The sequence below is a fragment of the Paroedura picta genome, chromosome 10, assembly GCF_049243985.1.
Source record: "Paroedura picta isolate Pp20150507F chromosome 10, Ppicta_v3.0, whole genome shotgun sequence".
In the NCBI taxonomy this organism is placed as follows: Eukaryota; Metazoa; Chordata; class Lepidosauria; order Squamata; family Gekkonidae; genus Paroedura; species Paroedura picta.
Genome location: NC_135378.1, coordinates 23,379,593 through 23,667,950, shown reverse-complemented (window position 1 = coordinate 23,667,950; position 288,358 = coordinate 23,379,593). Strand labels below are relative to the sequence as shown.

Below are 288,358 nucleotides of genomic sequence, written 5' to 3'. Positions count from 1 at the left end.
TATGGCATTATAGTCCATTGAGGTCCCTCCCCGCCCCAAATTCCACCCACTCCCAGGTCCATCCCAAAGTCCCCTGATATTGCCCAAACCAGAGCTGTCAAAGCTATTTTAGAGGGGAAATGATCACCAATCCTGACTAAGGGGGCAGGCAGCCATGTTCTACTGGGTAACTGACTTCTATCACCTGGTGATGAGCTATAATTCCAGGTAATCCCCAGGTCCCTTCTGGGGACTGGCATTCCTACAAGGCATCCCTACTCCACTAATCACTTCTACTTTAGTTTGTTCCTTCTGTGGCCGTCTCCTTACGATTTGAACTATGGTCTTCCTAACTGTCTCATCCCAACCTGCTTTGGCAAGTCTCCCCACTGTATGCCCATGGAGACGGCAACTGGGCTGAGTTCATTGCTCTTGCTCAGGGCTGTAGCTCTCCAGATGCCCATGGACTACAGTTCCCCTGAGCCCCTGGCCTAGAGGGTAAGAGAGCATTTGCACTGGTCCTGGGTCAGACTTCTGTTGCCATTTGCCCAGATCTTTCTCTAAGCAATCTTATTCATAGCAAAGCAGACGGCTGCACCGCTGACAGTCATTAACACCTCGACAGAGACTTCTCAAGGGGGCAAGGAGGAAATTGAAAATGTCTCATTACCGAGTTGATTAAAAGGTCAAAATACCTTCTGAAACCTGAGACTGAATAATCGCATAAAATAATTAGTGTCTGAATGAGATACCCTTCCAGCATAGTTTCTCTTACTCAGTTTTTTTAACACACACTGTTGTGTAATTATAGGCATTGTAAGGATTTAAATTCAGTCAGTCTAAAAAAAAATTAAAATAGTGTGGCAAAAACCCTGTTAATTACTCTAACAACTGGGAGATGATCATGACGTCAGTTTGACACAAACTAATTTTGCTGTTGTTCTTATCCCTACTGCAAAATTCACCATAGTGCTATCCAATTTACAGAAGGATGAAAAATCAAGATGCCACAAACTGTTCTATTTCTCTCTCTCAGCCTTTCTCAACTTTTTTAATGTTGAGAAACCCCTGAAATATTCTTCAGGCTTTGAGAAACCCCAGACGTGGCATGGTCATGCAGACCATGGTTCGGAAGCAGAACTGTGTACAGGCCCCGCCCCTTCTCATACCCTCTAGGCCCATCATTGACCGGGGGGGGGGGAGTCAACATGACCATATATGGTCATATCATCTGATAAATGTTTAACAAATTTAATAAACATGTATAAAATAATTAACTCCTACCTACTCAGGAAACCCTTCCAGGGCCATCACAAAACCCCAGGGTTTCACAGAACCTGTCTTAACGATTTAATTTATTCTTTTTAAAGAGCCATATTTGGATTTGTATTGCACCACATTTTGCTCTAGAACAGGAATTCCCAAAGTAGTGTGTGGGATGCTATGGCTCTCTGATACCTCTGCATGCACCAACCAGGTGCACCATTCAGAAAGTGGGCAGAACTAAGACCAGCTCTTTCCCTCCTTCTGATTGGCTGTGCAGATTAATAGGCATTGTAGAACATCAGCCTGAAATGTTGAAGAGTTGAAGAGTCTGTAACCTCAGTCTTCAGCATGTTGTGGTTGGCTTTGCCTCCTGTGGCAGCCATTTTTGTGATTGTGCCCGCTGGCTCCAAAAGACTATGGACCCCTGCTCTAGAGCCATAGACTGCAGACCCCCTGTTCCGAACAATTCTCTACAGGTGCTTGATTCCCAGTGAGCCTTCCCACAGTCTTGATCCACGGATTGCAACACTCAGACATTGGGGCTCCCCTGAGTGGGTTTCCATGTCTAAATTCCTCAGTACTGAGCTGTGTATCCTCAGATTTCTCATTGCAGTCTTCCCCTGCTCTAGCAGTTCCTGGTGAGGATCTTCCCTGCACTCTTTGCAATCTGCAAAGGCTGCATCAAGAGCAAACCTTTCAAGTGTGGCAGAGTTACTGCCACTGTCAAATCAAAAGATGTTCCTTAGCCTTAAGGTGTACGACTCAGCTGATAGTACTTCCTTGGGAACAGCCCAAGTGTCCAATTGACAGGGTGGGCTTGCCAATTTGCTGAGAATGCCGAGGGGCAATAGAAGAAAAACAAACCCCTCCTAGTCCTTGTGCAAAGAAAATCACCCTGGCTGACCTATGACTATAAGTCATCACCGTTGGCTAAGAGGGTTCAGAGTTGACGTGATGCATTCCCATAATTGGGCCCAGAAGTCTCAAATGTGGAGACAGCCAAGAACAGCCGCAACAAAATGCAACAGACTCAAATTCAGACCATTTTGTGGCCTGATTTAGACAAATACCAATGAGTGAGCAAAAAGCAGCATGAAAAACATTTGTGCTTGGAATTCCAACCCCCCCTCCCTTTTGCTCTCCATTAATCAAACTGTCATGTTTATTAGAACTGAAACATCGAAGAAAACACATGAATCTGGAATGAGTAGTGATGGCTGAGGCACAATTCCCCAGCTCGTAATCCATCAGGTAGCTGTGTAATGTACTGACTTCATTGTTTCCATCAAGAAGTAGCCTTTACTCATTTGTTCAGTGTTCATTCTCTTCCTGGTGGAGTTAATTGCTTGGGATGTGATGGCTGGGGAAAGGTGAGAAGCAATCATTTCCAACCTTGACTAGGAGATATAGAGCTGGAAGGCACACCCAAGGGTAATCTTGACCAACCCCTTTGCACAATGCAGGAAATTCACAACTACAATGCTTTGCGGGGGGGGGGGCATAGTGGAAGAGGCAGTTCTGCTGGTCCCAGACCATTTAGGGCTTTAAATGTTAATACCAACACCCTGAACCAGATCTGGTCTCCAATCTGGAGCCAATGAAGCTGGAAGAGCACTGGTGTCATATGTGCCATTGGGTTCTCTCCAATCACCTTGGTACCTAGGATGATATGTCTGAGAAGAAGCACTCTAGTTTGAGCTTTAAAAGATGGCCAGAAACTAATTTAGAGCCAGCAGAAGGTCTCTCAGAACAATGGAGTATGCTTTTGGGGGCTCAACAAGCAGGCCAGTGAAAGGATCTTCTAAAGGAAACACAGTCTTTGAAAGCTATCCCACACAGAACAACAGGATAGTCACAAAGCTCAGAGCTTGTCAAAGTCAGCTTAAGAGTAGCCAGATCATTGTTCTTCAGAAGGAGCCACAGAAACCACTTCTTAACCATGGGTACTTTGGGTCTATGTTCTTCTAATCAAAGCACCGAACAGTAGTCCTGTTATTCCATTGAACCTACCTTGTGGGGTATCTGCCCAGAATTAGAAGAATATCTTTTTTCACAATGATATATTAAACAGGTCCTGTGATATCTGCAAAAAAGGTGGTGGTGGGGGAACCATGACTCATAAAAGTGTAGGTGGGTAGATGACTCAGAGTACTTGGACGAGCTGTAATTGTTACAATGGGTTTAAAAGGTTACCAGGTTAAAAACAGAAGCAAGGGGCAACTAATCAATTGGTGCTTTACAAAATGCTATGTTGATTCAGTCCTCTTTTTCTACTGTCACGACTGGTCCCTTAACCAGGTAGTAGCAATGCAATGGGATACTCTGCAATGTTATTAAGAACTCGACACCTATTTCAGAACATCCGCCACCTGTGCCATCCTCCTGCCCTACTCTCACCTTTAACTGAGTGTTGTATTCTTTTGAGTCCAGTAGTTCATGGAAGTAGAGATGGCTCCATGTCCATATATTTGGTAAATATATTTGGTAGATTTGTTAGTCTCATTGTCTCATTTTCCTTTGTTCTTAACCTGTTTTTTATGCCAATAAAGGTATTGTTTGTGTGTGTGAGAGAAGACATATTTGCAATGAACCACTGTATTTGTTGTTTGGCTGGCTGGTTACCATTCATGGATGATTCAATGGAGAAGGGCTGTGAATCAACGGAAGAGCCTCTGCTTGGCATACAGAAGGTCCCAGGCTAAATCCTTGACATCTTCAGTAAAAGAGGACTAGGTAGCAGACAATGTGAAAGAACTATGTCTGGGATGCTGGAGATTCTGCTCCCAGGTTGAGTAAATATAGGGTTTTCCAACTCCCAGGTTGAGTAAATATAGGGTTTTTCAACCATGATACCATGGTACTGTGGCATGTTTTTTTCTTCTTCAAGTGACAGCTGGGGAGAACCCTCCTACCTTGTGCCTGCCTTTTTTGACTCCAAATGAAAAGGAAAGAAAAGGGTTAAAAAAACTACTGTTATTTGTGTAGTTTGAGCCACTCCCTCCCAAGTGGCCAATGACGTGCCTGGAAGGGGTGGGCCCCCGGCCATATAAACCTTTGCCAGCCAAGGCTCCTCTCACATTTTGGGGGCATGGTAAGGAGGCGACATTACAGCTGACATTACTTCCTGGTATCTTGAAACCTAGAAAATATTTCAGCGGTACCTCCAAGGTCAAAAGATTGAACAAGGCTTTTTTGATATAATGCAAAAATACCCTCAAGTCAGCAGGATTTTGCAGAAGATGTCTTACAAAACCCATTCATTTCAATTTAGCTTGTCTAAGAATTTTTTACATATATTGAAGAGATCCAAAGAGAATTCAGGAGGGAAAGGGTCGGTCTCTTACAAAAGAAGAAATTCAAGCAACTATTTACTGTTAAAATGGAAGTCCCAATTTTAATACAGAAACATCGGATATTCCTTATTAACGCCATGCCAAAAATAAATAAGGGCCATCTAGATGTAGAGGACGTATCATTGGTTCCAAATAGATACAAATGGCTTTTGCTAGATGGAAAGCTGTAATAATTTTGTGGCAGAAGGCAAAATGACTGTTAGCTTTTAGCTATAAACTAGAGGCAAAAGGGAAAAAAGAAAGGGAAATAAAAGAAAACTTCTTTCTCTTTCCTCATTAACCTTAAAAGGCATTCATGAATAGGGCTCTCAAATGTCTCCATTCTCATCTTGTTACCAAATTTTAATTAGCGATTAATGCTTTGCAGCCTGTTTATTAAGAAGTAAATCCCATGGTGTTGAAGGGGATTACTCCCAAGTAAGTATACCAAGATGGCAGTTTATTCAATCATATAAATTAGGTAATTAAAACTTAAAGCCCTAATTAAAATAAATTGAGCGGTGACTCCGATGTATACAAACTCTGACGAAAAGGCCAGCTCTTCGCAAGCATCACCATGGATTCTTTCTCTTTTGACTTTGGATGCCAAATTAAGTGGTGAAAGTCTAATTGGCTGGTTTCTCCACCAGCTAATTGGCTCCCATTTCTACTTCCTGGTGCAATCACTCCCTTTAGAGCTTCATTGACTCATGAGAAGATTACTGTCACAGATGAGGGATGTTGCCATTTGGAAATGAAGAAAAATGGCAGATGATAAGATTTGTGTTCTAAACTGGATCATTAAAAAAATTAGTTTGGGACTGTCTCCAACCAATACAGAAATGCAGGAGTTCTGCAGCCTACCCACAAATCCATCTGACAAGGGCCTTCCTTATTCCCAAGTAACTACCTTCTCAGTGGGGTGTGATGCAATAGGGGTGTAATGCATCTTTGAAAGCAGCCATTCTCCCCAGGTGATGTAATTTGTAATCCCAGAGATCTCCAGCTGCCAACTGGTGGTTGGCAACCCAGTCTTCTCCCTGGGTATCACACGCTGCCACCAACTAAACTTGCAGAATATCCCCTGCTAAATGGATTAGTCTATTTACTGCTCTTTGGTTGGTTGCCATTTAGGGGTTCTGACTCTGTACTGTGCTTCAGTCTCCCTAGCTATCATGGGGCCTTACAAACTCATGACGATGATGACAAGAGGAAGATTCCCGAGAGATTTCATGCCAATTGCGCTGCTCTCAAGTGGACAATCTTCATTAAGATCATATACACTTGAGTTTTAAAGCTAACATTTCTCTCTTGTTCAAACATAGTGTGATTACTGCAACTATACTGCTTCCTATTCAGATTAATTGATGGTGTCATTTCCCTGGCTTTTCTTCCTAAAATCATTTCCCAGCCATTTTTATGTGGAAGAAAGGCTGAACCTAACATTGATACATCCCTGTAACTTGTTGAGCCTGTGGGCACACTTGATAAAGTGTAAGCAGGCAGCTCCATGAAATGGCTGCCCTGGGAGGTGGGGCCAACCCCAAAGTGGTGGCTATGATTGACAATTGCAGGAAGTTGCAAGGTTCTAGGGCAATGGTGCTCCTATGATGGGGGCAATTTCAGAATGTCTGGTCCCTGCACTCAAGATATGACACCATAATATGGGGGGCAATTGTGTTATAGGTAAATAGATTAGAAGTCCAATATCAGAAGTTTCCAGGACCTGAAGCTGTGGAGACTGACTGGCAAAATGTGGGATGACTTGTAGGGTTTTGGTGAACCTTAAGGCAGGGGTAGTCAACCTGTGGTCCTCCAGATGTCCATGGACTACAATTCCCATGAGACCCTGCCAGCAAACACTCACATAGCTTGCAACTGCTAGTCAGGAGCATGCCATGACTCTGATCCATTTTCCGTGACAACAGTATTCAGTGGTCAAGTGTGCTTTAGTCCCTTAAGCTGCAATGATGGCACTTTGCCCACCCTCCTGCCCTTACTAAGCCTCTAAGAAACTGATTTCCGTTACCACCAAGGGCTCCACGATGAAAAGAAAGCAGGACAAAAGGATAAGCTCAGTTTGGCAGCACGTACACAAAAACCGGAATGGTACGGAGAAGATTAGCATGGCCGCTGCGCAAGGCTGACCGGTGAACTGATGAAGCATTCCACATTCTCGTGTCATGGGAATATTTACTTATTTATTAATTTATTTGGGGATTTATATACTGCCCCTCTCAGTGGTACTGTCTTGGGATGCTTTGCACTAGCGATCCCCAACCTATGGGCGGCGGACCACATGTGGTCCTTCGACTAATTGGAGGTGGGCCCTGAAGGACGCCTTCTCCCCCACACCCTGCCCTTTACTTCATCCCCCCCCCCGGCCCTTTACAACACACTTCGGGTGTCATTGTCTCCCATCACTCCCAGATGGGACTATCTCGTTGCAGAGAAACAAGCTCAGGGTTCCCATTGATTTGTCATTGTCATGAGTTAAAATTTCCATGAAAATAAAATGTTCCTTATGTTCATTGTTGTGGCGTGTCTGTATCTTATTTTGAAGGGATGTTTAAACATTACCATAGCGATCAGAGAGCGCTAGGGCAGTGGTTGAGAGTAGAGAAGTAACCTACCCCCCCCCCCCACCGGGCCTCAGTAAAAGGTGTTGAGTGGTCCCCAGTGAGTGGTCCCCGACATTGAGTGGTCCCCGGTGATAAAAAGGTTGGGGACCACTGCTTTAGACAATATAAAGTTCAATAAACCAGTACAATTAACAAAGCAAAATAGTTTAAGATAGTTTAAAACGGCAATTATCATTGTCGCATCAGCAAGCAATACTGATTCGTGGCCAGTTAGAAGTCGAGTAGGAGGAACTGAGAGGGAAAAGGAGGGCAGGAGGGGTGGGAGGGAGGCCTAAGACTTGGATATAATGTTATTGATTATCCAGCCGGTCTTGACCGTAGGCCTGGTGGAAGTGCTCCATCTTGCAGGCTCTGCAGAACACAGAGAGTTCCGACAGAGTCCTGATCCCTCCTGGGAGCTCTTTCCGCCAGGCCTCTGATTGAGGCCAAGCAGATTTCCTTAGGGCCAGGGATCCTTAACTTATGCTACACTTCTGTTTCTTTCTGGTGGTTCTAGACTTCTGAGTAGACACAGATTCCACCATGATGGTATAGGAACTGAACCCAGATCTCTCAGTTCTTACTCTGAAATTCTCCTTGTCTGTCTGTCATGTTCCCTCTCAACAGCCCTGCAAAGTAGTCCAGTATTGTTATCCTCAGGTCACTGATGGGATACTAAAAGAGAATGCCTTGCCCAAAGCTACCTTGTGAGTTTGTGGCAGAGGCAACTTTTGAATGCACAGCCCCTGAAAGGACAGCTTGTTTTCATTGCCCCGCTACTGCACCAACTTGGCTGTACGAGATACTAAACCAGAGTCTAAACGCCGGACAACGTTTTAAATTCTCTGTGAATGTAATATCTATTTTCCTGTTCAGCAAGAATTTGTCAGCTCACAGCTGGTAGAGCACAAACAAACAAAAAAGTCTCTTCTAATAAAATCCAAATGTTACTATTAAAATAATTATGATAGGAAAGAGAACACTTGAAGCCCAGATGCAAATTTTATCATGCGGTTTTATTTTCGGGTAATAACATCCGAAAACTATTAATATAGAGCTAAAATGGTTCCAGGCAGAAAATGGGAATTTTGCCTAGAGAGAATTCCAGGGAGGGGAAAATAGAAAGCAATAAGCCAAATCATACAAGCTTATGTGTTTGGGCTCTGCATTATACTGTGCCCATTTCTTGGGGGTGAAAAGATAAGCAGAGGATATCCTGCACAGTGGAAAGGTTTCTGGAATGTCATCATGGTAGAAGAAGAAGAGTTGTTTTTTACACCCAGCTTTTCACTACTCAAAGGGGTCTCAGAGTGGCTTACCATCGCCTTCCCTTCCTCTCCCCACAACAGACACCCTGTGAGGTAGGTGGGGCTGAAAGAGCCCTGACATTACTGCTGTGTTAGAACACCTCTATCAGGACTGTGACTAGCCCAAGGTCACCCAGCTGGCTATATATGGAGAAGTGGGGAATCAAACCCAGCTTGCCAGATTAGAAGCCACCACACTTAACCACTACACCAAGCTGGCTGGTAGTCACTTGATGATTGGCTTGTATGCTAGCTAGAGAGGAAAACTGAGGACTGAGAGTAAGATTGAGGACACCTATTTTGGCTGTTCAGTTTGATCTCCACTGCTGCAGGTATTATAGGCTGGGCATGGCCAGGAGCACAAGTTGTTGGTTCTTGATGCTTAGCCAGGAGCTGATTGGCCATCTCACTTGCAGGGAGGTTTCCTGATGGACTGCTTCTAGGGTTGCCAGGTCCACTGGTCTGGGTCAGGGTCCCCCACTTTCTAGACATGCTTCCAAACTCCCCTGCAACTTACCCCAAACTAGAAGACTGCTGCATTTAACACAACATGATGTTACCCAGAAATGACACTGGCACATCAGGATCATCAGGGGTGGTGGTGACATTCTTTTTTTGGGGCAACTCTAACTCTATGGTTAGAAGCAAATTCTATCACAGAGTTTTGCCCAAAAGCCAGAGTGTTGCCCATGACTTCTCCAATGTCACTTCTGGGTGACATCATCATATTGCGGCACTCCTGGAAAGGGCCCCCACCCGCTGTCAGCACCACTGATGGACCTGACAATCTTAGCTGCTGCCCTAGAGGTCCGCTGTTGACTTAGAGAAACCAGAGTCACGCCCCAGTGACTCCGCCATTTTCTATGTGGCTGTTCCCCTCATCCCTTCCCTAGCACTGATATGCCTTCTCCCAAAAGTCTTCAGGTTTGCGAGAGGAAGTAATAAGTAAGCCAGAGCCCACTGGAGTGGATATTTTTAAAAAAACTTTAATTTTCTGAGTCTTAATTAAGAGAGAAGCAATACCTCAGCTTCTCTACTCCTTGCTTAGTTGGCTCTGATTTCCTTTTCAAGTGACTGTGTTTGAAGTCCATTGATAATGGCCTTGAGTTGCCAGCTCTAGACTAGGAAATATATGGAGATTTTGGGGGAGGACTCTGAAGAGGGTGGGGCTTGGGAGGGGAGGAACCTCAATGGGAGACAAGGCACGGAGTCCACCTTCCAAAGTTCTCCAGGGGAACTAATCTCTGTCACCTGGAAATCAGTTGTAATAGCAGGAGGTCTCCAGGCCCCATCTGGAGGTTGTCAACTTTATACTGGCAAGACCAGCCTGTTGGGTTGGTCTGCAAAGCCTACTAGTTGTGTGGTTGCAGCACCACTGTGCGAATAATATTATGCACCAGCAGATGCTGTGGCTTCGTGGCCTGCATGGGATCAACGTGGGCGTAATCCGTCACCATTGCCCTCTTCTTCAAATCCCTGCCTCAGTTTTACTTTTTTTGTGGCATTGATGAGGCTCCTCCTGAATGTGGTCTGATACACAGGAAAACTCAAAATTCATCTCCAGGGACCTGAAAAAGCCCTTATGAAAGCAGCAAGAACCCAGCCAAAGGCCTTTTCAAAACCACGGTGTTTTGAGGTAGCATTGGCTGTCACCACAGAGAGGAGGCCAGCCAAATCTCTTGAATCATCCTTAAACCCTGCCTCTCCTGTGAAGCCCTGCCTGCCTCTGGCAAGTGGTACAGATCTCACAAACCGCATGTGCTCACACTGCACTTGTATCTCAAAACTCTTTTCTATCCCAGTTGCCTCCTCTTTTCCTACTAGGCATCCTAATTAACATCAATAGTCTTGTCTATGATCATAAAATAAGGAACCATGCTGGGCATTACGATGGGTGAAAATCAGGCTGGGCTAGTGTTATGTCTGTGGGCATTTGGCCGCTGATGCAAATGAGGGCTCCTGCCAAAGAACTAACCAATCAAAGGAACCTGATCACTCTGCTAGAGCCAATCCGATTGCTCTGCTGAGGGCCAATCGGATTGCTCTGCTTAGGGGCCAATTGGATTCTTCGGCTAGAGCCAATCGGATTACTCTGCTTATGGGACAATTGGATTGCTCCACTAGGGCCAATCAGATTGCTCTGCTTAGAGCCAATCAGGGGCAGCAGCTGGCTGCCTGAAAGGTGCATGAGTTTGTCTGTTTTTCTTTGTTCAGCAGTTGTAGTCTGTTGCTGGAGTTGCTAAATAAATAGAACTGTTCTGAAGAATTGGAGTCTGTGATCACTGAACCTGCAGACTTAATAGCTAGGTTTTAATTCTTTGAGAAAGCACATATGATAGTTGCCTCCATGTGCTTCCCTCCAATTTTCCCTCCAAAAAGAATTGTTGTTCCCACAGAGACTGAAATCGCCTAGTATTGTGGTTCTCTTTGTTATAAAGATGAAGTTAACTGTCCCCCTCTGTCGCTATTAACTCTTTTTGGCTTCAAGCAGCTCTGGAGTCTTTTGGGAAGGTGTAGAGAGTCCTTTCTTAAAAAAAACCCTGTATTGCAGTGGCACTGAGACTTTCTCCCAACAAACTAATTAAAAGAAGAAGAATTGTTTTTTATGCCCCACTTTTCACAATCCAAAAGAGTCCCAATGCATCTTACAAACACCTTTCCCTTCCTCTACCTGCAACAGGCATTCTGTGAGGTATGAAGGGCAGAGAAAGCCCTGAGAAAACTGTGACTATCCTAAGGTCTCCCAGTTGGCTGCATACAGAGGAGTGGAGAATCAAACCCATCTCAGACTGAACTCCCCCACCTCCAGCCCACAGGCAGTATAATAACTCTCCCTCAGAGCTCAGAACAGCCTGTAGGCCTGGTGCTTTCTGCCTAGTGAGGATTTTGAACCCCTCACTGACCATGCCTGTTGTTACAGCACTGAGAACCTCATTTCCCTGGTGTGTCACAACATGCTTTCCAGAAATTTCTGCAAAGTTAGGAAAGACTGGACCCACATCATCATCCTTATGTCAGTTTTCCTCTTCTCTCCCCTTTCTCCCATCTCAAACATACCAGATGCATGAGCACTGGGTGGGGTGGGGAGGAGCAGCCCAGGAGAGACTCTCTTGAAGTTTCCAATCATTTATGTTCAAAGTTTGAGCATCAAGTCCTCTGTGTTTGACAAGAGCTCTCTTTGTTAATTCCAAGGCAGCAGAAGTTTTAAAAAAATCTTCCCTGAGTTAGAAATTAGAGCTCTGAATATGCTCTGAAATCTTCATTGCAGAGTCAACACTCTTAGAAACTACTCTTGGCTTTCTGTGAGAAATTATCTTCTTTTTGATATTCCTCCATGTCAACATCTCAGAGGAGGCTTGGTTTCCCAGAATTATCATCAACTGGAACAGTTTAGAGCAGGGGTAGTCAAACTGCAGCCCACCAAATGTCTATGGACTACAATTTCCATGAGCCTCTGCCAGCGAAGTCCATGGACATCTGGAGGGCCGCAGTTTGACTACCTCTGGTTTAGGGTCTGTAACTGCCCTTCCTTCCTATCTATGCACTCCCTGAAGCAGGCTTTCTCAACAGAGGTTTTGTGAAAAACCTGGAGTTTTTCAATAATCCTGGAAGGGTTTCGCTGACTGGGTGGGAGTTAAATAATTTTTTAATTTGATATTTTTAAAGAAAAGAATTATCAGGTGATATAACCCTATATGGTTATGTCAACCTGCCCCCTCTCCCAAAATGGCCAACGGTAGGCCTGGAGGGGGTGGAAAGGGGAGGGTCCCTAGTCATAAACATCCTTGCTGGCTGAGGCTCATCACACATGGTAGGGACCAAGGTCCAGAGAGCTAAGTACTCTCATTTTAACTGAACTGCTTTGTAGAGGTGGCAGAGGGGGACAGCATGGTGGACGTCTTCTCCAGCCCCATTCCCAGCCCAGTGAAGTAGGCCATTGGACCATTTCTGGCATTTGGGGCCAGGTGGGTTGGGGCAATGTAAAATGATATCACATCAGTGAAAGTGTCTGGATGATATCACTTCTGGTGACATGTGACTTCTGGGGGTGTGGCAGGGAGGCGTGTCCTGCTGACATCACTTTGGGGGTTTCTCAAAGCCTGAAGAATGTTTCAGGGTAATTGTAATATGGTTGAGAAAGGCTGCCCTAAGGGGTCACCATAAATCAGTTCCGTCAGTGACTTGACAGAATTTTCCACCACCAGAACATCAATGCGCTTTGTGGGGAACGTGAACATCCCACTAGCAAGAGGACTGGCACTGAGAGCTGTTATGAACTGAGGTGAAATTTGGGAAGGGGAAGGATTGGTCTAAAATTGTATTTGGCTTGGGGATTTCTGAACTGGGAGAAGTTTGTCTCCAAATGATCTATCTCAGAACTTCTTCTCCACCCTGAATCTAAGAAGCCTTTAGGAATGTCATAAATGGAATTTTGCTTCCAATGAGTAATGCATTGTATGTCAAAAGGTTTGTGCTTGCTTTTCAGTTCCTTTCATCACAACTTCAGATCTAGAAATAATTATACACCATGTGCTGTTTCCTAACATTTTGACTCTTGTTAAGATTAAATATCTGACAGGAATGTACTCAGAATTATGTCTAATCTATATTCTTGTCAACTGTGGTAATGCCCATGGCAACCATTTAGAAAATTGTTTTTCCATTAAAGGGTTCTTCAAAAACAGTTGGAATCCCATTGATCTTATTCATTGATGTCTGATAACTTAAATGGCTTTCTTCTCTTTGCTGGACGTCACCTCAAGAATGATAGAATATAAGAATTGCGTTTTTCAGTGATGCAAAGTGCCCATATAATCTAGGACTCTGGCCATCTACACTAAAAATATATTCATTTTAGACCACTTTAATGCCCATTGTTTCCCTCTGAGAATTATAAAACTTGCTTATGTTCTGAGAATTCTCGGCCAGAGTCTTTTAATCCCCCCCCCCCACCCTAAAGAATGAGGATTCCTGCAGCTCCCTGAGATGCTGAAATAATTATTTAACCACTTTATGCTTGGAGTATCAAAATTATCTCCAACACTATATAACCCAGCAGAACTTGCAAGCAGGACTGAATGGAGGTAATCACTGACTATCCATAGAATCTGGTGATTGGAGACAGACTGACACTGGGATATGGAATCCTCCTACATCAAGGGCCAAAAGAGAGATTGGGGGAAGATGTTGAATTCCTTCCAATGGGTAATTCATCTGCAAAAAGCAGGCATGTGGAGAGACATTTGGAACGGAGTTACTTAGAGAGAATCTCCATGCCATTTTCCTAATCAACCCTCATATTTTGCATTAGGTACTATTTTTGGGGGTGGGGGAGTTGACATATACAATTTTATGCACCTCTTTCCGTCACTACTAGTGCTTAAAGCAGCCAGATAGAATTTTTGATCTGGAAAAACAGCATGGTAGATGCTAAGAGTGAATTCCCTCTTCTTGTCCCCTGTGCCCTACTCTGCAATGCCTCTCCCTTCCTGTGAAGTTCTTGCCAGATCAATTGCAGATGGGGGAATCTGACCACAGACTCATAGTGTCACGTGTAGTTTGGCCCTGAGACTCTCCTTCCTTTCAAGCTGGTGGCAGTGCCGGCAGGGCACTTTCTGTACATGGACCGTTTATGCACTGGAGGTTTCATGCCGAGCTGCAGGCTGTAGTTTTAGACGTGGCAGGATGTTCCACCTCTTCCTGCACCCACAAAGGGGAGCATTTGGCCTGGTGCACCTCATCTGCCCCCAGTTTGTGCTCCTACATGGGAGCTGGGGCAGTGAAGTTCCCAGTGCATAAATGTTGATGCTCATTTGTCTTTTTGGAGGTAGCTGCCTGCCTCCTCTATAGCAAGGCTGGTCATGCAGCCATGGCCATTGTGGATGCATACTCACACTCACAGGCTTTTCCATTATGGTTTGGAAGATAATAACCCAATTACAACCAACAGCAGATCTGAACTTGCACAGGAGAGGTTTAATATCCTTGTTCAAGTTGACCACCTTGATTAACTCATCCTTTATTATAGGGTTGGTCAAACTGTCTATGGACTGCAACTACCATGAGCCCCTGCTACCATAGCCAATTGGCAGCGGCTCATAGGAATTATAGTCCATGATCATCTGGAAAGCCACAGTTTAGCCACCCTGCTTTACAGCATTTCTCCTTGCTTTCCAGTAATTTTGACAATGGCTGGGATTCTGAGGCAAGGATGGAATGGCTAGAGTATGTGGAGTGATGTTAAAAGGGATACAGGCCATGGAAGGAAAGCAACTGCAAGCTGCGCCTGCTGAAAATAGTTGGACAAGTGTATAGGGCTGTTTTTGCTGTCCATGGTCCTGATCTTTATGATCTGCATTCATCTAATAACTAAAGAGTAAACTGGGCAAGGAAACACAATTGGCACCCTTAGCTCAATCCTAAATGTGAATTAAATCCTTTCCAGTATGCCATAACATTTGTTGATTCCCTATGACTGCCTGAAAGCTAAAAAAGATATAAAAACAAAAACAAAATTAATGCCAATTGTTGGATAGCCCAAACAGCAAAGTCTTCAACGGGATATACAGATTATGTCAAAGGCCTGCTAGAGATGGAAAGCTTTCATACCATATGAGGTAGGAGGGAATAAGAGAGCTCTGCCTACCCTCTCCTTCCCTGCAGCTCAAAGGAAGAACTCTGGATTAATTTTTCATTGATGACTTCACCTTCTATGAGTAGATGCTTCATGCTAACATGCTTAAACCCATTACCAACAACATTAACTAAAGGGCAGTTTTTAAAACTCAGAGAGACTCTGTACCTCTTCAGCTAAACAACCTGAATGCATTGAGCATGTTCTCCACAGAGAACATCTCCTGGATCCATTGATAAGAAGTAATCCTTCCCACAATACTAAGAGGTTGACTAGTTACTTTCTCCAAGATTGCCACCCTCAGATGACCAAACTATTGTCAGGCTTCTGCATTTGTCCCTATTCACACACCACTATAACTCCTCCTGACTGCCCGAGTCTGAATTTCGATGGCTTACTCTCTTTTATGGATTAAACTGTATTGTCTTTTTTCCCTAACTATGCCAGTAAAGGTATTGAATTTGAATCTGAGAGAACTGTAACTGGCCCAAGGTCACCCACCTGGCTTCCTGTGGAGGGGTGGGAAATCAAACCCAGTTCTCCAGATCAGAGTCTGCTGTTCTTAACCACTACACCATGCTGGCTACACCACAAGACCCTCCTGACCCTCTCTGATGGAATTGTAGAAGATCAGGGATATCACTGAAAAATCCCCAGTCAGGGGCTGGGGAGTGAAACTGGCCCTGGAGCAAGCCCGACACTTCAGGGTCCTTAAATTCAGCAGCATCTATAGGCCTTGGCTGACCTGCTGCCTCTTTTCACAAATTGGTGGAAGTGCAAAAGGGGGCCTTAGGTGAATTGACTGAGAAAACATCATAACAGGAGTTTCTGTTATGGGTACCCCCAAGGCACAGGTAGAGTTGCTGGGGCTTGGCGATGCTTGCTCTGTATTGTCAGTGATCCTCTAGGACAGTGACCTATTGGGAGATTTCCTGCCTGTTGTATGGTCCACCAACCCTTGTCCGCCATCAGGACGACAAGGTAGAAACTTGCCTAATGAAAGGGGCAGTGAGGGCAAGATCAAGTGATAGTTCAGAGGAACGAATGAGCCACTGTTCATTGAATGTAGAATTTTCATGCCTCTCTAATACAGTACTATTGAATGGAGTCAATTCCTACTGGTTGTTGTCTGTCTGGGACAGGTTCATAAAGGTAAAGGTAAAGGTATCCCCTGTGCAAGCACCGAGTCATGTCTGACCCTTGGGGTGACGCCCTCTAGCGTTTTCTTGGCAGACTCAATATGAGGTGGTTTGCCATTCCCTTCCCCACTCATTACCGTTTACCCCCCAGCAAGCTGGGTACTCATTTTACCGACCTCAGAAGGATGGAAGGCTGAGTCAACCTTGAGCCGGCTGCTGGGATTGAACTCCCAGCCTCATGGGCAAAGCTGTCAGACGGCTGCCTTACCACTCTGCGCCACAAGAGGCTCTTGGGACAGGTTCATACGAACATTTTTATCACTTGATGGTTGTGACAATGACTTGCGTTGATGCATTGGACCCTTGGGCCTGCTGATGAAGGGGCTGTTGCAGGACTCGCCTCCAGAGGGAGCTTCTGTTGGACTTCATATGGCCTCATACTGGTGGCCTTCCAACTTCAGTGCCTTCGAAAGCCAAGTGATGGACCTGCACATGTGAATTGGTACCAGTAACCCCTGTGATTTTCGAAAGTAGTCAGAAATTTTCGCATATGGTCCTGGCATTCTGAAGAATCACACCGGCTGATTCTTTCAAATCTTTCTCTCGGGCTGATGAATAATAAATAAGCACTTTTCCTGCTGACTGGAATCAGTGTTGGCAAAAATTATTGACAATGTAAATTTGCTACCTGATTACTAATTCATCTTTTTGGCATCAAAGTGTGCACTTTATCCATTATGCCCTCTTTTTTTTCTTAAGGGAACATTTATTAATCATAGCAGGGATGGAAAAGATTTGAGTTGGAGTTTGCCAGGGTTCAGCCTGGCTTCTGCACTAAAGGAGGGGTGGGTGGGTTGGATCTAGACAGCTTTTCCGCCAATGCAAAAGAGAGGAAGAAGTCTCTTTTGACAATCCCCTTAAAGAAAATCTGGGCAGGGAATCACAGAACCTCCAAGGGCCGAAACCTTGTGGAACATGGAATATAGACCAGAGGAACTTTGTCTGAGCTTGACTGGAAGAGCCAGCTGGATCAAACCCTAAGTCTTGGAACTCATTTGGCAATTAGACAGGATTACCTGTCCCAGAATTATTTTTTTGCCAGTTACCTGAAGCATTCTGCTCTCTTTCATTGTTTTGTGAATTGGGCTTCTGTACCTGGTCTTTGCAAAACCCACAAGCCAGCTAGGGCTGCCAACTCGAATCCTGAAAATTCCTGGGCCTCTGGGGCAGTCTGAAATGATAAACACTGGTCTGATGCAGTGAGCAAAGTTTGACTCAGGAGCAAAGGGGAATAAGGATGCACTATGCTGGTTTCAGGTTTCAGTTCAATGCTGGAAGCAAAGGAGCAAACCTGAAGGCAGGCAAAAAGTCAGTCTCCAAGAGAAAGCACCAAAGGGATAAATGGAATGCAAGATCAGACAGTCTGATGAGTCAAGGATTCATTCAGGCTGTCCAGGGGCATTGACAGAAGGAGCAGGTCACAGGTAGCTGCAAAGTTGCATCTGCAATAGAGGCTTCTTAGCCCCAAGTTAATATCAGTTGCCACTAGCCTTACAGTCCACATCTTGTGTTGACTCATAGACATCTGCAGTCAGCAACCATTCTGCTGATTTGCCAAGGTGCCTTTTAGATTAAAGCACATAACCTGCATTGGTTAATCGGCTCAGGTGAGCCAGGTGGGCTGATAGGACAGGGAGCTGTATTTAGGTGCCATAGAGAATTCTATGTTCATCATGTGCCACAGGAAAATGTTCTCTTTTGTCTGTGTTCAGAGCCAATTTCTCTGAGTGACTGCATATCTAGTCTTTCCCCGGTTTTATAAAATTTCATAATGTCTCCATGGATTCCTGTTTTCCTCTGAAATTAGAAAGCTCTAAACACTTCAGACTTTCTTACCAGAGAAATGATACTAATACTTAATAGTTTTGGACAACTATTTCTATGACTTTCCATTGCTATTATATTCTTAACCAGAATTGTACATGGCATTCTACTTCAGATGAAAGCATTACACCCCTTGCTGTTTTATTCTCAGTCAGTTTCTTTGCCTCCCTCCCCATTGCCATGTCACACTAAGTAAATGTTTTCTGCAAGTCATCTACGACCCCTTTGATTCCATGCTCCCCCATCTGGGTGAGCTTGGGCTGACCATAGCACTGATAAAGCTGTTCTGATTGAGCAGTAAGATCAGGATTCACTCAGCTTCACCTACCTTACAGGATGTCTGTTGTAGGGAGAGGAAAGGGAAGGCAACTGTAAGCCACTTTGAGCCTCCTTCAGGTAGAGAAAAGCAGCATATAAGAACCAACTCTTCTTCTTCTTCTTCTTCTTCTTCTTCTTCTTCTTCTTCTTCTTCTTCTTCTTTTTCTTCTTCTTCTTCTTCTTCTTCTTCTTCTTCTTCTTCTTCTTCTTCTTCTTCTTCTATTTTACAAATAACTCCAATAATTGCTTTCCCTTTCCCTATTTATGACCTCAGAACTTTTCAAAATTGTACCGAGCACTGCATACTGTCTGTTGACTGGGTATTTCCAAATGTTGATTGGTCGAGAATCACCCACTGTGCTTCTACAGCCTTAAGAAGGTCCCTAAAAGGCATATTCTACATGGTTGGCCTAACCAAGGTCAAAAGATGAAGGCAGTTTTCAGTCCAGTGAACGTTTTTTCTTCTTCTCTGAGTGATTGGGATTACAGTTGCTTTGTGGCTGTACTATAACTTTACTGAGCAGCTCAAATGGGGGAAAAATAATAATTGATGTGATTGTATGAGCAATATCTGATGCATTAGCTGTAGAACTATCTCTTCAAAGTAACAGAAGCAGCAGCAGTTGGAGGAACAGAAGGTCTGGAGTGAGGAACCAGAACACTACAGTGCCTTCACTTTTATTGCCACATTGAAAAACACAACAAGGAACTGAGAGGCCTGTAAACATTGCAAGAAAGAAAATGAGCCTGGCTCTATCTGCCTGCCAGGGACTTCAGCACTACCTTTAGTAGCCTCCCTGACATTACAATTCCATCGTATCTTAAATTTATTTATCAAATGGTGTGTGTGTAGCATGGTCAGGAGATCTGAGGATTGTCTGGCAGCCAAACAAGGGATGTTTGAAGATGGTCCATTGCCTGCCTCTGCATCATGACCCCTAGTGTTCCTTCGGGAAACTACCACCCAAATCCTTGGAGGCCTTCCATCCAATACTAGCCAGAGTGGACCATGCTTAGCTTCTGAGATCTGATGGGACCAGGCTTATGTGGGCTATCCAGGTCAAGTCTATCTTAAGAGAAATGTCCTGTGGATTACAGTCTCAAAATGATGGCTATTTGGAGAGGATTTAAGATAATATGAATTCCCACCACTGGATATAATTGTCCTGGAGCTATCAGTAACAGTGATGGAAATTCTAATGGCATTTGTGGTTCCTGATTAACAGTGTGACTTTGAGACAAATTATTATTATTATTATTATTATTATTATTATTATTATTATTATTATTATTATTATTATTATTATTATTATTATTTCGATTTACCCGCCACTCCCAAATGGCTTGTGGCAGGTTACAGTGTCTTAAAACCCCATTAAAACTCCCATTAAAAGACTTAAAACCATCACAGCATGGCGGCACAATAATAAGATCCCCTTCCTACCCCCCTTCCTAAAAAGGGAAGTATTGGATTTTGAATCTTCAGGGGCCATCAAATTAAAGCCAATTAAGCTATCAGAAGAGTCTCAGAACAAAGAACCATGAAATGATCTTCTAAGTATCCTTTTTTTCCAGTAGCCTTTGGCATGAAGACATGAAGCTGCCTTAGATTGGTCTACCAAGGTCAGAATGGTTAACTCTGACTGGCACTGGTTAACCAGAGACTAATGGGAAGGTTTTCAAATCATCTACTGCTGATCCCTTTCACTGGAAGCACCAGGGATTGAACTTGGAACCTTCAGCATGCAAAGCAGAAGTTCTACCAGTGTGCCACAGCCCCATCCCTCCATCATAAAGTCTTTCTTTAACCAGAGGTCAAAGATACTGGAGGAAGGCTTCTTTGTGAAGGAACTAATTCTCCTGCTTGCTGGTTGTTGTGGATTTTCCAAGCTGTGTCCCAGACATTTTGCCAGTAACTGTGGTTGGCATCTTCAGAAGTAGGCCATGGCAAGATGGGAATCTCTTTGGGGGCACACCACAATGAGACAGAGAGATCCCCATCTTGCCCTGTCCTACCTCTGAAAATGCCAGCCACAGATACTGGCAACGCATCAAGGACTAAATCTACCAGACCACAGCCACACAGCCTTTGGCATATATTTTCCTTCTTTTATACTTGAGTGAATAAGGAGATAAACAAAGCCGAAGTTTTTCTTGAATGGGATCCACACACACCAAAAGGCCTCCGGGGAGAAATCATGAATCGTGTGACTCTAGCCTGAAGTTACCAGCCCCTGAGAATAATAAAAGTCGGCAAGTAAAACCTGAGTGCAGTAGGAAGCATAGGAAGAAAGCCCTCGGAGACGCGATTGCAAGTGACAGCTTCTTTCATGCTATCCGTGCTCTGCAGTTTCAACCTGTAGTGGTGCCACCTTTTATTATGCGCAGGAAGGAGCCAGGCAGGCAAAAATAGCATTCAAATAACCCAGGAGAGGACTGGTTGAAATAGAAATGAGGAACTCTAGCTCAGAGCTCATGATGACCTCGCCCGGAAATAGAATTTTAAGGAAAAAATTTGTAAAGATAACTTTGTCTACAAGAACAGACAAACAATGTGGGCTTTCAGATGGCCGATGGCATACCGGCATGAGCAATTGTGCACTGATACTCTCTCGGATCCAGCTTCCCTGGCTGCATCTCAGTTGCAGAGGGCTGAAGCTTATCTTACCAAGACTGCAAAAATGCTTCCTTAGATTTTAGTTTTCCAAGAGCTTGGGGTCCACTCGATGGGCCACTGTTCTGATCCAACAGGGCTCTTCTTATGCTCTCTTCTTGCAGTAGGACTGCTTTCATTTGCCACCATGCCACCACAACTTCCCACACAACACACACATTCAACCCCATGCCCTTACAGGCTGGACAACTCCTCCCCTTCCTCTTCCCACTAACAATCTCTAGTGCCCGTTGTATTCCTGGATATAACGGGCTTTGCCCCTAGTGCTACCATAAAATCACAGCAGTGTTAATGAAAAGCAAAGGGATACAGGACTCCAGTGTGTATATTTCCTATACACAAAAGATCATTCATCATTATCTGATGTGCATCTTGGTATAAATGAGAAACTGGCATGGCATCTCTGACTTGTGAAAATTAGGCCTAGCTCTTCTTTAAGCTGTCTTATAAGGCCAAAGGAAAAAGAATAAACTGAGGAGGAAAGGGGGTTGTTTCAATGCATCCCCCTCAAATGACCAATCTTAGAATGGAGGACATTCATTCATTCATTCATTCATTCATTCATTCATTCATTTGTTTCATCCATCCATCCATCCATTTATTTGTTTCCCACCACTCTCAGCATGCTGGGTCACGGCGGGTTACATATTAAAACCCCTCAGTAACAATAAACCTAAAACCTAAAACCAATCGCCACTTACAAATTAAATCCCATCAATGGTGGCAGGTAAAATCAAATTCAATTCCTTCCCTTCCTGAAGTGCAGGTGACACACAGCTTATGGACTGCTGTCCGTGACAATGTGCTGTTAAAATTCATGGTACCAGCCATGGGGAGCGGGGGAAGAGAAGGGGAAGGAACCCAGGATCTTCTGGCTTGAGCCTTGTCCTGCAGAACTGTGACAACCCCAACAAGGACCTCAGCACTTCCTTGAGCACATTCCACCAGGAAAGAGCTAGAGCCGAAAAGGCTCTGGTCCTGATTGAGGCCAGGCACACCTCTTGTGGGCTGGGAACCACCAGCACATTCATACCCGCAGACCATAAAGCCCTGCAAGGGGCATAGGGAGACAGACAGTCCCTCAGATATGCTGGGCCCAGACCGCGAATGGCCTTAACTTGAACTTGATCTGGAACACCAACAACCAATGCAACTGCTTTAGATCAAACCCACCTTTCTTTTTAGTACGGAGTGAGACTTATAACTAGGACCGAAGAACATAAATGGATCAGACCAGCGTGGTCCATCTAGTTCAGCTTTCTGTTTCGTACATTTGCCAGCCAGTTGCCCTGGAAGACTAGCAAACAGGACACAGAGGCCTAGGGCTTTCTTGGTGTTGCCTCCTAGCACTGGTGTTCAAAGATAACACATGAGTTGTGGGTCCTCCACAGTTCTTATGGGCAAATGCACCCCTCCCTGGGGTTGCACTCCAAAGATAACCATGAGTCTGGGCTCCCTTGCCTTGGGCCGAATGTCTGGATTTTGCATATTAATATAGATTTAAAATAAGTTTCATCTCATGTGAAACAATGTTTTTTTTCTGCTTTGGGGAAAAAAATGAAATCCCAGTATGGTTTGGGATCAAACCCATTTCCATAACAATCTGTTTCAAATGATGCGCAATCGTGGCTGAATACCTCTTTTACGTTTTGCATTAGTTACAAGAATGACATGCAAGTGACATTCCAGTGAATTTTCTTTGTAATGGATGATTTATTACAACTGGGGACAAGGATACCTGATCAATGGAGATCCCATTTCCAGTATTGACTTAGAAAGGGAAAATCAAGACTCGCCTGGGCTGTGTTTTCACTGATATTATTTTACTTCATTTCCATTATAGGGAGGAAACGGCTTTTCTATTGGAAGGAAGGATTTTTCACTTCTGAAGATGAATTGCTCCACTGAGTTGATAATTTTCTCCTGATAACTGAGGCCACTGTTCTCCCAAGGAGGTAGACATGTTGGTGGCTTGTACAGGAGTTTTCATGATGGAACAAAACACCATTAAAATCTCCTTTTGTATTGTCATGGGCAGGTTAGGTTCTGCCTCTCCCTAAGGGTGACCAATAAGGGCCTCTTGTGGCACAGGGTGGTAAGGCAACAGACATGCAGTCTGAAGCTCTGCCCATGAGGCTGGGAGTTCAATCCCAGCAGCTGGCTCAAGATTGACTCAGCCTTCCATCCTTCCAAGGTTGGTAAAATGGGAACCCAGCTTGCTGGGGGGTAAACGGTAATGACTGGGGAAGGCACTGGCAAACCACCTCGTATTGAGTCTGCCATGAAAACACTAGAGGGCGTCACCCCAAGGGTCAGACATGACCCAGTGCTTGCACAGGGATACCTTTACCTTTACCTTTTTAAGGGTGACCAATGAGAATGGATGGAATGTTAGGGTTTAAAAACAAAACAAAACAAAAACAAAACACCAGCAGTTAAGAGAGCAGTTGGGGTGTTGAGCCAGGTTGGTGTAGTGGTTAGGAGCGCCGACTTCTAATCTGGTGAGCTGGGTTTGATTCCCTGCCCCCCCCCCATGCAGCTAACTGGATGACCTTGGGCTCACCACAGCACTGATAGAGCTGTTCTGATTGAGCAGTAATATCAGGGCTCTCTCAGCCTCATCTCCCTCACAGAGTGACTGCTGTGGGGAGAGGAAAGGAAAGGGGATTGTAAGCCATTTTGAGACTCCTTGTATATCAGCATATAAGCAAAACTGAGGCAAAGATCAGCTTAAAGCTAAATGGATAAAAAAGTCAATTTGTGGCCAACGTCCTTTTAATTGGGGGTCTTAATCTGATTTTATGGACTTGTGTAACCCGCCACGAGCTGACTTTGGGAGTGGTGGGGAATAAATATAAAACAACAACAACAACAACAACAACAACAAGTTAAACACACACACACACACAAAAGATCTCAGTCTCTCTATATTTTTAGGATATGAATAAATGGTGGCAACATATAAATGGAACAGTATATGAACTTCCAACTCCAATTGTGAGGTGGTTGAGTGTGGGCCTGTTATTAAAGAGGCTGGGCTATCCTGTCTGCTGATATTTCCATGAGTGAGAAAGAGGAGCTGAGGGGAGAAGTAGTCATGGCTCTCTAAAAAATTTGTTAAGAGAGATGAAGAGGATGTGACAGCCTGACCTACTTGTAACCCTGAACTTGAGAGAGAAAGGTGTGGATGTACTCTGTGGGAGTGAAGAAGGGGATGTCACAAATATCAGAAGCTAAAAAGGCAGCAAGAAGGTCAAAAGGGAAGTCATGTGAGCCCCACCTGCAATTTGCATAGGTAATGCCCAGATACTGATTAGCCATCTCAGTGAGACTGGACTAATTCATGTCATGGCCTGCAGGATCCCATACTTTCCCAGTCACAAGCAAAATGCTTGCAAAACCAGGAACCAATAACATAGCAATACTAACAGTCACATGGACAGCATGCCTGACAATTCCATTGCCACCCACCCATTTGATATTTAATAGCTAATATTCCCACCACACCTATAACAGGCATGTTTATTGCAACAGTCTCATGAATGGAAAGCACCAACAAACTAACGATTATGGGAGAGACAGCATGATGAGATGAAGGAATGCATCCCTCACACCTGCCTGGGAAGATTTCATGGCACCCTGCCCAGCACATGCCTGGGAAGATTTCATGGTACCCTAGCCCAGAAGGACCTTGCATATAGGCCACAGATGTATACTGAGACTATTTTGTGAATGACAACGTTGCAGGGGCTGCTAACCTGTTCAGAGCTACATCTAAGTAACAGAAGATATGCCAAGCAGCTTCCCATCTCAAGGAAGAGACCATAGACTAGGAAAAGCTGCAGAAAGGAAGCTGTCATCTAAGCAGCACCAAGAATAATCCTTTGAAATGAAAGCTTTTTTAAAAAAGAAAAAAAACCTACAGCAGATCCTTTTCTTGGGTCTTCTAGGGCAGGGGTAGTCAACCTATGGTACTCCAGATGTTCATGGACTACAATTCCCATGAGCCCCTGCCAGCACATGCTGGCAGGGGCTCATGAGAATTGTAGTCCATGGACATCTGGATGACCGCAGGTTGACTACCCCTGTTCTAGGGGATGCATGAGCTGTTCTGCAGTAGCTGCCAACCCATTAGTTGCTCATGAACTGCCAGGGGGAGATCATTGATGAGTGATAAGCAGCATCAACTCTTACTTCATCAGTTAAGAAAACACAAAAATGGCTGGATCAGATACATACATATATATGGCCAAGAATCCCTCCTGGCCAGTATTAGATAGCAAACAGCATGGTCTAGCATTCAACAGGCAACCAGATGGGAGCTGGCATGCATGGGGTGGTCTTGCCATGTTGGCTGTTACCAACCCCTGGACTTTAGAAGCATGTGGTCTACGACATAAAGGTTCCCTTTAGGATCCATGACTAATTGCAGTTCTGTCCAATGGGCTTTAGAGACACGGCTGCAGAAATCGCACTCCTTATTCCTGTATTTCCCGGCAAAGGGATAAATTGGACGTTATCAGCTCAACTTTAGTTTTCCCCTGAGCCCTGCAGAAAAAATGATATTATCAGAGCCCGTCAAATCTAACCACTTTAGCAAATGCTGGAAAACAATCCTTTATCGATGCATGTGCATTTACTTGCTGCAAATTTCATTGGAATGGAAGGAACTCTTTGGGAAATGAGATTACTCATTCAGTGTTTTAAATATACATTTCAGTATGTAACTCTGAGATCATTTTGAAAACTGTGACTTCTGGCAAGTTGGAGCGCAGGCTGCCTCGGGTGATACCGTCGTCTGGAAGAGCCAGGGTGTTACATTCTCAACTATATAAAACTTCATTGAATCAAAACAAGGAAGAGTGTTTTTTTTTAAGCCAATAATTGGTATGTTTTCAGTCTCATGAGGAATCAAGAGGGTGATTTTCTTTAGTTTTCCAAAAACCAACAAGCAAAAAAGCTTCAGGGTCAAGAAATTCAAGGCAACAAGCCATATATAGATCTCTAGATAGATGTCTCTTGCTTGGTCTTGGTTGTCTTCAGTTTGGTTGTCTTTAATTTTAATTACAGTTTAATCCGGTCTGCTTAAACAGCCACTATGTAGAATTATTTGATTGCAGAGTTTATTTATATTAGCCAGGAGCTAAACTGTTGGTTGGATAAGAGCATTTTTATCATCATCTTCAATATATGCAGCCACATAATATGTAATATATAGTGCAAGATCTAAAAGGTAAAATAATCTAAGCCAGGTTCAAATTCTCTTTTTTACTCATTCAATTTGATTTCTATTTATTTATTTCTATTCCAAAAATAATCAAGAGAGACCTGACTTGTATAAACTTATTTTGTGCATTTCTGTCTCCATCCCAGAACTTTCTACAAACAGATATCTTCCCCATTAACTTACTATCCTACAATTTTCTTAGCCATTTCTCAATATTTAGATCTTTTTTCTGTCTCTAAATAGAAAGAAAGAGCCCAGTTGTCTTTTACATTCTCCACCATATATTTGATCCAACTACCTAAAGAGCATAATAACCCAATCTGCTCAATTTCCTATATTGTTTTGTTTTGATTTTACATCAGTAAATGCTAAAATGAAACATGGTATTACGTAATTTGGTTTGTTTTGAGCTGCCAGACCTCCTCTCTTCCAAGTTCATTGCATTATTTGTACAGATACTCTTGATTTCCTTTTGTCTCAAATAGATTTGTCAAACAAATTTTACATTTTCTGAAGTGTGGCATTACTAATTTCTAATGGTAATACAATCATCGCAAAGAGGATTTTTGACAACACTTTCATTTTAATTATCGAGAGCTGTACTAGCCCCAATAGCTGATAATTAAATCCATAGTGCAAATCATTTTCTATATTTCTTTAAAAAGGGCTTAGATTTTATTGAATAATTTTTCCTAAATTATCAGCAAAAAATATACCTAAATATCATACATCACTACCTTTTTAAAAGGAACCTGTAATCTCTGTAATATTTTGCTTGTCCTCACACATAATCTGATTATTATAGAGATTTAGTGATATTGTCCCAGTATTCAGTTCATTAATATAAGCCTGTTGATGTATGGCTAATGATAGACTGAATAGTAAGGAGGAAGCAGGACAGCCTTGCCTAACTCCTCTCCAAAATGAAAAAAGGCATAACATGTTTATTGCTGTTTTTACTAATGGTAAGTAATCAATGAGATCCGTCCATCTGAAAAATCTGCCTCCCAGACTGAATGAGTCTAGTACTTTTCTATGAAACTCCCAATCTTTTATGTCAAATGCCTTTTCTGCCTTGACAAAATGACATACGAAGGGTACTCCTTTAACCTGGGGTAAATTAATTTAATTAATCAACTGCCTACCATTCTGCAACATTAATCTTCCCTGTATACATCCTGTCTGATCAATACTTTGAGATCAATAATTGGAGATATTATTTAATCTTGTTTTTAAAATGGCTGTGAAGATATTATAATCCATATCTGGCAATGAGCTAGGTCTCTAAGATGAAGGATCTTGCAAGTCTATCCTTCCATTGGTATCAGTACAATCTTTGCATCAGTCCAGGTGTCTGGTATGCTTTTCAAGTCTTGCATATTATTAACACATTTTACCAATAGGGAACCAAAATAGGGCAAGTTTTATAAAACTCTTTAGTAAACCGACCTGGGCCTGGTGCTTTATTTTCTTTGACATTTGGTATAATTTCCAATATTTCTATGGTAGAGATGGATTTATCCACAAACTCCTGATATCCACTGAAAGTCTAGGGATCCCTTTGCAGTTTTCAGAACTTTCTGGAGTATAGAACTTTTTATAATCATTCTGAAACACCTGCAGAACTTCAGCAATCTACTAATCTATTTGTAATCTCTTTATTACCTCCCTTCTTTTTTTTTCAGTTAAAATTCTTGCAGATTTTTTTTCCTGACTTGTCTCTATATTCAAACATTGTTTGGATTTGAGGAAAGATTTTGCAGCATGGAATGAGTCATGTAGTTTCAACTTGTCAAATTGCATCAATAGATTTTAATGACTTTTCCCATTGAATAACTGACCTCACCAAGGCAATCTTTTTAAAAAGACACTTTCACTTTTAAAAGTGGCCTTTCTTTGAAGTTGGCGTTGTTTAAAAAAATGGCTTGAGGATATCTTCTGACTAAGACAAAAGTTCTAGGATGGAAATTCCGGGATATTTGGGGTAGAACCTGGGGAGAGCGGCGTTTGAAAAGGGGAGTGAATTGTAGTCCATGTAACCTCACTTTGACCACCCCTGATTTAAGGCCTCAGTTCACCCTCAACTTCTGCACTGAGGGATTCAGCTTGCCTTCTAAGATGCTGCATTAGACAAGCTGAGGCAGGTTCTTGAGTGCATGTGGCTCACCTCACAGTTCCAGGCTCTTGTAATCTTCTAGTAGGAAGAGTTAAAGCCAAGCCAGAAGAGGCTCAATGCATTTCATAGGTTTTGCAAGGAAGTTATGTCTGCTGGCCACATATCCCTGATAACCACCCCCCCCCCCCGCCTCAGAGGTGAGAGGAGCCCCAGGCAGCAAAAGTTTAAATGGCTGGGGACCTTTCCCTTCCCACCCCATTATTTGGGTGGATCAACTTGCCCAAATAAGGGTAGGATTTATTTTCTTTAAAAAAATTAACACCTTTTTTTCCTTCTTTGCTCAGAGCCAGAAATGGCAGGCTTGGGGTAAGAAAACTCTCCCTGGTCGCCGTTTTGAAAAACCCCATACCCCAGTACCATTGAGGGGCCTTCTCAGTACCATACAGTACCATGGTACTGTGTTTGGGAAATCCCAGACTAGATGGATAGGCATATTGGCCTGGCTTCTCTGGCAATTCAAATTCACTCTCAGCTTTGTGTTTGAGAGGAAATCATGACAGAATTCTTCTGCAGCAAGATAGAACTCACTATGTTTTTTGGTTAAGTGAAGGGGTAAATCTGGATTCCTAAAAATCTTTACATTAATCCAGCCTTTCTCAACTTTTTACCATTGAGAAACCCCTGTAGAAGAAACCGCAAGAAACCGCAGTAGTGGTGTTATCTTGCAGAATGTGGTTGGGAAGTATAGCTCTGTACATGTCCACCCCAGGCCACTTCCTACCCCCACCAGGACCATCAGCTGCCATTTAGGGGGTGGGTGGGTTGACACAACAACATATGGCCATAAAGGTAAAGGTAAAGGTATCCCCTGTGCAAGCACCTGGTCATGTCTGACCCTTGGGGTGACGCCCTCTAGCGTTTTCCTGGCAGACTCAATACGGGGTGGTTTGCCAGTGCCTTCCCCAGTCATTACCGTTTACCCCTCAGCAAGCAAGCTGGGTACTCATTTTACCAACCTCGGAAGGATGGAAGGCTGAGTCAACCTTGAGCCGGCTGCTGGGATTGAATTCCCAGCCTCATGGGCAAAGCTTTCAGACGGCTGCCTTACCACTCTGCGCCACAAGAGGCTCTTACCATATGGCCATATCACCCAATAAATGTTTAACAAATTTAAAATATATACATATACATTAATTGACTCCCACCCAGTCATAAAAACCTTTCCAGGACTGCCAAGAAACCCCAGGGTTTCACAAAACCCTGATTGAGAAGCCTGCATTAAGCACTGACATGTAGCTTTCAGTATAAGAATAGACAATCCAGGAATTCAGTGAGGATTCTTTCATTTTTAAATAGTGTTTACACCCCTCCTTTTCTCTCTCACCCCCCTCATTCTTTAAAGATATGAGGGAGGGCACTGGAAATCTTTGTTGGGGGGGGGAGGGATCGGTTTTGGTGCCTCTCAGTCACCCTGACAACTATGAAAGGCAGAAGAGGGTATTTCGAGTTCTCTTGATGGACAAAGGCAAGGTACATGAAAATGTTTCAAGGCTGCTGAAAAGCATGCTTCAAGGAAGGCCAAGTGCATCGGTCGTGTCATCCATGAATCTGAGCCCAGCAGGAATGTGCTATGGTTCTTTTGAAAATGCATTCATGCCTACATCTCAATCCATTCATCTAATTGAGGGCCCTGACCTGGAATGCTCAGGCTAGCCCGATCTCATCAGATCATGGAAGCTAAGTGGTGCTGGCCTTGGTTAGTAAGTGGATGAGAGATCTCCAAGGGATACCAGGTTTGTGATGCTGAGACATGCAATGGCAAAGCACCTCTGAACATATCTTACCTCAAAAACCTACAGGGACTCCATAAGTCAGTTGCAACTTGACGGCACTTTCCACCATGATGATGGAGAGCTGTCAAGAGAATACAGGGTTGGGTTTTTTTGTTTTTGTTTTTTGCTAATCATGTTCTTCTATATGGTACTGAAATATATAGATTGCTAAAATCTGAGCAAGAGCCTCTTGTGGCGCAGAGTGGTAAGGCAGCAGAAATGTTGACTGAAAGTTCTGCCCATGAGGATGGGAGTTCAATCCCAGCAACTGGCTCAAGGTTGACTCAGCCTTCCATCCTTCTGAGGTCGGTAAAATGAGTACCCAGCTTGCTGGGGGGTAAACGCTAATGACTGGGCAAGGCACTGGCAAACCACCCCGTATTGAGTCTGCCATGAAAACGCTAGAGGGCATCACCCCAAGGGTCAGACATGACTTGGTGCTTGCACAGGGGATACCTTTACCTTTACCTTTAAAATTTGAGCATGTCTTTTTCTTTTAGGTATTGAAAGATGTGCAAGGGACCCAAGCAGTCTAATAAATGCTACACTTTATTGTCTGAAGGGAGCCTCTCCATCAATAAACTCTCATGCATTGAACAACATCCACACTCCCCCTCTCAGAAAGCCCTAGTGGTATCTTCCTAAGCACATCTACTCTGAATTCCACTCAGCTCTAATCAGTGAGGTCTGTGCTCAGGAAAGCGTTGTGAAGATTGTGCTATAAAGCAATCAATGGAATATCCATTCTTAAGCGATTGATTGCCTCTACAATGACTTCTTCACACTTAAAAAGTGGCATCATTTCAAACATCATGGAACATGCTCAGGCCACCACAACTGGTGCATGGCCACCATGCACTGGTTCCCTTGAATTTTGTAAGCTGGAGGCTCATCTTGATGCACAGCTATTGGCTGGACTATTGATTGGAGTTGATATAGCATCATTTGAGACTGGAAATGGAGAAGGAAGCCAACTGGACTCCTGAGCTTCCTTACTGGGTAAATGCAAATTCTCTCCCGGGAGGGGTGGGTGGTGGAATCCAGATTTAACAGGATTTGTAAACCATGTGGCAAATAGGGAGTGCCTTCAGATATGCACCTGAATAGTGAGATTACAGTGTAAAATGCTTGTGATTCTGCAGAACATTGGACCATTGTTAGCGGGTGTGGAAACAGCCCCAGAGAGTTTCAATGGCAGAGATGGAGTTCAAACCGGAATGTCCAAGGTCCTAGGGCAACAGTAGAGTGGTCAGGTCGCTCCGTGTATACCAGAAGTGACATTGTCACATTGCGACCTCTTGGCGGCACTCTGGTATTTGAGTGAAAACGTAATGGTAAAAATGGCTTCTACTGAACAAATTTAGAGTTGTGCACACGGAAGCTCATCCCTTGAATTAAACCTTGTTGGTCTTAAAGGTGCCACCAGACTCTAAACTTTGTTTCTACCATAGATCTTTTGCCCAAATACCAGAGAGTTGCCTGGGCGTCACTGAATACCAGAAGTGACATTGCCATGCCACCGGCAACATATGGCACTTTCACACACGTTAAGCTATGCACTTTCAATCCATTTCAGCAACTGTTTGCAAGTCGATTTTGCCATTTCACACAGCAAAATCCAGTTGCAAAGTGCATTGAAAGTGCATTGTTTAGTGTGTGTGAAAGCACACAGAGCCTGAACTGCCTCCTCTCTCCCAGGAATTCCCCCTGCCAGCCAGCTGATCAGCAGGAGGGAGGGAGTCCTGTCAGTGGGACTTGCCTTCTTGGGGGGGGGGGGTGATCTGGCAACTATATCCAACAGTAACCACTACCCCACCCTGGGAGGCAACCTGTATTATGCTGTTTGTCAGGACTGAGATCAAGATTCTGCTCCCACCCAACATTTCCTGGCAGCGGAAGTTAATTGTATTACGGTAATAAATCTCCAGGTGTACTCTGCTTTTTCTCCAGTTTTCATTAGAGGCAGCCGAGGCAATGATTTCCAAGGTGCTGGGTTCAAAGCTTTCATAAGCATTTGGCTGATGAGAGCAATCAGGGCTGGAAGTAATAACATGCTCTTTGACCGCCAGATCTGAGGTTCGTTAGATTACTTCGTTGCATATGCCTCAAAATGTGTGAGCCGGCCTAATGAGTCAATCCAGGTTTCCCATGAAGAGGAAGCAAGAAACATGAAGATTTAAAAATGAAACAGAAGCAAACCATCTGGGACATGCAAAGACTAGATGGGCAAATTTAAACGAAGCTGCCTTTGGGCAGAAATAGGTAAGACATTCAAGGTTTGAAGGCTGTGTCAAGTGGAGACAAGGGGAGAGTATTCGCTTTTTAGCAGCCTCGTTCTCTGTTGGATTGGCAGCTGAAACTGGATTTGGTCAACCTTTGACCTTTCCATATAACTAATGAAACACATGTTGGCTTTTTCACATTATGGAACGGTCACTTTGTATGCATCGCAAACCTCATGGCTGTCTAGAACCATTCCTGGATAAAGATTCACTCTGCCCCCCCCCCTCCCGTTACAAGGATGTACATCCTTGAGCACACACAAAAGAACTCCCCACACGTGAGCAGAGGCGGGAAAGGAAAGCTTCTCTAGGAAATCCCAAATCAATCATTTAAAAACTTTGCTTAAATGAAACACATGGCAAATGCCTCCTTGAAGAGGACGGCCCTTGCTGCGATTTCAAGTCACAAAATAATGTGTACAAAAAGGGGAGACTCTCATTCAATACACATAGCCTGTATTAACAAATAGCTCTACACAAACAACCATCAATAATAACCCACCCAAATCCTTAGACCACACAATGTATGAAACCCCTCCGTAAGATTCTTTCTTTACACATTATCTTTTCTTGCCTGGTAGAAATTTTGCCATGGTTGAGATAAGAAATGGATAGGAACAAATGCACATCTTGATGTACTTACAAAGATTAGAGTCTTCTTATAAACAAACAAAGACCATCAGAACCCCTGGATGTGTTTAGTCTACATTTTCATGCTTTAAGACATTCTTATGCGATGCTGTGGCCCACTGGCTTGTTATGAAAATGCCAAAATGTATTCATGAGACCTAATTGACCCAAGAAGAAGATATTCGGGGGAAAACACACACACACAGGAGTTCTGTTGGTCTTCATTTGTTTATAAGAGTCTCCACTTTTTGTACACCGTACTTCGGTCCTGTTTGTGGTTATGATTTCAAGTAATCAAGAGATTAAAATGAAAGATTATGGACTCCTAGGGAGGCCTGTGGCTGTTAACTGAAGGGACAAGATTATAGTGACCATGCTTGGTGACAGCATGAAAGCAAAATGAAACAGATGGAATGCCTGGCTTTGGGGAGCTGGGGAATTTAAAACTCTCAGTCTCTCCCTCTCAGCAGCCCTGCCACGCATAAAATTGATAGACGCAGTGGGGCATGAGAAGCAGCAGCTGGATTACATGTCCTCTTCTGCTGTGCATATAACATTTAATCAAAATGGAGGCCCTACTTGTTGGCTTCACTGAATAGCTTCAGTTATAGTCACACCAAAAGTGACATCATGGCATTGGGGCAACATTGAAAGGGTAAGTCCCTGCCCCTTGTGATCTTCTGTTTAGGAAGGTCCTCTGAGCCCTCCAAAGAACAAATACCAGCTGCTTGTAGGGTTGTTTGTAGAAAGACTTTCATTCATTCTCACTGTCTGCCACCTCTAAGCAGGGCAGAAGGATGAAGATCTGTAGGCTTGATTGGTACCCCTAATATGATGATGTCACTTTTGGCACGGCCCAGAAAATGTATCATCACTCTGGGTTTCCATGGCTACCATCTGAATCTGGCTAGGGAGAATTAGTTGGCTTTCCTCAAGGTCAACTTCCTTCTGCTGGACTACTCCTCTCTAGACCTTACAAAGAAAGACCCAGGCCTCCTGTTGACCCCCTGCATGTTTTCCCATTCCTCCTCCTGTCTGGGTGATTTGGCATGCATCCTGCAGGTTGCAGTCTTAGCATATGAGTGAGAGGCGTCTAGTGCCTAGTTGGATTTTAGCATCCTTGTATACAGGCACTGTACATATTTGAGAGAGGAGTGGTGCATGCTGGGAGAATTCTGTTATATTTTGTCAGTTAGTGTCAGTTAGAGTCAGTTAACAGAATCTCTCTCAATCAAGCAGTGAATGCCTTGTGTGTTTATACTTGTAACAAAATCTAAGCCCTCAGTAAGAACATGTGAAATTGAGCCTATGTTTATTGCAATTTTACCAATTGAGAGGAAAAGAGAAAAGCCTTTCAGCTGCACAAGAAATGCTCTTCATGTTTGTTAACTGTGAATATGTTTAACAGTTACTCAAAGAAAATGAAATGATCATTTCAAGAAAAAGCATTACTGCCCAAGTTAAAAAAAAAAAAAAACAAGCTGATCTCAACTGATACAGCAGCATTGGCTCAAAACAGAACGTCCCTTCTTTCTCTGCCTGGGATTCTGTGAAGTCTAAAGGCTATCACACAGATTTATTCTCATATTTAACAGGGATATTTGTTTAAATCACAAGCCCAGCCCATGAAGCCACATCTACCTCATAACACAACAGCAAGCCTCTACATCAATCACCATCTTCCTGTACAAGCATGGCCTCATTTGACTACCTCATTCCATTTTCTTTGTACAATTTACCATATGGGCCATCCCTCCAAGGAACGCTAGGGGTCATGATGTGGAGGCAGGAAACAGCAAACCACCTCTGAACATCCCTTGCCCAGGTGCCAGACAATCCTAGGATCTCCTCAGATCTCGTGGCAACTCTGTACATGCCATATGAGAAATAAATAAATAATAGTAGATTAAATGAGCACCTTCATTTTATATAGATTTTAGACTGGTCATATTTCTGGATCTGGTTGAATCTTAGATTTTTAATTAAAAATTGTTCCTTATACTCCTAAAATTAAAAAAAAATCAAATTTTAAAGGCTTTTAATTATTGTGTTGTTGTTTTTTGAGTGTGTATAAACGAAGGTGTCCATTCGTCCTGCATCTCGTGGGAATCACGCTTTCTGGAGAAATGTCCCGTATCTCAGGACTTAAAAAAAAAAGTCCAGCCTGGCCATGGGCAGCCTCACAAGCCACTCGAACAGAGACAGGCCCTGCCACTGCTGAAGCCAAGACTCAAGCAGGAGCCACTGCTGCTGCCCCCTGCCCCCTGCCCCCCCGCGATGCAGGAGCCGCTGCTGCCACCCCCCGCCACCACCGCCACCGAGCAGGAGCCACCACCGCCCCTCCGCCTGCTGCTGCCACCAAGCAGGAGCTACCATCGCCGTCTAAATGGTCTAAATGTCTGTAAAGAAATAAATACCCCATATGTAGTATCATGTTGACTAACATACTTCAGAAAAAGAATTTCCCCCCCACAATAATAAATTGTTGGAGAAGAAATTCTGCTGCCGGTGCAATCTGTTGGAAAATTTCTGTTCCCTTCTGAGCAATTTTAGTCAAATATTTTTAGAACTTTGGGCAATATAATTTAGATTCTTTCCCTTGCTCTCTCAGTTTTCCTTCCTCTAATTTTTAACCAAACTCTTCCCCTCCAGGTTGCTCTTCCCCAGTGGTCCCCAACCTTTTATCACTGGGGACCGGTCAATGCTTGACAATTTTACTGAGGCCTGGGGGGGGTAGTCTTTTGCCAATGGACGTCGCCGCCGCCTGAACCACTGCTCCACTTGCTTTCCCGCTGGTGCCCCTGACTCCCCCCTGTCTGCTGGGGGGCGCTACGAGCAGCAGCTGCGCAGTGCCACACCAAGAGGGAGCCCCAGCCATGGCGGCTGCTGGAGAACACCAAAGGTGAGTTGGCAGCAGAGTGGCAGGGCAGCCCCCGAGGGAGCAGCCAGGGAAGAGGATGAGTAGGAGCTGCGGCCCGGTACCGACTGATCTACTGGTACTGGTCTCCGGACCAGGGGTTGGGGACCACTGCTCTACCCCTTGTCAGCAGTCCTGTTTTCTTTGGAGAATAACATTCCTTGAATTGTAGATCTGAATTTCCACAGGTGGGATATGGAGTCTCAGCATCACAGACATTTCCATTTGAAATTTGCATAGCTCATTCATGTGTGCCTGGGGAGGAAGGTCGGCAGCATCTATGCATTTATGGAATGTGATTTGGTTGAGCTCCTATTCTTCCTCTGATTCAGATATTTAGCTTGGGAGTGGCCCAAAGGCAAGAACGAAAGTGATGCTTGCGTTTGGCTCCTAGCCCATGGCTTGTCTCTCAGGGTTGGCCTTTGCTGAACTACTGTTCTCCGCATTGGACCAGGATGTCAGTGTCTGTTTAAATGGTATTCTTGCATTTCTACTTAGGAAAGTGCTCAGATGTTGGAGAAAAGCAAAGTACAAAGACTCCAATTGTCAGAAAAGGTTTCTATGGGTTTCCAAGGCAGTACTGATGTTTGGGGAATGGAGTGTTATATCAGGATTTCCTGCAGCAAATGTAGCATGTGAATATCATCCAGATCTCTATATGGGCTTCTGAGCGCTCAGTCCCTAAATATGTGGCTGCCAGTTCTGGCTTGGGGAATTGCTAGAGGAAGCAGTGCTTAGGAAGGGGAGATTTGGAGAAAGAGAGGGAGATCAGCAGCAATGTGATGCTACATAGAGGCCATCCTCCAAAGCTGTCCTTTATTCCATGAGACCTGAACTCCAGTGAATGGTTGTAACTATGAGAGAACCCTGTCTTGAGGGTAGTAACGTTACCTGATGTTGGGAGCCAGTTAGGTGCAGTGGTTAAGAGTGGCGGTCTCTCATCTGGGGAACCGGGTTTGATTCCCCGCTCCTCCACAGGTAGCCAGCTGGAGCCAGTCACAATTCTCTCAGAGCTCTCTCAGCCTCTGGCTATGATGATTATGTGCATTATAGAATGTAAAAAGATGTCAAAACATCACAGCAGGCCTGAGAATTTGAAAAAGTCAGCAACAGTAGAAAACAAGGTAAACATGCCTCCATGAGCCTGGTGTGAAGGCAGAGCAGAATATGTGTTTGTGTTTTATTCAGGAAAATTTCTGCTTCACAACAGCGTTTCTAGGGTATGGTCTGCCAGGGCTCATATCCAGGAGGCCATACTTGTCAGGAATCGAGCTGAGCCCAGCTAGTACAGTCCGTGATAAAGACACATCCGAGATCCAACAGGTAGTTACAAATTCAAGGAAGAACTTTATTGAACAGAGTCTACATAACAGCTAAAGCAAGCCAAGATCTCCTAAGCAAAGATCTTGAAAGTAACAAGGAACAATAGACCCTCCAGAACAGATATAGGGTTCTCTCAATAAGGGAGGCGTACAAAGGCATTTAGGCGGGAGAGTAGAGGGCACCAAAGGTGCCTAGGTTCACAGGCTACCAGACTGCCAGAGTCTAATCTCTACAGCTATATTTCTGTTGAGACCATGCTGTCTATGCAAGGTTGCGGGAAGGGAGTGATAAAGGAAGGAGACATATTGCTGAGAAAGTAAGGGAGTCTTGAAGCCTGAGGACAGATTTACCATTTTACAACCCACGGCCTTGCTGGGCTTCAGGAAACAAAACTAACCAGGCATGAATCAGGGTTCATGACAATACTTAATGGGGTGCACTGGACCCTGTAAAGCCCCTGTGGGCGGTGGGAGCTGTGTGCCCCAATCAGCCCACAACCCTGATACCTGCCCCAGCAGAAGGAAGACAGCATGGTGGTGCATGTGTCAGCTGTGGTGGTCTATCCCCCAGACACCATGGATTGGAGACTGGGCATGGCACCCACTCACAATGGTGTCATGCCCAACAGCCACCTGGTGTGAACCCCTGCAGCCTTCACCCTGGTGTGGGCCACCCCACCCTCCATCACAGCCACGAATTTCCCTGTCCATCTTCCATGGAACTTATCCCTGGCCCTTGCTGACATAGTCCTCTTCTGAAACTCCTGATCTTCCATACATCAACTAAGTTATTTCATTAAATTAAGAGTCATCCCATCTGCAAGACACCCATCTATTCAGCTCTTGGGCTTATGGAATGTGCAGGACTACATTTTCCAGCATGCTTCCAATATCCTATATGGAAACAGCTTTACACTGAAGTACAGAACAGTTAACACATCTCCTTTTCTTGTAGGTTTTTCTTTCCTTGCAAAGTGTTTTGCCTTTCACTCTTAATACAGTTGATAAAGAAATGCCTGGAAGAAAATAAGAACACCAGCTTGGGATGCAGCATAGTAGGGGTGCCCGGACTGTCATGGAGCTTCTTTTGGGGGGTGGGAATTTGAGTTTTGAAAGGAAAGGGGTGTAAAGCTGAGTTGATCATACTGGACTCCAATAGGAAAGCCAATGTGCATCCACCCAAGAAATTACCATTTACAATAAGAGACTGAACAGCAAATGGATTTTCATGCATGGCAAGCTAATGCAATAAACCAAGCAAGGCCTCTGACTTGATAGATTATGTGATCATAAGTAGGGGAGAAAACAATTTGTTTAAATCCTTAAACTTCAATAGAGCTATCAAATAGGGCCTTTTCTCTCTCCCCCCCCCCAGCTCTTATAGGCCCCTTACTCTATTATTTTTGTAATATAATTTGCTTTGGAAACTGTATTTTGGGCAGCGATCCTATGTATACCAAGCTGAGAGTAAGTGAAGGTGAATTCTATGAGGTTCTCAATGGACTAAATATGGATTGAATGAAAAAACTTCCCAGGCTGCAAGCTTGCGACCCGGGAAGCTTCTTACTGCGGGAGGGTGGGGAGAGGGAATCAGGGCCGGCCTGATGCATGAGCGTGGCCTGCGCGGGCGCAGCCCGATGCCCTGCCGGTCCACAGCCTCAGAAAGGTTGGGGACCACTGTTGTAAAGGGCCAGGGGGAGGATGAAGTAAAGGGCAGGGGGGGGAGAAGGCGTCCTTTGGGACCCACCTCCAATTAGTCGGACCACATGTGGTCCGCAGCCCACAGGTTGGGGATCGCTAATTTAATTTATACCTGCACATGCCTTGATTTTCACCACCATTTCCTTTCAACAGGGCTTCATGTACCAGCAGGCAAAACACCGGGTTGCTGGGAGGTCTCCTGTTTATAGCTGAAGTGGAAGACTTGGCCAAGCTAGCAGATGACCTTTGTTTTCCCTTCACCATGAAAAGATGGATCTCATTAAGGGGAGATGAATGTCCAGTGTAGGATTAAAGAGCACAAATGACTGGATCTGAAATTGGCCAGTGATAAGCGTTCCCAGAGTTCCCATGCAAATCATATCGAAGCCCATGATGGATCAAAGACAGGACATGAATTAATTGAGCAAATTAAAATACGAACGAGGCTCACAGTCACTTTCTGTGGGATTCACTCACATCCAGACTAGGTTTATTTGAGTTCTATTTGTAGTGGGCTCTCTAAAAAGAGTTTGGGAAGGGTTACAGCTGTTTATCACTGAAAACTAAGGGCCAGCAAGGAGCTTGGCTAGAACCTGAAGTCCTAATTGAACAACATCCCACAGAGGTTACAGCCTTCGAAGAGAAAATGCACCAGATCCATGATCAGACAGTCTCCCCAACTGGAATTGATACACCAATTAATGCGTTCCCAGAATCCCTTTGAAAAAAAAATTAATTTCAGACCCGACTATGCCTCTGAAATGGGTTAGCAATGTTAATAGATCTGCCAAAGTAATAAGGGTAATGGAAGCTCAGGAACAGCTTTCATAAGCTGGGTCTTTGCTTACATTAACTTAATTTGGGCAAAACATTTAATGCTTTAATGCACATTATGCAGCCCACGAATAAAATGCAAATGAAAGCTTGATAAGTCTTTGAGAAGCTAACTGGGACACTGATGGCAAGGTCTAGATGGGCTCTGGAGAGACGGGATGCTGAAAGCACTTTAGGTCCCATTCTCTAGAGAAAGCAGAGTTAAAAAAGGGGGGGGGACTCACATGGGTCAAACCTAGATTTAATAGCCACAGGTTCTTAAGGTTATTATCTTTGTTCTACAGATTTGGATCTCCTTTTCCATTGATTGTATTTTTATTATTGTATTCTGAACCATGTTTCCTTCATAGTATCCTGGAGGTTGTAGCTTGAGGGTGCTGAGAATGCTCTCCGCCTAAATGCCTTTGTACCCCTCCCTTATCGAGAGGACCCTATGTCTGTCCTGAAGGGTCTATTGTTCCTTGTTACTTTCAAGATCTTTGCTTAGGAGATCTTGGCTTACTTTAGCAGTTATGTAGACTCTGTTCAATAAAGTTCAATAATATTAAGTCTCCAAAAGAGGTTGTTCAGTTTCTTAGTATATAGATGTAGATGTAGATGGTTTATTCTTGGTTCACTCATTCATTTTATCCTGCTGTGCCCTGCATTGAATCTATATTTTATTCCAGTACAATCCCAAGATCCTACTGTGGTAAATGTAATGAATAATTTGTTTAGGTTGGTTAATTCTTTTTTCAGGACCTGTGAAGTCGAATCATTATAATTAACAACTTGAGGGTGTTCTTGTTTGAGTTTTTAGTTTTAGACACTTCCTGAATCTAATGAGCCCAGTTTTTCTAACGTCGAATTGCTTTGGCTGCATTCTTATATTCTGAGGTGTTTTTATCAGGAATTATGAGTAAAATTTGCCCTGAAAATAACCTGGAATAGCATTGTGAAGATGGATCACATGTGTTACCACAAGGGGCGGGGCCACGAGTCAGTGACAGAGCATCTCCTCAGCATCTCCTCCTCAACATGTAGAAGGTCCTAGCTTCCATCTCGGTCACCTCCAGTTAAAAGGGAAAGGTGATTTGACTCTGGAGAGCTGCTGCCAATGATCTTGGTAGACCAACATATTGATTCAGTAGAAGATAGTATTTTAGACTAGGAAGGGTCTGAGTTTTACATGAAGAGGAACTCAAGTCCAGTTCTTAGCATCTCCGGTAAAAAGGACTTAGTAGCAGGTAATGAGAAAGACCTCTGCTTAATACCCGCAAAGCCAATGCCAGTCAGAGCAGATAATAATTATCTTGGTTTATTTTTATTTAATTTCTTTGAATTTCTAGACCACCCTCTCCACCAAAGTGGACTCAGGGCTGTGAACAACATCTATCAAAACGGTGCAGTGAAAATCACAATTCTGCATTTTTTAAATGATTCTAAAACATTTCTAAAAATTGCGTCCACAGATGTAATTCCCAAACTCAAGGTGGGGATGCGAATGCGGGGTAGGGGGGAGGCCAATACAGTGTTGTTGGTAGTTGTTTTAGAAGAAGAAGAAGAAGAGTTGGTTCATATGCCACTTTTCTCTACCTGAAGGAATCTCAAAGTGGCTTACAATCGCCTTCCCTTTCCTCTCCCCACAACAGACATCCTGTGAGTTGGCTGAGGCTGAGAGAGCCCTGATATTACTGAAGGAGAAGAGTTGGTTCTTATATGCTGTTTTTCTCTACCAGAAGTAGTCTCAAAGTGGCTTAAAATCTCTTTCCCTTTCCTCTCCCCACAACAGACACCATGTGAGGTGGGTGAGGCTGAGCGAACCCTGATATCACTGCTCGATCGGAACAGCTTTATCAGTGCTGTGGCGAGCCCAAGGTCACCCAGCTGGCTGCCTGTGGGGGAGTGCAGAATCAAACCCGGCATGCCAGATTAGAAGTCCGCACTCCTAACCACTACACCAAACTGTCTTTTACTGGACTCAACCATAGTCCCTGGGGGAGAGCTCTGCTTTGCAGGCCCTGGGGAACCCAGTGAGCTCCGACAGTGAGCTCCTGGTGTTTTCTGGGTGCTCTTTCCACGAAGCAAGAGCCAAGGCTAAGGAAACCCTGGCCCTAGTCGAAGCCAGTCAGGGACCAATAGTCTGATCCAATATAAGGCCACTTCATGTGCTCACAATGCTACTTGGGGCAACACTTTTTCTTGAAGAAATTTCCCTTCTTCTATTTCCTGTTGATATAATTGATCATGTGTGAAATCAATTGTGGCTTAGCTGCAGTAAGGGTGGCTCACTGTAACAAAGTTTGAAAACTTCTGGTTTAGAGCATATGATTTGTGAGACCTAGAACCCATGCTGAACTGGAAACCAGGTACATGTAAAGCCAGTTACTGGAAATATGAATGTGATGATGATGATGATGATGACGACGACGTAAGCCATTTTGGCTATAGGAGATTCACCCATAACTTGTCCGTAGCTCACATACATGTGTATCCAGAGGCAATCCAGAGGTAGCTTTCGGCATTCTGCAAGCCCTGTAAAATGGAGCTCTTCTGCCAGGTATACGGTTGAGGCCTGGGCATGGAAAATCAGACCCCCCCATCCCCTCCCCCCCCCCCGGAATACGTTGCCACCACATTTTTAGATCATCAGCTCGTGGTAATCCTCCTGGTACCCCGAGTAGCCACACCAATGGGAGAGGGGGTATCTGTTACCGTCATGTATTGTAAATTGTATGTTGATGGTTTTTAATGGGGTTTTTATGTGGGCTTATTATGTAACCCGCCATGAGACAGCTTGCTGTTGGTGGCAGGATATAAGTTGAACAGGTAGGCAGGTACGTAGGTAGGTAGTTGATAGATAGATAGATAGATAGATAGATAGATAGATAGATAGATAGATAGATAGATAGATAGATAGATAGATAGATAGATAGATAGATAGATAGATAGATAGATACCAGATTTCAAAATTTAAATAGCACTTCATGTTCAGATTCTTGGAAATGAACAAAGTTGAATGATTATTAAGAAATCAAATAGCATAGGGAATTAACAAACTGAGTACATGGTGAGGAGAAGGAGAAGAAGACAAAGAGCTGTTGTTTTTTTTAGCTCCTTTTTTATTACCTGAAGGAGTCTCAAAGCAGTTTACTATTCTGGGGCTATCTTTATACTCAATAAGTGTTATGATAGTGAAGGAAATCGGACGCTCCTCAAACTGAATTGGGTTGGAGTCAATTTAAAAATAAAAACTTTATTGGCCAATAGAGGTAATAACAGTTGGGTGGGAAAGTATCTCCCAAGGAGGGGATATTGGAGATGACAAGGTCTTCTTTAATGGGGTTTTAGAGTACAAATAGAATAACAGTCTGAGCTATATGGTTGCCATTTGGCAAGATCCCATTTCAGAGGAGACATGGCAAAGAGAATTAAAATATCAGCCTGAGATTTGGATCTGGTTACATGTCCTCTTTAAATGTTGGCCAATCCTGTTGCACCTTTATGCACTGGAAGAATCAATTAACGGAGGCCCTGTTGTTACTTTGGAAGGGGAGGGTTGATTGGGGTGTCTGTTCTCAGGCAACCTACTCATTACTTTCCACCTTTTCTTTTGAAGTAGAGCACAGAGATTTCCCTTTGGCATCCCAGATCTCCCTTGGGCACCCTTGCTGCAGTCTGTAGCTTGGATGGGGCAGAACTGAAAAATAAATCAAAGAATGCATTGCCCATGGGTGGGTGTGTATGTCTAGGAAGGGGTCCCAGCTACATGTGGGGGTTCTCATTCAAAACCTTACTTGCTTAATACATGGCACCCTTGTTCATGGACTTAAGTTTCAATTTGCAGTAAGTCCTGGGGATGGTAGAATTCCACCTCTGAGGATTACCGTGTGAATGGGAATGTCCACTTCATACTACATGGCCAATTACCCATCCGTTCAGTTCATCCGTTCCTGATTGCTGGGCATGATCTGTGAGCCTATAAATCATCAGACAATTTGTCTGCACCCAAACAATTCAGATAGGGCTATTTGTACAATCACAAGTTGCATTCCCACATTTGTCACTCCACATCAACCAAGCTGCTGCCATTCCTCCCAATTGCTTAAAGACCTGTGGTTAAACTAATAAACAAATACATTTGAGATTTTTGAGTGGAGACTTACTACTATAGCATCCCTGCGTGCTTCCTATCATCATGTCTTAGTGTCTGCCCATGGCCAGGTTGATTTTGTTTCTTGTTCTTAAATTGCTTCACTATAGATCAGGCTTTCTCAACCAGGGTTTTGTGACACTCCGGGATTTCTTGTTGGTCTGGGTTGGGTTTTCTGAATGGGTGGGAGTAAATTAATTTTGAATATATATTTAAAATTTGTTAAACATTTTTTGGGTGATAGGACCATATATGGTCATGTCCACCCACCCACTGATCCCCAAATGGCCAATGATGGACCTGGAGGGGGTGGGAAGGGGAGGGGCCCTGGTTGGACATCTACACAGCCATGCTTCCCAACCATATTTTGCACAATCGTGCCACTTCTGTGATTTCTCAAAGCCTGATGAATGCTTCTGTGGTTTCTCAATGGTAGAAAAGTTGAGAAAGGCTGTACAGGCCCAACGAACAGGCAATATATCCCCCTTAGAGACAATGGATAAAACAGATTGCACATGCTCAAAGAGGGGCAAATGGTGACCAGTTCTGTTCTCTACAAGTCGGTCACTTTAATGACCGTGACTCTGGAAGATTCATGCCTCTTCTCAAGCAACACAAATTGGTTACATGTGAGCAGGGCACATCCTTCCTGATTGTCGCCTCACAGCAGAAGAACCTACTGCATGGGGACACAGTTGCTCAGCATGGATTTCCAAGAGGAATTTGCCATTAACTTCCAAGAGGAATTGGCCACGTGAGGCAATCCTCACGTGGAAGTGGGGGAGTTTGATCAAGTCGGTTTGCCCTGGGCTTGCATTTGTGTTCTCAGCATCATCGATACTCTATGAAACCGCTTGCAGGTGGCCTGGATTTAAGCCATGATGGGGGGCGGTGGGGCGGTGGGTGGAGGGAAACAGCAGATATTTATAAAGTGGCTCCGGTGCATTCGACTTCCAAATCCTCTTAACATTCTTGCAAAGTTTCTCCAGCCGACATGCGGAACAATTACCACTCTAATGAACCCAATTCTGTCCTGTGTGCAGAACAGTTTCGCTGATTTATTTTCATTAGGGGTGCCAGATGTTTAACAAATGCAAGATAAGGCTAAAGGAATACTAATGGACGGCAACCCCGCATCTCGATAGGGGGGAAGCTGTAGACTTGGCAAAGATTGCCTCTGAGCAAGGAGAGAAAAGCAGAGCACAGCAAACAAAACGGAACAGGACCAACTCTCCAATGCAGATGCCAATGGAAGTTCGAAACAGCCCATGACGGCAGCAGATGCATTTCCATATATCCAAACTGGCTGCAATCAACTTAGTCACATGGGAGTAGAGGGCCCATTTTAAGAGCTAACAGGCATCAGCTTGTCTGAGGCTGGTAAAGGCAAGGATGTGTGATTCCTATAGAATGGGGTGGGGGGAACTGTGGCTCTCCAGATGTCCACGGGCTACAATGACCATGGCCCCTGCTAATTGGCTATGCTCATGGTATTTGTAGTCCATGGACATCTGGGGAGCCACAGTTTGGCCAGCCTTGTTCTATAAGAACAACAACAACAACTGTTTTTTTATACTCCACTTTTCTCTACCTAAAAGAGTCCCAAAGCGATTTCCCCTTCCTCTCCCCAAAACAGACACCCTGTGAGGTTGGTGGGGCTGAGAGAACTGCTATGCGAGAACAACTCTAAGAGAACTGTGACTGGCCCAAGGTTACCCAACTGGCTGCTTGTGGAGGAGTTGGGAATCAAACCCAGTATTCCAGATTAGAATCTTCCACTCTTAACCACTACACCACGCTGATTCTCAGAGTACTGAGCCAAGCATCTTCATCTGTATTACTGGAGTGGCTTGGAAGTTGTTTCCCAGTGATTTTTTCCTTCAGTTTTCTAGTAATGCTTGGCCACTGACTACAAAACAGCCTCAGGCACAGGTGGCCTGAACTGCACCCCATTCCTAAGACCCAATCCAGACATTATTTGAAAAGAAGTCCCTGCTCCCTGGGCCCCCGGAGGCACCATGACCCTGGCTTTTGGTCCTTCCCTCTAAGTCCTTCCCTCACTTCTTTCACTCCATGTGGCTTTTGGCCATTCAGGTCTGATGCTACCCACCCACCGAGCATGGCCTTTTGGATCACCCTCAGCTCTGGGACAGCTGGTTGGATCAACTTGCTGAAAAACAATTTAAGGAGAGAAAGAAAAAAGGCAGATGTGGCATTCATGACAATATGAATTCCTCTGAATCTTGTTTCTCCTTCCTAGAGCATTTAGGAGCTTGGGACAAAAATACCTCGCTGTTCCTTTGTTCTGCGGATCAGCATAAAATAACAAACTTGGGCACAGAGTTATTTCTATGCAGAACAAGACTGCTGTGGGAATTGCCCCGGGTTCATTTAAAATGGTGCCCAAGGACAAAGACATGATGATTTAAGGGTACGATGACCTCTGGGCTCCTCTGGGGTGGAGGGAGCACATTCTTGTAGCCCTTCCACCCCTTCTAGGGATGATTCTGCATTTATTTTGTTTATTCCATTGTGGATCCTGCTTGAACTCGGATTGATTTGAACTCGGGTCTTCCTCTATAACCCCCCCCCCCAATTGAAACAGAAAGTGTTCTGCACTTGATTGGGGAAGCTCAGAATGGCGGGGGGGGGGAGCCAAGAGCAGCAGGAGCCTCTTTATTTCTTGAACAAGGGGGGGGGGAACCAAGAGGCAAATTTCTGCTGAGAGAAATTAGGGCTTCTGGAGCACAGTCACATTAAGACAAGCCTTGCAACTGGGAACCAGGAAGACTTTGAACTGATGCCCTAGCCAGTCAGGGAAGACTGCTTTGCTACAGTGTTTGGAGGCACGAGGCAGCAAGTTAATTCACAAAAAACAGAGAGCTGCACATTTACTCATGGCGGTTTTTGAAATACAGAGGTTTATATCCGCTCCAGGATGTTGTGGGGGAAAGGTAGGGTCATCACGAATCAATCATGTATGTTGCAGAGGGAAAATTTAAAGCACCCAAAATCAAAATGCAAATTGAATTCAGTGTAGTTGGGAGGGATTCATTTGAAGTGGAACTGGGTAAAAAGCCCCATGCAGACTAAACTCTGCTCTTTCCTTCCTCCGCCTCGCTCTCTCTCTCTCCTTCTCTCTCCCCTGTCAGTCCTGCACTCTCCTCCTTCCTCCAGCATCTGACCCTTGGCCCTTTCTTTGTTCATAATACCCAGCTGCCTCCCGGGTCTCTTGATTATGCCCATTGCTAAGAATGAAGCATGTGAAGGAATTGTACCGTGCAACAGGAGTGGGGGAATGATGGAGCAGTGGAGAAGTGGAGAAAATTAACCACTGGGTTGGATCCAGCCAGCTTTTTGACTCATTTAGTTCCATTCCTGTCCTTATGCTAGTCTCTGTTCCACACTAGCTTTTCTCCATGTGGCTCCCATGACCCCCTCCTCTCAGTGCAGCCTTTTGGGTGGTCATGATGGACCACTCCCTCCTTTTTTCATCCCTGGAATTACTGGTTGGATTCCACCTGTTCCTCTGGAGATAGCCAGCATTGTGTAGTGCTTAGGAGCAGCAACTTCTAACCTGGTGATCCAGGTTTGATTTCTTGCTCCTCCACATGCAGCCACTGGGTGACCTTGGGCCAGTCACAGCCATGATAGTGCTGCTCTCACAGAGCAGTCCTGTCAGCACTCTCTCAGCCCCACCTACTTCACAAGGTGCCTGTTGTGGGGAGAGGAAGATAAAGTGCTTGTAATAAGCCACTTTGAGACTCCTTCAGGCAGTGAAAAGTGGGGCATAAAAACCAACTCTTCTTCTTTTAATTTCTGGGTTTGTGGGCCTGGATCTGTGCTTCATCCACAAAGGTAACTGATAGCTGCATACTTTCAAAACACTCTTTTACTCTGCAGCTCTAATCTCTGGAGGGACTCAGGCCAAGCCAAGTCCAAATGTCCCAACAGAAATGATGACCTCATGGCTGAAGGATTCCGGGCTCCAAACGTCTTAGCCAAGGAAGATGCAGCACCCAGACTCAAGAAGTTGGCCTTTTTACCACCACCCCTCCAAGGACCTTCCCATAGTATCCTAGCAGCCAAGCAGTTATTTCTTTACCAGAAATATACTTGGAAACAGCCTTATTTTCTTTAAAGAGAGAGCCAGTTTGGTGTAGTGGTTAGGAGTGCGGCATGCCAGGTTCGATTCTACGCTTCTCCACATGCAGCCAGCTGGGTGATCTTGGGCTCACTACAGCACTGAGAAAGCTGTTCTGACCGAGCAGTAATATAAGGGCTCTCTCAGCCTCACCCACCTCACAAGGTGTCTGTTGTGGAGAGACGAAAGGGAAGGTGACTGTAAGCCGCTTTGAGCCTCCTTCGGGTAGAGAAAAGCGGCATATAAGAACCAACTCTTCTTCTTCTTCTTCTTCTTCTTCTTCTTCTTCTTCTTCTTCTTCTTCTTCTTCTTCTTCTTCTTCTTCTTCTTCTTCTTCTTCTTCTTCTTCTTCTTCTTCTTCTTCTTCTTAATGGAAACTATCATATCACAAACTTAAAATCTATTCCCCCCAATCTTAAGTGAATGAGTGCCATAGGTGGGTGTGGGGCTTTCCCCAGAATGCACTTTTTTTTTCCTGTTCTTCCTTTTATTCCTCATAGGTTAGAGGAGAAAGAAAGATTTCAATAATGCACAGATCTATCAAATTAGGTTCATCAGAGATTATTCCATGGACTATAGGGATTAGGAAAAGTTTCAGGTGATACTCTGTCCTCAGATAATTTTTTTGCAATATTCCATTACTTACATCGAAACGGACACTGGCCAGAACATTACACAACTAAAAGAAGCGGTGCAAGATCAAAAATTGTGGCAGCAGTTGAGCCAAGAGTGGGACTCGACTGAATGGCTATCATCATCACATGACTTTGACGAATCTCTGAGGAAACTTTTTTTTTCACAGTCAGAGTAGTTCAGCAGTGGAATAGGCTGCCTAAGGAGGTGGTGAGCTCCCCCTCACTGGCAGTCTTCAAGCAAAGGTTGGATGCACACTTTTCTTGGATGCTTTAGGATGCTTTGGGCTGATCCTGCGTTGAGCAGGGGGTTGGACTAGATGGCCTGTATGGCCCCTTCCAACTCTATGATTCTATGATTCTATGAAACTTTGGGTTCTAATTGGACAAGTTTGTGATGAAAAGAGAATTTGAAAATGTGTTAATAACTGGTTCACATTCTGGCAACTATTCATTTACTTCTGACCCATTTGCCACTGGAAGCCTCCTGAATTAAAGGACTGTTTGTTTAGAGAATTGCATCTTTGGCTTTTCAGCTTCCCCACTTGGAGGCTGGCATCTGTAGGTGAAGAGGTGGTGAGATGGAGGGGGTGGGATGGCCGAAGGTGAGAGGTGGCAGTTTCCGGTGGCACTGCTTTTGAGCAGACATGGCTGCAGCCCGCTAGGATCCCATGACAGACGTTCATAATCAAAGAAGATTGGAATCCGTTTTCCATAATTAGATAACTGACACTCAGCGACTGTCTTTTGTATCATTGTCATTATCCCAAACAACATAGGGAAGGATTGCCACCTAAACTGGCAGTAAGCCCTAGTGAACTCTTACCGTCTCCACGAACATACGCAAGATTGTGCGGTCAGTCGATTAGACAGAGATCATCCAATGCTTGAGATTCGACTACGCATTGCATTTGATTGTATTTTACATAGTGGAGTTTATTGGTACATGCTGCTAAGTTACCAGACCAAAAAAAAAGTGCAATTAAACTGAAGAACAGCAGCTGTACAAAATTCTCGCCCACAGGGACAATGTGCTTGCAGAACTATCAACCTAGGGTGTTACCAGCATGAGATGAGGCACGGCTGCATTCCCTCTGGGGGATCCTGTGAATTTTTCGTACTGTTCCAATTCAAACAGATTATAATTTATTCATGTAAATGTAAGCAATGTGAACCAAGTGCTAACACAGAGCATGTCCAATTATGATGACTATAATTGTTTTTACTAATTTATATCTATATCTATCTAATTCTTACACACACACACTCAAACACACACACACACACATGTAAAAATCACCTAGATCTCTTTTAAGCCTTTGGCTTTCAAAATCTCCCCAGCAGCAGAATAGCTTCCCAAAGGAAAATTGTTTTGTAAAGAATTAATGTCCATATTTGTCACATGTAATCCCGCCAGTGGGAAATCTCTCGTATTTCTGATAGTTCAAGATTGTGTCCCATCATATATGCAGCCTGATTCTGCTTTGGAAGATGTCAAAGCTGTGCTGTGCAGGTCCTGCTGAAGTGCTGCTCAGGACCTCTGTTATGGTCAAAGCTGCAAATAGTTGTGCGTTTCCTGCTGCTTATGAAAATACCATGTTTTCGTTTTGGGGTGTGTCCCAACCAGGCTTGCAAACCTTCTATAAAGTCTTGTGCAATAATGATGGAGAGGCTCTTTGTAATGTTGAGAACAAAGATCAAGTGAAGCAAGAAAACAGCAGACTGTACATCATGAATCAGGTTCACTGCTCCTGCAGCATTAGGGTCACCAGGTCCCTCCTGGTCAGCAGCAAGTGTTGGAATTGCAATCAGCAAGTCATTTGGTGAAGTCTGCCTTGAAGGGCTGTCGTTAAGTTGTTTAAGCTACTGAACTGTTCTTGTGTGCTCTCTAGTGGCATCAAGTGCACATAGGTGAGGTTCCAGGGAATTCTGAGCCATGAGCTCTGGGGATTCCCTCAAGCTCCTCTTCTCCAGATTGGACATTCCCAAGTCCTTCCAGTTTACCTTACAGGGCTTGGTCTCCAGGATCCTGAATATACATTTTGCTTTTGTTCCAAAGCAAGGCCTGTTTTTTTGGCTTTTTAAAATCATATATTTGCATGATCATTCTTGATTGACTGTTGCCAAATTGATATTTTTGGCTTCTAAACAATGATTTGATAAAGCTGAATCACACATAGGTAAAGGTAAAGGTAAAGGTAAAGGTAAAGGTAAAGGTAAAGGTAAAGGTAAAGGTAAAGGTAAAGGTAAAGGTAAAGGTAAAGGTAAAGGTAAAGGTAAAGGTAAAGGTAAAGGTAAAGGTATCCCCTGTGCAAGCACCGGGTCATGTCTGGGAGGATGGAAGGCTGAGTCAACCTTGAGTTGGAAGGGGCCATACAGGCCATCTAGTCCAACCCCCTGCTCAACGCAGGATCAGCCCAAAGCATCCTAAAGCATTCAAGAAAAGTGTGCATCCAACCTTTGCTTGAAGACTGCCAGTGAGGGGGAGCTCACCACCTCCTTAGGCAGCCTATTCCACTGCTGAACTACTCTGTGAAAAAAAAAGTTTCCTCAGAGATTCGTCAAAGTCATGTGATGATGATAGCCATTCAGTCGAGTCCCACTCTTGGCTCAACTGTTGCCACAATTTTTGATCTTTCACCGCTTCTTTTAGTTGTGTAATGTTCTGGCCAGTGTCCATTTCGATGTAAGTAATGTAATATTGCAAAAAAATTATCTGAGGACAGAGTATCACCTGAAACTTTTCCTAATCCCTATAGTCCATGGAATAATCTCCAACGAGATTTGCTGGCAGGGGCTCGTGGGAATTGTAGTCCATGGACATCTGGAGGGCCGCAGTTTGACTACCCCTGGTCTATGCCATAAGCAGGTAAATAAATAACAACTACTACTAACAGGCCATTCCTCACCACTCATAGGGGAGACAGCTGTTGGAAAGGGTGGTTGGAGGAAGGAATGGACTGAACTTTGGGGATACAGCTATGAGTGGGTGGGATTTGGGGCAGGGAGGGACCTCAGTAGAGTAGAATGGTGCAGACTCCAAAGTGGCCATTTTCTCCCAGGGACCTGATCTCTTTAGATGAGCCAGAGCATTGTTGAGTGTCAATCCCACATGTTTTTGCCCCCAAATCCTCCCACGGCTTAGCAGACTAGTGTCAGTAGATACATTCTGGTGGATCCCGAGCTGCTCCTCCACAATTTCAGTAAATTAATTAGATCCAAGACTGTTTGAAATTAATTAATTCCTAGAGCTTTTACATTCCAAGTTGCCCTGAAAATCTTTATAAATGCCCAAAGCTTATCAGATGGCTTTTAAAACAGTCCTCTGTGAGATTAATCTGACTGGAATGTGGGAGGATATAGCTCCATTTTAGGAAAGCACAAACAGGCCAGGATATGCAAGTAGAATTGATTTGGAGTAGGATGAAGGGTGATTAATTTCTCTCCTTCCCCCCACTCCCAGTGCACGGTATTCTTTCTGTATCAGTATTACTGTTCTTACCTGGAAAAGATGGCATACTTTCTGAACTCCTGTTAATCTCAATCTATTAATGGAACAGAAAGTTCTGTGAGCATTTGAAATTATTCATTTTCCTGGAAGGGAATGAAAATGTACCAGAGGATTTTGTCAGATGTCTATTTTTGACAGCTCTCCCTCTCTTCTCCCCCTCCCCCCCCCCATATTTTGTATTGGAAGGAAATACAACAAGCTAACTGAGAGTGATTGGCCCAAAGTCAACTACTGAGTTTCTTAGTCTCCCTGATCCTAGTCTGACAGAGTAGCCACTACATGACTCTCTTAGTTCTGGATCCACTTTATACTCCCATGAAAACTATGTATATAGAGAATGCTATTGTTTGTGTCTGTTTCAGGGCACTATGGCTTTAAAATTTTCTTAGGCAGACATTTCAACTATGGGACATTTTTCTGTAGTTGCCATTTTCCAAGATGGCGGATATAGTGATTGCAATATTGAAAACGTCATGCAGGATGCTGATGTTTGTGTCCAAATACATGTTTTTAAGGTTGCTATAGCCAAATACACTATTATTTTAGTTGTAGAGATAGCCATATTTCCTGTAGCTGCCATTATGCAAGATGGCAGATCTTTTTTTACATTTTTGTAGGATGTTCATATTGGTATCCAACCATAAGTTTGGGGGGCCAAAAAATCCCAAATGCATTCTTCCTTTTGCCATAAACACAAAATATAGTCTTATTCTTTACGATTTGGGATATTTGAGGGGAAAGATAAATCCAGACAAGCTGTAGCTTTTTAATGTTTGTAATATTGGGACAAAATTTAGCAGGAGATACAGATGAAGAAGCCTTTATTGGCATTTCAGAGCAAGATATGCAGAAAATACAAAATAACATAATTATGGTGTATACAGTATTTCTCAGTCTCATTAAAAACATAGAACTGATTCTAAAAATGGTACCTAAAAATGCTGCGGTACAGGAGGTTCGTGTAGGAAAAGGGCCATCAAGCAGTCTGCTGACAATTGCTGTTTCATTCAGTTTAGATTGGAAAATGGGCAAAATGTCAGAAACCAAAGAGTGATATGAGGAAAATTTATGGCAGACCAAAACAATATGAGGAAGGAGATCGGGGACCTTGCAACCATGAAAACACAATCTCTCTGCTACAGGAATAGTTAAACCTTCCTAAGAAAACATTAGAGGGAAAAGAGTTTGGCTGAGCAAACATGAAAACTTTCTGATCAAAGTAAGTTTCTATAGTGACAAAGTAAGGGGGGGATAGAGCCTCTTGTGGTGCAGAGTGGTAAGGCAGCAGACATGCAGTCTGAAAGCTCTGCCCATGAGGCTGGGAGTTCAATCCCAGCAACTGGCTCAAGGTTGACTCAGCCTTCCATCGTTCCGAGGTCAGTAAAATGAGTACCCAGCTTGCTGGGGGGTAAACGGTAATGACTGGGGAAGGCACTGGCAAACCACCCCGTATTGAGTCTGCCATGAAAACGCTAGAGGGCGTCACCCCAAGGGTCAGACATGACTCGGTGCTTGCACAGGGGATACCTTTACCTTTACCATTTGGGGGGGGGGATCGCTTTGTATAGACCATTTATGCACCAGGGGTTTCATGCCAAGCTGCAGGCTTGAATTTTAGTTGTGGTGCATCTCATCCACCCCCAGTTAGTGCTCCTGCATGGAAGCTGGGGCAGTGAAGTTCCTAGTGCAGAAACGGTCCTTGTAGAATAATGTTCCATACATGGAGAGAACAAGATGAAGTAGATGGATTGGTATTCAAGGTCCTTGAGTCTCCTTTCTATGTACTTATAGATATTTTTCTCCTAGGGACCCATCAATGAATGCATACCTTTACCCACTGAGTGGAGTTTGTTAAACTCCCCAGCCCCAGTCAGAGGGAAGGAGGGAGAGCCGCCTCTGCCCCCACCCTCGGTGTTCCACTTTATCCCCCTCAACATCTGGTCACCTTATCATATGGGAGGAACTACTGACATTACATGGCTCTAAAACTTGCAAGAGGTTGCAGGTGCAAGAAGGCTGGACTCCTTCTCTGTAAGAAGGATTGTAACCTTTGTGTAAGAATGAGAGTTAATTTTAAAATATTGCAATAACCATATCCTATGTCAGAATCCCCCAGTATTCTGCCATGATGACTGTGATGGATCCATTTATTGTCCTGCCTCCCCAGCCTGTGATGCATGCCAGTTCCTGAGCTGCTTGGTACCCCAAGGACAAACAGGCTTTCAGTTCCCATAGCCTGGCACATCCTCCCCAGCCTCCCTGTCTTGCCACACCTTTGTAATTTTAGATTGCATCGAATGTTTGGGCTCCTTTGAAATACAGGCCATCACCATCTCAAAGGGGGGGGGGGATGAGGTGTGCTTCGGTTTATCAGAGGAGTCTTTTCAATGCTTCAACATTCCTGTCTATGCCTTGCAATGATGTCTTTCAAACGATGTCTCTGAATAAAGGAACTTGCCTTTAAAGAAGTGTTCCTGTTCATTTCAACAAGCACTCTTACATCTACCTTCTTGAAAAATGGTGGCTTGTAAAAAAAAAAATGTCACCAAATTGGAATGCCTTTCCCAAGAAAATGTGAAACACACACAAACAATAACATTATCTGTAGCCCCCCCTACCCTAACACATCTGTCTTTCTGTCTCTCTCTACCTCCCTGAGGCATATATGGTATATCCAAGACTATTCTGAATCACTCTACTTAGAAATTCCAGTGAACACCTTATGTACCCCTGCTAGGCCTGAAGCAGGCTAGTTAAAACCATCGTGCTTCCGAATGTCCAGGGTGATCTGGGGTGATCGGAGGTTTAAGTGCTGCTGCCGTTTCTGTGGTTTTTAAAAAGCAATATTGCTGAAAAGATTCTGTAGCGACCGTGAGTGTTTCAGCTCTATATACAATTGCACATCCTTCCATCGGCAGAGAAGCAATTAATTTAAGTGCTGTAAATAATTGACGAGAAAACATGGAAAGCATAATGCTAAGCAATTTCCCCCCTGTCTGCTTGGCTTCTATAGGAGGTATTTAGGTGCATGCTAAGCTCTCCCGCTGAAATCAATGTGACCTAACAGGACTTAAGTTGGGCTGAATCTTTGCAGTTCGTATTTGGAAATGAACCAGTGAAATTGCTATGCCCTGGGTGCACATTGCTTGCATATTGCACAGCCCTGTTTTGCCTTCCTGGGAAACATCTGGCTCAAGGTTGGAGCTAAGCAAGCAAAGATCCAGGGTGACCCATTTTTGCTTTCACAACAATGCAGTTGCCAAACTCCATGCCCCCTCCCTCTTGTAGGAGCAAACAAGAGCTTTTGCCATGTACAAGGAACTGCACTGGAGACCATCCGCACCTTATGACCCTATCTACTGAGAAGTACGATTGACCCTTTCTCCATTGCCTCCCCTGTTTATACCAAGAAAACCAGCCCTAGAGAATTTATTCCACGATGTCTTAATTTGCCTGCAGTATGTGGAACCCAAGACTAAATTTCTCAAAGGATTATTAAATGGTTTACATTTTTATTTGTTTACAGCAGTGGTTCTCAACCTGGGGGTCAGGATAGGGCAAGCAGCTTGGCCGGGGGGGGGGCACCATCCACCCAACAGCCTTGTGGGGTAGATCGAGATGGAGCGTTCGTCTGTCTGGAGCAGCAGAAGAGAGCGAGATCGGCATGGTGGGACAAGAGGCAGAACTAAACTGAGAAACACCAGGAAAAAAAAACAATTTATATACAATCCTGAACAATGGATCTTCACGCCATTGGTCAGTTTCGGTTTAATTTCTGTGAAAGAACACTTGCATAATTTTATGGTTGGGGGGGTCACCACAACAGGAAGAACTGTATTAAAGGGAAGGCATTAGGAAGGTTGAGAACCACTGGTTTACAAGGACACACACTAATTGGAGAGGGGTAAGCAGGAGAGGGCGAATGTGCACCCATATATGCGTACCCCTGTGAATACACACGTGTGCTTAGTGGGGGGGGGGATTAGTGGGAGAGGATGTGTGTGCATGTGTGCATGTATATGACTACACATTAACTGGGGGTTAGTGGGAGTGGTGTGGGCATGTGCATGTGTGAATGTGCCCATGGTTGTTTAACAGGGCTGTTAATGGCAAGGGGTTGTTTTCAGCATGTGAGTGCATGCACGTGTGTGCTTAGCAGGGGAGGTTAGCAAGAGAGGCTGTGCCTGCGCATGTGTGTGTTTTGAACAAGGGGGTTAACAGGAGAGGGGTGTTGGTGCATGTGTCTTCATGAACATGTATATGTGTTTCATGGGGGTTTGCAATAGAGGGTGGTGTGTGTGCATGGGCACATGTGCTTTTACTAAGTTAGTAAGAAAGAGGCTGTGTTTTCATGTTTGTGTGTGAGTGTGGGTGTGTTTTTAACTAGGGGCAGGGTAGTGGAATTTTCCACCACCAAATTTACATGATCCATATTTATTAATCAACTGTGCCCTGGCTCTTAATGACACCCACCTAGTCTCCGGTGAAGTTGGCCCCAATTAAGCTAAATGTCGCATTCGAAGTTGAGGAGCCAATTCATTAGACCCTTCACACTAATTGGAAATATAATGGGTTGTAATGATTACGGGGAAGTCATCCCCCCCCCCCCCACGGATAGTTCAGTGACTCAAATTAGAAATGCTCTGAAGTTCAAAGTTGTACTCTCTCGACTTAGTTGTGGCCCTCTAGCTTCTCTGTTGTGCTTTTTCCCACCTTGCCGCACGTTTATTGTTGTGCCCTGCTGTTAACGGAAATAAATGAGATCGGCCTAGCTGAACAGTTAATGTGATAATGTCACCTGTCAGGACAACCCAATCTGTGCCCTAGCCTGGTGTGTGTAAGGAAAAGGAGTTTTGCTCTGCACCGGCATAATTACTCAGCTAAGCTGCAATAGAACAATAGATTTGTTCAAGATGTTTCACTGCTTTCAGTTAGGATATTCATGGCTTGTAACTGTGGTAACCATTGTAACATACAGAGGAGAGACAGGCATCGGAAAACGAGAAGCAATTGTTATGATCGGGGTCCCTCAACCTATGGCAATTGTTTGTTGTCCCAGGAGGAAACAGGAACTTGGGTTTCAGCAGGACAATCCGACCATTTAGTCTTCCTGTCCAAGGGATCTGATGAACATGCATCATAAAACCTGATGAGAGTAGGAGAGAAAAGAAGAAGTTAGGTTTTATACCCCACTTTTCTCAATCTTAAGGAGTCTCAAAGCGGCTTATAATCGCCTTCCCTTCCTCTCCCCACAACAGATACCCTGACTGATTATGCATGGTAGCAGCCACGCTGGGCTGCCACCGTGCCATTGCGGTGGGGTGAGATGCCTCACCATTCCCTGCATACACATGGGGAAGGGCTCCCCCAGCATACGCAGCCTGCCCCGCTGTAATGGTTGCATGTGGCAGGAGGGGCGGGGGCAGGGTCCCCCCCATCATGCTATAGCAGGGGAGCGACATGCCACTTCCCTACCAATGTGGGGATGGGGGAATGCCCTGTCCAGCTCCGTGATTCCACAGAACTAGCAGGGGAACATGGAAGACTCCACATTCCCTTTCTGTGGTGCATCCAAGGGCCTGAGTTGGGCCAGGGCTCAGCGGCACCCAGGATGGCAGTGATGTCGGGCATAATTGGGGATAAGTCACGCAGCCCTGTTGCCACCAGCCCAGGTATTCTTCCCCATGCATATTCAGTTCCTGGGAGGTAAGTGGGACTGAGAAAGAGCTGAGAGAACTGTGACTGGCCCAGGGTCACCCAGATGGCTGCATGTAGAGATGTGGGGAATCAAACCTGGTTCTCCAGTTTAGAGTCTAGAGCTACTGAATTATTAGTATTGCTTATGATTTTATGGAGTTTTGTTGATGCTTGTTTTTGTGCTTTGAACTGCCCTGAGACCACTCATGGGGAGAGGCAGTATACAATCAATCAATCAATCAATCAATCAATCAATCAATCAATCAATCAATCAATCCTCCATTGGAGTACAAAGCAGTCTACACAACTCTTTGTCAATTTTACCTTCACAACCCTCCCGAGAACTTGTTAAGTGGAAAGACACCATCCTAAAGTCACCTACTGGGTTTCATGGCTGTGGATTTAAATCCAGATGTCACTCTTATTTTTGACTCCAACTACTACACTACACTGGATCATAATGGGGGGGGGGAGAGCCCCATAAACAGCTGAAGACTCCTTGGAATTTGAGTCTTCTTCCGGAAACATTGGATGCTTCCCTTCTTTTTGCATTCTCCTTCCAGATTGCCGACACTAATGAAAAGTGAGCTCCATCTTAGTAGCTCCTGTCTGGGCCTGCAGACAATCATCAGTCACATTAGCATGAACCTGTCAAAGCATATATCCAAACCTGCCTAGTGAATGAATGAAGCAGTGTCTTCTCACTCTGCATTCTGTTCAATTTTGTCTTCTAAATTAATTATTCAGGCCCATTCATAGTGTAACTGGGAGTCTGGCAGGTAATAAGTTTTCCCTTTTATGAGGCTTTTCCTAAGCTACCATGGCACACCTCACCTTTCCCAAGTTGTCTGACTTCTATTTATTTATCATACAACATGCATGTAATATAGACAGGAAATGGTCTGGTTGCCAGGTAAGAGATGCTTGCCGATGGTTTGCCATCTCCTGCTCCCATGTCATGACCCTGGGGGTCATGAGCAGATTACAAGAGGTGTCCTGCAGAGAGGCAATAGAGGAGATGTCTGTTGAGCATAGATAGGACAAGAACTTCCTGATGATTTTCAGATTATTGCCTCCAGTGTCCTAATTCATTCAACAGGAGACGTTCTGCTTTTTTAGCACACTTCCCTCTGCTTGAACAACAGAAGAATGACTGCAGATAACTGTGGGCTAGATAGTTAGTTCTCTTCTCTCCTCTTTCTGTACATAATTGTTTCTCTTCTGAATAAAAACTATTTTAGCAGCCAGGTGCTGTACTCTCTCCACATATTCAAACTCTGCCAACCCATGGAAGACCATGTTCAGTGACAGAGAGGATAAAGGGAGAGAGAGGTAGGGATCAGAGGGCATCTCCCAGTTTAAGACAAAGAGAAGCACCCCATTCAAGGAGATAACACCTATACATGCTTAGAGTGATGTAGCAACCCTCCCACCCCAATGTCCAGGCACGCTGAGTCACTCATTCCAGTACCCTCAACCCAGGAGACCTCAATACTTGGGGCATTTCTACACATTAGTAAAAATAGTGTCACACCTGTGGTGAGGCAAACTGTGGCATTATATTGCCCCCCCGACCCTCCTAACCTTTTTGCTGTCTCACCTTTGTCTGCCTTCTTTTTGCACATCTTACCCTCCTCGCCTGCTGCTGGAAGAGACAGAAGAAAGCAATGCACCTTATATGCATCACGCTTCCACCTGTCAATCAATTCAGGCAACCAAAGCCCTTCCTCCATATTCCAATGCAGTTTAAAGGTCCCACAATGCCCGTTAATGTTTTAAAATCCTACTTCTCTGTTGCAATGCCTATGCATAGAATCATAGATGCCACCCCTTACGGGATCATGAGTAGGCTTGTGCATGAAGGAACTAATTCGGCTGCTTTGGCTTCAGCACCCATGGAAGTCAACAATGCCATAGACCAGGGGTAGTCAACCTGTGGTGCTCCAGATGTCCATGGACTACAATTCCCATGAGCCCCTGCCAGAAAATGCTCATGGGAATTGTAGTCCATAGACATCTTGAGGACCACAGGTTGACTACCCCTGCCATAGACTATAATAGGAATATTGGCATTCCCATGTTTCCCGGGGCCTGGGGTGGGGGATGAGGTACAGCCTCCAAAAAAGTTGGATAATAAACTAATGCCTAATCCCATCAAGATGGAAGTGCTACCGGTGGCTGGCCAGTTTGATGGGGTTTCTTGATGGCCCTGGGTTTCCTGAATTGATGGGAGCTCCCAAAATGGCCAATGAAGGGGAAGGGGAGCAGCCCTGGGTAGGCATATACACAGCTATGTTTCCCAAGCATATGGATGCAGGATACGTAGTCAGAAGCTGTGACCAAGAGTTCCTTTAACCAGTTTTGACTGGTTAGAAGAATAATTGGTTCTTATATGCTGCTTTTCTCTACCCGAAGGAGTCTCAAAGCAGCTTACATTTGCCTTCCCTTTCCGTTCCCCACAACAAATACTCTGTGAGGTAGGTGAGGCTGAGAGAACCCTGATATCACTGCTTGGTCAGAACTGTTTTATCAGTGCCGTGGCGAGCCCAAGGTCACCCAGCTGGTTGCATGTGTGGGAGTACAGAATCAAACCAGGCTCACTAGATTAGAAGTCCGTATTCCTAACCACTACACTAAGCTGGCTCTCTACAGCTACACCAGCTACAGGCCTCAAATGGCATTTAGCATATAACACATGACATATCAAATAAACAACGCAGTCGTATGTCAGCTCGCAAAGACTCAAAACTATTTCCTGAGAAATATCACTGGCTAACAGATACAGGCATTGACTCTTGGGGGAATAGCTGGCATTTAAATTAGTGCCTGGATTGACAACTCATGGCTTTGTGTGAACAGAAGGCACTGTGGTATGACTAGAAAAGAATGGGAAGGCATTAGAAGCCAAGGTATGTGGCACAGAACTACCCCTTCAAGGAGATACTTCAGTGGCACAATACTTAAGATACTGGCATACTCTTGAAATGAAATTACGGATTTATTAAATTCAAAACTTGGCAGGCACCGACATGCTTGATTGAGTTTATGAAGCAGAGTGGTGCAGCCCATGATCTCCTGTAGACAGTGAAGGCTGGCTCTTTTTTTTCACTGTCCCCGTCTGATTTTTAGAACACGGTCATTACAAAGGCAGGGCATCATGCTTCACCAGTTTACCTTGTGGATGCTTCTGATCTTATAAATAAAGATCTTACCTTATAAATAAACATAATTTTGGTGCTAGCTCTAAAGAGTACAGCGTACAGTCCATCATCAAGTGGATGGAGAAAGAAGTCCTTTTTGTAAAGATCAAGATGAGTAGCCTGCTAGTCTGTCTGTAGTAGAGTCCAGTAAGAGCAAGAGTGCAGTAGCATATTAAAACATGCTTTCTCAAAGGCCATATTTAAAACATACTTTCTCAAAGGGTTTCTTGAAGGCCCTGGATGGGAGTTAATTTATTATATATATATATTTTTAATTTAATAAGCATTTATTGGGTGGTATGACCATATTTGGTCATGTTGAACTGCCCCCCCTGTGGTCAGTGATGGTCCTGGAGGGGGTGGTAAAGAGAGGGGCCCAGAATTGGCATGTACACAGCTACGCTTCCCAACCATATTTGCATCATCACACTACTTCTGGGGTTTCTTGAAATGCCAAGAATAGTTCAGGGGTTTCTCAAGAGTAAAAGGTTGAGAAAGCCTGCCTTAAATACTTACAAAATTTGTGGCAGGGGAGAAGCTTTCGAAACTCACTGCTCACTTCTTCAGTAGAAAAGAGCCAGAGTCCAGGAACACCTTAAAGACTTACAAAATTTGTGGCAGGGGAGAAGCTTTCGAAACTCACTGCTCACTTCTTCAGTAGAAAAGAGCCAGAGTCCAGGAGCACCTTAAAGACTTACAAAATTTGTGGCAAGGGATGAGCTTTCCTGAGTCACTGTTCATTTCTTCAGATACAATAATCTGTCATCTGAAGAAGTGAGCAAAGAGTCTTTGTTGGCCTTTAAGGTGCTGCTGGACTCTTGCCTTTTTGTTATGCTGGGCTTCTTGTTGTGTCTTGCCGTTTTGTTATTCTGGGCTTCTTGTTGCATCTTACACTTTTTGGTCTCCTTTTCTGCAATCACAGGCAAATGTTTGCAGGTTTTGGAACAGGACTGCCTTTTTGCTTCAAGGATGAATTACTTTAGGAAAGAAGCAAGCAGTCACCTGGTACCAAACTGGTGGGCCCAATGTAAGGTATCATTGCTCTGTGGACAACATTTTACAGTCAAGAGAGACTTCATTGACAAGATCTTCCCACAGCCTCTGACAATTCTGATTCTGTGACACTGTCTGGTTTGCTACCCTTTCAGAAGTCTGTGACAACTCTCTTTAGTCTCAGGCAGTTCTGTCTCCTGAGATGAACTTTAATTACCTAAAGATGTTTCCATGGTTTCTATGAAATGTGATGAATATTACTTCTGAAGGATGCCTATGTCCAAGTTTGGGAAAGAGGCAAAGCAAGTTTTCACAAGTCTGTGTCAAAGATTTGCTATTACTTGTGGGCATCACAGCGGTCCTAATTAGCTTGCCACTGAAAAAAAAAACTCTTTAAGAGGTTGTTTTTGCTTTATAAAGACACTGATTAATGTGATGTCATGATGGCTAAGGTTAGACAATTACATTAGGAAGCGCATCTTGGCAGCAAAAATGTTCTGAATCAATAGGAAATAGATGAGTCATGCAGCTTGACACTTTCTTTGAAAAACTCTGGGCCATCCTACAGCTGAGATCATGCTTGTTGATGTAGCCACTTTGTGAGTTGTGCATGCCCATTAGGGCATTATCAGAGGGATCTGGCCAATGGGGGAGATAAGATACAGTTATGGCTTTATTATGCATGCCAAAACATTTCTAATGAGACTTGGGCCCACACAGCTCATTGTGAAGATAGGTTTAGGGACACCAGTCTAAGAGGGACCAGAATTACAGCTCACCTCCAGACTACAGAGATCAGTTCCTCTTGGGAAAATGGTTGCTTTGGAGGGTAGACTCCATGGCGTTGTATCCCACTAAGGTCCCTGTCCTCCCTAGGCTGAATCCCCAAATAGGATAGCCAGGTCCCTCCAGCCACTGAGTGCATGGGAAACCTTGCAACACTGTTTGGGGATGTAGGCCAAACTTTAAATGTACTTAAAATTATAATTCTAAGAATACAGAAATACAAAACTGACAGCAAAAATATAAAAACACAGTCCAGTTCACCCAGCGTGGCAACCTATCCAAAGAAGGAGGATAAATACATGAGCTGTCAATACATTACACTAGAGTTGGATTGATGCATTTGGTAGGTAGGTAGGTAGGTAGGTAGGTAGGTAGGTAGGGATGCCAGCTGAAATTCAGATGTATCCTGAGACCTCAACCATAGACCTGGCGGAACAACTCTGTCTTGCAGGATCTCAGAAATGTTTAAGGTTCCACAGGGCCGTGATCTCATGTATTCCACCAGTCTGGGGCCCAGTGCTGAAAAGGACCTGGCACTGGTCAATCTGCTGTCTGTCTTCATTTCCATTTGACAAGGTGCACCAGAAGATGTGTCCCACATCAATAATGCAAATCTTTATCCATTAAAACAAGGATTGAAATAAAACTCTAGCATCTATTTAATCCCATGGCCTATCTTATCTAACTGTATCCTTTTTGCTGTATTGACATATGTTTTATGCCAATTAAAGGTTACTGAAAATGAAACAAACCTCAACACCATTGACTCATATTGCAGGGGTTGAACACACATCCGGGTGTAGAGATACTTTGCAATTCAGCTGTTTTATCTGCCATTCGCAGAAGACTGTTATGAATGCAGATTTTTCTTTGCCTTGTTGGGAAGACTTCATGTAGCCTGAGAACAGAGTTAAATAAAAAAATCTGATTTCCATCCTTAAAAGGCTATTCAACAAGTCTGGCAGAGCATGTTCCATCCCACCCTGTTTCCAAGAACAGAGGGAAAACCAATCTGCTTCTCACTGAACTTTGTCTGCACATAAGAGGTGCGCCAAGAGGTGCAGCCCTTTAAGGTCATTCCGGTACACCAGGCAGCATGGGAGGGTTCAGGCATTAATGCATACGACCGAGAGATTAGAAGCAAACAATGGCAAGAGTCTGTTTTTCTTTTAAATTTGAAAATAAGATCAACATATCCCCAAGGATGGCAGAATATTTCTACCCTCTTGTACATAGTATATTTCTTAGGCTTATGAAAAGACCGCATTAATGCTTTCCGTACAGTATTGGTTGAAAACTTAATTGCAATTGCGAAATTAAATGTTACTAGGAAATGAAAATCAGGAGAAGCACCTACAATTAGCTAAATAACCCCTGGGAAATTACATATATGAATAAATTTATTAGATTACGATAATTACAACAAATTGGATGTGCCATGAAAACTTTTGATGAAATCTGAGAACCATTTAATCAGTATGGAGGAAGAAGAAGAAGAAGAAGAAGAAGAAGAAGAAGAAGAAGAAGAAGAAGAAGAAGAAGAGGAGGAGGAGGTGGAGGAGGAGGAGGAAGAGGAAGAGAAGGAGGAGGAGGAGGAACAGGTACTGTTCTTTTGGTTCCTGTTTTTTATCATGCAAAGGAATCTCAAAGCAGTTTACAATCCTGCTCCCTTTGTATCCACACAACAGATACATTGTGAGATACATTAGGCTGACAGAGCTCTGAAATATCTGTGACTATCCCCAGACAACCCAGCTGGCTGCATGTGGAGGAGTGGGGAATCAAATACAGTTCTCCAGATTAGAGGGTGCCACTCTTAACCATGGCACAATGCTGGCTCTCAACAGAGGATAAAGACAGATGTCAACAAAACAGGTCTAACGTCGACTCTGCGGAAGACATTTAGATATGAAGGCATGTACCTGCCTGTCAAGGTGGTGATGTTGTAGAGGCTGTAAATGGTAAAATGGTAAAATATGAACTGTATTTAGTGGCTGTGACTTACCACAGCCGCCATTGATGACGTGGGTGGCAGCTGGGAGATGCGGCCAACCCCGGGCACAAGGAGGCACATCGCAGTGTGGCGTGCGTGGGACGTGGAGGCACGAGTGCCTACAAAGGCGCCACCTGCACCTGCCTCACACTCTTTGCATGCCCAGTAGCTGAACTGCTTCTGTCCCTTCCGCCTCTTGTTTTGGGTTTTGTCTGGTTACCAGTTCTTATTATGTCAGTTCATCATCTCAGTCGGTTGAGGCATGGTAGGACCCTGTTGGCAGGGAGCCCAGTTTGTTCACTGGACTCCCTGGAGGTTGGGGGTCTCCTTAAGGTGAATGGCAGATATATGAGCGTGGCCTACCCAGCTGGGAGGCCAGGAACTCGTAGCCAAGTGACCTATGGGGCACCAAAGTGTGGTGTGTGCACATGTTTGCTTGCTTAGGCAGAGGGAAGTTGGGAAACCAATTGGTAAGCGGGAAATGGGATGGGGGAAGGGGGAGTGTTTGCAAGTGAGAGAGGGGAGAGGAAGCAGGGAAGAGATACCCTCTGAGAGTCAGACTGCCAGGACACATTTTATTGTACATTTTATCACCTTCCTGCATATCAAGATAAATGTATTAGGGCTTGAATCCATCCAGTACCTGTGAAAGAATACATGAATCACCTATCTGTAAGTTCCTGTTAGAGCAGTTTCTCAGTGGAACAGGCTTCCTTGGGAGGTGGTGGGTTTTCCATCTTTGGACATTTTTAAACAGAGGCTAGATAGCCATCTGATAGAGAGGCTGATGCTATGAAGGCTCAAGGGGGTGGCAGGTTACAGTAGATGAGAGATAGGGATGTGAATGTCCTGCATAGTGCAGGGGGTTGGACTAGATGACCCATGAGGTACCTTCAAACTCTATTATTCTATGATTCTATGATTCTAAGCAGAAATTTCCCTCTTCCACCCATCTGTACAAGATAGGTTAAAAGATAATAGAAATGGTAAGAAAAACACCCTTAGTGCATCCTAAAAACTGCAAGGTGAATTTCAAGGGAACTTGCTTGTACTTTCACAGAATGCAAAACATAGTTGTTTTTTTGTTGTTTTTATCAAAAATGGCACCTTGTCAGCACTTGTTCTACAGTATGTTCACTGGAGTGGAACTTACAAGGCGGTGGGGGGAGCCAACAGGTAACAGAATCTCCTGGTGCCCTGTATTTTTCAAATGGAGCAACAACAGAAGAGTAATATCATTGACCTGCAAGTTAACCCTTAAAATAATGCAGGAAGAATTTCAGCAGCACGGTCTAAAAGAAATGCCAAGAAATGCCAAGGTGAAATGTATAAGAAAGCATGTAGATGGGGTGTAATTTCCAGGTGGCCATGGATGAGCTGACGAAACAGCTATATGCAACCAAAGAATCTTCTTTATTCTTAAACATAAAAGCCAAAAGGAGATCTGGTACTCAATTTGTTTTTGAGAAGAGTCTTCCTCAGAGGCTTATATTTCTGAACAGTGGCTTATATTTCTGAATTTCCATTTTTTAAAACAAAATATTGTTAATCAGTGTCCGAATCTACAAAGTATCCAGCAGACCTTAGATTGCAATATTCTTTAGTGGGGGATCTGTGTGGCTACAGCCTTCCTCTGTAAAGGATTAAGACCTGCCTGGAGAAAAGGCATGTAGAATGGGCGTGGCAATAAACAGCAGCCAAGATAGAATTTAAAATATTGGTTAGATTTAACCCACTAAGTCTCAACACAAAACCCTATAGGCCCCGCCTCTCCCTAAGGTTGACCAATGAGAGCTGATGGAATGTTGGTGAGTAAACGGTTGGAAAAGGGCAGTTAGGAGGACAGTCCAGAGTGTACAACAGTCCGGAGTCGTGAGGGAAAGGAAGATAGATGTCTGATTGAGAGAAGCTGAGACTAAAGCTGGCTGACTAAAAAGAGTCAATTTTGCAAGCTCCAGGATCCTGGCATACCGCAATGGTTCAAAAGTTAAATTGGAAATCAAATGCTTATAACATCTGCCTTCCTCTCTTCAGTGCTGTGTTCATGCCATAAATAAAAGTTCAGTTCTGTTTGTTTAACCCTTGAATGTAGCCTGCAAGGGAAGCAATCATATAAGAAGACAGTGATGGAGCAATCAGCTAAAGAAGCCAAACATCTGTATTTACCAGATGTCTCTGAAAATGTCTTAGAATCATATTTACAGAGACGCAGATGGTTAATTAAAGCAATGATAATTGAGCTATATTATTAAAATGTATATGTGAAAGTATTTTCCTCTATTAAGGGAATTAAAAAAAGGAATCTAGGTGGCATATATAAATCTGAATTAAAAGAGATGCATTGATGGCATATTTTTTGCTGCGATCGACATTCACCAAGATGGCAGAGTGCAGTGAAACTGAAAGCACTGAAGAATTTCCAGAAATCTACTGTAAAACTGGGGCCAGGCAGGGTCCTTGCCCAGCATGCATCACCCAAAAGTACACCAAACTGGAAAACCTTTTAATGTTTTTAAAAAATTAGCTGCAGTGAAACCCAGAGATGAAGGAAGGAAGGCTAGTAGATTTTATTGGCTATATGAGCTAGCTAGCTTGCTGGACCCAACCAAAAACCTGGTGGAAGACTGCCATTTTACCAACCCTACAGAACTTAGGTAGATCTGTCATGACCTGGATTTCAATTGACGTCTTGTTCCACCAGGAGCTTGTTTCCTCCACTAAACTGAAAAAGTGATAACTGAAAGATGAAATGATATGTTGTTTGTAAAATGGACTAAGAGGTGGATTGACTGATCAAGGGACAGAAATAATGGATAATGGTTTTATTAATAATCATGATTTTATGAATGTTTTAAATTATGATTTTCTAATATGATATAGGTGGAAGGAATGTTGTAAACTGCCCCGAGCCAGCTTGCATGGAGGGTGGTCAAATAAGCCAATAAATAAATTAAATAAAAATAAATACTAGCCATGAGAATTTCCATATTTAGAGGCACCCCAAATCCCTGTGTACCAATAATAGGAGGCAACTTCATTTGAAGGATTTGGGCTGTATACTCTATATTCTAGGGCAATTGATTGGTCACAGTGTGAAATGGTATGCTGGATTAGATTAGATGAACTATGAGTTTCATTGAACAGGACTCTTCTTGTGTGTTCTTGTATTCTTATGGATCCTACAGGCAATGCATTAACTGCAAATAAACCCAATCAATACAAGGGAATCCTATGAGGGGAAATGGACCCCTTCCCTTTTTCTATTTGTTATTATATTTTATGTATGCATAATGTATATATTATATAGTGTCTCCCAGTATCTAGCTCTGACACAGAGTTGTATACAACGACAATTTGTAAAGGGTCACTTCTGGAAAGATGAATGACAGAAATCCAGTGCTGCCCATTGTTTTTGGACCAGGGTGCAAAGATGGCGAACAAAAGGTAGGCAAGCCATTTGCCAGCTAGCAGCAGGCAATCTGCTGCCCTGCCATTGATAACTTAAGGTGTAGGAAAAAAAAGGGGGGAATGGGATGGAAATGATGTTGATGTTCTAGGGATTTCCCTGAATCTCTATGGTCTTTTGATGAACTGACCCACATCCCCCTGAAACTCCACTGTAACCATGAGTTGACCTCAAATCTCCCAGCATTTGCTGGCAAAGAGGTGGAGAACCTTGTAAAGAGGGAAAACTTTCCTGGTTGTCTCTAGCCTGAGGGATCGATCCATATTGGTTCATAATGCTTAACGTTTATGGACAAAAAAGGTTGGGCCTCTCTGACCTTTTATTCTTGACCTGGATAGCCCAGGGAATCCGAATCCCATCAGATCTTGGAAGCTAAGCTAGATCTGACCAGGGCTAATATTTGGATAGGAGACCTCCAAGGAGTTGGGTAATACACACATGCCATTCTTACCATCGGTAGCTCTAATCCTTACCATTGGTGGCTCTAATATTTCTGAAAAGCCACTATGGATGGAGCACTCTCCAGGACACACCTGGGTGCCCAGCCTGCACTTCTGCTCGCACAGACCAATCCAGGCATGCTTAGCAAAGCTGGGTGCACCTGGATTGGGCCAGCCCCTGGAATGCCCACCTTCAGAAGCTAGCCAAGAAGCACTCACCCAACCTCAGCATGCCCCACCCCCTGCTTGCTGAGCTGTTGGCCCCACCGCAAACCACTACAGTAGGCTGGGTGACAGCGACCCCCTCTGAGGGCACCCACCACTAGCGCCTGTTGCATTCCTGGATCCAACGGGCTTTCAGGCTACTAGGATAAATAAAATAAATAATCTCTGATCTTCAATTTGCCTTTTCTGGTTATAAATGAATTTATCTCTCATAAATATTAGATATTAACTATATGATACATTTATTATATTGATAATCCATGTTAGGATTGCCAGTTTTGAGTTGGGCCATTTCTGGTTATTTGGAGAGTGAGCCTGGGGAAAGCAGCATTTGGAGAGGGACCTTTGGCAAACCTTCCGGGGCCATCAGGAATCCCCAGGGTTTCATGATATCCCAGTTGAGAAAACCTGAATTACACAGTAAATTGTATTCCCTATTGTGAGGGGGGTGTTTCTATGGCACTTTCAGTTGCCTCGATTAGCAGAAACACATCCAGAGTCCTTAAACTAGCAAAATATCCTCACAGAGAACTCCTTAAACAGAGACTTATTCCAGCTGGATCTTGGCCAAATCTCTGAAAATGGGAATCATTCCAGAATATTAATCTGTGCCAGCTGAAATCTATTATATTTGAGTTTTCCAAAAGTGTCAGGTTGTTTGTAGTGTTTCATGTCACGCTAAGCCAACTGATAAGGAGAGCCGAATAATGCATGTTTAAATATGCCTGAACTATGGAAAGGGCAAACGGAACTAGCGTTTGCAAAATAAACACAGTTCGGCTTTATAAACACACACACACAAAAGAGCCTTTGAAAACGGGTATTACAGAATTACTGATAAGAATAGCTGCGGCGGGCGGAACCGCAACATTGATTCCCGGCATTTTGCTAAAATGTATGATTGAAGATTAACCTAGTTACAGTTTTATGGTGAAATGTCATCACTTGTTTGTTTTGTTTGATTGGTATCCCACTCTCTCTGAAAGGATTTCATCAGCTTACACAAATATTTGATGTTATTATTTTAGAGAGGAGGGGGAAAGTGATTTTCCAACTTTGGAGGGCAGGAACTCCCTTCATATTCATAAACACCATGATGTCTACCAGCGTGTCTCTTGGTGACCATCTGCTTCTTATCTGAATACAGATGGGCATGAACTTGGAAAATGCTGGTCAGTTTGTGGTTTGTGGCATGCCCGATTCATAAACCATTACTAACTTTTAGGGGCAAAACAAACTGTTTCGGTTTGGGAGATTCATGACCCAATAGAATACCCCCTCCTGGCATGCTAGAGGCACCAAACATGTAGGTGATCCTTGGCTAAGTCTCCACTACCTGCCTGCCAAGTTTGGTGAGGATTGGATTGACAGCGTCTGGATTTTGTTTCCCCAAATAAGGTCCCTCCAGGAAAGTGCTTTCTGGAGAAATGACAGATGTTGATTTTGGCAGATGTAGGTTCAGGAAGGTCAAAAGTGTTTAGGATGGATCTTGTGCCAACTGGAGGCAGCAGAGTCACAGCGGACCTTCCCCAGATGTTGATTTATGTATCCTAACAGTTTATTTCATTATTTATTTATTTCCAAATTTATATCCTGCTCTTTGAAAGGGATCAGATCAGATCACAATAAATTGTATAAATAAATATTAATACCAAGTACAATAAATGTATTTGTATATAGCCGTAGCCCTTTACAATATCTAAGATACAAGTTTATAAACAATAAACAACCCCTCTCTCCCCAGGCTCTGCCTCCCAAATCTCCAGGTATTTCCCAACAGAGTTGGCAGCTGTAAGGCCTGAAGTTCCCAATAGCATGGAAATGAAGGTGGAATAGAGGCTATTTGCATGACAGCTATTCCTCGTCTTTATAATTCTACTTGTCGTCTCATCTGCTCTTGCTGGAGCCCTCTCAGACTGCCGTTCAGTTCATGGTCCTTGTCTTCCTTATTACCGATAATAGTATTAGTATAATTTTTAAATTCAGTTTCTATTCTACCCTTTCCAAAGCATTCAGTTTGAGTAAATTAAAATTAAACCCAATTATATGGTATAAAAACAAAATACCAAACATAATTAATCTTACTCCTGTACAGTGGCTGGAAACCCAAAGAGAAACGTTTTATAGCTTTTTAAGAGGAAGAGGTGTGCTTTTTTACTACCTGAAGAAGTCTCAAAGTGGCTTACAATCGCTTACCCTGTAGGGACAGTGCACACCCCTGCGGGCTCTGCGGAGCAGGCAGGGGCATCCCCCTGCCCCTGCCATAGCATGTGGAGGGGGCCCCCACTCCCCCCATCCCCTCCCCACCTCCCCCCCTGCCACTGCCATTTATCTTGCCCAGCAGCGTCTCTTGCTTCCTGGCCCCGGTGCACAGCGTGTTTGCGTGCGCTACAATGGGGCAGCCCCTTATGCCCCACCCCTGTGCATTTATGGGGAACGTCGGGGCATCCTGCCCCACTGCAACAGCACAGCAGCAGCATGGATTAGCTGCTGCCATGCATAATGGGTCAAAGTGGCTTACAATTGCCTACTCTTCCTCTCCCACAACAGATACCCCATGTGGCAGGTGAGGCTGAGACAGCTCTGAGAGAACTGTGACTGGCTTCATGTAGAGGAGGTCTGGTGAATCAAACCTGGTTCTCTAGATTCAAGGCTGTTTTTCTTAACCACTGCAGCAAACTGGCTCTCAAAAGGGAAGTGTATATTGATTTATAGTGCCCTCTGAAGCAAAGTTACATCCTCCTGAATCCATTACAGTCAATGAGCTTTGAAAGGTTTAACTGTACTTAGGTTTTCATTAGATTCAAGTGGGTAGCTGTGTTGGTCTGAAGTAGCACAAATAAAAGAGTCCAAAAGTACCTTTAAGGCCAACAAAGGTTTATTCAAGGCGTAAGCTTTTGAGTGCAGGCACTCTTCCTCAGTCTAATGAACAACCATCATAACAGTGGAGATATAAGGTAAAAGCTAATTATGGTAAACTATGTCACAGTATCCAAATTAAGCCGTATGAAGCCATGTGATAATTCTTTGCCAAAACAGCCAATCAGTCCTTTTGAGTTCAGCTGCAGTTCACAAAAACATTGGAGAAGAAAAAACTGTCTATGTTAGTAATTAATGGCTGACACTTTCCCAATTGTTGCTGGCCCCATCCATCTCCACCCAAGTGTGGAAACATCCCTGAAAGTGGCAAGCTGTGTTGGAAACTATCGTGTCCTGAGACCAGAGAGTTAAATTCAACATTACATTATGTATTACTAACATCACAATAAAGTCACATTATCCCAAATGAAATAAATTAAAAAGAAGAGAGGATTGTAAGGGATGTAAATGTAAGAGGAGGAGGGCAGGATGCTGTTTCCTTTGGGTGCAGAGGAGAGGACACGCAGTAATGGGTTTAAACTTCAAGTACACCAATATAGGCTAGATATCAGGAAAAAGTTTTTCACAGTCAGAGTAGTTCAGCAGTGGAATAGGCTGCCTAAGGAGGTGGTGAGCTCCCCCTCACTGGAAGTCTTCAAGCAAAGGTTGGATACACACTTTTCTTGGATGCTTTAGGATGCTTAGGGCTAATCCTGCGTTGAGCAGGGGGTTGGACTAGATGGCCTGTATGGCCCCTTCCAACTCTATGATTCTATGATTCTATGATTCTAAGACTTGAACGAGGTTAGCATGCATAGTGAGATTAAAAAAAAAAAAACCTATGTCCTTGTTGAGTCCAGGGTATCCCATTGTTTTGAGTGTTGTAATAAGGTGCATTTCTGCAATCTGCAAAACAGTTCTATTAAGAAGAGAAGCAACTTTAGGATGCTTAGGGCTGATCCTTCGTTGAGCAGGAGGTTGGACTAGATGGCCTGTATGGCCCCTTCCAACTCTATGATTCTATGATTCTATGATTCTATGATTCTATGATTCTATGATTCTATGATTCTATGATTCTATAACTTTGTATACAATGAGGAGAGAGAGAGAGAATCCTATCTGGCTGTTCTGTTCTGTTCGTTCTGGAGACAAGCAAGGAAGAAATATGCTCAAAGAAACAGGAAGTCTCCAAATGAACCAATCGGGGCACAGAAGAGATTCTTTGGAAAATATCAGGAAGTTCCTGACTGAAATATGCTAACTACAGTTCTCCTCCAATGCCCCCCTGCAGGACATTCCCCAATTCTGTTCAATCCTGCACATGAAAGATCTTGCCTATTCCTACATGGTGAACTCTAAAACGACACATGTTAGAGCACTGGAGTAATGCCTCTTTCTGCCTCCCCACCTTGTCAAGGAAGAAGCCCTGATTCGAAGGTATAAAGCACTGTCAAAGAACACGAACAAGGGCCAGAACTCGGATTGGTGCGAGGGCAGTGTGCTATTTGGCCTGTCACACAAGCACATCAAAATTCCTGACTCTAGCCAACCCGCCTGGTGACATCCCGGCCCGTTTGCTGATTGCATCAAGATTGCTCTTTTCACACCTGTATGTTAAGGCAGCCATCTAGTCTGGAATCAACTCATTTGAGCTTCCTGGTTGCCTTGACATCAAAGTGTGTGCTAACTACAAATGCTGGCATTTCTTTGCTTGGGGGGGGGGGTTCATTGTGAGAACCTTTTTCCAACTGTAAGGACTCTGCTGGGATGAACCCTAAATTTGGGCACAGAGGCCAAAGTATTCCTGGAGAGAATAGGACTTTGGACTATGCTCATCCCTCAGCTGGGGGGGGGGGGGGGGGGGTGGCAGGGCAAGAAACACGGTTTTTCCTTGGAACTCTGTCACACTGTTTTTATTTGGCTCAAGTGCCAGCTTGGTGTAGTGGTTAGCAGCACGGACTTCTAATCTGGCAACCCGGTTGTGATTCTGCACTCCCCCACATGCAACCAGCTGGGTGACCTTGGGCTCGCCACGGCACTGATAAAGCTGTTCTGACTGATCAGTAATATCAGGGCTCTCTCAACCTCACCCACCTCACAGGGTATCTGTTGTGGGGAGAGGAAAGGGAAGGCGACTGTAAGCTGCTTTGAGATTCCTTCAGGTAGAGAAAAGCGGCATAGAAGAACCAACTCTTCTTCTTCTTGCTACCTCATGGTGCTGTGACCTTAGCATACTTTTAAAAATATACTCTCTTTCCAAACACTTGGCTCTGGTGTGATTCCTTTGGCTCTCATGAACCTGTGGGACCCACAAGTGGGGCCATCTGAGCCTAGGCTCTCCATTGGGGATGAAAGGGAACTTCCTCACAATAGGGCATGGGAAGAAGAGCTGGAGAAGCAAAGGTGCCAGGAGATGAATCAATGCAAACACAGCTGCACCAGTTTAGGCTTCCTTTTTGGTCTAAGGAGGTGCGCATTCCTGGTGGCTTTCTTTGGCTCGTGTGTGCATGCATGTGTGAAAGAGAGAGAGAGAGCGACTCTGGTGCTTTCATGCACACAAAATAATGCACTTCCAATCCAGTTTGCAACTGGTTTTGACTGTATGAAATGGCAAAATCTGCTTGCAACCGGTCACTGAAGTGGATTGAACTGCTTCATTTAGCACGGGGGGTGAGGGGGGGGAGAGAAAAAGAGAGAGACAGAGAGAGACAGAGACAGAGGCAGAAGCAGAGAGAGAGAGAGAGAGAGAGAGAGAGAGAGAGAGAGAGAGAGAGAGAGACTCATTCCGCAAACCTCCATGGAATTTCTGATTTTGCATTTCGAAATTCTGTTTCACCACCTATCCAGCATTCTGATAAGAAGCAGCTAATGACCAGCACTGTAAATAAGTCTCCTGATCAGATATGGAGAACGAAAGCGGTTCAGCGATGCAACACTTATCTAGGGCAAACGTGTTTCTTGTGAAATTCCCTCACACAAAATCATAGTTGACGTGTCTTTTTATCCCCCCAGTATAACGAAAGTCATACTCCAGTGAGACACGGAAAGGACAAGGATGTCATCTCACCTCTCCGACTGGCCTTATCGTTGGCCTGCAGCTTGGGTATAAAAAAGTTGAAATGGCAGCAGGAGCCCAACAAGGTTCTACTGGAAGCTGCTGCTGGTTTTCTGGCACTGGTCATGCTTGTCAATGGAAGGGTCTGTGTTGGAGCCAGATGTCCATGCTGGCAGGGACTCATGGTAATTGTATTCCATGGACATTTGGCGAGCCATGGTTTGGCCACCTTGGTATAAAGCACACTTTATGCAGCTACCTAGACCATAGACATGAAGCACTTGAAAAGGTCAGATAGTTTCTGCTTCTTGGCCAATTTCCCCTGCCCCCGTCCAACTAGCCTGGGGAGACAGGCTGTTCTATTGGGGCCAACCCAATGGTGAGTCTGATGGAAAATGGCTAGAATATAAGATCCCCTCCTTCCCTTTCCTCTTAGCTTCACAGATTCTGTTGAGCAAAATAACAAGTGTGTTGTAGCAGCGTAGAAGAGACTCAGAAGACTAGCCTTGGGCACACATCAAACGCAAACAGTTGGAGTCATTTGGCTTTCCAGGCCAAGGCCCAGAACTGGAGGATGAGAAAGGTGGGGTGGGGTGGGGTAGGGTGGGGGTGGGAGAGAGGTCTGAGCTATGCTTTGCTTCACCCCTTGTTTTCAGAAAGAGAATCTGGGTAGGAGTTTTTTTGTTTTGTTTTTTTCCAAAATTGCTGTCACCCAAGGGGTGGCTCCCCTGGGACAAGCTTTCATGGCTTCCTGTCCCTACTATGGCTGCTGATAAAGTGCAGGAGTAATGAGTTTCCACATAGCAGGAAGAGCCTGCCAGCATGGTGTGGGGGCTAAGAGCAGCAGCTTCTAATCTGGCAAGCCTGGCTTGATTTCCCACTTCTCCTTCCCATGCAGCCAGCTTGGTGTCCTTGGGCTGGACACAGCCCTGATGGTGCTGTTCTTGCACTGCAGTTCTTTCAGAGGTCTCTCAGCCCCACCTCCCTCACAGGGTGTCTGTTGTGGGGAGAGAAAAGGGAAGGCATTGCATTGCCACTTTGAGACTCCTTCAGGCAGAGAAAAGCGAAGTTAAAAAAAAAACTCTTCTTCTTCTTCTTCCTTGGGTCTTAGACCCAGGAAAATGTTCTTAGGACCACAGCCAGTTTCTGCCTCTTTATTAGTGTTAACACTGTCCTTCCATGAAGGGATATTTCCCTGAAGAGATGTGCATTAAAGGAGGGGAAATGGCCCATATTCCAATGGGCCAATGTTCTAAAATAGAAGAACTCACCTTCCTCTCCCCACAACGGACACCTTGTGAGGTTGGTGGTGCTGTGAGAGCTCTGAGAGAACTATTTTGCAAGAACAACTCTCAGAGAACCGTGACTGGCCCGAAGTCACCCAGCTGGCTGCATCTGGAGGAACGGGGAATCGGACCTGGTTCTCCTGATTAGCGGCCACTGCTCTTCAACATTACATTAAAGCTGGGGCAGAGGCATGGTCCCCAATGAGTGTTGAGCTTCACTTGATGGGACAATTGGTTTGACAATTTCATTGCCTTGAAGTTCATGCAGCATTAAGTCAGTGAAGCAACACAGGTTTGCGTCAAAAGTTGCATACAGAAAATGCTTTCTACATGGATAAATCAACCAATTAAAGCACCAGAGAAGAAACATTTCTGTAGCTTCAGTGCAGATGTTCTAATTTGTTCAGAGCGAGGAGCTCCTTAATTCTAATGGGGAACTGTCAAGTCCACACCTGCTGTCCTTACACCTGGGCTGGGGAACAACAACTCTTACCTCATCAGGACTCCTTCAAAAATAAATTCTGTTAGAAAGGGACAATGCTCAAGGGGGAGGGGGGGGGACCCAGCTCTGAAGGCTTTAAAGTGCCTTTTTTATTTTAAAAAAGCAGCTGATGCATTTGCAGATCAAAAATAAACAGAACTGGCAAAATGTTGATTCGGGTACTATAAATAAAGCCTGCATCTGTCATACTTTTTTTTTTCTGAATCTCTACAAATCTGTGTTTAAATTAAAAAGTTTAATGACCAAAGAAGTGGAGTTTTCTGGAACAGAAGTTTGGGATAGAAGAACACCTACGCAAAATTTTTTTTAATTAATTAATTAATTAAAAAGTGGCCCCAATCCCTTGTGAGTGCTTCCTGTTCCTCCATCTTTCCATCTTACACCAAGCCATGCTCAGGATCCTCATAAGGAGACAATTCATGCATCTTCCTACTGGAGAGATTTCAGAGAACGAATTCCACATGAGATGGAGGCACAGGAGAGGAAAACTGAGCCCCTGGTTCTTTTGTTCTTAACAACTGCTGAAGTTGCTTTGAATGTAGATGGTTGGAGGGTGGTTGGGAAGGAGGTTTTTCTAACCATTAAGTCACAGCTGACTTAGAGTGGGGGGGGGGGGACAAGCTGCGGCTCTCCAGATGTCCATGTACTACAATTTCCATGGGCCCCTGCCAGCATGCCTCTCCATGGACCACAGTTTGGCCACCCTTGCTGTAGGGTTTTCAAGGAAAGAGATGTTCAGAGGTGGTTTTCCATTGCCTGCCCAATTATATATATATATACACCCATTGCATAAGTTCCAAACATTTATCCAAGTCATTCCAGTCATTTGTTTCAAGGTTATAAACAGCCCAGAGACGACTGACTCGAGAGGGGTGATATATAAATTCAGAAAAAATCGAACAAAGAACCATGTTGTACTGTGCAGCCATTACTGGCACTGAAAATCCATCTTGTATAATTTAGTTTTGCATAGTTCGTGGAAGACCAGGAGAAAGTGTGACATTTCATCACCTCTTTAAGACAGGAGCCACAAGGGAGAATGCATATATACTAGCAGCTGTTGACTTTGTCCATTCTTAGGTGGGCACCTGCAGAAGCCATTGCTGACATGAGCATTGCCACCATAGCACAGTGTATGGAGAGGTCCCATTAATAGGAGGGGCCAAGGTCTTGAAGAGCTTTATTTATAATAACCCATATCTTATACAGAGATTGGTAACAATGAGCAACCAATAGGGTATCTTCAGAATGAGAGTAATATGCATAATCTGTCTTGCTCCTGTTAGTATTTGAGCCCACAACATTCTGGGCTTGCTGGAGTTTCTGAGGTGATTTTGAAGGGAGACCGATGTAGAATGCATTACAGTAGTCTAGTCTCAAAGTTACTGTAGCATGGATCCAGGGGGATAGGTCAGGTCAGGCAATCCCTTCCATGTGTGCAGATTACCAATGGATCCACATGATTGTAATTCCTCCTCCCCATCACATATGCCAATTTCCCAGCATTCATTATTGTAAATCTCTGTGCTAAAATTTTGAAGCTTTCTTACTACTGCCAGTGGTTTGGACTGAAGATTGCGTGCAAGGAATGCATCATGGGTTGACAGGGTATCAAGCATTCCGAAGATATTCCCATACAAAAGAATGTTAATTATCCTGTCGTTGAGCTGCCAGCCACCAGGAGGGAGTGTTCTTTTTGATCATGGTCTCTTCTTTCAATCATTCAAGTAATGAACCAGTGGCAGGTACCACTATGAATATATATTGCATGATGAATATACATTATCTGAGGCTAATAGACATAATTAGAAAACATTTTAATCGCTGTTGAATGACCCTTACCGGTAATTTTGGAAGACAGTCATTTGAAGAAGATCCTGTCAATTCTTATTTCATTCTTCAAATAACTCTTTCCTTTGAAGCGCTGCCCATTTAAATAATTGCCTGGAGTTACAGAATGCAGATTTATTAAAGAAGAAAAGAGTGGCACAACTTTATGCAGGTGTTGCACTATGCAGTCTTTCCAGAGAGATGAGATGGAAGAATGTTGAAGATGTTGGAGGAATCACTGTAAACTGTTGCAGCAAAGGTCACATTTGTGTGGAAGAATCCCAAAGCTATGGGGCAGACCAAGCTCTGAGAAGAACTGTGCAAAAAAAGGGTATTGATGATAAAATGGATTGAGAATTTAGATATTAGTTTCTAGGGAGGTTGCCCAATTTGTCTGCATAACTGTTGTACTTACTTGGCTACATATTTCATTTATTTATTATTATATTTATAATGCCGCCCCTCCTGAAAGCCAGTTCGGGGCAGTTAACAACATAAACTGATGTCTTCTTTTTTTTAAATCAATTTTTATGCTACTTTCTAATTGTAAAAGTTGGCTAATGGTCTATCGTGACGATTCTAACAACTATTCCTAACAGACTTACTGGTCAGTCATCTTAATTTCTAACCTATCTCTGATTTTACTTTGATCATATGACTGATTTTATTGTGATGATATTACTCTTTTGACTTATTCTATTGTTTTTATAACTGATACCAATAAAGGTAATTGACTGAACATAAATTTTACAGAGTTAAAACTATAAACAATGAATACAATCAATTAACAACAAAACCCAGATACACATTTCTTTAAAATTCCATCACCAAATTCTGTCATATTATTATACTAGGGACCAAGCCTGTTGCATTAGGAGTACAGCAGGCACTAGATTAGAGGGATGGAGTGGAAGAATTCTGTGGACAGCCACCCCCTCCCCCCAGGACCTGGAAAGGCTGCAGGCAGCTCTTAGGGAATTCACCAGCAGGGTCAGCTCTCATGCAGCAGGGATCTACAGCCCCCGAGCCTCAGAGGGAAGTGGAAGGAGGAGGGAGTGGTCAGGGGTGGGGGACAGAAGGTGATTGGCTGGCTGCTGGACAGACAGGCAAGCCAGCTGGATGAGGAGGCACTCAGGGCAGGACAGCCAACCTGAGTGGGTGTTAAGCACTGAGTGGCACTTAGGCTATGAGACCATACTCCTCCTCCAAGGCCTTACCAGAAATATACAGTCGAACAGATGTTTCCTGTGTGTAACTGTGGCATATGAGAGGATAGGAAGGAAAAAGTGTTTGCAAGCCGTTTTGGGACTCCTTTGGGTAGTGAAAAGTGGGGCATAAAAAGCCAGCTCTTCTTTTTAAATCTATGAATCAGCCCTTAGAGAAAGCCATCCCTTGCATCTGCCTCAATTATGACTTTTCATTCTGTATGTTTAAGAAAGTGTGCTCTAGGGTCCCCTCTCAGTGAAGACAGAATTCACACAGTGTGTGACTGGGAGAAGCAGAACGAGCTGCGTGTGCACCACCCAGAATCCTTTGCAATGGGCACATGTTATGAAGCAGGCATGCTGAAGTGACAGAAATTTGAAGAGCGTGGTGACAATATAAGGCAGGGATAGTCAAACTGCGGCCCTCCAGATGTCCATGGACTACAATTCCCAGAAGCCCCTGCCAGCATTCGCTGACAGGGGCTCCTGGGAATTGTAGTCCATGGACATCTGGCGGGCCGCAGTTTGACTACCCCGGATATAAGGCAACCTGTGAAATATTTGTGTCTGTGTGAGGGGACTAAGGTTCGGGAACTGAAGGAAAGAGTCAGATCAACTTTACCCTTAATACGATGTTAGGAAGCATCGTTATTTGGCTGAGCATTGTTAACTTGTCTTGTTTCAGAAAACAGATGCCCTCAAATGCCTGCTCTCCTTGCTTCATTTTGATAATACAATTTAGATGGCTTTGCTTATGGCTTTGCTTCATTTGTTTCAATTAGTTATAAATGTATGTTATTTCAGCATTAAGAGACATCTCTGTGGGCACGGGAACAGCAGTCTATATAAGACAAATGTCAACTCCTACAAAGCTCGTGAGTTCTAAATTGGAGGCTAAATTTAACATATTGCTTTTCCTGAGCAATATTGAATGTTGTACATGATTTATAAAATTAGAGAGACCAGAAACAATGGGAAAAGTTGAGTATTCAGCCAGCAGATTAATTTCCCTTGACTTGAGGGAAATATGGAAATTCAATTCAGGCGTTAACCGTTGACTGGCTTCATCTCTGTTTCTGGAAGAATTTTTTAAAAGCATACCTTAAAAGAGGGGAAAGAGGAACAGGAAAAAAGAAGGTGAATGAGTTGTTCATTTAATTAATGTTCTTGAAAGTGTTCAACGTTTCAACAGTATTTATGAGGAAGGCTAGGATTAAAAAACGTGCCATGTGAAGGCTATTGTTGGCTGAGAGAGATTTGAGCCAGAGTTTCCCAAGTTCAGGGCAGGAATTATGGCTATGGCCTCAGATTCTGATCCCTGGTGAAGATTTTGCGCCAAAATCTTTCTTGTATTATCTTTGTCATGTGAATGTGCTCTTCTGTAGTATTTGGGTTACAGGTATTTATGTTATTTCTATCAAATCCAAGTCCACCTTCAGATCCATAAAAACACATCCATTCTTGGCACAAGAAAGCTGAGGAATGAGGACCGGCTTATTTAGAACTTGAGAACTTTCTCCTGATGTTGTACAATGTGGTTGGAGACTAGGAGTGTTTTATTTTATTATTATTTAAAACGTTTATACACTGCCTTTCAACCCAAATGAACTCCCTATGAGAAATGCTGGGTCAGGAGTCCATGATGAAGGTCCACTGGGAGACTGATGGTAGGTGGGTGGGGACATGGGAGGGTGCCATCATTATTTCTGGGGGGAAACCCAAAAGTGACATCATGTCATTGTAGGATTCAAAGGTATTACCATAGAGTTTTCACTGAATCCTAGAGCGGCATGCTGTCACTTCTGCACTCATCCTGGAAATGACATCACGCTGTTGACAAACCAGAGATGTTTGCTTCATTCTCTTCCCACTGGTGCCACCAGGTGGCTGCTGGAGGCAGCGACTGCCAGTGGGAGATCTCACAATTTATTGCTGGTTTTGGCAATTCTAATTCTAGCCCCTGCCAGCATCACCTTTCCTAACATTTGAGGAGGGTTGAGTTCAGCAAGACAGTTAAGGAAACCATGCAGCCATCTAAAGAAATGAAGCTGTGAGGAACATGCTTCACAAGAACATGGAGGAATCACCATGAACTGTTGCAGCAGGTTACATTTGTGTGGAATAATCACAAAGCCATGGGTCATAGTTGCAAGCACTGAGAAGAACTATGCAACAGAAAAGTATTCAGTGTTCACATGGTTACCTATGACATTTGGAAGCAATGAGATGGAGGCCATGAATTGTGAGTGCATCTGTCTGTACACTTAGGACCCCGTGTTTGTTGGTACCTTGGCCTTGTCTGCAGTTGTTGCTGTTACGTACCTTCCTTTTATCTGCTCAGTGCCACTCAACTTGCTTTCAGTGATGGTGATAATTCCCAGGTCAAACTGGCTAATGGTTCCATTCTAATTCTAATCTGAATGATAACAAGAATTAGATCTGGGAAGCATTCAAGAGGGAGATGCTTCTTAACCTGAGTCAGGCCAGGGATGGATGTGCTGGCCTGCAGTATTTAGGAAGTCTATATGGTGCCTTCAAGCTTTGGTTCTCTCTCCCATTCAGGCTGGTCTGGATAACCTTACATCTCTATTGGCTTCGTTGCATTTGCCTCTTTTTCCTTTTGTCATTGCGTAGGAACACATAGAGCTGCCTTATCAGAGCTGTCTACTCAGACTGGCAGTATTTCCCCAGAGTCGCAGGCAGATGTCCTTCATATCATGTCCTTCATTATTTTTCTTTACAACTGGAGATACTTAGGTTGAACTGGGACCTTCTGCATGCAAAGCAGCCACACAATACCTTCCCTAGAAGATGAAGAGTTGTGTTTTTATACGCTGCTTTTCACTACCCAAAGGAGCCCCAAAGCGGCTTGCAAACACCTTTCCCTTCCTCTCCGCACAAAGCACCCTGTGAGGTAGGTGGGGCTTAGAGAGTCCTAACAGAACTGCTCTATGAGAACAGCCCCCTAAGAGAACTGTGACTAGCCCAAGATCACCCAGCTGGCAGCATGTGGAGGAGCGGGGAATCAAACCCGGTTCTCCAGATGAGAAGCTGACACTCTTAAGCACTACATCACTCTGGCTCTATACTATGCTAGGATCAACTTCTGGTAATATGATCAGCTCTCACAACAGGGACCTTCCTTAGCAGCTCACTCTCCAACATATACAACTAACAGAAACTATATTCGGTGTTACACTGGCTGTGAGTGAACCATGTTAGCACGGAGTCAGCATTGTACTGGAGGTGGGAAACTGACTTCCTTGCTCAGCGACAAAACTTTAAAATCATGCTCTTTGACAATGAACACATGCCATGACAGAAAATGCAGAGCTGCTTCTGAAAATGGAAGTGGCGCCTCTACCTCCCCCTGCCCCCCTTCAACATTACGTAGGGAATGAAAGTTCTGACATTCCGCATTTCATGGACCTCGCCACACAGAACTGGCTGCTGTGAGATTCGGTAAAATAACAATCATTATATCATGTCATGTCACAAGGTAGAGGAGTTCAGCTGCCTTTGTTCTGCAGAAGCTCCGTGTTTAACGTCACATCGGATTTCCGCTCCTACAGTTGGCTTCAGTCTCCAAAATGACATTTATTCTCTACTGGAAGGAAGGAAGAAAAGAAGAAATGGCTCCCTGAGGGCAGGCTGAGACACTCTCTGCAAGTTGTGTCGGTAGATTGAATGAGTGGAGGCCGGACAACTGGATTCTCGTGGGGGAAAGGCTGTGGGGAATCCACTTCTTGCGCAGCAGTTCCTTCAGAGCTCTCTCAGCCCCACCTAGCTCACAGGGTGTCTGTTGTGGGGAGAGAAAGGAAAGCTGATTGTAAGCCACTTTGAGCTCCTTCAAGTAGTAAAAAAGCAGGATAGAAAAATCAATTATTTTCCCAATACTTTGCCCTTCTTATGACCCTGAACCTGTGGCTGGAGGCAGTTTTGAAGTGAATGGGGGATCCCAAAAAGACACAAGGGCTATTGGTGGGCAGAAGGTCTGAGCCAGGATTAAAGGTGTCACCTGTTCTGTATGGGCTCACACACTACTTGAAGGAAGAGGTCTGTGATCTTGGACCAGGGCTACTGCTGAATAATCTGGCAACAGCTGCAACTGGGAGTGCCTTTTATCAGCTGGTTAGGCAGCTGTGGCTTTTCCACGGCAGAAAAGATCTGGCTAGTGTAGTTCATGGCGTGGATCCATCTAAACTAGATTACTGCAGTGCACTGTATGTGGGGCTGCCCTTGAAAAGCATTTGAAAACTTCAGCTGGTACGGATTGTTGCAGCCAGGATGTCGACTGGAGTGGGCCGCAGGTACCATATCGCTCCAGTCTTGGCCAACTTACAGAGGCTCCCAATTTGCTTCTGGGCATAATTCAAGGCCAATATGGTTTGGGGACATCACACCTGAAGAATTGCTTACACCAGGGGTAGTCAAACTGCGGCCCTCCAGATGTCCATGGACTACAATTCCCAGGAGCCCCCTGCCAGCATTCGCTGGCAGGGGCTCCTGGGAATTGTAGTCCATGGACATCTGGAGGGCCGCAGTTTGACTACCCCTGGCTTACACCCTTATGAACCCACCCAACAAGTATGGTCATCTTATGTGGGCCTACATATGAGAACAGTCATATGGCAGCCTGGGTGAGGGCCTTCTCAGTCATGGCCCCAAAGGTCTAGAACTCTCCTTGGAGTATTTATCTGTCCTCTTTTTGTTGCTGGCTTCTGCCAACTGGTAGACTTCTTTGTTACCTCAGTGATCTTTCCTTCCTGCACAACGTTTTACTTGTTATTTTTTTTAATCTTTATATGTATTTCAGCACTGTTTTAAACGGTTTTAGTAATGTGTGTTTGTTGGTGAGGAGGAGAGTTGGTTTTAAAATGTGATTTTATTGTGCATGCTTCAATTCACAAGCTGCCTCAGTGGCCCTGCATTTTGTAAAGAAATAATTTAAAAAACAGATTCTGAAGCTTCTAAGTGGGACATGTAGCCATGAAAGTTGCAGGCCGAATATGTGTCTGAATAGCAGCATGGAATGAACAGAAGCAACACCTTCCAGTGGTCAGAAATTGTTCAGAATATGAAGGCTGAAGAATACCATGTGCCTTAGTGTAGTGGTGAAGAGCTATGGACTGTAACATGGAAAGCTGTGTCTGAATCCTTGCTTCTCCACATGCAGCCATCTGGGTACCCTTGTGCTAGCCTCAGTCCTATTAGAGCTGTTCTCACAGAGCAGTTCTGTCAGAGCTCTCTCAACCTCGCCTGGCTTACAGGGTGTCTGTTGGGGGGATAGGAAGGGATGGCTATTGCAAGCCGCTTTCACTACCTCCTTCTGGTAGTGAAAAGCTGGGTTTAAAAAACAATTTTTCATCATCTTTGTCTTCTTATTTGCATTGGGTTTGATTCTGACAATATTTATTGCTAATTGAAAGTGGTCATTTCGGGCTGAGACCTCCACCCCTCACACAGTTCCTGAGGACCCCCCTTCAGGCAGATCAGTGGGGTGCAGGGGATGGGGGGAGACAGATGCAAATCACTGACATGGCAACCTGATGATGATGTCTTCCATTAGCATCGATTTAGTCAGGATCCAAGCTCACGAGTACAAAATTCAAATGCTGAGAAAAGGGAGATTCAGGTGAGTAGCCGTGTTGGTCTGAAGCAGCACAACAAAACAAAAGCATAGTCCAGTGGCACCTTTAAGACCAACAAATATTTATTCAAGGTGTGGGCTTTCGAGTGCTTGCACTTGAAAGCTCACATCTTGAATAAATCTTTGTTGGTCTTAAAGGTGCCACTGGACTATGCTTTTGTTTTGAGAAAAGAGAGTTCAGCTTCCTTCACTGGCTGTATCAGGCCTGTTCAGAAGCCAGAAGCGCATCACATTTTGAGACAGCGCCTCAATGGGGTCTGTTTTGATTAAAGCGTTGTATGTCATATTGGTGGAGCCGAGATTAAGAATGTAGACTTGGGGAAAGAGCGCGGCTGCTTCCAGAAAGGAGGCGGGGCCTCAATTGGACTCCTGCTCCTGTCATCTTCCACCAAGTTGGCTCTTCTTGGCAGGGACAATGAAGCATGCAGCTCCTTAATTTGATGCTGTTTTCTCAAGGGTACAAGGATCACTTGATGCAGACTGACAGAAGTGTTCGAAATAAGGAAGGCGTTCAATAAAGCAGAACATTCACATTAGACAGAGATGCCAACCCCACAGAAGTAGAGGCAAAATAAAGAGGGGATTCTGATTGGGGCGGAGTTTGGGCTGGCATGCACAACAAGCAGACTTCTGGACTGGAAATGTGAGGGTTCTGAACATGAACTGCATCTGCCTCTCCCCACCCACTGTACCTCACTGCACCCCATTCCACCCTGCTTGTAATGTATGGAAGCATCACAAGAGCCTGGCTGGATTGGGGCGTTGGGCCTAGTCTAGACCTGGCAGAGTTTGGATCTTCAGAGAGGGCAGAGCACCAGGCTGTTTAAAATAAAAAAGGGGGAGGGTATTTGGAAGAGAAACAACAATGTTCAGAAAGAGGAGAGGAGAGACCTAACTGTCTAGCTAGTTGTTGTCTGCAGCCATTCCTCTGTTTAACAACTGTTCAGGAGGCAAGCAGGGAGGAAGTGTGCTCAAGCAAGCAGGACGGCTCTTGTTGAGCCAATCAGGACACTGGAAAAGATAATTTGTGAATAACCACAAAGTTCCTATTCTATGTTCAATGTACATGTTTTCTGGTGCCCTTTGTATTTTTCTCAGTTATTAATGTGGCAGATCTTACATAGTCCAATATCCCCAACTATGCAATGCAGCTGAGTTTGGCAAAATCTGAAAAGATTAATGAATCAATTTCAATGAACCTGGTGAATGCACTTACACTGAAATGTCTATCTTGTTTTAACACCACAAGTTCCATATTTTGATGCTTCAAGCAATAAATTGACAACGTAAGCCGTTTGCTGGAATTGTTGGCATGAGGCTTTTTGTCGCTGCTGAAAGAAACCTTGTCTTCTTTCTCTTAACCTTCACAATCCTTCTTCCCAGGTGTTTTTGAGCTCTTCTACCAAAAGGATGTCTGGCTGGCTCAAAAATGTCTGGGGGAGAGGATGTAGGGGGAAGCTGTGGGCAGGGGGAGGCTTTGATACTTTAAATAGCACCCATAAAGACCTGAGCATGACACTGTTTTAATCTACAATTTTAAGAATACCAGTTGGAGGCCCAAAATATGTAATTAGGGATTAGATCATGCTCCATATTTAGAAACATATTGAACTTATGAAAGGGGCAGTAAATAAAAGCATCATCTCTATTTTTCTTCTTCTTTCTTGCTGCTTCTGGTTTTGGCTGGGACTGATTGGAAGGTACAATATGGCAAGGAAGGTTGAGAGTAGAAATGTTGGGGATTGAGACATTAAAATAGGATCCCTGTTCAAGAACCCAAGCCCATGGAACATGGAACTGGGACTGCTTTCAGGGAGGGGCGAAAATCTTAATATGCAGAAATTCTTCTTCAGGGGGATAAGGTAAAGGTAAAGGTATCCCCTGTGCAAGCACCGAGTCATGTCTGACCCTTGGGGTGACGACCTCCAGCGTTTTCATGGCAGACTCAATATGGGGTGGTTTTGCCAGTGCCTTCCCCAGTCATTACCGTTTACCCCCCAGCAAGCTGGGTACTCATTTTACTGACCTCGGAAGGATGGAAGGCTGAGACAACCTTGAACCGGCTGCCGGGATTGAACTCCCAGCCTCATGGGCAGACAGCTTCAGACAGCATGACGGCTGCCTTACCACTCTGTGCCACAAGAGGCTTCAGGGGGATAGCTCGTCCTAATTCCAGAAATCTGTGAATGCCAGAGCATACCATTGCTTACTTTCAGGTGAGACCTGGGGTTCTCCTCTTGCTCCAATTGAGTTCAAATTTACAAAGAAAAGGCAACTTTGCAGGACAGAATCTATGGAGCCATCCGTACTGACTGACCTCCCCTCTCCCAGTCCTGCCCTCTCCAGCTCCATTTTTGAAAGGAAATCCTTCATGACTCCACGAGGCATTCTGTTGTGGACTGCACTGCCAGGAGACTAATGCTGGCTGTGAGCACAGAGCTTCTAAAGGGGTTTAGACTGAGGCATGGGGGAGAGGTCCATCAATGGCCATGGTGAAAAAAGGCAACCTTCATTTTCAGCAGAAGTAATCCTCTGAAAGAGCCTCTTGTGGCGCACAGTGGTAAGGCAGCAGACATGCAGTCTGAAGCTCTGTCCACAAGGCTGGGAGTTCAATCCCAGAAGCCGGCTCAAAGTTGACTCAGCCTTCCATCCTTCCGAGGTCGGTAAAATGAGTACCCAGCTTGCTGGGGGGTAAAACGGTAATGACTGGGGAAGGCACTGGCAAACCACCCCGTATTGAGTCTACCATGAAAACGCTAGAGGGCGTCACCCCAAGGGTCAGACATGACTCGGTGCTTGCACAGGGGATACCTTTACCTTTAATCCTCTGAAACTCAGTGTAGTTGATAACATCAGAGGAGACCCTTGCTCATTGGTGTTAGTACATTTGGCCTAGTGTTGTTCCTAGGCCGCTCCAGAAAATTAGAGCTGCAGAGGAGCAGAGCATTTTGAAACTATGCAGTTATTATTTATCTTTGTGGATGAGGCTTTGAGGTTTAAAAAAGAGAATACATCTTTATTGGAAAGATTATTTACAGACATATATCATATTAACCTGCTTCAATCTCCTTACTGAAGCAGAGTACAAAAGCTTAAAAAGTAGTTACAAAAACAGCACATATCAAGCCTCTTGTGGCTAAGCTGCAAGCAGACTACATGCCTACCCATCAGCAGAGAGCCTTAATGAATGCTGCTTGCCTACTTCTGCAAAGCACACACACTTATCAGCTTTCTCTTCCTGAAGAAAAAGGAAATATGCAGGAGCACACCTTAAACAAAAGAATCCCCAGGACGTGTGCTTGGGAGTTGTTCCATTGCAACCTCACTTGTGACCACTTGATGCAGTAGTGAGCACACAGTTACAACTCAGCTTCTTAAACAGCTTAGCACCAACCCTTCACCAAAGCTGACTTCACCGAATTACTTGCTGATTGCAATTCCAACAATTGACACTCCAGGGGAACTGGTTGGCCACTGTGAACAGGACACTGGACGAGGTGGACCACTCATCCAATCCAGCAGGAATCAGATGTTCTTACATTCCCAGCTATGTCAAAAGTCAGTAGCAGCTCTGAGACTGATGGAGAAGGAGGCTGCTGCTCTCCTGGGAGAAGACTTCATGGTGAAGGCAACCCACTGAGGCCTCCTGTAATGCATCAGCACAAGAGCCTAACAGGGGCAGTCTCCTGGTGGTTGTCCCCTTTTCCAATGACCGCCATACATATCACATCACTATAAGAAATGACTCCATCCCAACATGGTCCCACTGCAGCTACCCCCCCCCCACAGAGGAACAGCTGATGTTGGGGATTGTAAGGCCACTTGGGGCTCCTGCACCTTCCTCGGGCTCTCTTCACCTGCCTTGCATCCGACCGAGACTGTCTTCCTCGCTTCCGTTTTTATCTCAGCTCCCATTCTTGCTCTTCCTCCCTTTCCCCCTTCCCAATGAGGTTTCAAAGGAGGCATTTGTGTACTTTCCTGAAAAAAACAGGGGATAGCATCACAACTCTCATGCTGCTGTGTGCAGGCAGGTGCCTGTTGGCTCTGAGAATCAAGGCATAAGTCTTAAATCCACATACATTTCTTAACTGCCTGTTATGTTAAAGTACTGCTTTAGAGCTAACCTCCCGGGGGGGAAATACAGGAAAAAGGCTTCAGGACTGGAGTTGGTCCTCGGTTTCATATTGCCGTGCCTCACACTTAGGCTGTTGCACAAATAGGTGACCCTCTCTGTGTCTGGATCATCACATAAAAATATCTTCCCAAGCAGACTCCAATTTAGTTCTGTGGTGGGTGAAGAAGAAGAAAACAGCTGTTTGCAGTCTTAATCTGCCACTTGGACCGGTTGCATCCCAGGTGCTGTTTTGGCATATATTATGATCATATCATAAATATTTAAGAATACAGGCAATTAAGAAGTCATGTAGTATCAAGCATGCATTTTATAGATCAAGAGAAGGCATTCCCCTCCCGGTGTGCCTTTGACAACAAGCAACGCTGTTCTGTTGTGCTGTGAACATTGTGCGAGAACCCAAAATACATACATCATCTCAAGTTTATTTTGGCCATCAATTACTCCGATAAATTCTGTGGTTCCACCAGCTCAGCAAAGCTTGCTCAGCCAAAGAGCCTGCTGTGATCCGAGGTTTCATCTTGTCATTTTCAAACTCTTCTGTCAATGCCTTTCAGAACTGGAGAGATCTCTTAGCACCGAGGACGATAAACAAGACCTGCGATATCCTTTGATGCGGAGAGATAAAGAATCCATTTATTGTTCAATCAAACTGCGATTACCATTTACGTTGCCTTATCTACTGGAAGGCTGAAATCAAACTAATCAGTGTGGGGTTTTTTTCCCCAGTCATAGATGAACTGTTCCGTTTGAAAAAACATGACGAGAGCCACACAAGGACAGGGACCAAAAAGAGGTCCCAATATGATGTTTGCCTTCATTTCTGAGCCTTTTTTCAGCCTTTCTTTGCAGCTTTTGCATTGCTATTCTTGTTAAACCCTGCAAGTTTTATCCTGAAACGCATGCTACAAGTATGCTCTCCAGGCAGTGACTATCCCATTAATGAGCTGATTAAGCTAGGTGACACTGGGTCATCAGCAAATAGGAGCGGATACTCCCAGCTCAGTAACAAAACAATGTCCACATTTTATGAACAGTGATGTGGTTTTCTCACATGGAAGACACAGTTGGTCATTAAGCTACAGGGAACGTACACCAAGCCCACTTGGTGTAGTGGTCAAAAGTGATGGCTTCTAATCTGGGGAACTAAGTCTGAGTCCCTACTCCTCCTCTACATGCAGCCAGCTGGGGGACATTGGGCCAGTCAAAGGTCTCTCCATTCCTGTTTTGCTTTACTCAAAATCAAGCCAACAACAAATAGTATCCAATTTAGAATGGTAATGTGAAGATCTTTGGTATCTCAGTGGGTTCAAGGGCGCGTTTTCTTGGTGTCCACAGTTACACATTAAGCTACAGAGAACATAATTGCTTCATCACAGCCGACTTCTAATCTGGTAAACTGGATTTGATTATGTGTTCTGACACATGCAGCCAGCTGGGTGACCTTGGGCTCGCCACAGCACTGATAGAGCTTCTTCTTCTTCTTCTTCTTCTTCTTCTTCCCTGAGATGAAGCACCAAAACAAGTCATTCCAAACTTAGCCTTGTGTGTGTGTGTGTGTGTGTGTGTGTGTGTGTTGGGAGTGGGGGGTGTCCCCTCTGAGTCATGAAAATAAGCCCTTGGAGAAAGGGATTCCATTGCATCTCTAATTGTGTTTGGCAGCAAAGCCTGGCGGTTGGATGAATCAGCCGGCCGACGCAGCCGTGTGGAAACCTTCACCGTTAGCAGCTGTGAATGATCTTGTGACTCTCAGGATCTACATCAAAGGCCTACAGATGGCTTTGGGTAGGCCCTGTGAGAGATGAGCCAGGACAGTCCATTCTTTGGGGTCTAGCCATGGGCAGGCAGGCAAACAGAGAGAGAGAGAGAGAGAGAGAGAGAGAGCTGTCTTTCCATTCCTAGCTGCAGGCTTCCACTGTCCTTTCCAATGGGTCTGTAGTCGTGCATCACTGTGAGCTGTACTCTCGTAGTATAGCAGGATAGAAAAGAGAGAAGCTGGCTTTTGTTTGCTAAATGAAAGGGATTTGCTGGGAACAGACAACAACTCATTCAGTAATATTCTCTATTCTTTACTTCCATCCACTGAATGAGCAGTTCTGGAGAGCGCAAGGTGGGCCATCAGGCTGGAGGCCCATAAGAATAGTATTTCCTATGATGTATTTCACTTTATGCGACATCCATGACCACGTGCATTTCTGTTTCTTGGTGCAATTGTGGGAAGAGATAAGGAAGAGGGGTGGACCACTCTGAAGGGTAGGGAAGGACTGTTGCTCACCACAGAACATCTACTTGGCATGCACAAGGCCCCAGGTTCAATCCCTGGAACCCCCAGGTTAAAGGATCAAGTAGGCAGCAGTGTGAAAGACTCCAGCCCAAGACCCTGGAGATCCACTGCCGTACTGAGCAGACAACATGATGAACCAAGGGTCTGATTATTAGGCAGCTTGTGACAGTCAGGCGAGTCAAAAATGACCAGCCCTAAGCCCACTGGCCCTACCATTTTTTATTCCTATATAGCTTCATGTGCTCATGTGACAATCAGCTGAGTTAAACACAGTTTTCTGGACTTATGTGACCTGCAGCTGCTCGACTTGAGTGCTTTAAAAACAACAACAACGTTTTATTCTTTTGTATAATGATACCCAACAGAGCTGAGTATTTTGCAAATGTAAATAGTTGAAAAAAAAATAAACAGGCCACTTTAAAAATGAGCACTGAGGCCATCTTGTGGTTAAATATAAGGACATCTAGTTGAAAATGAAAGTCATAAATCTGTGAGGTTTTGCAACAGGGGTGGCTAAACTATGCCCCCCCCCAGATATCCACGGACTACAGTTTCCATGAGCCCCTGCATACTGGCAGGAGCTCATGGGAATTGTAGTTTATGGACATCTAGGGACCCACAGTTTGGACAGCCCTGTACAGGTGTTTAACATGGCTGGCCAACCTTTGCTTGCCTGTGATATGGATTATATAGATTTGTGGAACACAATTGAGTCATACACACACTTAACTACAGTTTCATGGTTCATTCTTAGGTCAGACAGAGTGCATTTTAAGCTGCTGTAACACCACATGTATAAAGTTATTTCTTTATCTCTGAAGGTAACCTTGAATTTGTCAAAAGTGGAATGTAGAAGCTATAATTGCTACAAAACAGGAGATTTATAGCACCTGGATATAGTATCTTTCTATATAAAAAGAAGTATATGAAATAAGATATATTTGTCAGTGATGGGTTAGACTGGGAGCCCTCTGCGTAATCTGACTCGTTAGAGGGACAGTTATGGAGTGAGCTTCAGGATACCTCATGGTGACGTATCAAGGTCTTAAAAATGAGCTGCACTGATGCAGACTTCAGAGAATGCACCAATTGGCTTTCTCTCCATGCTTGCAAACATGTCTTCTAAATAAATCCTCTTGCTGCTTAGCTGTCTTTGTTGTGGTCTTGTAAATTTTACATTACATGGTCCATAACACCTGGGAGCCATTCTGCTCTCCGGCCAGCATCCTGGGGGTTGCAGAAGACCTAATGATTGGCCAGTCTCCATATCAAATTCATACCATGTTGTTTTTGCAATTATGGACTTCAGGAGTTCTTGCAGAAGTGGCACGTTAGAGACACAAATGAAAAGGGATGCCATAGTGAAGCATGGAATGTCTCTGTTTCTGTTCCTTGGGAATTTTTGTTTTGTGAACCTTTCCTTGATTAAAATCTGAAAGGGCCACTTCACCTTAAAGGCCAGTGGCACTTTTAAGACCAACCAAGTTTTATTCAAGGTGTGAATTTTCGTGTGCGTGCACACTTCCTCAGACAAGGAAATAGACATCATCACATATACAATGAGAAAGTAAATTAGCTAACTTATCAAACAGCATCATGCAGCATAATGAACATGTTTAGCACAATCAAATGTCTTGCTAGAATAACAAACTGAGTTTGTCAGTCCTTTAGGTTCAGCTCCCATTCACAAAAACATAAGAGGACTAAAATGTGAATGAGACTTGAACCCAAAGCATATAGGCTGCATTATAGAAATTTTGGTTGGACAAATCAATTCTGGATCTGTTTTTCCCTGTGAAGAGCTGTTTTTGCATTTGGAAAACACTACTACTGATGAGAGCCTCTTGTGGCGCAGAGTGGTAAGGCAGCCACCTGAAAGCTTTGCCCATGAGGTTGGGAGTTCAATCCCAGCAGCCGGCTCAAGGTTGACTCAGCCTTCCATCCTTCCGAGGTCGGTAAAATGAGTACCCAGCTTGCTGGGGGGTAAACGGTAATGACTGGGGAAGGCACTGGCAAACCACCCCGTATTGAGTCTGCCATGAAAACGCTAGAGGGCGTCACCCCAAGGGTCAGACATGACTCGGTGCTTGCACAGGGGATACCTTTACCTTTACCTTTACTACTGATGAAGAACATTTTGAAACACATCATTTATGGGTGAATTGTCTGATAGTGTACCAGTGCATCAGTATTTCTGTTTAAATTGTTGTTGTTGTCAGCCATTCACTCATGTCTGACTCCCATGGGACAGCTGTGGCCATGATCCCTGACCTTGCACTGCCTCCCTCAGCCGTGCAGTGTTCTGCCTGGTGTCTATTCCGATTGAGTCTAACCACCACATTCTTTGTCGGCCTGGTTTCCTTTTTTCCACTGACCAATTCCAGCATAATTGCTTTCTCCACTGAGTTGAATGGCATGACATGGCCACAGTAAGTGAGCCGGAGCTTTCTGATTTTGCCTACCAGTGATAGATCAGGCTTTATGCACTGTAGTATTTCCTTGCTTGTGACTTTTTCCATCCATGGAACCCTCAGAAGCCTTCTCCAACACCAAAGTTCAAACAAATCGATTCTTCTCTTGTCTGATTTTTTCATTGTCCAACTTTCACAGCCGTGAGCGGTTACTGGGAATATGACAGATTTAACTAATCTACATTTGGTAGTCAGGCTTATGTCCTTGCTTTTCCATGTTTGGTTCAAGGTCGTCATTGCTGAGCGACTCAGGGCAACTCAACGTTTTATTTCCATACTGCCATTGGCTCTCACATCAATTTGTGACCCAAGAAAAATGAATTCTTGATTGCATTCAATCTCTTCACCATCAATTGTTATGGTGACATGTCTGTTTTTTGCAGTGGTCATTATTTTTGTCTTTTTCGTGTTTAAGAAAAGGTCAAATTCCTTGCTTACTTCATTGGCCTTTGTAATCTGCAGTTCTAGGAGTTCCTTAGTTTCTGACAGGCGGTTGGTATCATCAGCATACCGAAGATTATTTATATGTCTTCCTCCAATCTTAATTCCAGTGTTTGATTCTTTGAGTTCCATCTCTCTCATAATCATCTCAGCATCCAAACTGTCCTGGAAGGGGGAAAGAGTACAACCCTGTCGCACTCCTCGCTCTATTTTGAAACAGTCAGTGTCACCAAATGGTGCACATACATTTAAATACATAGTATTAATTGTTAAACTGATGCCACTGTTTTGAAACACAGTGGAAGCAAATACAGAGTCTGCAACATTGTACTAGGAATTGTATGCCCAGTAGCTGCATTTTGCTTAAAAGTCCCTGTGTTCATCATAACTGTGGCTCTATTGACTTGATTGTTGACTTGCAGGAGGGCATTTGGGGCTGGAATAAGGCACGACACACCATTGTTGGGATAAACAAGGCCACAGCTTTTATTACCTCCCCACGGAAGGGTTGGCGCAGCATGGGAGAGGGAGCCTGACCTAGCAGTCAGCAGACTGCGCCACAACACGCATCCAGAAGCGCCCTGGGGACCCGCACCATTCCCAGCTGGGAGAGCAGATCCCCTTGCCTACTAAAGTCCGCCCTACGGGAAGCGACCTACACGGGGGAGCCAATGGGCGTACACCTCATTTGGTTGTCCCCAGGTTGCCTGGCAAAATGAGCCCTTGGCCTCCCAGCTGGGTAAGCCACGCTCGTTTTCATGCCATCTCTTACAGAGGTCCCGAACTCCAGGGAGTCTGATTGCACACCGGACTCCCTGACAACAGGCTCCATCCCATGCGAATCCGCAACTGTGACGAAATATTAACAGAGAACATCCACCTCAAACACTGACATAGGGTGGGAGAGTGGGAAGCTGTTACGTGGCATCCTGGAGAAGAGGCTGGAACTCGCACACGTGGCACCTTTATAGGCACCGCGGTCCCGCCTCTCCGTTTACGTTCTGCGCGCTGCAAGCATGCAGTGTGCCAGGGCTGCTGGGGAAGTCGTGCCTGCCTCCAGTCAGTCCTCCGCAGTGTCAACCAGCATCTGCGGTGAGTCTTTGCTGCCCTTTATCCTCACAAGGCTTTTGATTGTGGTAAACATCTTCATTATGCTACATATGGGTTTGATACCTTCGCAATGCTGTTTACTAAATTTTTCCTGATTTACTCTCTACTTATATCTGTACTCTGATGATTCCTATTTCATTGTCTGAGAAAGTGTGCATGCACACGAAAGATCACACCTTGAATAAAACTTGGTGGGCCTTAAAAGTGCCACTGGACTCAAATTTTGTTCTGCTGCTTCAGACCAACATGGCTACCCACCTGAATCTATCTTCTTGGTGTAGGACAGTTGCAGGTGGGTAGCCACGTGAGAATGAAGTAGAAGAACAAGACGTGAGTCTAGTAGCATCTTAAAGATCAACATTTTTCCCAAGGCATAAACGTTGAAGAGTAAAACATCCCTCGGCCAGGTATCTGAAAACCTTGTTGGTATTTAAGGTGATACTGAATTCAAATATTGGTAAGTGTCTAGATATCCCATACAAATTGTAGATCTCATACAAGCAATGTGGATGTTCCTCTGGGAGATTTTAAAGAGAGTTATTGTCAACTGCAGTTACCAGGATACATGTGCAAAGGTATTGAGTCAATGTATTGCTTATGTGCTACAGCATTTTTCTTCTTTCATCAGCAACCTCAAGATGGAGGCCATCCATCTTGATATTGATCCAGACTCATACTTGCTTAGCTCTTCTACCAGAGTGTCACCACCAATGTCATCAACATACCTATGTTACTTCTGGGTGACATAGCGATATCGCAGTTACTTCCTGCTTCTTTTTTCTCCACTTGTGGTAAGTTCCCCCAGTTCCTTAGAGCCCTGAAATTGGGGGGGGGGTGTCCTCCAAACCAGGAGAGCCTCTACCCCCAACTGGGACTGGCAACCCTATTCTCAGGAACTGTCCTGAAACTTTAGCTTCTAACAAAATGAAGTTGTGGGCCCTTTACATTCAGAGATATAAGTGCAAATGTGCAGACAGCATTCTATCCCATTGTTCCGAGACTCAGCTTTCTCCCACCTTTCATGGTTCAGGCCAGAGAATAGCATGAAGTTCTTGTGGTGGCTAGGAAGCTCTTGAACGTGTCAAAACTCTGTTAGATTCTCTCATGTTTCAAAACACATCAGACCCCTAGTATTTAGCGATACTTCTGGTTCACAGTGACTTATCGTCTCCCCCTCCCCCTCCTAGGCTACCCCCTCACAAAATTACTAGCTATGGGCCTGGCAGAGACATGAACCACCAAAGCAATGACAAAGCCTTCAGACATATAATTATAAGAAATGTTAATTACAGCAAAGAACCTGTCATTAAGGAACAGCAGAAGACGGGAAACAAAAGAATTATATCGATTGTTCATTTCTAATGAAGAAATCAGATTTATACTGACACCCTCAGATGTAGCTCTGCTGCCAATGAGTGTTCCTTGGGAAGACTTGATTCTCCCAGCTGAACCGGAGACCTTTGGCAAGATCGCTTCTGCCACTTTTGCAGAGATAGCGAGTGAGGAGTCGGAGCTTGTCAGCCGATCTCGGCAGGTTCCTTTTCCAGAAGCACAGGACCTCGTAGATCTGCTCCGTGAGATTATCGGGGCACTTCAGTTTAATAAACTGAAGGGTGCTTCGGTGGAGAGGAAGGAAGAGCGCGAGGGACGAAGCATTATCTTCCGACAGCTCTCCTGACAGCCAGCGGAGTAAGCTGCTCCACAATGCCTCTGTTAGTCAAAATATTAACTCATAAAGATCCTGATCTTTCTATTTTTAAGAATAATGACAAACCGCATTTAAAAGGGCTATAGTGTTATATCCTTATCCATGGTTCCTTTATATATTTGTGAAACAGCCTGGGGGGTGGAACGTGTCCAGCTGTCCAAGTTGGAAGAGGGCCAATCAGGGTGCAGCCAGCAAAGCAAAGCTTTGGCCCTGTCCCTGCAGCTCCTGGAGCCAGCAGCAGGTAAGGGGAGAGGGCTCTGGGCAAAGAGTCCTGGTGGAGGGCCTGCTAACGAGGGCCTCTTGGCCTGCTAGGCTAGGCCTGCTTATGAGGGCTGCTGACTGCCTGCTAAGGAGCTCTGTCCCGGGCCTGCTAACAAGCTGCCCAGCCCGTGCCCACCCCATTTGATCCGGCTGCGAGCTGCAGCCCAAAGCCACGTTAAGATGTCTGGCCAGGGGCAAGGGGAGGGGACCCTTTCTAGACCTGTTCTTAGGAACGGGCTTTGAAGCTAGTATATAAATACTATGATCCTTTTAAATTAATATACATAGCCCTCCATCTTGATGAGTGCTGCCAAAGCTCAGCAGAGGGGAAAGCACTTGGGCAGAGGGCAACTCCAGAGAACTGGAATGGATGGGGAAAAGACTAGCCCCGTCCCTCCAAGCCACAGTTCTTATTCCCGATGCCACAGTGGGATACAGGAATGGCAGCTGCTGAGCTTCATACAGACAAGTTGTCTAAGTCAACACTTAGTTCTGGCCTGACACTGCAGTCCTAAGCACATGTACTGGGAATGAAATCTCACTGAACTCAATAGGTAGGACTGCCTAATAGGTAGGCCCAAGATCAGTTCTCCAGGAGAAAATGGGTGCTTTGGAGCTTGAACTCTGCGGTATCATGCCCTGCTGATGTCCCACCCCTCCTCAAACTCTGCACTTCCCAGGTTCAACCCCCAAAATCTCCAGGTATTTCCCAATCTGCAGCTGGCAGCCCTATCAAAACCACTTGCTTCTGGGTAAACATGCAGCCTCCCCCTCCTAACAAAAAAAATCTCTTACCTGATGGATCCTTTGGGATCCCTTTTGTACTTTGTGGACGGCTGATGATCTTCTCTTTCTATCCAAGAAAAGAAATTCATTATTTATTCCCAAGGGAGGGAAAATCCAATCAAATAATATTCAGGGTTGAACTCGGAAAGCATGAAGGATAAGAGATTCCTCCCGCCATGGAATGTAGTAAAGTGTGACCCAATGTTTTGTATGTTCCCAGGTCTACCACCAGTCATTCACTCACTAATTATGGCAAGCTGAAAATTGGCAGCAAAAAACAAAGGAAGGCAGGAAGAAAAAAACTTAACCCAAGTATTGAATTAAGAACCAGAAGGTTCAAGAAATCCAAATTTAAGGGCCTGGTAATACTGTATCTTGATAGATTAAAAAGTGTGATATCAAATATATGACATATATGTATATATAAAGTAAATGTATATATAAAGTAAATAAATAAAAATATTATATATTGAGCTACAGCATTTCCCTTAAATCTTGGCCCACAGACAGCTTGGTGTCATGGATAAGAGGGGCAGTGTCAAAGCTGGAGAACTAGGTTAGATTCCCCATTCCTCCACATACAGCCAGCTGGGTGACCTTGGGGCAGTCACAGTTCTCTTAGAGCTGTTCTTGCTGAGCAATTCTCTCAGAGTTCTCTCAGCCCTACCTACCTCACAGGATATCTGTCATGGGGAGAGGATAAGAAAGGTATTTGTAAACCACTTTGGGACTCCTTCAGGTAGTGAAAAGTGGGGTATAAAAAAAACAACTCTTCTTCCCTATCAAATTCCTGGTTTTGCTCATAACCTTGGAGAGTTCCAAGGAACAGCTGGCCTTGATCTGCAGGTCACTCTCCAATAGTGGTGTCAGGTGCCCAACCAGTAAGGATATAATATGAAGGGTATCGCCATGGCTTGAATACTGTCCAGTTGCTAGGAACACCCCCTCCCCTTTACTTTAATCGCATACCCAACTATTATACAATATTACAGGCTGCAAGTCAAGCACTAACTTCTGAAGCACACCTTCGGCAAGGTTAAAGCCAACTTGCAAACAGGATCCTGGTGCTGGTAGTCTTGGGGGAGAATCGGTTGATCTAAGTTCTTGACTATGACTTCTTTGTTCACTTTATAACACAAGACTGTTCCCTTGAAATGAGGTGAGCTGAAGTTGCCGTATTCATCCACTTCCTTGATTTGAAGGGCAAGCCTCGGCTTCCTTTGCACATGGAAAGTGAGAGTGTAGGTTTTTCCAAATTCCATCCCATCATCTGTAGAATATGGAATGCAAAAAAGTGACATGGCCACCAAGGAGATGGCGAAGCACCCATGTTCCAGATTTCTTAACTTCCATTGCAACTCCATCCCAAAAATGGTGAGTGGAAACAAGAGCTCACCAGTGTGAGTTCTTCTTGGAAAAATCACTGACGGAGACACCGGAAATCATACCTCGAAGAACCCAGCTAGGTTAGAACTACTGGGAATAATTGAATGAAAGCCAAATAAATCTAGTTTATCCCAACACAAGCACTGATTTACCTAGATCATTGTTGCTGCTGCTGCTATTATGATTATTAGTACGAGTGGTAACAATATAATAACAATAATAATTTTGGTTGGGGCCAAAGTTAACTCCTATCTACCTACCAATTTGCGGCCCCACCCACCCTTCTGTCCATCTATTTATGTGTCAATTCACTCCTGGAACAGCCTGAATTTGGGAAGAATTCCAACAATTATAATAGACACCCCATGGAAGTATTGCTGCTGTTTTACCCTGCTGTTATTTATGTAAATTAATTTTAAAACTTAATTTGATCTGTTTTAATTTTGCATTTTATATAATTTTTGTACACTTCTCTGAGCCAGTTTGCTGGGAGGGCAATCTAAAAAGCTAATAAATAAATAACATAATTAAATAAGAATCACAATTCATTGGAATCAGCAGCTTGGCTATATGCTAGACTTAGAATCAAGATTCTCTTCAATAACAGATCTAAACTCCTGCTCAGAGTAAAAGATGATCCCTTTTCAAGCAACTGGAAAAACTTGATCGACCAGAGACTGAACCAACTTGGCTTTTCTCCAGTTTCGGGAAGAAAAAAAGAAATTATTCAGATTGGATTTTAGAAGTTCCATGGGGGTTATGTTCTTTGGCATATAATGGACATATAATGTTCTTTGGCACATAACAGACTCAACCCTCTTGCTATATTACACACATATTTAAAATCTATGACTCCACCCCAATATCAAGATATTTTTTGGCCGCCAGATAAAATGCTATCTTGACCCCAGAAATTTTTGTAACAGAGTTGTTTTTGTAACATAGGTAACTAGCTCACTTAGTTTTCAAATGCTCCAATGTCAATGAAAAGAAAGATGGATTAAACCACTATTGGGGAAGAATGAGCTTATAAATGTAAATCGAGATCAATCTTCAGTTTTGGGGTATGGACCCAGATACTATCCGACGATTGGCATCCTATCTCCTGGCAACTCAACATAAAATTAAAATTAATACACTGCTATGATAAGATATAATAGCTTAAGTCTTACAGCCAAAGAGTACCATAAAGGAAAAAGAAAGGAATAATAATAATAATACCCTTCTCATTATTGTACATTTATGCAAGCACTTCATATACATGTCAAGACCCTGTTCGCTGATTACCTGTTCATCTATTCTCATGTTCTTGCCATGGGTTGTTCCCATGACCTGTTTATGCCCTGCATGAATTGTGCAGTAGTTTTTTTTTAATTGCTTTAAGAGCCAAGGTCTCTTTCTCACACATCTCCTGGGAATATAAAATTGTTTTCACCTTGTTAGCCATGATGTATCTTTTAGGAATGTCTTTGTAGCTGTGGCGCAGAGGTTTAAGGCAGCAGACATGCTGTCTGAAAGCTCTGCCCATGAGGCTGGGAGTTCAATCCCAGCAGCCAGCTCAAGGTTGACTCAGCCTTCCCTCCTTCTGAGGTCGGTAAAATGAGTACCCAGCTTGCTGGGGGGTAAACGGTAACGACTGGGAAAGGGAATGGCAAACCAGCCCGTTTTGAGTCTGCCATGAAAACACTAGAGGGCATCACCCCAAGGGTCAGACATGACCCGGTGCTTTCACGGGGGATACCTTTACCTTTTGTAGTTTCTAAGCTTTTGTGTGGGCTTTTTGAATGGTAACATGGTCCACACCTGGCATCTCATCCAGAATGTCCAGTTTCAAATAGGGAGGAAGGGAATTTAGAGACAGTTAATAGTTTGCTTGCTAGCTTGGTTCTTCAGTTTGAGCAAGCAGCCACCTTGCTCTCTGTCCACTATTTTCTTCAATAAAGACACTCACTTCAACCAGCAAGTCTACATATTGAGAATTTGACACAAGCTTGACAATACATTATGTCATAGACATTATCTCAGTTTGTTGTTAGGTGCAAAGTCGAGGTAGGGAGCCAAGCGGGGGCTCACCATACGCATTTTGTTGTGGGGGAAATAAGCCTCAGTGTGCTTAGTGGTTGAGGTTGGGACCCATGTTGGGCCCCAATAAAAAAAAATAATGGTTATTAGAGGGTGAAGGGATCTCCCCACGAGTATCATTGACCCTCGCTTATATATTCTAATTCTCAATTTGGTGGAATCTGAGGAGTCTTTAGTCCAGGCACTGGAGATGTAAAGGAACAAGACAGAGCTTTCTACAAATCTGAAAAACATCTCAGGTTTGCAAAACAAAAACAATTAAAATCTAAAAAAGAAAACTTTGTCTTATTTTTTTTTTAAAGACAACGAAAATGAGCATATATAGTTTGAAGAAGTGGATGTCTTCAGTGGCTGCCATTAGGCTTGGTTTCTGTCAGGAGAAGGGGCCATGGTGGAGGTGGGGAACAGGGCCTTTTCCAGGCCTGTTCTGGCCCTTGAAAGAGGACTGAAGCAACCACCCAGGAACTTGATAACTCTCAGTTTGCATGACTCACCCAGTCTGGGTTGCTTTCTACCATTCGACAGTAACCATTCCATGAGAAACCGAGGCAGGTGGCCCACCTGGGCCCCATGGTAAGAAGGGGAGGAGTGGCACTGGAGTTCTACCTGGCTCTATCAAGCTCTATCAAGAGCCTCTTGTGGCGCAGAGTGGTAAGGCAGCTGTCTGAAAGCTTTGCCTATGAGGCTGGGAGTTCAATCCCAGCAGCCGGCTCAAGGTTGACTCAGCCTTCCATCCTTCCGAGGTCGGTAAAATGAGTACCCAGCTTGCTGGGGGGTAAACGGTCATGACTGGGGAAGGCACTGGCAAACCACCCCGTATTGAGTCTGCCATGAAAACGCTAGAGGGCGTCACCCCAAGGGTCAGACATGACTCGGTGCTTGCACAGGGGATACCTTTACCTTTTTATCAAGCTCTGCATGAGCCAAGGCAGATGGCACCTGCCTCACCCAGCCCCAACATAAGGTGAGGCAGAGGAAGGAGTTTGGTGGCCCCTCTCCCACCCGAGAGCTGTGTGAGGGGAAGCAAGTGGCCCTGCTAAGCCTACCCCAAACCTGTGTGAGTTGAGGCAGGTGGCCTACCAACCTGGCCTACCCTGGAATGAGGCAAGGGAGGCAGTGGCATATGCCCCATTCTTTCTGAGCCTTCTCTTCCAGTAACCCTGAGAAACCCCCAAGGATATCTAGGATGTCTTGCCTTGAAAACTTTACGGTCAGCTGTGATTTGATGACCAACAAAACAGAACCAAAACAAATAAAAATAAATAATAATCCACACACCTGAAGCAAAAATGTTTCCACTGAATCTAAAGTGAACCTGTTCGCCTTCTTTGAGTCTGAATTGCTGAGAGGGCTCAGGGGGCCCCGAGTACCCTTCTACCCTCAGACTCTGCAGCTCTGGGTTCAGGTCCTTGGATGGCACCAGCAAGATGATGATCTTGTAAGGATCTTCTTTGTTCTGATATAAGACCACGTTTGCCATGGTGCTGTGGGTGTTCTTCTCCAGGTGCTGAACTAAGTGTGCCAGATGTGCCTTGTCCGTAGCAGAGGACTGGCGGACGACAATAAAGCTGCATGAAAGTATAGAAAGGGGGCAGGAATCATATTCCACCTTTGGTAACAAAGCTTCATTGTGTGTCCTATGTGTGAATGTTGAATCTATGTCATGTTGCCAAGAAAATCATGTCCGGCCTATAAACACTTCAGGGTCGCACAAGCTGTATGAGCCAGTCCACATACAGATGTTGTGCTGTTAACTTAAGCTTCAAGCAGTGACATCTATTTGAGTGGTATGATTAAAAATTCTTCCTGGAATATTAAAGTATCTTTGTATGCAAAGCTGAATGTTCCCCATGTTACGTGATTCATTTAAAAACTCCTTGCATCTAGAAAAGTAGAAAGCAAGGAAGAAGGGTAGGCTATACCCTGAAATGCTAGCTTTCTGTATGTGTGACATATTTTTCATTGAGGAAAATTCCAGACATGATCGCTGTAAAGGGATGAGCAGTTTGATGCAAGGAGTTTCTGAGCCCTCGCCCAATGTTCAATCAAAAGATTTCTGAAAGCGTTCATTCAGCTGATGATGTGATGCACCTGTATTTATGAACCTGCCCTAAATATAGCAGCATTGATTCAGAGCTGCTTAAAAATGTTCAAAAAGTGAGAAAACAGGAATGGATGATTTGCACTCCCCCCCCCACACACACACACACTTTTTATCTGAAATACCTGAAGCATAATTCAGATATCTGATCTCATCCAGGAGTCCTTATGGGGCTCCTGCATCTCAAGATACCCATCTCAAAAGCTCCCTGAACATTTCTTTGCAGTACTGACTGACTGTAGAACGAATAACTTCCTAGTGGCCTGTCTGTCCAAACAGGACCTTTATACCTACTTGAGGTCATCCGTCAAACATAGTCGCACCTTTCTAAAGGCTCGTTCAATTCAAATGACACAAGGCCGCTCCGCGCGTTCCGCACGGCGACTTCTTCCAGCAGAGACCATTCCTCTTCTTTGCTTCTGTACCCCAGTAATTTCAAGGATTCGTTGAGGGGCTCCCCTTGTTTTCTCGGGGAGGCGCTCATTGCCCTAGATGATAATCACAAGATATGGACAAGACGAAAAAGATGAAAAAGACTTAGGAGCATCTGGTCGGGTGGATGCGGCTGAGAATAAAATACAGCTGCTCAGCTTCTCCCACTAGCAATATGCTGTCCGGGATTCTTGGAGCTACAAAACAAACAAACTTGAATAACCAAGCTGGGATACGGCCCTTAAAACCACAAAGTGCAAACACATCATAGAATCATAGAGTTGGAAGGGACCTCATGGGTCATCTAGTCCAAACATGACCAGTGCTAGCCTAATGTAGCCTCCCATCAGCATAACATTAAAAAAAAAACTATGCTAATGATGACCAAGAGTTTTGCTTGAAGGTTTGTCAGCATCCCAGAGCACGATGGGTGGTTGTGTCAGGGGTTCTTGTGTCTGTAAGGACAGGTGTGTTTTGCTGGAACTCTATAACACCCCCTCCCCCGTATCCCATGTAGCTTCTTCTCACATGTTTTCCTTCCAAAGGAGGGCAATGAAACATATAAGGGAGGGGTGGCCAAACTGTGGCTCTCCAAATATCCAGGAACAACAATCCCCATCGGTGCTGGCAGGAGCTCATGGGAATTGTAGTTCATGGACAACTGGAGAGTCACAGTTTGGCCAACCCTGATATAAGGCTTTGAACAGAAAACGTCTCATGTGAATTGAGCGTGGGGGATACAACTGGGCAGTTTTCTGGTTTGGGCAGTAGCCCTGTGTCAGGCAGAACAAGGAGTTCTGCCCTCAGAAACAATGTCTGCAAATCTGGGCGAGGAATAGAGATGATACATAGTGTTCAGTCGGATAGAAATGATTCTTTCTCACCGAAAATGATGCATGCTTGTAACCCGGTTTACAGAAGCGCTCGTTGCTCTGCCCTGGTCTGCCTCTTCTCCTTCCCTCTTTTTTTCTGGGTTTGGCGGACAGGGTAAAATAACCGTGACGGATTGGTTGTACGTCTGGGCTGGTGGATGCTGCAGACGCACCAGTGGGCTGGCAGAGACTACCGAATGATACAAGTCTTGCTTCATTTTTAACATTGAAAGTATCGATGGCTCGATTGGCTGGACCTGGGTATGAAAAATATATTCATTTATTGACAAAGCTTATATAGACCTTTGCAGAATAACATTAATGGACAATCCATGGACAGTCCAAAGGAACTAACTATCTATAGTCGGGGCCAGCAAATAGGTCAGTTTGTAGTCCTCAGTTTCTAAAAGGTTCAGGCAATGTGGGGAAAATGCCTAACCCCACACTGAGAAATACCCCTGTGGCTGTGGATATTACAACAGAGACAGAGACAGAATGTTGTGGTAGTTAGATTGTCAAAACAGGATCTGGGTGACTCAGGTTCAAACCTCCTACTCTGCCATGCAAGTTCACTAGGTGACTTTGGGCCAATCCCCCATTCTCAGTGGAACCTTCTCCCCAGGGATGTAATGAAGACAAAATAGAAGAGAGGAGACTAACATAGGCCACTTTTGGGGGGGGGGCAGAATATAAACCTGCTACCCCACCACTACGCTCAGTTTTTGAGGCCTTACTTTGGGACACACAGACACCCATCTTGTGAGATTAGGCAGATGGCAACCCAAGAAAGGGCCTTCTTGGTTGTGGCACTAAACCTCTGGACTCCCTCCTCAGGGAGAATCAGCTGTCTCTTTCTGATGCCATCTTCCACCAGCAGGTGAAAGACTTTTTGTTGTTGTTTTATTTCGCATTCCCTCAGTGATCCCTCCTCCTTAATTGCTGTTCTAATGTTTTTAATTGTTTTGATGGTGTGCTTTGGTTCATTACTGTATTAGGGCTATCAGCCTCCAGGTGGGACCTGAGGGTCCCATGGAATTACAGCTCATCTCCAGACTACAGAGATTAATTCCACTGGAGAAAATGGTTGCTTCTGAGGGTACACTGTATGGCATTGTACCCCACAAAGGTCCTCGATCTTCTTAGACTCCACTCTGAAATCTTTAGGAGTTTTCTCTACCTGAATATGGCAGCCCTACCCTTCCATCTCCCACCAGGAGAGAGGACCTGGCAACTCTATACAGGATGCATAATTACACGCATATTTTCAGTTCTAAGTTTATCTACATTTAGACTCTTTTATATAATCTGTTGCCTTCTCCGGCAAATCAGGATAATGGTGTTTCCTAAACATTTCATGCTACAGTTCCCCAGTTCTATATGATTAAGGTCACCGGCTGAGCCAACAGATGTAATGACTCAGTGTTGTGGCTACAGGTCATGACCCAATGTTCTGATGCACATGCAGGGGCTTCCCCATCCTCTTCTGCAAGCAGGGGAATCGCTTGAGTGTTCAAAAGGGAACCCTCCATCTGTGCTCAGAGCACATACACTTCCCTTCGTCGATATGGCAGATGGGACAAAATGCCCAGGGTTATCAGCTGCATGGAATGAGTGCCAACTTCTGTTCACTTTCTTCTCCCTGCCTTCTGAATTAGGTACTCCCACTGCAGATCTCGTGATGGATTAATGCTAGTGAATTGCTCATTAAAAATTAGGTTTCGCTCCAGTCCCATTCATCCTTTTGTTGCCTGGGAATTGTTGTTCTTCATAGCACTCTGTTCTTCCCTGATTCAGAGTTTTTTTATTTATCAGTGCAAAACTTTTTGATGCCTTTTTCCTCCACAAGCAGAGAGCAGTGTATTAGTAAGGAGCCAGTTTGGTGTAGTGGTTAGGAGTGCGGACTTCTAATCTGGCATGCCGGGTTCGATTCTGCACTTCCCCACATGCAGCCAGCTGGGTGACCATGGGCTCACTGTGACGCTGATAAAGCTGTTCTGACTGAGCAGGAATATCAGGGCTCTCTCAGCCTCACCCACCTCACAGGGTGTCTGTTGTGGGGAGAGGAAAGGGAAGGTGACTGTAACCTTCTTTGAGACTCCTTTGGGCAGAGAAAAGCAGCATATGAGAACCAACTCTTCTTCTTCTTCTTCTTCTTCTTCTTCTTCTTCTTCTTCTTCTTCTTCTTCTTCTTCTTCTTCTTCTTCTAGTTGCTGTTCCCTTCAGGCCAACGTATTGTGGGGAGGGGGCAAATTAACAAGGAGAATATCTAAAATTAATTTTAGAATGGCAGTATGTGCAACTTACCATAGTTCTCTGCTCCTGTATTTCATTTGTACTTCCCCAGCCCCTTCTGAAACCCCCATGTAAATGGGTAAAACAGACCAGTTTACACCAAACACCAATGCCATCGTACACCTGACTTAAGCAAGATTCCTTCTGTGCAATGTTTTCCTGATGGGTATGTGTATTCCTGTGCATTGATGAAATGCCTCAACCCAACACTCTGAAATGAAACCATACACTGGTCTTTCTCAACTATGGTCTTGTGAAACCCTGTAGTTTATTCAGTCATCGGTTTCCTGGATAGGTGAGAGTTGACTTTTATATATATTTTTAAATTCATTAAACATGTATCAGGTGATATGACCATATATGGCCATGTCAATCCACCTACACCTCTCAAAATAGCCAATGATGTGCCTGGAGGGGGTGGGAAAGGGTGGGGCTTCTGATGGGCATGCTTCCCAACCATATTCTCCTCAATTACATCATTTCTTGAAGCCTACAAGACCATCGGCTGTTTTGTGACACATCGGTAACGCAGATATAGGAAAAAATAAAGATGAAATGAAGGGATTGAAAACTGATGATGTAAAGATAGGAATGGTAATTTAGAGGTGGGAAAAATAAGATTAAATGAAGGAATGGAAATTTTGGCAAAATATGCAGGCACATCTTGCTGTACTCAATTTGCACAGATAAATTTAACTGCTGCTAGTTGCTAACATCTTGGCTCCAGATCAATGAGAACTCGAAAAGCTGGGGAGAAATGTGTACAAAAATAATTTGTGCAGAATTCCTAGATGCCTGCTCACCACCATAAAGGTAAAGGTAAAGGTATCCCCTGTGCAAGCACCGAGTCACGTCTGACCCTTGGGGTGACGCCCTCTAGCATTTTCATGGCAGACTCAATACGGGGTGGTTTGCCAGTGCCTTCCCCAGTCATTACCATTTACCCCACAGCAAGCTGGGTACTCATTTTACCAACCTCAGAAGGATGGAAGACTGAGTCAACCTTGTGCCAGCTGCTGGGATTGAACTCCCAACCTCATGAGCAGAGCTTTCAGACTGTATGTCTGCTGCCTTACCACTCTGCGCCACAAGAGGCTCTACGTTCACCACCGTAGGCCCATATAAATTCTTCACCCTGGCCTCTAATCCACATAAATAGGACTTGTCTGTTTTTCATGTGGACATTGAACCATGCTTCAGTAGTATGCTAATGAAGAATTGCAATACTCCCAATCACTAGCCTGGTCTGCGTTCTGTTACAACCAATGAAAAGGCTCTTGAATGAACCAATCATAAGGCTCTGCTAAGAGACAATCTGGTTCTTTGGTGGGAAGCCTGAAGTGTATATAAGTTTGTGGGGTTCTTGTGTTTACTGTTTGGTATTTTGGTTGTTTTGGGGGTTTAATAAGGAGCTAAGTTACTGAAGAAACTGCTTTCTGTGTTTGTTGAACCTAATATGGTCTTCATGTGAAGAATATTGCTTTCTTTTTATGAAAATAGGCGGAGATGAGGGTGGTAATTGGTGAAATGCCTGCTGATGTCATGATGAGATTGATGATTCTTTGAAAAAGGAGGGAACATGGATTTCTCCAATACTCAAAGAGAAGGAGCATCTGGAGAAGGGGGATTGTTTTGCCTGAGGAAGAGGAAGTGGGTCTTTCAAGCGTGTTGTTACACCACAGTCCTGTCTCAGTCTACTTTCTGATGCATATAAGAAACAACTCTTTTTCCTCTCCAAAGAAGCATTGGAGTAATATAACGGATGTCCTGCAGGGGTCCATGGGGGATTGGAAATTCCTGATGATTTTTCCTCCAGTGGCTGAACAGCCTCTGATTGGCTGAACAGGAGACTTCCTGTTTTTTGAGCACACTTCCTCCCTGCTTGCTTTCAGAACAGCAGTTGATCAACGGAAAAATGACTGCAGGCAACAGCCATCTCTCTCTTTCTCTATCTCCATAGTTGTTTCTCTTCATAAATAAAAGTATTTTGTTCTTTAAGCTTCCCGGTGCTTCATTATCTCTGAATATTGAAACTCTGCCAATAAGAGGTAGTTGTAGACCATTCCTAAGGAGACATTCCATGGAAGGCAATCATTTTTCTGACTGCCAATTAGTGAGAAATCTGTCATGTAGGAGCAAGATGCTCAACCAAGGATTTAGAGCTTATATTCAGATATGGCTGGATGATTTTTAACCTGGCTTTGGGCTGAAACAGCTTCTGACAAGCACATCATATACTGCTGATATTCTTCTGGGCTTCAGTACTATCAACCATAGCAATCTCCTTGAGCACATATCTGGCTTGTGGGCTGAAGGCATTGTGTTCTAGTGCCTTCTCCCATCTGAACCTGTCCTGGACCATCCTCTAAGGCCATTGCACAGGTGTGTCCACCTTCAGATGTGAGACAGGTATTTACTGGAGTGAGGATTTTTTATGAGTACCAGCATGGTGAATGGTTAAGAGCAGCTGCTTCTAATCTAGAGCATCGGGTTTGATTCCCCACTCCTCCACATGCAAACAGTTGGGTGACTTTGGGCTATCCATGGTTCTCTTTGAACAGTTCTGTTAGAGCTCTCTCAGCCCCATCTAACTCACAGGCTGTCTGGTTTGGGGAGAGGAAAGGGAAAGGCATTTGTAAAGTGCTTTGGGTCATGAAAAGTGGGGGATACATACACACACACACACTTTGAGACTCATTCAGGTAGTGAAAAGTAGGGTAAAAAAACAACTCTTCTTCAAAGTAGGGTACAGCTACATAGAAGAAGAAGAGCTGTTTATGTATGTGCATGTATGTATGTGTGTGTGTGTGTGTATATATACATATATACATACACAAACACACACACATACATACACACACACATAAACAGCTCTTCTTCTTCTATGTAGCTGTACCCTACTTTGAAGAAGAGTTGTTTTTTTACCCTACTTTTCACTACCTGAATGAGTCTCAAAGTGGCTTACCATCGCAATCACTTTCCCTTTGTCTCCCCATTACAGACACCCTGTGAGGTAGGTGGGGCTGAGAGGTTTCTGACAGAACTGCTCTGTGAGAACAGCTCTAACAGGACTGTGACTAGCCCAGGGTCACCCAGCTGGCTGCATGTGGAGGAGCAGGGAATCAACACTGGCTCTCCAGGTAAGAAGCTGCTGCGTTTAACCACTACACTAAGCTGGTTCTGTACCTAGGATTCTCTGCCTTGGACTGCTTTAGCTGGTCACAGCATTTTAGTGAAAAGCCGAGTCTGGTTCGTTATAAATGTTAATAATTAATTCCAATGCTTTTTCAAAACGCCACTGAAATCTGAGTATATATTGCTGATTATTTGTATTTTATATATTGTTATTCTTTTGGTTGGGACTTTTCAAATCAATGCTGTAGATTTTGGGGGAAGGGGAAATGATAAGCATTCCATAGAAAATTGGTGTCCTCTGAAGAGGTTAGTCCATCTTCCTTCCCGGGACCATACAACTGTTCAGGCTGCTCGTCTTAAATGACTACTCTGCAGTGAGCGAAAGGCCTTCATAGCTGTTTCCTAAGCTTTTGCTGCCACCCAGGGATGAAATGAATGACAGCCTCGTTTTGATATCCAGAATTCTTGACAGGCTGCTGAAAGCTGGTTGCGGCAGAGGCTAATGAAATGCTTTTGTCCATGAAAGATTCTCCTCTTAGCAGCCTCTGTTAGGATGTGGGCAACAATTTAAAGAACAACACAACTCCTTGCACCGACATTGAGGAGTGTGCTTTTCAGAGAGCAGCCACAGAGTACACTTCTTTTCAAGAGTCAGTTTAGATGTTTGCGATGGGTGGGAACCTGATTAACTGTTGGACTTTTGAGTTCTTATCTTCTTCCCCTCCCATTTGCATGGGGCATATCAAGATTGAAGATGGAAATGTGACAATCATCCTTCAAAGTCCCGCCTCTTGTCCTGGCTCTGAACCAATCCTTGTGAATATGACTTAGGCTTTATGCAAAGCCCACTGATTGTCAGCCAATTGGAGTCCACAGAACTTGGCTGGATGGGAGAGGGTGAGCCGGCTTAAGAAGGATGAAGGATCCTCTTTCATTTTTGAAGAGGGATTTTGTGGCTCTGGGAAGGAGCCTCATCTTAGTCAGGTTTTTATTTGGAATTTTGAGTTGGGTTTGGGGGTCAGCTTAGCAAAGAATGGTACAGCAAATTTCCATTCATGAATGAGCCATCTCAGAAGATTCTGGTTATTTTAGTGGTACAGCTAAGCATCCCATTAAGAGCCCATTTTTCCTAACTGGGGTGGGTAGATCCTGTGATAAGGTGCTCTTTGGAGAAGAAGAGTTGGTTTATATACCCCACTTGTTACTGCCCAAAGGAATCTCAAAGAGGTTTCAAACCATCCCTTCCTCTCCCCACCAAAGTCACCTTGAGAGGTAGGTGATGCTCATTGAGCTCTGACAGAACTGTGACTGGCCCAAGGTCACCCAGCTGGTTGCAGGAGGAAGAGTGGAGGATCAAACCCAGTTCTCCAGATTAGAGGCCACCACCTTTCACCGCTACATCAAAGCAAGAGCAGCCTTGAACCTTCTGAGATTTTCATATTACCAGAATCTTTTGTTGTCGGCTCTGTTTTGAGCAAAGCGATACAGGAATGGCTTTTGTACAGCGAATTTTTGTTCATGAATGAGTCATCTCTAAATGTTCTGGTTATTTAAAACAGTGCCACTTTTTTCCTGCCTTTATTTACTTTTGAATCTTCCTTGGAAGTTTTTTTTTTATGTTCTAAGTTGAACATAAATATAGCACTTCAGTGGGATAGTGACTTCCTCAATGGCATCTCCATTGTGCCGCTATAGCAGTGAAGCGCTATATTGATGTAGTGCTATAGTGCTCAACTTAGCATGTTGGAGAATGACTGGCAAAAAAGGAGAATACAAAGGCAGTTTGAAAATGGCCAGTCTGTCCAGAGGAAGGGGAATCAAATCTCCCGTGAGGGATTATTGACTTTACTTGAGAGCCAACTTTATGCTATGTATCTAAGTTGTCCACACACAATATTTACCTTCTTGTTTTTTGTTAAGGAAACCTTTGTTGTTTATCTCTATCTGTGTCTTGTCTGTCGAGTCAAAAATCTAAGAAGCCAGGAGGTCTCTATTTACCTCAGATATAAGGACAAATTTAGTCTAGCAGGTTTGCAGACAGGATGCCTTCAGGGAGCCCAAAACTTACATGGTAGCAGTCTTTAATTTAAACCTCATGTTCCTCTTATTGATTTGATTCTGGGGGCCTAAATAATCTATAGAGGTGAGAGCGGGGGATTGGATATTCTTCATTCCTGAAGGCAGCCACCTCACAGCTTTGTTTCTCCTCCTCAACCCATGCAAAATCATCCTGAGCCCTGAGCCACAAGGGGAAGGCAGTAAATAAGTAAGTAAATAAGTAAATGAACAAAAGCCTCTCACTAACTCAGGAGTAGCCAAACAATGGCTCTCCAGATGTCCATGGACTACAATTCCCACGAGCCCCAGCAGCTTATGGGAATTGTAGTCCATGGACATCTGGAGAGCCACTGCTGGGGCATCTCTGCATTGACTCACTATTTGTGACATCTGTATGCAGATGTGGTGGTAATCTTCAAAGGTTAATGTTGGTTAAAAATCCCATTTACTAGGAACAATGCTCGTCTCATAGTTTAGACATAGTGACTAATCGGTATTATATTGAACGCTGTAAATTGCTACACAAATGTTTGCTTCTGTAGTCAGTCCTATCTACATGTCTACACACTACCTTTCTCCCCCAGTGAACAATCTTTATGGCTCCTGTGGATAATGTCAAATAGCTTTCAAGATTACCTTTACTTGAATTGTAACACAAGAACTGAAAGTCGACGGAGGGAAGTCAAATGAAATTCTGGGGTCCATGCTCAGTTTTTGTGACAGGCCTTCACTCGGGATGGTGAGAGTTTCCAGCTTTAAGCATGAAACCACAGAAAAGACACCGAACTGCCTGGTTTTGATCTCCGCAAAAGTCCCCTACATGAAGACAAAAAGTGAAAGCTGCTGTAACAATGTTCCAGTACAATATATAAACTATACATTTTGTGTATCTGTTAGGGTTTCACTTGCAGGATGTCTGGCTGGAAGAGTTGGCCCAACATGGTGCTTGTCAAAGCCTTTTCTGGTGTCTACTAAAGTGCTTTTTAGAAATGGGTGGAGCCCAATAGGGCTTTTGCCTAGCCAAGCTTCTGGTTGACGATTAGAGATTTGATGGGCTGTGTAGATTTTTAAAAATATTGCTTTGGCAGTAGTTGCCACCACATCACAGGGAGCTGCACTGTGTTCCTGAAATTAAGCTGTGGTAATCATTTTGTGGCAGGCTCTGCTTCCTCCGGGAGCCATTTTGTGGCAGCCATTTTGTTGCTTTGGCCACTATGCTGTGTCAGAATTTGAAATGAGCCTCCATACTTGAAAAGGTTGGGCTCTCTTGAGTTAGTGGGATGGTGGAGTTGGGTTGGAGAATAACATATCATTACATGAAAGACTGGGAGACATTCTTCTCATTACATTATACCTCACTGACGATTAACCATGTAGAAACAATTTAAATGACATTTCCATTGTATTCCTCTCACTGGCAGTCTTCATGCAAAGGTTGGATACACACTTTTCTTGGAAGCTTTAGGATGCGTTGGGCTGATCCTGCATTGAGCAGAGGGTTGGACTAGATGGCCTGTATGGCCCCTTCCAACTCTATGATTCTATGATTCTATCTTTCCACACCACTGCTGTGAAACATAATTCTTTTTGGTTGTTTAAAGAGTTTCTGTATCAGTGCTGAATTTATTTTTGATGGCACCTGGCACTGAAATGGAAACTCTTCATGTGGATTTTGAGAACTATGTGATAAAGAAAGATATAGGAAGATGTGCATTATTAATGTAGTGTGGATGTGTTGTTCCATGCTGGTGGCTCTCTGTGGTACAAGTGACCCTCTGTAGCTCAGGGGATGCAATGAGTTCTGATGTTCAACACATTCAATGTGCGGATTTCAAAGTAAGTTTTTACATTTAAAAACAAATATCCTACCCTTCCCTAGTTGGTTCAGAGTGGGTAACGTCAGGGTTTAAAACATTTAAAAGCCCTGCTTAACTTCCTGAAGAAAATGACAGCTTCAGAAGGCGAGCTGGATAGGAACATATTTCTGCTGAGGTCCTCCCCCTCCTCGTCCATCCCAGGCTCCACCCCAGATCTCTTAATCCACCATCGTAACACTTCTCCAAAAATCTCCATCTTTGGAAGGCTGGAAAAGACTTCTCCTGCTTGCTCCTAGCCATGGGATTTTCCATTGCTTGCCCCCCCCCTTTCCCCATCCATCTTTCTTTTTAGTGAGGAACCAAAGTGGCTTTTACAAATGACTTTTACAAAGATATCTATTTTTTCCAGATTAAAATATGACCACTGTGCAACTACCAAAAAAGAAGCGTAGGCAGTATAGTGTGTTTTGAATTTGGAGTGAACCTAACACTAGGAAAGACATGTATGTTTGTATGTATGTGAGGGGAGCACTAGGGATGTAGCCTGAGAGACAAAGACCGTTTACGCACTGGAGTTTTCATGCTGGGCTGCAGGCTGGAGTTTTAGTCATGGGAGGTTGCCCCACCTCTTCCTGCACCCACATGGGGGAGCATTTGGCCTGGCACACCTCATCTGCCCCCAATTTGTGCTCCGGCACAGGAGCTGGGGCAGTGAAGTTCCCAGTGCGAAAACGGTCAAAGGGGTGGCAACCCAAAAAAGTCTGGAAAATACTGATCTAAGGCCTCCCGCAGGTTCATGTCCCCAAAACTTTTGTTATAGAAGGTGAAAGTAGACCAACCTTGTGGTTTCCTTGATGTCCTTCCAAAGAAACCGGAGTGAAATAACTTGACTGAAAGTTCACATCCATTACCTTTACCATAATGTCTTTGTACATTCCTCGGTATCGTGAATTAAATGGGATTACTATGGTAACTGGAGGAATAACTGTTGGCCCTTCTTGCTGCAACTCGGCACTGATGACGTTGCTGACCAGTTCTTCGGCATCATCTACTGCTAGGGAACTTAAATCATTGACAGCCTTGACGATTAGGTTTTCTAGGATAGCACGTGGGGCTGTAATGCAACAGGCTAGCTCAGGCTCACCAATGTAATTCCCTTCCACAAAAAACCTGCAGACGAAACCAGAACATTGTCCATAACTGCAATGGGTGGAATGAATTAGTGGTTTTAAAACATGCAATTCCAGTTATCCACTTTTGTAAAGCACAGGAAGGGGATTTGAGAAGACTACATTTCAACAGATGCCCATATTTAGTGAACTTGATGCACCTGAGGTTGAGGATGGCTTTCACCACCCTGAGATTTCATGCAATGCCCACTGCTGTGTGCAGGAGTATGCTGCAGGGTCAGTCTTGAGAGCAATGCTTATGTATGGCAAGGTGGAAACAGAAGATCATTGTATATTGAACTGTAACTTCTATGTGGAATCTAGAAACAAATTTCTTAGTGGATTATCCCCAGTGGCCCTTGGAATTCCAGATCCCGAGAAGGCGATTTGTCTATTGTTTGATAACGATCCCTACATTTCTTATAGGATCACACTGTTTGCTCTGGCTGCCAGCCAGATAAGGTCTAAGGCGAGGGGCGATGGCTGATGAACTGTGATTATATGTTGTACGGATTTGGGTGTAGGTGTTATGATAGTCTTTTAGTGCTTATGATTGTCGTTTTGTACTTTGTAAAGGCTGTACAATAAGCTTGTTTCTGATTCTGAATAATACATTCTATTCACAAATGTTAGCAGGGGATCACTTGTGTGTCCATATTACAATGTCCTCCCCCCTCCTTTTCTGAACATTTTGTTCCCTCTAGTGGTTGTTTCAATATTACATTTGTGAATGTCTGGCATGTTTCCATATAGCCAAGTAGAATGCAATGTGATATCAAATTGACCATTAGGGGAAGTGACATACTTGTGAAAAAAAAAAAAAACCTCTGAAGTAATTAGGGTCATAAAAGTGACGAATATGAAAATGCAGAAGAGCCCCAGTTGGTACCACACTTGTTCAGAATTAGGGTTCTATGCAAAAATCCTCCTAGCTGGAGAAGGAATTGAACAACTAGGTGCTAGCTAGGTGTAGAACTTCCCTGCCTTTATAAAAATCAGTCTCATTACTGAATTGTAGAATTTATTGATGAACCTGAAAAATTATATGTAGGGCTCTTTGTTGATGGTATATTAATAGAAATGCTACTAATTGGTTCATAGATCCATAACAACAAGAAGCCACCAACAGGCTGGAGATACCTCTGCACATACCCCTGCACATACTTGGGCACCATTGAGACATTTTGGAGTCTGGCTGTTGGATTTTATTCATGTCTTACTTGTAGAGTTTATAGGGTGGGTCCTAAGGTGTCATTTCACAGACATAACAACACTTCCGTTGGTAGGGGAATGGAGGGTGTTTTTTTTCTTAAATTCTCCTCTCCAACAGGAGACTGCACTACTTCTCTCAATTTTTCTCTCTCCTCCCCCCATTTCCCATAGTAGAATTTTGAGTGGCACAAGGGGAAAGGCAGGGAACTCATGGTCTGCATGTGGAGAACAGGATTTGATCCCCTCCTCCTCCACATGCAGCCAGTTGGGTGACCTTGGACCAGTCCCAATTCTCTCAGAGCTCTCTCAGCCTCACCAACCTCACAAAGTGACAGCTATATGAAGGGGAAGGAAAGGTGATTGTAAAAGCCTCTTTGAGACTACTTGAGGTAGTGAAAATTAGGATATAAAACCCAACTCTTCTCTTCTTCTTCTGCATTGGTGATGCTTTGGACCCAGCCCTATCACTTCATTGGTTTGTTGGTATCTTCAGGACAGGGGAGAGGCATATGCTTTTTAAAAAATCATTTGTTCTTACTCCTTTGTCATAAAGTCAGTTTGACTCTCCTCTTCCTCTGACCTCCCAAGGAACATGTTAGCAGTGTTGGTTGGATCACCATCTTCTAACCCCATAGATCCAAATTCACCTTCTTGATTGCTGTGGTCACTTTTATTACTTTTCTCCTTTGGGTTGGCATCTTTCTCCTTCCTTTTCCGTTTGCCTTTCCGCCGACGCTTTCCGTCTCCTACCTGCTTTGGGACTTCCTTGCTCTCTACCTGTTTTTCTAAACTGGGAATCTTCCCTAGATGTTGTCTGGGAATAGTTTCCAGATTTCTGGATGCATTTACACCTTCCTCCTTGTTTCCTGGAATGTCTTCAAACTCTATATTTTCAGAGAGTTTCTTATCTGAAGATCTCACTGCATGAGAAGTTTTTCTGTTGTTCTTGTTTGACACTGCTTCCTCTTCTGCAAATGATGGATATTTTTGATTTGGTCCAGCTATCTTTTCATTTAAGGATGTAGCAGTTTCAGGTTCCATGGCTTCATTTTCTGTTAGATGGGCTCTGTTTTCCTCTTCATGAGATGAAGAAGGCTCAGGGTACGGCTGACTGACACATGGCAGCATCTGGGCATCACCGAATGTATCTTTTTCATCTTCACGCTCAGACTGCCCAGATATACATGGGAGAACCTGAACTTTCTCCATCTTTTTATAGTTCATTTCCAAAAGTCTCTCTTCTGCCTCTCCAAGGTGTCCGAGTGTATGCAATATGTTTTTCCTTAACCCCAGAAGCCAATCTGGGAGGTTGCTTCCCTCTGAAGAAGAAGCAAAAAAAAAGAAAGATTATTTGGCATGTAAGAATCACTCAATATAAAATCACTCAATATTTACTAGCTGATAAATCCCCAGAAGTAACAGAACTAGTAGCCGAATTCTTGGCTAGAGTGTTACAAAGGGATAATCAGCTAAGTAAAAAATAATTCTATTCCATGAGCATTATAGTCGGTGTGAATTACTGATTACTGAGCATTCGATGGATGAATGTATATTTGATTATCATTAGTTTATTTCACCTATTCATTTTTATCTTATAACTATGCAATCATTTTTATTAATGACCAGCTACTTTTACATAGACATTTTTTACATTTAAAGGTTTCTCAATTTGTTGTTTGAATTTGTTGTTGTTGAAAGATTATTTTTTAAACTTTAAAATTTTTACAATTCAGAACCCTCTTCCATCTAGCTTGACCAGAGGTCATAACATTCATGAATCATAACATAGGATTTTACAATACATCAGGGTTACAAGGAACCCTGAGGTTCCACAAGAGTTCCCCGGGGATTGCGTGGCCTTTCCCAGAAGTTTGGATGGTTGCTGACATCACTAGGCATCACTGGAGCCCACTCGCCTGTTCTCTCGCCTGTGCATTGAAAGTGCATTATCTGTTGTGTGCAGAATAGGCCCTATCTTTCTCCACAGTGGAAATGGTCAATGATCAATAGATCAATCGATTGGCTGGCTCCCGCATCTTACTTCTGTGCCCACTTCTCTTGAAGGGCATGGCACCACCTCAGGGGCTCCTGAAAGCCTGAAATATATTCCAGGGGTTCCTTCACAGTCAAAAGGTCAAATAAAGCAATAAATGAAGAATTTTACCTGGTCAATTAAATGTAGCAAAAATTGGCTAACATAAAAGTGCATTGGTTATATTGTAGACACACAGCACTTTATATAACTTGGAATATTAAAAGTCCACTTTAGAGAGAGATGCCTTAACCTTTCAGGGTATCTGACAAAAATCTTATTTGATTCAACAGGTGATGAAAGCAATTTTTAAATATGCAGACAGATTCAGGTGGTTCGCTTTGTTGGTCTGAAGCAGGAGAACAATGTTTGAGTCCAAAGGCATTTTGAAGACCAACCGAGTTTTATTCTAGGTGGCATAATAATAATAATAATAATAATAATAATAATAATAATAATTATTATTATTATTATTATTATTATTATTACTAGTAATTAAGCCCGCTGTATGCCGAATACAGCGGGCGCTAGAAACTGACCTTGTCGGGCGGCGGCTCTCTGCCTAAGTAGTGGTCCCCAACCTTTCTGAGGCTGGGGACCGGCACGGGCCGCGCCCGGGCCGCGCCCGCGAGCCGCGCCCGGGCCGCGCCCGCGAGCCGCGCCCGGGCCGCGCCCGCGAGCCGCGCCCGGGCCGCGCCCGCGAGCCGCGCCCGGGCCGCGCCCGCGAGCCGCGCCCGGGCCGCGCCCGCGAGCCGCGCCCGGGCCGCGCCCGGGCCGCGCCCGCGAGCCGCGCCCGGGCCGCGCCCGCGAGCCGCGCCCGGGCCGCGCCCGCGAGCCGCGCCCGCACATCGGGCCGCTTGCTGGCAGGGCCGCTGGTGGAGTGTTTCTTCCTGGAACCGGGAGCGGCTGCGAGGACGGCGGAGACCATTGTAAGTTGGGGGCGAGGGGGTGGTGCGCGGGGGCTGCGGCCTGCGTGGGTTCCCTCGGGCGTCAGGCCAGGAGCAACTGCGAGCCGCGCTGCGCGCGGCTCGCAGTTGCTGGGGCTGGGAATCAGAGGGAGCAATCGGCAGGCGCTTCGCGCCTGCCGATTGTTCCCTCCGATTGTCTGTCATGAGGAAGGGTCCAATCCGGACCCTTCCTCATCCCGGACACATCCCGCCCCAGAACGCCTTACTCTTTTATTTAGTCCGTGGCGCCCGTGGCGCCACGGGCGGTGTTCAGATTATTATTATTATTTTATTTTTGTATCCTGCCTTTCCTAGTAGGCTCAAGCTTAAAACAGCCAGCATCTGATTATTAAAGCATTAAAAATCACCTCTAATCATTTAGACTAGCCTTTCTCAGCTTTTTTTACCATTGAGAAACCCCTGAAACTTTCCTCAGGCTTTGAGAAACCCCAGAAGTGGGGTTGGGAAGCACAGCTGTGCACATGCGCACCCAGGGCCCCTCCCCTTCCCACCCCTCCAGGCCTATCATTGGCCATTGGGGGGGGCAGGCTGACATGACCATACACAGTCATATCACCTGATATTTTTAAATATATTAATATATATAAAATATTACAAAATAATGAACTCCCACCCATTTGGGAAACCCTTCCAAGGCTGTACAGAAACTCCAGGCTTTCACAAAACCCTGGTCGAGAAAGCCTGATTTAGAACCTTACTGAGGGGATAGTCAGAACTAGGAGGGTTCCCCCCCCCCTTTTTGTGTGCAAGTACACTTCTTCAGCTACCTTATACCTTGAATAAAACTATATTTTTTCTATGCAGTTATATATGCAAGAGGAATTTGGTGATATCAAGTATTTATGGAAGATATAAGTTTGCTGTCCCAGATTCTAGCAGTTAGAAAAATGCAGCAAAGTAGTTAAATCCTGGGAAATCTTTGAGACATATCTTATATGCCCCAATAGAATTATACTTGGGAAATGCTGTATTTTCCATGCTTCCCCTCCCTATGACAATTCATTGTTTGTATCTTGATAATTGAATGAGTGTGTGTGTGTGTATATATGTGTATGTGATTAAAGAATCTATCTAAATATACTGATTTGACAGCTTTTTGATGTACCATGGTACCCTCTGGGTTCCTTTTATATTTACATCAGACCAACCTGGCTGGGAACGGTTTTCCCTGGACTGGCAGCTTCTGGCCAGAATTTTAGGCAGAATTTGGAAATACCTGAGGTGTTTACTAGAGACATGTGAGATTGAACCAGGGATGTTATGTAGGCAAAGCAGCTCTGCTGAACATTGGGGTCCTTCCTTTATAAGTGTTTTTACACTGTAGCTATGTAGTGACTGTGTAGCTTTTATGGTTTCAGTTTGTCTCAAGAAGAGGTAGGTCTAGGAAATGTGCTCTTGGGAGGCAAAAATTGCTGAAAAGTCCTTATGTGTACAGAGTCATTTGAATGCAACATTTTTTATGAGTATATACATAGAGCAGAAGAAGGCTGGGGAGTTCTGAAGTGGCAGAACAGACCATACCAGTTCAGACTGCTGTTGGACTATATTATTTTAATGTCTCCCTGGGTAACATAACACCCTGCAATCAGAGAGCTAGCACAGCAGGGAGGAAGCTTGACTAGATCATTTCTTCCTGCAGTGGAGGAGCCATTTTAGCACTCTACTTTCAATCTGAAGTGGCAGAGTTCACTTTGTTATCTCAGTCCCATCTCTTACTGACTTGTCTATGGAAAAACCTAGTTTGATCTAACATCTGATTGTTATTATTACTTATCATATGGCATGGCGTAGATCCAAGCAGCCGGGCAAGGGACATTCAGAGGTAGTTTGCTATTGCTTGCCTCCATGTCATGACCCCAAGTGTTCCTTGGAGATCTCCCCTCCCAATACTAGCCAGAGTCAGCTTAGCTCTGACCTGACCGGGCTTGCCTGGGCTATCCCTTTGGATGATTCCGGCCTGTATCTGATCTCTGCAAGCAAATTCCCATGCAGGCGATTACTCATTCTATCTTCAATCGATAAAATGGGAAGAGGGAGGGACGCTTGTCAAGGGTCGCCCAATGAGGTGCACAGTTGCCTTAAACTTGGCAGTTAAAGTGGAGGCATGTGACAAGGATCACTGCAAAGGATCGGGCAGCTGCAGGCAATTAGCCCCAAGCTTTTTGCTGCTTCTTAGTTAAACTCTCTTCCTCTACCGCTGTCCTCTGGTTTTACACTGGTTGCCATTAACGGTTAGCTACTGTGCAGTCATCATGCTATTGCTAACTACGGCATCGGTCAAACATCTGGGCTTCCCTGATGAAAGCTATTAATCGAGTTGCCAATCTCCATATGCACCCTGGACATCGCCCACTTTTGCATCTCATCTCCAGACTGCAGAAGAAAGTGGTTGCTCTGGAGGGTGGATTTTATGGTACTGGACCCCACTGAAATCCCTCTGATCCCCAAACCCTACCCTCTCCAGCTTTCACTCCCGAAATCTCCAGGTATTTCCCAACCCAGAGGTAGCAGCCCAGTTTATTAATTCAGAGTCTTCTCATTGACATGGATTGGACTGGGCAATGTTGTCTTAAGCCCAGGGATCCCAAATTTCTCGAGATCTGGAGGTGGCACCTGGGGATGCTGGAACTGGAAGGCCATGCCCTCCAAAGCTTCCATTTTCTGGGACTGGATTCTGTTGCCTGGAGATCAGTTATGGCTTTGGGAAGATCTCCAAGCCTCACTCAGAGGTTGGCAACTCCACTTAACTCTGCCCCAGCTAGTGCAGGACTTCGAAACTTGAAATCCCAAAAACTGCGTCCAGCCCAATCCAAAGGGCCTGCAGCTGGTAATCTCCCTGTCTCTGCTGCCTGGTTAAGACCCTAAGTCAGGCTGATCCAGTGTTGGTGAGCTTGGTTCTTATAAGAAATGCCGTCCTGAGAAAAATCAAAGCACCAACCGACAAGTAACAATAAAAGGTTGACTCTTTTACCTTGCGTGCTGAGGCACATCTTATTCTGCATGTTGCTATAGCACTTTATCCCAGATAATTATATGGCTCTTGGAGTTATGACATGAAACCTGTGGGCACAAGGGTGTTTTGCTGGCACAGCAGGGTGCCGGTGGCAGAGTCATGGTGTGCTGTAATTCAGAATACCATCCATGATTTAAAATTGCACTGGGCTTAGCAAAATGGGGACCACTTCAACAAGTGAGGATTCAGATTCACTGGTGGTAATTTCTATGATGCAGGCTTGGGGCAAGGCAGTCACTCTGTGACTACAAGGTAGGCAGGTCTTTTAATAGGATACAAACTGCAGGAATCTTCGGGGGCAGAGGAGATTCAGGGCTTTTATTCTATTGTGTCTAATGCAGGGATTCTCAACCAGGGTTCATGGACCACTGGGGGGGGGGCTGTGGGAGCTCTGGAGGGGCTTCACAGCCTTTCCCCTCCTACCTTAATGGACTTAAGCTAGGGAACTGACTATCTCTGCCCAGAGAGCATGGTGGTTAGGCCATGGGTGTAAAAATCAAAGGGGAGAGAGTTGGTTGTGTTGTGATATGGGGGACGGTGTGGGCTGTCTTCTCAGTTCCTGCATTCTTTGAAGCCAACATGAAGCAGAGCCACCATGGTAGTAGCAAAGGGGGACTGCTCTTGGCCATCTGGAGATCAATCATCTGTAATAGCAAGAGGTCTCCTGCTGGAGGCTGGCAAACCTTAGAGAGAAGTTGGAGAGTAGCAGTGCTTCTGAGCGAAATTGGGTGGTAGAGCCTTGGGCTGGGGAGGAGGACCCGTAAACATAGTCTCTCCCCCCCCCATGCCTCTAATGCCATAGACTCCACCCTTCAAAGCAGCCACTTTCTCCAGGGGAACTGATCTTGGCCATCTGGAGATGACCACTATACTATGCCAGCTACTTACCAAAACAATAACATTTGTTGTGTGCTTTGGAGAGAACCAAAGTCTATCCAGAAGGTTAGAAGAAAAGTATTCCCTGAAGTTCCCGATACAATCATCAAGATCAGCTTTTGTCCATTACAAAGAAATTTGTTAAGTTTATGATTGGCTGTCTTGGAATGGGTCAGACAAATGGTTCATTATTCCACTACAGTGTACAAAAGCCAGTCTCTCAGATCTTGGGCAAAGGTCTCCACCAGGCCAGCCCTTTGATAGATCTAGCAGGAGATTGACAGCTGAGGCTTCTCCTGTCTTCATGGTCCATCCTGTGGTCTCTCTTGGACCTTGCAAGGATGTAACTAAGTATGACAGGCTCCAGGTGGGACCTGGGGATCCCCTGGAATGACAGGTCATCTCCAAGGTCATCAACCAAAATCAGTTCACTTGGAGGAATGGCCATTAAGATGTTGGACTGTATGGCATTATACCCTACCCCCTCCCCTCCCCAAATCCCACCCTCTGTAGGATCCACCTCCAAAGTCTCCAGGTATTTCCCAACCTGGAGCTGGCATCCCTAGATGCAATGGGAAATGGTACTGATACATTCCTCTGGATGTATTCTCACAAGAACCATAGATTTGGAAGGGTCATCCAGGGTCATCTAGTCCAACCCCCTGCACAATGCAGGAACTCAGTTCAGGGTGTAAAGTTCTTTCAGTAAGATGCTGCTCTGTAATTTAAAAGTCTGTTTACTGACACAGTTGGAACTGAAACTTCCAATGCATTCTTAGAGCGTTACGGAAACATAGCCTTTCTTCTTATTTCAGAATCACATGAACTTCTTGGTGGCCTCTGATTTCCTTGGCTTTCTGACCTCGAAACACAGTTTAACAGTACAATGGAAGGTTGTTCTTTTCCCTCCTCTCCTCTCAGCTGGCTAATTTATACAGAAGAGAGGAGGGAGGGAAGCTTTATTAAGTATTTTATTGAAAAAAGAGACAGGATACTTTGAAGAATATGAAAAAAAAACCCTACTATAGATTACACCCAAAAAGCAGAATAAATCCCATGTAGTTTTCTTCTCATAAGAGATTTTTTTCCTATCACCGCCTGAACTGGACAGTAATCCAAATGTAACTATAGATGTTATTTAAATAAATGCATTAGAATAGGAACTATTTTATTTTCAGTCTCTTTCAACACAGCACTTGCCTTTCTTAACTGCTAGGGCACCCAAATTACGTGGTTCAACGCACTGCTTACGTGAAAACCTTCTCTAAAACTGCCATTCTCAACCTTTTTTTTTGTCCTTGACCCTTTTAGGAGCTTTTAGGGGCCCCAATGAGCTAGGCTTAAAAAGGCCTATACTAAGAGTGAATTATACTCAACGAATTTCTAGAACATTCGGCCAAGAGAAGCATGTGCATTCATTTTTCTTCAGGAATGCATTTTTTCTTCTGGAATGCATTAATTCAAGCACATACAAAGGAATGGATTGCATGATTTCTTTTTGCTTTCCAGCAAATAACAATGTCATACATGACAAAAAGGATATTTAATCGATCCAGTTACCAGCCCCCCCCCCAATAAACCCCTTGGTTTCCTCTTCTCACATCTTTCAGTCTGTGGCCCCCTTCAAATGTGCCTATGGCCCCAGCTGAGAATGGCTGAACTAAAAGTCTTAATCTTTTCATATTGCTTCAGTTTATATGCCAACTTTGGACTGATCTGTTTGTTGCTACTTATAGATCATGTTGATGTGCGTTCAGCTGGTTTACAGTGATGCCTGTTTGTCCACTTGAGTTGTTCCTATCCTGGATGATTGTGTAGCATCTGCAAATTTGCCTGATTCCCGATCACATTGATTCAAATCCAGATCCTTCGAGGAGCCCATGGCATACTTCTCTGCATGGGAAAGACTGCTTATTTATTTCTTCCCTCTACTTCCTGTTCTTATATGAGTGATGAACCCATAAGACAATTGTCATAAGACAGTTGTCTCACGATAGGTACGTTTCCTTTGGATCCTTTGTTGAAAGCATTTTGGAAAGCTAGGATTGTTTCTGAACTAGCAATATTGTTTGAATTTGCATTTTTAGAGGGCTGAGTTTTTTGGTACGCCTATGGCGATACACAATATATGCAACAACTACTACTAGCGTCACTTGCCTTGACTTGGGATCTGCTGCCAACCGTTCTCCTGGAGGGTCTTCAGCAAGCGCCGAGTGTTTTGGAGAGTCTTAGCCGTGCTCTCCAGTTGACGGCCAAGGGTGTTGACGAGATCCAGAAGCAGAGGAGCCAGTCTGAGAGTATACGCCACTATTTTATCACCGTCTTGATAGCCACTTTGGTGAAGGACCTCTCTTAACGTTACGTTCTGGTGCTGGATCTGTTCCAGTATTTGGTCCGCATTCTCCAGGATGGTTTCCATGCCCAGCTCAGAAAATAATTCTTCCAAAGCTTTCTCTTTTCAGAAAATAAGCAAACAGTTTTTAGAGATTCTCCTCTAGCTCCTTCTTAGGAAGCATGAAAAGAAAATACTACACCTTAATCTTATTGAGAAATATAAGTACCAGGCAAAGAAACATGAAGCTGCTGTTGACGATTAATAAGTTACTAGGTGACAAGGGGAAGGAGGTGACTTCCTGGAGTGACTAAAGCTGAAGCACAAAGAACTAGCCTCTTTGTTTGAATTTATTTGGTATGAGAGCAAAACCTGCCCAGAGCAGCCCAGGACACGGCCAGCTTTCAAGGCCCCTAGACTTGAAGAATATGAAAAGAGTCTGGAGGGGGTGGGAAGGGGAAGGGCCCCAGATGGGCATATAGGCAACTATGCATCCCAACCAAATTCTGCATGATTGCCCCACTTCTGGGGTTTCTCAAAGCCTGAAGAATGTTTCAGGGGTTTCTCAGTGGTAAAAATGTTGAGAAAGGCTGCCACAGAGTCTGTAATCCAAAGCTTCCATTTCCTCTGTGAGACTCATCTCTATTGTCTGGAGATCTATTATAATTTCAGGGGGAACTTCAGGCCCTACCTTGAGGCTGGCAATCCTAGTTTGCTGCTCAGAATCCATTGAGTTAAGCAATTTTTTTAATGTACATGGGATGCTATATGTGTATTTAACTCACATGGCCGTATTGAGCTGCAAAGAACTGGCTCAGGAGAAGCCAATGCAGCTCACAAATGTGGCCACCAGCCAAAGAGTTTGAGTTGGGCAGGGTCCCTTTGCTCAACTTGTAAAAATCTACATATTGTTGGAAGGGCGAAGAAATACCCTGCCACTGCTTGGCGGTGGCCTTTTGAAATTAACTTCAAAAATGGGGCAATTGTACTGTTTTCTTTTCTTTCTTTTTTTTAACAAGGCAAGTAAAGAAGCAGTCTTCACAGGGATGCTAACACAGGAACTCAGAGATAAAAGGACACTATCAGATAATAAAATCTTTGGAGTGCTCTAAGCTGCCAGTTGATGTTTTCGAACCCAAGAACAACCTGGGGACACGGTTAGCTTTTAGAATAGCGTTGTCTCTTTTCCGGTATCGGAATTGCATCAGGTTCACAGAATGCAATTTCCTCTCTGATTTTTGTCAGATTCATTTGGGGGCTTTGCTGGAGTGTGGGAGAATGTACACTGTGTGGGCACCTTCAAAGGATCGGAGCAGGCAATTATTTATCGGATCCGATAAACCGAGTTTCCTCGCCATAAATTTGGGGAGAAAGGCTACCCACTTGAACTTATCTACACAAAACTTTCTTTACAATGAATTTGTGGCAAAATATACATCAGAAAAGATGTATCAGAAAAGATGTGCAGCTCATGACAAATTTTTGATGGAAGAAATGTACAGAAATGCTAAAGACATTTACTTGGGAGTAAGCAAGCCCCAAGGAAGAACAAACACAGGCTGGAATGTAACAAGCCACAGATGGTGAGAATTGTTCTGTTTCCAGACACAATTCAAAGTGCCTTAAGTCTTCAAGACCCTTAAGTCTTCAAGACAGCCAGCATGGTATAGTGCAGGGGTAGTCAAACTGCGGCCCTCCAGATGTCCATGGACTACAATTCCCAGAAGCATTCGCTGGCAGGGGCTTCTGGGAATTGTAGTCCATGGACATCTGGAGGGCCGCAGTTTGACTACCCCTGGTATAGTTGTTAAGAGCAGCAGACTCCAATCTGGCAAGCCAGGTTTGATTCCCTGCTGCTCCACATGAGAATTCTGCGGCAATTCTCCCCAAGAAGGGGGAGTCACAGATCTGGTAGTGATTCTCCATGAGTCTGCCAGATTCCCCAACAGTGCTGAAGGAAGAAAAAACAGAGAGCAGCAGAAAGATCTCACTGAGTGTGCAGAGAACACGAAAAATGTATCGGGCTGTTAGCTTGAGTTTGCATTTATGTTGCTGCTTCAGTGTGCTTTTGATACAGTTTGTAATTCAAGTCCTTCAAGGTCGTCTTTGGAGAAGATAGATAAGCCCCCAAATAATGTCATGTATATTGGATAGAATGAGATGTTTTTTTTGTCCAAACAAACAAATCCCTTCTGTGCCTTTACAGTCATGTGCTCAGGCTGTAACTAAGCCGATTCTTTCAGGGCTACCTATAAACAAAATGCTAGCGCGGTGGATTCCCTTGCAGGAAAACTTGCTGAATGGGGTGGAATTGTGACTGTGTGGTAGTGACATCAAAGCAGGCAGCTGTGTCGGGCAAAATAGGTCTAGTAGCACCTTGATGACTAACAAAGTTTGTGGCAGGGGAGGAGTGTTAAAATATAGATTTGATTCATTAAAAAAGTGAAAGATGTTACAAAGGAAAAAAAGATACGTTTCATTTACATAACTATGACAATTAAGCTGATGTATCACATTAGGCCTTACATATTTTTCCAAAGTACTTATTGTTTTGTTGTTGTTGTTGGGAGATCAGTTGTAATTCAGGAAGATCTCCAGGCCCCACCTGGAGGTTGGCAACCTTTAGAGAAAGGCAGGGTATAACCCGCTGGCCTTGCCTTGCATACTCAGGAAATTACTGATCACCACTGTGGGATGGTAGGTGAATTTTCTCCAGGCCAGGCTGGATTCTGGAAATGATGACTTAGGCATGAAATTGGGGTCACTGAGGTTGGGCAGGTAGTTGTGAGTTCCTGCACACAAGGGGTTGGGCTAGATGACCCTGGAGGTCCCTTCCGACTCTATGATTCTATGAAATATCTTTGTGTGTTCAAGACTTGTTTTCTCTATGAAATATCTTGTTTCGGCAAGAAATGGTGTCTGCAAGTCTAAAGACCTATTTTCAAAATACTTTCATTCAATAAACTGTTACAGCTCAAGCAGTAGTACCAGTCACCACGCAAGACAGGCCATAATACTGAAGACTTAAGGGTTTGTTGTATTTTAAGAGTGGGTAGCTGTTCAATTCCCACTGATTCCCCCTCCCCCTAAGCATTCTTCCGTGCCCCTTAAATTTTCATGGGGTGGAATGTGCTAGGAGACTGTCAGGAGCAACATAGGGAAAGGGTGGGGTAGAGACTGTGGCTGATGTTGCTAATTAACACTTAAGCTGTAAGTTGTCAAATGTTAAAAGAAAACTGGTATAAAATGTTTTATAGGTGGTATACTGCCCCTATTGTAAAGGTCAATGAGATTAATAATGGGAAGTGCTGGAAATTTTATGAAATAAATGCTTCATTTTATCATATGTGGTGGACTTGTCAGAGGAACCGAAATATTGGATCATGATCCATGATGAAATGCAAAAGATATTGAAAATCAATTTTGCAGCGGATCTACAATATTTGTTATTAAAGAGAGTGCCAAACAGTATGAAAGTGTATAGTGAACTTATATGCATCGTGGTGGGAAAAAAGAATCTTTACCAGACCTTGTAGATTGCTTAAAGAAATTGATGGAATACTGGTCAATTGCAAAACGTACATATTTGGTGCACAACAGATTGATATCAGACTTGAATACAAAATAGGAGTCCAATATTATATTGATCGATAAAAACTTAATTGATTTATATGAAGCATATGTAAATGATGGAAATATGTAAACTTGGGGGGGACACACAATAAGTACTCTGCAGTAGGATTTGTGAGGTAAAAGGGGGAAACTTTATAAGACATATTGCAAAATGTCAGCTTAGTATTCATCGTTCTGTAATTGTAATATGAAGTCTTTTTCTCTTTTCTATGGATAGATAGATAGATGGATAGATAGATAGATAGATAGATAGATAGATAGATAGATAGATAGATAGATAGATAACAGAAGGAAAGAAGAAAGTGAGTACCGGAAGGAAGGAAGAAGGAAATAAAGAAATAAAGAGAAGGGGAAGGAAGAAAGAAAAGTAAGAGGAAGAAGGAAGGAGGGAATAAAAATAAGGAAGGAAGAGGAGAGAATGATAGCCAAAAAGAAAGAAGGACAGAAGAGAAGGAAGGGAGAAAAAGAAGGAAGGAAGAAAAAAAAGAAGGAAGGAAGAGGAGGGAGAGAGGAAGGAAGTAAGGAAGTAAGGAAGGCAGAAATTAAACAGAAACAGCAGGCAGGTAGGCAGGCAAGAAGGAAGCGGGCGGGCAGGCGTGCGTTCTCCTCGAGGGCTGCTCGTCTCGTGCTCTGCCCTGACTTCCTGGTTCCAGGATCAGAGGCTCGCAGCCAAGCGGCGGCCAGGAGCGCGGCAGGTAGAGGTTCCCTCCTCGGCGCCAGCCCGGCTTCCCGCGGCGCACTTCTTTCTGCACGGGCCAGGCCGAGCCGCGTCGAGGGGCGGCGGGACAAGTCAGACGCGCCTCGCTCCGAGTTTCCCGGGGGCGCTTGGCGGCGAGCGCGCGGGACGGGGGCGCCCTGCCTGCCTCCTCCTCCTCCTCCTCCGGCGCCGCCTGGCCAGCCGCCCGGCCCGCCGAGCCGCCGCCTCTGCCGGCCCACGCTCGGGGCCCTGCGCGCAGGAAGGCGCCGCGGCGGGCGAGGCTCCAGGGGCCCTTTCCGGGGTGAGGCGGCGCTCCCGGGGCCACATGCCGGGTCGGCGGAGCGAGAGGGCCGGCGCGGACTGCCCCCCTGCGGCCGCGGAAGCCTCCAGGTAAGGCGGCCGGCGCAGAAGGGATGGGATGGGCGGGGGGAGAAGGACTTCCCAAAGTTGCCAACTTCCCGGTGCCGCCTGGGCATAACTTTTTTTTTTGGGGGGGGGGATTCTTGTATCGGGTTCAGTCCCCTGGCGATCCTCTTGCTTTTGTGGGTTTGGGAGGGGGAAGTTGCGATGAGCCCCCCCCCCCCGCCGGCCCGTCGGAAGCGACCCGCTTTGAAGTTGCTTTCGAAGCTGCTCTCCGAAGAAAGGCCGCTTTCTCGGCGCCAGGGGTAGCCCGCGGCCGGGGTGGCCAGCTCTGGGCTGGGGAATCCCGGGAGACTTTGGGGAGGGAGCCGGGAGTGGGCGGGGAGGGACCTCCGTGGAGTCTCCGGCAGCGATATTCTCCGGGGAAATTGATCTCTTTAGTCTGGAGGAGACCGGTAATTCCAGGGTGGTGTGTGTGGATGACGGAGTTTTTTGGGGGGTGGGGGTCTGCATCCGTCTTTGTGAAAAAAGTGAATCAAACGTCCTAATGCCCACCTCCTGAAGCAGCCATTTTTTCCAGGGGAACAGATCTTGGGTCGCCTGGAGATCTTTTGTAATGCCGGGAGATCTCCAGCCAGCTGTCCTGGGGATTGGCACCCCTGTCACAGCAGATCTCAAACCCCCCCCCCCCGGGTTGTTTGCAGTTGCGGGGTGTGTGTGTGAAATGTGCCCAATGTCTTGGAAGGTGTTCTCATTTTTCTTTGCAAGAATCTCAAGGTTTTAAAACCTGGATGTCTTAGGGATAATGAAGGGTTTACTGGTATGGACTAACACTTCATGTTATCCAAGTCTTTACAACAGCCCTGTAGGTAGGCCAGCGTTATTGTTATGACCTACGGGAGGTGGAGGGGACAGAGTGGCTTGTAGACCATCCTGGGAGTTCATGTCTGATGTGATATTTTGGAAAAGGTGTTTGGGCTGTGGACATTTTTAATGGGCCCTGTGGTAGAGTCTCAAAGGCCCCTTTCACAAACAGGATCAAAGGAGACAAAGTGTTCCCCATCTCTTTTATCTCCCACGTTTGTGGAAACTATTCATCTTATATCTGTTCTCTCCAGGCAGCAGAGCGGGGCTGGTAAATATAAGCTGCAAACCTTTTCATGTCAGTATTTGCTGTTCAGCAGTACAGTTGAGACCTGGCAAGCATAGACTTGCCTGCATAATATTGCTGGACACTTAGAAGAAACTTTCTGAAACTCTGAATCCTGAAAACACTTCAGTCTTGAACCTGGCTTGGCTTTGCCCTCTGGTTGTGGGAGGCTGTGGTTTTCTTCCATGTGGTTTTTTCACAGTCAGTGTGAGCAGCTTTGTGGGAGTCTGGCCTGTGGCCAGGTGCCATTCACCGCAAGCAGCCCTGCTGGCCCACCGCCCTTTGAATCCAGCTTCTGCTTCTTCTCTTGAAATGAGGTGCTGCTTATTCGTGGCGAGTTACGGTAAATACCGACGTCTTCCTCTTCAAGGAGTGGTTGTGTTGGGATGGCTTCCAAAGGGCAAGAACTCGGAAACGAAAGGCGTCTTTTGAAACCTTGGGGAAATCTTGAATCCCCACTGTCTGGCAACAGGATTATGGCTCCGGTTGAAACACGCCTGAAAGGGAGGGGGGAGAGCAGGGGTAGTCAAACTGCGGCCCCCCAGATGTCCATGGACTACAATTCCCATGAGCCCCTGCCAGCGTTTGCTGGCAGGGGTTCATGGGAATTGAAGTCCATGGACATCTGGAGGGCCGCAGTTTGACTACCCCTGGGGTAGAGAATACTGACGCAGGAGAGTTAGACAGGTGGTGGGGTCCATCTTTTAAGGCTCCTTTGCCTACAAAGATAACTTCCTGTCCATGGATAGGTAGTGTACCAGAGAGAAAGCTGCTTTGTGCTGGCTTTCTGTTTGCAGGGGCTGGCATTTAGAAATTGGGTAGTCTTGAGGTATGGGTGGTGGATTGTAAGTGAGATATGAGCCCTCAGTGTGACACAGCAGCAAAAAAGGCTAATGCAATCTTGGAGTGTTTCAGTGGTGGCCTCACATCCAGATCACAAGCTGCCCTAGTTCTGCAGCTCCTGGAATATTGTGTGCTGTTCTGGAGGCCTCGCTTTGAGAATGATGGGGACCTAATAGAGTGGGCCTAGCAGACAAGGGGATCCAGGGCCTGGGGGCCATGGCTGAGGGACTTGGGGATGTTCAGCCTCAAAAAAGGGAGGTTCAGAGGGGACAGAATTGCTCTCTTTTTTAGGATTTGTAAAGCTAATACTGAGAGGAGGGCAGGAATGGTTCCTGTGCCAGCAGAGGACTGAATTCTCTATAAAGGGTTTAAATTATAGGTGAAAAGGGACTGGCACGATATTAGGATTTATTTTCTGTACAGTGAGAGTATTTTTGGCAGTGGCATTGGCTGCCAGGCAGCCTCCAGGAAGTGGCTGGATGAATACTTGTCAGGGATGCTTGAGGCCGATCCTGGATGGCGCACGGCTAGACTAGAGGGCCTCTGAGACCCCTTTCAACTCTGATTTGGTGCATGGGGGGCGTTTTGTGCCTCTCAAACACTCATGGGCCCTTTTCGGCTTAACACCACGGCCCACTGGGAGAAGCAATGTCAGCCCCCCCCCCTTTGCATGCCATTTTGGTCTCCTCAGACGGCCCTGCTGAGTCGCTGTTGACTTCTGATAAAATCATGCGGCTGCATGTCATTTTCGTAATGGAGCCAATAGCAGATCCATGAGGCGGTTTGGAGCTGCCAAAGCAGCCCAGGGAATGGGGGTCAAAGTGGCTTCTCACGCAGGGCTGTCTTTTTCGTGCAGCGAAGGGTGGATTTTAATCTGGGAGGGGCAAAGCTGCCGTGCCTGAGCCAAATTTGGGGGTGCCAACCCTCGGCCGGGAGCCAGAGGGCCCTCTTGGTGGTGTGGTTAAGAGTGGTGGCCTCTAACCTGGAGAATCAGGTTTGATTCCCGACTCTTCTTGGGTGATCTTGAGCCAGTCACAGTTCTGTAAGAGCTGTTTTCATAGAGCAATCCTGTCAGAGCTGACTCCGCCTCACCTGCCTCACAGGGTGTCTGTTGTGGCAAGAGGCAGGGAAGGCAATTGTAAGCCGCCTTGAGACTCCTTCGAGCAGTGAAAAGTGGGGTATAAAAACCAACTCTTCATCTTTTTTTTCTTCCTGGATATTTAGAGATGAAATCTGAGGGGGGTGGGATTTGCAGAGGGGACGGACTTAAGAAGAGTATAATGCCAGAGTGGTCCGTTGTCCAAAGCAAACATTTTCTCTAGTGGAACTTGAGTCCCCACTTGGGGATTGGCAACCTCTAGCCCTGGGGTGGCCAAACTGTGGCTCTCCAGATGTTGTAGTCCATAAACATCTGGTGAGCCACACTTTGGCCACTCCTGCCCTGGCCAAAGTCATGCTTTCAAACCAACAGGGCCGAGGACTTTGGACCATTCAGATTTGCCCTGGTCTTTAAGGGGCAAACGTTTGGCAGCCTCTGAGACCAGCCCTCATTCTGTCCATGCAAGTGGGGCTCCGGGTAGTGGCTGGAATGTCTAACGGAGTGGTCTGCAACCTTTTTTAGGCTGTGATCTGGTGGGGGGGAGGGCAATTCGGGTGCTGTGCCTGCGCGGCAGGTTCGTGCATGCGTGTTGCGCGTTTGTGGCCGAGAAGTTTCTCACTGCGGGGGGGGGGGGGGCGGGGAGAGGGAGCCGTGGCCGGGTGCCGGGGCCTTTGCACTGGTCTAACGGATGGGTTAATTTGGTTTGATTTGTCCTGTTTAAATTTGAATTTCAGTTCATTTGTTCTAAGAGGCAGCATGAACATTTTAGAACTAGACAGAACTCTTTTGGCAGCTCTGACATGCATCGTAACCAAATGAAGTCTTTGTATTGAGAGAGACTCTACTCTTTAATTCCATATTTCTTATTTTATTACAGTGTCCTTCTGGCATCTGTTATACCAGGGGTAGTCAACCTGTGGTCCTCCAGATGTCCATAGACTACAATTCCCATGAGCATTTGCTGGCAGGGGCTCATGGGAATTGTAGTCCATGGACATCTGGAGGACCACAGGCTGACTACCCCTGTGTTATATCACTCACTAAACATCTGTACGGATGGGTAATGAAAGAAGGTCTGTATCTATTGAAGGAATATAGGAGTGTGCAGCACATTCTTCCGAAACAATTTGGCTGCTATTCTTGGCTGCTGATCTTCAGTTTGAAACAAGGAATCATAGAATAGGAAGGGAATTCCTGGGTCATCTAATCCAACACACTGTACAGTGCAGGAACTCACAACTAACTGCCCACCCCCAGTAACCCCAAATTCATGCCCAAGTGATCCTTCCCATCCCAAATCTCTGGAATCCAGCCCGGCCTGGAGGAAATTCACCTACCATCCCACAGAGGCGATCAGCAATTCCCTGGGTATGCAAGGAAGGGACACAAGAGACAAACACTGGCACATCCCTTCCTGCCCACCCACTCACAATCTGCCTAAATTCATAAAATCAGCATTTCTGTCAGGTGACTATCTAGTCTCTGCTTAAAAACTTCCAAAGAAGGAGAACCCTCCACCTCCCGAGGAAGCCTGTTCCACTGAGGAACCACTCTGTCAGGAACTTCTTCCGGATGTTCAGCTGAACATTCTTTTTAACTGCTCAGTTGGAGCATCTGTAATGCCAAAAGCAATGTGGCTGGGCCATTTTAACCTGTTTGGGAATAAAGAAGGAGAAGGAGAAGGAGAAGAAGAAGAAGAGTTGGTTCTTATATGCCGCTTTTCTCTACCCGAAGGAGGCTCAAAGCGGCTTATGGTCACTTTCTCTTTCCTCTTCCCACAACAGACACCCTGTGAGGTGGGTGAGGCTGAGAGAGCCCTGATATCACTGCCCGGTCAGAACAGTTTTATCAGTGCCGTGGCGAGCCCAAGGTCACCCAGCTGGTTGCATGTGGGGGAGCGCAGAATCGAACCTGGCATGCCAGATTAGAAGTCCGCACTCCTAACCACTACACCAAACTGGCTCTGTTTTTGAAATTGATTTGTTTTAAATCCATTCTGTGAAAGTAACAACAGAGATTGTCTGTCGCACTTGGAAACCAAGAAGTAAAGCCCCTCAGTGCTGGCTGAAGATCCCTTCTTATGAAAAGGAGGAAGGAGCCTATGTTCTTACTCTAATAATGCTGGTTATCAGAGCTGGGCCAGCCAGTTGAGCTTTGGACAAGTAGAGGTTGCAAGCGATGGCTGAAACGTGGTCATGAGAATTCAAACAAACAAATAATAATTAAAAAACCCTCAGTTAAGTGGGTGTGATGGTACGAAATTGGCTTCCACTGCTGGGGCTGATCCAGCCTGTCTTCCCTCTCTACTGTGCTAGGGCCAGAAATTCTGTATAGAGGGATGTTTGTATGTCAGGAGAGGAACAAGCTTTTGAACTCCATTCATGGGGTCCCAGCCAGGGAGCCTGTACTTGTATTCAGGTTGAGTTTGGAGGGACAGAGATGGATTTATTTTTATTTATCATATGGCATGTGTGAAGCGTACTGTGTCTAAAACTGGACAATTTTATTTATTTTATTTTATTATATTTCTATACCGCCCTCCCCGGAGGCTCAGGGCGGTTTACATTAAACATATAAACAATACATGGAACATCATTTTAGATGCAGTAAGCAAACTTACTTTACTTACACGATCATTTCTGCCAAACAGCTTTCATTGGTTGTGGTCTGAGCAAACATCCCCCCCCCCCAATATTTTAGTGGTATAATTGATGGTAAGCATTAGAATTTCTCGTTAGCCTAATTTTTTAGTTTTCTTGTATGAAAGTTCATATAAATGATTATTTTTGTTTTGTAGAAAACTGAATGGACTCTTTAGTACTCATTGATTCCGTTTAAGTCGTCTTTATGGTAGTGAGTGGTTCCTATATTGTAAGATTATATTATGGATACATTTTTGTACTGGAATTATTACCTATAAGCCGTTTTGTTACTAGCAAAATATTGTGGATTTTTTTTTTTTTTGCTCTGACCACAATCAGATGAAAACTGCTTGGCAGAAACAATTGTTTTGTATGCCACTACAAGCAAAATAAAATTAAGAAAAAGACAGCAAGCAAGTTTGCTTATTGCATCTGAAATTGTCCTGTTTCTGACACGGTTTTTCCCCCCTATTATGTTGGTGAATTTTTGCTGTGTCTCCCACACTGTGGTTGCAACACCAAGAGATCTCAGGATTGTTTGGCAGCCAGGTAAGGGATGTCCAATGGTGGTTTGCAATTGGCTGCCTCTGTGTCACGACCCCTAGCATACTTTGGAGGACCTACTACTTCAATCCTCGGAGATCTCCCATCCAAATACTAGCCAAGATTGGCCCTACTTAGCTTCCAATGATGGTGTTGCAGGCCGATGATACAGTTTGCTTTAGTGGTGTCTGAAAGAGAACAGACATTTTTCTTCTATGACTCGCACCGCAGTGTGGACCGGATTGTCTGGGTGTGGTGGCTGGGTGACAAGTTTGTATTGGGAAATCTGTTTCGTACCTTTTTCTCCCACCTTTCTCTCCCCGAAGGTCAGGGTGGGGCACCTGGTTCTGCATTCCCTGTTCCATCCTCACAACAGCTCTGTGAGGAAGGTTCGGCTGGGAGTGTTTGGCTGAAGGTCACCCAGGGAGCTTCATGCCAAAGAGAGGATTTCAGTCCAGGTCACTCAGATCCTACTTGCTGTGCACCAGCAGTTCCAGACCTTTTTGTTATGGTGACCCACAAGTCCAGATTTACCTGGTATGGTAACCTGTATTTTGGCACCGTAGGCAAACCATTACCTTGGTACCTGTCTGGTTCAGCTATCCATTTTCTACATTGGCTAACCAGATGCATTATATATATATATATATATATATATATATATATATATATATTAACATAAAAAAACTAAACAGAACTAATAAGGATAATAAGAGAGAGAGAGAGAAAGAAGGGAAATAAAGATAGAAAAAGGGAAACTATATTAAAAAGGATCCTAATTGTATCTATGATGCATATGTATCAAATTATTAATTACACTGTGATTATATAAAAAGGTGAAATCCCACTTGTTCCGTTCCCCCATCCTCAAACCATATATTCTTTTCTTTTCCCCATAACATAAAATGTCTATAAAAAGTTTCTAATGTTTATTATATTTTTGATGTGGAACACATCTTTTGGGTATGGACATGACATCTGTAGTCCTGCCCCAGGGAGTGTATCAGAAGAGGTAGGAAGGGAGGAAAGGAGGTGGCGTGTAGAGGTGGAGGCCAGGGTACCGGCCATAAGGGAGGGAGGGAGGTGGCTGATGGAGGTGGAGGCTGGGTGCCATTTGCAAGTTAGGGAGGTGGCCTCCTGGGCTTGGGAGGCTGTACACCTTGCTGAAGCCGCAACACTGCACTGCAGGGCTCGGGAGGGCCAGGCTGCTTCCCTCCAGGCCAAAGGAGGCTGGGACCCTCTTGGGAGAACAGGTAAGGAGGGAGGGGGTAGGACTCTTTGTGTGCATGTTAATCTGTGTGTGTGTGTCTGGGGGGAGGGACCCGGAAGTTGGTTGGGGAAGTGACAGGGGAGGGGGAAGTGGGAAGTGAAGGGGTCTGCATGTGTGTGTTTGTTTGTGTGTTTGTGAGAGAGGGGGAGGGGGATCAAAGAGCTTTGGATCAGGTATGTGTTGCACATACCTGTGAGAGCTTGGGTGTCACACCTTTTTTATTTATTGCATTTCTATACCCCCCATAAGGCTCAATTAGCAATGAATATAGATGTCGACTTTCCTCTAATGAATGATGTGAGTTTGGCCCTCTCTACCAGTTCCATCATTTTATCCCAAAGAAGTCAGGGCATCCAGTTCTGCCTCTAGCTATAGTCCACCAATCTTTACAGGTCACATCAGCACCTTCTGAAAGGACTTCCTACTAGCCTGTGCAATCTAATGTTGTGTCTAACGGGCAGTCTGATCCTCCCATGAACTCTGCCTCTGCCAGCAAAGGATTTGATGCAGTTTTGTTTCAGTCGGAAGCAGCAATTGATAAACCTTAGTTGATAAATCTTAGCAGCCAACCTCTACCACTACTGCAATATCACTCTTCAAACCGGAGGTCTGTGACAATTTTAGCTGTAGCAGAAGGCTATCCTCCCCCCCCCCTGCTCATCTGCAATCACTGGGGTACCACTGACCAAATCCTCGGCAGAGTTCTGCCTCTTCTGCAATGACTCAAGTCCCCTGAACATCCTTCTGCTCACCTTCATAGAATCAGAGAACCGTAGAGTTCCAAGGGGTGATATAGGCCAACTAGTCCAACCCCCTGCTCAATGCAGTATCAGCCTAAAGCATCCAGGATAAGTATTTGTCTAGCTGCTGCTTGAAGCCAGTGAGGGGGAGCTCAGCAGGATCAGGTAACACTTCCTCCTCAGGTAACACTTCCTCCTCAGGTAACACTTCCTCATCACTCCCCAGATCCTCTGATTCTATGGTCTATTCACCGCGATCTTTGCCACTTAAACACTTCCTCACAAGATTGAAGGATCATCGTTTCTGGAAAACATGTTCCGGGGCAGCCAGCATGGGATACATTTAGCTGTCTTTTGTCTACCATGCCCTGTGCTAAACCCCTGGGGTCATTTTCAGCAATTGGGCTGAGGTCAGATTTTTTTTGGGGGGGGGAAGCAAGATTAAGAGCAAAGTGTAGAGGCATTTAGAGGCAATTTGCAAAATGTCTCCCCCATCCATATGTTTTAAGAGGTCCTTTTCCTCTGCTTCTTAATAACCAGTACTTCGGAGGAGGGGAGCTTCTGTGATGTCTCCTATATTGTGTGGTGTTGGAGAGTGCTCCATCAGCTTACTTGAGAGCCAGTTTGGTGTAGTAGTTAAGAGTGGTAGCCTCTAATCTGGAGAACTGGGTTTGAATCCACGCTCCAGTCACAGTTCTCTCAGAGCTCTCTCAGCTTCACCTACCTCACAAGGTGTCTGCTGTGGGGAGGGGAAGCAGAGTACAAAAGCTCAGCTCTTCTTCTGGTGGCCCCATAAGATTTTCAAGGATTCAGAGGTGGTTCTCCATTGCCTGATTCTGTGTTGCAACCCTGGTATTCCTTCATGGTCTCCCATCCAAATTCCAACCAGGACCAACCCTGCTTAGCTTTTGAGATCTGAGTGGATCAGACTACCCAAGACATGGAACTTTATATGGTACATATTTATATGGTACATATTTTAAAGCTGCAGCTACTCTGAGTCCATGTCAATCACAGGTCAGAAATCTCCATTAAATAAAATGCAGGATAAGATGGGCATAAGGTAAAGGTAAAGGTATCCCCTGTGCAAGCACTGAGTCATGTCTGACCCTTGGGGTGACGCCCTCTAGCGTTTTCATGGCAGACTCAATACGGGGTGGTTTGCCAGTGCCTTCCCCAGTCATTACCGTTTACCCCCCAGCAAGCTGGGTACTCATTTTACCGACCTCGGAAGGATGGAAGGCTGAGTCAACCTTAAAGGTAAAGGTATCCCCTGTGCAAGCACCGAGTCATGTCTGACCCTTGGGGTGATGCCCTCCAGCGTTTTCATGGCAGACTCAATACGGGGTGGTTTGCCAGTGCCTTCCCCAGTCATTACCGTTTACCCCCCAGCAAGCTGGGTACTCATTTTACCGACCTCGGAAGGATGGAAGGCTGAGTCAACCTTGATCCGGCTGCTGGGATTGAACTCCCAGCCTCATGGGCAAAGCTTTCAGACGGCTACCTTACCACTCTGCGCCACAAGAGGCTCATAAGATGGGCATGGCCACACACAATTACTCAGTAATTGTAAGATGGGCATGGCCACACACAATTACTCAGATCATCGTTGGTCTGAAACACGTTGTAGTTTTGTTGTTTGTTCCGAGCACAGGTCCCTACAAAGCTAAAAATGGGCATGAAAATAAGAGCAGGGGTGATTTTTCCATATATTCAAATTGTCATACAGTTGTTTTCCCTTGCATGAAACCTGTGGCTTGTGTGTGGGGATGATCCAGTTGGCATCCAGAGCCCAAACGGTCCAGTTGCATGCCTTCAACTCACGATGTCCTTCAGAGAGCTGGTGGGAGTCTTTGTGCTGGGGGTGGTCTTTGCTGGTTTTTGTCTCCTGGGCATCTGCTAGTGCTTGTTGTCCCATCCGTCCCCCCACCCCTGTGTATGCCTTGAACTATTTCTGTGTATGCCTTGAACTATTTTTACCCAAACTCTCTTTCTCAGCTTGGGGGCCAGAGGTGGTAGAAAGGTGGGGCCTAAACCATAAGTCATTAAAGCCAAATAAGCTCTCAAGTTTACACATTCACACCCTTGCCCTGTTCTTCTCTGGAGCATCACCTGCTGAGCCCTTGAGGGGATCAGCCACAGGTGCTAAGAAGCAAGAAAATTGTCCAACCACTCCCTTGCAATGAGCAATCTGGCTATATTCACATTGTTATTATGCGCATTAAGGAACACAAAATATGTAGGTTCCCTAGCTAAACTAGTGTTTTATGTCCTGAAGTTTCATGAAGGTCCCTCATGGATATTGTTGGACAGTGTCTCTCTGTTGGTATGATAAGCTCACTGAGTTACCTCCTGCCTTTAAAATTATCATAACAAAGTAGGAGATGCAAATACTTGTTCTTTGAAAAAAAAGTTCCTTCCATGACTGAGATAGGCAAAGGAAGGGGGCTGAAATTTAGATATGCGGTTCTCATTTTTCTCCCTCAAGGTGGCATCTCTATTTATTCCTCACAACAATCAGATGAAGTAGGTTAACTTGAAGGAGAGTTAACTTGGTGCAGTGGTTAAGAGCAAAGAACCAGGTTGGATTCCCCATGCCAGGTAGATGACCTTGGGCCAGGCACAGTTTTTTCAGAGCTCCTACACAGCTCTCTTTGGCTCAAGGTTGACTTGGCTCAAGGTTGACTCAGCCTTCCATCCTTCCGAGGTCGGTAAAATGAGTACCCAGCTTGCTGCTGGGGGGTAAACGGTAATGACTGGGGAAGGCACTGGCAAACCACCCCGTATTGAGTCTGCCATGAAAACACTAGAGGGCGTCACCCCAAGGGTCAGCCATGACTCAGTGCTTGCACAGGGGATACCTTTACCTTTACCTTTACATAGCTCTCTCAGCCCCACTTGCCTCAGAGGGTAGCCTGTTACAAAAGGGTGTAGATCAGGCAGTACCTCATCTATGCTAGGTAGAAAAGGCATCCCCCAGTCTTACATAAGGTTGCTAGCTGTGGGTTGGGAAATACTTGAAGATGTTGGGGGTGGAGCCTGGAGTGGGCGAGATTTGGGGTGGGGAGGGACTTCAGTGGATGATGATGATGACGATAATAATAATAATAACAATAACAATAATAATAATATCCATCCTCCAAAGCAGCCATTTTTTTCTGGGGAAACTGATCTCTTTAGCTGGGAGATGAGCAATAATTCCAGTGGGTCTCTGGGACCTACCAGGGGACTGGCATCCCCCAATCTTACACCGTATGATCTTCTCACCCTTTTTACAGGACGTAATGGAAGCCATGCTTATTGCCTGTTTTCGGTGGAATTATTGCAGTGCTGACTACAATATGGGCTGTACCCTCTCTTGTGCAATAACACATCTGCCTACCTTTCATTTTACAATATGAGCAAACTTTTGTTTCCTCATTTCAAAGCTTTGCAGGGATTTGAAGGAAATCTGATTATCCTCCTCCTTTTCTATTTGAAAGCTTTGCGGCAGTTGGGAAAAACTGTTTCATCAGAGGCAAAGGGGTCACAATGATAGAAAACGGATCTTTTAAAGCGCTGTTGCATGGCAGCTGTGTAATCTTCTGATCCAACATTTGAATGAATATTTGGGCGAGGTTTTTAGACAAGCTCTTCAAACGGGAAACAGAGGATGTACTTTTGGAGTTAATCAGGACTGTTGATAAAAGTTAACTCACTTCCCTCCGCTTTTTAGAGAGCCGTAATGCTTAAGAGCAGCAGACTCTAATCTGAAGAACTAGCTTTGATTCCCCACTCCTCCTCCACAAGAATCCAGCTGGGTGACCTTGGGCAAGTCACAGTTCTCTCAGAACCCACCAACCACACTAGGAGCGTGCTGTGGGGAAAGGATGGGAAGGGAAGGCAATTGTGGGCTGCTTTGGGATTCCTTAAGGTAGAGAAAAGTGGGGTATACAAATCTACACTGCTGCTGCTGCTTCTCCCCAATCATCTATTCCTCCTCCTCTTCCTCTTCCTCCTTTTCGGTCTTTTGCAAGTAAGAGATGAGTGGATGGGGTGGAAGAATCAGTTTAGCACCATAAACGCCTTCCCCCTCTTCTGTTTTCCAGAATCTGTGGCGTCTGCTTAAATGACTACCTTTCCTCCCACAGGCTGGGACCTGCCTGCTTGCCTGGGAAAATTAGAGAGAATAGAGACGAGGGCAAAGATCTCAAGGAAGTTGATCATTGTTATGAAGATGCTAAAGGTGGGGAAGGTGCCTGAACTATGCTGAGTTGGTGAAAGCTGGTACCAGATTCCATGCACAGTCCTGGGCATGGTGGTTGTTATAGTTCCTCCTGTTTTATTTCTGGGCTTAATTTCAAAAACGCTAGTGCTGGCCTCCATAGCCCCTTGAGGGACATTTTTAGGGTTGCCAACTCTGGGTCGGGAAATATCTGGAGAACTGGAGCTTAGGGAAGCAGGGTTTGGGGAGGGGGAGGGACCTCTGCAAGGTACAATGCTGTGGAGTCTACCCTCCATTCCAGTCATTTTCTCCAGGGGGTCTGATCTCTGTTCTCTGGAGATCTGTTGTAATACTGGCAGATGTCCAGACCCAACCTGGAGTTTGGCAGCTGAATCAGCCCCTGGCTTGACCTCTTCAAGGGGACAGATCTTTTCTGAATGTTGATGCAGCTCTTTGAAGCATTTTGCCAACTGGAATGGATTTCTGGTCTTTATTAGTCCTTTGAAGGAAGAATGATGATAGGGGATGTCTTGGATGGGGGTGCCTGTGAGCTTTGCTTAAAGAAACCACATGTAAGGGAGAGGGTCAAGTGGCCCCTTCCTCTCTACTGTGATCCCACTCTGGGCTGTTCCCTAAAACTGCAGTTGTGCTTCTTAAATCACTGGGGAAAAACTGATTGTGATTCTCCCAAAATCTCTTGTCTGTTTCAACCCTGACTCTCCAACCCTCATTCACAAAAGCTTTTATGTCTAGCAGCTGGAGAATAGCATTTCTCAGTAATGGTATTTGGGTAAGTGGTTAGCCAGTGTGGGAGTGGTGGTTAGGAGCAGTGGGCTCTAATCTGGGGATCTGGGTTTGATTCCCCAGTCCTTCTCCATAGGCAGCCAGCTGGGGGACCTTGGGCCAGTCACAACCCTCTTAGAACTGTTCTCACAGAACAATTCTCTTTGAGAGTGTCTGTTGTGGGGAGAGGAAGGGAAAGGTGTTAGTAAACAGCTTTGGGACTCCTGGAAGTGAAAAGCAGGTTATAAAAGATCAGCTCTTCTTCTTAAATCTGATCAAGGGAGTATGGACTTTTGAAAGCTGACCTCCAAAGTGCCTCTAGATATGAATCTAGTTGCTTATCAGTGCACTTGTATGTACCTTTAATTTTATAGGATTGTATCCAGCCCCATTCTTTGTTCCGTCATTGCCCACTTTTATACAGATCCCATCTCACAGGGGTTTTGTATATGCAGTTCACATGATTCTGAGCAGAGCATGTTTGATGGTCAAAAAGGACCCACTCCTCCCTTTTTTACATGTAGAAAAGTTGGTCGGATCCAACCCATTGTTTTGAGTAGCATTGCAGGCAATGGGAGCCAAGTGTTTAAGGAAAGGAGAGTAAGCCATCTCTGTTGTTCCATTTTTAAACTCTTCCTGTCTGGGATGAGAGATCTCGTCTCCGTTACCTTTGTGCTGTTCTTGGCAGTAAAAACAATTTCAAAAGACTGTTATATGTGGATGTTAACAAAAACGTTGGTGCTTAAAATACCGTCTCTAACACCACTCCTTTCTTTCCTTGCCCTGCACTGTAGGAGCCGAAGGTGTTGATTTTATAGATGCCGTTACTACTTGCGGAAGGCATTTGATTCCTCCCAGGGGCTTAAAGAAGAACTTTTGTCATGGTCCTGGAAATGTGTACCAAGTTCCATGCCTCTGAAAAAGAAAGCCAGGAACAAAGTTGACAGGATGTCATTCCGAGACCCCAGTGGCGAAATAAAGGAGTTCTTGGATGGTATAAATTTGGGGCAGTACTTTTCTAACTTTCAAGCGTTTGGTTATCGGAGTTTGCCAGACTGCGTGGGGATGAACAACAGCATGCTGCAGCAGATAGGGATCTCTCCTACCGGGCACCGCCGAAGAATCCTCAAACACTTGGAAGTCTTATTATCCAAAAGGCAAGGCAAGTCTGCAGACGTCGAAAGTCACAATTCTGACCCCCCTGTTCTAAATTTGAACAAGACTGGGAAAGGGGGCAGGCAACCCAGCGGACAGGCATATACGCTCTGTGGCAATCGTTGTGAAGAAAGGCATGAACTTCCAGACAATGAGTCACAGGGATGCAAAGGCAGCACATCTTCAGATCTGGACTCTTCCAGCTCGCCTTGTCGGAACGTGCACTGCTCGACAGATGTTTCTGCTGTCGGTGAAAATGCATCTGAGCAAGCGATGCCTGAAACGATGCCTCCCTTAGGTTATCCTCTCAGAAAAGGACAATCCGAACCTTTTAATGTGCCGCTAGAAGATGCTGCCAAAGACGATTATACTTCAGAGACTTTCCGTTCCTCTGAAATGAAGCCCGGCGAGGAGCATCTGCTCTGTTCGGGGCAGGGGAACTTGCCACGTGGTTCTCCAGACTCACCGTTCATTGAATTTAAAGGGGAAATGGTGGAGAATGACCTGTACGGCCCTTGGGCACAAAGCCTTACAAAGGTGGGTCCCAGAACAACACGATCTTTCATACTCAGGCATCGGCCTGTCCCAGAAATACCGGGTTCTTCCAAAGCTGCTGCTTCAGCCAGGTAAACTTTGCTTCTGTTTCTTCTGTTTCTAAGCATTGTGTTAATACTTTGGGGTGACCAAAGTCCTTCACATGTATGTTCTCAGTAGCTATCACCATAGTCCTAGTAGCCCGTGTGAGATTCTGTTTGCAGATGGGGATATTGAGAGCCCGGGGGAGATAGTAGTTAGAGTGGTGGACTCTGCTCTGGAGAACTGGGTTTATTTATTTTTATTTATTTATTTAAATTTTATACCGCCCTACTCAGCGAGTTGGCTCATGGTGGGGTGCATCATATTAGCAACATCAGCAATAATTTAAAAAATGCACTAAATTAGTTTAAAATCTAAAATAGATATATTTAAAATTTAATGCAGCCTCTGGTGTTAAAAGCAAAACAGCAGCGTCATCAGTCTAAATTTGGCTTCTGATCTTCCGGAGCTAGAGTGTGGTCTTAGGCCTCCTTTTGATAGGGAGGGCCCAGTAGATGTTACCTGAGTAAGGGGGCTGGACCTCTCTGGGCAGCATAAAGTGTCCTCTCTCTACCAGAAAACTTGATCCCAGCCACAGCTTCTTCCTCCTCACCTCCCTGATGTGTAGCCTTGTAGAAGCTAGCCCTGCTCCCAATTGGGAATATTTACTTGAAGGGTTGCAAGCTAACTATAAGAACATGAGAGAGGCCATGATAGATCAGTTCAGCCCTCTGTGTCACCAAATCTCAAGGATCATCAAGAGGTCCATCAGTAGGGCCAGATCTCTGGAAGCCCTCCCACTGTTGCCCCCCAAGCACCAAGAATAAGAGCATCATTGTCCCAGTCATAAGAACAGAACAGATGCCATTTTGGGTCAGGCCAGTGGCCTATCCAATCCATCAGTGGACAAATCCCAATGGCCATGCAGTGGACAAATCCCATGGGCCATCAAGAGCTCTTGTGCCACACCGGGAAGGCTGTGTGAAATACACGTCCCCAGAGTTCCTGTGATGGAAACCAACAAACGGGGAAGTGCTTCTGGAGTTCTGGCCCTGCTGGTGTGCCTCCTGATGCCCCCTGAGTTTTGGCTACTGTGTTCTAGACTGGATGGACCACTGGCCTGGCCCAGCATTACATCTTTTTTGTTGGGGTGTGGCTAGCTGACATCACTTCTGGGGGTTCTCGCAACCTGAAGAATATTTCAGGGGGTCCTCCATGGTCAAAAGTTTGAAAAATACTGCCATAGGGTATACTAGAGAATTGATCTCAGGATAACTGGGGAATGGGGGGAAGGGGCTGTTTATTTGGCGTAGAGGTCAAAAATGTGCATCATAGCTGCTGGTGCCTCGCAGGAAAAAAAAACAAGTTTCAAAAATTGAACCAGAGAATCCAATTCTATGGGCACCCAAAGAAGGCAATCCTGCCCTCCTTTTCTTTCAAAGGAAGATGGAAAAAGGCACTTTAAAGGAATTGTCCCTTTAAAAGCCTTCTCCAAGCTGGGGGTTTACTGGGAAGGAATTTAAAGGGACTGCAATTCCTTTAAACACCTTTAACTTATAATAATAATAAACCTTTATTGATATAAAACAATAAGAGGCAAATACAACCTTTAACTTTAACTGGCATCCCCTGAAATACTGAATATTTTTGGTTTTTTTCAGGCTTGGCCATTTTGGATAGCTGAATAAATATTGTAATTAGTATCCAGCTGAAATGTACCCAGAAAATGCTGATATTTTTCCACTGTTGTTTCAGTGCAAATATAACAAATGCACACCCCTAGCCTGCTTTGTTAGCCTTCTTTTGGTCTAGGCTTCAATTTCACATACCTAATATTTATCTGTGTCTAGCTCTAAAAAGATTGGTATGAATTGTTGTTCCCCTTGCACACAGCCAAGGGTCAGAGGACATTTTCAGACCTTGCTCATTTTTCGAGAACTGCCTCCAGCTTGTGCAGAGGTGTGCACATACGATGGAACTTTACAGCAGATGGAAAGTCAAAGCAGTATTACCAACACGGCCATGAATTCTACAATGCTCAGTTTTGTCACCTCTTATTTAAAGTGGGCCACACAGATCTCCTTAAAAATAGCATGAGTGTCATGAACAATTCTAAATTTACCTGCTGCTAGCCATGTGACTCTCTTCATATATATATGACTCAGGTTTAGGCCTGCCAACTCTGGGTTGGGAAATTTCTAGAGATTATGGGGTGGCGCCTGGGGAGGGTGGAGTTGGGGGAGGGAGCTTAGCAGGGACGTTATGCCATAAATTCTGAAATAGCAATTTCCCCAAGAGGAATGGATTTTTATTTTTCTGAAGATCTGTTGTAACTCCAGGGCCCAACTGCAGGTAAGCGATCTTACTCTGTGTTAGAGTTGCTAGCTCTTGGAAGCAGGGATGCTAGATCCTGCTGGGGCTAGAAGAACCTCCACTTTGGTGGTGTTCCTCGTTTCGGGGGTTTCAGAAAGCAGGGGGAAATTCCCCTCCTAACTGCTGCTTTCATTGTGGTCCTTGCCCCCCAGATCTCACCCCTGCACTCCCTCCCCTGCTCACCAGGACCAGGAAGAACATCTCAACGTACTGACATCATCCAGAAGTGACATTGGCATGCTGGGGTAGTTGAGGGGGAGGTGTTCTGGGGTGTGGCAAGACATCATTTATATGGGGATGGCATTCTTGCATGGTTACTGTGCCTGGGAAAGGGGATGGAGACTGGATGCCTACTCCTGCCTCAAACCACCGCCTTTCTCTCTTCTGCAGTCCTCCTTGGGTGTAGCAGGGAGGCTTGGCCAGCTGACATCACTTCTGGCTGGATTCTGGGGCTCCTCGTAATTCAAAAAACATTTCAGAGGCACCTCCATGGTCTAAAGGTTGAAAATGGCTGACCTAGACCAAATTTATTATGGTGCAATAGACTTCTTTGCTGGTCAGGCATACTTAGGCATCCATAGATTGTGAAACACACAAGTTCCAGAAATTGTAACAGATTCTAACAGAAAAGGAAAGTCTAATGACCTCCAGTAAATTCAAAACTTTTATTGTGGGGAAAAATATTTCCCAATTTTAAGGGCTCATTAAACCACCTTCAAATACAACTCTGTTTCTTTCTTCTTTTTGCCTCAAATGAGTTGGCCATTTTTTTTGTGACCTCCTGGTGATATCTAAAGATCTCCAACTATTACAATTGATCCCCAGATCACCAAGATCAGCTCCCCGGGAGAAACTGGCTGTTTTGGGGGGTGGGCTCTGAGACATTATACCCTGTGGAGGTCCCTCCCAGCGTCCATCCCCTAAATTCTCCAGATATTTCTCAACTCAGAGCTGGCATCCCTATTGGTGAGCAGCTAAGGAATTACAGGCACCACATTTTGTAACTATGATTTAGGGTCTAAACCAGGGGTAGTCAAACTGCAGCCCTCCAGCTGTCCATGGACTACAATTCCCATGAGCCCCTGCCAGTGTAACGACTCTTCCCTCCTGAAGAATGCCCATTTATCCAGCATGTTCAGATCTTGCTGAACTCTATCTCGATCTTCTGGGGTGCTCGCGCTACTCCTCCCAAATGAAATAACAAGCCCTAAATCAACAGTATGTTCTGCAGGGACGCTAGTCTCAGACTTGGAACTGGGAGACCCAGATTCAAATCCCCACTCTGGCATGAAGTTAATTGGGTAACTTTGAGCTGGCCACCCACTCTCATCTAAACCCGCCTCAGAGGGTTGTTGTAAAGATAAACACAGCAGAATGAAACAATTAAGTTGTGATTCCCCAGTGGGGAGAAAAGTAGGGTGCAAACACTGAAAGAAAGAAGCAATTTTATCTGAAATCTCAGTATCTTACCTGGCATCCACAAATTATTTGATATGATTCAGCTGAGTTCAGCCATATTGTCTCAGCTTCCAGGTACAGGTGAACCTGCACTACAGACTTTTGCTGTTTCAAAAGTCATTCCCACCTCTCCAGGAAGCCTGAGGCCTGATTTCAACATAATGCTGACAGGGCAAAAGTATTTTCCTTGGTCAACACCCAACTTCTCTTTTCATCAAAGCTGCTACCTACACAACGCGTGTCAAGTCAGCATGCAGAGATCTGTAGCCCGGGTGGATGTTATGCTGGTGTGTTAAATATGCAGAGCTGCTTTGTATGAAGGACAGCTTTCAGCCTCACTGACATCACACCAAAGCCTCGGGACAGAGCTAGGGTTCGCCATCAGAAATCTCAACAGCACCGCCTGGATTCTTCAGGAGGGAAGAGTCGTTAAACTGGCAGGGGCTCATGGGAATTGTAGTCCATGAACATCTGGAGGACCACAGGTTGACCACAGGCAGGCCCTAGGGTTTACAAGGCAAGAGACGTCCAGGGGTGGTGACCATCTAATTCCTTGGAGGTCTCCTGTCCAACTACCAGCCAATACTGACCCTGCTAACCTTCTGAGATTTGGCAAGACCAGGCCAATCTGGCCTATCCATGTCAGGGCAAATTTTTTGAAACACTTTCCTTTTTTGGCCCTCTAGCTGCAACTGACTTATGGCGACCCCATAAGGTTTTCAAGGCAACAGATGAACAGAGGTGGCTTGCCATTGCCTGCCTCTGTGCAGCAACCCTGGATTTCCTTGGTGGGCCCCATCCAAATAATAACCAGAGCTGACCCTATTTAGTTTCTGAGATCGGACAAGGTCAGGCTACCCTAGGCTGTCCAAGTCAGCTGGACCTTAATAGATCCCACAAGGCACAAGCCTCTTTGGGGAACTGGTTCCAGAGGGTAGGTCAACCACTGAAAAGGGTCTCACCCTCGGGGGAGACTTAGCCACTGCCAGTACGGGATGCACAAACAGGGGAAATGTGGCCCTGCTGCTGCAGCCAAATTGGCATCCAGATGGATGTTGAGTTCTGGAATGTGTTTTTGGTGTAGCATATCATTTCCCCCACACTTTAGCATGCAGTTTTCACTACGGTCCATTTAAGCTCATTGAGATCTGTGAGTTGAGGCTTTAGTCACTCAGCATAGGGTTGCGCTATGAGCACTCCGGAAGTGCTGCTGTAAACATGGACTCCCTGCCCCCCCCCCATTAAAAGATGCTTTGGAAAGCAGCGGATGGGTGTTTAAACAACTTCTACTGCACTTAAAAATGCCACCTGCCTTCCTCTTGAGAATGGAACTCTGTGGCTGGGAGAGAAACCATATCCCTCCCTGAACCTGCCAGTTCACTAAGATTACGTGACTACGTGGTAGCCTTCCCAAAGCACAGAGACCTGGGTCTGGTCAGTTCCTGAAGGGGCCCTAAAAATGTGACACCAATCAGTAAGTGGACAGCTTCCTGGCAAAACCCTCTGCACAGCTTGCATTGAAATGCAATTTAAAAATGGCATGCAGAATAAGCACAAGGGCAAATGCCTGGCTTTGAGAAACAGCGGCTTATTTCATTTAAAAATGCTCAGAAATTAAAATTAAATTGGAAAACAAACAAACAAATAAATAAATAAATAAATAAAGTGGTACTGGCCTTCCACCTGGAAGTCAGTTGGGAAGCTGGCATGGACCTTCCACTGAAGTACTGGTTTAAGCATTCCAGTAAAGATTCTCTGTGTTGAATTTATCCAGCTCCCTTTCAAAAGAGATGGCACTTCTTTTCAATGGCTGCTCCGAGCCTCTCTCAGCATAGCAATGACAATGTTGTGAATGTAATGTGGGATAAGGGGATTAAGTTTGCAGTGTGTGCTAGTTTGAAAGAATTTTTATAAACTGATGTATCATTGGTATTTTAACACCAAATGGAGAGTGTAAAATGTATAAGAATATGTCAAATAAGTGTTGGAAGTGCAAACAACTCCCAGGGACATTTCATCATATGTGGTGGACTTGATGCAACGCTAAAAATGTTAGTCTCAGATTCACATGCGGTACGAAAGATTTTGAAGATTAATGTTCAAAATGAAGCTGGAGGTATTTTTACTTAGCTTAATGGACGAAAAATCAGGGAAAAATTAGGGACATTATTCCTATATATATGATAACAGCTGTAAGAATATTATGGGTGCAGAACTGGAAGAATGAGAAGATACCTACAATTGAAGATTGGATATTAAAATGAAGAGAATTTGCTGAAAGGGCAAAACTCACAGCATTGATAAGAGAGAAATCAGCATCTTCTTTTGAAATAGAATGGAAGCCTTGCATTATCATGACAAAAATGATCTGCTAGCTGAAGGACACAATGATTAAACAAGGTGTTATTGAATAAGGTATAGATTAATCTATATAGAAATGCTGAATAATGTTAGATTGGATTTTTAAACGATAATTAGCTATCTTGATGCATTTTAATGGGTATGATAAATGTAAGTCTAATGAAGTGCATATTGTAAGTCTTTTGTGTGTCTGTTCCTTCTATTGCTTTTCCCATTCTTGCCATTCCCTTTTTCTTGTTATTTTAAACCTTGAACTTTTCCTTTTCATGATTTCTGCTTTTTTATGTAATTAAAAAAACTGTAATATATATATATTTAAAAAATGAATGTATACTATAATCTGGCAAAGTAGGTGGTCTGTTAGTACATTTATTGTAGGGAACAGCCTTTCTCAACATTTTTTTGTACATTTTGAGAAAGACATGAAACATTCTTCAGGCTTTGAGAAACCCCAAAAGTGGCATCTTCACACAGAATATGGCTGGGAAGCAGAATATGGCTGGGCCCCTCCCTTTCCCACCCATTTTAGGAAGGGGGAGTGGATCGACATGACCATATATAATCATATCACCCATTCAGGAAAAACCCTTCCAGGGCTATCAAGAAATCCCAGAGATTCATAAAACCCTAGTTGAGAAAGCCTGGCATGGAGCCAAAGCGTACTGCAAATAAAAATAAACACAGATACAAGTAACAACAAATAGAGTCATTTTCCTTTGCACATCATCCTTGCACTCTAGAGCAGGGATCCTCAACCTGTAGTCCTCCAGATGTTCATGGACTACAATTCCCATGAGCCCCTGCCAGCAAATGCTGGCAGGGGCTCATGGGAATTGTAGTCCATGAACATCTGGAGGACCACAGGTTGAGGATCCCTGCTCTAGAGCACAGTTAAAAAACAATCTAATTCTTATGGTTACCATCTTAAAAATCAATAATTTATTTTCATACTGCCCCATGCCTGCTAGCTTACAACAGTTAACAACACGTTAAAGCTTTACATTACATAATAGGCAAGAAAACAGCAAACCATTAAGAAAACCGCCTTTGTCTCCCTGTGGGGATTGATCAGAGTTTGGAGGGGTTCCTTTCGGTGGATGTTTCAAGTAGGGAGGCCAACATCTCATGATGTTCTTGCCTGGCCTCAACCTGGCGGAACAGCTCAGTTTTGCAGGCCCTGCAGAATTGTTTAAGATGCCAGAGGGCCCTGATCCCTTCAGGCAGAGCCTCCCACCAGGCTGGGGCCAGGCCTGAAAGAGCCCTAGGCACTGGTCAAGGTCTGTTCTCTCTTTTGGGGGCTGGGGATCCTAAGCAGACTTACATTGTCTTATCTTAATGTTTTTGGAGGAGGTAGAGGGGGAAAGGCGGTCCCAAAGATACAGGGCTCCCAGACCAATTTTTTCCTTATATATGTGGTCTGGTTATTTCCCTTTCATTGTTTGAGGAAAGCTTACAGTTTGAAATGAAACTTAGTAAGCACAAAGAAACTTACAATGAGAATATAACTTTGTTGGTCCCAAAGGTGCCTCTGTATTCAAAGTGTGTTATCCTGGTTTGATTTTACCTAGTAACTAAAAACAGTGGCTGCAAGAAAGCATTATAAGACCTGGATAGCCCAGGCCAGCCCAATTTTGTTAGATCTCAGAAACTGAGCAAGGCGGTCCTGGCTAGGACATGAATGAGTGACCACTAAAAATGTCCAGGGTTGTTACTTGGATGCAAGCAATGGCAACCCCATTTCTGCTTGTCTCTCACCTGGAAAACCCCAGAGGGTCACCATGAGTCGTCTTGGACTTTCTCTCCACCAGTCAGAATGACAACCCTGTAAGGGAGTTTTTGTCTAAGGCCCTCTAGCAAGTTCATGGCAGGGACAAGATTTCAGTCTAACCTATTTTCTCTTTTGGGGTATTTTCTAGCTCCCTGCAAGAAAGAAGAAACCTTGACAGCTTAAGTATTTCTTCTTCTGAGAGTCTTCTTTCACAAAATGGTGAGTAGAGCATTGAGAGTAATTGCCATTATTTTTGTTCGAAATCCATTTTTCCCATACCTTTGCCTTTAAAAGTTCTTGTTCCAAATCTGCATTATAATACGTTTATGTGAATTGCAGTACATTGCAATATAATTTTTAAACCCTTTCTCAGTCTAGGTTTATCTTCTGCTTGCATCTCCATCTTCTTGAATTTCAAAATTACTTTATTTCTCAAAAATGAGTTGTTAATTTTGCCATTACTTCATACTTAGCAAGTATATTTTCTCATTCTTCTAAGAATTTAAATTCAGTTAATCAGCCTGTTCAGACCCTGCTTTTCCAGCTTGACGAACTGCCCAAGGTGGCTTAGGTCCAGTGCAATACAACACAATCACCATTAACCATAAAAGAATGACCATCAGTAACAATTTACATTAATGACATTAAAACCAGGGGAAGGCTTTAATTTTAAAAGGCACTCTGGAATTTTTTTTAAAAAAATAATTATCTTTGGAAGGCTTGTGATGGGCGTGCTGACTGGTGGGTAGGGTTGCCAACTTCCAGGTGGTCAAAGACAGGCTATCTTCTCCGCTGATGGGTGTTTCCTTGAACTGCTTGTCTTCCCAACCTCCAGGTGGTGGCTGGAGTTCCCCTGCCTTTACAGCTGGCTTCCAGGTGACAGAGTTCATTCCCGCTGGAGAAAAGGACTTTTTTAGAAGGGGGACTCTGAAGTCTATCCCCTCCCTCAGCCTTGCCCCCTCAAGCTGTACTCCACCAAATCACCCTACTTGTGGCATAGGGACTTCCAAAAATTTGGGATAATGCTTGCAAGAGCACCCCCCCACACACTGACAGCCAGGAAGTGCACCAGAGTCACACTTTTGCTTGTATAAAGGCATTTGTACAAAGTATTTCTAAAGCATTTCTTCTTTTCAGTCCCTCCCTCCCAAAATGGCCAATGTTGGGCCTGGGGAGGGTAGGGATTGGAGAGGCCTTGGGTGGGCCTGTATACAGCTCCACGTCCCAACCATATTCTGCATGATCGCACCACTGCTAGGGGTTCTCAAAACCTGAAGCATATTTCAGGGGGTTTCTTGATGGTAAAATAGCTGAGAATGGCTGGATTATACCTTGGGCAAAATGTATCTGAGGCAATTGGGAAATATTTTAGCCTGAGGCTCAAATATCAGCAGGATGTAATGACTGTGTACATTCATTCACATGTACCGTTTTTTCAGAACATTTTCCTTCAAGCTGCTGCAAATGTAATGCAGAATGAAGAGACAAAGGCTTGAATCTACCGGAGTGTTTCTTCAGGCAGGTTTCTGCCTATGGAGGCCAACTTGCTTCTTTCTTCCTTTCTCTGTAGCCCCAAAGGTCCTTGCCGATGTTGCTCTAGGGAGCAGGGGACCCCAGGCAGCATCATTTTGGAGAGGACTTCAGGGTACAGCGGAAGGAGGGAGGTGAGAAAGCCATTCTGCGGGTGGAAGTCTGTCCACAGAAATGTTCCCTTAAATCCAAGCCAATATTTGACTGTTGCCTCTCTGTGAAATACTGATAGCAGTTTGCAAAAATAGCTGTGTGGCCATTAAATTAGCATGGTACGAAAATTGGAAACTGTGCTAACAACGACAGCAGTAAATGCAACAATAGAATAAATGACTGGTAGAAGGACCCAGCCTGGAAATGGTGTGAGAATGTAGAAGGCCATAAGTTGCATAATTCCCAGAATATATTTGGGAAACTCTTCTATAACGAGTGTGTGGGAGCTCTGTTCATCTCCAGGCATGCCATTCCCATGCTGTTTTCACCTACATAGAATTTTTTTGCCTTTAAAGAGCCAAGCCTTCTGCCACTTTACAAACCACTGTTGTGAAGTTGCATTTTCAAAAATGGTTGGTCATGCAGCTTGGGTAGAAATGCAAGTCAAGATCCCTCTTTGGAACCTGGCTCTGCTGCTGAACTGAACAAATATCAACAGGGAGAGGTGTGTAAGTGAGAATAGAGTTTATAGCATTCCTCCTCTTGTGAAGGTGGATAAATAGCATTGCTCAACTCCTTGAAGTGAACTGTTGCTTACACTCATGAAAGAAATACCTGCACATGTCCAGGCACATGTTTTTGCCTTACAAAATAGCCTCCTTGGCAGCTTTGAGCATTGATAAATCCTGAAACAGTGTCCATAGCCCTGCTTTGCACCTTGGAAACAAGGAGACAGCTTTGAAGGTTAACCCCCCCCCCCTGCAGTCATAGTCTTGGTTCTTTTAATGCTTAGATTTTAAAATATTTTGTCCAGTATTCTGCAAGGAACGATAAAAGGAAAGTATGCATTGAAGCAAATGGCACCCTTGAGTTGCGCATTAAAAAAATGTGCGTTGAATTCTAATGGCATTTACTTGCAACTTTAGCCAAAGATAAGTGGTACTTCTGCAACCCTGATCGATTACACACAGGTGTTTCCCCTTGCTTTTGCTGTGCATGTATATTGGGTTTACTTTTTAAATCTGCACTGATTTTCCTCCCTTCACCACTGTTTGTTTTCCAGTTGCTCTTTCTCCAGCTTTTGTGCGAGTGCTTTTGTGCCAATTTTCCCCTTGTTTAGCTTCCAAGACAAAAATAATTCAACAGAGTACAGATTCCCTTGGATTCACCCCAGCCATTTTCTGCATCTCAGAGATCACTGCCCTGCTCACATTGAAGTTGTTCTGCTTACTTTATATTTTCCACCATCCTCCCCCTTTCATTGATGTACAAGTTCCATTGATCACTTTTTAATTTTTTTTATATAAGTGGCATGAGTCTATCGATATGAGACTGTTCCTAGTCTTGGATCACTGAATTAAAAAAAAAAAAACAATGGTAGGAAAGTTTAAAAGGAGATGCATAAGGTTTGGCTACAGGCTGGTATTGACTTGATGACTGCATGCAAACAAAATAAAGGAGGGGAAAATTGTCAGCTCGGAATGAAATTGACATTGGATGTAAATAGAGAAAGAGAGGTGGGATGATTGAAGTTTTGGAAATATTATTTACCTTTAATGCTTTAGTGCAAAGGTAGTCAACCTGTGGTCCTCCAGATGTTCATGGACTACAATCCCCATGAGCCCCTGCCAGCAAACGCTGGCAGGGGCTCATGTGAATTGTAGTCCATGGACATCTGGAGGACCACAGGTTGACTACCCCTGCTTTAGTGAACAAAGTTTTTGGTTGGGGAGGGGGGACTGTTTTAGCAATCTCCAGAAGCCTCACATTAAAATGGCAGTTGAGCCACATGGATGTTCTGCAAGCAGTCAAAATTAAGGATCACTCAGTATTGATCCATTTGGAGGATGGAGTGCAATTGTCACAGGAGAGGCTTTAAAAAACTGCCAAAGATCACGACCAGCATGCAGGATCGAATTAGAGAAGCACGTAAAGAAAATTGTGCAAATTTGCAAGGTAGGGCAGAAGATTGGCATTATTAGGCAGCTACGCTAGAGGATTGGCAGCAATACCCTCCCCAATGAAAAAATAATTAGTAGCATAAGACTGAAAAAACTCTCTGGGCCTTCTTCTAGAATCTAGAGGACTCCTCCTCTGTACAAATTGCACCCTTGTGGAAAGGAAATAAACAGAGTCAGCGTGGGAAAGGGAGAATTTGTGTATTTATTTACATTTTTGTAGTCTACCTTTCTCACACGGATTTAAGGCAAGTTACATAATAGTACAGTCAGCTCAATGGGACATTCAGTGACCAAAGGCATTAGGATTTTAGAAGTTGAAACTCTCAGAATGAACTGAAGCATAGCTTTAGGATTATGCTTTTAAGTGGTGCAGAAATAACACAAATAGGACCCCTGGGACCAGTATACACCGCAGTCCCTAATAAGTGATCCAAACATGTTTGTAAAACCATTTTGTACAGTGCAGGCCTGTTTAGGATAGTTGCAGACAGCCAGGAAAGTGTAAGGCTTCATGACCACCTTGGGCAGGCCATTCCACAAGGGAGCAAGCGCGTGTACAGTTGTTGTTTTTGCCCGTGGAAGCCTTTGCAAAAAGTTTTATGGAAAGTAAGTTGCAACGCTGAGGTTTACTTCAAAGCATGCCTCTGTGAAGCACTTCTGTGCACACATTTATTTTCTAAAATTAAAACGTGTGGACTGTAAGCAACTCATATGAGAATGTTTTGTTTTTAAACTCTAAGGGTCCACCTGCTTAACTTGATGTCATTTGTATGCTTACTCTGTTTTTAGTCAACATGAAATACATAAGAAGCAGTGTTGGGGTAGGGTTAATAGGAAAGAAGTCTAAATAATTCTGTAGGAAAATCCAACTTTTTGGATAATCTAACCCAGGAGTAGTCAAACTGCGGCTCTCCAGATGTCCATGGACTACAATTCCCAGGAGCCCCCTGCCAGCATTCCATGGACATCTGGAGGGCCGCAGTTTGACTACCCCTGAAACATTTCAGGCTGGTCACCTTGTCCCTGTTTGCCCATGTGTTGATGACCTGAATGTGTGAATGAGCTGTCACAGGTCCTGCCTTCATACTCCTGGAAGCTGCTTCGCCAAGCCTTTTTCACCTGCCAGTTATCAAATGTGAGAGGAATCGAGTGATATGCATGCAAATCTCTGCCAACTGTTCCTTTTTTGTTTTGAAAGGTGATTCCGCTGAGGAAAAGGCACCTCCCATCTCTCCATATGGTGAAACCTTTCTTTTTAACTGCACAGAAGATGCTGTAAGTTGTTGTTTGCTAGCAATTGCCACGGTGGGTGGTCTGTGGGGGAGGGATACAGAGATGCCACACAAACTGCTGTTGGTGCCGTGCGGTTCTCAGAGCTGCTGGGCATGTGAAGACACATTGCCTTGCCCTCTTAGCAAAGTCAGGTTTGCCAGTGTTGGGGTGGAGGAGAAGTTTTGAGATAACTGTGCCAAGTATCCCCAACTGCTGGACTCCATAACTTCTGTAGAAACGAGTAGCATCCATTTGGTCTTGTGGGGAAAGGTTAAGAGCAGGGGTAGTCAAACTGCGGCCCTCCAGATGTCCACGGACTACATTTCCCAGAAGCCCCTGCCAGCATTCGCTGGCAGGGGCTTCTGGGAATTGTAGTCCATGGACATCTGGAGGGCCACAGTTTGACTACCCCTGGTCTATTCCAACATCCCGTTTCACACAATGACCAACCAGCAGGGCAGAGAGGCCGAGGCCTTCTGCTGATGTTTCTAGCTCTAGAATTCAGAGGCTTAGTGCCTCTGAATATTGAGGTTCCCCTCAGTCACCATGTCTAGTAGCCATTGATCGACTTCTCCTCTATGAATCTATCGAACCCCCTTTAAAGCTGTTTAGTTCTGTAGCCATCGCTACATCCTCTGGCAGTGAATTCCACATTTTCCCTACTCTCTGTGTAAAGTAGTATTTCCTTTTGTCCATTCTGAACCTACTGCCCATCAGCTTCATTGGATACCCTTGAGTTCTAGTATTTTAGGAGAGGAAGAAAAAAATTAAGATCTGGGCCCCTGCTTAAGCTGAGTTAACTGGAACATCAGGCTGCTTGGCAGCCCCTGGCGGTACTTATTGAAACTTTAAGCCGGTGGGAGTTTTAGACCGTTGCTGGGAGATAGAGTAGAATTTTTATTTAATGTATGGGTTTTTATTGTAAAGATGACTGTTAACCGTCATGAGCCACTATGTGGGAGTGGCGGGATACAAGTGGAATAATAAATATATTAAAAATAAAAAATACACTGTTTCATTACAAAAATGCATAAGAATTTATTTGGTGTTTTTGTTTTCTGAATTTTGTATTTTATATTATATATATATATATATATATATATATATATATATATTGTACTTATTTTTATGCTGCTAATGTTTTATATTGCTATGGCCAACAAAGGATCAAGGCTATAAAGAGACAAATGAACTTTTCACACTCCCCAAAGTATTTAGCACCTCCAAGTTTGAGATACATTCAAGCCTCAGCTGAATACCTTTCTTACCTGGAAATTAAAAAAAAATCACAGGTGGGCATTCACGCTGATGAGATGTTTGGCTCTCTCCTCTGCGATTTTAGAGGGTCGATATATGAAAATCCGTAGAGCTGAAAGAGTCTGTCCCTGTAATTCTGGAGAGTTGGGGACTGTGGGATGTATGTTTCTCTTGTGTCCACTTTTAGGCAGGTTGCCAAATTTTGTGCTTTTGTGCTAAATTTTGTGCCATTAAGTTTTGTGCCTTTGCACAGAGCATGCCCAAAGATAATTAGCAGCCTAAAATGTGATTTCATTATTTAAAAATAATGTCAATGAATCAATATTGTTTTCATACTTTTTATAATTTTTTTAAAATTAAAATAATTTATGCATGTAAATTATATTCTGGCCAAATGCTATATTAAATAAATTTTGATTCTATTGTTATGGCTCATGGCCATTCGCAATAAATTCAAGTACAATAGCAAAAAAATTCAACCACATGCCTCTCAAGCTTAAATGAAGTGAAATTCACGTGACATAGCAAACTCAGGGAACAGAAGGTTGATAGGGGGGAACGCCTGGAGAACTGTGTTGATGAGCCACTGGGGAGTCAGAGAGGAAAGTTAAGTCAGCTGGAACATAAGGCATTTATCTGTCCTGAGAAATGGGCTTGGATGCTGGAGATGCTGGGCTGTGATCCCGTTAGTGAGAAGACCGCCTTTAGGGAACACAATTAATAAAGATTTACGGGCTGCTTAAGGTCTGGTCTGTGCATAATAGCTGAACATGGTTGGAGAATCCCGAGGCATGCGGGGAGAATCACAGTTTCGGTACAACTCCCTGTATGTAATTAAAAAATAGTGCGTTTGAAAATGGGAGAAATTCTAGACAAGTCCTTCAGGTGAAGGGCTAGCTTTAATCTTGCACAATTATTCAACTTATGGTTAGGAAGCATTCCCACCTGGGCCCCCTCCCTTTCCCACTGCCTTTAGGCCCATCATTGGCCATTTTGGAAGAGGGAGTGGGTTGACATGATCATTTATGGCCATAAAGGTAAAGGTATCCCCTGTGCAAGCACCGAGTCATGTCTGCCCTTGGGGTGACGCCCTCTAGCGTTTTCATGGCAGACTCAATACGGGGTGGTTTGCCAGTGCCTTCCCCAGTCATTACCGTTTACCCCCCAGCAAGCTGGGTACTCATTTTACCGACCTTGGAAGGATGGAAGGCTGAGTCAACCTTGAGCCGGCTGCTGGGATCGAACTCCCAGCCTCATGGGCAGAGATTCAGGCTGCATGTCTGCTGCCTTACCACTCTGCGCCACAAAAGGCTCTTTTTATGGCCATACCACCTGATAAATATTTAACATTTTTTTAAATATAAAGAAATTAATTAACTCCTACCCATTCAAGAAACCCTTCCAGGGCCTTTTCACAAAAGCCTGGTATAGAAAACACATAATCAAGGTTTATAAATATATACATATACACGGTGTGGAGAATGTATATAGAGGGTAAGGTTGCCAGCTATGGGTTTGGAAATATTGGAGATTTGGGGAGGGACCTCAGCAGGGCACATCATAGAGTCCATCTTCCCAAATAGATACTTTCTCTGGAGGAACTGATCTCTATCACCTGGAGACCAGTTATCATTCTGGGAGCTCTCCAGCCATACCCTGGAGCAGGGGTAGTCAAACTGCGGCCCTCCAGATGTCCATGGACTACAATTCCCAGGAGCCCCTGCCAGCATTCGCTGGCAGGGGCTCCTGGGAATTGGAGTCCATGGACATTTGGAGGGCCGCAGTTTGACTACCCCTGCCCTGGAGGTTGGACACGCTAACTGAGGACCTCTCTGGTAAAACCCTAGAATTTGGGGTCAACCGAGTGAAGTTGATGAGCAATAGAGACGAGACAGGTCAAAGAAAGTTTTTCGCATAAGGCATAGTCGAGTGGTAGAATTCTCTGCCAAGTGATGTAGTGACGGACACTAACTTAAAAGGCTTCCAAGTGGGACTAAACAATTCCCTGGTAGATAAATAGGTCTGTCAATTGCTATTAGGCAGCCCGTCTGAACAGCCACCTCCATGTTCTGGAGGTAGCATGACTCTTGGAGAGGGGAGGAAGAATCACCAGGGAGTCCTTGACATTTTTACAGGGTTTGTAAGCCTTCCAAGGGTATTTAGGTGGCCTCTGCAGGCCCAGTTTGAAGATTTGTGGGGCCATAGCACCAGAGCCAGTTTAAGGATTTGCAAGGCCTTGGCAGAGCACAGCTGGCACAGTTAACAGCACTGCACAAATAGCTTCAGAATTTTGAACACAGTTGCTAGTTCCTTCTTCAATTTTTCCTTCCTAGCTTGCCCTTTCCCATTACCTGAAGGGTGATGACGCCCAACCACTCACTCATGACTTCTCATTTTAATCTGTAATAGTAAAATGGTGACGTCCCTAAGAAAACAAAATGAACACCTACAGGAGTATTACAGGATCATCGAACAATTTCTTAAAATCTTGAAAGTCCGCACTAGGACAGTAACACCCAAAACATAATAGCAGCAGCATACCGTTCATCAATAGCTCGCTATATACCACTATAAAATAATCACGCAAAGCTTAGAAACGCTAAGAGTCAGCTTCGGTTATCTAGAAACTGAGGCTTGTGTTGGGAATCGTGATAAAGGATGGCCAAGGCTCTCGCATTTCTCCTCATTGTTTCTCACACCTTGGCAGCATGTGCAAACACAATGCCCCAATCCCTAAGGCAGTGGTTCTCAAGCTGGGTCTCAGGACCCCTTTGGGGGTCGGACAACCCTTTCACAGGGGTTGTGGCAGGGTAAACAGCTTGACGGGGGGGGGGCATCCACACAACAGTCTTGCCAGGTAGATCGAGATAAGAGCATTTGTCTGTCTGGAGCAGTGGAAAAGAGCGAGATCGGCATGGTGGGACAAGAGGCAGAACTGAACTGAGAAACTCTGGAAAAAAACCCAATTTATATGCAATCATGAACAATGGATCTTCATGCCATTGGTCAGTTTTGGTTTAATTTCTGCGAAAAAAAAACACTTGCATAATTTTATGGTTGGGGGTCACCACAACATAAGGAACTGTATTAAAGGATTGTGGCATTAGGAAGGTTGAGAATCACTGCCCTAAGGGGACCTTCTCACACATGCAGCTTGTGGTCTGCACGCATGCTCAATGAGCAATGCACATTCTCAGTTATTAATGGAGCATGCATATTGCCCTTTTTTCCATTCTTGTGGTCCACAAGCTGCACAAGTACGAAGACCCCCTAGCGATCCCAGTGTGAAGGCCCCCTAACCATACAGTAGCCCAGGGACTCTGCACCCTCCACGGCCATTGCATGTGCAACTGGGATAAACCATTTCTGCCTCCCCATGAAAGAAAAAAAATATGCTGCTTTAGATGGACTGCTGGTGTGGTCTAGCAAGGCTGTTCTCCTGTTGTCTTGTGTTTAGCGTGAGTGGTTCAGGTGGGTCACGTGTTGGTCCAAAGAAGCAGAACAAAGTTTGAATCAAATGGCACCTTTAAGACCTGCAAAGTTTCATTCAAGGTGTCAGCTTTCATGTGCATGCACCTCGAATAAAACTTTGTTGAACCCAAAGGTACCACCGGGCTTGACCTAACAAATAATGGAAAAACTGAGAGCATCTTTCCACTGTCGGTTAAACGCAGAGTGGGTGGTGGACAAGCCAGTGCAGAGTTTCTGTTTTGTGTTTCCTCTTGTGGTTAGCTGTGTGATTTCAGTTTCATAGAGCAGGCATACAATACACTCTCAGGGTTTCGTGGGGGACACCAGCAAACAGACATTTGACTTGAGTTTAGCTTCTGCTGTTGTCACCTCCTGACAAGCGAAGTCCTGCTGTGTCCACCCTTGGCTTGGCCTGGTTCTTACCATTGAATCGGATGTAGCATAGCAGTTAAAAGACGTTTGATCTTGCAAATCTCTGGTTCAAATTTTACCTCTGTCAGAATTCAGTGGGAGGCCTTAAGCAGGTGGTTCTCAGCCAAAGTCCTCTCTTATCACACTGGCCTGCCATGCAGGACTGCTGTAGAGATTGCAAGGAGATGATGCGTGCAGAGCACTTTTTAGCTGATTCTCTTACTTTATGAAACATGATTAGAAGTTCACATTTTGAGGAATTCATATATCGTGGGAATTGTGAAAACTCTCTCTCTTTTTGCAATCCAAGAATATTCTGAAGCTTTTCCACAGGTATTTGTGGACCACCAATCTGGGCAGAGTCAGGATGAGGACCGTGATGGCTGTGAAGTCATTTGGCTTTTCACAAATTAATATGGGAATCCTCCTTTCCAGGAAATCTGGGGCAGTGAACCCTCAAGCCTCCAAGAAAAGGACCGATATGAGAACGATGCCGAAAGGGATACCCTTCCCAGCAAAACATGGTATTGGGTGAACATGTGTTAATTCTGTAACAATGGAATGTGGTTGTGTGGGAACTGTTTCAGGATCCCAAATGATGCATTGCTTATCCAGACTTTTTTTCTCACAGTGGCTGGTCTCCTTTCTTGCAAGTCGAGGACAAGGGGTAGCAATCGGGGAGGAACAATTTCATTGCTGCGAACTCCCTTACGGGGTGGCCCAGGGTGCAGTTCTCTCCCTAGTGTTATTCAGCACCTTTATGCGCCTTCTCGCACAGCTGGCTCAGAGGCATGGGCTGAGGCAGAGGTGGCCAAATTGTGGTTCTCTAGATGTCCATGGACTACAAGTCCCATGGGCCCCTGCCAGCATTTGCTGGCAGGGGATCTTGGGAATTGTAGTCCATGGACATCTGGAGAGCCACAGTTCAGCCACCCCTGGACTGGGGTGTCAGAAGTATGCAGATGAAAGACAGCTCTATCTGCTAATGAGCGGCCAGCCGGATATACAGCCCTGGATTTATTGGCCGGGGGTCTGGAGGCTGGGACTGAACAGCTGTACAGGGCAGTGCCTTGGGGAAGAAGAAAGTAGGGTTCAGAACACACATTAACTGGCCGTCACGTCGGGATTCTTTTGCATTCGGTGGACCAGTGGCTTGATAGTAGTAAAAGCTGGCTTGACATGGTCACCCAAGGATTACCATTTATTTCAGCCCAACATTTTTGCATTCGTTTGATGTGCGTATGGGTAAAATTGGCCCAAGGTGCACATCTTTAAAAATGGAGTGGTTAGGTGGAAAAGCAATGAAAAGAACAGCCTGGATAGCTAGTTGTGCACTTTCAATTAGAATCTTTACATTGCAGACACTAATTTTTATTGACTTTTGCCATCTTCTCTCTGGTTTCTGTAAGACTGCAGTCCTCCTGACCGCACTTTAGTAACAAAGAATTTACACTGATCCTGGTCAGATTGATTTTGAATAAATATTTTAACAATCGGCTGTTAAATGTTTGTGAGATTTTTTTTTTTTGAGAGCAAGCCTGGGATAAAGGAAAATGACCCAACATAGCCCCTGTTTATTAAGATCAGACCACAGGCATTCCAGAATAAGCTGTTTAATAAATAACTTAATAAAGACATTCCTCTTAGTAAATGACAAATAGCACTACAGCCGTTGATACAACATAGTAGCTCAAACACAAAGCACCAGTTCTGTGGATTTGGTCTTTTTTTAAAACACAGTAAGCGTTTTTTAACATTTGTGTAGTGCGTCCAGCATATCCAGAATGCCTTATGCCCATTTAATACAGCCCTCTAAGGATATTTTCCTGGAAGTAAGCTTCATATAATTGACCTGAGCAGGATTCTGAGTAGACCTGCTTAGGACCAGCCTGTTGATCTCTGTTCTCCTTAAAACAACCCAATGAGAAGTCATTGCTATTATCCCCGTCTTTCAGAGGAAGCCACGGAGACTGAGAGAAAGTAGCTTGCCGGAGAGTCCATGGATAAATTAGGATTTGAAGTCGGAGCCTTCTGGGTTTGCAGCCAAGTCTTTACAGTGTATGAGAACAGAAAACACGTGACCTGGATAGTCTAGTCTAGTCTGATTTCTGAAGCTAAGCAGGGTCTGTTCTGGTTAGTATTTGGATGGGAGACCAATGAAGAACAGAAGGGTCATAAGACAGAGCCAAGCAATGGCAGACTACCTCTAAATGGCTCTTACTTTGAAAACTATATGACAGAGGTAACTACAGTTGCTAAGAGCCTGGCAGGGGCTCATGGTAATTATACTCCATGCACATCAGGAGAGCCACAATCTGGCCACGCCTGCCTTATGGGGTTGCAGTAAGTTGCAACTTGATGGCAAAACTAAAACACACCAGAAAACATACTGTTGAGGAAAAGTTTAATGCTGCTTTATAGTTGAATAACTTACTTGAATGGGTAGTTTCCCCCTAATGAAACCTTGAACTTGCTACAGTAATTCTATTGTGTGGAGTAGTTGAATTAAGATGCTGTTTCTCTAGAATGGTGGGTGGCTACTTCTGTAATATTTGTAACTCTGAATTTAACTGTGGGTTGGTCATTACAGATCTTTAATTGGCATTGTTAAGGGGCCAGTTTAGCGTATTGTCATTTGGCATTAAGCAGTCCTGTAGCTGGATTTTGCGTAATTTGAGTTTCGTAGCCTTTTGTACACATTAATCAGACTTTTAAATTGTGGATTTCATTTGCTTATACAGCCTTATTATGTTATAGAATAGGTGCGGTGGTTGGCTAGATATGCCACAGTTGTTTGCAGTTGAGACTAAACCTGATGGGTAAGTGAGGCAATGGAATTAAGAAATATGATCTTTTTTTTCCTTCTGATTCCAGTACTTCTCTTAATAATAATCAAGCATGGAAAATCAATGAAGAAATGGTAGACAGTAAATTGGTGCTGGTCGAAGATAAGTATGCATTGCCAAATAAGTTTGCTGGTGAGCCAGAATATTCTACAGTCAAAGAATGCGCTCGGTATGCACGAAGGGGAAAATACAAACCCTCCAAAACCAACAAAGAGTTAAAAACGGGGAGTCTGGACTTCACAGCAGTTCTGCACGTTTATGCTCCCCAAGATGGCATTATCGACGGGTTTGCCGATGGTCCAGCGCCCAGCCCCAGAGATGCAATAACCCCCTATGCCTGTTTTTACGGATCATCAATGAAGAAGGTTAAAGAAGGATGGCTGGACAAACTCTCCCCTCAGGGGTATGTTGTCCTGAACTTTGGGTGAAGTTGTTCACTGTGACTTGATAGGAATTGGGGAGGGGCCATGGCTCCATGGCAGAGCATCTGCTTTGCATGCAGAAGGTCCCAGGTTCAAATCCCAGCATCTCCATCCAAAAGGATCAGGTATGAGGTGGTGTGAAAGACCTTTGCTTGAGACCTTGGAGATCCAATCCAGACTGAACGGACCATGCATAGAAGCATGCTGAATGCCCGGAACCAGTCACAGACTCAAGTACCTCATGTGCCTCTTGCTGTGGGGGTAAAATAGAGGTGGGGAGACTAGTGTTTGTCAGCTGCTTTGGGTCCCCTGTGGACAGAAAAATGGGATATAAATTGCTTTAGGATGCTTAGGGCTGATCCTGCGTTGAGCAGGGGGTTGGACTAGATGGCCTGTATGGCCCCTTCCAACTCTATGATTCTATGATTCTAAAGGAGTATAAATACAAGTGAACTGGAAGCCAAAAGTCAGCATCATCTAAAGATTTTTTAAAATCTTGCTTTTCTTTATTTACATGCAGAAAACACATGTTTCAAAAGCGATGGGTGAAGTTTGATGGTGACAGCATTTCTTATTACAACAACGAGAAGGTAAGCAGTGTTTTTATGGCATCTGTTTAACAACAGCTGCATGACAACGTTGCCAGGGCCCGCTGGTTCTGCAAACGCTTCCGCAGGCAATCCTGCACATTCCCACCTTGTTTTCATGGAACATCTGAGCGGCTTCTGCAATGCGCAGTAACGCTCTGACAGATGGCAACCCCCTTCTAATGCAAAGTTTGTTCATTTATTTAAAATTTAAAATATTTATATCTTGGCTTGAGGCAGTGTGTGGTGTCTTTATTTTTTTTTTCTCAAATGGCATCACTTAAAGCATATACTGTAATAAAAATAGCTGTCGAACAGTAACATTATAATACGACCCTGGTCTAAAATGTGGTCAAGAGCATCAGCTTCTAAACTGGTGAGCCGGGTTTGATTCCACATGAGGTCGTCCGGGTGACCTTGGGCCATTCACAGTCCTGTCAGAGCTGTTCCCACAAAGCAATTCTGTCAGAGCTCTTCTCACAGATCATTTCTGTCAGAGCTGTTCTCACAGAGCAATTCTGTCAGAACTCTCTCACCTACCTCACAGGGTATCTGTTGTGGGGAGAAGAAGGGAAGGCAATTGCTTTGAGACTCCTTTGAGTAGAGAAAAGTGGGGGGCATAAAAACAACTCTTCTTTTTCTTCTTTTCTTAGTATGACTTACAGTGCAATATTGGGAGAGAGGAAAAGGGTGTCTGCTTAATGAGGTGCTGTCCAACAAAGTAGCTCGGCCTAAACAGACAAGTGCCCAGCCTTTGTTTAAAGACCTCCAGTGAGGGAAACTCCCTCCCCAACTGACCTAACTGATTCCTTTGTAGATTTGCCAGGCTGAGCCTGGAAACGGGTGGGAAAGTTGGGGGCAGGGACACGGCGGGGTGCCGTGTTGCTATGTGACATCACTTCCTGTTAAAAACCAGAAGTGATGACAGAGAGCTTTAGGAATTGGCTGAAGCTCTGTGGCAACAGGGAGGTTCCAGTGTTACCTAGGAGTTCCTGTCATCATTTCTAGTTTTTCCTCAGAAGTGACATTGAGACACTGATGACACTGATGGGATTTTTTAGTTCGTCCCATGCTGCTGCTTGGAATGGCAGTGAGCAATAGGCACTCAGGGTGGGGGATTCCTTGCCCCAACCGAGGAATTGGCAGCCCGATTCCATTGTCAAAGTACGTTTCATAACTGTTCAGCTGCTTTTGTTCTGCATCAGATACAGCTGCTGAATCATCTTTCTAGGCTGTCTCATGTCGAGTGGACTTCAGGGATAGAGATTATGAAGGCATCAGTGACAGGAAGTGACTTGGCCTCTCCTTCTTCCACATTTTGAAAACAGTCATAAAAACTACTAGACACTTGCTACTATTTTTTAAAAAGGGTTCTGAGGAAGTCCATTGTTCTGCTCGCTCCAGATCCTTCTTAAACATGGGACTGTCCCAATGATATCTTCAGAATCAAAAAGCCTTTATGAGCCAGAGATTCACAAGCCATAAGCAAAACTGGCCCAATCATAGGAGAGATCACGAGAAGAAAGTCCTGTATAATCTCTAAGGCTAACTCGGGGGTAGGACAGGGGTCTACATAAGATGTTGTAGCTGTATGGTTGAATAATGACAACACTTTCATGTAGTGCTTCTTGATTGCTAAAGACACTTTCCACATGTTGTCTTGGCAGCAGCCTTTGAAGGTCTGTGATCCTTATCCCTGTACTCAGACAGAGAGCTGATCGCCTAGCCCAGTGGTTCTCAACCTTCCGAATGCCGCGACCCTTTAATACAGTTCCTCATGTTGTGGTGACCCCCAACCATAAAATTATGCAAGTGTTCTTTCACAGAAAGTAAACTGAACCTGACCAATGGTGTGAAGATCCATTGTTCATGATTGTATACAAATTGCTTTTCCCCCAGGGTTTCTCAGTTCAAATCAAATTTATTTAATACAGCGCTGCAACCAAATAAAAGTTTCTCAGTTCAGCTCTGCCTCTTGTCCCAGCATGCCGATCTTGCTCTTTTCCGCTGCTCCAGACATACAAACACTCTATCTCGCAAGGCTGTTGTGTGGATGGCGCCCCCCTGGCTAAGCTGCTTGCCTTGCCATGACCCCTGTTAAAGGGTTGTTCGACTCCCAAAGGGGCCCCGACCCCCAGGTTGAGAACCACTGGCCTTGATGCTTGCTTAGAAACAACTCATAAATTGACGGCAGGAATGAGACTTTGTCTTAGTCAATACTGTTTCCCAACTATCAGAAATGTAGGATGTTGTTTCTTAACTTTCAATATCTGAGGCATGATATTTTTTTCTGGCTTAAAATTGCAAGCCTGCTGTGTTCTGCTTCCAAAAAACTGGAAAGCCGTTGAATAGTCCACAACCCCTTTTCCCACCGTTTCACCCTCTTCATTGCCCCACCTGTCAGGGACTGGAGATGGGATTTTCATTTATATTCTGCCCTCAATGGAGTTCCCATCATGGCTCGCATCGTAAAATGAGTTAGACCAGGGTCCCCAAGGCGGTGCCCCCGAGCACCTTATGGATGCCTTTCCTGGTGCCTCCTAAATATTTTTAGAAAGTAGGAAGGACCAGATGGGGCTTTTCCTCCATCAGAGCTTCTGGCCAACCATTGGAAAGCTGATTAGCTACACAGAATTTTATGATGTAACTTGTTGGCAGGGGCTCATGGTAACTGTAGTCCATGAATATCTGGAGAGTGGCAGTTTGGCCATCCCTGGTCTACCTTGGCAGGTAGCAGCTCTCCAGGGTCTCAGTGAGAAGTCTTTCCCATCACCTCCTACCTGACCCTTTTAACTGGAGATGTTGGGGATTGAACTGGGTTTTCCCAGAATGATAAGTGCTGCAGTTGCCTTGAGTTAGCTTCACACCATGAGCATTTGGGGGACTTCCCAGCACTCTCACAGCAGAAGGGCTTACTTTATATCTGCCCCGCTAATTATCTTGTGAGAACTCAACCAGGTTCTTTGAATTTGTCAGATTTGGTCAATCAGTTACTTTATCCACTGTCACAGAAGACTAATAAAGAACAAAAGTAACAAATAAGATAGTGATAATATAATAAACCAAGTGTATGAACTAAATACGAAGTTAAAAAAACATACCATAGAAGGCTGCTAACCGAAATGAAATGAATTTGTCATGAACCATCTAGATCAGGGGTAGTCAAACTGCGGCCCTCCAGATGTCCATGGACTACATTTCCCAGGTGTCCATGGACTACATTTGCTGGCAGGGGCTCATGGGAATTGTAGTCCATGGACATCTGGAGGGCTGCAGTTTGACTTCCCCTGATCTAGATAAATCTACCAGCCTATGTAAAGTGACTATAGATTGCCAGCCCAATTCTTTCTAACTCTAGAAGCTAGCCAAGCAAATCTAGCTCCTACATTTGTTAGATTAATGCTGGAGTGAGAGTGTTTTCAGTGATTTGGGAGCAAAAAGATGAGCTGTTTTTTTATACCCTGCTTTTCACAACCCAAAGGAGTCCCAAAGCGACTTAGAAACCTTTCCCTTCCTCTCCCCACAATAGATGCCCTGTGAGGTTGGTGAGGCTATGAGAGCTGTAAAAGAACTGTGACCAGCCCAAGGTCACTCACCTTTTTTACTTCATAAGGCACTCAAGTTGTGGGGAGAGAAAAGGAAGGCGATTATAAGCCGCTTTTGAGATTTCGTCGCATAATGAAAAGCAGGGTATAAATACCAATTGTTCTTAACAGGATTTTTGTTTTAAATGTCCAAATTCATTTTATCTTTGGTTGAAGAAGACAGTTGTGGATACTGGCAGTGGGGAAGAGGGAAGGGGCTGAGTGTTCCCAAAGAAGAGAATAAAACAAAACACACGCTAGATTTCCTGAGATAGTAATGCAGCTACAATACCAAATCTGGCCAGAAGATGCCTGTAGACACCAGGACATAATTTTCATAAGGAAACCTGCTCAGGACTTTTGAAATCTAGTTTGTTCCATGTGGCAGAATCATCAGGAGTGCCGATTCAGATCGCAACCACTTTTCTGGGGAAAGGCATTAAAAGCATGTTTATGCGTATGTACTTCTGTGCAGCCCCGCTTGTATTTCCTATATCTTGAAATGGTGTAAAATGCCGAGTTTTATTTATTTACATTCTTTGTAGTCTGTTTTTCTCACCGGGACTCCAGGCAGATTATGCAGAGTGATTTTGGACAGTGAGATTGCAAAAGGCGTAACTCAGAAAATAATGCATCGGAATTAAAACATGATAAAATAAAACCGTATTGCTATTCTGCCTGCAATTTCTTAGCTTCGTGCCTTCTGTTGCGTTATGTGGGAATAGGGAGGGATGAGCGTAGTGGTTAATTGATTTTACTTCATTTATAACACTGCCTTTGGTCCTGAAGCAGTTTGCACCATTCTCCTCTGCTCCATTTTACCCTCACATGACAACCCTGAGGTAGGTTAGGCTAAGGGTGTGTGACCGGTCAAAGGTCAAGCAGCAGGCTTCCATGGAAGATTGGAAAGTTGAACCAGTGCCCTATCCCCTACATTAGCGATCCCCAACCTGTGGGCCGCGGACCACATGTGGTCCTTTGACTAATTGGAGGTGGGCCCCGAAGGACACCTTCTCCCTCCCCCCCAGCCCTTTACAACACACTTCATTCTTGTGGCGTGTCTGTATCTTATTTTGAAGGGATGTTTAAACATTACCATAGCGATCAGAGAGTGCTAGGGCAGTGGTTGAGAGTAGAGGAGTAAACTACCCCCCCCCACCGGGCCTCAGTAAAAGGCGTTGAGTGGCCCCCGGCGTTGAATGGCCCCCAGTGATAAAAAGGTTGGGGACCACTGCCCTACATCACTCTGTTTTTCTCTCTTCACCTTGGGGTTGGATGCAGCTGTTGTACTAGTGTTAACAAAAAGACCCTTTATAATGCATTGAGTCAACATTTTTGAACATGGAGATTGAGTGGAAAGGGTCACTGGGACCATCTGCTTTTCCCACTGTGGTCTCTGAACCAAAGTCCTGAGAGGTTGTCAGAAATGTAAACCTGCATTTTCAGTAAGCTGAACGAAGAGGCATGTTGATGAAGTATTCAGAGATAAGCTTGCTTACCTGTTTCCTCAGGCCCTAGTTTTGTGTGGACTCATAAATTTCATGAACAAGGTATATGCAGTGGTGGTTCATCAGGGGGCACATGATCCGATATATAATGAAAATTTCAGCCTCCAGTCCCTGATCCCTGGCATGTGGCCCTAGTTTGAAAGAGAATTTTTTTTTGAGGGGGGTGGTAGTTGTAACTAGTCAGGGAGTAACTAGTTGTAACTAGTCAGTGATTTCTGTGGCTTCATCACTCTAGACTTTTACCATTTCAGTGGGCATGCCATTTAATCCATCTGTCTAGTCTCTTCACTCCTCTATTTAGTTTACTCCCACTGCAAAGAGGGGGAAGCAAAATGAATGGGCTTAACAGCGTGCAGCCATTTAAACACAACAGCTGGTGGGTGGACCTGGTGGCTTTCCCCCCTTCGTCAGCTGTTATGTTCTGAGGTTTCTATTACTTGCCACAGTAAGGGACCTTGATTTGATGCAAGGATTAGTTTATTGGAAAATCCCAAGTAAACATTATCAATACGTTGCCAGGACTAAAGAACAATAGCAGCTGGTCACTTATATGCCTTCCTACTGCCCAGCCCCTCTGACTCCCAGTTTGAGTGGGAAAAACAGACCATACAGGATCAGAGACATAACTCCATGCAGCAAGTCAGATAAGACCTTGTAACCAAGGGAGTTGAAACCATGGACACTTCACACAGCCAACTCTCCCCAAGTCTTCCTTCCAAGTGTCTACCAACCTCGCTTAGCATGACAAATGGGAACAGGTACAGGGTTCAACCAGAGGCCAAGCAAATGGCAAGGTGCAGCCAAATGGCTAGATGCATATCAAAGTAAATGGCCTGAAGAAATAGATTGCATGAATATATGGTAGAATCCCCATAGGGTTTAAGTGGCCCGAACAGTTAAACCTAGACAGACAAAAATTCAGTAAAGGTTCAGGGGCTACGAACCGGTCTATGTTTGTGCGAAATTTTGGCTCGTGAAGCGGTTCCGTCTGTTAGCGCTGGTAAGCAGGTATTTTTAACACTCACCGGTGCTTTCACAGCCTCTCTCCATTCTGTTTGATGCAGGAAGTGTACTCAAAAGGAATAATCCTCCTGTCGGCTGTGGCTACAGTCAGAGTCCACGGGGAGATCAAGTTTGAGCTTGTTACAGCTCACAGGATATTTGTGTTCAGAGCCGAGAAAGAAGGTAAGGCAGACCTTGTAATGACAAGTGTTTGATTATTTTTTTTTCAGATCTGTGATTGCGAGATTCTTGTAGATGCCTCACGCTGCCAGTAATGGCTGCTGCAGGCGGTTTTTCAGAAGGCACAGTTTTCTTTTCCTGATCAAAGATTAGACATTATAAGCAGGTTCAAGCAGACCCATCACAAACTCTGTTGGCGTGCTTCCTTAGAAACATGGTCAAGAAACACAGTTTCAAAGGTTATTCTTGTATTGCTCGGCAGATTCGAGCTACCTTGAGTTTTGTGCGTCGAAAGCGAAAAAAGAACTGATAATCGGTTTGCCCCACCGTTTTCTTGGCTGCATGCTTGTAGCTGTCTATATACTAATAGCAAAGCCAGCCAGATCTGAGGATGCATGAATCTGTGACTGGAGCCGTGAACAAGCAAGAGAGAGCTTTCTGCAAACTAGAAAAGAGCCCCAGGTTTGCAGGAAAATGTGAAATCTCAAAAAAAAAAATCCCCAAAACGTAGGCTTAAAAAAAAATGGAAATGATAAAAGGAATGCTGTAGGCCAGGAGTAGTCAACCTGTGGTCCTCCAGATGTTCATGGACTACAATTCCCATGAGCTCCTGCCAGCAAATGCTGGCAGGGGCTCATGGGAATTGTAATCATGAACATCTGGAGGACCACAGGTTGACTACCCCTGCTTTAGGCAATGAATTCCCTCAGTGTTTCCTTTTAGGCAACCACATTATTTCAAGCTGGATTTTCTGTGAATAAAAAGACAGCAGTGAGGGGACTGGTTCCTTTTCAGGCCTATTCGCCAGCTTGGTGTAGTGATTAGAAGTGCGGACTTCTAATCTGATTCCGTACTCCTCCACATGCAGCCTCTCCGTCAGACAGCTATCTAGCCTCTGTTTAAAAATGCAGGGAGTCTTTCTATGCAGGGAATCTTTCACATATGTGGCCATCTGGTCATTAAAATCTTTAAAGGTAAACACCAGCACCTTGACTCAAACCTGGAAACAACCAGGCAACCAAAGATAGGATTTTGGAGCATAAGTCATGCAGTCCTGCAGCCTGATGCTCAGGTCAGTTGACAATGAAAATTCATGGTACAGTACAAGGAAGCGTCATGATCGTGAACGTATAGGGTTTGATTCTTTACTCTTCCACATTAAGTCTGCTGAGCGATCTTGGGCCAGTCACAGCTCTCTCAGAATTCTCTCAGCCCCACAAGGTCCCTCTTGTAGGGAGATGATGGGAAGGCAATTGTAAACCGTTTTTGGGACTCCTTAGGGTAGAGAAAAAGCAGGATATAAAAAACAGCTCTAATTCTTCATTTTCTGCTATGTTTCTTTAATTGCATGAACCAAATTACATGTGGCTACACCCAATTGCTTTTCAAATAAAATGCAAGAAGTAGCTTTGAGCTATATTAGGGGTTTCACCTTTACTGTCCTGAATCTATCCTTCAGGGCGTGAAATTTAAAACAATTACAACATGAGGAGACGAGACCCAGGTTAGAGAGAATTCACAATGGATAAAAGTTTCCTGTCTGTGCAAGTGAGATAAAAATAACTCACATTTTCATGGAGTTTCATGAAATCCTTTAAAGCTGAGGGTTGTGGTTTTTTTAGGACCTTCTTTAGCACTTATTAACACCACTTAAAAGCTGTGCTTTCAGCCATCTGCTCCAAGTCACTCTTCGGCTCAAAGCTGACAGAGAGCAATGCAAAGGCGATGGCTTGGGTGTGAAGATTGGGGGAAATCTAGCTCTGGTTTTTGGATGTGCGTACGCAGACACATTTACCCTTCTGCATGGCTTTTTTAAGCAAATGTTTAAATCACTGCTTATAGGCCTTTGCCTATAAGTGGGGAAATTGCTCAGTTCATCTGTCAACCTTTACATTGTATGATGCCAAATCGATATTGCTTAAGTTACTTTGGGCAGACTAGGGAACATTAACAGGTTCAAAATATTTCCAGCATTCACCGTGGTTTTATAAGCAGGGTGAAGTTTGCAGAAGTTTGGCAGTGCCCACGAAGGCCATTGGTGTTCAAATTTATGCATGGAAGTGGCATCCAGGGCCAACATGTTAATGGAATCGTAGGGAATCAATTGTTGGAAAATGCAAGATCTGTCATGTGCATAATTGAGCAGATTATAAAGGGCATCCTGCAGGGGACCTCAGAGGAGATATCTCTTTAGCACAGATAGGATAGGAACGCCCTGACCTTGTACCAGGCTATCATTTTGCCTTTTTTTGTCAGCATAGTGTAGTAGGTTAAAAAGCGGTGGCCTCTAGTCTGGAGAACCAGGTTTGATTCCCTGCACCTCCACATGTAGCCCGCTAGGTGATCTTGGGCTAGTCACAGTCCTGTTAGAGCTGTTCTCCCAGTGCAGTTTTAGAACACACTCAGCCTCACGTACCTCTGACCATTGTGGGGAGAGGGAGGAAAACATATTTGTGAACCACTTTGAGACTCTTTCAGGTAATGAAAAGTTCCATTGACTTCCACAAGGTTCAGCATGCTTTCATTTTAAAGCATTCAGTTTTAATTGGTTCGCAGACGCGGTGGCCACTCTGAGATCTGGCCGTGACCTTTCAACTCCCAAAACCTGGTGCCATCCTAAGCAATTTCACCCTTCTGTCCACCGAAGGCCATAGGCTTGGGAGGATGTGACTCTCTTTAGGAGGACAGTTATCAGTTGGGGAAATAATTGCTCGCTGAAGTGGCTCATTCAAGTTTTGGAGGAGGGGATTTGTGGACACCTGTGCCCCCTCATCTGGGTTGAGAAGAGCCATAAGGGATGGGTATACTGATAGTACTTTCATGCACTTCCATGTACTTCCATGAAAACCTCATCCGGATTTCATTCTGCACTTGCAAGTAGACCCATTGTATGAAAAGTTATTTCCTCGGCCCCCAGGTCTCATGGCGTTGCACAATACAAAAGAGCCTGTATCCCAATTCCAAATGGGGTCAAAAATTGACATTGCCTTCACAATTGCGTTTGCTTGCTTGCTTTACTGCCGAATTTCTATTCCGCCTTGCCTTAGTGTCTCTGAGACTCACGACAGTAATAATATAAGAGGAAGTCATGGCCAGAATACTGAAATTATGTTAAAAAGTGCTTGTAACGATGTATAATTTGTTACTGCATGCTTTTTGTTGGTTTGTGTCTTTTTAAGATGAGAGAAACGACTGGATTAATACAATACTCAGTGCTCTGCAGCTGCCGCCTGAAATTTCTCACGCACGGAGCACCATCACTCCTTCTGATAAAAGCGGGTATCTGGAGCTGAAGGGATACAAAGCCAAAATCTTTACCTTGCTGCAAGGGAACCACGTGTGGATTTGCAAAAGTGAACAGGTAGATTATTTTCTTCTAAGCCGAATGGAAATGCTACGCAATAGTTGTGGAGCTCTACATTATGAAATGCAACAGTGGTATTTATGCAGAAGCCTGGTGTCAAGGTGTTGGACTCTTTCCCTCTTCTGGTGGCCATGAGCAAGGCACGTTCAGAGGTTGTAAAATTATGGAAATGTTATGGACAGATATTATAAATGAAATATGGTTGAACATATGTGGTGCCCATTCCCTCTGCCTCCTTCCCCCACTGTGGTGGCCAGATGTCTGCTTTTTCAGAAGAGAGCTTTCTCTCTCTCTCTTTCTCTCTCTCTGCTTATCTTCGTTTTTCTGTTTCTGTCTAGTGTAATCAGCTGAAGTGGTGTGAAGGCTTGATCCCCAAGCAGGCACAAGGGACCCAAGGCTGGAAAGAATAGCTACTAAAATTAACCAGGCATCTCTGGGTGAATGAGAGAGGATGATCTATTAGAAGGATGAGCAGGAGGGTCCTTGAAAAGTTCTCCCACTCTAGAGCAGACACAGCTGGTGCCAAGGGGAGCTGCATTTCTGTTTGTGTATGTGTGTGTTAAGTCTTGTCAAGTGGCTTCTGAGTTATACTGAATTATGAATTCGCATTTCCCCAAACATACTCTTGTTAACCTCCTTGCTTAGGCCTTGCAAACTGAGGCCCTCATCTTCCTTGCTTGAATCAATCCATCTTGTGTCGGGTTTTCCTCTTTTCAGTCAGCCTTCCAATTTTTCCTAGCGTCATTGCCATTTCCTGTGAGTGAGTTGGATGTATTGTGTATGGCCATATGCAATATTGTCTTTTCCAGTGACTTCGGTCTTCTCATAATGGGACCAAAGCATGATAGTCTTCATTTAGTCATCATTAGTGTGGAAACATCTACTGGCGCGGCCCCTCAAACGGATGTAACTATGGACATGATGGCCATAGTCCTGCCCGAAGTACTGTGCCAGTAGATGGACAGCGTGGGCAGCCTCGAAGAACAAGCGGTGGTGGCTGGCAAGGCTCAGAGCTGAGCCCCGTTCACTGTGCTGCCACCGCCTGTCCTCCCAGACTGCCCATGCTCTCAGGAGAGCACAGCTGGCCTTGAAGGACCACATAATGTTTCCACATAATGTCAAAGAATCTGGTTTCCGGCTCTTTTATTAGCTTCTATGGAGGGTTCAGGCTTGATTTGATCTAGAACCCACTTACTTGTCTTTGGTTGCAGTCCACAGTATCTGTAAAATTCTCCTGCAGTAACACACTTCAAAGGAATTGGCTTCTTTCCGGTCAGCTTTCTTCCCTCTTTCTACTTAATAGTAATGGTCTGTTCCTTAACCTGAACGGTCCAGGCCAGCTTGATTTTGTCAACTCTTGGAAGTGAAGTAGACATTAGTATTTGGGCAAGAGAGCACCAAGGAAGGCCAGGGTTGCTACACACAGGCAGGCAATGGCAAACTGCACCAAATGGCTCTTGCCTTGGAAACTCCGCAAGGTTGCTATAAATCATCAGTGAATTAATGGCTCTTTATGTACACATGCAGGGATGTATTCATTTCATGAATTTGTTTGTTCGTTCTTTAGACTTCTATGCCACTATTCCTGGGGTCATTGGCTCGTGAGGGCTTGCAGTAATTTAAAATATACAACAGAATCTGTAAAATTAAAACAGCACATAAAATAACCCAGCAGCAGCATTTTACAGATCTAAAATAAAAATATGCATCGCAATTAGCTCCATCTGAGATCTTCTAGCATGAGTCATGTTTTCGAGGAGGGACTCTAGATGGCATTTTTTGCAATCCTGACCTCAACCAAACACCTGGTGGAAGAGCCAGTTCCATCAGGTCCTTGAGTTCTTCCGGGAGCCCATTCCAACAAGCCAGGTGGACTTTTCTGGGGCTGGGTACCACCAATCTCCTGGCATTTGAAGAGCCGAAAGCTTTCCGAGGGGCATAGGCATGTATATAAATTAGCATGTGCAAATTTTGCCTGATGTTTCCCCTCTTCCTCTCTTTTTTGAGTTCAGCTATATCTTCTTACCCTTCACACCACTCTGGCCCAACCCAAACAGGACGTGAGAGCCAATCTCATGACTTTCCATCACCATGGGTCCTTAGAACTTTGTCCATGTATTCTTTCCCCTCCTTTGGCAGTCTGGCACACAGTGAAGAGAGAAGCTCTAGGGTGGAAGAGAGCTCTGTGCATGGTGTTGGGAAGAGCGACAGCTATAGTAACAGCTATTTCCGATTTAGCGGGAGAACACATGGTGAACCTGGCAGTGGTCCCCTTAGGCAGACTGTAGGATACATTGCCAATTCATCAGGGGTCCGAGGTGGCATTATCCCACATACCAGGCAGTGGGAAATCCTGATACGTGGCAACACAACACATGGTGAAAAGCAGTATTTTAAAGGTTTCGTTTTGCAAATGCATCACCCAGGGGAGTGTAGCAGTTAGTTTGCCAGCTTTGCTCTCCTTAGAGGAGACCCATAGTACTAGAGATGTGCATGTGGAGGCCTGCATATGTCATTGAAATGTAACTTTCTCCACAGGAACATGGCTACAGGGACTTCTCTTCCATCTGTGTGCACAGTGTAAATGATATCGAAGCCCTCCCTTAGAGTTTCAGATTCACCATTTTCCGTAGTGGGTTTGAAAAACTGCCCTTGTGGTTCCTAGCTGCTGAGAAACAGAGAAGGATCAGTTTTCTTCTCCAGTTTTCTACTCTCTTCTTCCTTGTCACATTTTTCTCTCCTGCTTTCTGTATAGGCAAGGCTGTAATTCTAGCCAGGGATGTCGGTATTCCATAGTAAAAACAGCTAAAGTTCTGCATCAAGATAACCTGTAACAAGAGATGTTATATGCTGCAACCTGCATAACTTATGCATGGCAAGCAAGCAGTGCATGATTTTTTTTGGCATAATTCTGAAAGTTATGCTTGCTTTGCTCAACAATTTTGCTTGTTCAGGATTTCTAGTCACTGAAGACCTCTCCTGAAATTTTATTCAGGAAACCCACTGGCTTTGGAGATATTGCTAGCTGTACCCAAATTTATTTCTGTACCCCTAGGGCAGGCTTTATATATATTTATATATATAAATGTGTTAAATGTTTATCGGGTGATATGGCCATATATGGTCATGTCAACCTGTCCCCCTCTTCCCAAAATGACCATTTATGAGCCTGGAGGGGGTGGGAAGGGGAGGGCCCTGGGTGGGCATGTACACAGCTCTGCTTCCCAACCATATTTTTCACAATCACACCAAATTTGGGGTTTTGAGAAAGGCTCAAACAACTCAGAAGGATCAAGTAGAAGCAGTCTTGTTCCTCATCTTCCATAGCTGGAGCTTTCAATAAATGTTTGTTTTGGTTTGCCTTTTCCTCTCCATTGAATGCAAGTTAGATGCCTGTAGAGTGCCATTTCCCCCCTCCCCTGCCCGAAAGAGATAATATGTCCCCTAGACTGAAAGTTGGGCAAGTACTCTATAGAATAATGAGAGCCACTGATGTTCACATATATCCTGATGACTTTCAGGGGGTTATCTTAATGGTACCATTAAGACACCTGTCTCAAATAATTACAGGGTTGAAAGGAGAACAGGTCAAGCTGATATACCAATTCCTATTTAGCCTGATAGGAAAAATCCACCGGTATATCACATCATTTTTTGAAAAAGTATGAAGGTAAATACAATCTCATTGTACTGTTAGTGGAATAGGAGCCTGAAGGATAATTTCAAGCATGCAGTTCTTGATTGGGTAAGATTTTCTTGCAAGGATACATTTCTGATAGGATTGTTTTTTTTTAAATTGTATTAGTTACTTTTGAGGCTTTTTAAAGAAAGCTTGCTATATAAAAAAGAAGCTGACATTCTGAAACAATTGAACATGTTTTGGTGATGAGGGGAAAATCATTCTTGAAAGAACTGGTGTTATTGCTCCTATAGGTATGAGATAAAATTCGTAGTTTCGATAAGGTATAATTATCAGGTATAAATATCAGATGAACAAAGCTTGTGGGAACTGGCTGTGTTCCAAAGAATCTTGGGCTACACGTAGAGCCCTTCTGCAAACATGGCAGCCATGATATGACCTGATATGTCACACTCTTGTATATCTTCAAACCCCACTCTAGGGGGGAGTTCCTTAAGCTTTAAGGGTGTTCTTCCAAAGGCCAGAGATTGCCTGCTAGAAGTAGGAGACAAAAAATCCATGGATGATGTTTATGGAAAGCTGTCATTGTATTTCTGTCCACAGAAAACACATTTCGTTTAAAGAGAAAGGAAGAGAATTGAGATTGGGATAACACCAAGATATGTCTATTTAGACCAGGGGAGGGCAAACTGTGGCCCTCCAGATGTCCATGGACTACAAGTCCCATGAGTCCCAGGACTTGTAGTCCATAGACATCTGGAGGGCCACAGTTTGCCCACCCCTGATTAAACACTCTCTGTCTTTCTCTCTACACACACACCCACAGAGAGAGAGAGAGAGAAAGAGAGAGAGTAGCGTTTTATCAATGGAAATGCCTCACTATTCTCAGATAAGTTACTTGTTCTGTCCCCATCTAAGTCTCTAAGGTGAACATGTCCTATGAGCTTGTGATCTGTAGAGGTTCTTGCACATGGTAGAAATGTCCTAGGGTTTGTCACAGTAATTCGGCTGGATGGAAGTACTCCGTTCATGGATCTTTGATTCTGTTATCTTTTTCATTATTTCTGGCAGTTAAGCAAATGCCAGTCATTGAAATGGACTCTTCAGACATCCAAATGTGAGCACATTTACTGGAGTCCATTAGCCCCCAGAGTGTGAAATTCTCGATAAACACCCCCTTGATTATTATGGTGTTGAACTCCTGTACTAGAGGAGCTCAACTGGGAGAGAATTACATATCCGCGTGGTACAATGCAAATGGGCATTGTCTGATCATGCTGGGACGCTGTCCTGCTTGCCGTGTCCCAATCCATTTGGTTACACCCTCCTGCGAAGTATTTGTGTGAGATCATTTGGGATAGGTCTGAGAAGTCTGGGGCTGCTTTCACAGATGTTGGGTAATGCAATTCAATACACTTCGGCAATTGTTTGCAGCTGGATTTTCCTGTGTGAAACAGGAAAATCCAGTTGCAATCAAGTTTTAAAATGCCTTATCCAATGTGTGTGAAAGCACTGTAGCGGGGCATGGGGCAGCCCTGTTGTTTTGGGAAAGGGAACACCAAATATCTTGTGAGGCACAGAACTCTTGTTAAAAGGTCAGGGTACCATACAGCCCCCTGGGACCTGTTGTACATACTCTGCTTAAAAGGGGAGGGTGGCTAGTTGATGGAGACTCTCAGTTCCCCATGTTCTAGAGTATGGAATGTATCCTGTTGAAAAATTCAGTAGTATTCAAATTTGTGTGTTCCTGATTCGGTAAATCAAGTTGGGTTTGGCTGATTCAGGAAACACAAACCGATTCAGCTAAATAAGCCACCAAATAGCTAATCAGCATTGATTTTTTGGGGCTTACCAGAGCCGATCACGCGTCCCTATTCCAGAATGGAGTCAACAGATGGAGACAATCACACTAGGGGCCAAACCTGTGGCATTCAGGAATACAATGGGTGCTAGATTAGGTGGGTGGAGTGGAAGAACTCTACAGAGGGCCACCTCCTCCCCCCAGGACCTGTAATGGCTGCAGGCAAGAGGCCCCAGGGCCGGGAACTTACCGGCAGGGGCAACTGGCATGCAGCAGGGATCTTCAGCCTCTGAACCTGGAAGGAAAGTGGAAGGAGGAGTGGGTAGTCGGGGTGGAGGATGGAAGGTGATTGGCCAGCCTCTGGACATACAGGCCTTGGAGGAGGCGGCACACAGGGACAGCTGCCCTGAGTGGGTGTTAATCACTGAGTGGCACTTCAGCCACAAGGCACGCTCCTCCTCCAAGGCCTTACCAGAAATATTAAGTGGAACAGGTGGCACATCTAGTGTTGGCAGGGGAACTGAGGATTGTCTGGCAGCCCCATCCATAAAGTCCAATAAGTAACCTTATTGGCCTAACCTATATCATGGTAGACTTTATCCTTGCAGTCCCAGAAGCATTTGGGAGAGGATGGGGAGGCAGAGTGTCATGTGATGCTCTAGGAATCCCTCCCCAATCCCTGTGGCTAAATATCATAGGGGAAATTGGGAATTGAGATTGGGGAAATTTCTGTAGTGTTGAATTCACAATATTGTCCACCCTCCTTTTTCTCCCAGTGTGAGAGCAGGCAGGAGGTGAGAGCCACAGGCAGCAGCCTGGTTTAGCCTACCTCACAGTGCTTTTTATTATTATTACTTTTTTTGCAAGGATAACATTTGTTTAGGTTGGGAATTTCTATGTTTCTTCTCTAGGGACTTTCATAAGGTGGCTCATAAACACAGAGCCATAAGACCACGAGACAATACGGTGATTAATCACGATTCAAAGGAAGCTAGTTTAAAAAATGGAGGTGAGGAAGGCATCCTTGGATGAATGTTGGGATATTCAGGTGACAGATCGAAACATATCTCACAATTCTGTCCTGTATTTGGATAGATGCCTTCCTGAATACCAAGGACTGGAGCAGGGGTAGTCAAACTGCGGCCCTCCAGATGTCCATGGACTACAATTCCCAGAAGCCCCTGCCAGCAAATGCTGGCAGGGGCTTCTGGGAATTGTAGTCCATGGACATCTGGAGGGCCGCAGTTTGACTACCCCTGGACTGGAGCATCTGTGTTGTGGTTTATAATTGACAGAAGCATATGAGCTGTTAATTCCAAAAATTACTTGTTGGAGTATGATCTCCCTGTTCCGCCCCATCTTCTGAACAGATGGACAGCCATTGCAGGCTGAAATCGAGAAGGCATTGTTAGTGTAAGAATGTGAACAGTGATGTAGACTTAAAAGGAAAAAGAAGAAAAGAAATTCAGCGGCGCAGGCAAAGGGCTGAGGATTTGGGCTTTTAAAAAAGACAAGAGTTTTCTGCTTTCATTTCTTGAAATGCTGTGAGGCAGGAAGTGATCAATTGTGGTTTCTGACCACATTGGTATATTAAAAAACAAAACGAAGCAAAAAAAAATAACCCTTACACAAATTCCAAAATCCTAAACAGAGGCAAGAGACCTGAAGCCATAAAGCTTGTTTCCAGACTGGCCGCTTCAAATCTTGTAGTATCAAATCTTCTGGCTAAATGGTGCTAAAATGTGTGCCCCACCTGTCACTACCCCATGGAGTCTCAAAGCGGCTTCCCACCGCTTTCCCTTAACCTCCCCACAACAGTCACCCTGTGAGGGATGTGAGGCAGTGAGAGCTCTGAAAAAACAGTGACTGACCCAAGGTCACCCAGCCAGCCCCACCTATCTCAAAGTGGTTTATGGTCACCTTCTCTTCCTCTCACCACAACAGACACCCTGTGAAGTAGGTGAGCCTTTCGACTGAATCTGCCCACTTATCGTCACTCTAGACCAAGAATTGGTCAAAGAATTGAGGCTTTTGAACTCTGGTGCTGGAGAAGACTCTTGCGAGTCCCTTGGACTGCAAGGCGAACAAACCGGTCAGTCCTAGAGGAGATCAGCCCTGACTGCTCCTTAGAAGGCCAGATCCTGAAGATGAAACTCAAATACTTTGGCCACCTCATGAGAAGGAAGGACTCCTTGGAGAAGAGCCTAATGCTGGGAGCGATCGAGGGCAAAAGAAGAAGGGGACGACAGAGAATGAGGTGGATGGATGGAGTCACTGAAGCAGTAGGTGCAAACTTAAATGGACTCCAGGGAATGGTAGAGGACAGGAAGGCCTGGAGGATCATTGTCCATGGGGTCACGATGGGTCGGACACGACTTCGCACCGAACAACAACAACAACAAGACCAACAAGACCAAGGGTGACAAACGTCCATTTTCTCAGGCGGTCACTTCAGTCTCTAAGCTCTATTTTCGTAATACAAGCTGAGGTCCTTGGGTATGGAATTATAAACATGGATATTTGTGCATTACCCAGATCATAGCGCTGCAAATCCAGCGCTTGCCGAAGGTTGAAGGGTGCTTTGGGTTTCTTAACAGGGGTGTCAGTTTCTGTTTGTATGTGATGGAACAGGCCCCCTGACCCACAAGCCCTGTTCTGCCTTGCCCTCCAAAGCATGTGGAGCTGCCAACCCATAGCTTCTCTTTCCCCCTCCCACTGTGCCCTCCACTATGCTGTAGGTGGTGCTGCAGTAAGACAATTCGGTGAAGATCGTTACTCCCTTTTAAGAAAATGTGAGAGCGCTTATTTTTAACGGCATAGTTGAACACAGGCTACTCAGGTTGAATATAGGGACATAGTTATAAATTGTGTAAGTGTGTGTGTGTGTGTGTGTCTGTTAGCTGAGCAACTGAAGTATTTCTGGTCCCTTACATTTACAGAGCGGTGGCCTCTAATCAGGAGAACCCCACTCTACATGCAGCTGGCTGGGTGACCTTGGGCCAGTCACAGCCCTGTTAGAGCTGTTCTCACAGAGCAGTTTGTCTTAGCTCTCTCATCCCTACCTTCTCATGGGGTGTCTGCTTTCACTACCTTCAGGTAGTGAAAAAACAGGTCTTCCAAAATAGTCCAGTAAAGAGAGCTGACAGACATGTGTGGATTCTCTACAATAAAAGAACACCAGGATGGATATTAAATCCAAAGTGACCCTTTAGAATTCTATCCCTTTTATGGTTCTAACCCCAGGGTTTGTAAAGCTTTTGTTGATATACGGGTCATCTTAAAGCAGTTTGTGTTTGTTCCTCCTCTCTGATACAATAAAACCACGGCTGGCCAGGCAGATTGCAGTCAGGTGCTGCGACCACTTCCCTCCCAACTTTCACTGCTTGGCATGGTACATTTCTGCATGCCCTCCTGCTCAGGAATATGGCATTGCTCTATAACAGGGGTAGTCAAACTGCGGCCCTCCAGATGTCCATGGACTACAATTCCCAGAAGCCCCTGCCAGCGAATGCTGGCAGGGGCTTCTGGGAATTGTAGTCCATGGACATCTGGAGGGCCGCAGTTTGACTACCCCTGCTCTATAACGTGCTGCGAAGCCCAAGCTGACAGGTGATTAGACTGCCTGTGCAGCCGATAGGAGTAAATGAATAAGTCACCGTGAAGTCTCCAGAGAAATCTTTGGGCTGCTGCCGGGGGAGGGAATAATGAGGTGAAGGTCAAGGCAAACTAAGGTGAGAGTTGCTAGAATCGGAAAGGAAACGCAGGTAAGGGCCAATGGATTTGGGAATAAGAATTGAGATCAGGAAGGACACTTTTTACAGTCAGAGTAGCTCAGTAGTGGAATCAGTTGCCTAAGGAGGTGGGGAGCTCCCCCTCACTGGCAGTCTTCATGCAGTGGCTGGACAGATCCTTATCCTGCATGCTTTAGGCTGATCCTGCACTGAGCAGGGAGTTGGACTAGATCAGGGGTAGTCAACATGCGGCCCTCCAGATGTGCATGGACTACAATTCCTTTCCACCTCCTTTTCTAACCCTGGCTCCTGGCAGAGTTGTTTTATTTAAAAATCATGCCCTTCAGGTTCAGTTTGCCCTCAGACAAATACCTCGGGTGCATAGGGTCATGCTGTGAGGTCAGCAGAAACTTATATCTGCAGGGTACATACTCCAGTTTAAGGAGGCGTTCCAACTCCTCATTTGTATGAGACCCGGAGTACAGCGAAAGGATTTGCTTGAATTTAAACATTTGTTTCTTTGGTGTGGAGCTATGGGCTAAAAGCAGGTTCTTCCGTCGTCTTGCTGGCATGGCTGCTGTTTTTGCATGGCTACTCCCTTCAGCATTCTAATATATACTGGGGGGAACCCGCCTAGGATGTCTGCTTGTGATATGGTTACTGTCAGGTTCAGGGCCACCATTTGGAGGGATGCCGCTCACAGCTACTGTGAAGGGAGGAAGAGGAGGTGTCCCTGCAAGGTCTCAGAAAGGGGAGTTGGGGGCAATCAGCATCCACTGGTCCCTGCACTCCTGAGTCTGGAGTAGTTCACAGCACCATCTCCAGGCCCTACCTCCTCCCAGACCTTGACCCCAGACTGTCCCTTATTACTTCTCCAAAACCTCAAACCCCCCTCCCCCACAGTGCTCAGGAGGGTAGCCTGTTGGGGTCTCACTGCTTCTGGACACAGCCCTTGCGCAGTTGGGCATGCTCACCAAAGGAGGCTCCAGGTCAACAGCTTCTTCAGATTCCTTTAAAACAAGCCCCGCTTGCTTACATTGTAACCCTGGAGCTGACCTACATGCTTCTAAACCTACTGACTTGGTCTTAAAAGTGCGTCACTCTGCTTAAATTGAGAGGTGAAAACTGGTCAAATCTCAGCTTAGTTGTGCATCTCTCAGGTGGCCTTAAAGTAGCCTCTCTCGACTTTGTACTTCATAAGAGACAGCATGGTTTAGAGATTAAGAATGGTGTACTCTGATGTGGAGAACCCGGTTTGATTCTTCAGTCCCCATCCCCATGAAGCCTGATTGGTGACCTTGGGGCAGTCACAGTTCTCTCAGAACTCCCTCAGCCCCACCTGCCCCACAAGATGCTTGTGGTGGTGAGAAGAAGGGAAGCCGGTTGTAAGCCGCTTCTTAGGGTAGAGAGAAGTGGAGTCTTCCTGTCGTCTTTGTCTTTTATTACCCGTCTGTTGTTTATATTGCCAAAGGCATTGTTGAGCTAATACCTATGAAGTGCTTTCAACAGTTAGGAAAAAGCCCTAGAGGAATGCACTTTATTAAAATGGTGCTTCTTGCGTGATACTAAATTATAGCAAACAACTAATCTCAGTATGACAGCAACAAAGAAAATCAACTCTCCTTCTAAAGTAATGATGGGACTGGATAATTTGCAGTTGATAACAAGCAATATGACGACTCTTTTCTTTGTTTCATTATCAATTGACTAATGTTTGTAAATGAATTGACTAATGTTTGCGAGAGGTTTGTGATCTGATCTTTTTTTCTCCCTTTCAGGATTTTAGAACTGGTTATGGGATCACTCTAATCCCCATGAACGTGGCTAATGTGAGACAGGTAGACCGCACCGCAAAACAATCTTTTGAAATAATCACACCTTATAGAAGCTTCAGGTAAGGTCCTAATGATTGGAGGTAATTGATTATGGGGACCCGTTTGAGGACATTTGTGCCATCCTGTTGAATGCCAGTCACAAAATCTTAGCAGCCAGAGTAACTAGATCTTGACACGGGTCAGCGAGGCCATAATCAGTGTTTCTTGCAGTAAATGTGGTCATAATGAGGCTCTCAGTAAGTACCAGCCTCTGCAGAAAATAGGCTATTTTTATTTAGAATCATAGAATCATAGAGTTGGGAGGGACCATCTGGATCATCTAGTCCAACCCCTTGCACTGTGCAAGACACTCACAACCCTATTGCTCATCCACTGTAACCTGCCACCCCCTTAAGCCTTCACAGAATCAGCCTCTCTGTCAGACGGCTATCCTCCAGCCTCTGTTTAAAAATTTCCAAAGATGGAGAACCCACCACCTCCCGAGGAAGCCTGTTCCACTGAGAAACCGCTCTAACTGTCAGGAACTTCTTCCGGATGTTTAGACAGAATTTCTTTTTGAGTTAATTTCATCCCACTGGTTCTGGTCCGTCCCTCTGGGGCAAGAGAGAATAATTCTGTTCCATCCTCCATATGGCACCCTTTTAAATACTTGATGGCATAACTTCCTGTGTGTTCTGCACAGGGTTCTTTTGGGTGAGTCGCCATGAAAAACAAGTATATTTACTATGCATAGGTAGCCCAAACCATCAAGTAAAGCACCCCCTCCACCCAAATGTCCAGTGCAGTTAGTCCTAATCAAAGTCATCTATCTGTTTAGTAGCTGGGCCTCTTTTCTCACTTGCAGAGATTGGAAAGCTGGGTTTATTTTGAAGAGTGTAATAGGGGGATGGTTGATAGGACTTTGAGAACAAGAATGGCTGCTTCTGTTGAAAGAACAAAATTTGACTCCAAAGGCAACTTAAAGAAGAACAAAATTTTATTCAAGGTGTGAGCTTTCAAGTGCATGCACACTTCCTCAGACAATGAAATAGACATCAGAGTGCATATATAAGGAGAGAGTAAATTAGCAGTAAATTAGTAAACGGCATCGGGAAAATATTTAGCACATGAAGATGTTTAGCACAATCAAATGGCTTGCTAGAATAACAAACTGAGTTTATTGAACCTTTGGGTCCAATTCCTGTTCACAACAACTTAAGGGGAATAAAATGTTAAAGTTAGTGTTTAATGGCAGATGCTTTCCAGATTGTGACAAGTAGTAATTGTAAGAAGCCTGTTGATAGCCCCATGCTTCCAAGCATGGAAGCATCCTCACAAGTGACAAGCCGTGTTGAATTTGGTCTCCTGTCCTAAGGCCAGAGGGCTGGATTCTAAATTACATTACATTCTACTATTTTTTTACACCATATTACAAACCAACATACAATTCCATTGACCCAAATGAAATAAAATGAAGAGTGAATTGTAAGGAATGCAAATATAAGAGCTGAATAAGGCGAGCATATGTAGTGAGATAAGAGACCAATATCTCTGTTGAGTCCTGGGAATTCCATTGTTTTGAGTGTTGTAATAACTTGCAGCTCAGCAATTTCCCTTTTCAGTCCACCTCTGAAGCTTCTTTGATGTCCCTCGTTGAATGTCCCAAAAGGCTACCCACCTGAGTCTAGCTTCTATTGCAATGCAGGGAATGTCCATCGTGTGGTCCCCAAGTTATTCTGTTTTTAGTTCCTCATGGTTTATCCTCACACTGTCATCTTCTCACAGCAGCGACAGTTAAACAGTTGCTTAAATGGAGGGAACAGATCACCCTTAGTTTATCCTCAAAATAAGGTGAATCGATATCTTTCAGCTTCACGGCTGAGTCAGAAAAAGAAAAACAGGAGTGGATTGAGGCACTGCAGCAGTCTATCGCGGAAACGCTCTCTGACTATGAGGTTGCTGAGAAAATCTGGCTCAACGAGTCAAACAGGACCTGTGCTGATTGTAAAGCTCCTGATCCTGACTGGGCGTCCATCAATCTCTGCGTCGTCATCTGTAAGAAGTGTGCAGGTAATTGGGAATGCTGAGGCTACTGCGCAATATCGTATTTCCATAAGAAGAAAATCATTTCCCTCATATTCATCTAGAAAATTACAGAGGGATAAGAGGAGAGGAGTTGAGTAAAAGAAGAAGAGCTGTTTTTTGTACCTTGCTTTTCACTACCCAAAGGAGTCTCAAATCGGCTTATAATTGCCTACCCTTCCCCTCGCCACAACAGACACCCTGTGAGGTAGATGTGATGAAGAGAGTTCTGAGACCTGTGATGGGCCTTAGCTGTCTTTATGTGGAAGAGGAGTGGGGAATCAAATCCAGTTCTCCAGGTTTAGGCCACCCCACTTAACTACTGCACCAAGCTGTCTCTACTAAGAACCTTGGTGTCATAACAGGTGTGATTCTCCAGGTCTTGGATTTTCTTAGCCATCTGTGTTCTAAAAGGCTCTCATTTGGAGAATTCATAAGTGGTTCCAAAACTAAGGAAAAAGCTGGACCCTTTAGCTGGAGGCTCCACATCCACATCATGAGGGGAGTAACCTTCATCGTGATGAGAACATTCCCTAAGAACACAATACTTTTGGTATTTAAAATGCAGAGGTAATTTTCATGAAATACTTATTTGGGTGAGATTTTGAGCTAAAGCAAAAGTTCAATCAGGGCTCCGCGAGATCTTATTTGAACTAAGGTACTAATGGGGTATATGGACCGTAGCCATTCTGCAAAGTTGTAGCCAGGTCCTACAAACAAATGATGAAATGTGTATCAAATTAGGGCCACTGAGAAATGCATCTCATTATTTTTTTTTCTGTTGGAAGTCGTTATCTGCTTAATAAAGTGTCGGGATTTTGGTAGAAGTGTTAAGAAAACAGTGTTTATACATGAAGACCGAAGCAATTTTTAAATAATTTGTTGTTGGAGCTGAATCATAATTGCCCTCTTCATGAAATTTGGAAAAGCAAGGTGACAGAAAAATGTGGCAATTTTCTGCAATTAAATCCCACAATTAGAACGGAAAAGAAATGTCACACATTTCAGTACTTGAAAGCTTGACATTTATCATCCTTGCACACACAACAAAAGTTGCAAAGCTGGTGTGAAGTTCCAGTTTTCAAACCTGAATTTTAATGTTTTAAATTTTTGATTGAGGAGTTTTACAGGTCTATTTTGGAGCTGAAGTCTTTGGTCCCCTGTGGACTTATTTATCTTCACCTACATCTGCAAGCAGAGCAGATATCCAGCATTAGATTTGTAATCTTAATAACTACTCACATGGTTGACTCCCATGATTCTTTGGTTCTCATCATTGTCTTCCCTATAATTTTCATTCTTTCTATGAGTGACCAAGAGCTTAAACAGATGAGAGTTATGAGTTCTGCATACCAGAACTCTAGCCATTTTCTCTCTAAATATTGGGTTAGAACTGATGTGTGGAGGTTTGGAGATTAAGCCTCTTGTGCTATCTCTCTGGTTTGAAATGGTCCTTTGGTACAGCCCTTTGGCTTTTTGGGGAAATATGCATATGCATATCAGGGCCCATATGCTTTCCCCAAACAGCAGATTCCCAGGTCTGTTTCATTATTATTATTATTATTATTATTATTATTATTATTATTATTATTATTATTATTGTTATTGTTATTGTTATTGTTATTGTTATTGTTATTGTTATTGTTATTGTTATTGTTATTGTTATTGTTATTGTTATTGTTATTATTATTATTATTACGTTTACGTTTACGTTTATAGGGCACCCTTCCCTGAGAGTAGTAACATTTTAATAACACCAGTAAAAAGCATTACAGTTTAAAATGATCTATTGCTATTCCCTTCCCATGGCTCCCCTGGCATCTTACATCCATTTCTTCCAGCCTATGGTGGGAGATCTTTCAAAGTGGGGGATCATCCAGTTGTACTTAGAGAAGCTACAGTAGCAGAGATGGGAGGCTGAAGGAGGCCCATAATTATTCTTGTTGTAACCCATTGGCCTGATGGAAAGGTGCCATTTTGCAGGCCTTGTGGAACTTCATCTGCTCCGTCAGGGCCTAGCTCTCCACTGGTAGCTTATTCCACCAGGCAGGATCCAGAGCCAAGAAAGTCCTGGCTCTGGTCAAGACCAGTTGCATTTCTTTGGGACCAGAGATCACCAGCAAATTTGTATTTGTAGATTGTAGCAATCTCCAGGAAACATACTGGGAGAGACAATCCTGTAGGCAGGCATGGTCAAGACCAGTGGTCCCCAACCTTTCTGAGGTTGGGGACCGGCAGGGCATCGGGGCGCAGCCCGCAGCCCACGCGGGCCACGCCCACGCATCGGCCGCACACACGCATCGGGCCGCGCCTGCGGGTCGCGCCCACGTATTGGGCCGCACCCGCGGGCCGCGCCCGCACGGGCGCGGCCGGCCCTGATTCCCTCTCCCCGTCCTCCCGCAGTAAGAAGCTTCCCGGGCCGTAAGCTTGCGGCCTGGGAAGTTTTTTACTGGGGGGGGGCGGGGAGAGGGAGCCGCGGCACCGGGCCGCAGCCCGCAGGTTGGGGACCACTGGTCAAGACCACGAAAGAGCTTAAAGAAGAGAAGACTAACCATTTCCTCTACCCTAGACTCGCAGTGCTGATTGGAATTGCTACTTATACACGTTACTTTTTTATAAAGGGGGAAGACCCCATTGAGTGGGAACTGTGTTCACAGAACAGCCAATGCTCACAACCCTTAAAGTGCCCGGTTACCAGGGCTGTACTTCCTGGAAGTCCACATAGCCAGAGATATCTGTGGATACTTCCCTGTTAGTGCCTGTCGAAGTTATTACGCTTGCCCTACTTTTAAGCCTAAAATGGACCATGTTTTCGGCATTTTAACACAGGCCAACACAGATCGTTGGGGCCCAGAGATTCAAAGGTCCGAAGCCTCAAAATGGATGCCAGTATTTGGAGCAATGAGCTCATTGAGGTAGGAGCAAATGGTGGGGAAAGAATGTCAGAGGCATCAGCCAAGTCAGTGGGAAACAGTAATTCATTTATTATGTGACTTCTATACTGCCTCCTCCTGGTTACTTGCTTATAACAGACTTTCTCAGCTTTTTTACCATTGAGAATCCCCTGAAACACTTCTATAGCTCTTTTTCTGACGCACATGAGATACACTCTCAGCACAGAATTAAATCATAGCGAAGAGTAGTGACCCTAGGCACATATCATAGGAGGTGGTCTCCAAAAAGGATAAAATTTACATGTATTGGTTGGAGCCATAATTTACAGATCCCATTTAACCACTCAGCTACACTTTATAAAGAGTTTAATATAGGTTTTTTATATAGAGTGTATCATCACAGTTCTGACCAGTGAGGAAGACCCAGTAAGGTCAAAACACGTTTGGTCTTATGTGCTGTTAGTTATGTATAGTTTTTTTATGAAGTTTTTATTCTGTTTTTAATTGTGCACGATAATAAATAATCAACAAGTTTTACATTATTGTGTTGTACAGCTCAACTTTTGAGTTCCTAGAATGTAGCGCATGGGTAGTCAAACTGCGGCCCTCCAGATGTCCATGGACTACAATTCCCACCAGCCCCTGCCAGCATTCGCTGGCAGGGGCTCGTGGGAATTGTAGTCCATGGACATCTGGAGGGCCGCAGTTCGACTACCCCTGATGTAGCGGTTGCCAGATCTTTGATGTGGAATGTAGGGTGGTTTTCTTTTTCTTCAGTGTAACTTTGACACAGCCTTTAACATTGCCACTAGGCCTCACTATTCAGCATGTATAGAAAGTTCCTTTCTTGTGTATTTCTTTATGGCATACTTCTTCATAGATCTATCCCCCCGCCCCTTTGTAGCTTTTTATTGTGATAGGGAACAAGAGGGCAAACAGCTTTTGGGAAGGAAATCTTCAGTCCAATGAGGAATTGTCAGTGGATGCCCCGATGGACAGGAGGCTAACTTTTATTACGCAAAAGTACAAAGAGGGGCGGTTCAGGAAAACTACTCTGCTTCACAAAACGAAAGAAGAATTAAATAAGGTAAAGCTCCCAGAAACATTGTTTGTGTTACCTTTCGTCGCTTGTCGAAACAATAGATTCTGGTAAAAGTATATCCCCACCATACCCCAAATTAGTCTGTATTTGTTATGGGTCTTTACTGTTCTTTGTATGCACCCATGCTTTTTTCACTAGTTGCATAATTAATTCATCAATAAACTAATTAATCAGTCAATTAATTAATTAGACAATTAATTAGACAAAGCTGCCAAATTGAGCAATGGAGAGCTCACATACTCCCAGGCCCTACCTAGGAAAAGAAGAGAAATGTATGCCAATGTCATAAACAATACAATCTGTTGTTTTTAAAAATAAATACATACCTAGACATTTAATTAGACAAAGCTGCCAAATCGAGCAATGGAGATCTCACATACTCCCAGGCCCTACCTAGGAAAAGACGAGAAATGTATGCCAATGTCATAAACAATACAATATGTTATTTTTAAAAATAAATACTTACCTCATGTCTCAAAGTTTGACCAAAAAATCCCAAAGCATATGCCCTGGCATATGCGGACTGCCCCGGTGTAGTGCACGTGGCGTGCAAAATGCCAGGGCTGGAAGCCCGGTACACTGCCTGGAGGCGGCAGTAGCGGGCGGGATTGGGGGGGCATGGGGCCCCCTCTGCACAATGGGGAGTAGCATGCCATTCTCCTACCATGGTGGAGGTGGGGGGACTCCCTGGCCAACTTTGCGCCTCCACGGAGCTGACAGGGGCTTGCGGTGTTCCTGCAGGGACACCGTAGGTCAGGCTCTGCCAATTATGTATGGCGTCAGCCCGATCTAACCCCCGCTGGTGCCCGTGTTCCCTTACCAAGGGCCTTCCAGGACACTGTGCCAGGCTAGGGCTTGGATGGCAGCAGCATTGCGCACAATCAGGGCTGCCGTGCTGCCACCACCCCGGATTTCCTGCCCCGTGCATAATCGGTCTGTGAGACTCTTCTGGGCAGTGAAAAAAGAGGTATAAAAACCAACTCTTCTTCTTCAGGTGAATTCATTGGCTCCAGAATGAGGAGACCAATAATGTTCTTTAATAAATTAAGAGTCATTAATCCCTTCTTGTTCGGTGCTCAACTTGCAGCTAATGTTTTTCATCTTCACAATCAGGCCCTGTGCACTGCTGTGGTTAAGCAGGACGTTTTGGAAACCCTGATGCTGCTCTTCAGTGGAGCAGATGTGATGTGTGTGACCGGCGATCCCATCTACAGCACCCCATACTTGTTAGCCAAGAAAGCAGGGCAAGGGCTGCAGATGGAGTTTCTCCACCACAATAAGTTTTCAGGTATGGATCTGTGCCAGTCCTTTCCTCTTTACGTCTGGGAGCACCTCGGATTTGCATGAATACTTTGCTGATTACAAATATTACCTAGAGTCAAACAATCACCCCAAAGAGTCTATCAATCAAATTGGATGCTACATATATTTTTGTAATCATTGTTATTTTGGGGGTCGGGACTGGATTTTTATTTCAGCTCATAAGCCATACGGAAGCTGATCAAACATCGTTAATAAATTACCTAAAATCGTGTTTCTGCATAAATCGTTCATTCTAGAGTATTGGACAATGCAAAGGGATAAAGGTTATTAAATGAAATGGCACACAGGATGTTAACCTTATCCTGTGCTTTCATAGAAGAAGACAAAAATTGTTTGCACGGTGACCCTATATATTACATGCAACTGATTGTTAAGATTTACACTGATATCTTCCACGTTTATCACTGTTGTGACATGCGGGGGGTGGTGGAGCAAGAATGACATCATTGATACAATGTAAATGGCGAACAACGCTCTTCTTTGGGCTGAATCCTATGGAACGTATCAGTCCATTACTTACTCCAAGTCAGTCTGACCTATCTTACACTAGCTCAAGGTCTGTTTGAGCAAACTCCTCCCCTATCATTAATGACCTACTTTGACCACATTATGTTACACCTCCAAAATGAACTGCGATGACTGTATTGAGTGGCCTGTTGTCCTGACTTTTGTGCTCCATCACACTAATTGGAAATTTAAAACCTTGCACAAAAAGAACTGTGGGAAGTAAAATTTGTCTTTTGCTGCATAGTGGGATCCAACTCAATGTGTTTAGGGCCATAAAATAACAAAGACAAAAAGCATGGATTGAGTGTCACCTGGAGGACAATGGGACTGATGTCTTGTTGAAAGAGTGGGCAACTTAAAACTGTAGTTAACACAACCCATGGCTTGCAAATCTTCTTTAAACCATGCTGTCAAATTCTGTTTTGCTGCCAACTCTTAACTATGTTCAAGTATTCTTTTTTAACACTTAAACATGGGTTAGGATAAGGAATTACAGTATTTTGTCAGTGCTGGAGCTAAGTTAGCACTAAAATCTCCTTCAGAACATTTTGTGGTGACATTTTCAAATTTACCTTTGTGAACTTTTGAGGGCTAAACCATGGTGTTAAAATATATAAGTGTAGATAGCTTGTTTCTTTGCACAATATTTGGGTATTAGGGTTACACAGACATTAACATGGGATCTTTTAATGACATTTTTTTCATTTATTCCACAGATTTCCCTAATTACGACACTCAGTCAAGCAGTGTTTCCTTTCAAGACTCTTCGTCTACCTTTCTTTGTGAATATTTATACAAACTTTCATTCAACGCGGCAAAACTCTCGACCGAGAGAAAATTAAAAGAAGGTATTTCCATTTTTGTGTCCACCTCATGCTTAAATGTGGTATAGTCACTGGGCAGGCAAGACCAAGAATGGCTGAGATGGAGGAGTGGTGGTGGTTAGTTAGTTAAATTCAGTGGTTAGTGAGTTAATAGTCAGTGTTAAAAATCTTAATTTTAATCTTAAACTCAATGGTTTTATATTTTTTTTAACAATGTTGTCCTGAGCCCACTATAGGAGAGAGGTAGTATAAAAATATAACAATAACGATGATGATGATGATGATGATAATAATAATAATATAATGCTGCTAATTCAAGCTTTGATTCTTGAACAGGAAAATGGGATTATACAAGGGTGTTTTCTTAAAGTACAATGGCCTTGTACTTGGCACTATTTTTAAAGAGTTCTGTAAAACCGGTCATTGAGCACATATTGATTGTCAGAGCTTCTCTAATCTTTTATATTGGAGATGCTGAGGATTGAACCTGTGAACTTCTACATGCTCTGCTGCTGAGCAGGCTCCTAAGCCTATAACATAGCGCTTCTAGTGGTTTCCCATCCAACTACTAACCAAGGCAGATCCTGCTTGCCTACTATGTCTGGATGCATTCAGAGTTAGCACAGCTGCAGTGGTAGTGAACATAGGGATGTCAGCTCTGGGGCCCATTATGCACGGCCGCCGAAACAGCGATTTCGGGTCACATGGAAAATGCTGAGGGGGAAGACGCGACGCATACCGGTTATACACGGGGCGGGGTGCGACGGCGGCAAAACCCAGAGTAACCGATTATGCACGCGCCGATCCGGGCGCCGCTTCTGGTTGCGCCCCGCTCACCCGGAAGCTGCGCTTTCTTCCGCGTTTCACTGATGCGGCTTTTTCGGCGGCATGCACCGAAGCTGCAGCCGGTTGCAGCCGGCTCCGTGCGTTATCCGTGATTTTAGTCGCCGCCATTCCACCCCGAATGTGCGCTAAAACCCCCGTGCATAATGGGTCTGGGTCAGGATATACCTGAAGTGGATGGGATTAGGGGCAGGGAGGGATTTCAGTGGCATACAATGTTATGGAATCCACCCTTCAAAGTAGCTGTTTTCTCCAGGGGAACTGATCTCTGTCGCCTGGAGATGAGCTATCATTCCAGGAGATCCCCAGGTCCAAAGTGAGCATAATAGGTTCCTATTCTTTTATAACAAGCTATGTGATTAGTTCCCTGTAGAATATGTTTTTGGAACAGCAGTCGCTCATACAACATGAAAAAGCTCTTTTGAAACAGCAGGGAGTTTTGACAACAGGTTATGTAGAATAGGGAGTTTGCTGTTGATGGGGGGAAGGTTAAAAGATCATTGTGACCTATGGATTTTTGCTCCTCCCCTGCCCCCAACCTTATTGCCAGGGCAGAATTTGTCCTTCTCTAGCCAGCCTCTAGGATGGATAGTAGGATCATAGAATCATAGAGTTGGAAGGGACCTCCTGGACCATCTAGTTTTTATCACCATAGTGCTGGTGTGAAAACCCTTGAGAACCACAAAGGTTAGGGATAAACCCAAATATAGAAAAACAGAAATACTTTATTATTAGAGTTCAATTAAAAAAAAACATGAAAGAATATCATATCTATTGGGCTAAATAGCACAGACTTGTTTTCAGTGGAACAAACTTTGAGTCCTGTGGTACCTTTAGGACCAACAAGGTTTTGCTGAGCAGCACCTTTCTGATCAACGAAGATTTATTCTGGGTATAGCATGCACACAAAAGCCTATATCCAGGATAAAATTTTGTTGGTCTTAAAGGTGCAACCAAACTCCAACTTTGTTCTGCTGCTTCAGACTAAAATGGCTACCCACTTAAGTTGATTGCAGGAGGGAGACCTGAGAAAATCTGGGGCTAAAACTGCTGTTGAGGGCTATCAATTTCCCAGGTATGACCTATTATACTATTAGGTTTATTAGATATTTAAATAGAATATGCAAAACCGGTTTTGACGTGTCCCTGTGTCTTCTCAAGAGAAACATGGGTTAGTTTTTCCTAGAACGGAGCACGTTTTAACATTGTTTCATTTGTTACAAATCTGTAATGTTTACTCTTCTCTGTCCAAGGCTAATGTTTTCACTTGTTTTTTGAACATTTTTCGGAAAGATGTAGATTTGTTTGCCTTTTTCCTCCTTAGTTTTTCCTGTTTTTTCTTTGGGTTTGTTTTTGGAGCATCACTTCTACCAGAACAAAATAGATTGACTCAGTCTTGGCCTTTTCAGTGTTCACGGGGGGGCGGGGGGGGGAGGAAAAGGGTAGCATCTTTTAGCTACTGCACGCTATGATTCAACTGTTCATTTTGCCATCAGCTTCTGTCAGGCAATGCGTTGGACTCCCCCCCCCTCCCCAGCAGCTTTACATTCTTCTAAGTTCAGAAGGTGTTTAGTTTGTTACTTATATAATCCCTCCCCCCTTTGCTCATTTGTTTATGGGTTTTTATAAACTTTGAAACTGCCTAATACAATATTTTACTTTTAAACCTTTTTTTTAAGTGCTGCTGTTTAAAATTTTAAAAGAAAACACTCTGAGGAAACATTTGTTCTGTGTTTAATCTGTACACTACCTGTGAAGACATAAATTTGTTTATCTGACGTCTTGGTAGGGGAAAAAAACATTTGAGCTCGAATATTTAGGTTGGTGTGGGGTGAATTGATTTCATTCATTCATTCATTCATTCATTCATTCATTCATTCATTCATTCATTCTGGGATTTTTATACTTCCCTTTCTTTGAGAACTCAGTGCAGATTCCATTGGGAGTGAATATGGGCCCACATTTCTTCTTTTTTCAGAGGTCTGGTCAGGAGTAATATACAGCTCCCTTTAATAAAATGGATAAAAACATTTTGAATTCTTCATGTCCGGCATCATATGTCAGGTCCATAGAAAGAGAGATCTTCCCTTAGCTCAGGCTTTCTCAAACAAAGTTTCAGGAATTGCTTTGAAATGCAAGTTTCCTAAGATCTCCTCAGCTCAGATCCAACAAAATCACTTTGCTTGTTCCCTCTTTGGAAGGAGAAAATGCTAATTCCTATCCAGTGCCATTATCATTATGAGTCAAATTTCTCTACTGCCCTCCTGAGGGATGGCTCAGGGCGGTTGAACAGCATCAGTAAAATATACAATACAATGGCTAATAACACTTTTGATAGATGAGATGGGATGTGAATGGAAGGATTAACCCTCCTGTCTCCTCCATGTGTGGGCCCAGTCTGAAGCAAAGGCATGCATGGCTGCACTTTTATCAGTTTGTGGATCTCTCAGCTTCTCGGCCTGTTTAAGGCTTAATCTCATGCAAATTAAGACTGCCTAGGCCCTCTTCAAGAACCTCTTGCTAAGGCAGCAGACATGCAGTCTGAAAGCTCTGCCCATGAGGCTGGGAGTTCAGTCCCAGCAGCCGGCTCAAGGTCGACTCAGCCTTCCATCCTTCTGAGGTCGGTAAAATGAGTACCCAGCTTGCTGGGGGGTAAACGGTAATGACTGGGGAAGGCACTGGCAAACCACCCCGTATTGAGTCTACCATGAAAACGCTAGAGGGCGTCATCCCAAGGGTCAGACATGACCCGATGCTTGCACAGGGGATACCTTTACCTTTAACTTTAGTCCCTCTTTGGCCCCTTCCACTTTGTAACCAAAAGCTTTATTCTACCTGCTGAATGCTTTACTTGTTTGGTCTGTAATGGACTTTATCTTCCACTGACTTAAAAACCAAGGGAACGTTTGTGCTGTCTGTTAAAGATGTACTTGAAAAAAAACCTTAATTGTCCTACAGTATGTTAGCAGTTCAGCTCTCAGCAGCTGTGGTGCATGATCAGACTGGTTATTTGTTGCATGGTGCCTGAATAAGGTTAGGAAATTCCTGGAGATGGCAGAGTTCAGGTTCTGGTCCATAGACAGATACTGGTCCATAGGATCCATAGAATCCACTCTCCAAAGCAGCCATTTTTCCCAGTGAAAATTATCTATGTTGTTTGGGGAGCAGGTGTGATCTTAGGAGCTCTCCAAGCACCACCTGTAGGTTGGCAATGCTTGCTAGACACCAGAAGATACTGATCCCAATTCTCTTAGCTTCTAGAGATGACCCTCACTCTGGGACGACCCTTGCAAATTCCATCAACAGCACTTGATAGGATGTGTAGCAGGATGTAGAAACCATCCCAGGTCAATAGAAAGTCAGTTCTTATGCCAATGACCTTGATCTGGCCTAAGATAGTCTCAAATAAAAAGGCCCAAGCAGTGGGGAGATGCCTCAGTGGGAATGCTGAGAGGAGATAACTGATAGCAAGGGGATAAGAATTTACAATTTTTCCCTCAATACTTTTTGCTCCTGACCGCTGTCTTGACCTCACATGCACCTTTGGCCAAAGATCAAGGATGGGTGGGGGTGTCAGTACTAAGGTCCTCCTCCCTGCACATTGTATTGCTACGCCATGCTGCAACGGATGTCAAAGGATTTATCTGAAGTCTGCTTCAGATGTAAAATTGTTGTACTCAAGAGAATGCACATGTGCCATTTCAGATATTCAGTGCATGCAAATTTCCCAACATTTGTCCCTTTCACAATATGCATGCATGATGTTTGGAAGAAGAACCCTACTTCCCTACATCTGAAATGGAAAAATGTTGAAAAGCACAGCTGTGTGTACTTTTGTGTGCTTGGAAATGTGTGGTACCCTGACACAGCGGTGCTCTTTGAAGTGACTCAAAGAGGAGTTAAGATGGGACACTGGAGACAAAGGCCAACAGCAAAACCCAATCCTTTGATGGGGTGCTGAGAAGGGAAAAAAGTCTTAATGCTGTGCAGTGCTCTACATTCAATTAAAAAAAATGAACATCAAGGAAAAAGGCTTATTCCAAGCTGTGTATACAACCCCCTTAATCTCATTGGGTGCTAGCCAGCAGAGGGCCCTCTGTATGAGCCCACAAGCTCTGAACTGACAAGCAAATGGGTTTTATCCACTACATTCTCCTCCTCTCTTGACCCTGCTCCCTTCTGTCTGATGTGAAAGAGCTGGCAACCTCAGCCAATTTCCCCTTACTTATGAAGGGTCTGGCTTGCCCTGGTCTTTAGTCTCTTCAGTGCCTTCATCTCTCTGGAACTCCTATTAGATCTGATCAGTACCTGTGGGGAGTTGCTCTTCCCTACTGTAAGTTAGAAAAGCTGTGTATTTCCTCACTTCCAGGCAGCGGGCCATTAAACGGCCAGTTGTCACCGCCAGCCATCTAGCCGAAAAGTGTCATCCATATCGGTGACTTGGCGAGCAGTCCGAGGATAGCTCCTTAAATCCCCTTGAAATTGGGAAGCCCTGGATACCTAAATTCCCCACCTCCCCAAACAATGTGCTAATTTCTACTTGTAGAGACTTCTTTGTAAAAACAAGCAAACATGGGGAATATGCAAAAATGAATGCTCCATTTGCATTGTGTGGTACTGTGGTAGCATAGTCAGCATAACTATCTAATTTTTGTACCTTCCTGGCGCATGGATAGCACATATTCCCACTGGAATATCTATATCAGCCTTTCTCATTTTTATAGTTGAGGAACTTTACAGTTGAGAAGCCCTGGAAACATTCTTCAAGCTTTGAGAAACCCCAGAAGTAGTGCAATCCTGCAGAATATGACTGGGAAACATAGCTGTGTCCATACCCACCTAGGGCCCCTCCCCTTCCCACCCCTTCCAGGCCCATCATTAGCCATTTTGGGAGGGGAGGCAAGTCGACATGCCCATATATGGTTATGTCATCCGATAAATGTTCAACCAATCTTAAAATATATATAAAAAATTAACTCCCAAGCATTCAGGAAACCCTTCCAGGGCCATCAAGAAACCCCAGGGTTTCACAGCCCCCTGGTTAAGAAAGTCTGATCCGTATACTAGAGTAACTGGTTTGGGGCCATAGATTCTGCATTGTATGGTGTTTCAAAAAAAATGCCAGCCTATTTTTCTGTTGTCTTGTTTTGTTCACCTTTAAGGGATATTCACGATACAGAAGCTCAAATCCAGGTTGCTACAGTTACCTCATATTAGATTACTTTTAATTGAACCAATAGGGTTTTGTTACATGAGAATGGGAAATTTAAGTTCTTCATAGATGTGCCGATTCTCAGTAATGTAAAGGGAGGGGGCTGCGATCTGCCACTCACTTCTTTTTTCGTTTCTTTCTCTTTTGTCTTTCAATTCTTGCCTCTTTGCCCTCTGCCTTTTGAACTCCTGATACACAGACTGTAATAAAAGGTGGTGCACTCTGGAAAGTGGCTTTTTGAGCTATTATGAAAACGAGAAGACGGCATTCCCAAACGGGATGATTGACATCCGTGAAGTCATCTGTCTTGTCATTCAGAAGGCAGACTCCTTTTTACATGCAGGGTAAGTTCTCGTTCATCTTTAAAAAGGCCCCAAACCTCTCTTTAGATATGTCGCCTTCCAAATGCAGTCAGTTCGGGGACTCAGGGAGTTCTTAACACTGCAAAAAATGCCAACCTCTTGGAAACATTAAAGAAAAATAAGATGGTTAGATGGTGTAGATTTTACATTTGTGGTGCCTGTATAAAAATGCAGTTATTCCAGAGGATATGAGATTGCTAATGGGCTTAATGCCATTTCTTTTCCTTTACTGTTACCTGCATGGATTCAAGTGGGTAGCTGTGTTGGCCTGAAGTAGCACAACAAAATTTGAGCCCAGTGGCACCTTTAAGACCAACAAAGATTTATTCAAAGTGTGAGCTTTCGTGCGCACACACACTTCCATTGTCTGAGGCAATGTGCATGCACACGAAAGCTCACACCTTGAATAAATCTTTGTTGGTCTCCATCTTCTCTGTCCTGTGGTTTAATGAACGGGGATGTCAGTAGGGGGAAGGGCTGTTTGTAACTGGTCACTTGACACAGCCCTAGGCATAGAGCCTACATACAGGTCTCCTGTGCGCATAAATTTGAAGATTAGGTTTTAAGCAGCAGCTCAAAGTGCAGATTTGGACGGTGACAGATATTGGATAGCTGTCCTGAAATTTTCCTTCTCTCCCAGTCATGGGGAAAAAATCAGCATTATTGCTGGGTATCAGCTTGGTGTAGTAGTTAGAAGTGCAGACTTTTAATCTGGTGGGCCAGGTTTGATTCCGTGCTCCTCCACATGAAGCCAGCTGGGTGACCTTGGGCTCTCCATAACATTGATAAAGCTGTTCTGACCGAGCAGTGATAACAAGGCTCTCTCAGGCTCACCCACCCCACAGGGTGTCTGTTGTGAGGGGAGGAAAGGGAAGGCGAATGTAAGCCGCTTTGAGACTCCTTCGAGTAGAGAAAAGCGGCACAGAAGAACCAACTCTTCTTCATAGCACATTCTTTGTGCAACATGTGTGAATTGCAAAACACGTATTGGCAATCTGTGTTGCACATATTGGAGGTGTCTGCAGTGAAGATGGAGACAATTTTAGAGGCATTTGATTAAAGGATGTACATGTGCTCTTAAATCTCAGCTGGAAGCCTAAAGCATGAAGGGCGATGCCTATTGATCACACCTCTAAGTTGTGCCTCCCATGTCCGTTGATCACAATCTTGCCATTGGTTTGGCATGCAAAGCATATATGGCGCTATACTGTGAGATCCATCTCATCTTCCGTTCCAGTTCTGCATTTGAGAGGAGGGCTACATACTCTGTGTGTGTGTGGGAGTGTGTGTGTGTGGGGGGGGGGGGGGAGATAAAGGCGCCAGATTTTCCATTCAGGATTAAAGATACCAAATGTGGACCAGAATTTAAATGTGGCCCACATTGGTTTAGAGCAGGGGTAGTCAAACTGCGGCCCTCCAGATGTCCATGGACTACAATTTCCATGAGCCCCTGCCAGCATTCGCTGGCAGGGGCTCCTGGGAATTGTAGTCCATGGACATCTGGAGGGCCTCAGTTTGACTACCCCTGGTTTAGAGGCTTCTATCTCTCTCTCTTTTTTAACCCCTCAAACAGGGAAACAGGGCAAATGCTAGATCTACCAGTGGACTAGCCATTGGACTTAACCACATCTGGTATAAATGTACCTCTTATTTTAAATGAATTCAACCTCTTGTATCTTTGCCCCACTTCCGTCTCCGTGCTCATCAATTCAGCTGTTATGATGTTCTAACATATATGTCAGTTGGCGTCTTTTAATGTAATAAAAGTTAAATAGCTCAGCAGATGCAGCTTATATAACCAGTTATCCCCCCCCACACACACACACAAAATCACCTCCATACCCCAACCTGATCAAAATAGGAATGAAAAGCAGGGAGATCAGAGCTGTACTATTGTTTCGCTGTTAGAAAGCTTGTCCTAAATAAAACTGACTCTTCTTGTCCTTGGTGGTTTTAGAGCTATATTTACCTTTGAAATCTACTTACTGTCAGAACGTGTTTTTCTGTTTGGTGCTGAAGCTGCAGATTCTCAAAGAAAATGGACCCAGATGATTGCCAAGGTAGCGTTGATGTTCTTTTTTTCTTTCTTGTTCAACTTAAACCAGAAGACTTTGTGTTAACTGGAAATCAGCCTGGTTATCTCAGGATCTTGAGTCAAATAAATGTTAAGGCCGTGGGATAGGTGAATTCAAAGTTTAGAGAATACAGTTGTGTAATGGAACTACACAATAAATCAACAATGTTTGTTTGTTTGTTTTAAATGACTTCATAAAAACAAAATGGTTTCATTATTCATGGAACATTATGGCCTCTCATGGACCGTTTATGCACTGGGAACTTCACTACCCCAGCTCCCATGCAGGAGCACAAATAGGGAGCGGATGAGGTGCACCAGGCCAAATGCTCCCCCGTGTGGGTGCAGGAAGAAGTGGGGCAACCTGCCAGGACTAAAACTCCAGCCTGCATCCCAGCATGAAACCTCCAGTGCATAAATGGTCATGCTGAAGATTTCTCATGGTGAAGCTGCTTAGAAGTGTGCAATTTGACACTTCTGGGTAATTGTAATTGTTATTTGATTGTTTGGTATTCCTTTGCATTGTGAGACCACCCTGGACAGCTGCATCGTGTAGAGCCAACACAGAAATGGGCTAAGTAAAATAAATATTAATGCAGCTATGTGCCTGAAAACGCTGGTAGAGCACTTAAGAAGCAATTGCTATCATGTTATTCTTTTTGGTTTGTGAACAACTTTGCATTTTGCTTAGTGCTGATGTTCCTATGTGATGTTCCTCTCCTTTGGAGAGACATGGGCAATCCTTGAGGGGACTGAGTGTCATTGCTTTCTTTCACCAACAGCATCTTGCCACCTGTACATCTTTCCCTTTTCTATTCATTGAAGGGACATTGCCCTTCAATGTCCAATGTTCTTTTGTAATCCTCCCCAGAGATGGCCAGTAAATCCTAGCCTCTGGGAATTTACACTGAACACATTTGGCCAATGAATATTCCATTCTTGGCAGTCTCGATCAGATGTGAGCTGTGCCTCAGATATCTGCATCTTGCCACTTGAAGTGGTACTGAGTAGCTTTGATGCTGCACAGTAGCTGTGATGGCTAACCTGAGTTTGCATGTGATTTGTTGCTCATTTTGGTGGCAAGGCAGTGGGCGATTGCTTGAGTATTCTTTCTTTTTTGCTGGCCAGTTGCAGCTGATTTATGGTGACTTCTGGTGGGGTTCTCAGGGCACGGGGTGTTCAGAAGTGGTTTGCCATTGCCTGCCTCTGTGTAGCAACCCTTGGAATGCTTTTGTGCAGGGGTAGTCAGCCTGTGGTCCTCCAGATGTCCATGGACTACAATTCCCATAAGCCCCTGCCAGCAAACACTGGCAGGGGCTCATGGGAATTGTAGTTCATGGACCTCTGGAGGACCACAGGTTGACTACCCCTGCTTTTGTGGGCTCCCGTCCAAATATTGACCAGGGCTAAACCCTACTGAGCTTCAGAGATCTGAAAAGATCAGGCTAACACATCCATACTGGTAATTGGGCACTGAGGACTTCTATAAACAGGCAGGGGTGGTCGTGGAATCTAACCTGAACTTTACTTAGCAAAACACTAAACATTATATTAAAATTGCAATGTTTTCCTTCTTGTGTTTGTGCGTGCGCTTTATTTTTCTGTTTCCTTTTTTGAATAGCACTTTGTACCTGACGTGGCCAGGCATCTGCTGGGCCGGGATTATGATGTGATTGGCCAGTTGTATTACAAAGACTGTCATAACCTTGACAACTGGAAAAAAGGCTGGTTTGCAATAGAAAAGTCTAATCTGCATTTCTGCCTAGAACTAGAAGATGCTCAAAAGGATTTGATCCATCTAAGAAGGCTCCAGGAGTTAAGTAAGACTTCTAAAAAAAAATATTTGTTTTAGAGGTGCTTTGTAGGAAATGGGTCTACCTAAAACCTAAAACCACCCAGAGCCATATGGAAGGGTGGTATAAAAATATAAAAACATACATACATACATACATACATACATACATACATACATACATACATACATACATACATACATACATACATACCGTATTTGCCGGCGTATAAGACGACTGGGCGTATAAGACGACCCCCAACATTTCCACTCAAAATATAGAATTTGTTACATTACATTACAGTACTGAAGTGCACCCGGCGTATAGGACGACCCCCCCCCCACTTGGAGGCATGTTTTTCAGGGGGGAAAAGTAGTCTTATACGCCAGCAAATACTGTACCTACATACATACATACAATGCTTCAACAGCAGCACAGGAGTGATCTGGATGAGTGAGCAGATGACATGGGAGATGTCACTGCTTGTGCCAAGCAAGTAGTTTCATTCCATTAATGGAGGGTCAGTTCAGACATTCCTGGAGAGGCATGGAACCCTGAGGCTCCATCCTGCCCTTTTCCAGTCATGTGGTCAAAGAAATCACATCAACCAAGCAAATTCTGTGGTAAATTCCTTTTCCTACAATGTGGCTTTCCCCCTAACTTCCGAACAACACTTTAAAAACAAAAATCTGCACAACCAGTTAGAAGTCTTGTTGGGCAAAAGCCCAACTTGACCCTACTCTCTTCCTAAAAGTTCTTGGTGGACACTAGTAAAGGTGTCGGCAGCTGCCATGGTCACCATGGTCACCTCATTGGGGACCCCAGCCTTAAGGAACTCATCTCCAAATACCCAGCATCTCCTCATAGTCCTCCTTAGTTTGGATTTACTGAGGTTTACACGAAGTAAGAATATGCTTAGGGTGTCTTGCAGAAATTGAAAGATTTCTAGATTTTCTTGGTTGATGTGGGCATGCCTTCCTTTTTGTCTCCCTTTCCCCATTCCTTGGGCTCTCTTTGGCATTTGGTAATCAGGCCACATCCAAGAAAGAAAATACAGATAATGCATAGCTGATCTGATTCTACCAAATGTCATGGGGATGGGGATGCAGGAGACAATACCTGGTTGACTGATTATCCAGTAGCTGTTGGGAGGTTGCACCTCTTAAATTCTAATCCTTGATAGCATCATTAAGGCATAGGGAAAGCACAAGAAGGTGAAATCAGTCATTTCTGTTTTCAAATGGAGTTCTGTAAAAATAAGCTTTTTTACTCAATTTATTAGTGTTTTTCAATAAGGTGGAAACGTATTATCTTAAAAGTGTTCATTTCTCCATTCCCTCGATCTTGGTCACCCTCTCAGAAGCGATTCCAGCAGCCCAAACGCTAAACACGACAGATCCGCTGCCCACTGTGTGTTCCTGGCCAAACCTTCTACTTCGTAAAGAGCTGGGGAAGGAGGCCTATTTAATGCAGATTTATTCACTGCCCAAAAGCCAAATTATCCTCGGTGACTTTGCCCTCTAACGTCTTTAGCAGGGACCACATTAATTGCCTTACTAATCTTCCTTATGGCTCTTACAGAAGGGTTGCCTATTTCATCTTTACTAGTTGTTGGCTTCCAGTGAATTCTCACCCAGAGACTAATGGCTATTAAAACCCACACGTCTAGCTTCAAACACTGGACCGCAGTGTAACATTCAGGGGGCTTACTTGGCTCTTTAAATGCTATTTAAAGTTTATTAGGCAGTTGCAAATGTTGGTTTCGTTTTTCCCCCCAGCTATCAGCAGTATTATTCAAAACGGAGAAAAAATAGACATTCTGCTTCTGGTCGAGAAAGGGAGGTAAGGGGAAATGGTGGCGGTGGTGGGATACATTTTTCAGTGAATGGTCCATTAAACGAAGATCAGTCCAGCGGTGAGATAGATTCAAGCAGGTAGGCGAGTTGGTCTGAGACAGCGGAACAAAGATGACGTCCCGTGGCATGGGAGGGCGATCGGACTGTGCCATCTGTCACTCCATTGATTGCCAGGCTTGTTCTGGCTGGTTTGGTTCTGTGGCTCTGGACATGTAGAAACATGGAACATGTTCTCTTTCAAAGTCAATTCTATAATGAGATTCGAACTAGTCTAATTCTTCCGTTGCTAGGCAGATTCCCAGGGCGCTCAGGAGAATTTTACTTTTCTCTGCTGCTTGCAGATATAGAAAATAACACAACTTATAGAGTTGCCAAGTTCTGTGCAGCAGCGATCAAAATTTGTAATGGAATGGTCTGTTTTAAATGAATCTGGACAGCTGTGTTTATCTACCTTTTCTATTTTCTACTGTTATCTTTTAAGATGTTTTAATTCCTGGTTTTAATGGATGGTTCTGTATCATCTTATGCTCGTCTATGACCGTAATAAAACTGGCTGGTTTGGGTGGCTAGACGGGTGTCCCCTCCCTCCCTCCCTCACCACTCCATGTGCATCCCTCCCAAAGTTGCATGCTCAGCAGAAGAAGACCACCATCCCGGATAGGAGTGTAGCATTCTTTAGTCAAGGGTCTACAAAGACCCTTGCTAGAACCCCCTTTCAGTTTTATTCCAGGTATAAGCTTGTTCAGATACAATGAAACATTTAACTCCCTTCCGAGCAATTAAAGCCTCCGCCCTCTTTCTACTGATATGTAACGGTTGAAGAAATTTTGTTTCAGTGTATCTGAGAATGTGTGCTTGCGATGCACCTTGAATAAATCTTGATTGGTCTTCGAGGTGTTGCTGGACTCAGACATTGTTCCATTGATGAGTTGCTGAACATTCTACAGTTTTGAGGCGAAATTATGCTGCTATTTCCTCTTCTTGGTTAAGAACGGTGGACTCTTGATCTGGAGAACCAGATTTGATTCTCTACTCTACCACAAGAACTGTGACCTTGAGCCAGTTACAGTTCTCTCAGTACTCTCTCAGCCCCACGGACCTCACAGGGTGCCCATTGTGGGGAGAGGAAGGGATTGTAAGCCGCATTGGGGATAGAGAAAAGCAGAGCGTAACAACCTCTTCTTCTTTTTCTGCAAATGAGACAGACCGGAAAAAGTGTTTTCAGAGCTTTCCTCCTTCCTCTCCCCTAACATTTTTGATCGACACCTGAAAAGAACAAACAACCGAATCCATAACTGATTTCCGATGCTTTTCTGATGCTAGTGATTTCTTGTTTACTGGCAAAGTATGTTACAGAACCTAAACTCCACCCCCCCTGCTCCCTTCCCCAACACTGCAAATAAGCCCTGCCTATACATTGGGCTTTGAAGATGGGTTCATTTCATCTGATTGAAAGTCACAAAGAGACCGCTCCAGTGCTCCCGTCACTTTTTGAATTCAGAATTGCAAAATCCTTGCAAAAATATATGTTATCTGGCTACAATGGCTGCCTCTATGGCTGGGAATATATTGCTTTTGCAACACTCTCTCCTTTTGTCCAGTGTGTGAGTATCCTGCCTGTTTCCATACGGTGCAGTGGTTCATTGTTCACTGTACTATACGCTTTTCTCAAGCGATGACATTATGGGGGTTCCGGGAGGGTAATGTTTTGAGTTCTTTCTTTCTTTTTTTGAGAAATGATAGCCTGAAATGGAAACTCTAGCTTGTTTTTCCTCTACTTCTCCCAGAGTGAGGTACCTTTGGAAAGGTGCCAGAACACATGGATTTAGAAATGAGTCTTAAAAAGCATGCCTCTTGGCTGATTCTACAAAGCAATGTGCTCGATGTGGGAAACAGCCACATGCGTATTTTCTTGCTAGCCCAGCCAAGTCGAAAATGTTCACATCTTGAGCAGACTTCAGATAAACCCTTTGACATCCATTCCAGCATGGGGGAATGGTGAAAAGTGGCAGGACTCTACTCTGGAGAAAATAGTTTGATTCTCCTCTTCTCCCCCTGCTGGGGACCTTGGGCCGGTCACAGTTCTCTCAGAACTCTTTCAGTCCCACTTCCCTCCAAAGGTATGTGTTGTAGGGAGTGATGGCAGGCCACTTTGAGCCTCCTTAAGGTAGAAAGTCAGGGGGTAAAAACCAACTCTTCTTCTTCATCAACAACACCTGCACTGGACTTCATGGCTGAGTTGAAAGCAGTTGTCCTGCTGTTTGCGGGGTGGCATTAATACTAGAAGTATGTTGCTAATCAGACAAATGTAAGATTTTTTAAAAAAGAAATTGTTTAAAATTGTCCAACTGCAAAACTCAGCAGAAGAATGCTGAAGTCAGTTCCAGCACCTGTCCCTAAGCAGTCAGGATAGAATGTGAATCGGTTGATTGGGGTAATGTTTAGAAGCACCAATTTCTATTCTGGTGAGCCAGGTTTGATTCCCCACTCCCTCACATGCAGCCAGCTGGGTGACCTTGGGCTCACCACAGCACTGAAAGAGCTGTTCTTACAGAGCAGTAATATCAGGGCTCTCTCAGTTTCACCTCCCTCATAGGGTGTCTGCTGTGGGGAGAGGAAAGGAAAGGAGATTGTCAGCCACTTTGAGACTCCTTCTGGGCAAGAAAAGCAGCATATAAAAACAAACTCCTCTTTATTATTTTTAATGTCTGTTTTCATTATGATAGATTCAGGTGGGTCACCGTGTTGCTCTGAAGCAGCAGAACAAAGTTTGAGTCCAGTGGCACCTTTAAATGCAACAAAGTTTTATTCTGGATATAAACTTTCATGTGAATGTGTACATCTTAATAATAATAACTCTATTTTTCTAGCCTGTCTTCCCAGTTGGCTCAGGGTGGGTAACAACAAGGCAGAGAGAAGTCATAATGTTATGTTGATAAACAGCTATCCAATGTCCAAATTTAAAATTGAATTGGATTCAAATGAATTAGTTTTAACACATTGATATTAATTAATTAATTGAATTAATAAATTTGGTAGAATTTCATCTCAGGATACAGATAAACATTGCTATCTTTCATGATTGCCTGGGTTTTACAGGCATGTAATAGTCCTTGTGATATCGGCATCATGGTATTCATAACGCAAGACTTGGTCTCTTGCAAGGTGTCTCATGAGGAATTCAGTAAGATCACCAAAGACAATCTGACTCACGGCAGATATTGTGAGAATGCAGAACATTGTTGAGGAACATTGAAGCCTCCTTGTTTAGACTGAATGCACAGCACTTTTGCAAACACAACAGCCTGAATAATCTAAACTGGGCTTGAATCGGCTAACCGGAGCAAGCACTGTGGCTGACGATTAATGTAGGTAATCAAGACAGTGACCTGATCCAGAAGAACTTATAGAACTTGGATTTAAACCATCCAAGGCCGTTGTACAGCAACGTCTTCTTGACATTGAATTTCAGGATTTTTCATTACTTTGAAAAGCTGTTTAGGGAATGTCAAACTACAAATTGCTTGAAACAAGTTCACTATTAAATATGTTTATATTTGAGTCTAGATGTTTATTGTAGTGTGTTGCTTTCCAAAAGTTGCAAACGGCCTTGAGCCGAAAGGGAGGACGGTATTATAAATATAAATAAATAAAATAAATCTATAACAAAATACTGTTGAGCATTTTCTCGAGCACGTTTTAATGCATTTCCTTTGGCTCTTTTTGAGGGCAGGCTCTGCAGACGACCACTGGAGATGCATTTAGGCCTCTGCAGTACTAACCCAATTGAGACAATCTCACATAAACTTTTATCTTGCCCATATCAGGGACAATCTAATTCTCCGTCCACTGTCAAATTATGCTAAACATTCATCTCTACCCTCATATAATAGTGACACCTTAGTAAGATTTCTGTTAAGGGATAAAGTTCCAACCACTTCTCATATGGTAGCAAAATTTCTTTATATCTCCACTAGATTAAGACTAGCAAGAGTGACTGAAGGATAGTAAAGTATAGGTAAATAATTTTGATTACTAGAGGGAACCATGTGATCTTCTGTTTCTGCAGTTCTTAGTTTGCTTCCCTCTCCATATAGTGCCCAGTATCTTTAATGGTAAATATGATATTATTAATTTTGATGTCTGTTTTTAATCTACACATGTAATAATCTTGTATTCATTTGTGATATTTTAATCTTAGCAATTTTTAATTGATTGTTAAATAACTTTATTGCTCTTAGTCCAGGGGTAGTCAAACTGCAGCCCTCCAGATGTCCATGGACTACAAGTTTGCTGGCAGGAGCTTATGGGAATTTTAGTCCATGGACATCTTGAGGGGCGCAGTTTGACTACCCTTGTTCTTTGTATAACTATCATTTGCATGACTCAAATGACTGAATAAACTTGAGAGAGACACACACATAAAGTCTCAGGTAATACTGTAATCAGTAGTTGTTGTTTCTACCAGATAAGAGTAGAGCTGCCAAGTTAAACTAGTAGGGTTATTTAGTTATTTTAAAATCTTATTTCCCCTTGGAGGGAAGGGGAGAGGGGAGAAGGGGGGCCCATTTTGACCCCAACCATATGCCTGGTGGAAGAGCACCATTTTGTAGGCCCTCTGTATCTGATAGTCTACTCTTGACTGATTCCAACAGCGGTGTAGATTTGGAGAGCAATCTCATATTGAACAGAGTGTTCTCATGAACCTTTTCTCTCCATAGCGGAAAGTAAGGTAAAGGTAAAGGTATCCCCTGTGCAAGCACCGGGTCATGTCTGACCCTTGGGGTGACACCCTCTTGCATTTTCATGGCAGACTCAATACAGGGTGGTTTGCCAGTGCCTTCCCCAGTCATGACTGTTTACCCCCCAGCAGCAAGCTGGGTACTCATTTACCAACCTCGGAAGGATGGAAGGCTGAGTCAACCTTGAGCCGGCTGCTGGGATTGAACTCCCAGTCTCATGGGCAGAGGTTCAGACTGCATGTCTGCTGCCTTACCGCCCTGCGCCACAAGAGCAGAAAGTACAAAGGTATAATATCGCTCCACAGACTATAGGGAGGGAAACTTCTTAACGACATCCCGGAGACCCAGCCAATCAGTACTGAGCATAGCCATCATCGGTTTCAAACCCGCAAAACTCTCTCCCCTCACCGCCCAAATCTGAACCTTCAATAGGAATATTTATGTTTGGGCTGACTGCAGCAAAGACAGTGTTAGAGAGGCCTCACTGCTCTAGAAACGTTGCATCTGTTTTACTTTCCGCAAGCTGTTCAGTGGGTTTGCGTTCGTACATTTGCATGAGATTGTTTTCACTGAATTAGGCACGAGTGTCTCCGCTCTTCCCTCTTATTGCTCTTTTCAAAATATTTCTCTCTCCCCCCCCCAAAAAAAAAAAAAAAAAACTTTGCAGAACATTATACATCCACGGACACACAAAGTTGGATTTCACAGTCTGGCGTAGCGCAATTGAAAAAGCAGCAGGTACAGATGGCAACGTGTTAGAAGATCAGCAGCTCAGCAAAAACGACGTCCCCATTATAGTGAACAGCTGTATTGCATTTGTTACACAGTATGGTAAGTGGAGCAGAACATTTGTTAGTTTCCAAACACCGGAGATGCATCCGGACGGAGTCTGTGAGAAGCCTCTATCTCTGAGTGTGTTGCTTGGGTTTGCGCAGTTGTCTGGAAAGGGTATGCTTTGTGGCCAGCTTTCTGGGTGTGTAGCTGTAACACGTGTACTCAAGAGCAGTGGTCCCCAACCCCTGGTCTGGGGACTGGTACCGGTCCATAGATCAGCCGGTTTTAGACAGTGGCTCCTCCTCGTCCTCCTCCCTAGCTGCTGCCTCGGGGGCTGCCCTGCCACTCTGCTGCTGGCTCACCTTTGGTGCTCTCCAGCGGCCGCCATGGCTGGGGCTCCCCCTTGGCGTGGCACTGTGCAGCTGCTGCTGGCAGTGCCCCCCAGTGGCTGGTGGGAAGTCAGGGGCACCGGTGGCAAAGCAAGTGGAGCAGGGGCTCAGGCGGCAGCAACATCCCTCGGCAAAAGACTACCCCTCCCCCCGGGCCTCAGTAAAATTGTCAAGCATTGACTGGTTCCCGGTGATAAAAAGGTTGGGGATCACTGCTGAAGTGAGTGCAAAGTTCATCTGATGGGGAGAACAGTTTGGGAAATCAACAGAGGAGCATCTTGAGAAACATAAGGAGCTTCTATCCACCCCCTCCCCCCCATGTTAAATGTAGGATATGATCTATTGTACCAGAAAAAAGGCATCGATTATTGTTACATACTCGGTCTGAAGTCGCCTTCTAAGATGGAGAGGCAATGATGTCTGCAAGGCAGAAACTGCAAGTAGTGGTGGATCAACAGTCTTCCAGTGAATGTGGACATTTCTTCATGAGGAGATCAGTCATGGTGGTCCAAGGTTCCCTGGAAGACCTCCACTATTGCTCTGTTAGTATTTAAGGTGCTACTGGGATCTTGCTCTTTTCTACAGCTAATAGCCATGTAGTGGCCCTGGATTTATTGCAGGGTGTGCGCTACCTTCACATGGGCAATGGTGGTCTGGCCAGTGCCCTGTTAGAATTGAATATGTGCCACAGAAGAATCCTTGGAGGTGCTTTCAGGTGTGCATGGGAGCAGTTGATTCCGGCAGTGTGAATGTTTAAAATAACACAACAGTGGGGTGGATCCTGTTCCTTTTCTACCAGGGCACGAAGTAAAGTTTATTTATTAAAATAATTTCGGCTCAACTTTTGGAAGCTATCTCGAACAGATTTGGTTAGAAGAAGAGCCATGGAAGTAGCAGGAAGGTTGAAATGATACTACTTAGAGGGTGGTTAGATTCATCCCACTGTGTTTGTAGTATGTGAGCATGTACTTATTCTGTGGAAAAGAGACACATACTTGCATGTTTGGAACACATAAGCATTCTCCTGGGCTAATTTCACCCTAGTTGGATAATGCACTTTCATTGTGCTTTAGCAATTCTTTGTGCAAAACAGGAAAATCCACTTGCAAACAATTGCTGAAGTGCATTGATGAAAATGCCTCATCCAGTGTGTGAAATTAGCCCTAGCAATTTGAGAGTGTCCCACAGGTGAGCTGTTCCCACATAGTTAGGATGATGTCTACTCTGGTGCCGCTGGGGATCCGTCAGAGGCAGATTTATATGGAAAGTGGAAAACTCTCGCAGCATTGTAGGTCCTTTAGAATCTATTCCTCTAGCTGTGTTCATGTCTCTATTGATTCATTATGTGTGCATACATGTACATACATGAAGCTACCGTAGACTGAATCAGACCACTGGTCAGTCAAGGTCATTATAGTCTACTTAGACTGGCAGCAGTTTTCCAGGGTCTCAGGAGGAGGTTTTTCACATCACCCATATCATGCCTGGTCCTTTTAACTGGAGATGCTGGGGATTGAACCTGGAACCTTCTGCATTCAAAGCAGAGGCTCTTCCACCGAATCACAGCCTCACTCTTAATGTGTCTCTTGTGTAATAGTTTTCTTTCCTGCACAAAATATTTTATGCTCAGATGTCTGGATATTTTTTAATTCTTAGTTTTTTTAAAAAAATACACTCTGTTTCTTAAGGTTTGGGTAGCAAACGTATCTACTTGAACAGAGGGGATCCCTCAAATGTATGCGACCTTCTGGAACGCTTCAAAAAAGACGCAAGAAGCGTGAAGCTGAGGGCGGGGACGAATCGGCTGGAAGATGTTACGGAGACGCTGAAATGTTTCCTATCTGAGATAGATGATGCCCTCCTTACCAAAGAGCTTTATCCATTCTGGATCTCTGCACTAGGTAACGCATTACACGGTCGTTTTGAAGCTGTGGACATCTATCTCTGTGATCATTACTATTTTTTAAGTCAGATCCTAAGATTCTTTCATGGACCAAGAAAAATATGACTTTAAATAACTCTGCTTGTTGGGGGCAGAGAGAACGTCAGCTTGTGTTCCTCAGACTCTTTCTTTACCGTCTCTGGTCCAAGTGGGTCACTGCAGTTCATTGCTATAGAGAAAAGCAAAGCCTTGTACTTGGGTGACATGTTCGGTAAGGCCAATAGTGCCCTTCACCTACCTTGCTGATGGGCACCTGGAGGTTGGCTGTCCCTGGTCTGGAAATATTCCTTGGGTTTGGAAGTGGGGCCTCCAAAGTGTGTAATGCCTCTGCAGCCACCTAACCAGCCACATAGCAGCCCCTTGACCTATTTCAGGTCAAGAAAACATTGCAGAGAGGAGGGAAGGTTGCCAGATAGATGTAGTTTGATTTCCTGGAATTCCACACTTCCTAGGTGTGCTTGAACCTGATCTGGGTCAAGACTGTTGTGCACAGAGAGACCTCCTCTTAGGGCTGCCAGCTTCCAACTGAGTCACTAAACTCACAGCAACCATGAGCTAGTGCCCATTGTATTTCAGAATGCAACGGGCTTTACTACTAGTATACAATATAATGCATCCTCAAGGCCCTTTATTATACACCTAAGGTGTATTATCACCCTATCAGGGCTTACTCACTGCTACCTTTTATTGCCCATTCCAGGCTGCTTTTCTTTGTCACATATATCTGGAAATTTCTGGAGATCTGGGGGAGAATGCTCAGCTGAGATGTGATGCAATAGAGCAGGGGTGGCCAAACCATGGCTCTCCGGATGTCTATGGACTACAATTCCCATGAGCTCCTGCCAGCACCCTCCTATAGAGTCTGCCCTCCAAAGCTGCTGTTTCCTCTAGTGAGTCTCTAGTCTGGAGATCAGTTGTCATTCTGGGAGAACTCCAGGCCAACTTTGAGACTGATAGATTGCCCTACTTACTGATTGTTTCACAGCAAAATCACTGAAATACTGTAAAGTTTCAAGAGCCTACAGTTAGATTTGAGTCCAGTAGTCCCAGTGTTTGCTGGCAGGGGCTCATGGGAATTGTAGTCCATGGGCATCTGGAGGACCCCAGGTTGACTACCCCTGCCATAGGGAACACGAAATACTTCAAGTGAATAAGCTGTTAAGAGTCAAAGTTCTCTTGGTCAGACATAGTTTACTGTGATATAAGAAGAAGAGCTGTTTTTGTATGCCGCTCTTTACTACCGTGAAGGAGTCTCAAAGCAGCTTACAATTGCCTTCCCTTCCTCTCCCCACAACAAACACCCTGTGAAGTTGGTGGGAGCTGAAAGACTTCTGAGAGAACCATGACTGGCCTAAGGTCCCTCAGCTGGCTGCCTGTGGAGAGTGGGGAATCAAACCCTGTTCTCCAGAATACAGCTCACTGCTCTAAACCAAGTTGGCTCTGTGTCTGATGAAGGGAACTGGACTTTTGAAAGCTTCTACCCTGAAATTCTAGTTGGCCTATAAGGTGCTACTGGACTTGAATTCTACTGAAGACCAACATGGCTACCTTTTGAAAAAGGTTCCTGCAGAATCAGGGATCCATAAATGTTGGCTTTCTTGGGTTGCCAGTAATCATTTGAGTTTACTTGTGACCCTTTCCATACTGGGTCTTGGATGCAACATCTCACTAAACTTCACATATGCTCAGGGTGTCTTTGAGATAGGGTAGATAAGTCTTTCTCTCTTGCTCTGCGCTATGTGGGACTTATCTCTGTTGCATCGCATGGCTTTCCAAGGCTTAGAGTTAGGGCAGGGAGCTCTCCAAGGTCCTTAGAGAGGGCCCTCTGCAATAGTCATGCTAATTTTCTGAGAGTTTGTTGTAAGCAGCAGAAAGAAACTTTTGAGTGTATCTGTTCCATGTTTGTTTCACCTTTCCTGCAAGTTAAGTGCAGCGTACAGTGGTTCTACCTTGCAATAATCTTTCTGGTAGGTTATACTATCGGCCAAGATCATTCAGTGAATTTCATAGCCAAGGGGGGATTTGAACTTGGGTCTTCCAAGTTCTAGTCCAATGCTCTAACCATTATACAAGCAAGAAAACAATGCCCGTTTCATGCCTTTCTTCAGCAGCATTAACCAATCAGGACATAAGCTCTCAATGGCCCCTGGCTCACAATGGCTTGTGTCTCAGCTTTGAACTGGGTGACTGCAGGAGGTATTTATTTTTCTGATACGTACCAATCCTGCTGAAAAAAGTCCCAAAACAGGCTTTGTTATACCAGCTTCCTGTTCTCAGCACACATTATAGATAATTTCTCCTTTGGCTTTGAAGGATTGGACAATAAACAGGACTTAGAATTTTGATTTACATATTATTGTGTAATTGTATATATTTATGAACACACTGTTGTCTTCTTTGTGTGCTCCTGTTGTTTGAAGATTAACCCTTATAGCATGCTGACTTGGAAGAAGAAGAAGTAGAGTTGGTGCTTATATGCCGCTTTTCCCTACCCGAAGGAGTTTCAAAGCGGCTTACAGTCGCCTTCCCATTCCTCTCCCCACAACAGACACCCTGTGGGGTGGGTGAGGCTGAGAGAGCCCTGATATCACTGCCCGGTCAGAACAGCTTTATCATTGCTGTGGCGAGCCCAAGGTCACCCAACTGGCTGCATGTGGGGGAGTGTAGAATCGAACCTGGCATGCCAGATTAGAAGTCCGCACTCCTAACCACTACACCAAGATGGCTTTCAACAGAAGACCATGGAGAACCCACTTCAGGCTACAAAGAAAAGCTGGAACTAATCCAGTTAAAATGGCGGCTTTGCCAATGGACCTTGCAGTGAGTACATCTTGACACAACTGGCTATTGAGGGAAAAAGATGGACTCTAATCAATACTTGGACCTCCTGGTATCCAGCCTTGATCAGTACGGGTCTCAGTTTCCCCATTCACCTCTTTGTCTTTTTTTGTCTATTTGGATTTTAATTGGTTGTGCTCATTAAATGCATCTGCCCAGCGAACAGAGAGACCTGGCTCTCGCTTAATGGATAGTTACCCCGAGACCCCACCGCAAGCGATACTCGGATTCAGAACTTTCAAGGCAGGTTCTTAATTGCGGCCGAGACGGTCTCTTTTCCGAGAGGCGAGCGCAGAAACCATCTGCGGTGAAAGAAAATCATCTGTATTGTGTCTGTGAAGTGGTGGCTGATTGGTTAAATCACCATTTTGTACGACTTCAATTGTGCCAAGGTGGCAAATCAATATCCTTCTCTTTCTTTCTTGGGACCGTGTTGTTGTTAATGCTCGGAAATTTAATTTCCTCTCTCCCCACCCCGCCCCCCTTTCCCTTCCGCCTCAGATACGGTGGATGAGAGGGAGCGAGTGAGAAAATACTGCACTTTTATTCGAACACTTCCACCAGTCAATAGGGCAACGCTGGCAGCCTTAATGGAACACCTTTACAGGTCAGCATATCTGGAAATCGACTGAAATAACGCGTCTTATCAGAGAAGCCTCTCATAAATGTTTTTTACTTGGCCGCAGCTTTGGGGGGCAACATGCGTGTCTGGGTGTGCGGGGGGAGAACGGGATGAATATGTCTAAGACGGGCCTGGCAGTGGTTGCTAATAATAGGTCGATAGCTTTGATGCAGCTCTCTCTAATGCTCCAAGTACTTATTAGATATCCTCTCAGGAATCTCTCAGCCCTGTCAGAGAAGAGTTCTCTTATTATTTAGTACTACCTTGCAGATGGGAATGCGAGGCTGACAGTGGATTGCTAGTGAGTTCACTGGCAGGGCAGGATATGAATGCGGGCATCCTGGCTCACATGCCTCTCTCCTCTTCTGCTAGACCTGGTGATCAAATGCATTAGCACAGACTAATCAGGCAGGGGGACCTACCGGTAGGGAACAGGCATTGCCTGCGTGATTGTGTGTTTTTAAAAGCCAGTGACAAATGTAGCTGTATTATATTTGGGTGATTTGGTTTGGAAAAGCTAAGAAGTACCGAAATCAATGCTGATTCAGGCACTTTTGGGGCCTATCCGAGGTGAATTGGCTTAAATTGTAGCCTGTGAGATCTAATAAGAGCTTTCCTCAATATCTCCTCACAAGCCCTTGGCCTAATCCAAAGGTAGTTCTTCCGTTGAGGAAGCTCTTCCCAGTGCCCTCACCAAGGTAGGCCGAACAATCTGTGAAACCAGGTGGCCTGGGAAGCATAAGTTAATGAGCTACGGGTGTGGGAAACACTTTGATCAGAGCGTTGTTGTTGCTGTTGCTTTTTAAACAAATGTGTTTGCTTTTTACACAGGGTTCAAAAATGTTCCGAAATCAATTACATGGATACTCACAATCTCGCTATGGCGTTTTCCTCATGCCTGTTTCAGACGAAAGGGCAGACCAGCGAAGAAGTCGATGTAATTGAAGACCTCATTATACACTATGTGGATCTCTTCGATGTAAGCCCATGGCATGTCTTTAAATAAGATCTTTCAAGTTCCGTAATTTAGCAAATGGATGAAAATGTCTGTCGGTCCACATTTAGCACTGCTTTCAGCAGCTCCTTGGTTGGCACTGTTGTTTGCCGTTTGAAGGATTTCCTCTTTGCTCACCGGTGAGATCTACAGGAAAAAGCTCAAGTCACGCTTTTAAATTTGCTGCAAATTGTTTCTGCTTAACGGCGTACGAGGATTGTGTTGTCATTTTCTTTCTGAAATACCACAACGGTCATCTCTGCTCATAATTACTTGTATTCAAATGTCTTTGTGCTGCTGATAATCACCCAGTTCACTCACAGCGCAATTTGCATGTTTTCCATTCCAGTGGTTCTCAAGGTGGGGGTTGCGACCCCTTAAGGGGTCATTTGGCACTTTCCCAGGGGTTGTGGCGGCAGCATAGCGCTGGCCTCCTCTGTGCTGCCTCGGAACTCACCGAGGTGGTGTGGAGGCAAGCACCATAGCATGTGCTGGGGCAAGCAAGAGTGGTGGTGGCATGTGTGCATGTGCGCACGGACATGTGTGTGCGCACGCCATCACCCATGCTGTAGGGGTCGTGGCATTGGGGTGTTTGAGAACCGCTGGGCTAGATAGATCGTTCTCCCTGTTGACCTGATACTCTGTGATCAGCACTTAGGCAGGGACAGTGGATATGGACAAGCTGAGTTGTGAGCCTAAATCTGGGGATGAAGACAAAGGTTTTGAAATTTTGCCCTGATGACCACGTAATTTTTCCTTAGTGGGCACACACACAAGATAAGTTCTTTATTTTTGAATAGAATGGAACACCAGCCATTCCCTTGTTCAGGAACTGACTGTGAACACCAGTTTTCATAATCTCTTTGAGCTCCCAAGGGCATTCGTGTTGGGGTAGCTCTTTCCCCAATCTTACTGAGCAAAACTGATTCATTTGACTATATTCCACATTTCCTTTTGGTTCAGATTTGAAGTCTTCCTGCAATTTAACAAGTTTTTCTGTTGGAGCATGATCCACTTAATTTGGAAGAAGTCAATTGAGGCTGGAGGAAAACTATTCGGAGTATGGTTGTATCCGCCCATCCCTCCACCCCCATAAAATTGAACTGAAAATCTTTGAATGATAAAATGTGTACACGGTACAGACCATTTTTTAAAAAAAAGTAAATGGCTCTTTAAAAGTAAATGGTTCTTAGCTCAATTTTAAGTTGATTCAGATGTATCGCCATGTTGCTCTGAAGCAGCAGAACAAGGTTTGAGTCCGATGGCACCTTTTAAGATCCAAAAAGTTTTATTCAAGGTATAAACTTTTATGGACCTACACACAGTGAAACAGAACTTCCTCTTACATAAAGCTAGAGGGAGGGCTGGGGGGGTAATTTTATTTCCTTATTTTATTTCCTTATATTACTATATTAATATGCTCCCACTCTTGGCCTAGCCAGCTCGTGGCAGCTCACAATTTAAAACAATACAAAAGAAAATATACAATATTGTATGAATAAGCATAAAAACAACCTGCCAATCCATTTAAAAATCCCCCACGGCTTCCAAACCACCTACCCAGGGAGATGTTAGCTGGATATCGTTGGACAATATCAGAGGAGGGCCAGGAAGGGCTAGCTGGAGTCAAGATGCATAGTTAATGGGGCAATTATAGCAGAGAGAGCAGAAATTGGATTAAGACAGTTGTCAAGATTTGTGAATGACAATAAATTAGCATACAAATGCAAGAGTTAACAAACGGGATGGGAGAATGGTCTGAGTCCAATGGCAGCCCCCAAACCAACACAGTTCAACTCTTGGCAACAGCAGGAGCTGAGATACTTGGCATGTGCAGATGCATGCTCCTTCATTTATACACTAAAACAAATTTCCTTAACTGTTACATATGGGGGGAGGGATTAGTTGCCAGGAAGGACTAATTAGAATAAGATGCATAAGCAGCTGAGCAATAAATATAGCTAAGATTGGAAAGGCATAAATGTGCAAACCTAACATCACCTGTTAAGCTAATTAGATGGTCTAGCATATATATAAAGAATATTAAGCTAAATCCTCACTACATTTACTCCTCCTTCTCTGTCTCACGAAAGCTTGTACTCAGGGACTCAAAGGCACATACAGCTGCAGGTTTTCTTCCAATAGTAATTTACCTCCTGCGACGTCTTGCATCTAGCTTATAGCTATTAGCTTAAACAACCTATGCAATGTTTTGCAAAAAGGGAAAGAGAAGGGATAGAAGAAAGAGAGAGGGACAGGGAGAGAGGCAATATTTTGAGTCGCGAGAAAGCTCAGCGTCAGCCAAGGCTGTTTATCACTTCAAATCAGCTGGCAGCTGAACTGAACAAGGCAGAATCAAAACAACAAAGAGAAGGACTAATAGGAATATCCATTGATAGAAAAATAAATAAAAGAAGAAAATAAAATGCATTGCAAGGAGCAACTGCAATGCCGCCCATTCAAATGGGAACCATAGCGAAGAGTGGGCTGAGCTACAAGTGTGCTCCTAGATGAGCTTATGTTTTCTTGGAGGAAGTCCTGGTGATAGGCAGCATTGATAGCTCTTAGGGGGTGGCCAATAGGGTTGTGAGTGTCCTGCATAGTGCAGGGGGTTAGACTAGATGACCCATGAGGTACCTTCCAACTCTGTGATTCTATGATTCTAGATCAAGTAACACCAATCAGCTAAGGACCCCTGGCCCAGAAGAAATCTGCTTGGCCTCAACCAGAGTCTGGGCCTTTTCAGCCCTGGCTCCTGCTTGATGGACTGAGTTCCCAAGAGAGATGAGGGCCCTGACCAAGCTCACCATTCTGCAGGGCCTAAAAGTCCTGGAGGATCATTGGCCATGGGGTCGCGATGGGTCGAACACGACTTCGCACCTAACAACAACAACAAAAGACAGAGCTCTTCCACCAGGCCTATGGTTGAGGCTAGCCAGGACATGATAACATCTATATTAAAATACTGGGCCTCCCCCCACCCGCCGCCGCCATCCTTTCCTTTTCCTCCCTCTTTCGTTTTCTCCTATCTGCTCCTGGAAGTCATTTTATTCACCGCAGCACTTCATGTTGGTGCTAACATTTGTTAGCTGTGATTTTATTGTTAATAGTTTTATATGTTTTTATCTGTTGTATGGTGTCATTTTGTACTGGTTTACTGTTAGTGACTGCTTGTACACCCCCCCCCACTCAAAACAGTAAAGCCAGAGAAGGATGGATGGATGGATGGATGGATGGATGGATGGATGGATGGATGGATGGATGGGTGGATGGATGGATGGATGGATGGATGGGTGGATGGATGGATGGATGGATGGGTGGGTAGGTGGATGGGTGGGTGGGTGGATGGGTGGGTGAGTGAGTGAGTGAGTGAATGATCAAAAAGGAACCTCCCACTTACAGTCTGAAGTGGTACGGCCCGCTCTGTCATCATGGGATTCTACCACCTCATTCTGCTGCCCACAAATGGCATGCAGCAGTTCTTGGGGGGGGGGGTTACCATTAAAAGTTATCTATATCTAAGTGATGATAATTGATAAACCCAATTGCTGGGTATAAAAAAACACAATACAAGAGGTTATGAGAAATGTGGGTATCAATTTCCAGATGTTGTACAAACTGTTTCTTTATGAACAGGTACATGAAGAGCAAGTGAAACAAATGGATATAGAGAACAGCTTCATTACTAAGTGGAAGGATACTCAGGTAAGCAATAATTATACCTTTTTCCACCATCCCTAACTTCCTGGCTTAGATTATCGGGGAAGGATCAAAGACCCTTGAAACTGATTTGTGTATTACCAACATACAACATTTAATAGTCAACATTTAATAGTCAACTCAGGGCCAACCTAGAGTTGTTTTCAGACTGCCTTTGTGTTCTGTTTTAATAACTGATTGCTAATAGATTTTTCTTCTGTCATTTCAAATAGAGCCGTTCTGGTAACCAGCTGCTAGTGGAATTTTTAGACTGGGCAGAATATTTAGAATGATTTTAGAATTGTTTAAACAGTGATTTTAATGTATTGTTGGTTATATGTTGTTCAGTGCCCTGAGTCTGCTCCTGAAGAGAGGGAGGTTTATGAATAAATAAATAAAAATAAATTATTTACTTGTTCATACAAACCTGCTTGCATTGTTTTATCAAAGGGTGGTTGCTTTCATCTGTCTTCTACCCTTGTTACACTTTTGAATTGCTTTGGTGTGCTCTTTAAAATGTTCATAGCACTTCCGATAATGCTGCTTTTTCTCTCTCTCCCTTTTTCAGTGTGTGGTTTTCTTCAGACTTTTTAAAAGTTGAGTGCTATAGCGCTAATCCCTGGCCCTAAGGATAATACGTTTGGCCTCGACCAGAATCAGGGCCTTTTTGGCTTTAGCCTCCTGCCTGGTGGAAAGAGCTCCCAAGAGAGAACAGGGCTCTGCTCAAACATTCTGAGTTTCGTAGTGCCTGTAAGATGGATCTCTTTCGCTTATCCTATGGTTGAGGCCAATTATATCTAAATCTTGGGCCACCTTCCCATCTCTTCTGCTCTCTTTCCCTCTTTTAACACCTCCAGTACCCAACATTTGGCAGGCTATAAATGATCGAATCCAGGAATCTTGGATGATGTCATTATGTCTAATTGTGTTTCAAATTTTTAATTTGTTTTTACATTGCTTATACGTGGGATATACTGGTTTTACTGAGTTTTAACTTCTGTAAACTGCCCTGAGATGGTATGTCTGAGAAGGGTGGTATGTAAATCCCTAAATAAAATAAAAATAAATACCACTTCAGTTCTAGAGTGGCACCATTGAGATGCCTTGACTCCATTGGAGTCACTGGAGTCAAGCATCTGAATGGTGCTACTATAGCACTGAAGTGCTACACTGGTTTAGAGCTATAGCACTCAACTTAGAATGTTTTTTTAAAACTTCCAAAGAAGACCGTGTGGTGAAAAAGAGCAGGAGGTATAAAGCGGCACCACTTGAAATTACCATAGTGCTTCGGAGACAGCTCAATAATAGAAGGAAATCCACTCTATGAAATTACTCACTCCCATCCCTGTTATCTCTTGAAATCGAGTCAACAAGTTTACAATTCGGTCATCCAGTTTAGAATAGGGTTTAGAACAGTAATGTGGAAATCATTTAGATGAGGAACTGCCCTGGGATTTAATCCCAGGGATGTGTTTCCATTCTGTATCAATAGTGAAAGCTGTTTACAAGCATCAGGAGGGCCCTGTTATAGTCAGAAACCTCATGGCATGGTAGGAGTAGGAGCACCTGCCTGCTCCTTGCATTGGTTTTCGGATCCAAAATTTAGCTGAAGAACATATCTTCCAAGCTCCCCACCACCACCGCCATTTCAGGTCAGAAATATTGCACAGGGGGAAAGCAAGAGCCTCTTTTCCTACCATACTGAGTGGTCCTGATTAGAATCACGATGCAAATAACAATAATAATAAACTTTATTTTTGTAACAACGTGGTTAAAACAATCAGGTTATTTAAAAACAATATACTGGCAAGGCCACCCTGTATTGAGTCTGCCATGAAAACGCTAGAGGGCATCACCCCAAGTGTCAGACATGACTCAGTGCTTGCACAGGGGATACCTTTACTATTACCTTATACATTATATCAGCCCCATTCAGTAAAACTTTTGGGAAGGGTTCTTTCTTGGGTGGAGGGAGGGGGTCTTCCTTCTGTTTCAGCAATCACCCCAGCATTTCTTGATGTTCTGTCTGGCCTGGAGGAAAAGCTTTGTCTTGAAGGCCCTGCGGAGATGGTTAAGGCTCCACAGGCCCCTGATCTCCTTTGGAAGAGCGTTGCACCTTGCTGGGGCCAAGGCTGAAATGGTCCTGGCCCTGGTTGAGACTAATCTCACCTCTTTTTGTCTGGGGATCCTAAGTATGTTTTGGTCTGATGACTTCAACGCTCTTTGGGGCCATTCTGGCTTTGAATGGCTTCTCCCCATGCTATATGGGACGGTGTCTCATTTACTTTTGCCCTTAAACAAACCAAATGCAATTTTAGTGTGCCTCACCAAGGGGCTGCCCGAACAGGTAATTTCATATGGTTGTTACAATCTCATATCTTCTTTGGTTGAGCAGATTTTAACACAGAATTTCACATACACTAAGGTACAAGTTCTCAGAATAGACATCCAGCAAGTATGGAATGTAAGCTTAGATCACCTATGGAAAACTTGTGGGACCAGAAATCTCAAGGCAGAAATCTTTGAGCCTTAGAAATAGTCATCCTGACCCTGATGGAGTGACAAGTGCTGAAGGTTAAAACAATAACAACAACAACAACAACAACCCAGAAACAATCCAGGAATTTGTAAATGGTCATCAGAATGAAGTCTCCATGTTTCTGGAGAGGCAGCTTATGTATTTTTTGACCAGACCCTTCTCTGCAATGTGCTTCAGCTTCTAATACATGATCTGTGGGTCCTCTGAAGATAGATTTTCAGTCTGGTACAGTATTGCTGAAGTTAAGGGAATGGGTTGCCCTTGGCCAATTTGTATGCCTAGTTCCTCCATTCCAACATCAAGTGAGTCCCAGCATGGTCTAAAAGATTGCTTCAGGGACTCTCAAGTCTCATCCATTGACCATTTCAACATCCTTCTGATCTCCAAAAATCTAGTCCCTCAGAGAACATTGTAGAAACTTTTCCTCAAGATTTGCAGGATTCAGTTTTGGGTTGAGAGAGCACTCATGCCAAGAACGAGCCAGCCCTCCCTCCAAAATGTGCCTTAAAAGCACGCAGCCTGATCTCTTTTCCTTCTTGATAGGCTCTCTTGCCAAGTGAGTGGCATAACTGTGCTGGGCATAGTACTGCAGTGCCAAATGTCCTCTGCTTTCTTGCCTCTTATCTATTTAATCCCACTTTCCCTCTATGAAGCTCAGAAACGCATACCTGGTTCTTCCTAATTTCATCTTCACATTAGCTCTTCAAAGGTGTGGCTGTGGGAGAATGAGCATCCCATGGTCACTAGCTTCATGATTGGTAGGAATTTGGACCCAGGTAAAGTACTTGTCGAAAGAAGGGGAGTGCATTCTCGCCTTTGAACTGCTTGAAACTCTTTTAAAGGAAGAAGACACCGGGCACCCTGCTTGCCTGTGATCTGTTAAGATTTCCTGAATTTCTGGAAACAGTGGGTTTCTTTTGACCTGAGGTTTCATGAATGGAGAGCCCCAGTTTGATTCCAGATGATCACAAACGTATTAGCTATCAGGCCTGGGCCTGCTGTTTCCATTGGGTCCATTATAAAATTTAAAGCAGAGATCCAAAGCATCCCCTAGATGGAGCCATTTGTCTGGCTGTTTCATGCCATCTAAACAATCCCTGTACGGCTTGTGGCCTGTGGGCCCTATTTATTCCAGGAGACGATATTCTGCTAACGTTTTAAGGGGCAAAGGCGTTTAAGCCGAGGGATGTGGCAGGACGTCATGTGGCTTTTCAGTCATCAGCGAAAGACGACTGGCAGAAACGAAGCTGGCATGGTGGGTGAGGCAGGGGCTTCAGAGTGGTTTTTTGGGACGGTTAAAAAGAGGGAGCTGTTTGAAAAATAAAACCAATGTTTTTGCAGCTCCAAGGGAAAATGCCCCACATCACCTGTTGCCAACTCTGACCTTATTTTCCAATCCAGCTGGTGCTTTGCTAACCATTTTTCATCTTTAATTTCCCCCCCCCCCTGCCCACCAAACGCTTTGCCAGCTCTTTTCATTTGCTGCAGTAATTTGCCGCGCAGATTTCCCCCCAGTGTGCAGTTGTTTACATATGCTCAGTGGAAATCAAATGTCAGCTTCATTCTTTCCTCCAAACTCCCCCCCCCCACTTCCAGCAGTAATATCTGAAAAGCAAATTTTTACCAAGCTTCTTTTTTTCCCTGAGTCTCTGCCAGTATAATTAAGAAGCTTTCTTCAAAGTAGCTTTGTAACATTTTTTCTCCCTCACAAATGATTCCATTAGTTTTGATTCTCAGAGGCTGCTGTGACCTAGAAGTCCTAATTTCTCCATTATGCAGCTCTTTACAACAGAGCGAGGCTGTGTGGTTTTAAGCCGTGGAAAAAATGAAGTGCTTTTGCTAAAGAAAGTTGCTCAAAATATTTCCCGTAACTTCCTTGTTCCGTCATTCTGCTATGGGAGAAAATGCCTACTAAACAGTAGGGATGGGCACAAACCGGCTCACGAACCTTTGTTTGCGGCAAATTTTGGTTGGTTGGTGGTTCAGCCTGTCCCTTTAAGCAGCTGAGCTGCACAGAGTAAACTGCTCAGCTGTTTAAAGGGGCTTTCTTTGGTAGCTACCCGGGGACTGGCTGCCCAAGAAAAGCCCCTTTAAACAGCTGAGCCACCCAGAGCTCCACACAGCTCATCTTTTTAAAGCAGCTTCCTTGGGTTCAAATATCTGAACGGTGCTCAGCTACTCAGCAGTTTTGTTTAAATGGCTCCGAGCTATTTAAACTCCTACTTTCTGCTTCATGGGAAAAAGCAATGGGGAGTAGGAAGCAGGGATCACAAGCCCATTTGAACGGGTTCAGTTTGCAAACCAGCCTCCTGGTCCCTGTAGATTTGTGGTTCAGCAACCAACCACAAAAATGCAGTTTGTGCCCATCCCTACAAAATAGGGCTTGTATTCTGGAAGCATAGATTCTTTCCTGGAGAATCACTGGGAAAAGTCCCTTCCCTCTATAAACATCCTCAGACATCAACATTCTCACATTCACACATTGATTTACATGGGCTGGTTATTGTCGGACTTCCATTCCTGTCTGACCTGAAAAATCCCATCTCCTACCCATTTGGTTCTACCAATTTAAGAAACGTAGCAGCTTCTTATGGATCTGTTATGTATTTGTATGCACTGCTGATACCTCACTTTTCTCCCATTAGGGATGCAAAGGAGTAGTAGTAGTAGTAGTAGTAGTAGTAGTAGTAGTAGTAGTAGTAGTAGTAGTAGTAGTAGTAGTAGTAGTAGTAGTAGTAGTAGTAGTTGGTACTTAAATGCCGCTTTTCTCTACCCGAAGGAGTCTCTAGGCGGCTTTCAGTCGCCTTCCCTTTCCTCTCCCCACAACAGACACCCTGTGAGGTGGGTGAGGCTGGCAGAGCCCTGATATTCCTGCTCGGTCAGAACAGCTTTATCAGTGCCGTGGCGAGCCCAAGGTCACCCAGCTGGCTGCATGTGGGGGAGCACAGAATTGAACCTGGCATGCCAGATTAGAAGTCCGCACTCCTAACCACTACACCAAACTGGCTCATGAACACAGCTAGAGGAACAGATTCTAAAGCAGTGGTCCCCAACCCCCGGTCCGGGGACTGGTACTGGTCCGTGGATCAGTCGGTACTGGGCCGCGGCTCCTACTCATTCTCCTCCCCGGCTGCTGCATTGGGGGCTGCCCTGCCACTCTGCCGCCGGCTCACCTTTGTTACTTTCCAGTGGCCACCATGGCTAAGGCTCCCCCTCGGCGTGGCACTGCGCAGCTGTTACTGGCAGCATCCCTCAGTGGGCGGTGGGAAGTCAGGGGCGCCGGATATCCTTTAGCCTTGAATATGCAACATGGGAGATAACAGAGAAATGTCTAGAAGCCTTGGACTACTTGTCTGCCACACTTTTTGAGAGAGCTGGGAACATGTGCTAGACAGAATCCTGGAACTTGTATTGAACAGTAGCCCACTGGACCATTTTGATGAGTTCTGGGGCTGATTCTCTGCTCAAGTCAAAGAACCGACCCTTTCCCCTGACTCTGTACTGGAGTATGGGAGAAAACAACCCACAACATGATGTGTTTTAGTGCAAGTCAAAGGGCTTGGACGTGCGTGCAGAGTTTTTGATGTGGAAGTGGGACCCATGGGGGGAGTGATGGCTACTGGTGACTTGCATGCGTGGAATGGTTCACGTGGGGGACAAAAGAGACCAGGTGGGAAATAACTTTTTTCCCCCTCCCCATGTTTTGTTTTTGGAAATAGGTTTCACAGGCTGGAGACCTGCTAGTTGAGGTGTACGTGGAAAGAAAGGAACCAGACTGCAGCGTTATAATAAGGGTTTGTATCTCACGTTTCTTTTTTGAGAAGCTTCTGAGAGCTTTGAGTAGCACGAAACACTTGGTTTAAACATAGGCATTAGAGCCCTGAATTACAGCTTCAGTGAATGCATTATCTTTCTCCTTTAAAAAGAAAATGGTTCACAACCTTGAATGGTCCCTCAAAAAAAAAATTATAGACACAAGTTCTTTTGTTAAATTACTGCACGTTAATATGCTGGACATAAATGTGATTTGTATGGGAATTTTAAGTGCCTCCCCTTGTTTTCTTGATGGGACGTATAGGGATTCCTTTTAGCTAAATAGAGTACTTACATTTCTCCTTCTAGATTGATTTATTAAAAAAAAATAATTCATTGAAACCTGTAGTATATGGCCCAGTTAAGCAATCAGCAGCTCAGGTGGGTTTCTGCTCACCTGTATCAGTTAAGTGTAAGCATGTTTCCCCTTAATATTAGTCCAGGGATGGGGGGAAGACACAATGGACTTACCAAGCAAATCACCCCTCCACACATACATTCACACACACACACTGCTGCAGCAGACTGTAGTCCAGCTACACAAGATTGTACAGTGTTGTGCACGCAGTTTTCTTACACAGGTAGGACTAAGACTCTTGCTTCTCAATGCACATGGCCTTGATTATGTTGGTTGCACTTTCAAACAAATCCAAATAGCTTGTTATTCATATTTGACTCTAGAATCTGTTAACCGTTTTCAGTATGCTATATGTTAATTTACTCTTACACTTTGCCTATAAGTATGGACTTATTACTTCCATTCCACAACATTGTATCTGAGGAAGTGTCCGTGTGCATGAAAGCTTGTGCCTTGAATAACACTTTGTTGGTCTTAAAGGTGCCCCTGGACTCACAATGCAGTTGGAGTTACACATAATATTTAAACAGGCAACCATCAGTGCAATCCTAGGAAAACTTACACTAGTCTAAGCTCATTGATTTAAGTGGGTTTAGACTGGAGTAACTCTGTTTAGGATTGCACTGCAAGTCTTTTTTAAAAGGTGAGAATCATGGCAAGAGCAGTTATCAGAGAGTTAGTTCCCTTAATCCTGCACACACCCCCCCCCGAAATTAATAAATATCCAGTGAGTGCTATGTTCACTTAGCTGTGACAAGGCCCACTAAAAGGTCTGGCTCCTGGAATCCTGCCAGGCAAGAAGCGACTTGCTTTGATGCTTCTTGTAGCATTTCTAGAATGCACCCACTCCCTTTCTCATGCCCTCCAGGCCCACCAGTGGCCATTTTGGGAGGGGGGCAGGTCAACAGGACCATATATGATCCTATCACCTCATAAATGTTTCACCAGTTTAAAAACTATTTTAAAATTAATTAACTCCCACCCATTTGGGAAACCCTTCCAGGGCTGTCAAGAAACACTAGGGTTTCACAAAACCCTGTTTGAAAAAGCCTGGATTACGTGAATTGAATGAATGACAAAGGGATTCACAAGGCTGGCATTTTTGCAAACTGCCTGGAGGAAGGAACACTTTCCTCCAGGCAGGGTATCCTGTCAGGAAGACCGATTCTGCACGAGGAATTTACCCCTTGGACAGCCTCTTGTCGCTCATGGGGTTTAGTGCTGCTTCCACATGATGCTGGAAACAACCCGAAGTTCTCAAGTGGCTGGCCAGAACTCTTGTAAGATTTGCTCTGCGATGAGGGAAATAGCCAAATCCTGATTTCCCTCATCTTGCCGGACTGTCATCTGGGGCACACACAGGGGCAAGCCTGTGTGGAGAAAGAAGCGCAGGACAGTCTTGGTAGCGTTTGGCTGGCCCTCACACCCACCCACCCCTCTCCATTTCCTCATCAAGAACTTTTTTTTATAATGGTGCAGACTGCTTTGCTGAGGGACCGCAAAGCTACATGCCATCATCAATAAAAATAAAATGTTCTCCTCATTGTGCTCAGTAATTTGGGGTGTGTGTTTTCTGGCAGTGGGTATTAACAGGGTATTAATGGGGAAGGGGGGGCATGTGATGAAGCATCCCTCTCTCTATTATCTTGGGGTCTGTGCTCTGGGATTTAAATCTTTACTGTGAACACACAATCATCGGGGTCCAATTACCATGGCCAGCCTATCACAAATGTATCCTAAAATAAAGAGAGACCATTATAAGAATTCCAAAAAGGGATCTAAGCGAATGTTTCATTGTTATGGTGTGATCCCACGGCAACATGGAAGTGTACATTTAAAAAACAAATGTTTTGGTGTTACGGCGTTTCCCCATAGCAATGCGGAAGTGCATTATTTTTTAAAAGTTAATTTCAGGGCTTTGGGGGTAAGGAAGTTTGAATTCCAAAAAACAACAGATGTGAAGGGATTGGTGGCTTGCCTTGTTTGACAAATCGAGGAGTGAGGAGAGAAGTTCTCTCTTCTGGCTTCTCAGCCGCCTCATCAGGAGGCAAAAAGCCATGATGAGGTGGCTGGAAAATCCGGGAGGGTATCCTGTCAGGAAGCTTGCAAATTGCGCGTTTGCAAGCAGGAGGCAGAGCACAATTTACGCCTCCATGCAGAATTGGTCTTAATGTTCTCTCACTCTGTCCCCCCTCCCCCAGTCGAGAGCATAAAACCTCTGCACAAATGTGAAGTTTTAGAGAGGAGCAAACCAACTATGTCATTAGAAGGCAAGATATCATGGCTAAGGCTCACTTCCTTTGGACACATCAAGCAATCAAACTCGCTAAAAGAATCATTCATGCTCAGCATGGTCAGTGGCAAAAGGAACCCTGGTCGCTAAAGGATCCACTGGCTCGATACGATCAAAGCCAACACAGGAATGACCATGAGCCAACTGAAAGAAGCAGTCAGAGACAGGGGCACATGGTGAAGACTTTCCTATAGAATTGCCGAGGGTCAGACACGACTGAACGGATGACATCATCATCTACTTCATTTAACTGTCATGATGTTCCAAACAGGTATCACCAGTGATGGAGGCTGGAGAATTGACCAGTGACATCTTGGGAATCAAGAACATCACGCCCCACAGGGACGACAAGTGGGCTGCTTTTGAAGTGATTGAAAATGGAGAACTGGGTAAGTCACTTCTGTATGTTGAAACTAGCCTGGTTTCTTTAAGTATTGGCAATCCCAGTTTGCCAAGAAAGTAGAGGCAGCTTCAGCTCCATTAAAATAGTATCAGGCGTTTAACTGTGGTGGTCATGCATTGCTAAAGCATTTCTCACAATTAACAAAAACATCCTGGCTCTCACCAGCTCCCTGGCCCCCCAGTGGCAAGGCAAAAAATGTCAGGGATCCCTGGGCCAATCTGACCTGGAGGAAAACTTCCCAGTGGCAATTGGCATTGCTGAGAGGACGTAAAAAAGGGCTGCAAGAGCTTCTCTCTCTCTCTCCCTCTCCCTCCCTCCCTCCCTCCCTCCCTCCCTCTCTCTCTCTCTCTCTCTCTCTCTCTCTCTCTCTCATGATCACCTTAAATTCAGAGTGAATCATAGAACCAGCATTGCTGTCAGATCTGGCCTGAGAAATACCCAGAGATTTGAGGGATGAAGTCTTAGGAGGACAATGGGGAGGGATTTCAAAGAGTTATGAGCCCATAAAGGCCACCTTCCCAAGTGGCCATTTTTTCCAGGCAAACTGACCTCTGTCTGCTGGGGGCCAGTTGCAATAGCAGGTGATATCTAGCCATCACCTGGAGGTTGGCAAGCCTACGAACAAAGGTACCTTTGAGTGAGAAGCCTTGGGTGGAATTCTTCCAATATTAAGATGTCTTAAGAGAGCAATCCTAAACAAGTCTCCTCAGGATCCTACTTAGGTCTGTTTAATTGGGTTACATCCCAGAAAGTGTTCTTGGATTGTAATGTAAATGAATTTCCCTAGTTCTCAATGAAGAGAAAAAGAGCTGTTTTTTTTTTTTGTACTCTGCTTTTTACTACCCAAAGACATCTCAAAGCGCCTACCCTTCCTGTTCCCATAACAGATTCTCTTTGAGGTAGGTAAGTCTGGAAGAACTCTGAAAGAACTGTGAATGGCTCAAGGTCATCCAGGAGATCTTGTGTGTCTCAAAGTGGCTTATAATCACCTACCCTTCTTCTCCCGACAATAGTTACCCTGTGAGATAGGTGGGGCTGAGAGAGCTCTGTGAGAACTAGGACTGGCCCAAGGTCACCTAGCTGGCTGTATGTGGAAGAAGAGTGGAAAATCAAACCCAATTCTCCAAATTAGAGGACATTGCTCTCAACCACTACACCAAGCTGGCTCTCAGAGACTGATCAATGTGTCTAGACTCAACAACTTCACAGCATCTTAATACAAATGAGTGGGCTCCATTCATCTCATGAAGACTCCTGTTTTACTTTGTTGCATTAGACTAACACAGCTGCAAATCTGGAACTATTATCTAGTCAAAAACATCCCCACACCTACAAAAATAGGCTAGCATTCTTCTCCCTAACACTTAATTTATGGAGCAACTGCGAGCCTCCCACCTTTAGAATGTAGCTTAGTCACAAGTCAATCACGTGGGTGGGAAATCGAAATTGACTTCCTTCAACCCTGGTGAAATTGACTTTCCTACCATCTGTCTTGCAGGGAGTTAAACATCTTTTAAAAATAAGACTGCAGTTCAAAGCCGGATTTGTTTAACAGGCTGAAACCAAATTATGAGAAGACAAGTATATTAAAATCTTACATTTTTCAAGAATGCAATTTCCTTCTGATATTTATTGTTGGAATAGAACAAATAGCTCTCTCGCTGTTTACTGGCAAACATATAATGACCTTGGGAGCAGAATAATGGGATGTGTAAGTTTGACAGCTCGATGTCTGAAATATTGGAACTGAAATATTCAAGATCAACTAAATTATTTACATATAGAACTGCAGAAATAATTGGTGAAATTATCTGGCCTTATGCAGGGAACGTGCTGTAAAATGGGATCGGTAGTATATAATTTTTTTTTTTAGTGATTTCTATATGATGGATAGTTTGCAAATGAGGTGTGTTGCCAGTAAAATAACTAATGCATTCCAATAGGATGATTTATGTACCATATAATCCATTATGACAGATGGTCTTCAATGTAACTATAAATAAAGCAGTAGGTGTTTGCTCTGGGAGCTCACACATTATTGGCGGATGTGACTTGCTTCACTGCCTTTTTCTTCTGAAGTCTTCCTTTAAGGTGGAGCTGAAACGGCATCATTCTGTTTTGCGGTGAGAGTTGGTTTCAGTTAACTCCATGACAACCATTGGAGGAAAGTTGCATTAAAGGGTTAATCGTGGTCACTCCATGATTGTGTTTAGAGAAGGTTAATGGAGAACCCTCAGTGTTACCACATCTCTGCCACCTTAAAATGGCCTCCCCATGGCAAATTATTTCCACTCTGCATTTTAGAGTGTTTCACAAGCTTTTGCTGTATGGGGTGCTGTCATTGAGTAGCCAGCTGTTGCCAAGGATAGGGGGATGGGGCTGTTCCACCTAGTGAAGACTCAAATGAGTAGCCCTGTTGGTCTGAAGTAGCACAATACAATCAGAGTCCAGTAGCAGTTTTAAGACCAACAAAGATTTACTCAAGGCGTGAGCTTTCAAGTGCAAGCACTCTTCGTCAGACTAAGACCTAGTGAAAGCTTGTGAACTTTGCATAGTTAAGGGGTCCATGTCACTTTTAAAAAGAGTTTTTTTGTTTGAAGACAGTTTTCCCAAGGACAAAAATAAAGGTAAAAATAAAGGTATCCCCTGTGCAAGCGTGGAGTCATGTCTGACCCTTGGTGTGATGCCCTCTAGCGTTTTCTTGGCAGATTCAATATATGGTGGTTTTGCCATTCCCTTCCCCAATCATTACCGTTTTATCCCCCCCCCCTGCAAGCTGGGTACTCATTTTACCGACCTCGGAAGGATGGAAGGCTGAGTCAACCTTGAGCCGGCTGCTAGGATCGAACTCCCAGCCTCTTGGTCAGAGCTTCAGACAGCATGTCGGCTGCCTTACCACCCTGTGCCACAAGAGGCATGCATTTAATAACTGATACACTTATTCTCTCCTGTTAATGGATGCACACTGTCAATGGATGTTAATGGATGCACACTTCACCAGTTCTGTGCCCAGTTAGGGGAGGAGCCAAGGTTCAGTGGTGGAGAAGGAGAACACAGTATGTTCTTTAGCATTTCCAGTTGAAAGATTTCAGAAAGCAGCTGCTGGTTAAGGCTTTTCTCTCCCTGAGATCCAGGATATACACCGCCAGTGAGAAGATGGTAATGGCCTGGTTCAGCCTCTCTCAAATGTTACTGTTGAGAAACCCCTGAAACATTCTTCAGGCTTCAAGAAACCCCAGAAGTGGGGTGATCATGCAGAATACAGTTGCAAAGCTTAGCTGTGTACATGCCAACCCAGGGCCCCTCCCCTTCCCACTCCTTCAGGCCCGTCATTGTCCATTTGGGGAGGAAAGGTCAACATGATCATATATGGTCTTATCACCCAATTAATGTTTAACTGGACTCCTCCCATTCCCACCTTCTCCAGGCCCACAACTAAACCTAGTAGTACCCAAGTGGGGGAGAGGCAGGTGAACATGACCACATATGGTCATATCACCTAACTAATGATTAACAAATTTTAAGTATACATAAAAGTTAATTAACTCCCACCATTCCAGGGCCATCAAGAAATCCCAGGCTTTCATGAAACCCTGGTTGAGAAAGCCTGGCCTAGCTGGACCACTCATCCACTACAAGATTTTGGTTTATGAATCCAAAATTGTGGCTCTGTGCTTTTCCTCATCACCAGTGACCCATATAATTCCTCAAAGAGGAAAATGGTTTCTCCTGAGTTCTGAATTTACACACTGCTGAATTATTTTAAGGAGGGGGAAAAAGGGGTCCATATAATGTATACCTCAATAGATATCAGCTGTGTTTGAATAATCATTGTCACTTAATAGCTCCTTGTGTTCAGAGTATAGATTACATGTGTCTTCTGCAGTCCTTCCCAAGTCCTCCCCTCCTACCATGACTGTTAACAAATCCACCCAATCCCTGGGTCTCAGTACGAGTTGAGCTAAGGCTCTTGCAGTTTCACCTTTATTTAATGTTATTGTTATTGTTATTATGTTAATGTTATTGTTGTTGTTACCACCTTACTGTTTCCTGAATGATGTTACCTGTACTATTTTGTTGTTTCATGTAAACCGCCCTGAGCCTACGGGGAGGGCGGTATATAAATACAATATAAATAAATAAATAAATAAATAAATAAGTATATCATAAAAGTAACAAATCCAATCTTGTCCTAGTTGAGAAACAATTAAAAGTGTGTTGTTGTTGTTGTTGCTGCTGCTGCTGCTGCTGTTGTTGTTGTTGTTGTTGTTGTTGTGACAAGTATGTTTTTTTTCTCCCTTTTATAAATACCAGAACGCCCTCTGCATTATACTGAAAATGTTTTGGAACAAATCCTTCATTGGAGCTGCTTGCCTAACCCCAGCAGTGCGTGTCTCATAATCAAGAAGTTTCTGTCAGCAGACGCAGGGAAACTCTACAATGGTATGTAGACCAAAAAACAAACAAAACAACAACCACCTTTGAATAAATGAATACCAAAGAACTTGACATGTTAAATCTCGGTTGCGATTGGGATTGTCAAGGGTTTCTAAGCGAAGGCATGAAAACGCAAGACAAAGGGCTATTCCCAGCACCAGCAGCCAGCCCTCCCCCCTCCCCTTATAATCTTTTAGCAATTCCACGACTGGGCATTGGCTCCTCCATTGCTTCCTTTTTTCAGACTGACAGCAGAGCTGGGGACAGTGGTCCCTGTCATGCACTTTCAGTGTAGATTGTCCTATTTCGCACAGGAAAACCCAGCTGCAAAAGCGCATTGAAAGTGCATCATCCAATGGGCATGGAATCAGAAGAAGAAGAGGAGTTGTTTTTTGTACCGTGCTTTTCATTCCCTGAAGTAGCCTACTATCACTTTCCCTTCCTCTCCTCACGACAGACACCCTGTGAGATTGGTGAGGCTGAGAGAGCTCTTAGAGAACCGTGACTGGCCCAAGGTCACCCAACTGGCTGCATGTGGAGAAGGAGTGGGGAATTAAACCTGGTTCTCCAGATTAGAGTTAGATAAGAGCGGCAGACTTTGAGCTGGGGTTAGATTCCCCATGCCAACAGATGAAGCCAGCTTGGGCCAATCCCAGTTCTCTCAGAGTTATTTCAGCCTCACCCACCTCGTAGGGAGGAAGGGTTGGCTGTTATGCCATTTTGGACCCATTCCACAAACAGTGGACAATGCCCTTTCAGTGAGCTTTTGCAGCTGGGTTTTCCTGTGTGAAACAGGAAAAAAAATCTACTTCTAAAGTGCATTATCCAACATGTGCGCAGTTGGCCTTGGTTTTGGGTGGCAAAGTTTTAAACTCTGAAGCCACAGGCACTTTCTCCTCCCCCCCCCTCTGCTTGGTGAATGTATCAGAGCAACCAGAACCTTGTAAACATGTTTTCTGTGGGGGTGTTTGCTGATAGATTTGGGGGCATTTAGTTATTCCATTCCCTTTGCCTCTGTCTGAGTAAATGCTTTTTAAATCAATCACAATGGACCCCCTGATTCCAGCATTATTGCTCTGTCTATTATCACCGATACACCTTAAAACTGGGATCTAAAAAGGAAATAATGAAAGTAAATCAAATGTGATTTCACTGTCAATTTGTTACATGGAGAACTGGCATCGTTTCAGAAGCACTTAAACTGTTGAAAGCCAACTGTGCTCAGCTTTGTGCGGTGCGAGCGCAGGCAGATAAAGCAGTGTGCAGACATAATGGCACGGCCATATATTTCATTTATTTATAATGCATGTAACAAAATGGGGGAGCGCTAGGGAAGAACTCTGCAAATGAGGATGGGAGCCAGGGTGGAAAGTATTGGTTGATGGGGGATGATGAAGGATCTTGGGGAGGATTCAGAACTGATTACTTACTGACCGTTCAGGCCCTGAACATTTAGGACAAACTGCTCCATTGGACCATTAAGATACCGACACGGACAATTTTATTTGCAGGTGGCTTCTCCCTCCCTTTCCTTGCCTAAAGCTTTAGCAGCTGCAGATGTATTAGCTTGCCTGCAGTTGCTTCATAGTCTATCCTGGGCTGGGTTCAAGGTGCCACTTAAGTTTTCTAAACCGGGATGGACTAGGAAGTTGAAACAATCCACTAGCAAACTAAGCCCCTGTGATGCTCTTGGGGTTGATCCTCCCATATAATCTTGAATGCCCATTGGAAGAGTGTGGTTTATGGTTTTGCAGGCCCTGCAGAATTGCAAAAGAGAGCGAAGGGACCGAATGTCTGTCGGAAGGGCATTCCAGATGTCCTAACTCTTGTTAATGACAATTGGGACTGTATTAGGCCAGAAATCTCCAGAAAGCTGTACCACCACCACCCCATGGCCTAAAACAGTCTCTTTTATTATTAACAAGAGCTAGGGCATCCTCTGGAATGCCCTTCCAACCGAAGTTGGCCTGCAAAACCATAAACCATCCTCTTCCAACAGGCATTCAAGGAAGGAGGGACCTTGCCTGGTTACGCTTTTTTCTCTTCCTGGCTTTCTGACTCCTTATTAACAATTCTGATGCTCACTTCTTTTGGATGGTTGCCGTACTGGGTAGGTTGGGTGGGTATGGGTTTTAATGTTTTATAGCCATTTATTGTAATTATGTTCTACTGTGGTTTTATCCCTTTGTAAAGCTACCTTTAGATGGATTGGGTGCAGTAAAAATCTAATATAAGGAATTAATAAAATAAATGCAAACCCAACCGTCAGTGATCGCGCTGGGTGTCACTAGCAGATGGTGGCAGTTTCGGAGGAGGCAGTAGGCAAGCCAGTATTGATCACTGACGCCCTTGAATGGGCTCAAGTCAAACCACGCTTGCAGCTCAGACAGAGCACATGAGCTCGACTTGATTTACTCCTGGTGGCTAGCATTCGTCCTGAGTGGCCTGCCCATGGGGAGCTTTCCTGATAACAAGCTCTTCCTTACAAGGTTTCATTTGTTTGGGTGAAGTAATGCCTCCACCTGGATAGCCCAGGCTAGCTCGATCTTGTCAGATCTCAGAAGCTAAGCAGGGTCAGCCCTGATTGGTATTTGGATGGGAGGCCACTAAGGAACACAAGGGTTACGACCTGGAGGGAGGCAATGGCAAGCCAACTCTGAATGTCTCTTGTTGTGAAACCCCATGGGGTTGCCATCAATCAGCAGTGACTCGATGGCAAAAAAAGAGAGAAGAAAATCTGTCTTTTCCCTTGTTCCTGGTACAAAGTTACAGAGTGTTTGTTCTTGAGGGGGGTCTTCACATCTGGTTCTAAGCTTCCCGGATTCCTCTTCCTTGAATGCTGGCCATGTCAAAACCTGGTACCAGCCCACAGAGTTGGCATTGTGGTTACAGGTGAAACAAAACTGAGTGGCTGAACTTTTCATCCCCTTACTATGGCTGATGATCTACTACTTCGGTAGTTGTCTTACAGCCAAGAGTAGTTAGTCAAACAGTCACAGCTAATCAATTGAAACATTTCCCCTAAAGTCCACCCAGGAGAAGATAATCATCCCCAGGGAAGGTGAAAAATATTCCTGCCCAAAGGCTAATCAGGACTACGGTCAAAGGAAAAATCCTTCCTTGTCTTTCTATAGAAGGTAAAGCAAGATTCAATCAACTGCTTTGTCCAAAGCATACTTGCCTGTCCCAACAAACAGGGGAAGATAAATAACAGGCATTTTTAGCTTCCTGTGCACTTTTCCTGTTTCTCTTTTTGATAAATCTCATGAGGTCAGAACCCAAAACTTTGTTAACATGAAACTGCACTTAAGGGAGTCCACAACAACATAGCTATGACTAACGGTGGTTAATATTCCAACCAGACCCTGGTTTAATGGATCCTAACAAACCTTAGAGGTGTGGCCTGAATTCAGACACTAATACTTACCAAGGTTGGTTGGAGATTCATTTGGGCTGCCATGTTGGTCTTTAGCAGCAGAACAAAGTTGAGTCCAGTTAAGACCAACAGAGTTTTAAACAAGATACAAGTTTTCGTGTGGAAGGACACTTCTTCAGATAAAACAGTTTCCTCATCCATGCATATAGTTAGAGAGAGAGACTGGGGAGGGAAGGTTTAGCTAGAGTTCAGATGCATAATTAATCGGGCAATTATTGCTAAGATAGGATTGAGGTACTTTTCAAGATCTTGCAAATGGCCATCAATCAGCATACAAATATACGAGTCTGAGAACTCTGATCCCCCCACATCCAGTCTTAATTAGTTGAGGATAACTGAGTCAGTTGTTTTTATGATTTTGCTGATTGTTATGTAACTAAGTTGTTAACTGCCCTGAGGCGCGGGCAGGTTAGTGGTAGCCCCATAGTTGCAAAGAGGAACAGACACACTAATCTGTACAGTTGTATACTCCTATTACATCTGAAACAGCTTTCCTAAAATGTTACATATTGGTAGGGTTCATAAGAATCGAGATGTATAAATAACCAGGCAGTAAATACAGCAAAGACTGGAACAGCAATTAACTCTGGTTTTGTGCAAACTTAGAACTGAGCCTGTGCATGACTTAGCTTTAACCCAGCCCAGTTTTTATACATGATTCCTTAAGTAGGGTTCAGAGTACAAATATATTGAAATTTTGAGATAAGGTTTTTCAGTGTTTGCTCCGGATTAGCACATGTGTAGACATGCCCACAACAAACACTAGTCACCTTGTAAGCAGAGATGCCAAAGGACAGGAAAAGTCCCTTAACCATGGCTTGTTTGACTATTAACTTTAGTTCCAAGTCCTAGGATGGAATCATAAGGAAAGAGCACTGGTGTGTACCATTTTTAGTTTAAATTGGTAATTCAGATATAACACTTGTGTGTCTCTTTGAAATGCAATCAAGTCTCTTCCAACCAGGCAACTCTATGAATTAATGCCCTCCAAAGCATCCTTTTGTGAACAGCCTTGCTGTGGTCTTGCAGACTTTCTCAACCAGGGTTTTGTGAAACCCTGGGGTTTCTTGATGGCCCTTGAAGGGTTACCCAAATGAGTGGGAGTTAATCTTTTTTAAATTGTTAAACTTTTATTGGGTGATATGACCATATATCAGTGGTTCTCAACCTTTTCTTCGTTGCAACCCCAATTTTGTCGCCAAAGCCCAGCGGGGACCCAGCCGGAGGAGCTGCCAGCTAGTGCTGTAGAGGCGCTTCCACCAGCCCCCCCCCCCAGCCGTGACCATGGGCAACCCCCCCGCAGGAGGTGACTGGAAGGGGGGCGAGGGCCTTCACGGGGGAGGGGGCTGCTGCTGCCACCGCCACCACATCCACATTGCTCGCTGTCCCAGGCCAGGCTTGGGTGCACGTCTTGCTCCCTTAGTTCGCTGCTTCTCTCCTTTCTCCCTTCTTTTAACCACTGGGGGTTCTTTGGCGGCCCTGCTGCAGAGCATGTGGGGCTTGCTGGATGGAGTCGAGCAGGATGGGGCAAGTTTGGACATGTGGGGGGAGGGGGTTGCTTTCTTGTCAGCTCTGAAAGAGCTGAGCAAAGCGTTTTGGCGTATCCTTCAGCATGTGCCGGAGGCAGTCTCCAGGCAGACTGGGCAGCTGCAGAAGGAGCCAGTGGGGAGCTGGTGTAGATGCAGCCATTGCCATGGATCTGACACCTCTGCCAGCCACCGGTCACCACCTCTGCCTGCTTCTACCACCACCACCTGCCTCCACACGCCGCTGCCACCACACGCCTCCACACGCTGCTGCCTGCCACCGCAGCAGCGGGCAACCCGGTGACCCCCAGAAAGGGGCCAGGTGACCCCAAGGTTGAGAACCACTGCCATATATTATCATGTCAACCTGCTACCGCTTCCAAAATGGCCAGTGATAGACCCGGAGGGGGTGGGAAGGGGAGGGGCCCGGGGTGAGTGTGCATGCAGGTATGTTTCCCAACCATATTCTGCATAATCACACCACTTTCTCAAAGCCTGAAGAATGTTCCAGGTGTTTCTCAATGATTAAAAAAAAAAAAACTTGAGAAAGGCAGCTTTAGGATTTTTGTGACTGCCCTTCCCAGTCTCATTCTCCTTATGATATGTTGCTGGAAGTCTCCCTTTTAATCAATGACTCTAACGCTTAATCGTGGTTGAAGAAAGCAAATCCCGGCAGAGTGCTTTGCCTGCAGAGGAGCGTGTTGCTGACAATAAATGGAAGCGGTCATATTATTCCTATTTTGGAGTCTGTTTGTGCAGATTAATGCTAAGGCTATATAAATTCCAGGAGAATGTATGGTATTATTTTGGGGTTTTTTTTTTAATGCAAACAAACCTTGAACTGAGTGCTCTTTTTATCATCTCGACAGAGAAGAATATGGAAGGCAGCGTTAAAGCCAGTTATCTGAAATACAAAGAAGAACCGTCCAAATTACTTTCTGGAAATAAGTTTCAAGAGCGCTACTTTGTTTTGCGGGAAGGAGATCTTTTCCTTTACAAGGATGCAAAGGTATCAGCGCCTGCTTCAAGGCCTTTTCAAATCATGGCCAATTATGCTTTAAGCTTCTTCCCTTTAACATAGGAAAACAAGGAGAGTTTGACAAGTGACAAAGAACATTCTTTTTGTACTGTTTGCCTGTGTGTTTGCAAGTGGGGGGAAACAATTGGGTTTGCGGCCACGGCCGTGTGAAAGCGAAAGCTTTAAGAATGGATTTATGCAGCTTTGTTCAGCAGTGTTCTTTAATGTAGCATTTAATTCAAGCATACCTGACGAGCGGAATGCCAGCAGTATTGCGTACGCGTTTTAATAGGGTTCTCACTTACTTGTGGGATTGGAATGGAACCTGTTTGTTTAAGCACTGCAAAGAGCACCACCAGTGAGTCTCACTGAACTAAAGCACAGAGACAGAGAAGGATCTTATCGGAGAGGCTGGCAATGAGTCATCCAGATGCAAAATGGTAGCTGTAGAAAAGGGGAGAGTGCCCTACGTGAAATGCTGGGAAAAACAACATCTGAGGTACAAAGAAGGGCGGGATGTGTGTGCAAAGGAAGGAGGGCAGTACCTTCTATCCTATTAAGTGTCTTGCCATCTCTGTCTCCAGATTGCTACTCTTAGAGCAATTTCTCCCTTCTCCTTGGAAGTTCTCCCCTTTCCCATCAAGTATGATAATTCCTAAATAAACCTTTATTTACTCTTCAATCAGGTTGTGCTCCCTTGCTGTGCTAATTACTCTGCCAACATGAAAAACACACTGCAAGTCCATGCAGTTGATCAAATGATTAAGAGACTTCCAGAATGGAAGTTGTCCAGGTGGGATTCTGAGCACTGTGAGAAGGATTGACGGGGCTGTGTGAGGAGCCCCATGGCACAGCCATGTTGGTGATTGAGTGTCAAGCACAGCGGAAGGAAAGGAAGAATAAACTGAATTCAGCCGGGTCCATCTGTAAAAGTCAGTAGGAAACCGGGGCATATTAACAATATAGGCTGCCTAAGGAGGTGGTGAGCTCCCCCTCACTAGCAGTCTTCAAGCAAAGGTTGGATACATACTTTTCTTGGATGCTTTAGGATGCTTAGGGCTGATCCTGCGTTGAGCAGGGGGTTGGACTAGATGGCCTGTATGGCCCCTTCCAACTCTATGATTCTATGATTCTATAACCTCCAAGGGAATCTGCTCATCTAGGGATGTGTTTTTCAGGACAGCTTAACCAACTTGATTATCACTGCCGTTCAAAGACTTGTCCCACCCAGTGGGACAAGAATTAACAAGAATTAAAAGAATTAACTGTTCTTTTAATAAGAAGGAGCGATATATTTTTTTACAACAATTAAAGAAACCTTAGCTTCTGGAAATGTTTCATCCCAGTGCATGGATGTCAAGTCCAAGGTCAAGAAGATGATGGGTTGGATACCATGGAACTTTGGCACATATCAGTGGTGCTTTCCACAAGTGCAAGGCACCTTCCACTATCGGAAGAGCCACTTGTGTCAGATGAAGGTGTCTGGCATGGAACAAAGGTGAAACCCTTGGGACCCAACCCATGAACAGGACCAAGCATAGTCCTGGCTCGTACATTCCTTGGGAAGGGCTCTCAAGCAGAACATCAGCAGAATGTCAGGACCCGGATTTTCCCCCCTGCTGTAGGATTTGTGTAGGGTGGGTTTTAGTAGAATTTGAAAGCCTGGCTAGGCCCGAGTTTATCCGGGTCTTGCCTTAGGAGCCAGGCTGACAGGGTGTTTCATTCCTAGGTTGATCGAGGCCTTAAGTATTCTCTTGCTCTTCCAGTGAACTGGAGGTATATTGTTATCTTATTGAGTGTTTGGGCCCGGGAGCTGGATAGTTCCTGGAAGTGTGAGGACTATGTTTGCATAGTGGTCCCAAAAGCCTTGCTGACAGCAAAGCCTTGAAACATATTTAGCAGAGAATGGTATAAACGAGTCTTACATAAGCCTTCAAGTGATGTCGTCAATGTTTAATCAAATGTCTTTTACATGTTTTATAATCCTGTGCTTTAAAGTAAAATGTGTGTTTGAATCTATACGGAGGTTTGTCTTTGAAAAGCAGCTGCCCTCTGGGCCAGAGTGTTATGAGGCTTACGCTGGTCTGCTCTGCAAGCAGAAAGAAGCATATTGTGTTTAAGAGAGGCATCCTAATGATGCTAAATGATATATTAAGTAATGTGCCTTTGCTTTTAAGTGCTTCTAGAGCAGTGGTTCACAATTTGGGGGTCGGGACCCCTTTGGGGGTCCAGTGACCCTTTCACAGGGGTCGCGGCAGGGTGAGCAGCTTGGCCGGGAGGGGGGGCGCTGCCACTGTTGCTGCTCCTCCTGCAGGCACCCATGCTTGGCCACCAGCGACTCCAGCAGTGCCTCCAGTGCAGTGCAGTCTCCCGCCAGCCACTCCAGGTGACAGCGCAGCTCGGTGGGACAAGAGGCAGAACTGAACTGTGAAGCCCTGGGGAAAAAACCCAATTTATATACAATCATGAACAATGGATCTTCATGCCATTGGTCAGTTTCGGTTTCATTTCTGTAAAAGAACACTTGCCTAATTTCATGGTTGGGGGTCACCACACCATGAGGAGCTATATTAAAGTCATTAAGAAGGTTGAGAACCACTGTGCTAGTGGTTTGGTGTGTTAATGCAGAAGCGTTGTCACATCAAAGATCAACTACAGATGGTGCTTTGCTATCAGAAATGGGTCAAAGAGGGCTTCTGGGCACCAGGTGTTTGTTGAGACAGTGTTTGTGCTGCTCTTCCACCATGGAAAATTGAGCTTTAGGTTCTATACAATGAATGTATTAAATCAGGGTCTAAAGTGGGAATACTCTAATCGTCAGGATACTAGGGACAGCCCTTCATTGACTGATCTCTTTCCTACGGTGGCACAAACAGAGAGTAGCAATAAGAGAAAACCAATCACATTGCTGATAACTCTACTGGGATGCCGCAAGGAGCAGTTCTCTCCCCAATCCTATTCAACATCTTTATACACCCTCCTACCCAGCTGATAAGGAAGTTCAGACTGGGATGCCATCAGCTTTTCCTCATGATGGACGACCACCCTGACTCACCCCGAGACTCATTAGCCAGATGCCTGGAAGTAGTGATGAGCTGGCTCAAGCAAAGCTATCTGAAGCTTAATCCTTCAAAGATGGAGGTCCTGTGGTTTGATAGGCAAGGGCCAAGTGAGGAAGCACGACTGTCCGACCTGGATGGGGTGCAACTGTCAGGTTAACGCGCATGCCCAGGTTAACGTGCATGCAAGTTAGCGCCACCTGCTGGCGAAAACACACATTCACGGTGCCCGGGCTGGCAGCTCTCCCCCACCCCCGGAGGCGGTCCTCAACCGGAAAAAGGTTGGGGACCGCTGCTCTAGACCCTGACCTGGAGCTCTCATGGGCTCAGTTTCTGTAGGGCAATACTATAAGACAAATAGTAACTAAAGTCCTGCAGTGCTAAAACTTTGTAGAAAGTGTTCAGAATATGTGCTTTCTATAAAAACTGAAATAACTAGTATCAATTTCAATCTGAGGGTGGGGCAGCCAATCCTTTTTAAGTGATCCAGCAAAGCATGTGTTAATATTATAACTGTTAACCACATTTTTCATTTTAAAAAATCTTAAACTCTGTCCCTTAATTGGCATGAACTCTGAGTGTCAAAAATGACATCTAATTATTTAGTAGTAAAATCTAAAACTGGTGCATTTGCCAAGAATAAATTGGCACCTTTAAAACTTGTGCACATGGAACTGTGCGCATGAATGAAGCCTTAATTAGCCCTTTGGCAAGTGTTTATCACTGGATTCATTTCCTCGCTTGCTTCTTGAATTTTGTTTCAAGTTCTTACCATTCATAAGTTCCCCCACTCTCCCAGTGTTTCACCTTTTTATAGGGGTAAATACACATGCATGAGAAGAAGGATTAGAAAAAGCCATTTCTTAGTGGGTGAAGAATTAAAACTCTTAAAGCAGCCAAAGCCTAAAGTAGCATCTAAAATATATATGTTCCTGAATCATTTGGAATCCTCACATCGGTTGCTTTAAGGAAGTTACAGCTGCCATTGAGAACCCCAACGCTGAGGTCCCTCCCTGTATGCTCTAAGGCCTAGTTGAACTTACCCGTGTTCTGAAGTCATTGTTTTGTGTTTCCTTTCCATTGTCATGAACCCTGATTCATGCCCCCTCCCTTGCTGTGGCCTCTCTGGGCCTAGTGTCATAAAACTGTAAATCCTTTCCTGACTCATCACTTACTCTGCATTCCACTGAAGTTCCCAGTGGGAGCCCTCTTATCTGGCTCATTCCAACAACCTTGCTGGGCCAGCGGAGATGAAACAGAAATGTAACTGTTAGGATCAAAGCCGAGCCATCTGGCCTGGCTGAGAAACTTTGCACCTCTGAGTACCTCTTGCTCTCCCGCCTAAACCATCAGACCCCCTCCCCTATAGAGTGACCTCTATAAGAATCACCTAATGTCTCTTGTGCCTTTGTATCTTCCAAGACCTTTGGTCAATGGGTCTTGGCGCACATCTGTATTTCGTACTGTCTGTTCAATAAAGCTACTCTCTGGATCTTCACCTGCCTTGGGATCCTGGATGTTCCTTTATCACGGACTTTACTGACAGGGCTTGGCCTGATCCCTGGCATCCATGCTGTTGTCTGCCATTGGCATAACCAGAGAAGTACACCTAGTGGTAAAAGCAGGACTGTATGGAAGTTGGGCTCAACATGGAATTTTTGCCTTACGTGGCAGCTGATGGTTGGATCTAAGGATGTGCATGCTAAAAAGAAAATCAGTATGATTTTGATTATTCCGAAATTAATTTGGATATATCCGAATCATTGGTGTGGAACAATGAGTTCCTATGACTTGAGTTTACCAATATTGGCTTGCCTCCATTGGAGCCCAACAAACAGCTAATGCTACAGAGAGCTGGCTGATCCTGAGCATCTTTAAATGTCTGACCAGTGAACTTCTCTAAGTTCATGGCAAGGGGACCGTACACAGCCTCAGAAGGGTCTGCTGGGAAGAAAGAGCCTGCCAAACAGCTGATCCTCAGGACCAGCAGTTTGATGGCGACTTAATCAGCTGAATCAAGCCCAGATGTATTCAGACTTCTCTGATTTGGCCCATTTAAACTAATGGGGATTGCAATGCAGCTCAGATAAGCAGAGCCAAATCTGGTAGATGCAAGCGTGGCTTCCTTGTCACCTCATCCCTGATGATGCTCTGAATGTTATCTGAAGTACTGCTCCTGAGTAAAGAAGGGACCCCTAGGAGCAGCATGACGAGGCAGTCGAAGACTTCACAGTCTATGCAGTGCCACATTTCCAGTCTCTTCTCTTGCTCCCCTTCCCTTTTTTATTGGGGTTAATGCATTGCTTGTTTCAAGCATGGCAGACACTGGTCATCCAAAGCCAGTGATGTCAGCATGGAAACTGCAGTGATTTCTTTATGCATATGCCACTTTCACACATGCTAAATAACACAGTTTCAATCCACTCTGGTGACTTGGTAAGATCCAGTCGCAAAGTGCATTGAAAATAGATTGAAAGTACATTATTCACCAAGTGTGAAAGCACCTAGCAGATGACATTAATCGCCCCCCAAATCCTATATTATGTTCCTATGCTACATGTTTAAAATGCAAACGCTTGTGTGTACTACGACTAATAACAAGTGCATTTAGGTGCCTTTATTACTGTGGCAGAACTGAGGCCCATTAGACGCATGTATTGGACTGTTTATGCACTGGAGGTTTCATGCCGTGCTGCAGGCTGGAGTTTTAGTCGTGGCAGGTTGGCCTTCCTCTTCCTGTACTCACACGGGGGAGCATTTGGCCCAGTGTACTTCATTTGCCCCTGATTTGTGCTCCTGCACAGGAGCTGGGGCAGTGAAGTTCCCAGTGCATAAACGGTCTTGGACAATGCACTTTTCAATGCACTTTAGAAGCTGTTTTGTTTTGTTTTTTTGGTATTTGGTTTTGCACAGGGAAGCCCAGCTGCAAAAGCTCATTAAAAGTGCATTGTCCATTGCATACAGAACGGGCCTCCTCACTTTTTTTGGAAGTAGCATTAGGCAAATTAACCCCAGTATCCCAAAGAGAACCGAGAAGTTGGAAGTCAGCAGACTGGGCCTAAAAGGATGTGATACTAGTTATGTGGAATTCTGGACTCAAGCATCCTTCGTTCCTGGGCATGCTCAAGAAACGCACTGAGCAAGAGAGGAAGTTGAGCCTGCCACCAAATGGGGCTTTAGATCTGGTTCATCTTTGGAAAGGATGATAGGTGGTCCCTGGCGGATACAGATTTGTAGTGAAATCCTGAACAGAGTTGCACCTTTCTAAATCCATTAAAGTCAATCAATCAATCAATCAATATTTATTCACGGTCATTCAGACCAAAACCCAAATACATGCAGTTAAGACCAAGACAATCCAAAAAGCAGGAAAACTGCCAATACTATAAAAATGTTAAAAGTCTGACATCATAGTCAGTATTTAAAACATACTTTAAGTTACCAGTTTAAAAAAAAAATGGCTTTGTACTTATAAGGTTGGATCAGAGAGAATTTTTTGATCCATATACCGAGTTCGCAATTTCATGGCGGCGGTGCAAAATTTAGCTGTGCAGAGAGTTATTTGCTTATCTGCGTCTTGGAGCAGTACCTTGATTTTCTCCTTTGTGGAAGATCTCAGGTAAGTGTTCAAAATTGGCTGGATAAAGGTGCGTCTGATAGTGTCATAAATGGGGCAGAACAGAAGCACATGTTCATCTGACTCTATCCATCCGCTTAAAGTCTATCCATCCATTAAAGTCTATGTTCATCTGACTCTATCCATCCATTAAAGTCTATGGCCTTAGAACAGTGTAACTCAGTTCAGGGTTGCACTGTTACTCTACCATAACTTTGGAGAAATGGATCACTGAGGACAAACTGTTCTCTTACAGTGTTTGCCTTAGAGGAAAGTGCTGTTTTGTTTTGTTTTTTACTGATGCATGCAAATAACATCTCCAGCTTCCTTCCTCCTCCAGATTGACTGGTTTCTCTCCCACCTACCTGCCTTGAAAAAACATTTTTATTTTCCAGCAGTATAAATTCTGATTTTGCCATCTGTCCTCTCTTGCCTGGGCAGCTCGTGCTTTTTTTGTTTGTCTGTTCATGTTTTTAAGAAGCATTTTCAGCTCTGGCCACAGCTTGGTGGAATGCGCTCTCAGTAGATATCAGAGCTCTGTTGGACCTAAAACAGTTCCACAAAGCCTATAAGACAAAGCTCTTCCACCACGCCGATGGTCAAAGCCTAAATACCACCCACCAGTAAGGCTGGCCTCACCAGTAGGGGAAGAGGAGAACGGGAAGATCAGCTCCTTCATTAAAAAAACAAACAAAACAAAACCTTTCTGGGGATTCTTAACTGCGGGGCATCAGTTACTGTAAATGTTTTAACTTCAATTTTGTACGTTGTTTTTAATGTTGTTACCTGCCTTGAGTGATACAGAAGGGTGGGATAAAAATTACAATTTATGATTATTAATTATCATATATCTTAATTCCACTTAGCTTTCACAGGTGCCTGATTTGTAGAAATGACTTGTAAAAATGTGCAATTGAATCTTAAAGGTTATCAGGGTGGTAAGGTGGTGACCACACAGTCCCCAGCCAATCAGTCCTTTGCAGAATAAATCTGCCTTGACAGGAAGAGAGGGAACGTACTTTTCAAAATCACGGGTGCTTTGATGGTACCTATTGTACACGCCCTATTTTTTGGATGGCCTTTAAAAGGAACTTCCAGGATTGTAGTGCTTCTCTGTGCTTCTCAATTCTTGCCAGCTCCTATTTTTCCACTCACCCTTAATCATTAAGCTTCAAAAGTAAGCCTGTCTAGAATTGCCTTTGTACACTTTCTTTTCAATGGCAGCCAGTTGTAAGCAAAGAATAAAAGTAGCCAGGTTTCAGCCTCCGATCGGAACTGGGTCTCTGGAACAAAGAATTGCTGCAACTTGCAAGTCGGATATTAAATGAAAACCATCTTTAGTAAAACGGACACCCAAAAGAGGAGATGGGGCTTCTCAGCTGTTCTTGTTTTGTGTGCAATTTTCTCTCCCTCCCCCCCCCATCTAACCTTAGTAATTCCTGCACTTCACAGAGCATGAAGCCAGAGAAAGTGATGCCTGTTAAGTCGCTGAAGCTTTATCTTGGGGTGAAGAAGAAAATGAAGCCACCGACAAAGTAAGAAAAGCAGGGAGGGTTTTCCTCTTTCTTCCCGCCAGAAGGGTTGGCGTCCCTACAAGAACAGGAATGCAAACCTCTCAGCAGGCCCTGGAATCAGGAAATTAATGTGTCCCTCCCACAAGGCCACCCTCTACTGCCTCCCCCCCTAGTTTTACATCTGCTGCCAAGAGAGCATCTCCTTCAGTGCTGGTGTGTTGCAGCATCCAGCCTAAATGCTGGTGATCGGCAGATTCGCAAGGTGGAGAACAGGAAAACGCCCACTTGTTCTTTTTTTTTTTTTTTTTTTATAGAAAGTTTTTATTTTATTTTCCAGAATTGAAGAGTTGAAGACAGTAAGATACATGCAATCTACATTGTTAATACAGAAAAGGAGAGCTATACTCTTCATTTGATACACTTGGTTCCCCATTTTTAATCCCTTTTGTAAATAGTTCAGGTAAGGGCCCCATTGTTCTTGAAAGACCTCTTAGTGTCAGTTTGACTATCTTGGTAAGATCAGCTAGTTTATTCACCCAGTCTTCTGTCGAGGGTAGTTCTTACGTTTTCCATTTCTTGGCCAATTCTAGTTTTTCTGCCGTCGTCGCATAGAAGAAGAAGCTCTGTATGTGGGTTAGGAAGCACTGTGGAAAAACATTTTGGTTCCCTGTTTCAATCTTAAAAACCCTCTTCTCTCCATTTAAGATTATAAACTGGCTACAATATTATGGACTTTTACCCAAAGCTTATAGACTTTTTATAGACTTTTTCACGTTTGCACCACATTTAAAAAGAGAAGTCTACCTTGTTACCATCATTTCAACATTTGTTTGCATAGTTTCTGATAGTTTTAACAATCATAAACAGTTTATACTTAACGTAGTCCTAGAGCCCTCCACATTTTCACTAGAAAAAGGGAAAAAGGAAAAAAAAGAATAAGCCTGCTTAATTGTACAGAAAGAAGAGAAACAAATATGTATAAGTATACATTGTTAATACCAGAAATAATAAAATGGAGTCTTCATTAATTAATAGAATAGATTTTTCGTTAGTTATATTTACACCTCCTCAGTTAAAAACCTTCTTTTAGTTATGCATTAAGTTTAGGCTGAAAGTCACTACAGAGATATGCTAGATAATTCAAATTCAGCTATCATAGGAAATCTAAAACCCCACACTATAATATAAGCCCATTCCATTAGGTGTCTCCTTTTAGTTATGCTTTGATTTTGAGCTAGTAGGCAGTGCGAAATTAGGTTTAATAATACAGATTCAGCTTACTTAAAAGATCTTAGACCCCAGATTAACTTCTTAACTAGTTATATTGCCTATATGGCTACATACAGGAGGTAAAAGAGGAAAGGAATTTCGACCACTGTGTTGCATTTCCATTCCCCAAGCTTCTTAAGGAGGTCTCATTTCGAGGCTTATTACGTCTTGTAGCTCCCGTTGACTAATGTTCTGTCCTATTGGTCTTTGGCTGGGAAAGTACAGTTGTAGTCTTTCCCTCGAAGTATACATCGATAAATCTTGAAGCAGTTGTACCTCCTGGACTCCAATATCAGTACAGATGTTTTTCCATGAAGCTCCTTTCAATCGATTGCTTTCACCGCAGATCCATATGTCTTTCTTGTGTATTGTTGCTTTGGAGTGGCTATATATCTTCTCAGGTAGGGTGTCCTTATCTGAGCTGCAAGACTCTGACATCCCCTTTTCCATCTCCATAATTTCAGATTCCTCTTCTGCTGGTAATTTTCCATCTTGTTTAAAGCTATCATCAGCCACTACCATTGGTTCATCATTCCTGTTAGAGACTTCTTCCTTAATGCCTTTAAACTCCATGAGCATATTTTTAAGTGAACCATTTAGAGATTCTTTCAGGTCTTGTGTTTGTTTATCTAGAAGATATGCAAATTTTTTAAACGAAAACATGTTCCAGGTTTGGAATTTTGTTAATCAATTATGCATATGTTGTTTCCAAAATATATTTGCAATTTTGCAGATAGCCAGTAGAGGTCCTACAGAGTCCTAACGAAAGCAACAGTCTGTTTTGAATTAAAGGAATGTTTCTAGAGCTTAGTTCTCGCGAGATTCCACGGCTCTAATCTCTCTTATCTTCGAAGACCAAAAACAGATATAATACTTATTAGTTTGAGTTGATTTAAGTCCTTCTTCGCTTAGAAAAGAAAATTAGCCTGCCTCATGATGAGGTGGCATCAAGCAGAGCCAGAAACGGGGGGAAAAGTAAAGACGGAGAAGCGGAAAAGCACTTGCATCTCTGCGTTGATTAATGACTCAATATCTTGGAATTTGGCTGCTTCACCCCCTCAGTGGTAATAAATCCTGTCACTCTGGCTTGTTTGGATTAGCGAGAGCAACTCTCCACGCCGAGAGTTCATTCCAGGGAAGAAGGTGCCGAGGGAAACCCCACTCACTGTTTGTAGGCTCGATCTGATGTCTGCCAGATGTTTTCGCTCCGGAGTTGTGGTGAGTTGAAGGTCTTGCTGGGAGGTGTCCAATTATCTTGGAAGATTAAAATAAGCTTTGTAGATTGCAGAGTTGAAAAAAGAAGAAAAGGAAAAAAGATTTTAAGATGGCGGACGGCGCTTGCTGGACCCTGTGCACACTGAGCTTACGTTCCAGTGGGAGATTAATTTCCCTGCGGAACAGAGAGGCCCCAGAGATTCACAAGGAATTCCTGAGAGGATTTATGGTTGGGTTAGCGTACCCAAAACCCGATTCTGTCAATCACAGCAGTGATTGACCCTCAGTGGAACAGGAGCTCGAAGTAATCGAGCTATCCAAGTGCCATGGCTCCGCCTCCTGCCATGGCTCCGCCTCCTCCCCACTTGTTCTTTTTTGACATCTGGCATTGACCTCTTCTTCTCCTTCAAGAACCTAAAAAGGTCAACACAAAGGACATGAACTGTAAGCCCATACAAACGTGCTTCGGCATCACTGTCTTTATCAACGGTCAGGCATCAAATACAACCAGCGAATGTAGAATGTACAGTTGGCTCCTTTACATGAAAAGATCTATTCAGGATGCTATGAACCTATAGTCAGTTCTGTGGACCAAAGGGCCAGATAACACTCTCTGAGGACTCTTAACTTTTCCAAAGCAAGCCCTGGTCAAGACAAGCACTTTCAGTGTCCAGGAAGTGCCTTGTAATCAGGAGCAAGGCTTCACCCAGAGTGTGCTGCAGATGACATTTCACCTGCAGCATTGTCTTGGTCAACGTTGGCTCCTGATAAAAGTGGTAACACTGAAACACATCTGGTCAGTGGAGGCCTTAGTATGTATTGATTTTATTCAGGCTGTGCGAAAAGCCCTGGGTTTTTAACTTGATTAATAAATACTGGTACTATATTTTTAAAATTGTGTTCCACCCTGTATGGACTTCTGTTCATTTCCCTGGGGTCGACCTTTATAGGTTTTGACTTTCATTTGGTCTGGGATATTTCTCTTTGTTTTGAATCATCGTCTCCTCCACTATCACCTTTGATACCTTTGGCTGAATGCTATTGGAATACGTTCCAGTCGCTCACCAGGAGCAGGAGGTGTCTTGTGGGCCTTAAGTGGTCCTCTTGACTTGCCGTAGTGGTTAAGAGCAGTGGCCTCTAATCTGGAGAATGGGGTTTGATTCCCCAATCCTCCCCACCCCTCCCCGTGCAGCCCTCCGAGTGACCTTGGGCCAGTTACAGTCCTCTCAGAGCTCTCTCAGTCCCGCCTACCTCATAGGGCAGAATACGGGTAGGCAGTTGTAAGCCACTTTGAGACTCCTTTGGGTACTACAATACAATAATACAATACCTTTATTGGCATAAAGCAGATAAGCAGGATAAACAAAGTTAGTCAGGATACATCTGACAGTTTAAATTTAAAAACTGAGGACAGAAATTCAGCCATAATAAAAGTGACGTCGGCATCCTTATCACTCAATAAAAATTGGCAAATCAGGTCTCTTGAATGGTTTCTCCGTTTTGGTATAAGAGGTATAATATGCCTTCTCTGTTCAGTGAACAAGGGACAATCCAGTAAGATCCTTTGGGTACTAAAAAAGCAGGGTACAACACAAGCCCTCTTCTCATTTCACATTTCTATTCACCACAGTGAGCCTCGAACCTCCGTTTGAAATAAGGGTTCGGTGTTAGTTTGCAACCTGTGTTTTGGGATCACTAGAGTTTGGTGCCCTCAGCACTGAGATTAATGATTTTCTTGATGACTATCTTATACTATTATGACTAGTTAGGGGGCATAGATATTATGAATGACAAAGTAATAAATGTGGGTTTATGGCTATCATGTGAATTCCTGAGCATATCCCTTCATATCTTTTAATCATGTTCTTTTGGTTTTTGTGTTTTTTTTGCAGTTGGGGTCTAACGCTGTGTTCTGAAAAGCACCACTGGTATGTGAACAGCATCCGCACGATTCCCTATCCCCTTTCTTAGGACACGAAATCTCTGGCTTGCTTTCAGTCAAGGGTTAGGCGTTCAGGAATGTTCTCCTATGCCTAAACCCAGGGGTTGTTTTTGCAAACCGGTTGGTTTGAAGAATTGGAACCTGTGCCTGTCGGATAGATTATGATTTGAATTCTGTCCTTCACAATCTTTATTTACGGTCATTTAGACCATAATTTTAGATGCACTACTATACAAAAGCAGTGTGTAAAAGGGAAGGTAATACATTAAAAGGTTAAAAATGCATCAACAATAAAACTTAAAAACAGCATAAAAGTCAACACATTCATCCAAAACAGTGTCCTCCCTTTATATTGCCTTCATTGAAAAGAATAAAGAAAGAATAAAACCTCATTTGCTTGCACTGACAATACCAAATTCTGGCTAATGTGCATGCTAAGTTTGATAATATTCATATCCTGCTGTGTGTATATATACTGGACTCACAGTCCAGAACAACACTGTATTGAGTCAAAATCCAGACACATCTGGACATCCATTACAAACATTGTTATTACCACCAACCGGCACGCCATCCCTTCTGGACATCACCCACGCCTCAATTGCTTATTTCAGCACTCACAGAACAAATGTCTAGAGCAGCAATTGATCTCTGACAGGAACACTGTATTCTTCCCACCCTCCGGAAATGCCTGCTGATAGCAAAATGGGAAAACTGGTTGAAGTCGGCAGGCTGTCTCTCCTTGCCCAGCCTCAGGTGCAAGGTCTGGATACCATCTGTAGGCCTGGTAATATGTCCAGATAAAATCTACGTCTCTTCCACCTCCTTAATTGCTGTTCCTTTGTTTAATGAAGTGTTCTGTCACCTACAAAACAGTAGACTGGAACTGGATTGGCACTGCATACCGAGAATTCAGTGTAGGCCGATGGACCTGAATTCATTTTAATATGTACCTTGTAGGTATTTATGCTGTGATGGACAAGATTCTCAGCTGGAATGGATGAGCAGCCTTTTTATTGCACAGGTACTATTGTCTTCTGTTTATTATGTTGTCTTATTTCTTTGGATTTATAAGCTGCCCTCTCTGCTCAAGAAGATTCAGGCAATGAACAATATATGTTCAACAAACACAATTAAAATCACAGTTCAACAATTCTAAAATCAATTCCAAAAACCTCTTCCCTTGGCTGTCAAAACCAGAACCCAACGTGCGGGTGTAATACAGGAGGGAGGCCAATTAAATGCAAATGTTTTTCATGGCCTCGACTGTAGGCCTGGGGAAAGAGACAAAATATTAGTCTTGCAGGCCCTGCAGATTGAGTTCTGACAGGACCCTGATGAGTTTTGACAGGGCCCTGATGGGAGCTCGTTCCACCAGGCAGGAGCCAAGGCCAAAAAGGCCCTAGCTCTGGTCGAGGCCTGCTGAATTTCTCTGGGGCCAGGGACCACCAGCCAGTTTGTGTTGGTTGGATGCAAGACTCTTCTGGGGAAATATTTGGAGATGCAGTCCTGTAGGTATGCAGGGCCCAAGGCCTATATGGCCCTAATTCATAATGAATTCATTATTCATAATGAAGAAACTCTGGGTTCTTGAATGCTGTCACGGTTATATATTTCACAAAAATTCTAGCTGTTCGAATTATAAGTTGCAACCTGCCAGCGACACCTTTCTGGATAAAATCTTAGCTGTCACACGCATAGCTGTCCATTTTATTCTCCAAAATATTAGTAATTTGGTTTTGTGGTATATCCCATTTTATGTTGCTTGTTTCCCTCCAGTTTACACCCCAATTCAGCTTCCCAGAAGCCCTCTTTTCCTTTGACATTGATAGTACTTGAGTGTGGTCACTCCTACAGCTTATGAATGGATGTTTTGGTGATAGGGCTTTGAACATGGTCATGAATGTGAAACAATTTCATTCGTTGAGAGGGATAAACTTCCTGAATCACCTTAAAACCATTGCAAGCACTGGATCCTGGAGGCATAATGGATCAAAAGTCTTCTCAGAACTGGTCCCCTTTGTTTTCTCCAAAGAGAACCACCAGTTCCAGTTCCTATGGGAACCACCATCAATTGTGTACAGGCAGGAGCAACTTCTCAGCCGGACAAGCTCGAGTCGCTGAAGAGGTTCAGGGACTATTGATAACAGATGCACAATAGCCACCCTCGGGTAGCTTAGCAACTCTGTTCTACTCCTGTTGACACCAGAGTCTCAAGAAGTAATCTGTTCAAACTTCTAGAGGCAAAAATGTGAAGTAATGGCTTGGCACGCACACACCAACTACTGAAATGTAGCTTGATGGAAGCAATTCATACCTTTGGGGGAGTTTAATTTAGCAGTAAAATGTATTTTTCCTCCTTCAATATCTTTCCACATACCCTTGTTTGTCATTTCACTACTCCAATCCCTGACAGTGCTGCTTTCTCAGGCAGCTGGGGAGAGCTTTTGTTTTGTGGTCACTCTGCTATTTTTACAAGCTAGAATGTTCACAAATTAGCAATTAATGGCTGAAGTAATGAGAAACATCTGACTGGTTTGCAGGAAGAAAAGCTGGTTTTGCTATAATTTGTGAACGAGTAATAATGCACCACAGTGAGAATGCCTCCACTGGTATTCTGTCATTTAACCTCCACTTAAATTTGCATCCCATATGAATTTGATGTTGGCCTCAAATGTATTTTTCACCCACATTGTGGAATGAGGGAAATTTCTGTGTCTGGGTCTATGACACTGGACCTTTCAGTGTCTCATTTCCACAATGGTCATTATCAGAATTACAACGCACTCTTCCTGTACAGAAGCTTCCTTCTCTGGAGAATCAGCTTAATAGCCAGTATTGTTTGGCTCAGGAGATTAACTCAAGCCCAGATGTTAGCAGTCACTCGGAATTAATATTTAGCCGTTCCTTTAATACTGCCAACATCTGTGCATTAATTGATAGTGCATTTCAGCTAATAGGGAGAAAGAACTTATGAATTTCACTTTCATTACTCATGAAATATCATTAGCTGCTCAGCTGCCTTAGTAAGAGCAGAAGAAACTTGGTAGCATGGCTGAAGGATCATCTGATAAAGCCTTCTAGTACAGGGGTAGTCAATCTATGGGCCAGCAAATGCTGGCAGGGGCTCATGGGAATTGTAGTCCATGGACATCTGGAGGCCCATAGGTTGACTACCCCTGTTCTAGTACATCTTGAACCACAATTTGTGGTGCCTTCTGTTGGCCAACAAAAAATACCAGTGTTGCCTTATGAGGACGATGTGGTCCTTATTTTCCTGACTAGAGTGGGATCAAAAAGGGTGCTGAATAGGCCGGGTGACTACTGCAGAGAGGAAACTCTTGCCATCAACTATAAGAATACAACAGTTATATAAGAATACAACTATAAGAATACAACAGCCTCTGCATCTGTAGGGATTGATCGGTTGAAGATCTTCCACATTACTTATTAGATTGTCTACTTTACGCACATCTTAGGGGAAATGTTCTATACAAAATAATTCCAAGGGTATTAGCTTCAGTAAACAATAAAACTAATATATTTGCTCTCTGACATGGATCCCTGCGTGTCACAAAGGGATGCTACTTTTGCATTGGCCACAAAAAAGAGTCAAGACAAATACTTGACAAATAATGTGGCTTCTCCAAACAGCTGATTTGCAGTGTGTGGGGCTAGTATTGATTTTTACTGTTTTGGGGGACAGTTTTAAACCGTGACAGTTTAAACAAAATTTGTTTTGAATTTGTAAACTGTTAGGTGCTTTTAAATTTGCTTTAACCTATGGCCCAGTGCAATACAGTTTTATTTGCTTACTTACTTCGTATATCTTCTGCACTTGAGGCTCCATAGGTACCAGTTCTTTCCCCATTCCTCTCTTCAGGGTGACACATTGCATAGTTCTTTTATAGGGTTTTGATTGTATCTCTACAGTTAAAAACAACCTCCTGGTGATCCCTGACCCCAAGCAAGCCCCCTTGACCACAACCAGGGCCAGAGCTTTCTCCATCCTGGCCCCCACCTGGTGGAACGAGCTCCCAAAGGAGATCAGGGCCCTGAAGGAACTTGAACAGTTCTGCAGGGCCTGCAAAAGGGAGCTCCTCCGCCAGGCATTTGGTTGAGGTCGACCTAAACCACTGCTTCCCATTGGCCCCCAAGCCACCCTCCTATGACAACTACTACAAATCTGCCCAACCCACTGGGCCTCAGTATGAATTGAGCTGATGCTCTTTGCAGTTTTCACCATTCTTTAATATTGCTGTTGATATTATGTTAACGTTCTTGTTGCTATCGCCTGGTTATTACTATAAATGGAGTTACTTGTATCATTTCTTGTTTCATTTCCTGAGCCTTCGGGGTGGGCAGTATATAAATGCAACAAACAAACAAACGTGAATTTTAAATTTTTACCGCCCCGTTTATATTTCACTAATTTAAATATTTTATTGTCTTATTTGATATTTTAACTGCTTTTTGGTCTAAATGACTGTAAGTAAAATTCATTCAATCTCTGTATAATAACTGAAAATATATTTAAAAAAACCCTCCTTTACAGCAGAGCAATATCTGGCCCCCAGATGGAAAGGTAAGAATGCGGTCTACGAGAAAGAATCCCAGAATTGGTGGCTTGTCCTTAATACCTATCCAGCCTGACAGAAGTCCTCCCAAAACTACAGTCAATAATCTGGAGGTAAATTACTGTCTTCGTTTGGTGGTCATTACTTACTTGGGGGCGGTTGGATCAGTTGATATCTAAATATTAAACCCATATGGATTGATATGTTAATATAGACCAGGGGTAGTCAAACTGCGGCCCTCCGGATGTCCATGGACTACAATTCCCAGAAGCCCCTGCCAGCATTTGCTGGCAGGGGCTTCTGGGAATTGTGGTCCATGGACATCTGGAGGGCCGCAGTTTGACTACCCCTGATATAGACTGTTGTAGATAAATGAAACTCTTCTCTGATCAGTGATAAAACCTTACATTACAACCAAGGAAGAACAGTTAAATTTGAGTCCAGATTTTTAGAGTCTATGTCTAATGAAAGAAACTTAAAATTTCAAAAGCTCATACGCTGAAGTTCTTCTTGGTTTCTAAGGTATTTTTGGACTCAAATCTGACTGTTCTATTGCAGACCAACACAGCTACACTCTGAAACAACCAAGGGAGAAGAAAGTTAATTTATTGCCTATGCCAGGGGTGGGTAAACTGTGGCTTTCCAGATATCCATGGACTACATTTCCCGTAAGCCCACTGCCAGCAGGCTCATGGATTTGCAGTCCATGGACATCTGGTGAGCCACAGTTTTGCCACCCCTGATCTATATACTCTTTTTTGGAATGTTAAAATGTTTTACATTTTTGTAAAGCCTTTGGTTTGGTTGCTTGGTTGCTTATGAATATATTTGGGGGTTTTTTTGGTCACTTTTATAGTAAAAGTCTTATTTATCGGGGGGCACCCATTAGAATTACATGAAAGTCATTGTACATCAAAAAAACTTGAATAGAACCATCAAAGAAATTCACATTTGTTCTCTGCCATATCTCTACTTATTCCCCAAGTGACGCAGCCATTTTTGAAAAGTATATCCTGAAATTGCAGTAAATAGGTCTACTGGTAGATTAAACCTCATCTGAGGCTTAAGAGCCATATATTGCTGTTGTAATATTGTTCAGCTTGAAGAAAAAAATGGGTTGGAGCCATGGCAACAGAGCCCTACTCATCTTCTGGCAGACATTCTGGGTCTAATGGGATTTGTCTCTCCAACATACATGTCTTCCAAGATGAATCTTCAGTCCCACAGGAGTGCAATAGTGTCTAGATGCGGGTGGGAAAAAATTATAGCTCTATATGAGGACACAACAGATGGGGTTGTCTATGTAGATATGTGTCAGTGTGGGAATACTGAAGAAACTTTTCATACATGATGAACAATCATTATGGTAACAATATAAACTTCTATTGACTTTTACAAGTCTTTGTTTTCCTGCTCTCATTTATCTATCTGTTCTTTCTCTTTGCTCTAAATAGTCATCTTATGCCTTTCCCTTACATTAGCCCAAAGTTGAATCTTGCATTGTCTAGATATCCTCATTGTCTCTCGTTGTTCAAATACTGTTGGCGTTCTTTACTTCCTGGTGTCCCTTGGTGTTCCTTTACTGGTTTTACATTGGTTGAAATCTCAGCCTTACACTCTGGCATATTCCAACTAATCTGTATCCATGCAGGGAGAGCTAAGGGATTTTTGTCTTTTGGATCAGCCATCTTATATTGTGGGTGGGGGAAGGAGATCAGATTTCCCTATCTCTGTTTAAGGCAGCTTTTCTTAATTTTTTAATCATTGAGAAGTCCTTGAAACATTCTTCAGGCTTCAAGAAACCCCAGAAGTGGCATGATCCTGCAGAATATAGTAGGGAAGCATAGCTGTGTACACACCCACTTGGGGCCCCTCCCCTTCCTATCACCTCTGAGCCCACCATTGGCCATGGGGGGGGGGCAAGTTGACATGACCATATATGGTCATATCACCCGATAAATGTTTAACAGATTTTAGGAATATATTAAAAATTAACTAACTCCCACCCATGTGGGAAATCCTTCCAGGACCATCGAGAAACCCCAGGGTTTCACAAAGCCCTGATTGAGAAAGCCTGGTTTAAGGGAAGGGACCAGAAAACATGTTGTATGGAGTTTTTTCAGGGCGCCATTACTGGCATGATAATTCAAGCTCTGGAAGAAATCCTTGTTTGTATGAGGGATTCAGATTAAGCATGGACCCCTTGGATTTTAACGCTGCCACAGAACAGTAATTTCTGTTGGCCTTAAACCCCGTGAGTGATAGCTTCAAAGCTGTATTATGTCCAGCGTTTAATATTTTGCTCATCTCTAATCAGCATTCAAAACTGGAACCTGAAGGTGAGTTGGTGGAAGACAAGAAGTGCTTGAAACCAAAGATGTCACTACTGGATCATTGCCCGGAGTGGAATGAGGACACAGTTCAGAGCCGTGAGGGAAAACACCGAAGCCTGATTTGTTTAGAGGATGCTGGTGATAAAATTGCGGACTTGCACCAAAACCCTGACAAGGAGTCCAAGTCTCCAAAGAAAGGTGAGAACAAAGCCAATCAGATGCCTCTGGAATCGGACAAGCAGCTTCCAGCAAATGTTCTCCAAGAACTCAGCACCATCCTGCAGAAGCACAAATCCACTCATAAAGAAACTTAGCAGTAGTCCTCCGGGCTTGCTTGTCTAAAGAAATGAAAAATATATTTTGCCAGTGTACAGTGTAAAGTCTGCCCAATGTATTTATATGTAAATTTTGATGAAAAAGAAACATGGATGCTGCCAACTTCTGGGACTTCTTTTGTTTACATAAATATGGTGGCGATGCTACCATTTTGCCACCATTCCACTCCTTGGCTATGCTTGCCCTGTGGCCAATTTCTTAAAACTGAGAAGGGTTCTCCCTCCTAACCTAACTTTATTCTCAATCATTGTATATGCTAGGATTTTCAGGAAAAGGGGTTCTCCATTACAGTCACACAGTCCATGAGAATTATGGAACCACCCCAACCCACCAGAAAATGTTTAAGGTCTCTGAAGTTAGAAGTACAGGTTGGCCATGCAAGGAAGCCTACCAGAAAACTTAAGCTGTATGTCCCTATGATATCTTTTGTTCATACACTACATCCAGGATCACGCCAACCTCTGGGCAGGATGGTATTCAAGCATAGTGTAGACTTGAAACTAGGGGATTTTTTTTACAAAGGTTCTTTGTCTCACCATCACAACTATACCACAGACTTAAATTTAAATGATTTGGTCTATGCATGTGGCAGAATGAGATGGCAAAATCTTGAGGGCATTGAGTAAATGGGAACTTCCAGAAAGGGGTGAATACCCATGCCACAAGTTAAACAGAACAAGAAACATACTATGGGAAAGGTTCTAGCCTAGCTTCTTCATGTGCTATTGTCCTCTTTGTAGGATTCATGTTCTTTTTAAATACAGGGGAATCTTTCAAAAGTGAGATCCCCCGTCTGCAGACTGAAGTAGGATGGTCACCTCTACTTTCTTTTGATAAGAGTATTTTAGTGACTGGATCAAAAGTTTGCAATGTATGGAGTCAACATGTATTTTTTAAAGGATTTATATCTATTTATGCCTAATTTGCTGCTGAGAACTGAAAAGTAAAAATTAAATATAAGGAACATGAAATATTGGCCATTACGTTCATCGTGTATGTGTTGTTGTTGTTGTTATACCTTCTAGTCTTTAAGGTGTTAGTAGTTTTTTTTTTCTTAAAAACTCATGTTGACAAAAAGTATCTCACCTGAGTACCAGTGGGGTTCAACACACCATAGCCAGGTGACATCACAGCAAAATCTCTTGTCAGATAGCTACATCTAATGACAGAGATAAAGAAAGCTCCAGGAGATGTTTTCACTCCATCGAAAGCTTTGTACAGGATAAGGGGATCCATAGATGTTCAGGTTGTTGAGATCTTCCCAAAAGTCAACATTAGAATTTTTAATTGTGCCTAGAAACAAACTGTAGTCCAGTAAAGAATTCAAGAGATGTTCTCAATTTATCAAGAGCTTGGTATAGAAAAAGAGGATCCATATTTGTTTAGATCTTCCAAAAAGTTAATATTAGCATTTTCAGGTGTGGGTAGAAACAAACTGGAGGTCAGTGAGGAACTTGTTATATAGTATAGTATTTATCCATGTACAGTGGCTAGTGCCAGTTAATGAAATAACTCAAGGGTAAGCAGCCATTCCGCCCAAGTGTGAATGAAGACCATGCTACCTGAAGAAGAAGAGTTGGTTCTTATATGCCACTTTTCCCTACCCAAAGGAGGCTCAAAGCGGCTTACATTCGCCTTCCCTTTCCTCTCCCCACAACAGACACCCTGTGGGGTGGGTGAGGCTGAGAGAGCCCTGATATCATTGCTCAGTCAGAACAGTTTTATCAGTGCCGTGGCGAGCCCAAGGTCACCCAGTTGGCTGCATGTGGGGGAGTGTAGAATCGAACCCGGCATGCCAGATTAGAAGTCCGCACTTCTAACCACTACAACAAACATCTGCTGTGAAGATGTTGAGAAGGAAGGGAAAGATGAAGGTTGTCCTTGTACCACTGTGGCTCAGTGGTAGAGCTTTCTCTGCCTGAGACCTTGGAGGGCAGCTGCTGGTCAGAGTAGACAGTAATGTTCAACATCTAGTTCTACTCATAGAATTATGGCTGGGAAAAAAGATGGAAGTAAAATCTGTTAATTTGCCACCTCCCAAATGAGATGAGAACATTATTTACCAGAAGAAAAGGGCCAACACATAGAAGAGAGGCCATTTCTTCTGTATTTGGAATCTTCCCATTTTAGTCCCATGCGTCTCTGTATGAGGACCATCTCCTCCCATAGATCCCCATGTAGCAACTACAGTAATCAGAAGGCCACCGACTGGCTGTCACACTGCCTAGCACCAGCCCAAATCCTGCCTTGTCCATTGGTCCTTCCACTCTAGAACAGGCTTCCTGTAGAGAGGTGAGGGATGCTGCCATTAGAAATTCCAAGAACTATTAACAGGCTACAGACTGCAGGCTTTTGGGGGGGAGGGAGTTCCTCTGTGATTCTGTTTTGTATTGTGGTGTTTTTGTGAAACATCCTGAATTTAAACTGATTTTTCTGGGGGAGCTGAAGGATTTCGTCGAGTGTTCGGTTTTGGAACTGGTTTTTAAGTTTAAAGCTGACCATTGCAAAGCTGACTTTGGTGGCAAACAGGAGGTAAGCAGTACGTCTGCCCATAAACAAACGGTTTCGCAAAATCTGGTCCAGAGAACTTTTAGCAAAATTAACTCATCGTCTGAGGCCTAAAAAGTAATTTCTGAGAGTTAACCTGTTTACAAAATATTGGTTATCATTTGCTGCAGCCTGTAACGGAAAAAAAAAAAGCTAAAATATTCTCATTTGTCTTCTATGAACATTTGTAACTTCTTTTCTTACCTTTGTATGTTAACTGAAAATGAAGCAAGAAAAGAATAGTAATCCTGGACAGGATAAGTGACAGCTTTCTGCTTTCTAGGCTCCTGTAGCAGCAATCAAGTCAGTGCTACCTATTCCAGGGGCATACAAGTTTTAGCATATGTAGCGTCTCTTTTAGAGATTACAGTGTGTAGCATAAAGTCTCTATAATAAACTGATGTTTAATCAATATACTGCTTTGTGCAGGGCCTAGTTATTCTAGCGGCTCAATACCTAATGAATATTAATAATATATAGGAACTAAAAGGTGGAAATGTTATTCACCTGACTGAGTTAGAATAAATGCTATTTTCATTGAGTTAGATGGAGTCTTATTCTATGTTATCGATTTTTTGTTTACTTATTTTTCCTTTTGTTACCGACTCTGCGTCTTCAGCATGAGGCTATAAATTGAGCATTGAAATTTTTATATTGTATATTCTGACATGTAAAGGAGATTACTAGGAAGTAAAAAGCCTTTATTTTATCTTGCATGTTTTCCCAAGGAAAACAGCCATAAGAGAATATAAAATTATTATTGTTCTTTCTGCAGCAATCAATATTAGTTATAATTCACTTGGTGTTTTCAGGCTTTCATACACCACATGATAAACTAGAGAATATTTTTTACAGGGGACAAGAGAACTTTGACCAGGTGGCTTACAGAGACTGTTCCACCCTGCCCTCTAATGTTTTCCCAAAACCTAGAGAGGCTTTTCTTTCTCCCTTGTGTAAACATTGCCACTAACTGACCTTTGTAAGGAATTTCTGCTGGGGAGGTCAGAACTCCCAGCTTGTCTTCAAAGTTCTGAGGCCTTGCCTCTGTGTTTCCCACTGCCCAGCACCCGGTTAGCATGGAGACTATTTACTGCCTTGAGCATCACTGGAGGAGTAGCCAATTGCAAACTGACTGCCTTCCCACTGGCATTCTTTATAAAATAACACATCCAAGATGGTCTATGTGGGACAGAGAACCACTACCAGTATCAAAAGTTATAAAATACTAGCTTCAAAGCCCGTACCTAAGAATGGCCCTTGAAAGAGTCCCCTCCCCTGGCCAAGCAGCTTAAGATGGCTTTGGGCTGCAGCTCACAGCCAGATCGTGGGGCGGCCCAGGGCTGGGCAGCTTATTAGCAGGGCTGGGACAGAGCTCCTTAGCAGGCAGTCAGCAGGCCGGGAGGTCCTCATCAGCAGGCCCATCGTAGCAGGCCAAGAGGCCCTTGTTAGCAGGCCCTGCTTAGCAGGCCAAGAAACACTTGCTAGCAAGCCCTCCACCATGACCCTTTGCCCAGGGCACTCTCCCCTTACCTGCTGCTGGCTCCAGGCACTGAGGCATCTGAGAGCAAAGAGGCTAGAGTCCAGGGACAAAGAATGGGAGCTGCAGGGGCAGGGCCAATCAGGGCATAGCTGGCTGCATCCTGATTGGCCCTATTGGACAATTGACCCTATTGGACAACTTGGACAGCTGGACACGTCCCACCCCCTAGGCTGTTTCACAAATATATAGAGGAACAACAATGGATAAAGATTTATTTAAAATGCAATACTCACAAAGTACATTTAGCACAGTACCAGATTGAGCAGGATTGAAAAGAAATGGGTAAAATGCAGTTCCTCTGTCCTTCTCTATATACATGCCCTATCAGATGTTAAAATATAGGACAGGCTCCTTAGCTTAGGAAGTTATAGATCTCTACAGAGCTTCCTTCAGTTCTTCAGGGTAGCACATGGTTACTGGCCTCCTCCTCCTCCAGACTTCAGTTAAGAGTTCTGTCTGCTCTGATGGTCTCAGTACAAAAGAGACCTTCCACCTTGCTTCCAGGAGTTTTATCTTCTCCCTTTCCTTCCCCACTGACCTAGTCAGGCCAGGTCAAGGAAACTTTTCCTGACACCTCCAGAAATCTCTTCCAGAAGTCTTTTTACTCTTAATTCCTCCATGTTTCTGTTCCCTGTTGGGGGGAGACTTGCCCATCCAAAACTGACATCCCCGCCTTCCTGCCTGTTCTTGGCCCAGAGCAGGGGGGGGGGGGAATTTTTGCTCATTTCAAACATCCAAAGAAAAAATGCATTTCTTTACAGACCACCTTAAACCAGCTACAATGGTGATTTAACAAATATAGAAGCGTGAGGATAATGCTGACTTAATATCTATTAATCTGTCTTTAGCAGATTAAGCCCTTTGGTCAATAAAGTTTAGCGTTGTTTCCTTAGACAGCCAGAAAGTCTTACACAGATTTGTTCTTACTGGCTTATTTTATTGTATTGTGTGTTTGTTTTGTTGCTTCAGTTGTGAGCTTCTTCAAGCAAGTCTGGAGATGAGGGATATAAATTCTCAAACTAAATAACAAAATACCATTCCCTTACTTGAGGTTACTTGAGATCCTTTCACTGGAGATGATTGGGACTGAAATTCAGTCCTTGTGCATCCAAAGCAATCCTAAAAACAGCCAGCAGTGGTTTGAGTGTCAGGCTAGGATCTGGGAGACCAAGGTTCAAATCTCACCTCTGCCATAAATCTGAGTGCGCTTGGGTCAGTCACATGATCGCAGCCTAACCAACCTCCCAGAATTGTTGTTTGGAAGAAAAAGTGGAGAACAGGAGAATGTTACCAAGTAAATAAATATTAAAAGTATAAGAGAAAGGTAAGGAAATTAAGGTTCCCAGTTAAGGAGAAGATTTCTTGTTAGGTTGAATAAGTAGGGTTGCCAAATCCAGGTTGGGAGACTCCTAGATATTTGGGAATGGAACCTGGAGAGGACAGGGACTTCAGTAGGGTACAATGCCATACAGCCCCTCCTCCAAAACGCTTATTTTCCCCCAGGGTAACTTATTTCTGTAGCCTGGAGTTGAGCTGTGATCCCAGGGAATTCCCAGGTCCCGCCTGGATGCTGGTATCCCTATGTGTAAGGTTTGTAGCAGGCACAGGGCAGGATCTGAAGAATTACTTTGTATATATGGAAAGATGTGGGGGTTTCCATGCAATTCCTGATTTTTTTTTTAAATCAGGTCACTGCTTTGTCTTAAAACCACTTTCAAAAATGGGTTTTTAACACTGGGAAATGCCGCCTAAGAGATGCAAGGCCAAAAGTTCTCTTGGACGGATTGAGATCTGATTCTATGGTTGTTCTTTATAAAACTTGAATCGAAGCAGAAGCAGAAGCAGAAGAAGAAGAAGAAGAAGAAGAAGAAGAAGAAGAAGAAGGAGTTGGTTCTTATATTCCGCTTTTCTCTACCCGAAGAAGTCTCAAAACAGCTTATAGTCGCCTTCTCTTTCCTCTCCCTACAAGAGACACCCTGCTGAGAATACAAAACTGAGAATACAAATACAGAGAATACAAAACTGGCCCTTAAGGGATGAAAAGCACAATATAGCACTTAATTCGGGAAGATTTTACATCTGGGAATCCAGCTCTCAATTCTTCCTGTTTCATTTTTTTTTTCACTGAAATTACTTTCTTTTGAATTTTGAGTCATTACTGAGTGGGTAATAAGTAGTGTTGATGTTAATAATACCATATGCTTTCCCCTTACAAATTATGCCTCAGCAACTCAGACTATGATACCTTATTCAACCTCTTTTAAATCTCAAACAATTTTGCATCCAGCTATTATGAGTCAATTGGGCTGGTTTGTTCTGTTACGTGAATAGCTTAATGACTTGTTTTCTTCCCTGCCTTTATTTCCAATTAAGAGCTAATCACATTAGCTTTTTTGAATACTTTTGCATTCACATATTTCACTTAGAGAGCATATTTCAGTCTTGTTAATTCAAGACCCAGTTATTGAAAAGTCCGTAACTTCAGTTGCAGTCTTAAAACATGTAAATCCTGCAGAACTCTGGGGGCTCAATCTACTCCTGATGCAGCAACATTACCAGCACATGGAAGGATCTCTACGAAATGCAGGCATTTAGTACACAAGCCTCTTGTGAGAAATGGAAGAGCCATTTTCCCTCTCTTATATCATAAGCACTATCTTCATGGGTTTGGTGGCTTTGCCAACTGGTGGGATGCTGGCCTCCAGGTGGGACCTGGGAATCCCTCAGAATTTTAGCTCATCTCCAGTCTACAATGATAAGTTCCCCTGGATAAAATGGATGATTTGGTGGATGGACTCCATTGCATTGTACCCCACTGAGGTCCCTGTCCTCTCCAGGCTCCATCCCCAAAACAATAGGAGTTTCCCACTTGGATCTGGCAATCCTAACCCCCTATCCCCTGCTGTTGACCAAGGGCAACTCTACCAACTGGAGAAGCAGTAGAGGATACGGGAGGCACACGTTCACAGATGAGGGAAAATTAGGCGTAATTAGCCATTTAGAGGCTAATCATCATAACCTTATGATATCCCCCATCTTGCCAGTAATTCTGGCCCCTGTAGTCTTTCAAGGGTCTAAGGGCAAAGTCTTTTGTATTTGTGAAAAGGGACCATTTGCTTAATGGAGACTTTCATTCTATGGGGAAGAAGGACTAGTCCTTCTCAGCTTTCCTAGAACTCACCAGGGAAATTCAGGACTCAGAACTTCCCCTTGCCCATTCTGGAAAGAAAAAGAGCTGGATAAATGTATAAAGCCCATGGTCCTAAGTACTCAGAGTGCATTTTCTCGAGTTGCCCAGCAGGGTTGCAGTTGTGGGTAGAAAGGTACAGTCACACAAGGAAGTGAAGGTCCAGGCTGTGCAGCAAATTAACAGAACTAAACTAGGGGCTATTTCAAGGTTGTTGCATTGAGGACTTTTTCCTGTCTGATTCCATCAGCCTAGGGAGGGTACTTGTCTGTAACCAAAGTTTAGGCTAATGATTCATTCTTTTGAAATCTGAAACGTATTCACAACTATTTGGAATGTTTTCCTATTAAATACAATTATTTAAAAAAAATAAAACTCTGCTGGAGTTTTCACATCTCAGCCTCGGTTGCATGACCAGACAAGGTTCTCTATTGTACAAGGAGAAGCTGTCCGGGGAATTAGAAGGGGCCTAGTCTAGGCCCTCCAAAGTTCCAGTAAAATCCCGATATGTAATACCTGGTCTGCTCCAAGGGTTAGATGGGAGTGGTGGAAAGTGAGGTCTGCTTGTCCCCAACTTGACTGGGATAGCCCAGGCAAGCCTGTTGCCATCAGACCTCAGAAACTAAGCACGGTTGGCCCTGCCTAGCACTTGGAAAGACAACCTCCAAGGAATACTAGGGTCATGCTGCAGGGACCGGAAATGGCAAACCACCTCCAAACATCTCTTTCCTGGCTGCCAGACAATCGTAAGTTCTATATTACACACACGGCATGCAATTGATAAATTATAAGTAATGCCAGCTAGAAAAAAGTATTTTCAGCTGGATCCCCACCCTAATCAAAGGCTCCCCATTTTCTGGCTGGATCCAACCGCAAATCTCTAAATGTAGACTGTAGGGCTGCCAACTCTAAATTGGAAAATTCCTGTAGACCTTGGCTCATTATGCACATGTTGGATAATGCACTTTAGAAGTAGATGATTCCTTTCTGCACAGGAAAATCCAGCTGCAAAAGCACATTGAAGGTGCATTATCCAATGTGTGCAGAAATGGGCCCTCGAGGTGGAAGATGGGCTTTGAGGAAGGGAAGAACCTCAGCAGAGCTGAATGTCATAGACTCCACCCTACAAAGCAGCCATTTTCTCCAGGGGAACTGATGCCTATGGCCTGGAGTTCAGCTGCAATTCTTGGAAGGCTGAAGGCTGGTAACCCATTGCATTGCACCAGGCTATGTCTGTTGCAGAGAGATCCTTTGGCACGGAAGGGTTTGCCAGATCCTCAAAGTGAACGTTTCTCACACCTTCAAGAAAATAGGAAGAAACCCAAAGTCGTTGACGGTGTGTCGAAACACTTCTACTTAAGAGTCTGCTGTGCCGTTCCCTCCTGTCAACATGGATCATAAGTGCTCCTGCTGGACAGGCGCTGATGTACCTTCAGGATGCTTAGATGTGTGTCAGTTTCCTGTCAGTTTTGCTTCAGAGGTACTATGCTTTTCTTGGAAAAAAAGGAGTCCCTCCTGAGTAAAACTGGCATGCCACTGGCTTCCTGCTAAAGTGACATTGACGTGAAATCGGAACAACGGTAATGCTTAAAACAGTATATCGGAACAGCCGGTATGAAAATGAAGGAGGGACACGTTGTTGGAGACCAAACTGCACCGTATTTTAAGATGCCAGCCGTCAAATAAAGGATTATATCAGCAAAGGCAAAAAGCTGAAGGCAGAAACTGGTGTTTGGAGAGCTATCTAGAACAGGGGTAGTCAACCTGTGGTCCTCCAGATGTCCATGGACTACAATTCCCATGAGCCCCCTGCCAGCAAATGCTGGCAGGGGGCTCATGAGAATTGTAGTCCATGCACATCTGGAGGACCACAGGTTGACTACCCCTGATCTAGAAGGTAGAAATGTAGCATTTGACTGGAGTTAGCACCGTTCCGCAGAGCCTGTAAAACGGAGCCCTTCTGCCAAGCTTTTGGTTGGAGCCAGTGATCTGATAACATCGACTGGGCCTTCCAGACCCCCCCTCCTCAATCAGAAATGCCCACCTGGAATATTGTGAGGCAATTTATGGTCCAGCCAATCTGTTAAATTATGATTAAACATATTAAATGGGTTTTAATGGCTTAAAGGTTTAATAATATTGAGGTCATTTTACTGAAACTAATTTTTAGCGCATATTATATTTTGTATTATTCTGGAGCTTGTATACTGGACTATGTTGTGAACCACCCTGAGCCACAAGGGAGGACGGTATAAAAACGTAACAAATAAATAAAAACAAATAAATCAAATGGGAGCTCGGCAAATAGGACCTCCAATTCATAGAACTCTGCTTTTAAAAAGTCAGCAATTATCTTTAAGTAACAATCCAATGTGTATCCAACGATGTGTGTAGATTATATGTTTGCAACCTACAACCAAACTGTTCAGCATTTCTGTTTTTTTGTTTTGTTTTGTTTTTTTGAGGCTATTCCTCATATATGACCTCAGTCACATTTCTTCTGACCCCTAAACACGGGAACAGCCACCCTGACCTTGATAGACCAATGGTGACTCAGCATAGAAGAACTTCATGTGTTCATCAAGGCAGCAAGCATATCCTTTCCTCCCCAAATAATAACCTGGTTGCAAATGTACCACAAGTACATACCCAACTATTACATGTGAAGGTCCACGGCCTCACAATTGCTAGTACAGTCAAACTGCTGATTTCACAGCTTCTTTAATGGAGGGCCTGAGTTAGGCTTTTTCAGGTTCATTCTCCATCCCAAAATGCAGTCTCAGGGAGCAGGTCCATGAGCCGCTATGGGTTGTGCCACCACAACTTCAGGTGGGATCTGTCCAGAATATGTGCTGCTCCATTCAAAGAAACAGTAACCTCCCACAAAGAAAGTCACAAGCTTTCTTGAGGAGGTCTCTCACAGCTATGTATAGGGATCTCTTTTTTTTTAAATTGCTTTGTGTGTCTCCTCTCAGCAGCTCAAAGTGGAACAGCCCAGTTCTTTTCAATTTGTGGAGATGCTGGCTGCTGCAACCATGCCGAAGCTTGAAAGCAAATGACAATCAGACATATTCTTCCAAAGGCATCCAGCAAGGTAATGCTGGGTTGGGTCTCCAATGGTGCGCAGGCCGCTCACTGTGAGTGTGCTGTGCATTAAGCATGTTGTAATTGAACTGTAGGGAAACAAATTAAAATTGTAATGAACTCCGTTCCCTTTGGAAGTAAAATTAGGGACATCATTACCAGCACGGGTAGAGTTCTTGATATTATGGTCTAATCAGCACTTAATAGCCCACTCTCGGTGGCTCTAATTTCACATAATTAATGTGCATGGGAAAATGAGGCTTTTGGTTCCTATGCTGAATGTATAGAATAAAAATGCACACTTTGGATTCTGTGCTGTGTGCTTAGAACAGAAATACACCCTTTGAAGAGGGCATTCCGAATCTTTTGATTTTTCACTCAGGCTGGAATGCAAGATGGTAGAAAGTCCTTACCAGGTTGTCTGTGATGGAACAGGCCTCAAGAAAGGCTGTACAACAGGGGTCCCCAGTGTGGTTCCCCTGAGTGCCAGGCTGCTTGGGGACACTTTTCAGTAAGTGGATGGGGTGAGATGGGACTTTTGCCCGGCTAGGCTTCTGATTGCCTGTATAGATGAAACGGCATCCTGTTAAACAAAGGATTAGCCTAAATGTTGAATGGATACTATTATATGTAAGAGAGCCATCTTGGTGTAGTGGTTAGGAGTGCGGACTTCTAATCTGGCATGCCGGGTTTGATTCTGCACTCCCCCACATGCAGCCAGCTGGGTGGCCTTGAGTTTGCCATGGTGCTGGCCGCGGCCCACAGGTTGGGGATTGCTACCTTAGGGAAGAGCCATCATGATGTAGTAGATAAAGAGCAGCAGATTCTAATCTGGAGAACTGGATTGGATTCCCTACTACTCCACATGAAGCCAGCTAGTTTACCTTTGGCTACTAACATTTATCTTAGGGCTATTCTCACAGAGCAGTTCTGTAAGAGTTCTCTGAGTGTCACCTACCACACAGCATGGCTATTGTGGGGAGAGGAAGGGAGAGATGTTTATAAACTATTTGGGGGGCTCTGTCAGAAAGTGAAATGCAGGATATTAAAAAAAAAAGCCCAGCTCTTCTCTCTTCTACTTGGTCTACTTTCCTAATTTAGGATCCTCCTCAATCCCCTCACTCTGAATAACGAACTGCACTATACCAACTACTACTCGTAACTGCCACAATCCATTGGAATCCCCTGTCACTCAAGGTTCTCAGACTGGGTTAAAGCATTAGCCATTTGCTGACCATTACCCAGTCATTTTCAGTGGCATCCACCTCCCTATTTCACAATTCAAAACATGCCCTCAGGAACAACATGATGAGGAAACTCTGCAACAGGACCCATACAAAACAGATGGCAGCAGGTTTATTACCAAATGTACACTGACAAAGCACTTTTCTGTGAAAAGACCAGTGGAACACAGACAGATAGATCTGTAGGAACAAGAAATGTACAGAGAGTAGAGAAAATCCACCCAATCCCCATTTGTTGATCAACAGAACAATGCCTTCTGATTATGATGCTTCTGGTTCTAGCTCCGATCCCCTGTTCAACAACCTGCTTTAATTCCCACTTTCCCTATCTGCTTCTAGTTATGAGTGGTCCCTACCACTTCTAAATGGATAGAAATATCTTTGGTTATTGTTTCTGATTGATGTCTCTGGGTACCATCTCCGCACTTATCTTATTTAGATATTTACACCCCCCTGACCCATTTTTTGCTGCATAGTCACAGCTGAATTATAATGACTGCATAGGGTTTTCAATGCAGTAGACATTCAGAAGTGGTTTGCCATTGCCTGCCTCTGCACAGCAACCCTGTTGTTTCTTGGAAGTCTCCCATCCCAGTGCTAACCAAGGCTAACCTTGCTTAGCTTTCAAGATTTGATGGGCTCGGGCTAGCCAGGTATCCAGATCAGCGCTTTCTCCCCCAGTAGGAACCCCAAATGGCTTACCATATCATTCTTTCCTCCTCTTTATACTCACAGCAACAAGTCTATGAGGTTGGTTAGGTGAAGGAAAAATGGCTCACTGGTTTGTTGACTCTTTAAATGCCTCCTACCCCCAGCTTTCCAGGCAGCGAAGAGCTGGGGGAGGAGGGTGGGAGAGCCACCAAACAGCTGATCCCCAGAGATCTGCTGTCTGGTGGCTATTTCCTCCGAATCAGCCAAACTGGTTCAAGGTCCCCAAATCGGCAAAACTCAAATCAATATACTGAATCAGTTATTTGGTTGATTCAGGTTGTCCTGAATCAGGAAGGCCTGAATCAAAAAAGTACCAATTGTTTCCCCATACACATCCCTATTGTAACTTGAAGTCCAAATGTATGTTATGGATGCATCTAAAGTTATCAGCTCTGGGTTACTAAACATCTGGAGACCTTGGGGTTGGAGCCAGGAGTGGGTGACATTTGGGATAGGGAGGAACCTCAGTGGAGTATAATTCTGTGGAGTCCACCCTGCAAAGCAGCCCTTTTCTCCAGGGGAACTAATCTCTTTAGTCTGGAGATGAATGTTAAAACCAGGGGATCCCCAGCCCCTACCTAGTGAACGGCATCCCTAGATGCATCTGATGAAATGAGCAATAACTCACACAAATAAATGGTGGTAGTCTTCTAATGTGCTGCTGCAGGTCTGTTTGATTTGGAAATCATGGGAAACATACCCAGACCAAATCTCGGTTCAGGTGTCTGAAGCTCTAATCATGTCATTTCATTCTCAAATAAGATTTGCAATATTGTTTTCCTGCCATTAGTGGGAATTGTCAAGGTATATTTGATTCTGCTAAATAGGTAACAGAAAGGAGGAAAGGATTATGGTTCCCCATTATAGAATATGCTTGGCTTGCTGACAAGACCTGACTCATCAATCACGCAGCTCGATATTAGCAAAAGAGATAATTTCAAACGGAGAATTAGTATATTTGGTCTCTTGATGCATTTAACCGTTTGGAGTGCTCCAGGGCGAGGGGGCGGGGAGACGTTACAGCTTTTCCCCGGCCAAAATTAAAGAGGTTCTTTAAAAAATTGAAATTACAAATAGCTGCTTTTGACTGTTGTTAATGGCGAGCAAAGAGGGAAAAATGAAAGCAAGGAGGTATTGACAAGCAGAGATAAGTGTCTCACCATATGGATGGTAACGTTTTAATTATATTCTTCATTTCTTTTTCTTTTTTTCCCCCTGCAACTTTTAGTGGTAATAATTTTTCAACTAATTAAAGACCAGCTGCTACTTAGCAAGCTCCACAGCCCAATTAGGAGTCCAGAACCTGGTAAACAACCTTTAATGCCAGCCAGATCGCTGAATCACCTCCTGTCACTGGCACGGAAGTCCTATTTTTGTAACTGTTTTGTAAATTCGTGGTGTTGTTGCATTTGCCGGCTTTGGCGACGACTTTACTTTGGGCCCATTCAAACAGGCTGACATTACATTGGCAGTAGACGTTCAGCTACGCCAGACATTTCAAATGGCCTCCTTTGTTTTAAGGTTTTGAAAAATCTCTCTGGCAAGGCTTCAGCTGAATCCCTGGAATCTTCAGTTAAAGAAACCCGGACAACGAGGGGGACGTACTTTCTCCGGGAGAGCTGACAGCAGTCAGCCTTTCTAGAAGGGTAGGGTTGTATAGGCTGCATCCGAAACGGCTGCTCCAGGCCGCCACAGCCAGCGCCTCACCGTGGTGGGGTGGGGGAGGGAGGGTGCACGGCCGCAGTGAGGTGCTGGCTGCGGTGGCCTGGAGCAGCCAATTCGGACACAGCCGCACACAACCCTAATTCAGGGTATACCAATATTCAAGCTAGGTGCTCCTGGCTAAGGTCCCCGTATGACACGAGAATCCTTATTTCTATTTATTTATTTATTAGATATTTTCCTCTCTGCTCACCCAAAGGGGTATGTGGCAACTTACAACCTTAAAACCAATAAGGTAAAAGAACATAAAACCAAACAACAAAATTACTAACATTAAAACATTAAAATACATGGCTATCACCATGCCACTGTTAAAATAACCCAACACATGGTTGCCTTCCAAAGGCCAACCTAAACAATTCACCCTTGCTTGCCCTGCAGAAACTAAACAAATCTGGTGGGGTGCAGGTGTCATCTGAGAGGGCATTCCGTAGAGTAGGGTCCACAACTGACAAGGCTCTTCCCCTGATGATAACTAACCCAAGTCATCTGCTGGAGCCCACTAGATGATGACTGAAAGGAGCCTGGGGGGGGGGGGGGGGTTGAAACTGGAGAGGTGGTTCCATCAGTATGAGAGTCCCAGATCATTAAGAGCTTTAAACGATGAAAAGACAGAGAAGACAGCTAAAGTGACAGTGAAGAAAGACTTGAGATTTATTCAACAAAGCGTAGACTACAGCTCCCCTAAAAACCTACTCTTGGGGAAAAGTAACAATAGGTTTTTGCTACCCTTGTACCCATACAGACCTACAAACCTGCAGACCTCTTCTAGGTGAGCAGAAGCCTATGAGACTCTGGTTGACAGGAAGAGGTGGGCTGTTCTGCCACCTGCTGCAATCATTTTGTTGAGTATTTTACAACTAATATCTCCCACATCTGTTTCAACTTGAACTCCACATTAGCAGCAATGGGATAGGATGATCCCAGGGACCCTTTTTGTCCAATTGTATGTGCCATCTTTCAACCTGTGCAGTCTGAGGATGTGGACAGGAGTCCAGGAAGCTTAAATACCTACCACCTGCTTGCATGACCACCTGCATGGGTGGGGTGGGGGAAATGACTGGCAGGCAGGCAGGGTTTCAGAACAGTAAAATGCCTCCCTGAGAAATAGGGTGGTGACTCCAGTCTTGAAGCGGGCAGTGGCACATTGTCTCCTAAAGAAACTGGACCCAAGCAAGTTGAATAGCTACTGTCCAATCTCAAATGTGCCATTGTAGGTGAACCTAGAGTATTTGACAGGCAAGTGGGCAGGGCTTGGTGATGCAGAGGAGGGCTGGCAACATGGGGGCATGAGTGGGCAGGATGGAGCTTGATGATGTGGGGTAGGGGTGTACAAGTCCTGCAGCTTGCAGAGTACATGCCCAGACACCTGCCCTTCCAGGTCCCTGCAAACCTTGTGCTGCTATCCTTCTGCCTACCTGATCCACCTGAATCTCGCCTTGCCTTGCTTTGTGTCTCTTGTACCTCTCAGCAGCTTTCAATGTACAATGTATTAATCTGCAGAAGTTTTATATCTTCTTCATTTTGAACAATATTTTTAATCCAAGTTTCGGTTGCATTTTAGTTCTTAAGGAACATTCTTCTGTGATAAATAATAATAAAAGATAATAAAAAGAAATAAAATGTATAGTTCACAGAGGATTGTACCTTAAGAACTAAAACACTTAAAGCCTAAACTTGGATTACAAATATTGTTTAAAATGAGGAAGACGTAAAATTTACAAATCACTTTCTCCTGAACTTCCTGATGGTTGGCCATGATACTGAATGCAACAGTCAAGTCAATGTTCTTCACACATCCAAAGGATTTGGATATTATTGGAGGCAAGGCTTTTGCGGGATGCCAAGATGCATTATGCATGCAAAGTAGATTTTTCTCCAATGCTCCAAACTCCTTGCATGAAGACTTCTGGCCATTTCCCAGAACTCTTCATGCAAAAAGAAAAAAAGAAGAAGAAAAGGCTTAGATAACATTATAGTTCTACAGCCAAGAGTCCTTTTCCTTGAATTGCCCTGTTCTTCACTCGCATTTTAACGTCTGCATTACATATGGCTTCTGTCATCATGAATGTTGATGTTTGTTGCGGATCTTATGTATTATTCTCATATTTTCTGTGTTAACTGTGACACTGAGGGTCATCACATGAGAAGCCAAACTCAGATTTTCTTAGGTATCCACCATGTTCTTGGCTGTTGATGTCATACTGGGCATGAGTATTTGCCACAAGTATTGATTGTTGTTAACCTGCACTATATGATGTAAATGATTTTTCTTAATTATAAATCCAAATGTTTCTTTTTATTAAAATCTTCTGTTCCAGAATGGCTTTCTTTTTCATTCCTTTGAAAACCGTCAAAATGCCACATCACCAGGAGGAATAATTAAGATAAACATATGTGATCTGCCAAGGTTATCAGTCTTCTCTTTCAAAATATATGTTTCCAAAAGGATTACAGCAGGGGTAGTCAACCTGTGGTCCTCCAGATGTTCATGGACTACAATTCCCATGAGTCCCCTGCCAGCAAATGCTGGCAGGGGCTCCTGGGAATTGTAGTCCATGAACATCTGGAGGACCACAGGTTGACTACGCCTGGATTACAGGACAGACAAGGTTCTGGTTACTACTACGTGGAAGATCAGTTTTTGCATTTTAATAAAACAATTTTATCAAGAACTGGCCCCATAAAAGAGGGTAAACATTTTTGTATGCTGTGATATATAGTCTACGCGAAGACATTATGGATGCTATGCATCTTTCCCCAACATTGGCTTATAGCATTTGTACATTTTGCTGGTGCCATAGAGTCTGTACTTCTGAACTATCTATAGATAAAATAGACAACAATATGTTTCTGGCCTGACAAGTAATAGCGGAAATTACTTGGTACCGTTGCTCTTGGTTACAACTTTTTGTGGATTGGCTCGGGTGAGATAGCCGTTTTGTCATTCTGATACCAGATAAAGAAGCATACTGGGGCGATGGACGGATTTGCTTAAAGATTGAGGGACAGGGAACGAGTCATTCCTTCCGAAAGCTGAAGGAAGAAATCCCATTTTTCTGAAAAATATATTGTCTACCTGCCAGGTTAACCCAAATAAAAGTCTCTTCTATTAGAACCTCAATTCACAAGAGGATATAATTAGCAAGATGTACAACAGGGCAACTCCTCTATACCTTTTGGGGCTCCTGATCTGATTTAAGAATGTTCTTGCTTATGGCCAGGTAGCCCTTTTGGATTGTTAGGTAGTTTAAAAGTGTCACTTGATGGCTTGTAAATCATAGGCAGGTTCATATTGTTTCAGAGCAAAAGAATTCAATTTTGATTCCCCCCCACAATACTTTTTGACCTTAAAACAACAACCCCCACAGTGTTCTGCCATGCCATTCAGTAGCAAATTGTCTCACACACTTTCTGTACAATTTCTTTTCATACTATATTCTTTGACCACTTTATGTCCCGTCCTGAGCAACACGGATCAGCAGAATTCACTTGTGTATTGCTTAATGACTGCCTGGCTATATGATGGATAGCATTAAGGAAACATCAATGCAATGGTAGTAAACATGCACTAGAACAGAGGTAGTCAAACTGCGGCCCTCCAGATGTCCATGGACTACAATTCCCAGGAGCCCCTGCCAGCATTGTAGTCCATGGACATCTGGAGGGCCGCAGTTTGACTACCCCTGCACTAGAACCTACTTATTAGAACCAGAACCATTTTGGCCCTGGCCTCAGCCTGATGGAGCGCCCACCCTGGTGTACTGTACAGATCAAACTGAGTCCCTAGAAACTAAAATGACTAAACTGGGGCTATCGTACTTTTGTCACATTATGAAAAGTCAATACTCATTGGATAAATAACGCTAGGGAAAGTTGAAGGCCACAGGGAAAGAGGAAGATCCAACCTGAGATGAATTGACCCAAACAAAGGCATCCTGGTCCTCAGTTGACAAGGCCTTAGCAACGATGGGACCTTAATTCGTAGGATCATCATAAGTCGGAAGTGTCTAGACACCAGCAACACACACAAAGGAATCACTGAACAACACTTTCAGAATGTGTAGCAGACAATTTCCAAAGAGAATGAGATTTAAGTATTGGGATGACTGTTTTTTCCTCCTCTGCCCTATGTTCCTCATATTCATTGATGAGATCATTAACAGCGTGACACCCCCAGCTACCACCGTCTTCTTATTTTGTGTCACTGAGCTGTCCTTCCTGACTGCTGTTCGAACTGCTTCACTGAGTTCTATTCAGACTGATTCTTCTGGTGACATCTCAGCATGGTGTTGTGGTTAAGGGTGGTGGCTTCTAAACTGGTGAGCTGGTTTTGATTCCCCGCTCCTCCACATGCAGCCAGTTCAGTGTCCTTGGGCTCATCACAGCCCCAATAGTGCTGTTCTCACAGAGCAGTCCTGTCAGGGCTCCCTCAGCCCTACCTACCTCACAGGGTATTTGTTGTGGAGAGAGGAAGGGAAGGCGATTTAAAACTGCTTTGAGACTCCTTTGGACAATGCAGAGGGGAGTATAAAAACCAATTCTTCTTTGTTGCATTCTTCTGCTGTACAGTACCTTGTGGTTTTAGGTATTTAAAGTAAAGAAAGCTTACTGCTTTCCATAGGGCCTGCAAAACGGAGCTCTTCTGCCAGTTTATGTTTGGGACCAGTACTAGAGCAGGTGGCATTGGAGCTTCAATGTCTTGGTGCCGAACATCTTGGTTCCCCCCATGCTGCTCTTGCAAGGGCCTTCCTGTTTTAAGGAGTGCCATGGGGGTGGGGTGTTTTGCCATCTGTCAAGATTTATGTGTATTGTAGTAACTGGGGTGTTTAATGGGGTTTTATTTGTATTTTATTGAATATATTTTCTTGAATGACCTTTTGTGTGACCTGCTGAGAGCCAATTTTTGGGAACAGTGAGCTATAAATCCAGTAAACAAGCAAACAAACAAAACTAAATAATTAGTAGCACACAATTGCAGTTCTTTTCCAGTTGGAGCCTTGCAAAAACATGGCCAAGAACAAAGACACTGACCTTGCAAGGAACGTGGAAGGCCTCTTCGGTGCAATGTGAAGCCGAGGGCAAGTCTGTGGCCTAGAGTAATGATGAGTCAAAATGAGCCTATTGATTCCGATTGAACGTTTCATCAGAGGCAAATGCACGGCTGCCATCCTGTTTGAGCCTTTTAATTACACTTGCAGGAGCTCAGATTCTTAGCAAAGCGTAACTGTGTGCCAAAGCACTTACATTTGAATTTAGCTAAAAATGAGAATAACTAAAAAAAAAAGAAAAGATGTTTTCAGTATGACATTCAAGCAATTTATATGCGATCAACCACCTCAATTTTTTGTTCCTGCAAAACTCCATCCAAAAAAAAAAAGTGGAAGGGGGGTAGGAGGGGAGATAATGGAATGGAACTGCCCCGGGGGGTGGGGGGGGAGGAAGGTTGAATCTAATGGAGGACACTGCGAACAATGGAACATTCAGAGCACATCATGGATCTATACATACACCACCAGTCAGTTCCCCTCCCATCTTCTTGAGAGCCAGCTTTTTGTAATGGTTAAGAACGGCGGCCTCTGATCTGGAGAACCAGGTGTGATTCCCCAGTCCTCCACATGCAGCCAGCTGGGTGACCTTGAACCGGCCACAGTTCTCTCAGAGCTCTCTCATCCTCATCCACCTCATAGAATGTCTGTTGTGGGGAGAGCAAGGGAAGGTGACTGTAAGCTGCTTAAAGTTACTCAAATCCCATCATAACTTACATGGATGCTATACCGTGTGTCTCTATCACAGAACGGTGGATCATAGTTACCGTCTCTGATGAATGTGGCCTCCTCAGTAGGTGTAGGCCCTATTCATTTGTTTGTTTGTTTGTTTGTTTGTTTATTTATTTATTTATTTATTTATTTATTTATTATTGGATTTATATGCCGCCGTTCGCCAAAAGGTCTCACGGCAGCTCACAGTAAAATATAAAATCAAGTAAAATCACATAAAATCACATAAATACCCCATTATTACAGTAAAAAGATGGCATTCTAATCTATAACTTTCCCCCCTTATAACTGTAAGGAGCATACATTCCTTATGAATCATTTTTTTTGAAACAAAAATATTTCTTGTGAAAAGTCAGCATGTTACAATTTAATAATATCCTTACATGAGTATATTAAAATTACTTTTAGGACTCACGCACGACCTGCTTGTCCTGAAAAAGAGATTTTATGTTTACATTTTAATACATGTATTAGTACAATTCAGACCACTGAAGAAGGCACTCTGAGCTGAAACATTTTGCTTTTGTAGTTATTATGATTGTGTAACCGTTATTGAGATTCAGTAGTTATTAGGGTTGGCAGTCTCCAGTTAGGGTCTGAGGATCCCCCGGTTTGGTGCCTTTCCCACTATTTCAGTGGTTTAACTAACTATGTCACTTCCAGGAGACATAGAAACATTGTCATCATCCCCCATCCCTGGCTTCTTCCTTCTCTTGGTAAGTTCTCCCATCCTTGCTAGCTGACCAAGAGACCTGACAACTCTAGTAGTTACTGTACATGAAACTTACACCTGTTGCTGAATGTTATGTTCTGAGTTTCTATGTGCTTTTTGTGTAGATTGTGTAGATTATTTATTTATCTATTTAACACAGTGGTTCTCAACCTTCCTAATGCCGCGACTCTGTAATACAGTTCCTCATGTTGTGGTGACCCCCAACCATAAAATTATGCAAGGGTTCTTTCACAGAAATTAAACCAAAAATGACCAATGACGTAAAGATCCATTGTTCATGATTGTATATAAATCGGTCATAAATTGTATATAAATTGGCGGGCGCCTTCAGAAGTGGCAAAAGTGGCAGCACCCCCACCCCCCGCCAAACTGCTCGCCCTGCTGCGACCCCTGTGAAAGGGTCATTCAACCCCCAAAGGGGTCCCGACCCCCATGTTGAGAGCCATGATTTAACACATGGCATGTGTGCAATATGGCCAGGCGATCCTAATATTGTCTGGCTGCCAGGCTAGAGACATTTGGAGATGGCTTGCCTTTGTCATGACCCTAGTGTTCCTTGGGGATCTCTCATCCAAATACTAGCAGGGTCAACCATACTTAGCTTCCAAGATCTGACAGGATTGGGCTTGCCTGGGCTGTCCAGGTTGGGGCTTTCTGTATGTTGTTTTTAATCTTAAATTCTTGCGCACTGTGTAATATATAGTGGTGTTTTATTTCATTTTTTAAAGTTGCTCAGCCTTTTAGTTTCTGCTAAAGATGATGGGCATCAATACCCATCATGACAGCTTTCTAACCGAAGACGCAAAATGTGCCATGCTTCTAACAACCAAGGTTTTGTGAAACCTTGGGGCTTCTTGATTGCCCTGGAAGGGTTTCCTGAATGGGTGGGAATTAAATAATTTTAATATAATCTTTGAATTTGTTAAATGTTTATTGGGTGATATGGCCATGTATGGTCATGTTGACTTACCCACCCCTCCCCAAATGGTTCATGGTGAGCCTGGAGGAGGTGGGGAAGGGAGGGGCCCCACATGGACATGTAGACAGTTATGCTTCCCAGCCATATTCTGCACACTTTTGCTACTTCTGGAGTTTCTTGAAGCCTGAAGAATGTTTCAGGAGTTTCTCAATGGTTAAAAAGTTGAGAAAGGCTAAACTGGACAATCATAAGTCTGAAAGGAGATGGACTTTTTCCTAATGATAGAAGAATACAGGCTACAAAAAGTGTGTGTGTGTGTGTGTGTGTGTGTGTGTGTGTGTGTCCCGGTGGTACTGGAAGGCTACATAGCAGTCCTGGCGAGATCAGTAATGAGCTGTTTTTAGTCATTCATTTCCCCTCTCTTTATGCAAACCAGGTTCATTGATATATCAATGAATCCTAATGAGATGCTTTTCTAGAACTGCAGTGGGAAAATGCTGTTTCAGAAGAGACGCTGCCATGGACGCATACTGCCTGCCTCGCGATTGCTATTAAGCTGTCCTTTCCTCGTCTTATTGCTTCAGAGCATTTCATAATGGTATCTCTTAACAACAGCAAATAGCACACACATTCGCAATGACTCTTTTGTGAAAACTTCTTTTGGTTGTTGCTCTTGAATTCTCCCCAGCAGGTAGGCAGGAGCAAGTAGGGGGGCTGTTCTAGTGGGCAGGACGGACACCAATGCTTTTAGATCCAATGGATCCTGTCTTCTGTTCTCAATCTTTAGAGGAGTGCTGAATTCCCCTGGTTCTCAATAAAGGGAAGGTTTGGCTTAGTGGATCTTCCCAGGAGGCTGTGCACTGATCCGAGAAGAACAGTAAAGTTTAATCCATTAACCTTAAGTTTAAAAAAAATGGGGGTGGGCATCCACAGAAGAACTGAATTCACAAAAAAGTGAAAAAAATTATAAGAAATAAAAAGAATAACATATATATTTTAACCCCAGCCCCAAATACTTCTAATTTACTCTTCCTGTCTGCCCATCTTCTCCTCTTGGTAGGCTTACCAATTGTAAGAGCCTGGCCTGATCGGAAAAGGGCACCAAGTTTTCCAATGGCAGATGTTGAGTGTGATGTTTAAAAAGCAGCCAATAAGGGAATGACTGCATGGAAGCAATGCATCTGCTTGTCACTGACCTGCGTTCAGAACTGATTCTCCCATCTTGGACGTTGGCTTGTGTTTTGGAACCCTTCTCTTGAATATCCCCTTGGATTTGAAGCTGTGAATATGGATTAACCAGTCTTTGGACTTTGGACTGGCATTCTGACAAACTCTGATGGCTAGTTACTTTACCCTCGTTTGCCTCCTGTCTTGGTAAACTGAACACCAGCTGAAGAGAGGGGAGTGATTTGCACCAGTTGTCCTATGCCATTACAGATCCCCACAGCCCATGGTATCCCTGGAATCCACCAGTCCCTGGGGCAGGGTGAGAACGAACACAATGGTCTGCAGTAGAGGGGAGGGATAAGCCTGCCCCCTCTCATGAGCACTGCTG

General features: G+C 44.1%; 2 protein-coding genes and 1 non-coding gene across 5 annotated transcripts; 2 read left to right on the top strand and 1 right to left on the bottom strand.

Moving 5' to 3' along the window:
- The first annotated feature begins 6,648 nt into the window (after positions 1 to 6,648).
- Positions 6,649 to 6,755, top strand: LOC143820086 (U6 spliceosomal RNA). Its single transcript, XR_013225232.1, has one exon. It is a non-coding gene; the product is annotated as a U6 spliceosomal RNA (small nuclear RNA).
- A 90,564-nt stretch (positions 6,756 to 97,319) lies between these two features.
- DTHD1 (death domain containing 1) lies at positions 97,320 to 126,794 on the bottom strand. The gene is made up of 10 exons (XM_077301657.1): positions 126,417 to 126,794; positions 117,909 to 118,689; positions 115,829 to 116,159; positions 113,809 to 113,988; positions 105,700 to 105,944; positions 104,707 to 104,871; positions 103,561 to 103,850; positions 99,840 to 100,084; positions 98,824 to 98,881; positions 97,320 to 97,769 (listed from the first exon to the last, which is right to left on the bottom strand). Exons 1-10 carry the CDS (start codon positions 126,676 to 126,678, stop codon positions 97,450 to 97,452), a joined length of 2,877 nt encoding a protein of 958 aa, XP_077157772.1. The 5' UTR covers positions 126,679 to 126,794; the 3' UTR covers positions 97,320 to 97,449.
- Positions 126,795 to 130,878: 4,084 nt separating this feature from the next.
- On the top strand, positions 130,879 to 266,307 carry ARAP2 (ArfGAP with RhoGAP domain, ankyrin repeat and PH domain 2). 3 transcript variants are annotated; one of them, XM_077301656.1, is made up of 33 exons: positions 130,879 to 131,311; positions 145,350 to 146,336; positions 154,395 to 154,465; positions 159,089 to 159,165; positions 164,737 to 164,825; positions 167,176 to 167,550; positions 168,090 to 168,159; positions 174,313 to 174,433; positions 177,610 to 177,791; positions 188,745 to 188,860; positions 190,651 to 190,850; positions 193,692 to 193,777; positions 194,661 to 194,843; positions 195,972 to 196,146; positions 197,405 to 197,536; positions 203,767 to 203,911; positions 205,887 to 205,989; positions 207,625 to 207,823; positions 209,575 to 209,638; positions 215,062 to 215,225; positions 217,246 to 217,458; positions 220,839 to 220,944; positions 221,791 to 221,938; positions 225,590 to 225,658; positions 231,911 to 231,985; positions 234,927 to 235,044; positions 239,373 to 239,501; positions 245,327 to 245,466; positions 253,603 to 253,685; positions 258,041 to 258,076; positions 259,051 to 259,114; positions 262,649 to 262,780; positions 264,985 to 266,307. In XM_077301656.1, exons 2-33 carry the CDS (start codon positions 145,465 to 145,467, stop codon positions 265,312 to 265,314), a joined length of 5,067 nt encoding a protein of 1,688 aa, XP_077157771.1. In that variant the 5' UTR covers positions 130,879 to 131,311; positions 145,350 to 145,464; the 3' UTR covers positions 265,315 to 266,307. The 3 variants fall into 3 exon arrangements, with proteins under 3 accessions (XP_077157771.1, XP_077157769.1, XP_077157770.1); XM_077301654.1 differs by having other exon boundaries at positions 262,646 to 262,780; XM_077301655.1 differs by lacking the exon at positions 130,879 to 131,311 and adding an exon at positions 143,774 to 143,793 and having other exon boundaries at positions 262,646 to 262,780.
- The last annotated feature ends 22,051 nt before the right edge of the window (positions 266,308 to 288,358 follow it).

Excerpts from the sequence above, each read along its gene's own strand:
- DTHD1 (XM_077301657.1), bottom strand. The coding sequence starts at position 126,678 with ATGGAAACCATCCTGGAGAATGCGGACCAAATACTGGAACAGATCCAG. Across the intron at positions 105,945-113,808 it reads GTGTTACAATTCAAGTAAAG|GTCCAGCCAATCGAGCCATC; the intron begins GTAATCTTGAAA and ends TTTCATACCCAG. Across the intron at positions 104,872-105,699 it reads ACAAGCATGCATCATTTTCG|GGCAATGAGCGCCTCCCCGA; the intron begins GTGAGAAAGAAT and ends ATTATCATCTAG.
- ARAP2 (XM_077301654.1), top strand. The coding sequence starts at position 145,465 with ATGCCTCTGAAAAAGAAAGCCAGGAACAAAGTTGACAGGATGTCATTC. Across the intron at positions 164,826-167,175 it reads ACCCTTCCCAGCAAAACATG|TACTTCTCTTAATAATAATC; the intron begins GTATTGGGTGAA and ends TTCTGATTCCAG. Across the intron at positions 245,467-253,602 it reads TCCTTTACAAGGATGCAAAG|AGCATGAAGCCAGAGAAAGT; the intron begins GTATCAGCGCCT and ends TGCACTTCACAG.